This window comes from Opisthocomus hoazin, chromosome W, assembly GCF_030867145.1.
Source record: "Opisthocomus hoazin isolate bOpiHoa1 chromosome W, bOpiHoa1.hap1, whole genome shotgun sequence".
NCBI classification, from domain to species: Eukaryota; Metazoa; Chordata; class Aves; order Opisthocomiformes; family Opisthocomidae; genus Opisthocomus; species Opisthocomus hoazin.
In genome coordinates this window covers 34,650,456-34,938,813 of record NC_134453.1, presented here as the reverse complement: position 1 = coordinate 34,938,813, position 288,358 = coordinate 34,650,456, and the positions used below count along the sequence as shown (strand labels likewise).

Here is a 288,358-nt window from a genome sequence, read left to right as displayed (position 1 = left end):
GACATGAAACTTTCGTGACTGGTGTTTCTATATGCTGGTTCATACAGTCCTTCTATGTTTATGATTCAACCGTCCTGATTGTCCCGGTCCTCTGGAGGAGGTTCACCAACTTGCTGCTCTGAAGGTTGGTCCCGGGTGCGATCCGATTCGTCCTCAGACGGTTGTGGCAACGATTCACGGAAAGGCCGCACGCTTTTTGCTGGAATCCATCGGGGGCCTCTTTCTGTGGAAACACAAGCATAACCTCTGCCCCACGTGATAAGGGGGTAGGGTCCCATGATCTTACCTGTTTCAGGATCTCGAATCAATACTGGGGCCTTGATTGTTGCTTCAAACGAAGCGTTTGTATTAAAATGACGAACTATCGGAGGGTTGCTGTCTAACAGAGAACAATTTAAAAAATTAAAAACATATAAGGCTTTCTGTAGACGCTCCTCAGGGGTAGCAGTCCCTACTCCCCCTTTTTGTTGTTGTAACAAACGTTTCAGAGATTGATGAGAGCATTCAATTAAGGATTGGCCTGTAGGGGAGTGAGGAATGCCAGTAACGTGAGTAATACCCCAGGAGTTAAAAAAGGCTTTTGTTGCGGCGGACACGTAGGCAGGGCCGTTGTCCGTCTTGATTTGAGAGGGTATACCTAAAGTGGCAAAGGCACGCATTAAATGTTTTTGAACATCACGTGTCTTTTCTCCTGTGTGGCAGGAGGCAAACAAGGCACCAGAAAAGGTATCAATGGAAGAGTGAATACATTTTAGATGACCAAATTCTGAAAAGTGGGTTACATCAGTTTGCCACAGTTGTAAGCTCTGCAGTCCCCTAGGATTAACCCCTCCCGCTACCGACGGAAAGGAGTGTTTTTGACAGTCAGGACACACGGCGATAATGTTAGTTGCTTGCTGGGTAGTGAGGTCAAATTGCCGTTTAAGACCTCCAGCATTCTGGTGAAAAAAAGAATGGCTGAGTTTAGCCTGTGCTATGCGATCCGGTAATACTTGCACTGGTAACGTAAGTATATCAGCTCGTCGATTCCCTTCTGCAATAAAACCAGGTAAAGCAGTATGTGCCCTGACGTGCATGACAAAATAGGGATGAGGGCGCGAGTCCAGGAGGAAAATAAGTTCCTGCAATAAAGCAAACAATTCAGAATGTGAGACATCACGTAACACAGATGCTTCAGCCCGTTCAACAATTCCTGCAACATAAGCTGAGTCAGTAATTATGTTAAGCGGTGTGGACCACTTTCGGAAAACTCGAACAACCGCGTTCAGTTCTACTATCTGAGGAGAACCAGGTACAGTCTCTATATCCGAGTTCCATTGTCCACGCTGGTCATCCCACCATAAGATGACCGATTTATGCGACTTTCCAGAGCCGTCCGTAAACACGGTGAGGGCCTGCAAGGGTTGGTTGCTTCTTTTTGGCCTGGACAGAAGACGAAAGTCAGCATTGAGTAGCTTATGAGATGGCGGGTGAGAAGTAAGTTGGCCTGTGTAGCCAGCTATTGCTATACTGAAGGCATCGGATTGTTGGTGGAGCCACTGTAAGTAAGTACTTGCCACAGGCAAACAGATGCAGGCAAAGTCCATTCCTGATAGTGTCAGCAAACGTTGCTGGGCTCTAATGATTAAAGACGCAAACATCTCGTGCTGTGTTGAAATAGTCTTTGCAGATTGATTGGGTAAGAAAATCCATTCAATAATCAGCAGTGGGTCTGATTTTTGAGAATCCCACTGAAATATTAGCGCATGTGGTTGTCGAGCGGGGTTCAAAATAATCAGAAAAAAGGGTAGCTCGGGAGCCCATCGATGTGCTTGTCGAAGACTAATTGCTGTAGCAACCTTTTGCAGGGAAGTAGTGGCTTCAGGGTCAAGACTGCGGGGGGAGTGCAAGTCAGTGTCCCCTTTTAGCAGTCTAAATAAAGGACTTAAATCTGCATTAGAAATCCCCAACAGTGGTCGAACCCAATTGATTGTTCCCAATAATTTCTGTGCATCATGTAAATTTTGTATGTCTGTCTGTATCTGCAGAGGTTGGGGAATTATAGTCTGGGCCCTGATGCGCCAACCTAAGTATTTCCATGGAGATATTTTTTGAACCTTTTCCGGTGCAATACAGAGGCCTGCCGAGTTAACGGCAGCCATGACAAGAGCTACGGCTTCCTCCATGACCTCATGGAGTTGTGCAGCCACCAGGATGTCATCCATATAGTGATACAACAAGACACTAGGCATTGTAGTTCTAACAGGGGTAAGTACTTTAGCTACGTACCACTGACAAATCGTAGGACTATTCTTCATTCCCTGCGGCAGCACAGCCCACTGGTATCTTTGCAATGGGGCTTGCATGTTGACGCTTGGAACTGAAAAGGCAAATTTAGGAGCATCGTCTGGATGCAGTGGGATATTAAAAAAGCAGTCTTTGAGGTCAATAACAGTCAAGTGCCAATTTCGAGGGATCATAGTAGGGGACGGGAGTCCTGGTTGAAGGGCTCCCATGTCTTCCATAGCGTCATTAATTTTTCTAAGGTCATGGAGTAAGCGCCACTTGCCAGTTTGTTTCTTGATGACAAAGACAGGTGAATTCCAAGGGCTAGTGGAGGGCACAATGTGCCCTTTTGTTAACTGCTCCGTGACTAATTCCTGGAGGGCGCGAAGCTTTTCCAGAGGGAGGGGCCATTGATCTACCCAAATAGGGTCATCGGTTTTCCAAGTTAATTTCAGGGTGTCGTGCACTTCAATGGCCCCACCTAAAAATGGGTCCAAATGGACATTCCCCACTGAGACAGTACGTCACGCCCCCACAGAACCATAGGAACAGGTAACACAAAAGGCTTAACAGAAGCCGTATGCCCTTCCGGACCTTGGATTTGGATTAATTCTACGCTTTGGTGGCTTTTACCAGTTCCCCCAATTCCAGCCAATGTCTGGGAAACATTAGCCAGAGGCCATTGTGGAGGCCACTTGGCCTGGGATATTACTGTGACATCAGCTCCAGTATCAATAATCCCATTTAATATTACTTGCTGCCCCCCACGAATAAGGGTACATTGGTACACAGGTCGTTTTTGGGAAATAGACTGTACCCATAAAATTTGTGGGTCCCCCGTAGATTTAAACCCTCCCTGCCTTTGTTGAGGTTGGTTAGGAATTGGGGAGTTTGTCACTGTGGGAATCAATATCAATTGTGCTATACGGCTGCCTTCTGGTACCGTGCAAGGAGGAAACGGGGTCCATGCCATGATTTTAATTTCATCATTACTGTCAGAATCAATGACCTCTGGTAGTACAAAAAGTCCTGACAAGGTGGTAGATGATCTTCCTAACAAAAGCGCTTGAGTTTTTGGGGGTAGGGGCCCCGAAACGTTTGTTAACAATAAGTGAACCGAGGAATCGAGCAATGTTACTGTGTGAGAGGTTGCCAGGTCCAATCCGGCGCTACCAGCTGCTGTTGGGTGGAGACTTGAGACACTGCTGATTCCCTCCGTAGGGGTTGAAATGTCGGCTGCGGTACTTGTGTCTGCGCGCGTCGCTGCCCCGCGCTCCGCGATCGGTTTCCCTGTATCGGTTGACCCTGGAAATCATACTTAGACCGACATTGATTAGCATAATGACGCCCTTTTCGGCATCTAGGGCAGACCCCAAGGGCCTGGGGCCTGGCACCAGCATTGGTAGACAAACAGTTCCTTTTCAAATGACCAGGTTTGCCACAACCATAACAATTCCCGGGCCCCCCAGAGCTGTGCATGGCCGCAAAAGCAGCAGCCATGGCTTCAAATTTATGATCCATAGTGCCAATTCTATTACAAGCCTCTACCATTTCCACCAGTGTGGGGTTTGGATTTGGGAGAGATTTCAGTAACTTTTTATAATCCACATTAGCATTTTCTACAGCCAATTTTAACAACAAAATTTCCCGCGCTTCCGTGTTGTCTATCTGATGCTCCAGAGCTTGCTTCAGCCTGTCAATAAACTGCATATAAGGTTCCCGGGGGTCCTGGGTAATCGTAGTGAAGGTTTTTTGCGGTTTTTGTGAGTCAGGGACCTTAAGAAGGGCTTTTTTAGCTTTTTCACGAATCGCTTCAAGAGCTTCCCGTGGGATATCCCGGGCTTGAGCCACCGGATCAGAATACTGACCCGTGCCAGTAAGGTGTTCTATAGTCAGCGCAGCTATAGCTGCATTGCCGTGACCCACGTAAGTCGTGAGAAGTGCCTGGAGTCCCCCCCTCCAATGTGACTCCCACAGGGAATACTGTGTCGGAGTCAATAACAGTTGTGCTAAAGATTTTAAATCATGCGGAGTCATAACATAAGTGTCGAAAACAGAAGACAGCAAACTTGCAAAATACGGAGACGAAAGCCCGTGCTCAGTAACAGTACGACACAGTTCCTTAATTACCGGGAAAGATAAAGCCTCCCACTGAGCCCCCCGACCCTGATAGATCACGGGGGCTACAATTGTTTTAGCGATTTCTAACTCCCCCTCCTTCAAGGCTTGGCGTTTTATATTAGCCCACACATCGCGCGGGTTAGGGGGGTAGAGATCCGGTTCTGTTTCCGGATCCACCGGACCTGGGTCAAAAGGATCCCCCCCTGGGGGGTATCCTGCAGCACACACTCTTAAAGGTTTGTTCTCCGGCAGCACCGGAGGCGCCGTGGGAGAGTTATCCTCCTCCCCTGCTTTGTCTTTATGATTTTTCTCTTGCGCTTTTAAAGTCTCAAAAACACTCCTCCACCAGGGGAGCATACGCTGCGCTTCAGCGTTCCCTGTTGTTGCCGCGTCCCATAGTTTCACCCCCACATCGTCCCAAAGTTCCCGCATAAAGATAGTAGACGCAGTTACGGTGGGCATCTTCACTTGTACCCATTTAAGCATTAGTTTAAGATCATGCCCAGAAATATTCTTTCCATGTCTTTTAAGGAGAGCTTTCATAAGCTCATATACGTCTCTCTCTGGGGAAGACGTCTGACTTCCCATGTTTCCCACAGCTCACCTCTCAGCTCCAGAGGGATTGTTTAAGCCGGCTCCTGCTTCCTTTCAGCAGCTCATTCAACGTCCTGTGGGACTCGCAGCATGCCACGCAGATAGGTGGTTTTTCTCCGAATCACGTCGGGGTCACCAATTTGCCGCGATTGAGAGACGGGACACCGCTTGATGCAAGCAGGATGATCATTTTATTGTTCTTATACACATACATTTATACAGATCAGAAGGCAGCGTGTTTTAAACTGATTGGTTAAGTTTCAAACTAGGCACCTATTGATTGGTTAACACAGTTGCTAATACAGACACATTCTTTTCCTAAGCTCATCTAAACTAAGACCATGCAGACACATTCTTTTCTTATCGTATCCAAGGCCTTGCTTCCTCCCTCAGGATGGCTCGGCACTATCTCTCTTCTTCTCAGGGTCAGGATGGCTGGGCACTAACTCCCTTCTTCCCAGGGTTTATGGCCCACAAGTTCCAACACATCCTCCCTCATCAATTGCACCGCGCTGGGGGCCCTGCTGAGGCCCACATGTGCACAAGGAAAATATGGAGTAAATCAATCCTTTCCTATAGCTGCAGTCATCCCCCACTTTGCTGGTGTGGGCCACTGAATGGGCCGCACAAACAAGGGCATGTGTATCTGTTACTGTTCTTGCTGTACTCCCAAAGCCACACACTTGCACACAGGACACACAGAAGACACTAGCATAGCTGGTCACACAGACTGCCATAGACAAGGCGCTGCCTTCAACAGCACATGCATATTAGGACCCACATAAAACACAAGCATAGACAGCCAAGTCCTCTTCCTCCTCTTCAGGTGGCAGAGATAGAAGTTCACTAGTGAAAGCAAACACGACACTTTCTACATTTAAAAGCACTTGCACATTTGTGGATCCCCAGAGTACTGGCATGGACCCCTCTATCCAACCGGTACCCCTGCATGGATCCCAGGCTCTTACCTGCTTCATGGGTCCCATTATCACCAGCTGGTACAGCTTTATACTCACTGGCAAACATACATGCACTCACACAGCCCATGGAGGACCCCATGCAAGAGCAGGTGGATGTAACCTGAAGGAAGCTGTGACCCTGTGGAGAACCTGTGCTGGAGCAGGCTCCTGGCAGGAACTGTGGCCCGTGGAGAGGAGCCTGCACAGGAGCAGGTTTGCTGGCAGGACATGTGGCCCCATGGGGGACCCACGCTGTAGGAGTCTGTTCCTGAAGGACTGCAGCCCATGGAAAGGACCCATGCTGGAGCAGTTCATAAAGAACTGCACCCATGGGAAGGACCCACATTGGAGAAGTTCGTGGAGGACTGTTTCCCATGGCAAGGACTCCATGCTGGAGCAAGGGAAGAGAGTGAGGAGGAAAGAGTGGCAGAGACAAAGCATTAAGAACTGACTGCAACTCTCATTCCCTGCCCCCGAGCTCCACTCGAGGAGGGAAGGAGGTAGAAGAGTTGGGAGGGGAGTTGAGCCCAGGAAGAAGTGAGGGGTAGGGGGGAAGGTGTTGCTTTCAGATTGTCCTGGTTTTGGTTAAAACAGAACTGATTTTCTTTTAGTAAATCTTCCTTACAGCTAAGCTCTTCTAAGTAACTGCATTGTTCTGAAGCTGGCTGCATATTTTACAGACACTGTCCACTCCAAAGCTGATAAAACCTAATGTTTGTAGTTATACTGAGCTAACGGTAGGAAAGAAAGGCAGAAAAAGGCCCCTGTTTATAATTATTAGCATAGCAGCCAGGGTCACCGATAGACCTCTTTGGTCCTGCAAGTGAGGAGTCGGAAGGGGTCGTACTTGCAGGGAGGGGTGGACAGGACAGGTGACACAATATTGACCAACGAGGTATTCCATGCCATGCACGTCATACTCAGTTTAAAGCTGGGGGATCACAAGGGTCTCGCTCTCTTTGTCCATGGCCAGCTTCTGAAGAGGACCCTGCTCATTGTTCTGCCTGCGATCCTGATCCCGATTCCTGTAGGCGTGGGTTACGGATCCGTTGTAACGATGTGACCCCAATATGAGTATGATCGTACACCTTTATTAGTCAGCAAAACAAGGTTTATATAGCAAAACTATTACAGCATCTGAATGGTTAAAACCCCAACCCATATATAGGCAAAACTACTGCAACTCGTTGTGATTGGTGCAGAGCTGCATCTCGAAGTGAAAACAGTACTGTGGCAGGAAACAGCAACGTGGCAGGAAGGAAGTGACAGTGTGGCAGGAAACGGTGACGTTCCCCCTGCTCCAGTGTCCCGAGCTTGTCGCTCTGCCTTCCCAGCAGGGTTCCGTGTCAGCCGCTCCCAAGGCTCACCTCCGGATCAGAACCTGGGTTGCTCAACGCACCAAGCTATGTCCCCTCTCGTCCAGCCAGGACTCCACAATTCCCCCTTTTTGTTTTTTGAGCAAGCCAGGTTTGCTTCGTCATCTTGGAGAGAGCCTTTTTAAGACAGCTAAAGCAAATACATATTATAACTCCAACAGCAAGTAACATGATACATATGCGCAAAATTTCTATAATTAAACCGTTAAGCCAAGCGGGCAGATTACCAAAGAGCGAGGTGAGAAATCCATCAAAAAATCCCTGGCTTTGTTGTATTTGATTGGCGTGCTGTTCAAGCCATTATAATTGCTTGTGGATGGACTTACTATGATCGGACAAGTTCATACAGCACATGCCTTCGAAATCCTCCCAACCATGTCCCTGGGCCAGCAGTAAAAAATCAATTGCGGCTCTATTCTGCAATACTGCATGTCGTAGACTACTCTGATCTTCTAGCAGGGATTGCAAGACTTTTGTGGTAACACTGGCTTGCTTCTCTGCCCAGCGTTCCGTGTTCACCAATCTACTTCTGTAGCAGTGTTCCGTGTTCGCTACTTTCAAGGTCTATCTCCATTACCAAGCCTGGGTTGCTCAACAGCACCAAACGATGTCCCCTCTCGTCCAGCCAGGACTCCACAATTCCCCCTTTTTGTTTTTTGAGCAAGCCAGATATAGTTGATGAGGTTGTTGATGATGATGAGAGCTGACATAATTTTGGTCTTCAGCTTGCTACCACTCTTTCAGAGGCCCACACAAACTACAATACTAACAGTATAAGAACACAAATGCTAATTGAAGACATAGAGATGTGAAGTGCATACCACAACCTGCTGGATATAAAGAAAGATTAAATTAACTTGAGAATGATACATACTGATGGTAAATCTGTTACCTAGCATATGGGTGTAGATTGATTTACTTGTATTCAATTTCCTTGCTGGATTTACTTGTATCCAATTTTCTTCCTGTGTGGATGGTGGGACTAAAGTACCGCTTGACCACAACATATCATTATTGTCAATGGGAGGGAATGCATCTCACCACGTCAGGCATCGAAATAGCAGTGTATCAATAATATGAGCTCAGTAAATTTGCACTTGGGTTATAGGTATACTTATCACATATACAAACATCCATAACATTTAGTATTGGCTATCGATATTAATTACCTAGGTTAAGATCAATGTACCTAGAACTATGACTCATAAACTATATAGGCTAAAATTAATGTACATAAAAGCATAAAGCTGCAAACATCACCACATCTATTCCCTGCTGCATCAAATGCTTCCGAAGTTTTGATAAATCAGAGTCCAAATACAACAATCTAAAGTCAAAAACCAGAAATAGTCAATACCTGCAGAACGTACCAAACCAAAAGACACAAAACAGTTACTTAGTCCAGACAAATCCGTTAGATCACAGAAACCAAATAAATCCATCAGATCACAGAAAGACAAACACGGTAACATAAAACCACACGTTCATGGTCGCGACCACACACACACACACAGGCACACCAAGTTTTTAGCGTAAATCCAAATATTGCAAAGACAGGACTTACAATAATATTCAACATTTAACAGACAAATTCCCAAGCTTCAGTTTCAGGAAGAGTACTCTCTTTTCAATTCAGGATTAGAAAGGACACTTTCCCTTCTCGTCAGGGATATAGCTCAATGCTGTGAAGCTTTTACTATGACTAACAAATAGGCAACAAAAAACAATACTGGAAGAATGCCTTTGCCTTATTAATGGTTCACGCTCAGAACTTTTTGGTCCAGTGATCAGAGGTTCTCCCCGAGAATCCCTCGGTGCCGGCTGGAGGTCCTGCAATCCCTCGGACCATTGAAGTTCAAGAGCAGCGTCCTACCTGGGTACCCAAAATCTATTACTAGAAAGCAGCAAAATAATTAACTTCCTAAAACTTAATGTTGGAGTTCTAGAAAGCAGGCATTCTTTACTGCAGTACTGAACGCACAGGGAATAGTTCTACTCAAATGTGTGTACCGAAAAGACACTCTTACTAGATATTTATGCCATGTTAACATACATAATCATTACATTTCTGCAAAGTACTTCTCATTCTCCATTTCCCCCCCCCCCTTTTTTTTTTTTTCTTATGTATATATATATATGTATAAATGTCTTTTGTACACGCATATTGGCACCTCTGGGCAGTCGTCGGGAGCCCTCAGGTGAAGGTTTATACTTTTCCTCACGGTGTCTGCTAGTTGACCTTTGCTCTTGTGCAGACGCAGTTCTAAAATCACGTATACCGTGTCCTCCAAGATTGCTTCGTTATACAAAAGCTGTTGTGGGAGATAATTGCCAAATATGCAAGGAATGTATTAATTGGTGTGGATGATGCACCCACTGCAGTCATCAGAGTACTTGCGTTTGCTTCAGTTTTTTCAGTGTTCCCTGTGTAATAGGATCATCCAGAGTGGATCTCTTCTGCTTCCATGTCAGAGGTTGCTCCCTGAGAGTGAGTGTGGTCACCTCTGGCATCGGATTCTGCGTTACGTTCTTTCAGCTCATGATATGGCTTCGCATATTTTGCTGGTAACCATCGAGGGCCTGTTCAAAGAAGAACACACGCATACCCTCTTCCCCACATTATTAGTTCTATAGGACTTGTCCATTGTGATTCCCCAAATTCTTTATACCATACTTTTGGTCGAACCACAAATGGAGGGACCATCCCAAATTGACGGTCAGCTGCCGTTGTAAATAATTGATCATCAGAACGATTTTAAAAATTAAGTACATTAACTGTTCCTGTGGGGTAACACTGCCCATAGGATTCCCCCTTTTTTGTTTATTTAGCATAGCTTTGAGGGTCCCGTGGACACTTTCGACAAGGGCTTGTGCAGTAGAAGAATGTGGTATACCTGTAACATGTTGTATACTCCAGTCCTGTAGGAAAACAGAAATTGTCTGTGAAACGTTCCTTTTCTCCCGTATGTGCCGTGGCTACCAGAAATCCTGAGAAAGTATCCACATTAACATGTGCACAATGCAGTCGACCAAATGTTGATATATGTGTAACATCACTTTGCCACAACTCATCAGCTCGTAAACCACGAGGGTTCCCTCCTGCACACGATGGTACGGGTGTAATACATTGACAATCAGGGCATGCATGAACATTTTTTGTGGCTTGCCCCTGGGGCAAAGCAAATTGTTTATGCAAGGAAGAGGCATTTTGATGAAAGAAGTCATGAGATAATCGGGCTTGCTTGAAACTGTGTGGCAGTACTGCTGCCATTGTCAATTGATCCGCTACAACTTTTTCTTCAGTTATTGGTTTTAGTAGAGTAGTATGTAACTATATATGCATTATAAAATATACACGTACACGATTTTCTAATTTCAATAGCAATTGCATCTGCAATGCGTTGAACAATATTCACAACATGCAGAATCTGTGACAACATTGAGTGGTTCAGTCAAAAACAATTCAAAAACGTGCAAGGCCGCTGATAGCTTAACAATTTGTGTGGATCCTTCAACGACTAAAATAGATGATTGCTAATCTGATGAATTTGTTTGTTTCCAAAACACTGTTCATGCTCCTTTAATAGGAACAGAAACACATCGGTTTTTTGGCTGCAATGAAATTTGAGAGAAGGAATGTAAAAGCTTATGTTGTGGAAGGGTATAACGTATGTTATTTAAATAATCAGCTAGAGCGGCTTGCAGTGATAAGGATTCACTATTTAATGCCACAAAGTCATCTTTAGCCAGCAGCAGGCAAATAGTATCAACTTGCTGACAGTGATTCCAACCTTGTGCTATTAAGGACACTATGATGTGTACCTTTGAAGTCAATGTTTTCATGGGCGTATGAGACAAAAAGATTCATTCCAGAGTCTTCAACTTCTGCGTGTTAACACACCACTGATCGAAAAGAGGGTAAGGCTGTAAAACAAAACCTTCATAAATGATATACAAATTTGTTGGCAATTCGACATTAATTCTGAAGGTAAAGGCAATTGCAATTCTATCTGAAATCTTTTGTAAAACAGTTTTTGCTTTTGGCATTGATCTTCGGGAAAATAATAAATCTGAGTCCTTTTTGACAAAGTAAATAGAGGGGACAAATCTTCAGCTGTAAAGTCAATATTTTCACCTTTCAGCAGAGTGAATAACATCATCTAGGTAGACCATCTGAACCTTGGAAAGATAATAAAGTCCAGCTGTTTGTTCACAAGGAATTCTACTGCAGTAATTGAATTGTATACATTTTTTGTAACCAAGTCCTTGAATTTCAGAAAAGATGGTTCTCGACGCGCCGCTTCTGGGCTGGCCGGAACGGGCCGGCGCGCTGGGATCGAGGGAAGGGGGGGGGGGAAAGAGGGGGAGTGGGGTGGGGGGAGAACCGTGCCGCCGGTTACCCGGGGGGAGCCATGTGCCCCACCAGGTGTAAGGTTTGCTGACCCGTTCGATGCGGTGACTGCTGGCGTGGCGGCTGTACAGCGTCTGAGGGACTGTGCAGTTTTATGTTGGAATTCACCTCGTTTTGATCTCAGGTCGGGTACGCCAATTGCTGTCAAGAGACCCTGTTGTGCACTTTCGGGATGCCGGATTTTTACACCCCACTTCCCATTTCTCTGGATTCAAAGGATCGTCAGGTTTTGGCAGATTTACTTCCCACACTTCTCATGTTCGGTAGGAATTTCGTCGTATGTAGGGTTAAATTTCAACAGACTGCTGCTCTGTCCTTGCTTTTGAGATAAGGACAGAGGTATAGCAGCTGCTTCTAAGATAGTCTCTGTAAGTTTTAGAGCATTTAAAGCTGTATGCACTGATTTCCAAGTAATGATTTCCTCAGGTATTTTAAACTGCAAGACTTTGTTCTTTCAAACTTCACTGTAAAAAATTCTTTAATGGAGCCTTCGCTCCTTTTCTCAGTGACTGTCCCATTCTCCAGCGAGCCGGGGGAGGGGGGGGGGGAAAACAGACCTGATTCCTGCTCAGGGTCTGTTAGACACAGCCCCTGCTCACGGCTTTCTTCAGGTGGTAACTTAGTGACCACTCCTCCGGCCAAACACCTGTACTTACGATTGTCATCCATTAACCTGTTCCACAGGACAGGCTAAGGCTTGTGTACCTCAGATAATGGTGGCAACGTTCCACTGTCCATCTAGGATGGCATCTCTTGTAACACCGCTCCAGCGGGTAGGTGTGATCCGTGCCAGAGGCCCAGCTAAACATCTCGGAGAAGAAGCCTCATTTTCCCAGTGGGGGGGGTTGGTAATGATTGACATATGCTGGAACTGCAAGCTCTTGTCTTGAAGATGCTGCAAAACTGACTGCAACAGATCGCACGGTTTTTGGGGGTTTTTTTTGGTTTTTTTATTTTTTTTGCAATTCGTTCTGGCCGCCATCAGAGGGCGTTGGGAGTGGAGACACCTCGCTGGAATGTGGCAGGGGTGGATAGAGAGGAGGGGCCGATGTTGCAGGCCGCGCCCCAGGAGGGGCCGATGTCGTAAGCCGCACCCCTTCTCCCTCCCCCTCTGGGGGTGGTACTAGCCGCTCCTCCCCTCTTCCGAAAGACAGTCGCAGTTCCGCGCCCGACTCCTCCCCGCTCCCTGGGGGCGGTCGTACTACCGCGTCCGGCTCGCATTTCGAGTTGATGTCTCTGGCAGCAACTTCCGGTGGGCCACCCCCCTCTACGCTGAGACCGGAACCGCACTCTGCACTCGCTCGAATCTCGGCAATTGTGTTACAAGTGATCCCAGTCATCCCTCTAACAGCAGGTAGCCCGCAAACCTGTGATAATGTCCCAGGCTTAGACGCGTGATCTTTCCCGGGCTCCGGAGCTAGCATCTGAGCTGCAGCACACGCCACCTCTCGTTCAGCTTTCATGGCTTTTAAGGTGTGTAATACTGTTCGCCAGAGCTCGCGGACGGCTTTTATCTCCTTTTCCTCCTTTTCCTTCCCGGTTATTGTCCTTTCCCACATCATCTCTCCTAACTCTTGCCATTCCGAGACGGAAATCAGTACCGGGGTATCCGCAAAGTGACCCCATCGTTGCCCCAGTTTAATCAACTTCATGAGTTGGTTTGCCGTTGTGTCTATTCCTCTCTTAGAGTGAATACCGACTAGCAACGTTGCCGCAGCATCCACCTCCATGCCTGCGACTACGGCCTCCACGTTAAAATTTAGCTGCGCCAGGCAGCCCCAGTGTGGCTCAAAAATCCCTGGGAGTCGGCCGTCCGTACCTGCCCTGCGCGTTTGCACCCAGGCAGGACCCTCCCAGCCGTTACTCCCACGCCTCCCTCTCTAGCTGCTCACCGCAGACCGAGGGCCTCCTGCAGGGAAACCGTCCATCCTCTGCTACCAAATGTAGGCGTGGGTTACGGATCCGTTGTAACGATGTGACCCCAATATGAGTATGATCGTACACCTTTATTAGTCAGCAAAACAAGGTTTATATAGCAAAACTGTTACAGCATCTGAATGGTTAAAACCCCAACCCATATATAGGCAAAACTACTGCAACTCGTTGTGATTGGTGCAGAGCTGCATCTCGAAGCGAAAACAGTACTGTGGCAGGAAACAACAACGTGGCAGGAAGGAAGTGACAGTGTGGCAGGAAACGGTGACGTTCCCCCTGCTCCAGTGTCCCGAGCTCGTCGCTCTGCCTTCCCAGCAGGGTTCCGTGTCAGCCGCTCCCAAGGCTCACTTCCGGATCGGAACCTGGGTTGCTCAACGCACCAAGCTATGTCCCCTCTCGTCCAGCCAGGACTCCACAGATTCCGATCCGTGCATTCCTGAGTCCAGTTCCTGTTTACTGCTGAGTCCAGTCCAGGACTTCCTGGTGCTGCCTGAAGCAAGCACCCAGGCACCCAGCTCCAGGAAACTCAGTATCGGTTTTGTATATTTTATTTTATTTCTCTTATTATTAATATTATTAGTATTATTAGTGTTATTAGTAAAGCTGTTTTAATATTCCATTTGTAAGTCTCTCTCCCTTTTCCTCCTTTTTCCCTTCTTCTGGTGGGAGGGTGGGGGTTAATAGAGAGCATCTGCCACTCAGTTTATTGCCGCCCTGCTCTAAAAACCATCCGTGAATCACAGAATCACAGAATCACAGAATAGTAGGGGTTGGAAGGGACCTCTGTGGGTCATCTAGTCCAACCCCCCTGCCGAAGCAGGGTCACCTACAGCAGGCTGCACAGGACCTTGTCCAGGCGGGTCTTGAATATCTCCAGAGAAGGGGACTCCACAACCTCCCTGGGCAGCCTGTTCCAGTGCTCCGTCACCCTCAGAGGGAAGAAGTTCTTCCTCATGTTCAGACGGAACTTCCTGTGCCTCAGTTTGTGCCCATTGCCCCTTGTCCTGAAACAAAAAGCTGTGACACAGCTTTGTTCTTTTTTCTCATTGTCCTACTCCGTTATTAACTGGCAATAAATCAATTTCCCCAAGTCAAGTCTATTTTGATCGTGACAATAGTTGGTCAGTGATCTCCCTGTCCTCATCTCAACCCACAAGCCTTTTGTCATGTTTTCTCCCCCTGTCCTGTTGATGGAGGGGGAGTGATATAGCAGCTTGGTGGGCACCTGGTGGCCAGCCAAAGTCAACCCACCACAAGTATGCTATTTTGTCTATGTTAAAGGCACCTCCTATAGGAAACTACTTAGAGGGATTATTCTTGATGCAGAAAATGCATTTATTTAAATATCTGCAGGGTTTAGGACACAAATGCACATACGTATAATATCCTAGAGTCCCTTTTGCGGGGGTGTATTCGGTCTGGCTGAAATGGAATTAATTTTCCCCATCACAGCCCTCATAGTGTTGTGCTTTGTATTGGTAGCTAGAATGGTGTTGATAACACACCAGTGTTTTGGCTACTTCTGAGAAGTGCTTGCACAGCGTGGAGGCTGTCTCTCCGACATTTCCCCTCCCCACAAGTAGGCTGAGAGTGGGCAGGATTTTCAGAGGGGACATAGCCAGGACAGCTGACCCAAAACTAACCAAGGGGATATTCCATACCATATGATGTCTACTCAGCAATAAAAGGTAAGAGAAAGGAGGAGGAAGCGGGGGGCATTCGATATTTACGATGTTTGCCTTCTGGAGCAACCACTACGCATACTGAAGCCTTGCTTCCTGTGAAGAGGCTGGACATTGCCTGCTGATGGGAAGTAGAGAATAAATATTTTGTTTTCCCTTGCTTCTGCGTGCAGCCTTTTGCTTTTGCTTTATTAAACTACCTTTATATTGACCTATGAGTTTTCCCATCTTACTTTCTTCCCCCCATGTCCTGCTGAGGAGGGGAGTGATAGAGCAGCTTGGGGAGCACCTGTCATCCAGCCAAGGTCAACCCACCACAGGGGTACTGGGACTTCCTCTGATTGTCCAGTTCACATTTTAACTCATTCAGGGAGATGAAGGAAAGTCAGAAGGGACCTGTGCTGCCTGGATATAAACCTGCCGTCCCTGTTTCCAAGGTGACTATCCAGCCTGACAATACCCAGGAACTTAGGTGGATGAGCAAGGAGCTGCTGACCAAAATCAAGAACAAAAAAAAAAAAAGCATACAGAGGGTGGAAGCAGAGACAGGTAACCTGGGAGGAATACGGAGACACTGTCCAAGCATGCGGGGCTGAGGTTAGGAAAGCTGGAATTCCCAAATGAAATTGAATCTGGCAAGGGATGTCAAACACAAAAAGGGCTTCTGTAAGTACGTAGGTGACAAAAGGAAGGTGATGGAAAATGTGGGCCCTCTGCTGAATCAGGCAGCAGGACCTGGTGACAGAGGACATGGAAAAGGCTGTGGGAATGCAGCAGCCCCTTCTCTCCTTTCTCCTGCCGGTACCTGCTGCCTTTTCTCTTCTGTCATGGGACTTCAAGACAATCTGCTGAAAGAAAATGGTGTCCACCTGCCACAACTGCAAGGCTGTGACTGCAACCAAAACGGAAGCAATACAGACTACCTATGCCAATGTCTTCCCCCAAACAGACCTCCTAAGGACTGATATAGCTGTCCAAAATTCGGACTGCACAGAGCTCCAGAACATGGAAGTCCGCCTAGCACCTGAAGGCAGCACTGGAAGTCATAGCTGCAAGCATGCTAAGCTGGAAGATCTTATTGGACAACGATATATGTTACAAAAGGAGATCAACAGGCAGCACAGTATCCGGGACTACGAGCAGGATATCAATGCGTAGTATTGTACACAGTCCTAGGCTGAGCGATGGCCTGCATTAAGGCTACGCAAGAGGAAGGTGAGCCTGAATCCAACCTTGAGCTGACTGACACAAGTAACTCACGAGATGAAGGAGGCTGGACGCTTGTCTGTGCTCGGGCTAGAAGGAAGAACCCTCCCCCCTCTCCTGAAGTGTCCCTACATAACAGACAGGATGCTCTGGGCTTGGGGACTGAAGAGCATGCGAGTAACGGACAGGATCCAGGACAAGCCAGCCATGCAAAGCTGACCCAATCACCCACCCACATTAGAACCAGTGCCACCGGAAAAGCACGTAAAGTATTGGTAATTGGAGATTCCCTACCAAGAGGCACCGAAGCACCCATTTGCCGTCCAGACGGTTTCTCTAGAGAAGTCTGCTGCCTACCAGGAGCTCGCATCCGTGGCGTCACTGAGAGGCTGCCGAGCCTGGTGAACCCTACAGATTATCATCCGCTCCTACTGTTCCGTGTAGGGTCTGACGAGGCAACTTGGAACCCTCCAAAGAGACTATATGTCCCTTGGAGCAATGTTAAAAGGATCAGGAGCAGAGGTGGTGGTCTCCTCTATCCTCCCAGTCAGAGGAAGGGGTCCAGGAAGGAGGAGGCGAATTGAACAGGTGAATGCCTGGCCGCGTAGCTGGTGCCATGCTCAAGGTTTTGCCTTCTGTGATCATGGATCAACCTTTGAGAAGCCAGGTCTGTTGGCAGCTGATGGGATTCACCTGACCAAGCGGGGCAAGAGGGGCTTCGCCAACGAGCTGGCCAGACTCACAAGGAGGGCTTTAAACTAGACTCGGCGGGGGAAGGGGATGGAGTTTTGAGCAACAGAGAAGAGCCAGGGGCTGCTGATGCGTTAGGAACCAACAGGGGAACACCTGAGAAATGCCGCAAAGGAACTGGGGCGCGATCCTCCAAAAAGGCGATGCGGTCGACAGCCCAACTGAAGCGTCTCTACGCCAACGCGCGCAGCACGGGTAACAAACGTGGCTGAGTAAGGACCTTCTGGTCGAGCTGAAGCACGAGAAGGAAACGCGTAGGCAGTGGAAGCGGGGACAGGCAGCCTGGGAAGAATGTAGGGATGTTGCCCGGGTGCGTGGGGATGGGATCAGGAAAGCTAAGGCACAGCCGGAGCTGAATTTGGCAAGGGGTGTGAAGAATCGTAGGAAGGGCTTCTACTGGGGCACTGGTCAGAAAAGGAAGACTAAAGACACACACCACACTACACACACACCCCACACCACACCCTCCCCCTCTGATAAATAGGACAGGAGATCTACAGACATGAGGAGACTGATGATACGGACTCCGATATCCAAATTGAAGACCATTTATTTATCAGAAAGCTGCGTTTTATACCCTTGCAAAGCTGTCCATGCGCCCCAGCCCAAATGCTTATTGGTTAACATACATTGTTCACGCGCCTATCCTAAACATTCAATTGGCTGGCTTAGCACAGATCTACAGACAGACGATTTTTTTCCTCCGTTTTCACTGGCGATCACTGTTCCCACATCCATGATCTGGATGATGGGTAGACAGACCGTACCCTCAGCGAGTTTGCTGATGATACAGAACTGGGAGGAGTGGCTGATACCCCAGGGGGTTGTGCTGCCATCCAGAGGGACCTCGACGGGCTGGAGAAATGGGCAGGCAGGAGCCTCGTGCAGTTCAACAAGGGGAAGTGCAAAGTCCCGCGCCTGGGGAGGAACAACCCCATGCACCAGTATATGCTGGAGGCCGACTGGCTGGAAAGCAGCTTTGCAGAAAAGGACGTGGGGGGCTCCTGGTGGACACCAAGTTGAACGCGAGCCGACAACGTGCCCTTGCCGCAAAGAAGGCTATGGCTATCCTTAGCCCGATATAGAGGAAAGCAGGGTTTATGTATGTTACATTACAGTTGTGTAGAGCAATCGAATTGCTCGCTCTCCCCGGGGGTGCAGGGCACCACAGACCACCCTCGGACAGCTTTGGGGGCTCTGCCTATTTTTCTAAAAGCCTCCTACCCAGCTTAGCGCAAGTCCTATCTTGATCTGCCCTCCAGCCCTCAAGCCACCAGTGCTGAACACGCGCTTTGTATTTTATTTTCTCCCGGGAGGTGTGCAGCAGGTGTAAAATTACATTTTAACTGTTTGCTCTTCCTCCAGTGCCTTTTGTTGATAGGGTAGCTGTCCTGGCTCTGTCCCCTCTCAACCTCTTGCTGTTGTGGGAGCTAACTGCCAAATATGCCAAAAATGTGTTAATAGGAGTGGGTGGTGCACCCACTGCAGCCGTCAGAGTACTTCTGTACATGTGATCTTTTCTTTTTTCCCCATGTGATAGGATCATCCGGAGTGGATCTCTTCCACGTTGCAGGTTGCTCCTTGAGTGTGAGTGTGGTCATCTCTGATATCGGATTCTGTGTTGCGTTCTTTCGGCTTATGATATGGTTTCACATATTTTGCTGGTAACCGTCAAGGGCATGTTGAGAGAAGAACATGCTCATACCCTCGTCCCCATGTTATTAGTTCTACAGGACCTGTTCATTGCAATTCCCCAAATTCTTTATACCGTACTTTTGGTCCAGCCACAAATGGAGGGTCTATCCTAAATTGGTGGTCAGCTGCTGTTGTGAATAACTGATGATCAGAATGTGTAACATCACTCTGCCACAAATCATTAGTTCGTAAACCACGAGGGTTCACTCCTGTATATGATGATACAGGTGTAATATGTTGACAATCAGGGCATGCATGAACATTTTCTGTGGCTTGCCCTTAGGACAAAGCAAATTCTTTACGCAAGGAAGAGGCATTTTGATAAAAGAAGTCGTGAGATAATCGGGCTTGCTCAAAACTGTGTGGCAGTACTGCTGCCATTGTCAATTTATCTGCTACAGCCTTTCCTTCACTTATTGGTCCTGGTAGAGTAGTATGTGACCGTATATGCATTATGAAGTATACATGTGCACAATTTTTAAGTAGTGTAGCTAATTTCAATAGCAAGGAAAAAAGTTGTTTGTTATTGACCTCTTTTATCATTGCATCTGCAATGCGTTGAACAATACCCACAACATCTGCAGAATCTGCGACAACATTGAGTGGTTCACTCGAAAACAGTTCAAAGGCGTGCAAGGCCACTGATAGTTCAACAATTTGTGTGGATCCTTCAACAATTAAAATAGATGATTGCTAATCTGATGAATCTGTTTGTTTCCACACAACTACAGCTTTGTGTGTTTTCCCTGATCCGTCCAGAAACACTGTTCATGCTCCTTTAATAGGAACAGGAACACATCGTTTTTTTGGCTGCAATGGAATTTGAGAGAGGGAATGTAACAGCTTATGTTGTGGAAGGGTATAACGTATCTCATTGAAATAATCAGCTAGAGCGGCTTGCAGCAATAAGGATTCTCTGTTTAATACCACAAAGTCATCTTTAGCCAGCGGCAGGTAATTAGTATCAGGATCACATCCTGTCAATTGCTGACAGCGATTCCGACCTTGTGTTATTAAGGACACTATCATGTGTACCTTTGTGGTTAATGTTTTCATGGGCGTATGAGACAAAAAGATCCATTCCAGAGTCTTCAACTCCTGCGTGTTAACACACCACTGACCTAAAAGAGCATAAGGCTTGACAAAAGCAGAAATTATATAAGGGACTACACAGTTTTACACTGGAATTTACTGTGCTTTGATCGCAGGTCGGGTACGCCGACTGTCGTAGAGGGGCCCTGTTGTACTTTTGTGGTTGCAAGCTGAAATAGCAAGATCTCAGCGGCTTCCTCTTGTTCAATTTGTCTCATCATAGCAGTTTGTAACCGATCTAAGAATTGCACATAGGGTTCCTGAGATCCCTGCTGAATTGATATGAAAGATGCTTGTCGCTGGCCAAAGTCTGGCACCTTTTGCAGGGCGTTGAGAGTTAAATCCGCGGCTTGCATAAATACTGTTCTTGGCAGAGCCGCTTGCGTTCCCCCTGTAACATAATTTTCCTGACCCAGCAACTCATTTTCTCCAGTACCTAATCCAGCAGAATATTCTCCATAACTTGTAGAAGTTCCTTATATTCTGATGCCCAGATGGTATATTGTGCAGATGATAGAACCATTCTAAGTACTGATCGCCAATCAAAAGGGTCACGACATAAGATTCTCCTATAGCCTGTATAAGGTTCATAGTAAACGAGGCCTGGAGACCATATTCTCGTATGGATTTCTGAAATTCCTTAATAAATAACCTCATATGGTAAGTAAGCATATTCGGGGGTTGGTTAGGCTGCTTATATACTACAGGCATAGCTTGAAGGATAGAAACATCTCCTTTGCAGAGCGCATCAATCCTACATATATCTAACAATACGTTTGGCTGTCCGACAACATTCAGTGGTCCCGTACGAGTAAGAGGCTGTGTAGGAACCAAAGGGGGGGGGGGGGGATGTAGGAGCAGCAGGGAATGGTTTAGGAGCAAAAGGGGGGGGTTTAATAAGTGACATTGACGTGCGGAAACAAACTCCACAACTCACAAAGAGTTATAAAGCAGGTATGTTTATTACGGTGCCGGGTGCAAGGGGGATCGCTCCTACTAACTTGCACACCGAGTCACAAAGCATGCACCTATTTATTACAGAGTTTATCTAAGTGGGCTGGATTATTACAATTAGTTCTGGGAATAGGCATGGTTATTATAATTATTTCCAGGAATTAATTATCATACTCTGCCCCTCTTTAGCGCTTGCGCAATGTCGTCTGGTGGTTGTCTGTGAGGGTCTTCTGGATGAAGGCTCGTAGTCTTCCTCGCAAAGGCTCATAGTCTTCCTCGCTGTGTACTTTTCACCTTTGGCCCAAAACTGCTGAGTTGTCTGTGTTGGCTGAGTTCCAAGCCGCCAAACCCAGTTTCAGCTAGAGGGGGGCTTCTTACAGACAATAGGGTTCTGGTTATCAGTCCTTATCAGTCCCTGTCTCTTTTACCTGTCTTGCACCAGTCCTTGTTATCTACATTTGAGCTCACAGCAGTCCTTGTTAGCAAGATTACAAAGAATAGGACCAAACTAAATGTCAGAGGTTTAATCCTTGCCTCGACATGGCTGCAAAGCTATATAACAAAATCAAACTAAAATTAAAGCAAAATCAAACTAAACGTCTATTTCCCACATCAATCTCCCCTTTTCTTTCTCGTTTTGCAAATTCTTTTGCTATAAGGTCTTCCTCTTTAAGAGTTTTGGCAAAATATTTGCCACTGTCGTAAGCAATTCCCTCTTGTCATATATTATGACAGTTGCTAAATTCATTCTCACCTATAGGTTTCAGCACAGTCACCACTCACATTATTATGGTAAAGATCCTTAGCTTAGCTTGGTTGGTCCATATTAGCGCGTTGGGATGCGGAGCTTCAGGGGTCCAGTGGACGTTGCTTTCCATTGCTGCTGAGGAGCCTTCTTCACTCGAGAATAATGGATCCAGGCTGGTTGTTCTCGAATCTTGATTGCAGTGAAAGTGGTCAGCAATACCTGGTAAGGTCCATTCCACTTCTCTCTCATTGGATCACCTGAGAAATTCTCTTAACATAAACCCAGTCTCCAGGGATAAATGGATGGATCGAGTGATCTAACCCTTTAGCCCTGGTACCCAAAACATTTTTACTAATTTTTTCAAATTATTTTCCTAAGGATATAACGTAATTCTGTAGATACTGATTTCCCAGCTGGTTCAAATCTTCCCCTTGATATTTATAGCCTGATATGGTCTCCCATATACTATCTCAAAAAGGGCTCAGATTTTCTTTGGTCCTAGGTTTTACACGTGTCCGAAGTAGTGCAATAGGCAATGCTTGGTCATCTTTCCTACTTGCCCACTGGCTAATGGTCTGTAGGGCGTATGTAACTGCCAATTGATTCCTAACAGTTTGCTGACCTGTTGTGCTACTTCTGCACAAAATGTGTCCCCCTATCTGAGGAGATAATTGTCAGTACCCCAAACCGAGGTATTATTTCATTTAATAATACCTTAGTTACTTCCCTTGCTTTATTTGTTCTACAAGGGAATGCTTCTGGCCAACCTGAAAAGGTATCCGTAAGTATTGATAAGTACCTGTACCCTCCTTTTCTTGGAAGTTCAGAGAAATCAATTTGCCAATGGTCTCCTGGTACACTTCCTTTTCCAATACTTTCTAATTGTACCTGGTTACCTGTGTTGGGGTTATTTTTTAAACATATTTCACACTGTTGGGTTACTTGTCGGACTGTACTATACAAATTTTTCCCTATTAATTTCTGATTTAAAAATTTATACAGGGAGTCCGCTCCCCAATGTGTCCTATTGTGTTCTTCTTTAACCACCCCTCATATGTTTCACACTGTTGGGTTACTTGTCTGCTGGGTCTCAGCATCCGTGAAAGGATGGGAACGACTCTCACACGCATTGCTAAGATACACAGTCGGATACTTTTATTCCCCCACTTCTGCGGTTATATACATTTGCCATATCTGTACACACGATTACGCTTACATCGGATAGGCTACAGACATAAATCACACACTGTTCACACGCCCCACATTGCCTTATAATTGGCAACTATGCACTAACACCAATAGCAACAGACTGCCTGCACGTCCTTGAACACATCTTGTTTTTGCTAACCCACATCATGTACACTCTCAGAACTTTCTCAATTGCCATTCTTAGCTGTCCTTTCCAGCAGCCTATGCTATGCTAACTGTTTTGCTTAAGCGGCCTAGTCATGCTAACTCTCAAACTACATCGACCCCAACACGTCAGACAGTAGTATACAAATTCTTCCCTATTAATTTCTGACTTAAAAATTTATACAGGGAGTCTGCTCCCCAATGTGTCCTTGTTATAGTTTGGCTGCAGCTGGCAACAAAAGCGCCACGTGGCCGCCGCTCCCCCTGCAGGGGTGCGGAGGAGCATGGAAAGAAACAGGCAGAAAACTGGTGGGTCGGGATAAGGGCAGATTAACAGAACAGCAAACAAAGGGAACAGTAACAACAATGATACAGATAAGGGGAATACACAAAATAAAACAGACTGCAGAGAGAGCCGCTCTCACCGCCTGCCGCCGCGTGCTCCCGAGCCGCGAGAGAGTTCCCGCCGCACCGCTCCCCCCCCCCCCCCCCCCTTAACCGGAACCCAGCATGACGGCACATGGTATGGAATACCCTGTTCTGTTTGGCCAGGTTGGGTCAGCCCGCCTGGCTGTGTCCCTTCCTGGATTCTGGTGAAAATTAACACTGTCCTGGCAGAACACAGGACATTATCCACCCCTTATTCCATACCATCTACGTCATGCCCAGGTCCCCCATTGTCCAGTTGATCACCACCACTTCTCCTGTCTCCAGATATTATTCCCTTAGTCTATGGATCATCACTCTAAAGTGTCCGTTGAGTTCATTTAATCCATGACTTTGGGCTCCATCTGTCGTAATGGTCTTCCGTGGCAGGAGAGGTGATGTGTGGTGATGGGCGGTCACTTACTGCATCCGGAGCTCACGGCTGATGTATCTGGTGCGGCCTGTGCCCACAGTCTGCAGGTTGAAGATGTTGACCTTGATGAAGTTGCTGGGTGCCAGTTGTTGAAAACCAGGTCCAGTCCCATCATCACTGTGCTCTGCCAGGTTTTATCAAAAAGTCCATCCTTCTTTAATCTGGACAATTCTTACTATGCTACTACTGGTACAAAATATAACAATTATAACAGTGATAACAGACAGTGACAGGGTTATTTTAACAATTAACTTTATACAATTTATTTATGGACTATTCTAACCCAAAATCAAATCCCCATGAGGTACACATCGGACTTCCCCATCCTTCCGCATTACCCGCCAGGTACACCCAGGTCCTTGAGCAAAAGCAATCCCGCGGACGGGCTTGCCTTTGCCCGAGGCAGGACTAACCCAGACTGTCTTCCCTAACATGTTCCTCATGTGCACTACAGGGACTTTATCCCCTTCTACGGGGCACTGAGCTTTTCACTGGGCAGGACCAGCCCGGTTGGTGGATCCCCTGGTGTTAACCAACCAGGTGGCCTTTGCTAAATGGGTATCCCAATTTTTGAAAGTCCCACCCCCCCATTGCCCTCAAAGTGGTTTTTAGCAGCCCATTGTACCTCTCGATCTTTCCAGAGGCTGGTGCATGGTAGGGGGTGTGATACACCCACTCCATACCGTGTTCTTTGGCCCAGGTGTCTATGAGGCTGTTATGAAAGTGAGTCCCATTGTCCGACTCGATTCTTTCGGGAGTGCCATGTCGCCACAGGACTTGTTTTTCAAGGCCCAGGATGGTATTCCGTGCGGTGGCATGGGGCACAGGGTAGGTTTCCAGCCATCCGGTGGTGGCCTCCACCATTGTGAGCACATAGCACTTGCCTTGGCGGGTTTGTGGCAGTGTGATGTAGTCAATCTGCCAAGCCTCCCCATATTTATATTTTAGCCATCGTCCTCCATACCACAGAGGCTTTACCCGCTTGGCTTCCTTGATTGCAGCGCATGTTTCACATTCATGGATAACCTGTGCGATGGTGTCCATGGTCAAGTCCACCCCTCGGTCACGAGCCCATCTGTATGTCGCGTCTCTTCCTTGGTGGCCCGAGGTGTCATGGGCCCACCGAGCTATAAACAGTTAACCCTTATGTTGCCAGTCCAGATCCACCTGAGCCACTTCAGTCTTGGCAGCCTGATCCACCTGGTGGTTGTTTTGATGTTCTTCAGTGGCCCGACTCTTAGGGACGTGGGCGTCCACGTGACGGACTTTTACAACCAACTGCTCTAGCCGGGCAGCAATATCTTGCCACAATGGGGCAGCCCAGATAAGTTTGCCTCTGCGCTGCCAGTTGTTCTTCTTCCATTGCTGCAGCCACCCCCACAAGGCATTGGCCACCATCCAGGAGTCGGTGTAAAGATAGAGCACTGGCCACTTCTCTCGACTGGCAATGTCTAAAGCCAGCTCGATGGCTTTCACCTCGGCAAACTGGCTGGACTCACCTTCTCCCTCGGCAGTTTCCGCGACTTGTCGTGTAGGGCTCCATACAGCAGCCTTCCACCTCCGCTGCTTCCCCACAATGCGACAGGACCCATCTGTGAACAGGGCATACTGTTTCTTGTCTTCTGGCAGCTGGTTATACAGTGGGGCCTCTTCAGAAAATGTCACCTCCTCCTCTGGCAATGCTCCAAAATCTTTGCCTTCTGGCCAGTCCATGATTACCTCCAGGATTCCTGGGCGACTGGGGTTTCCCATTTGGGCGTGCTGGGTGATCAGAGCGACCCACTTACTCCACGTAGCATCGGTGGCATGATGCGTAGAGGGGACCCTCTCTTTGAACATCCAGCCCAGGACCGGCAATCGTGGTGCTAGGAGGAGCTGTGCTTCAGTGCCGACCACTTCTGAAGCAGCTCGAACGCCTTCATATGCTGCCAGAATCTCTTTTTCAGTGGGAGCATAGCGGGCCTCAGACCCTTTGTATACTGGCTCCAAAACCCCAGGGGTCGACCTCGAGTCTCCCCTGGTGCTTTCTGCCAGAGACTCCAGGTTGGGCCTTTCTCCCCGGCTGCGGTGTAGAGCACGTTTTTAACATCTTGCCCTGACTGGACTGGACCAAGGGCTATGGCATGAACTGTCTCCCTTTTAATTTGTTCAAATGCTTGCTGTTGCTCAGGGCCCCATTCAAAATCATTCTTCTTCCGGGTCACGTGGTACAGAGGACTTACAATCTGGCTGTAATTTGGGATGTGCATCCTCCAAAAATCCACAACACCCAGGAAGGCCTGTGCTTCCTTTTAGCTGGTTGGTGGAGACATAGCTGCTATTTTATTGATGACATCCATTGGGATTTGACAGCGCCCATCCTGCCATTTTATTCCCAAAAACTGGATCTCTTGCGCAGGTCCCTTGACTTTACTTCGCTTAATGGCGAAACCGGCTTTCAGAAGGATCTGAACTATTTTCTCCCCTTTCTCAAAAACCTCCTCCGCGGTGTCACCCCATACAATGATGTCATCGATGTACTGCAGATGTTCTGGAGCTTCACCCTGTTCCAGTGCAGTCTGGATTAGTCCATGGCAAATGGTGGGACTGTGTTTCCACCCCTGGGGCAGTCGATTCCAGGTGTACTGGATGCCCCTCCAGGTGAAAGCAAACTGTGGCCTTCACTCTGCTGCCAAAGGGATGGAGAAGAATGCATTAGCCATGTCAATTGTAGCATACCACTTGGCTGCCTTTGACTCCAGCTGATACTGAAGTTCTAGCATGTCTGGCACAGCAGCACTCAGCGGTGGTGTGACTTCATTCAGGCCACGGTAGTCTATTGTCAGTCTCCACTCTCCAGTAGATTTTCTCACTGGCCATATGGGACTATTAAAGGGTGAGCGAGTTTTGCTGATCACTCCTTGACTCTCCAGCTGATGAATGGGGAGAAGGGAGTCTCGGTTAGTGCGATATTGTCGCCGGTGCACCGTTGTGGTTGCGATGGGTGCCTGTTGTTCTTCAACCCTCAGCAACCCCACAATGGAAGGATCCTCCGAGAGATCAGGCAAAATGGACAGCTGTTTAATTTCTTCCTTCTCCACAGCAGCTATGCCAAAAGCCCACCGATACCCTTTTGGATCTTTTAAATACCCTCTCCTGAGCTGTTAACAACTTAAACTGCTATCAAAGTAGAGGGAGTGGAACCGTGGATACACTACACTCGAGTGAAGAAGGCCCCTTCATGGAGAATCATGAATAGAGATACAGAAACTGCAAAAGTGATTTTAAAATATGTCTGAAAAGGGTGGTTATCATTGTAAAATATGGGGGATATGGATCTTGATTTGGAAACTGATCATGATGGGAACATTGTCTAGAATATTAGAAGCAAAAACAGGGAGTGCTGATTTGCTGCCAATAGAAGCGTAGCAATTGATATACCTCCCAAGGGGAACTCCGGAAGAAAATTTGATGGTCGGAGTGATAAAAGAGTTCGCTAATTTGCAGAACAAAACCCAAATAACTGCATGTCTTCCAATCCAAAGAGCAGTAGGGGAATCAGTTCCATGGGGAATTCTGACAACAAATCTGAGTAGTGAAAAATCCAACAATGACGGTAATCGTTGTGAGCAAGTTCCCATTGTTGGGTGGCAGGAACAAATAGATTATGTTAAAAAGCAATGGAAAACCCCTGGGAGTAGAGCAAATTGTGAGAAGTTACTGAATTATGTTTTTGCCCAAATAGTCTTCCCCAATATAGATTGGTGTGCTTATGATGAGCCGATTAAGAAAAACGTTAGTTGAATAATCATGAAATGGAAATGCAGGAAGTCTAACCAAACTAAAGAAGAGATGACTTTGTGGGATTCAGTACGGTCAATGGCCATCTCATCTGAATTTCAGTACATGGCCAATGCCCCCTGGTGTTTTACTTGGGATGGGATGATTTTTACAGTTTCCCCATCGGTCAATGACAAAGGAAGCACTTCCTGAGAAAAAGAAATTATCATACCCTGGTGGAATTGTAAAAAGATATATAATTGCAGTACAGTTAGTGAAGCAGTCCAAAGCGTTCCACCTCTGGCAGCTGCATTAAAATATGGATGCTGGTGTAGAGGACTTAAAAATGATTTACAATTGACTGATATATATAAGCCCAAAAGATGAACAATATTTAGTTGTAGGAAATCTACAGTTCAAAGTCCAGGACATTTAGTTTGGGCAATGAGTGATGGAACCTGGTCCACTCATCTGCTGGTGGATGGGAAGGTAAAACAAATTGCTTTGGGAATGCCAACATTATGTCTGATTCGGAAAAAGACTCCCTTTAAAGGGAACTCTGAGAATTTGAAATTATTATGAGTAAAGAGATCAGAAGCTGATGAAGACAAAAACTGGAATGAACCATCAACAGGGGTAAGAATTGGATGGTATTTGGAATCTTTATTAACCCACTTATCAATCTATAGGAATAGGGCCTGGATATATAAACTAACTGGTCAGGTAGAAAAATTCGCAAACGTGACAAGGAAAGGATTGAAACAGTTAAACTTGCAGTTACAAGCAACTTCAAGAATGACCTTGCAAAATAGAATGGCCTTAGACATGCTCCTGTTAAAGGAACATGGAGTATGCGGATACCTAAAGGATAAGGTAGACCACTGCTGTATACATATCCCCAACGTTACTCAGGATGTTGAACACGACTTAAATTTATTGGAACAGATAGAAAGAGAAACTCAGGAGATCCAAGAAGACGTGCAAGAAAATTGGCTTGACAAAATTTTTAATGGATTGGGGTAGAATCTGAGTTCCTGGGTAAAATCCTTAACTAGCACTGGGCTACATTTGTTAATCGTATTTTTGGTGATATTGCTCATTTACTATTGTTTAAAAAGGGAACTCACCAATAAAACAGCCTTCAATCGGATGATTATTCAGACAGTAGCCAAAAGACAAAATTTCAGTGATTCAGTTGCAACGCTCCCTTCATCATATAATGAATAATAGATAATTGTATTATTGTAGAATTTAATCATTATTAGCAATAGATATTGTATCAATGTGTAATTAAATATAATTTGATTTAAAATGGAAGTATTGAAAGTAATGATTATTTCAAAACTTCCAAAGGGGGGAAATGTAACCAAGGTGATGGAATCAGTTGACCATAAACATGAACAGTGCTGCTATGTTCCTGGTATAGCACGACCCACCTGGACATTAGGTCTTGGAACCTAATCGGTGGATTAGCAACCATGAGGTTGCTGATGATGATGAGAGCTGACATAATTTTGGCCTTCAGCTTGCTACCACTTTCTCAGAGGCCCACACAAACTACAATACTAAAAACAGACATAAGAACACAAATGCCAATTGAAGGTGTAGAGATGATGTGAAGTGCATACCATAACCTGCTGGGTATAAAGAAAGATCAAATTAACCTGAGAATGGTACATACTGATGGTAAATCTGTTACCTAACATATGGGTGTAGATTGATTTACTTGCATCCAATTTTCTTCCTGTGTAGATGGTGGGACCGAAGCACCGCCTGACCATAACATATCATTATTGTCAATTGGAGGGGATGCATCTCACCGCGTCAGGCATCGAAATAACAGTGTATCAATAATATGAGCTCAGTAAATTTGCACTTGGGTTATAGGTATACTTATCACATATACAAACATCCCTAACATTTAGTATTGGCTAACCATATTAATCACTTAGCGACTCATTAACTTTGTATAGCTAAAATTAATGTATATAAAAGCATAAAGCTGCAAACATCAGCACATCTAACCCCTGTTGCATCAAATGCTTGCAGTCCTGCTAAATCAGAGTCCAAACACAAGAGTCTAAAGCCAAAAAACAAAACCAGAAAATAATCAATACCTGCAGAACTTATTCCAAACCGAAAGACACAAAACCTGTTACTTAGTCCAGACAAATCCATTAGATCACAGAAACCAAATAAATCCATCAGATCACAGAAATACAAACACTGTAACGTAAAACCACATGTTCATGGTCGTGACCACACACACACACACACAGGCACACCAAGTTTTCAGCATAAATCCAAATATTGCAAAGACTTATGAACAGACAAGGACTTACAATAATATTCAACATTTAACAGACAAATTCCCACGCTTCAGTTTCAGGAAGAGTACTCTCTTTTCAATTCAGGATTAGAAAGGACACTTTCCCTTCTCCTCAGGGATATAACCTAATGTTGAAGCTTTCACTACGACTAACAAGCAGGCAACAAGAAACAATTCTGGAAGAATGCCTTTGTCTTATTAATGGTTCGTGCTCAGAACTTTTTGGTCCAGGGATCAAAGGTTCTCCCTGAGAACCCCTCGGTGCCGGCTGGAGGTCCTGCAGTCCCTCGGACCATTGATGTTCAAGAGCAGGGTCCTACCTGGGTACCCAAAATCTATTACTAGAAAGCAGCAAAATAATTAACTTTCTAAAACTTAATGTTGGAGTTCTAGAAAGCAGGCATTCTTTACTGCAGTACTGAACGCACAGGGAATAGTTCTACCCAAATGTGTGTACCGAAAAGACACTCTTACTAGATATTTATGCCATGTTAACATACATAATCATTACATTCCCGAGAAGTGGTTAATATTTTCGTGGCCATATGATACCAAAAGATCCATTCCAGAGTCTTCAACTCCTGCGCATTAACACATCACCGACCTAAAAGAGGATAAGGCTGGAAAACAAAAAAACTCATAAATTATATACAAATTTGTTGGCAAATTGACATTAATTCTGGAGGTAAAGGCAATTGCAATTCCATCTGAAACCTTTTGTAAAACAGTTTTTGCTTTTGGCATTGATCTTCGGGAAAACAACAAATCTGAGTCCTTTTTAACAAAGTAAATAGAGGGGACAACTCTTCACTCATAATGTCAATATTTTCACCTTTGAACAGGGTGAATAACATCATCTAGCTAGACCATCTGCAGTAATTGAATTATGCACACTTTTTCCCAACCAAGGCGTTGAATGTCAGAAAGATGGTTCTCGCAGCACTGCTCGTGGGTTAGGCCGGGCCAGGTCGGCGCGCTGGGCTCAGCAAGGGGGGCGCGGGCCGTGCCACTGGTTGCCCGGGGGGGGCCCTGTGCCCAAGCAGGTGTAAGGTTTGCTGACCCGTCCAATGTGGTGGCTGCTGGCGCGGTGGCTGTACTGCGTCTGAGGGACTGTGCAGTTTTATGTTGGAATTCACCTTGTTTTGATCTCAGGTCGGGTACACCAATTGCTGTAGAGGGACCCTGTCGTATGCTTTCGGGATGCCAGGTTTTGCACCCCACTTCCCATTTCTCTGGATTTAAAGGATCGTCAGGTTTTGGCGGATTTACCTCACACATTTCTCGTGTTGGGTTAGGAATTTCATCGTATGTAGGGTTAAATTCAAAAGACTGTGGCTCTGTCCTTGCTTTTGAGATAACGGCGGGGAGTAGCAGCCGCTTCTAAGATAGTTTCTGCAGGCTTAAAAGCATTTAAAGCTATATGCACTAATTTCAGAGTAATGATTTCCTCAGGGATTTTAAGTTGTAAGACTTTGTTCTTTCAAAATTCACTGTAAATTTTTTTTTTCCATAACAGTCAACTTTATTAGCAAAGAATCTAGATTATATAGACAGCACTCGGTTATGATTAGTCACTATACATAAACATTCGGTGTAACACTCAGCTATGATTGGTTACTATACATAAAAACATCTATCAATAAAACACCCCGGTTACATAATCAATACTCAAACTATGATTGGTCAGTATTCATAGAACGACTGTTTACCTGCAGTTGGCCTGAGAACGATTGTCTTTCCCACAGCCAGCCCGGGAAAAGTTTGTTTTCCCGCAGCTGGCCTGAGAAAGGCCTGTTTTCCTGCAACTGGCCTGAGAAAAGCTTTGAGGCCTGTGCTGCTTGAAGCCTGTGCTACTACGAACCGATTGAGTCCATATTCAGAGTGTCTGGGTTGCTCACAATATGTCCCTGTTTCTCCAGAAACCCTGCAGGTAGAAACCGAATTGTGGAATTGAGTGGAAAAGAACCCAAAATTATTATCATTCCTATGACACAGCAATATTTACAATGGTGTTTGCAAAATAGCCAGTTTTTACAGATTGCTTTAGCAGTTTTTACTGGACAGATAAAGGTGCAACATCCAAGTCATCGCCTGATTACTTTTACGGAGCAACAGTGTTTAGAACAGAAACCTAAGTGTAGTGCCACTCCAGTAAATGGACCAACATTTTTTACAGATGGTAGTGGAAGAACTGGAAAGGCAGCCCTGACTTGGCTTGAAAATGGACAGTGGAAATCACATGTAGTGATTTTACAGTCCTCCCCACAAATTATAGAATTACGAGCAATAATTGAAGTATTTAAAAAATGGATGAAAGAACCAGTTAACATTATCACGGCCTCGGCCTATGTAGCTGGAGTGGTGCAATGCTTGGAAAGATCATTTTTAAAACAGATTAATCATGAATTGTTATTTAATCAAATGAAAGAATTATGGTTGTTATTACAGCAACGAGAATATGAATATTATGTGTGTCATCACCGTAGTCACACCAACCTGCCAGGATTTTGTGCTGAAGGAAATGCGAGAGCAGACAAACTCACACAACCAGTCTTTATGTTACCAGTTCCGGACACGTGGCAACAGGCTCGCATATCACATGAGTTTTTTCATCAGTCAGCAAAAGATTTGAAAAAACAATTTAATTTACCAATTTCAGAAGCAAAGGCAATCATATAAGCATGTCGAGACTGTCAGCAGATAACAAAAGGACCAACAGTAGCAGTAAATCCAAGAGGATTGCAGTCACTGCAATTATGGCAAACAGATGTGACGCACATCCCAGAATTTGGAAAATTGAAATATGTGCATGTATCCGTTGATACGTATTCAATGGCAGTTTGTATGACAGCATTGAGTGGTGAAACATCTCGACATGTACACAATCATTTTAGACATGCTTTTGCGACATTAGGCATCCCCCAAAAGATAAACACAGATAATGGCCCGGCATATGTTTCACAATCAACGGGACAGTTTTTTAGAAAATGGGGAGTACAACATGTTACTGGCATTCCACACTCTCCGACAGGCCAGGCAATTATAGAACGTACACACCAAACATTAAAACATTATTTGCAGAAACAAAAAGAGGGGGAATCTGGGGAGACACCAGTAAACAGATTAATGAAAGTACAATATGTGATGAACTTTTTACGATTAGCAGGGGAAGACGTTATTCCTCCTATTGGGAAATATATGCAAGCTATGTCAAAAGGAATGTCAACATATAAAGAGCAACTTAAAGTGTTAGTGAAAAACAAGGAAGGAAAATGGGAAGGACCGTTTCAATTAGTAACATGGGGAAGAGGCTATGCTTGTGTCATTACAGATAGTGGACCTACGTGGATCCCAGCAAAATGGGTAAAAGCGGCGGCAGAAAAGGGAACGTTGTCGGATGGATCATCTTTGGAGCAGTGATCATCACGACAACGGCAGCAGGACCATGGACCATCCAAACAAGGCAAAACTTATGGGTGCCTTTTGCAAATCTAACAGGGCAAGACTCATTGTGTTTGTCATTAGCCACACCCGGAGATCCATTTAGAACATGTCTTATTGGAAAGGCAGTGAATGATTTTAGAGATCTTATGGAGTATATGAATGTCACTGGCATTTTAAGAGCTTAGAGGTAGATAATTGGGGAGAAGCAACGAGAGTATTGGTAGCTATGTTTTCTCCACATGTAGGTGTAGGTAAAGCTTTAGGTAGTATAGAGAGGTTGTCATGTTGGGTGGCAAAGTAAATGAATTTAATGTCAGCTTTAATATCAGAATTAGCAATAGATGTAAATTCAGTGAGGCATGCAGTGCTTCAGAATAGAGCAGCCATAGATTTCTTGTTGTTAGCTCGGGGACATGGATGTGAGGATTTTGAAGGAATGTGTTGTATGAATTTGTCAGATCATTCGGAGTCCATTCACAAACAATTAAAACAACTAAAGGATTTGGGTAAGGATTTGAAACGCGAAAAGGGCCCAGATTGGTTGAGAGGATTGTTGTCAGGATGGGGGATTACAGGGTGGTTACAAGAATTAATCCTCAGGGGAGGAATGGTATTATTGATTGTTGGGGTTGATGTAGCTTGAGTGTTAGCATGACTAGGCCGCTTAAGCAAAACAGTTAGCATAGCTGGACAGGCCGCTGGAAAGGGCAGCTAAGAATAGCAATTGAGAAAGTTCTGATAGTGCACATGATGTGGGTTACCAAAAACAAGATGTGTTCAAGGACGTGGAGGCGGTCTGTTGCTATTGGCGTTAGTGCATAGTTACCAATCATAAGGGAATATGGGGCGTGTGAACAGCGCGTGATTTATGTCTGTAGCCTTTCCGAATAAGCGTGATCGCATGTACAGATATGAAAAATGTATATAACCACACAAGCGGAGCAATAAAGTGAACCAACTGTGCATTGCATCAATGTGCGAGAGTCGTTCCTGTCCCTGCACAGATGCTGAAACTCGGCAATTGATGATTTTGATTGTTGTTATGATATTACCTTGTTTCTTGCAGTGTGTTCAGGGAATGATTCAATGACAATATCAACAACTACATGCCTCGGTCATTGAAAACAAAAAAGGGGGAATTGTGGGAACATTCTATATCAACGAAGGTCATGATGTCCTTGAGAGTTTCTGAACAAGAGAAAAATAAGGACGTTATCACTTGCAACAGAGGACTTTGGCAGAACGCCCAGAGCAAACGAAGGAGAAATCATACACAGCTAAGCTAGCCAATTGAATGTTTAGAATATGTGCGTGAACAATGTATGTTAACCAATAAGCATTTGGGCTGGAGCGCATGGACAGCTTTGCAAGGGTATAAAACAAAACTTTCTGATAAATAAAGGGTCTTCGATTTGGATATCGGAGTCCGTGTTGTCAATCTCCTCAGTAGTCAACATGGATTCACCAAGGGGAAATCATGCTTGACCAATCTGATAGCTTTCTACGATGGCATAAATGGCTGGGTAGATGAGGGGAGAGCAGGGGATGTTTTCTACTTCTACTTCAGCAAGGCTTTTGACACTGTCTCCCATAACATCCTCATAAGCAAGCTCCGGAAGTGTGGGCTGAATGAGTGGTCAGAGAGGTGGATTGAGAACTGGCTGAATGGCAGAACTCAGAGGGTGGTCATCAGTGGCGCAGAGTCTAGTTGGAGGCCTGTAACTAGTGGTGTCCCCCAGGGGTCAGTACTGGGCCCAGCCTTGTTTAACTTCTTCATCAATGACCTGGATGAAGGGACAGAGTGTACCCTCAGCAAGTTTGCTGATGACACAAAACTGGGAGGAGTGGTGGATACACCGGAAGGCTGCGCTGCCATTCAGCGTGACCTGGACAGGCTGGAAAGTTGGGCAGAAAGGAACCTGATGAGGTTCAACAAGGGCAAGGGCAGGGTCTTGCACCTGGGGAGGAACAACCCCATGCACCAGTACAGGCTTGGGGCAGACCTGCTGGAGAGCAGCTCTGTGGAGAGGGACCTGGGTGTGCTGGTGGACGACAAGTTGACCATGAGCCAGCAGTGTGCCCTGGCTGCCAAGAAGGCCAATGGGATCCTGGGATGCATTAGGAGGAGTGTGGCCAGCAGGTCGAGGGAGGTTCTCCTTCCCCTCTACTCTGCCCTAGTGAGGCCTCATTTGGAGTACTGCGTCCAGTTCTGGGCTCCCCAGTTCAAGAAAGATGAGGAGCTACTGGAGAGAGTCCAGCGGAGGGCTACGAGGATGGTGAGGGGACTGGAGCATTTCTCCTACGAGGAGAGGCTGAGGAAGCTGGGCTTGTTTAGCCTGAAGAAGAGAAGGCTGAGAGGAGATCTTATAAATGCTTATAAATATCTGAAGGGTGGGTGTCAGGAGGATGGGGCCAAACTCTTTTCAGTGGTGCCCAGCGACAGGACAAGGGGAATGGGCACAAATTGAAGCATAGGAAGTTCCATCTGAACATGAGGAAGAACTTCTTCCCTCTGAGGGTGATGGAGCCCTGGAACAGGCTGCCCAGGGAGGTTGTGGAGTCTCCTTCTCTGGAGATATTCAAAACCTGCCTGGACGTGATCCTGTGCAGCCTGCTGTAGGAGACCCTGCTTTGGCAGGGGGGGTTGGACTAGATGACCCACAGAGGTCCCTTCCAACACCTACCATTCTGTGATTCTGTGATTACAAAACTTTTAGCTATAAGAAGGGCAGGGCCTTACAAAAATACCTATAGCAGCTATAGTCTGATTAATTTCAAATATCATTTCACATTTTGATTCCCCTTTTTATTCCTTAGTATAACACTTTCTCCTTCAGGCTAGTCATAACAGCTTTTGAGAATTTTGAGTATCCTTGGGATGTTCAAGCCAGTTTGCTGCTATTGCTACGTTTTTTGAATGGGTTTCAGGTCTTGTTTAGGGTTAAACAACTAGTTATAAAAATATCGCCCAGCGATCTGTTCTGGGGCTGTACTGTTATGAGTGGCGGGGTGTGCGGGATAGCATGGGCAAATGCCTAGGATGGTGGGCACCCCTGGTGCTTTTGAACTTCACCACTGAACAAGAGCAGAATCCTGACAAACTAGTAGAATATTTGGAAGAAGTATGCAATTTCAGGCAGACGCAAATTATTGCAATGTGCTGGGGCCAGGCCCGTGCCTACTGAGCCCAGCTGAACACTGTTCAGTGCTCTCAAGGGGAAGAGGGGGAAAACAAAGAGCCAGGTACTGCAGTTGCCCCAACCTCCAAAACAGGCACCGCAGCTACTCCAACCACTGCAGCTGCCCCAACCCCCACAATGAGCACCATGGCTACTCAGCCTTCATGGCAGGAATGGTGGCTAGTCAAACCCCGGCAACAGGCATTCCAGCTAAACCAGAAAAACAATCTGTGTCAGTATCAGTCACCCCTATACAGAAAAAGAAATACACAAAATAATCATTTTATCTGGTAAGGGATGACGATGAACCCGAGTCATCACGAGAGCAGGAGAAGGAGGCAGAGCCAGAGATCATCACCCAGTCCCTGTCCCTGAGCAAGCTGCGAGACACGCAGAAAGATTTCAGCCAACATCCAGGTGAGCACATTGTCACCTGGCTGCTGCGGTGCTGGGATAACGGGGCCAGTGGCTTGGAATTAGAGGGCAGGGAAACCAAGCAGCTGGGATCCCTGGCCAGGGAAGGGGGCATTGATAAGGCGATTGGAAAAAAGGCATAAGTCGTCAGCCTGTGGAGGCGACTTCTGTCAGGCATGAGGGAAAGGTACCCCTTCAGTGAGGATGTTGTGTGTTACCCAGGCAAGTGGACCAGCATGGAGAGAGGTATCCAATACCTGAGGGAATCAGCCATGCGGGAGATAGTTTATTATGACATGGACAATGCGCAGTTACCCACAGACCCAGAAGAAGTCAAATGCACATGACCCAGGTGGAGGAAGTTTGTACAGAGCACACCATCCTCATATGCCAACTCATTGGCAGTAATAGACTGGAAAGGTGAAGAGTGTTAGAGATTGATTATAAAGATTGATTATAGAATAGAATAAAATCATAGAACTAGAACGTAGATTCAGCTGTGTAAACACAGCTGTGTTAAGAAACCATACAATCGGTATGTTGCAATTGGGATAGAAATCAATTGTATGGATTGTATCAAACAGAATTCACAAAAGAAGCCCAGACGACCCTGAAACCAAGCAAGGCCTGAAACCAGCGAGGGAGAATTCTACGAAGACAGAAGAATAGAAAGAACTTAATAAATGATGTACTCAAAGGAACGGAACGGTTGCTTAGAAACTTATGAAGATTCTAGACTTGATGTAATCGGTTTAATAAATGTATATAAACTGGTCTAGCGAGATAAGCTTTGCCACTCACTGAGGTGATGGCCCAACTCTGAGTTGTGAATAAAGCAATACATAGTGTAACCCACTCGCGTGAGAATAAAATTTTTAACAGAATTTGGCGACCCAGATGGGACACTAGGACACAGGAGACGGATACTCAGAATCTTTTCTGGGATCACCCGAGACCAACGCTCTAAGTGCCGGCACAAAACAAAAGGACTAGATGAGTCCAAGAACTTTTGGTCTCGAGTGTGTTCAGAATGATTGTTGAGATTTTCTCTTGTGTTTAAATTTTGCTTGAAGTATTTGATATGGGAACTACACCCAGCATTGAAAGGGGGACGCCCCTTGCTGAAGTTTTAGAAAATTGGAGTAATACACCTTTGTCTCAGACTTTGAAGAAAAAGAAATTGATATTATTATGTCAGGAGGAATGGCCATTTCTCACTAGAACTAGAGGAAGGGGACCCATGGATGTGTGGCCCCCTAAGGGAACTTTTAAGATACATAAGTTAAAATTTTTGCGAATAATTCTAGAAGATGCAGGAACCCAAGATGTTGACTATTGGTATATTTGGTATAATTGGGCCCAACAAAGAAGGAAACCTGCAGGTAATCATAATAATGGAGGTCGATTATCACCCTCTGCTCCCTTTGCTCCCTCTGCTCCAGAGGCAGACGATGATAATTCTACCTCAAAAGGGGTTGGAATGTATCCCATGAAATTGGATTACATTCCAAACCCTAGGGCTGGACCACGAGCCCTGCCAGAGGTCCCTGCAATCCAAGCCGTGGTAAGGCATGAACCTTGGAAACAAGGAGATTTAGTAGCTTGGCAAGCAAAAATGCCGAGACTACGAGATGATGCAGAAAAATGTGCTCAATTATTGTCTGGCATCATAACTGATTATTTTCCTAATTGGAGTGATGTAAGAACTCTCCTCCGAGAATTATTCCAATCAGACGAAAAAGAGAAAATTTTACAAAAAGATGGGGAAATTGCTCAGAGGGGAAATGGACTTAACCCATGGCCTGAGCAAAATCCAGGCTGAGATGTAACTACTACAGAAGGACTTCAAGCATATCAAACTGCTGTTCAACAATTAGTTGAAGCAGTTAGACAAACTGGAGAATGAGTCACAAATTAGACCAAAGTAATGGAATGTAGGCAAAAACCTGATGAACATCCCAGTGATTATTGGGGAAGACTAAAAGCTGCACTTTTAAAATATGGGGGAATGACTCGTGAAAATTTTCAGGAACCACTGGCCATAAGTGTGTTTGTGGACCAATCTGCTTCTGATACTAATAAATATTTCCAAAAACACATGACAGGCTGGCAAGGTGAAACTTTGACTAAAATCCTGAGCATAACAACTTTTGTTTTTGATGGAAGGAGTGAAGAACAACAGAAGCAAGAAGAGGAGAAACTGAAGGCAGAGAGGAAGAGAGAACGTAAAGAAAAAGAAAGAGAAATCGGCCTGCTTGCTGCAGCGATTGCTCAGAATTATAGCCAAAGAGGAAGAGGCCGGGGATTTCCCCGAAGAGGAATCAGAGGAAGAGGCCAAAGAGGCAGAGGTCTTCCTCCCCCTGTTTCTCCATATTTTAACACTCCTGAATGTTTTTATTGTGGTAATTTAGGTCATATACAGCGTGCATGCCCCTTGAGACCAGTGACTTTGGCAGTCGAAGTTAGAAACTACGGAGGAAGACCTCCCAGACCTCACTCATAGTAATTGATGGAAACGGTTGGAGTTAAGGTAGATCATAACGGTCATGTCACAGCAAAGGTAAATGGTACTTTTGTCAATTTTCTAGTAGATACAGGAGCAACTATATCATTATTAAACTTTTTTGTTCTGCAATTATCAGGAGAAAAAATAAAGGTAGATGGAGTGGTGGGAGGTAAGGAATTGCCCCTTTCGCTTCCCCTTCCGGTGGTATTGGGAGGAAAAATGGCTTGGGGAAAGTTTGTTGTCTCCCCTGAAATACCTGTGTCTTTGCTGGGACGGGATTTGTTGCAAGAATTTGGCACTTGTATCTCTTTAACTCCAACTGGTATCCAATTAATAGTAATTGGCATGTCTTTAATCAAAATACCAGAAAATAAAAAGGAGGGAAAAAAGATCCCTGAGGAACTCTCTGATATTCCTCATGAATTATGGAGCACTTCTGGAGATGAAGTAGGGCTGTTAAAATCAGCTGAACCTGTGGTAATCCAAACAAAAGGAGGGACACCTCCTTCTGTTCAACAATATCCAATAGTTTCAGAAGCAATTCCTAGTATTGGTAAACAAATTGATAAATTCTTAAAAGAGGGAATTCTAAAAGAATGTAGGAGCCCTTATAATACCCCAATTCTACCTGTAAGTAAAAACAGGTTGGACAAGGACGGAGACCCTGAATAGGTTTGTTCAAGATTTACGAGCAGTTAATGAGCATGTCATTGCACCCCATCCAGTTGTTCCAGACCCGAGTTTGATATTAACTCAAATACCTCCTTGGGGCCAGTATTATACTGTACTTGATTTAACAGGAGCCTTTTTGAGTAAACCAATAGCAGAACAAAGTCAACATATTTTTGCCTTTACCTGGCAAGGGAAACAGTTAACCTGGACACGATTGCCGCAAGGTTTTACTAGTTCACCCACTATTTTCTCTCAGATTTTGAGAAATGATTTACAAGATTTAAATTTTCCCTGTTTGTCTGTTCTTATACAATATGTGGATGATCTTTTACTTGTGAGACAAAAGAAAATTGTATATGTGATACTAAATATTTGTGTCAATTGGTGCAGAAGGGTCATCGAGTCTCTCCATCCAAACTGCAGTTTTGCCAGACTAAGGTAAAGTACCTGGGATTTTTATTAAGTCCGGGAAAAAGAGAAATTGATCCTGAGAGAGTTAAAATAATACAGGAACTGCCAAGACCTACCACTAAGAAGCAGTTAAGGGGATTTTTTGGGCAAGTTGGATTTTGCAGACCTTGGATCCCTGGATTTAGTGAAATAGCAAAACCGTTGCATGAAGCAACTAGGAATGAGGAGGTGGAACCTATAGCATGGGGATCTGAAAGAGAAAAAGCTTTTCGGACACTGAAGAATGCCTTATTGAATGCCCCAGCATTAAGACTCCCTGATCATACCAAACCCTTTAAACTTTATTGTGATGAGATAAAGGGAACAGCCAGAGGAGTTTTCGTCCAAACTTTGGGGCCTCATGAAAGACCAGTAGCTTATTTTTCAGCTACGTTAGATCCTGTAGTAAAAGGAACTCCGTTTTGTATCCGAGCAATTGCAGCTGCAGCTGAGATGGTAGAAAAATCTAAAAGTCAACTGTTTTAAGACATGCACTAACCGTATGCGTACCCCATGATGTGGAAATTTTGTTAAAACAATATGCTGAAAAGTCTCTTTCACCCCAAAGAGCACATCATTATGAATTGGTATTGTTATTAGCTGACAATTTGAAATTGGAAAGGTGCAACACGCTTAACCCTGCCACACTGTTACCTTTGCCAACTGATGGTGAAAAAGATACTCATGACTGTATGCAAATTTTAACCTTTACTAGCAAGTCTCGAGACGACATAACAGATCAACCACTTGATAACCCGGAGATGAGTCTTTTCACAGATGGATCATCATATTACGATAAAGAACGACGGGTTGTGGGTTTTGCGGTGACGACAGAAACAACGGTATTAATTGCTGGACCTCTACCTTTGTCTCTGGGAGTGCAAGGTGCGGAAGTTGTCGCACTGACAGAAGCAGCCAGGTATGCAAAAGGAAAAAAAGTGAACATTTATACTGACTCAAAATATGCTTTTGGAGTGTGTCATGCAACAGGTGCCCTCTGGAAAGAAAGAGGATTTCTAACTTCAGCAGGAAAAACGATTGCTCATGGAAAGCAGATAAAAGATTTACTGGAAGCGATTCAATTGCCGACAGCTTTAGCAGTAATATATATTAAAGCTCACACAAGAAAACAAGATGCCATCTCAAGAGGTAACCACTTGGCTGATCAAGCAGCCCGAGCAGCTGCTAGGCATTGCAACCTTCTTATGGCTGCACTGCAAACAAAGGCAGAATGGACAAGCCCACCGGACATGTGCCAACTCTATGAATCCTTAACTGAAGATGAACGATCCTTATGGGAATGACTAGGAGCTCAAAGGCAAGGAGAGCAATGGATTTTGAACAACAAACCTCTGTTGCCAAAAAGGTATTTATTACCCTTAACCCGTTGGTTCCATGAGAAAACTCATGGAGGACCGGAGAGCATAGCCTCCTGAATTCAAAGACTGTGGGCAGCACCAGGAATTTACGCTGCAGCACGAAGAGTTTGTGAGAACTGTAAACTCTGCAAGCAATATGCTACATTGCGAATTAACCCGCCACAAGGTAAAAGGCCTCCGGCCACCTTTCCTTTTCAAAAGCTCCAAACTGATTATGCTGAGATGCCTAAAACTCTGGGTTATGCATACTTGTTAGTGATTGTAGATCAGTTATCTGGATGGGTAGAAGCTTTCCCAACAAGAAAGAATGATTCAAAATCAGCAGTTAAGATTTCGTTAAAAGAATTAATTCCACGATATGGTGTTCCAGAAATAATTAACTCAGATAGGGGAGCACACTTCACGGCAGCTATTTTGGTTCAAATATGTCATGCTTTAGGAATTAGACAACAATTACACACCCCTTATCATCCGGAGTCCTCTGAACAAGTAAAAAGGATGAACAGAACTATTAAGAAAAAGTTAGTTAAGGTTTGTAAACAAACTGGATTAAAATGGCCAAAAGCTTTGAACTTAGTTTTATGGGATATTAGAAACACTCAAAGACAACCTGTAGGAATGTCCCCTGCAGAAATTCTTTTTGGTAGAATTCTTGTCGTTCCGAGAACTTATGTTCCAGCAAAAACTAGCCTTTTGGATGGAGATGAGCAAATCACTCAATACCTTTTGTACCTCCAGGATTCTTTTTCCCAGATGAGAAACCATGCTTACTGGTATCAAGGTATATCTCCTGAAGTCCAGGTATTCTTTGTTGTAATAATCGTTGTTTGTCTGTTTGTGATTGTTCAATGTATACTAAGTTGTTTAATGTCAATCACTAAAAGTGTCAAAAAAAAGTTTGGAAATATAATAATTAGTAATTGCAGGGATGCAATAAAAACAAAAGGAGGGAATGTTAGAGATTGATTATAAAGATTGATTATAGAATAGAATAAAATCATAGAACTAGTATGTAGATTCAGCTGTGTAAACACAGCTGTGTTAAGAAACCATACAATCGGTATGTTGCAATTGGGATAGAAATCAATTGTATGGATTGTATCAAACAGAATTCACAAAAGAAGCCCAGACGACCCTGAAACCAAGCAAGGCCTGAAACCAGCGAGGGAGAATTCTACGAAGACAGAAGAATAGAAAGAACTTAATAAATGATGTACTCAAAGGAACGGAACGGTTGCTTAGAAACTTATGAAGATTCTAGACTTGATGTAATCGGTATAATAAATGTATATAAACTGGTCTAGCGAGTTAAGCTTTGCCACTCACTGAGGTGATGGCCCAACTCTGAGTTGTGAATAAAGCAAAACCTAGTGTAACCCACTCGTGTGAGGATAAAATCTTTAACAAAGAGGCACCAGCGGTGAATGAAGCGGCCAGCCGTGTCCGGCAATATGAAGAAAGTCTCTCTTCTTTAGAGGAAGGGCACAAAAGCAGATTGCTGTAATAAACAGAAGAGAAAAATGCTGAAGCAAACAGGACTTGTGGATGTGCTGAAGGAGCTGAGTACATGATAAGGAGTCAAAAAACAGCGGTTGTGTACTGTCAGCCAGCGCATGGACAGCGCGTGATCAGCAACCTTATTGGCTGACCTGGCATGTGATATGGCTACGGATAGGACAGAAGTAGAATAGAGAACCTCGTGCAAATAGCTGTCTTATTGGGACAGAAAGTTCCCAGGGAACTAACGTCTGGGTAAAGATGTATAAAGCACTGCTTGCAAAATAAACTTTGTCTCAATTGCACCACAAGCTGAGTCCGTGCTGTCATATGCCACACTCTTCCTTCCTTGTCTCAGTGTCCTGGGTTTGGCCAGGACAAGGTTAATTTTCACCAGACTGCAGGAAGGGGCACAGCCGAGGGGGTGGGGGCTGACCCCACCTGGCCAAACAGAGCCCGGTATTCCATACCATGTGACGTCACGCTGGGTTCCGGTGGGGGGGAGGCGGTGCGGTGGGAACTCTCTCGCGGCTTGGGAGGGCGCGGCGCCGGTCCTGTGCGGGAGAGCGGCTGTCTGGGTCGTGTGGTTCGTTGTTGTGTTTTCTCCTTATTTGTACCGTTGTTGTTGCTGTTCCCTCTGTTTGCTGTTCTGTTAAACTGCCCTTATCCCGAACCACCGGTTTCTGCCTCTTTCTTTCATTCTCCTCCGCACGCCGACGGGGGGAGGGGCGGCCGCGTGGCGCTTTTGTTGCCGGCGGCAGCTGAAACCAAGACATTAATTTTGGCGCCCAAGCGTGGGGCGGGGATAACGGCAGGGCTGAGCAGTGGGTGTTAAAACTGCTTTCTTACATTTTGTTAAATTTTGTTATACGCATTTTTCTGTGTTAAAATAGTCGCCGGTAAAAATGTTTCTGTCTTTCATCAGATGGCTGTGGTTTTTGAATCCGTACTTGCTGTACTTTTTTCCTGTGGTGCTATTCATCGTCACGGGGAAAAGGATCAGGATTATGATTTTACTGTACTGTACGATATTGACTTATGACATGATAACATCACTGTGCATGAAATTAGGCTTGTATTTGCATGTGGCACTGCTATCATTTCCATACCTCGGACCCTATGTCTTAGAATTTGTTAATAATCAAACCCAATCTGTGGGGAAAACCGAAGGGGATACCTTCCCCCACTCTTTCGCCCCCCCTCTCTCCCTCAGGCTGGTCCTAACAGCTTTTGAGAATTTCGAGTACCCCTGGGATGCTCAGGCCAGCACTCTCCTTTTGTTCTGCCTCCTGAATGGGTTTCAGCTTTTGTTTAGGGTTAAACAAGTCATTAAGAACATCGTGCAAAGACCTGCCCCGGGGGCGGATAGCTGTGAGTGGCTGGGTGTGTGGGACAGCATGGGCAGGTGTCTAGAGCAGTGGGCATCTGCGGTGTGTTTTAAACTCACCCCTGAACAAATACAGAATCCGGACAATCTGGTAAAATATCTGAAAAAAGTGTGCTGCCACCCTGGGAACTCCAGAGAGACACAGATCACTGCAATGTGCTGGGGGCTGGCCCACGCCTACCGAGCCATGTTCAACACTGTTCAGTGCCCTAAAGGGGAAAGGGGGGGAAGCGAAGTGGCAGGCGCTGCAACTGGCGCTGCCTCCCAGCCAGCCCTGCAGCCCCTCCAGCCCAGCAGGCAGTCACAGCTCCCCAGACCGGCACCGCCGCTGCCACAACTGCAGGGTCTGCCTCAGTTTCCCCGGCGGGCACGGCAGCTGCTCCAGCCCCAGCTCCAGCTGCAGGCAGCACGGCTGAGCCCAATGACCAACCTGTGCCAGTAGCAGTCGCCCCCGTAAAACTAAAGAAAGACGCAAAGAGAGCAGATCGCTCCGGGAGGGATGACGATGAGCCAGGGTCATCGCGGGAGATAGAGACAGAGATCATCACCCGGTCCCTGTCCCTGGGCGAGCTGCGAGACATGCGGAAAGATTTCAGCCGCCACCCAGGCGAGCACATTGCCACCTGGCTGCTGCGGTGCTGGGATAATGGGGCCAGCAGCTTGGAGTTAGAGGGCAAGGAAGCCAAGCAGCTGGGATCCCTGGCCAGGGACAGGGGCATTGACAAGGACATTGGGAAAAAGGAACAAGTCCTCAGCCTCTGGAGGAGACTTCTCTCAGGGGTGAGGGAGAGATACCCCTTTAGTGACGATTTTGTATGCTACCCTGGCAAGTGGACCAATATGGAAAGGGGTATTCGGTACTTGAGGGAATTAGCTGTGCGGGAGCTGGTTTATAACGAACCAGACGATGACCAGTTACCCACAGACCCAGATGAACTCCAGTGCTCACAATCCATGTGGAGGAAGTTTGTGCAGAACGCACCATCCTCATATGCCAACTCACTGGCAGTTGTAAACTGGAAAGGTAAGGAGGCACCAACAGTGGATGAGGTGGCTGTCCGACTCCGGCAATACGAGGAAAGTCTCTCTTCCTCCCTTGTCTCAGCTGTGAATAAATTGTCCCGGCAGTTCCAGCAATTCAAAGACGATATGTCCTACTCCCCACCTGTACGGGCCAACATCTCAGCTATTAGGGGCAAGCGTTTCTCTGCTCAGGAGAGGGAATACAGAGGCTATACACCACGGGGCACCCTGTGGTTTTACTTGTGTGACCACGGAGAGGACATGAGGAAGTGGGATGGAAAACCCACCTCAAGTCTAGAGGCACGAGTACGTGAGTTGCAAGGTAAAACAATATCACAAAAGGGGATTCTGTTAGGAAAAATGCCGCTCCAGTTTCCAGAAGCCAGCTCTCCAGACCAGGTAGACAGTTTGACCTTGATTCCGATCCTCTGGAGGGGACCTCCAAGTCATTTTTACAGCAGGTGAGCAGCAAATTCTCTGACCAGGATTAGAGGGGCCCTGCCTCCAGCCAGGTGGAGGATAGGGACAACCGGGTTTATTGGACGGTGTGGATTCGGTGGCCTGGCACGTCAGATCCACAAGAGTATAAAGCTCTAGTGGACACTGGTGCACAGTGTACTTTAATGCCATCAGAGTTCAAAGGGTCAGAGTCCATTTGCATTTCGGGAGTGACAGGGGGGTCCCAAGAGCTGAGTGTACTGGAGGCTGAAGTGAGCCTCACTGGGCAGGAGTGGCAGAAGCACCCCATTGTAACTGGCCCCGAGGCTCCGTGCATCCTTGGCATAGACTGTCTTAGGAGAGGGTATTTCAAGGACCCAAGGGGGTATCGGTGGGCTTTTGGCATAGCTGCTGTGGAGACGGAAGAAATTAAACAGCTGTCCATTTTGCCTGGTCTCTCGGAGGATCCTTCCGTTGTGGGGTTGCTGAGGGTTGAAGAACAACAGGTACCCATCGCAACCACAACGGTGCACCGGCGACAGTATTGTACCAACCGAGACTCCCTTCTCCCCATTCATCAGCTGATCCGCCAGCTGGAGAGTCAAGGAGTGATCAGCAAAACTCGCTCACCCTTTAATAGTCCCATATGGCCAGTGAGAAAATCTACTGGAGAGTGGAGACTGACAATAGACTACCGTGGCCTGAATGAAGTCACACCACCGCTGAGTGCTGCAGTGCCAGACATGTTAGAACTTCAATATCAGCTGGAGTCAATGGCAGCCAAGTGGTATGCTACAATTGACATCACTAATGCATTCTTCTCCATCCCTTTGGCAGCAGAGTGCAGGCCACAGTTTGCTTTCACCTGGAGGGGCATCCAGTACACCTGGAATCGACTGCCCCAGGGGTGGAAACACAGTCCCACCATCTGCCATGGACTAATCCAGACTGCACTGGAACAGGGTGAAGCTCCAGCACATCTGCAGTACATCGATGACATCATTGTATGGGGTGACACAGCGGAGGAAGTTTTTGAGAAAGGGGAGAAAATAGTTCAGATCCTTCTGAAAGCCGGTTTCGCCATTAAGCGAAGTAAAGTCAAGGGACCTGCGCAAGAGATCCAGTTTTTGGGAATAAAATGGCAGGATGGGCGCCGTCAAATCCCAATAGATGTCATCAACAAAATAGCAGCTATGTCTCCACCAACCAGCAAAAAGGAAGCACAGGCCTTCCTGGGTGTTGTGGGTTTTTGGAGGATGCACATCCCAAATTACAGCCAGATTGTAAGTCCTCTGTACCACGTGACCCGGAAGAAGAATGATTTTGAATGGGGCCCTGAGCAACGAAAGGCATTTGAACAGATTAAATGGGAGATAGTTCATGCCATAGCCCTTGGTCCAGTCCGGTCAGGGCAAGATGTTAAAAACATGCTCTACACCGCAGCCGGGGAGAATAGCCCAACCTGGAGTCTCTGGCAGAAAGCACCAGGGGAGACTCGAGGTCGACCCCTGGGGTTTTGGAGCCGGGGATACAAAGGATCCGAGGCCCGCTATACTCCCACTGAAAAAGAGATTCTGGCAGCATGTGAAGGCGTTCGAGCTGCTTTAGAAGTGGTTGGCACTGAAGCACAGCTCCTCCTAGCACCACGATTGCCGGTCCTGGGCTGGATGTTCAAAGAGAGAGTCCCCTCTACGCATCATGCCACCGATGCTACGTGGAGTAAGTGGGTCGCTCTGATCACCCAGCGCGCCCGAATGGGAAACCCCAGTCGGCCAGGAATTCTGGAGGTCATCATGGACTGGCCAGAAGGCAAAGATTTTGGAGCATTGCCAGAGGAGGAGGTGACACGTGCTGAAGAGGCCCCACTGTATAACAAGATGCCAGAAGATAAGAAACAGTATGCCCTGTTCACGGATGGGTGCTGTCGCATTGTGGGGAAGCAGTGGAGGTGGAAGGCTGCTGTATGGAGCCCTACACGACAAGTTGTGGAAACTGTTGAGGGAGAAGGTGAGTCAAGCCAGTTTGCAGAGGTGAAAGCCATCGAGCTGGCTTTAGACATTGCCAGTCGAGAGAAGTGGCCAGTGCTCTATCTCTACACCGACTCCTGGATGGTGGCCAATGCCTTGTGGGGGTGGCTGCAGCAATGGAAGAAGAACAACTGGCAGCGCAGAGGCAATCCTATCTGGGCTGCCCCATTGTGGCAAGATATTGCTGCCCGGCTAGAGCAGTGGGCTGTAAAAGTCCGTCACGTGGACGCCCACGTCCCTAAGAGTCGGGCCACTGAAGAACACCAAAACAACCACCAGGTGGATCAGGCTGCTAAGATTGAAGTGGCTCAGGTGGATCTGGACTGGCAACATAAGGGTGAACTCTTTATAGCTCAGTGGGCCCATGACACCTCGGGCCACCAAGGAAGAGACGCGACATACAGATGGGCTCCTGACCGAGGGGTGGACTTGACCATGGATACCATCGCACAGGTTATCCATGAATGTGAAACATGCGCTGCAATCAAGCAAGCCAAGTGGGTAAAGCCTCAGTGGTATGGAGCACGATGGCTAAAATATAAATATGGGGAGGCTTGGCAGTTAGACTACATCACACTGCCACAAACCCGCCAAGGCAAGCGCTATGTACTCACAATGGTGGAGGCCACCACCAGATGGCTGGAAACCTACCCTGTGCCCCATGCCACCGCACGGAATACCATCCTGGGCCTTGAAAAACAAGTCCTGTGGCGACATGGCACTCCCGAAAGAATTGAGTCGGACAACGGGACTCACTTTCGCAACAACCTCATAGACGCCCGGGCCAAAGAACATGGTATGGAGTGGGTGTATCACATCCCCTACCATGCACCAGCCTCTGGAAAGATCGAACGTTACAATGGGCTGCTAAAAACCACTTTGAGGGCAATGGGGGGGTGGGACTTTCAAAAATTGGGATACCCATTTAGCAAAGGCCACCTGGTTGGTTAACACCAGAGGGTCCACCAACCGGGCTGGTCCTGCCCAGTCAAAACCTCAGCGCCCCATAGAAGGGGATAAAGTCCCTGTAGTGCACATGAGGAACATGTTAGGGAAGACGATTTGGGTTAGTCCTTCCTTGGGCAAAGGCAAGCCTGTCCGTGGGATTTCTTTTGCTCAAGAACCTGGGTGTACCTGGTGGGTAATGCGGAAGGATGGGGAAGTCCGATGTGTACCTCATGGGGATTTAATTTTGGGTGAGAATAGTCCATAAATAAATTGTATAAAGTTAATTGTTAAATAACCCTGTCACTGTCTGTTGTCACTGTTATAGTTGTTATATTTTGTACCAGTAGTAGCATAGTAAGAATCGTCCAGATTAAAGAACGATGGACTTTTCTCGATGAAAACCTAGCAGAGCACAGTGATGATGGACTTGGACCTGGTTTTCAACAACTGGCACCCAGCAACTTCATCAAGATCAACATCTCCTGCAGACTGTGGGCACGGGCCGCACCAGATACATCAGCCGTGAGCTCCGGATGCAGCAAGTGACCGCCCATCACCACACATCACCTCTCCTGCCACGGAAGACCATTACGACAGATGGAGCCTGAAGTCATGGATTAAATGAACTCAACGGACACTTTAGAGTGATGATCCTTAGACTAAGGGAATGATATCTGGAGACAGGAGAAGTGGTGGTGATCAACTGGACAACGGGGGACCTGGGCATGACGTAGATGGTATGGAATAAGGGGTGGATAATGTCCTGGGTTTGGCCAGGACAGGGTTAATTTTCACCGGACTCCAGGAAGGGGCACAGTGGGGGGGTGGGGGCTGACCCCACCTGGCCAAACAGAGCCCGGTATTCCATACCATGTGATGTCACGCTGGGTTCCGGTGGGGGGGAGGTGGTGCGGCGGGAACTCTCTCGTGGCATGGGAGGGCACGGCGCCGGTCCTGTGCAGGAGAGCGGCTGTCTGGGTCGTGCGGTTCTTTGTTGTGTTTTCTCCTTATTTGTACCGTTGTCGTTGCTGTTTCCTCTGTTTGCTGTTCTGTTAAACTGCCCTTATCCCGACCCACCGGTTTCTGCCTCTTTCTTTCATTCTCCTCCGCACGCCGGCGGGGGGAGGGGCGGCCACGTGGCGCTTTTGTTGCCGGCGGCAGTCGAAACCAAGACACTCAGCTGTGGAGAAACTGGTCCAGTGACTCGAAGAGAATACGTCCTACTCTCCACCTGTACAGACCAATACGTCAGCTATTAGGAGTAAGTGTTTCCTCTGCTCAAGAGAGAGGATACAGAGGCTACACACCACGGGGCACCCTGTGGTTTTACTTGCGTGACCATGGAGAGGACATGAGGAAGTGGGATGGAAAACCTAACTCGACCCTAGAGGCACGAGTTGCAAGGAACAACAATCACAGAAGGGGATTTTTCTAGGAAAAGTGCTGCTCCAGCTTCCAGAGGGCAGTTCCCTAGACAGGGTAGAAAGCCTGATCTTACTTCTGATACTCTTGAAGGGATCTCTAAGTCATTTTTACAGCGAGTAACAAATTCTCTGAGCAGGATGAGAGGGGCCCTGCCTCCAGCCAGGTGAAGGAAAGGGACAACTGAGTTTATTGGACTGTGTGGATTTGATGGCCTGACACATCAGATCCACAAGAGTATAAAGCTCCAGAGTACACCGGTGCACCGTATATTCTAATACCAACAGATTACTGAGGGTCAGAGTCCATCTCTATTTCTGGAGTGACAGGGGCATCCCAACAGTTAACTGTACTGGTGGCTGAAGTGAGCCTAACTGGGAATGAGTGGCAAAAGAAACCCATTGTGACTGGCCCCGAGGTTCCATGCATCCTTGGCATAGACTACCTCAGGAGAGGTTATTTCAAGGACCCAAAAGGGTACCGGTGGGCTTCTGGTACAGCTGCCTTGGAGACAGAGGGAATTAAAGAGCTGTCTACTTTGCCCGGTCTCTCAGAGGATCCTTTTGTTGTGGGGTTGCTGAGGGCCCAAGAACAACAGGTGCTCATCGTGGCCAGTGAGGAAGCCTAATGGAGAGTGCAGACTAACAGCAGACTATCGTGGCATGAATGAAGTCATGCCGCCACTGAGTGCTGCCATGTCAGACATGCTAGAACTTCAATATCAGCTGGAGTCAAAGGCAGCCAAGCGGTATGCCACCACTGATATCGCTAATGCGTTATTCTCAATCCCTTTAGCACCAGAGTGCAGGCCACAGTTTGCTTTCACTTGGAGGGGCGTCCAGTACACCTGGAATCGACTGCCCCAAGGGTGGAAACACAGCCCTACCATTTCCCATGGAATGATCCAGACTGCACTGGAACAGGGTCCAGCTTCGGAACACCTGCAATACATTGACGACATCATCTTATGGGGCAACACAGTAAAAGAAGTTTTTGAGAAAGGAAATAAAACAGTTCAAATCCTTCTGAAAGCTGGTTTTGCCATTAAACAAAGTAAGGTCAAGGGACCTGCAAGGGAGATCCAGTTTTTAGGAATAAAATGGCAAAATGGGCATCATCAGATCCCAAAGTATAGGATGAACAAAATAGCAACTATATATCCACCAACTACCAAAAAGGAAACAAAAGCCTTCTTAGGCATTTTGGGCTTTTGGAGACTGCATATTCCAAATTACAGCCTGAATTACAGTCAGATTGTAAGCCCTCTCCATCAAGTGACCTGGAAGAAGAACGATTTTAAATGGGGCCTTGAGCAAAGAGAAGCCTTTGAATAAATTAAACAAGAAATAGTTCATGCAGTAGCCCCTGGACCAGTCCGGTCAGGACTTCAGGTCATCAAGGAAGAGATGCAACATATAGATGGGCTCGTGACTGAGAGGTGGACTTGACCATGGACCCTTCGCACAGGTTATCCATGAATGTGAAACGTGCTGCAATCAAGCAAGCCAAGTGGGTAAAGCCTGAGTGGTATGGAAGACGATAGCTAAAATATAAACATGGGGAGGTTTGGCAGATTATATCACGCTCCCGCAAACCCGCCAAGGCAAGAGTTATGTGCTTACAGTGGTGGAAGCAACCACTGGATGGCTGGAAACATATCCTATACCCCATGCCACCACCTGGAACAGCATCCTGGGCCTTGAAAAGCAAGTCCTATTGAACGATACAATGGACTGCTAAAAATTACACTGAGAGCAATGAATGGTGTGACCTAAAAACAGTGTTTATTTAGCACTCATTTAGCAAAAGTCACCTGAAACCCATTGTAACTGTCCCCGAGGCTTCATGCATCCTTGCCATAGACTGCCTCAAGAGAGGTTATTTCAAGGACCCGAAAGGGTACCGATGGGCTTTTGGTATACCTGCCTTGGAGACAGAGGGAATTAAAGAGCTGTCTACTTTGCCCTGGAGGGGCGTCCAGTACACCTGGAATCGACTGCCCCAGGGGTGGAAACACAGTCCCACCATTTTCCATGGACTAATCCAGACTGCACCAGAACACGGTGAAGCTCCAGAACATCCACAGTACATTGATGACATCATTGTGTGGGGTGATACAGTGGAAGAAGTTTTTCAGAAAGGGGAGAAAATAGTTCAGACCCTTCTGAAAGCAGGTTTCGCCATTAAGCGAAGTAAGGTCAAGGGACCTGCAAGGGAGATGCAGATTTTAGGAATAAAATGGCAGGATGGGCGCCGTCATATCCCAATGGATGTCATCAACAAAACAGCAGCTATGTCTCCACCAACCAGCAAAAAGGAAACAGAAACCTCCTTACGCGTTGTGGGTTTTTAGAGGATGCATATTACAAATTACAGTCAGATTGTAAGTCCTCTCTATCAAGAGACCTGGAAGAAGAATGATTTTGAATGGGGCCCTGAGCAATGACAAGCATTTGAACAAATTAAAAGGGAGATAGTTCATGCCATAGCCCCTGGACCAGTCCGGTCAGGGCAAGATGTTAAAAACATGCTCTACACCGCAGCCGGGGAGAATGGCCCAACCTGGAGTCTCTGGCAGAAAGCACCAGGGGAGACTCGAGGTCGACCCCTGGGGTTTTGGAGCCGGGGATACAAAGGATCCGAGGCCCGCTATACTCCCACTGAAAAAGAGATTCTGGCAGCATGTGAAGGCGTTCGAGCTGCTTCAGAAGTGGTTGGCACTGAAGCACAGCTCCTCCTAGCACCACAATTGCCGGTCCTGGGCTGGATGTTCAAAGAGAGAGTCCCCTCTACGCATCATGCCACCGATGCTACGTGGAGTAAGTGGGTCGCTCTGATCACCCAGCGCGCCCGAATGGGAAACCCCAGTCGGCCAGGAATTCTGGAGGTCATCATGGACTGGCCAGAAGGCAAAGATTTTGGACCATTGCCAGAGGAGGAGGTGACACGTGCTGAAGAGGCCCCACTGTATAACAAGATGCCAGAAGATAAGAAACAGTATGCCCTGTTCACGGATGGGTGCTGTCGCATTGTGGGGAAGCAGCGGAGGTGGAAGGCTGCTGTATGGAGCCCTACACAACAAGTCGCGGAAACTGCAGAGGGAGACGGTGAGTCGAGCCAGTTTGCAGAGGTGAAAGCCATCGAGCTGGCTTTAGCCATTGCCGGTTGAGAAAAGTGGCCAATGCTGTGTCTCTGTTCTGACTCCTGGATGGTGGCCAATGCCCTATGGGGGTGGCTACAGCAATGGAAGAAGAACAACTGGCAGCGCAGAGGGCAACCCATCTGGGCTGCCCCATTGTGACAAGTTACTGCTGCCCGGCTAGAGAAGTTGGTTGCAAAAGTGTGTCACATGGATGCCCATGTCCCAAGAGTCGGGCCACTGAGGAACATCAAAACAACCACCAGGTGGATCAGGCTGATAAGATTGAAGTATCTCAGGCGGATTTGGACTGGCAACATAAGGGTGAATTATTCATAGCTCAGTGGGCCCATGATGCTTCAGGTCATCAAGAAAGAGATGCAACATATAGATGGGCTCGTGACCGTGGACACCATCACACAGGTTATCCATGAATGTGAAACATGTGCTGCAATCAAGCAAGCCAAGCGGGTAAAGCCTCTGTGGTATGGAGGACGATGACTAAAATATAAATATGGGGAGGCTTGGAAGATTGACTATATCACACTGCCACAAACCCACCAAGGCAAGCAACACGTGCTCACAGTGGTGGAGGCAACCACTGTATGGCTGGAAAACTATCCTGTGCCCCATGCCAATGGGACTCATTTCCAAAACATCCTCATAGACACCTGGGCCAAAGAGCATGGCATTGAGTGGGTGTATCACATCCCCTACTGTGCATCAGCCTCTGGACAAATTGAAAGGTGCAATGGGCTGCTAAAAAATACTCTGAGAGCAATGGGATGTGGAACCTTCAAACACTGGGATACTCATTTAGCAAAGGCCACCTGGTTAGTTAACTCTAGGGGATCCAGCAATCGAGCTGGCCCTACCCAATCAAAACTTCCACATACTGTAGAAGGGGATAAAGTCCCTGTAGTGCACATGTAGAATATGTTAGGGAAGATAGTCTGGGTTAGTCCTGCCTTGGGCAAATGTAAACCCAGCTGTTGGATTGCTTTTGCTCAAGGACCTGGTTGCAATTGGTAGGTGATGTGGAAGGATGGGGAAGTCTTATGTGTACCTCAAGGGGATTTTTTTCGGTGAGAATAGCCAATGAATTAAATCGTAAGATGTTAACTGCTAAATAACCCTGTCACTGTATATCATCACTATTACAGTTGTTATACGCTATATCAATGGTATTACATTAAGAATCACCCAAGCTAATGAAGGATGGACAGAGCAAAGTGCATCGGTGATGGAACTGGACCTGGTTTCAGCACTTGGCATCTAGTAACTTGATCAAGACTGACATCTGTGACCTGCAGACTGTGGGCATGAGCCACACCAGATACACCAGCCAAGAGCTCTGGATGCAGCATGCGACCATCCAACACCACACATCATCTCTCTTGCCCTGAAAGACTGTTGCCACAGATGGAGCCCAAAGTCATGCATTAAATGAACTCAACCATCATTTTAGAAGGATGGTCCATAGTCTAAGGGAATGATATTTGTGCATATATATTAAGGACAGGAAAAGTGTTGGTGATTAACTGGAAAATGGGGGACCATTTATACATCTATAAAGGATAGCCTGAGTTAGGGAGAATTTTTAGTGAATGTCCTGGGTTTGGCTGGGACAGGATTAATTTTCACAAGAAGCCAGGAGGGGACACAGCAGGGACAGCTGACTCAAACTGGCCAAACAAATGGGGTATTCAATACCATGTGACTTCATGCTCAATTTGGAGTCGGGGAGCTGGCCGGGGGGGAGGTTAATTGCTGCTGAGGAGCACGTTGGGCATCAGGCGGTGAGAGAGTTGCTCTTGTATTCTCTTTTTCTTATCAATATTGTCGTTGTTACTGTTCGCTTCCTTTGTTGTTCTGTTAAACTGTCCTTATTTCCTATGTCCTAATATTTCCTTATAATTTCCTTGTGTCCTAATATTTAATTTATTTTCTTTCGATTCTCATAGAATCATAGTTCGGAAAAGACCTCTAAGATCATCAAGTCCAACCAGCCACCCAACACCACCATGCCTACTAAACCATATCCTGAAGTGCCATGTCTACACATTTTTTGAACACCTCCAGGGATGGTGACTCCACTACCTTCTTGGGCAGCCTATTCCAATGTCTGACCACTCTTTCAGTAAAGAAATTTTTCCTGATATCCAATTTAAACCTCCCCTGATGCAACTTGAGGCCATTGCCTCTCGTCCTATCGCTAGTTACTTGGGAGAAGAAACCAACACCTGCCTCACTACAACCTCCTTTCAGGTAGTTGTAGAGAGCAATAGGGTCTCCCCTCAGCCTCCTCTTCTCCAGACTGAACAGCCCCAGTTCCTTCAGCCGCTCCTCGTAAGACTTGTTCTCTAGACACCTCACCAGCCTCCTACCCTTCTCCTCCCCACTGCACTGGGGGGAGGGGCGATAGAGAGGCCACATGGTTCTTTGTTGCTGGCAGGGGCAAAAGCAGGACAGTGAGGTTACACGAAAACCAAAGGTATAGTTGAAAAGGAAGCCAGGTTTTCTGTCCATGGTATCAAAGTATTCAAGAAGTGCTGAGTTCATATGGCAGAACTTACCTTTGCAGTCAAATAAAAATGGGTATTCAACATCAGAGGTGTTTTCAGATTTACATCATCAGTATGTAAATTAACAGAGAACTATATTTTAATGGCAGAGGTAGAGAATGGAGTAACATCAGTTTTAAAAATAAAAAATTAACAATCAATCCTTTTTTTGTTCAGTAATTCAGAGATAATCTCTTATTAATGTATTAATACTGATCATAATCTAATAGAAAAAGTACTCATGTGAAAGCAAGGGTTTCAAAACACCAAATATATTTTTATAGTTGTCCATAAGGCTTAAAAAATCAGAAAGAGTGGAGTGGCAGAATGCAGACTCCTATTGGAGCTCCCCTTTGGAGACTGTCAAATTTGAACAGGTTACTCTGTCTACTTATCTGTTGCAGGTACCTTTGTAGTCTGATTATGGTAGTGTCAGTAGTACAGTCTGGATGCTTCACTATGTAAATAGAGTATTGTTCTAACAAATTAGAAGTGTACATTCTGTTTGCTGTCATATGTTGGGAGACATTTGGGAGATTATAAAACATGCTGTCCATAGAAAAAGCTGCAAGAGAGAGCCAGGAAGCAGAAGAACACTACAAGATACCATTGACATGCCTTTTATCAATGTTTCACCAGATTTGAGGTTTGATCTCATAATCTGTGAGTCCAGAGCCATTTTATCTGCCACGTCTTCTGATCCTTCTCTTTGTTTCTCCCATAGAGTTTTCTGAGTAGCCTCAAACTGGGGACACAGCTGCTAAAGACATGTAGGACTTCGGTGCTTTGTTTGAGGCTGAGGTTGGTGCTTTTTTGCAGGGGTCAAGAGACATATTGTGCCTACTGAGCTTTTCCTCCTCTTTTCTGTGGTGAGAGAGAGAGGAAAATGCTAGCACTTCTCAATGGTTATGTTTTCTTGCATGCTCTGTGCTTTGCTTATATGGGATACCTTGAGAAAATACTAGTCTCACTGACATCTGCCCTTTGAATGTGCTGTAGGCTCCTAACCAAGGAAGGTCTGTCTTATTCTGAGCTTTCACTAGGAGGGATTTATCAGGACATTTGACAAATTCCATGAACAAATATGTGATGCCTCTGCTAGAATCCCAGTATCAATTAATTATAAACATGTGAGTCTGTTGTGCCTCTGTCAGTACTGAAGTACTAGTCCAGGCCCCTGTGTGTAGAAATCGTGCTGTGCAGATAGGAAAAATGGATAATCTGGGCTCATGAATCAAGATTAGACTCAGCACAGTTGCTGAATAGAAGTCTTGAGTTAGATCCTCAGTCAATTTACATTTGACTGTACCTGAAGAGAAAAGGAGAAAAACTGGCTTTATCTTCCATTTTGCTCCATAACTTCAAATTTAAGGATTGATCAAAATTGTCCCAGTTGATTATGTGGCTGAGTGCTCACATGATACATTGCCCTGTTCTTCTCACCCCAGAAAAGTCCCTTAAACTTTTCCCTTCTTCAAACTTCTTTGTTAAGACAATCCTCTGTTGTTATTCTTATATCATCCCTGTTTATAGTCACCACAGTCTGTCTCTAAAACCAGTGGATAATTCCTCTGAATCATCTTGAATTTAATCATCTTCTGAAGGTGTCCGTTTTTCTGTACTGATGATAAGCGAGCCTAAGATGACTGGACTAGGATGTCTCTCTTTTATATACCTAAGTTATAGGGGATGAACCCTACCTCAAATTGCCTTATAGCCCTGATTGGACTGCGTACTTTTGCTCTAGCTCACAATCAATACAGTACATAAGGAATGTCAGCATTTCACAGCTCAGAGCTGAATGTTCCAGCAGAACAGAAGAATCTTTCACAACATTCATTGGCCTCTGTTGGGGTCGATGTAGTTTGAGAGTTAGCATGACTAGGCCGCTTAAGCGAAACAGTTAGCATAACTCAACAGGCCCCTGGAAAAGACAGCTAAGAATAGCAATTGAGAAAGTTCTGAGAGTGTACATGATGTGGGTTAGCAAAAACAAGATGTGTTCAAGGACGTGGAGGCGGTCAGTTGCTATTGGCGTTAGTGCATAATTACCAATCATAAGGGAATATGGGGTGCATGAACAGCGCGTGATTTATGTCTGTAGCCTATCCGAATAAGCGTGATCGCGTGTGCAGATAGGAAGAATGTATATAACCACGCAAGCAGACCAATAAAGAGGAATCGGCTGTGCATTGTATCAATGTGTGAGAGTCATTCCTGTCCCTGCATGGATGCTGAAACTCGGCATTGTGGTGACCCTGACGTGATATCACAGCCGAAGAAGGCAGTGGACTGCCGGCCGGTGAGGTAAGCCGGGCTGCCCGAGAGAGGCAGGAGCGGATCCGTGGCACGCCGGGGGGGCGTGAATATCGGCAGTATGGGTTCCACTGTATCAGTGTTGGAAAAGGCGGCGCAGAAAAGCCTGCCGGAATTGGCGGATTGAGCCAACGTGAAATTAACTGAAGGAATCAGTGTTGGAAAAGGTGGCGCAGAAAGCCTGCCGGAATTGGCGGATCGAGCCAACGTGAAGTTAACTGAAGGAGAGATATCGGGACTATTATTGTCGTACCGCCAACGAAAGCTGATAACAACGACAGATCGGTTGTTTGACTTGGATGTGTGGCAGAGAATCGGGGACTCTGTGCAGGTCGGCAACAAAGAGGAGCGACAATTAGCTACTGTTTTTTGAGCTGTCAAAAGCATGATCAGCTGAAAGGAACGAAAGCTCAATTGAAAGATTTTACAGAGAATTTTGAAAGAACAAAGTCTTGCAGTTTAAAATCCCTGAGGAAATCATTACTTGGAAATCAGCGCATACAGCTTTAAATGCTCTAAAACTCGCAGAAACTATCTTAGAAGCGGCTGCTTACTCCTCCACCGTTATCTCAAAAGCAAGGACAGAGCTGCAGTCTTTTGAAATTTAACCCCACATACGATGAAATTCCTAACCCAACACAAGAAATGAGGGAGGTAAATCCGCCAGAACCTGACGATCCTTTAAATCCAGAGAAATGGGAAGTGGGGTGCAAAACCGGGCACCCTGAAAGTGTACAACAGGGTCCCTCTACAGCAATTGGCGTACCCGACCTGAGATCAAAGCAGGGTGAATTCCAGCATAAAACCGCGCAGTCCATCAGACATAGCACAGCCCGCAGCGCCAGCGACCACCACACCAGATGGGTCAGCAAACCTTACACCTGGTGGGGCACACGGCCCCCCCCGGGCAACCGGCAGCGCGGCGAGGCCTTGACACCCCCCCCCCCCCCCCCCCCCCAGTCCCAGCACGCCGGCCCATCCCAGCCAGCCCAGAAGCGGCGTGGGAAGAACCATCTTCCTGACGTTCAAGGACTTGTTTGGAAAAAGTGTGTATAATTCAATTACTGCAGTAGAATTCCTTGTGTCCTTATCGCTGCAAACTGTTCTAGCTGATTATGATATTAATATATGCTAATGAGTTCTCGAGAGTGCCTGCTTTCTGGGGCTCCGGAGTTAAGTTTTGGAGACTGAATTATTTTGCTGCTTTCTGGTAACAGATTCTGGGTACCCGAGTAGGACGCTGCTCTTGAACATCAATGGTCCGAGGGATCGCAGGACCTCCAGCCGGCACCGAGGGATTCTCGGGGAGAACCTCTGATCCCTGGACCAAAAAGTTCTGAGCACGAACCATTAATAAGACAAAGGCATTCTTCCAGTATTGTTTCTTGTTGCCTGCCTGTTAGTTGCCTGCTAGTCATAGTGAAAGCTTCACAGCATTAGGCTATATCCCTGGGGAGAAGTGAAAGTGCCCTTCCTAAAACAGAACTGAAAAGAGAGTACCCTTCCTGAAACTGAGGCTTGGGAATTTGTCTGTTAAATGTTGAATGTTATTGTAAGTCCTTGTCTGTTTATAAGTCTTTGCATTGAAAAAAAAAAAAGAAAAAAAAAATTCTTAAGTCTTTGAAATATTTGGATTTATGTTGAAAACTTGGTGTGCTTGTGCATGTGCGGTCGCGACTATAAATGTGTGATTTTATGTGTTTGTTGTCATAGTGTTTGTATTTCTGTGTTCTGATGGATTTATTTGGTTTCTGTGATCTAACGGATTTGTCTGGACTAAGTAACTGCCTTTGCGTCTTTGGTTTGGTGAGTTCTGCAGGTATTGTATATAGTTAATGAGTTATACCCTTAGATACATTGATTTTAGCCTAGGTGATTAATATGAATACAGGTTATGGTATGCACTTCACATCTATATATCTTTTTATTAGCATTTGTGTTCTTGTGTTTGTTTTGAGTGTTGCACTGTAGTGGGGCTGTTACTGGACCATAATGCCAACAGTGATGCTTAGGTGTGTCAATAATAGTAATAGTTTAGCGCTTTAGTTAACAATGTGTTCCCGGGGGTACGTCTGACAAAGTCAGAGGCGTGACTCTTACCAAAAAGGCGTCCCTTCTTGGGGGGGGAAGAGAGGTTCAGGCCCGTCGACCCGTCCGTCAGGTGAAGTTCTCGCTTGGCTCCTCCTCCCAAAGAGAGTTTTCAAGTGCCAATTTTTATATGTTTGGAAATCTTTTTGCGAGGTGGAACTAAGTCAATTATTGTGTATCGATTGGCTCTTGGCATGGAATGTCGTGTCAGAAGCGGGACTCCGCAGTGTGACACGCCTTCGGAGCGGGCATCTTGGTATGTGTATTCGGGGGCCATCTGTGCTTTGTCCAAAGCAATCTCTGAAGCAATCTCTGGCTGCGCAGCCTCCGCTGCGCCCCACAGATCACTGAGTTTACAGTGATGGGCTATCCCCCCTTACTTTAGTCTGATAAGATAAGCACCAGTTATTTACTTCCTTTGTTAGCTCTTCCGCTCTGGACAACCTCAGTCTGTTTGTCTTTTGTCTTGCATTCGACAAGTCCAGCAAGGCCATCGATTACAATAACCACGCAAGCAGACCAATAAAGAGGAATCGGCTGTGCATTGTATCAATGTGTGAGAGTCATTCCTGTCCCTGCATGGATGCTGAAACTCGGCAGGCCTCCAATTTATTTATCTTTTTCAGAGGCAATAAAAAACCAAGCCAAAACTTTCTCAGGAAGACAACATTTTTAGTGAGCGTAGTGATCCTGACCAGAAGACTGTTGTACATCGAGGAGTTAGTGATCAACTGTATTGCGTTTGCATGGCAAGGTTTTGGTAGCGAGGGGCTACAGGGGTGGCTTCTGTGAGAAGCTGCTAGAATCTTCCCCTAAGTCTGATTTTAAGATTCAGTTTTATTTCTCATTATTGTACTCTGATTTGATTGGTAACAAATTCAACTAATTTCCCCAAGTTGAGTCTGTTTTGCCCATGACAGTAATTCCTGAGTGATTTCTCCCTGTCCTTATCTCGACTACGAGCCTTTTGTTATATTTTCTCCTCCCTGTCCAACTGAGGAGGGGGAGTGATAGAGTGGCTTTTGTGGGCACCTGACGTCCAGCCAGGGTCAACCCACCACATCCACATAACAGTTAACCTGAGTAGGCCCAGGCCTGTGTTGCGCTGCACAAATCCTTTGGCTGCAGGATAAGCTTAGCCAGCTCTTTGTAACAGAGGAGCCTGCAGGCAGCTCCCACTTGGTACTGGTGATAAAGCCACCTGCGTGGCCTTGCCTTTAACAACGCAACAAGGACTTCTCAGGAGAACGTCTTTTTGTTTTGATAGTAGAAATGATGGAGTTGCTTTCTTGCTAGACAATCCTATAATAGCTTGTATGACGGAAAGTGAGGGGGAAACTCTCTCCCTCTCTTCTGAGGAGGGGGAGTGATAGAGCAGCTTTGTGGGCACCTGGCATCCAATCAAGGTCAAATCCACCACACATAGGTTGCCCAGAGAGGTTGTGGAATTTCCATCCTTGGGGATGTCATCTGGACATAATCCTGGGCCACCAGCTTTAGGTGGCCCTGCTTGAGCAGGGGGGGTGGAGGAGATGACCTCCGCAGGTCCCTTTCCAACCTCAACCATTCAGTGATTCTCTGAATTTGCCTCAGAGTAAAGGTCAGTCTCTAAATGAGGTTTCATCACCAGTCAACTCACTGAGACTGCCTGCAGAGCCAGACACAGCAGAACCCTGAAGAGCAGTGTATTGCTAGGGATGTCTTGGGAAGATGGATTGCACTCATTTGCAATGCTTTTTTTTTCCTCTTTCTCTCAGGCTGGTGGAATGACAGGGTTCATAGTTCTAAAGGTGCTTTTTGAGTATAAGCCAGAAAAATGTGTCAATGCCTCATAAATTCAGGATTTGACGAAATAAAACATTTGCTCTGATTATGAACACTGATAAATTAGTTCAGAGAAATGGATTATTCAATTACGATATTAAGAGGAAAAAGCTCTGTCAAATGTAAACAGAGAGGAGTATACAACAGATGAATGACTACAGAAAAGACCTGTAGATAGAAATATATGAGTTTCCATCCTAAATCAATATCCCTTTATGTTCCCAAGTGGCAGTATTTACTTACAAAGAGGCTAAGAAGTTATTCTCAATAACCAATTCAAATTAGTTACCAATCAAATCAGAGGAGGATAACGAGAAATAAAACTAAATCTTAAAACACCTTCCCCCTGTAACCAGGGTGATAGAATCAGCTAACCACGGCAATGAACAATGCTGCTATATTCCTTGTACAGCGCTATCCAACGGGACATTAGGTCTGGGAACATTGAGTATACGAAGTAAGTCGTTCGGGATAGATGTAGGTAATCATTAATGCGAACAAAACAATAGACAATGTGTTTCTGTCAAAAGAGAATGATGGAGCGTGGTTTCATGTAGTGAACTGGGAAAACTAACCAGGACTGCCAAGATTGCGAGCCTAGTAGGTAAAAGATAATTCCGGCAGGGGGAGATCGCGACCACCAACCCATTGATCACCTACCCAAGTAATACCACCTACTCAAAAGAGAACAATGGAAGAGGACGACTGAGTCTGCGCAATAATTTACATGCGAAGCGAGCAAATTTGCACCAATCACCAGAGAGAATAATAATGAATATGTATGAATAAAATAAATATACATATTTTTGGTCTACATAAACCACATGAAAAAGGTATGAGGTATGCACGTTTGGTGGAATTATCCCCCGTGCATCCAGCGCTGCAATAAAAAATGCCTGCCTTTTAACACTACATTGGTGTTACGAGGTTTTCTTCCTGGATTTTCAGTGACACCCCCACCCCTCCTTTCTTCCCGGGCTTAAATTCACTCCCAGTTTTCTCTACGTCCTTCCTCTGAGTGGTGCAGGGGAACGGGGAATGGGAGTTGTGGTCAGTTCATCACATGTTCTTTCTGCCGCTCCTTCCTCCTCACAGTCTTCATGTGCTTCAGTGTGGGGTCCCTCCCATGGGAGACAGTTCTTCACGAACTTCCCCAACATGAGTCCTTCCCATGGGCTGCAGATCTTCATGAACTGCTCCTCTCTCCCGGCTGCTGTTGTGCAGCAGTTTTCCCCCCTTCTTAAATATGTTATCACAGAGGTGCTACCACTGTCGTTGATTGGCTCAGCTTTGGCCAGCGGTGGGTCCGTCTTGGAGCCGGCTAGCACTGTCTCTATCAGACATAGGGGAAGCTTCTGGTATCTTCTCACAGAACCCACCCCTGTAGCCTCCTGCTACCAAAACCTTGCCATGCAAACCCGATATATATGGATATATATGGGAATATATATATATATATATATTCCTTTATGGGAATCATTAATGTGTCAGCAGGTTTGGTCTAAGATTCCTGCGATGTTCCTATGATTCACATGCTCCTGCATGAAATGTGGCCAATAAGAGCTGGAAGTGCTTACTTATGTCACATCTTAGATGCACAATATTGAAGTGACATATTGCATGCTTGTCCTCCTTCTTGATATGTACACTTAACAAAACAGGATGATATTTCTGCAGAAAGTTTTCTGTGTAAATATGCCTACTCACAAGACCTCCATTTAACTGCATAGTTTTCTGCATGAGCTATTCCTCAACAGAATTTCTGTTGGCATGTTTTCTTCAATAATGCTTTGCTCCTTCTCCCAAACATTTTTCAGGAGTGAAGTCCTGAGAAAGAGTGCTTAATAAAGAAAACAAGCTTGAGGTTAGACTGACTGGATGTACTGGGTCTGGCTGGGATGGAGTTAACTTTCCTCGTAGCAGTCCATATAGTGCTGTGCTTTGCATTTTTGGCTAAAACAGCATTAATAATGCACCAGTGTTTTGGCTTCCTCAAGGCTTTCTCTCCACCATCCCCACCCCCAAAGGCCAGGGTGGGTGAGGGGACGAGCAAAAGCCCAAAGAGGGATGAGCGGGGTGGGGGGGCATTCGTAGCTAAGGTGGTATGTGTACTGAGGCCCTGTTTCCCAGGAAGTGGCTGGACATCACCTGCTGATGGTAAGTAGGGAATAAATTTCCTTTTTGCTTTGCTTCCACACATGGCTTTTGCTTTTCTTAATTAACTGCTATTATCTCAACCCACAAGCTTGTCCATCTTATTTTCTCCCCCTGTTCTGTTGAGGAGGGGGAGTGAGAAAACAACTGGGGGAGGGAGGGCTGGCAGTCAGCCAAGGTCAACCCACCACACTAGATCTGCACTCAAACTCTGGATTAAATTTGTTTTCCACATACTACATGTATGACCTGAGGCAAGGTATACTGCCTCTTTATACAGCAATTTCTCATCTTGAAAGTGAGGATGATAATATTTTCTCTACATGACAGGATTCTTGTGAATTATAGTTCATTAACAGTAATGAGAAGCTTAAACAGAATGCTAACAACAGTTGCAACAGTTCTTTGTATTCATCAGATAATGACACTCCATCGTCTAATTGTGTGCAAGTGAAACACCGTCAGTAGGGCATAGGGCTGGGACTGGTGGTTTTCAGTGGCTGGATCTGTAAAAGGGAAGATGACTGACTAGATCTGTAACCCGATTCCAACACCCCTCACATGGTCCTTCAGAAGGCAATTCAGAAATAATCACATATGGTACCTCAGTGGCACAAACAAAGGCCTCTAAGAAAAAATGTCCAAAATCATAAAAAAGAGTCTGTAAAAATTTAAAAAAAGGCAAGAGAACAAGGAAAATCAATTGAAGGCATTTCAGGAACACTGTCTTATGCATTATGAAAGTGCGGTGGCGGCGGAGCAGGTTGTATATAAGGGCTGTCAGGATAGAGCAACTGTTCTAGTTGCTGTTTGATCTCCTTTGTTACCTGTCTTCCTAGTTGTGCTGAGCCCAGCCGGTAGCGTGGAGCAGGCCGGCCTGGTGGATCCATTTCCATCGCCGCACTAGCGCTGCTGTGGTCGCCATTTTCACCTCTTCCCCGCCCTAGACCCTCCCAGCCAGGCTCGCTGTGCCGTGAAGGGAAGGCGCTTCGCCGGCGGCAGCAGGCAGTGTTCGTCGCTCAGCTGCGGCAGGGGAGTCGGCCGGGAGGGAGAAGAGAGGCTAGCGCCACTCCTGCCCGTTGGGTGTGACCGCCCGGCCATCACCAGCCTCCTCCATTGATTTTGTTTCCATCCTCCTCCACCCCTTCCCAGCGCCTTGGGGAAGTGGCACGGGACTCCCTAAAGGAGGGGAAGAAGGTGCCGAGGAGAGGTGCATAAGGAGAGACTGCCACTGTGGACAGCGGTGAGTGACAGGGACAGGGATTTGGGTTCTCCCGCCAGCCCAGTCGGCGGTTTTACCACCCCCTCCTTCCCCCGTGAGCCCGAAGAGCGGCCTCGCCGGCCTGCCCGCCATCAGGGGTACCGCTGGAGCCAGATTGGGCAGGGGGCCGTGGAGCAGGTACCTGCGGCCGGCAGCAAGTTGGGCTGCGCCTCGGGCACCGGAACCGGTCGCTCTCTTCCTCCGGGCAGGGGGCTTGGGTTTCCGCCTGCTCCCCACCCGCGGACTGGAGTGGAGCAAGGGGGCAGCCCCGGCATCCTCTCCCTGTACAGCCCCCAGCCTGTCGCCGGTTGCTCCTTACCGAGGAGCCCACTGGTATCTTCCGTACTGCAAGGCTTCAGCCCTGTGGCTGGGCTGAGCGAGCTCCCCACGAGCGGCGGCAGGGCCGCTGAGGCCCGGGCGAGGTATTGCGAGGAGAACAGACCCCTTGCAGGGGTACCTACCCTTAGAACAGGTAGGCTTTGCCAACAGCGCGGTGAGCAATGTTCTCGAGGCATTTTAAAAACCATTTTCTTCTGACAGTTGAACAAAAAAAGAACAAAAAAAGAGAGACAAGAAACAATGTTTCTAGTAGGTTATAAAAATTAGGATCTTAGTGGGTGGGTTGGTGGGGTTTTTGTTTTGTTGGTTTTTTTTTTTCCGGGGGAAGGTAGATGTGAGAGCAGACTGTGTTGAGGGAGGGCAAGTGGTGCTTTGAACAGGTTGCTTGGTGGCAGACCTGCGGGAGGTCAAGGCTGTATGGGGGCTCAGAGCTCAGCCTGTGCTGAAAACAGGGTGAGGTTGCCTGCTGGGGATGCTGTGGTGCCTTCCTTCTGAGCAAGAGGCATGAGTGTATGTTATCGTGACACCCCCTACCCCCCCGCATTTTAAAATAGCAGTATAGCTTATTGTAAAATAGTGTGAAATGCAGAATGTCACTCTGAAGAAAAATTCCTTGAAGCTACCCATTAAACCAAGTGTCTAAAGGCCATTGGGGATGTAACGGTGATAAACTAATTTTGTATCCAAAGAGCTAAACTCTTATTGTAACATGGTGGTTTGAAATGTGTGGCTTATCTTTTGGATTAAGCATTTAATTTTTAGTCTGCTATGTAGTATATGTAACTTCATGCTTTTATCAAAATTATAAATCTTTCATAGGCCCATCGGTTTCTGGGACTTTGTCCTGGTTTTCAGCTGGTGGCCCAAGCTGGCCAGCGGAAATATTCCATACCCTAGACGTCATGCTCAGTTTATGAATGGGGGTTGGCCAAGGGGCAGGAATTCTTTCTTTCTCTTTTCCATGAGTTCAAGTCCTCTCTTGTCTGGGAGTTTGAACTTTTTCTGGAGTTCCATCTTTTTCAGGAGTTTCATGAAATTAGTGATTTTCCAGATTCTGTGACTGCTGCTCAGGGACTGGCTGCAAATAGGTCACTAGGTGATGAGAAAATTGTATTGTATATAGTTTGCTTTGCATATTCATTAGTATCAGTATTAGTATTTACTTTGTCTTATTAAACTGTCTTTATCTCAACCCACCAGTTTTACCTTTTGTCCATTTCTCCTCCCCATCCCACTGGGGGGGAAGGTGGGGGGTGTGAATGAGTGGCTGTTGGGTCCTGGTTCTTGGCTGCTGGGGTAAACCACGACAGAATTCTAACTCTGAAGTTAGATATGGAATAGATCATAAGTCTTCTGATCTTGTTTTTGAATTTGGATGAATGGAGTAATTTTTTTACATTTTTTTTTCCAAAATGAGAAACTTCATAGAAGCACTTCAAACAAAACCCTAAACAGACCTTTCTCACACCCATTCCAAATATCCTTCCTGTACTGTGATAATGGCTTAAAAAAAAAATTTAATCTAAAAGTAAATATGTTTTTAAAGCTGGGGGAGTTGCTTAAGATCCTTCACACACACAAAAGAAAAACAGAACTAATCTAATGCTCAAGGACTGAGTGTGTTTTTTTTTAAACTTGTTTCAGTGTATAAGGAACTCTTGTAAATATAAGGTAACATTAGTATTACAGTTGAAAGAAGTAATTTGGGTTAGAATGTGTTATTTTTGCACTCAAGGCATATTTAGTTACTGACATTTACTTAGGTCATCCAATTAATATTAGCTCAGTGGAGGTGTATATCTGTTTCTTAAAGTTGCATTTTTCACTTTGTCAAAACATAGATACAATTTTGAAAGACAAAATAAATGAATTTCTGTTGTAATGATTGGTGTGTTTTTTGGGAGGGGGAGAGGGAATATTGAAGATGAAATTACAGAAAGTGATCTTGCAAATGCTTGTGACTCTTAGTGAATTAAGTAGCAATTCAAATAAGCAATGAGGTCCTTTACTGTATATACGTTCTAGTATGTTGTATTGGGTTTACATGGCAAGGTTGTGTGTGGGAGGGGAAATGGCAGCAGAGGCAAGTGGGACTGCAGGGAGCTGCTCCCATGTCAGACAGACAGTTTAAGCTGGCTCCAAAACGGACCCACCACTGGCCAAAGCTGAGCCAATCAGCAACTTAGTGCTTCTGTGATAACATATTTAAGAAAGGGTAAAAAAAGCTGTGCAGCAGCTGTGGCAGAGAGGAGTGAGAGAAACAGCCCTGCAGACACTAAGGTGAAGGAGGGGGAGGAGGTACCCCAGGCGCTAGAGCAGATTCCCCTGTAGCCTGTGACGCAGGCTGTACTCCTGCATCATGTGGAGGACCACAGGCCAGAGCAGTGGGATGTGCCCTGAAGGAAGCTGCAGCCAGTGGAGAGCCCACACTGGAGCAGGCTCCTGTCAGGAACTGCAGCCCGTGGAGAGGAGCCTGTGCAGGAGTAGGCTTCCTGGCAGGACTTGTGACCCTGTGGGGAACCCGTGCTGGAGCAGTCTGTTCCTGAAGGACTGCACCCCGTGGAAAGGACCCATGCTGGGGGAGTTTGTGAAGAACTGCACCCCATGGGAAGGACTCATGTTGGAGAAGTTCATGGAGAACTGTCTCCTGTGGGAGGGACCCCAGGCTGGAGCAGGGGAAGAGTGTGAGGAGGAAGGAGTGGCAGGGACAAAGCCTTATGAACTGACTGCAACCCCCACTTCCCCTTGTGCTGCTCGGGGAGGGGAGGAGATAGAACAGTTGGGAGTGAGGAAGAGAAGGTGTGTTTAGTTTTTTCTTACTATCCTACTCTTTAATTTAATTTATTGCCAATTAATTGTATGTTCCCCAAGTTGAGTCTGTTTTGCCCATGATGGTAATTTGTGAGTGATCTCCCTGTCCTTATCTTGACCCATGAGCTTTTTAATGGTATTTTTTTCCCCTGTCCTGTTGAGGAGGGGGAGTGACAGAACAGCTTGGTGGGCACCTGGCATCCAGTCAAGGTCAACCCACCACATATGGACATAAATTTAATTGTGTGTGAATATTTACATTGTCCTCTCAAATTTAGTTTCCCCTATTAGCTTGGGTAAGAAACTACAATATGGATATGCTTGCCAGGATAACTAACATTTTTTTTGCTAGTGGGTGATGTTTTTCTGTGTGCTTTCTGCTTTGAAAAAGAGTGGTCTCCTTTCCAAGCAAAGAATCAATTATGCTGTATTGAAGAAACTTCCTTGTGAAGTTTATATAACTCTATACTGAAGATACATAAATCAGAAGTATAAAAAAATAGCGTATGGTCTGTGAAATATTTTAATTCATTTGTACACCAGCTGAATGAAGAACACTGAAACTGAAATGTTGCAGCTGTATTGTACATTATCTTTGATTTAAAGGGTGTTTCACTAATGGTTTAGCGACAACTTAAACTATCACATAACAAGGCAAAATACATTGTTTTGAAGCATGCTAGTAATTGTGATCTTGTGAGTATGTCAGCTCTGTGGTGGTTTGCAGTGTAGCAGTTTGAGCAAAGCCTATGGAGAGGGTGGCTTTTTACAATAGGGAAAAGAGTTAGAAATGTTTTGAACATCCTTTCATGGTTACTTCTGTCCAAAAACAGTTGAGTTGCTTTAGAAACTGGAAGGAGACAAATTCGGTGTGTGTGTTTGTTCTGAGTGACTTCCTGCATTTTTCTGTGGCTTCCCCCCCAGGTATCAGGGCATTCACTGCACTGATGAAATAATTACTCATTGAGTAGTGACAAGAAATCAGATCAGGTTATATAGAGGTGTCGCAGTAAACAAGAAACGTTAAACGTTAAAGCATGAGAAGTTGAAAAGTCCTTGACTGCCTAGCAACAACTAAAAATATCAGTACGTTATCAACATTATTTTCATCCCCAATCCAAAACACAGCACTACAACAACTACCAGTGTTTTGGTTTGGCCTGGCTTTGGTTTGCCCACCAAAACAACTCTATCACTCCCTCCTCCTCAACTGGACATGGGAGAGGAAATATGATGAAAGACTCAAGGGTCGAGACAAGGACAGGGAGAGATTACTCACCAACTACTGTAATGGACAAAACAGACTGAACATGGGGAGAAAAGGGAATTTAATTCATCACCAATCAAATCAGAGTAGGATAGTGAGAAATAAATCCAGATCTTAAAACACCTTCCCACCACCCCTCCCTCTTCCCTGGCTCAGCTTCACTCCCGTTTCTCTCCCTCCTCCCCCCGAGTGGTGCAGGGGGATGGGAAATGGGGGTTATGGTCAGTTCATCACACATTGTCTCTGCCGCTCCTTGTCCCTCAGGGGGAAGACTCCTCATGCTCTTCTGCTCCAGTGTGAAGGTTCCTCTCAGTTTCCACAGTTCTCCGCGAACTTCTCCAATGTGAGTCCTTCCCACAGGCTGCAGCTCTTCACTAACTGCCTCAGGGTGGGTCCCTTCCATGGGGTGCAGTCCTTCAGGAACAGGCTGCTCCAGTGTGGGTCCCCCACGGGGTCACAAGCCCTGCCAGAAAACCTGCTCTGACGTGGGCTCCTCTCTCCACGGGTCCACAGGTCCTGGCAGGAGCCTGCTTCAGTGTGAGGCTCCCCATGGGGGTCACAGCTTCCTTTAGACATCCACCTGCTCCAGTGTGGGGTCCCTTCCACAGGCTGCAGGTGGATATCTGCTCCACTGTGGACCTCCATGGACTGCAGGGGGACAACCTGTCTCACCATGGTCTTCATCACGAGTTGCAAGGGAAGGCTCTCTGCTCCAACATTTCGGGCATCTCCTCCCCCCGCCCTTCTTCACTGACCTTGGTGTCTGCAGAGTTGTTTCTCTCACATCCTCTCACTCCTCTCTCTAACTGCCGTCTCAACGCAGAGTTTATTCCTTCCCCTTCTTAAATATGTTATCACAGAGGTGCTACCACCGTCGCTGATTGGCTTGGGCAGTGGCGGGTCCATCTTAGAGCCAGCTAGCACTGGCTTTATAAGACATGGGAGAAACTTCTCACAGAAGCCACCCCTATTGCCCCCCCGCTACCAAAACCTTGCCACGCAAACCCATAACAACCATGAAGAAAATTATCTCTATCCCAGCTGAAATGAGGACAGTATCCACCCCTTATTCTATACCATCTATGTCATGCTCACATCCTATACTTTCCAATACATTCCAACTAATCACCATCACTTTTTGTGTCTTTTGATATGTATGCACACAGATATAATTCCCTTAGTCTATGGGCCATCCCTATAAAATGTCCATTGAGTTCATTTAGTCCATGACTTTGGGGTCCATCTGTCATAACAGTATTTCAAGGTATGAGAGATGGTGTGAAGTCCACTCAGCTGACAAAGCAGGATGGGGTTTCCGTGTGGTGGGCAGGTGACATTGGGCGCAGCAGGAGAATGGTGTGTAATGTTGCACTGTTGCATGCTGATATCAGTTCTGGTTCCATCACCACTGTGCTTCACTCGGTTTCATCAAAGTTCATTCTTGATTAATCTGGCTGATTCTTACTGGAATACTATTAATATGGCATATAGCAACTATAGTAGTGATGACGTACAGTGGCAGGGTTATCTAGCAATTAACATCATACAATGTAATTCATTGGCTATTCTCACCCAAAATCAAAACCCCATGAGGTACACATCGGACTTCCCCATCCTTCCACATCACCTACCAATTGCAACCAGGTCCTTAAGCAAAAACAATCCAACAGCTGGGTTTACCTTTGCCTGAGGCAGGACTAACCCAGACTGTCTTCTGTAACATATTCTACATGTGCACCACGGGGACTTTATCCCCTTCTACAGTATGTGGAGGTTTTGATTTGGCAGGACCAGCTCGATTGATAGACCCCTAGTGTTAACTAACCAGGTGGCTTTTGCTAAATGAGTGCTAAATAAACACTGTTTTTAGGTCACACCATTCATTGCTCTCAGTGTAATTTTTAGCAGTCCATTGTATCGTTCAATAGGACTTGCTTTTCAAGGCCCAGGATGCTGTTCCAGGCGGTGGCATGGGGTATAGGATATGTTTCCAGCCATCCAGTGGTTGCTTCCACCACTGTAAGCACATAACTCTTGCCTTGGCGGGTTTGCGGGAGCGTGATATAATCTGCCAAACCTCCCCATGTTTATATTTTAGCTATCGTCTTCCATACCACTCAGGCTTTACCCACTTGGCTTGCTTGATTGCAGCACGTTTCACATTCATGGATAACCTGTGCGAAGGGTCCATGGTCAAGTCCACCTCTCAGTCACGAGCCCATCTATATGTTGCATCTCTTCCTTGATGACCTGAAGTCCTGACCGGACTGGTCCAGGGGCTACTGCATGAACTATTTCTTGTTTAATTTATTCAAAGGCTTCTCTTTGCTCAAGGCCCCATTTAAAATCGTTCTTCTTCCAGGTCACTTGATGGAGAGGGCTTACAATCTGACTGTAATTCAGGCTGTAATTTGGAATATGCAGTCTCCAAAAGCCCAAAATGCCTAAGAAGGCTTTTGTTTCCTTTTTGGTAGTTGGTGGATATATAGTTGCTATTTTGTTCATCCTATACTTTGGGATCTGATGATGCCCATTTTGCCATTTTATTCCTAAAAACTGGATCTCCCTTGCAGGTCCCTTGACCTTACTTTGTTTAATGGCAAAACCAGCTTTCAGAAGGATTTGAACTGTTTTATTTCCTTTCTCAAAAACTTCTTTTACTGTGTTGCCCCATAAGATGATGTCGTCAATGTATTGCAGGTGTTCCGAAGCTGGACCCTGTTCCAGTGCAGTCTGGATCATTCCATGGGAAATGGTAGGGCTGTGTTTCCACCCTTGGGGCAGTCGATTCCAGGTGTACTGGACGCCCCTCCAAGTGAAAGCAAACTGTGGCCTGCACTCTGGTGCTAAAGGGATTGAGAATAACGCATTAGCGATATCAGTGGTGGCATACCGCTTGGCTGCCTTTGACTCCAGCTGATATTGAAGTTCTAGCATGTCTGACATGGCAGCACTCAGTGGCGGCATGACTTCATTCATGCCACGATAGTCTGCTGTTAGTCTGCACTCTCCATTAGGCTTCCTCACTGGCCACGATGAGCACCTGTTGTTCTTGGGCCCTCAGCAACCCCACAACAAAAGGATCCTCTGAGAGACCGGGCAAAGTAGACAGCTCTTTAATTCCCTCTGTCTCCAAGGCAGCTGTACTAAAAGCCCACCGGTACCCTTTTGGGTCCTTGAAATAACCTCTCCTGAGGTAGTCTATGCCAAGGATGCATGGAACCTCGGGGCCAGTCACAATGGAGTGCTTTTGCCACTCATTCCCATTTAGGCTCACTTCAGCTTCCAGTGCAGTTAACTGTTGGGATCCCCCTGTCACTCCAGAAATGGAAATGGGTTCTGCCTCTTTATAGCTTGATGGCATTAGGGTACACTGCACTGCTGTCTACTAGAGCCTTATACTCTTGTGGATCTGATGCGTTAGTCCATCAAATCCACACAGTCCAGTGAAATCATTTGTCTCTTTCCTTCACCTGGCTGGAGGCAGGTCCCCTCTAGTTCTGATCATAGTACTCGTTACCGACGAATGGGTTCGTGTGGCACACGTATTTGAATCTCAGTCAGAAGTTCCTCCCATAGGATCATAAGTAAGATCAGCCCTTTTACTCTGTCTGGGGAACTTCTCACTGGAAACTGGAGCAGCAATTTTCCTGTAAAACCCCTCATTTTTGATTGTTTTTCCTTGCAACTCACGTACCTGTACCTCTAGGGTCGAGTTAGGTGTTACATCCCACTTCCTCATGTTCTCTCCATGGTTACGCAAGTAAAATCACAGGGTGCCTCATGGTGTGTAGCCTCTGTATCCTCTCTCTTGAGCAGAGGAATGCTTATTCCTAATAGCTGAGATATTGGTCTGTACAGGCAGGGAATTGGACATATCCTCTTTGAATTGCTTGACCTCCTGTGACAGTTTTTCCACAATTGAGACACAGGCCTGTAGGGAGGAAGAGAGATATTTTTCTTCGTATTGCCGGAGTTGGCCAGCCACTTCATACACTGTTTGTGCCTCTTCTTATTTCCAGGCCTTTACTGCCAATGAGTTGGCATATGATGATGGTGTGCTCTGTACAAACTCCCAACATTTGCGTCATGTGCATTGGAGTTCATCTGGGTCTGTTTTCTGGGTTTTCATATGTCATATGAATAATAAAATATTAAATAAATAATAAATCTGTGCCCATACAACTAATTCCCTCAGGTACTGGATACCTCTCTCCATGGTGGTCCACTTGTCTGGATAACATACAACATCTTCCTTGAAGGGATACGTTTCCTTCATGCCTGACAGGAGTCTCCTCCAGAGGCTGAGGGCTTGTGTCCTTCTTCTAGTTGCCTTGTCAATGCCCTCTTCCCTGGCCAGGGAACCCAGCTGCTTGGCTTCTCTGCCCTCTAATTCCAAGCTACTGGCCCCATTATCCCACCATCGGAGTAGCCAGGTGACAATGTGCTCACTTGGAAGGCTGCTGAAATCTTTCCACATATCTCGCAGCTCGTTCAGGGACAGGGATCGGCTGATTATCTCTGGTTCTGCCTCTTCCTCCTCCTGTTCTCGTGATGGCCCTTCTTTGTCATCCTTTACTAAACGAGCTGACTTTTGTGTCCGTTTCTTCTTGTGTATAGGGGAGACTGATACCAGCACCGGTTGGTTCTTTGCTTCATCTGCAGTGCCTGTCACCAGGGTCTGAGTAGCCGCAGTGCCCATCATGGAGGTTGGAGTAGCCGCACAGTACCCACATCCACACTGAGCACCAGTAGCAGATGGGGTGGTATTTTTAAATAGTTGTTTAACCCTAAGCAAGACCTGAAACACATTCAGGAGACAGCAATAGGACCATGCTGGTTTGAATATCCCAAAGATATGAAAAATTCTCAAGAGCTGTTGTAATTAGCCTGGAGAAGAACAGGTCAATGAAGGAAGTTGCCTCCTGGATAGACTGGCCCTCCAAGGAAAAAAGGTAAAAAGTGTAATTATTAGTAGCTTCCAATAGATGGCTCCTTGAAGTACAGAGATGAAGCCACCACTGCCGCTCCACCCCGTGCTGAGTCACCCTCACTGAGTACAAATACCAACCAACGGTTTTATCATACCATAAGCCAGTGTTACACAGTACAGCAAAGCAATAACCTTAATCCAATACCCAGAGGTGATAAAATGCACATAAGCACTCATAAATACTATATATGACAAGCAAGTTACACAATACAACTCTGAGAACAAACAAAACAACATTGTGACCAGTGACAATTAAACTAATATAATGAATGCCTGTAACAAATTTGTTTTAACGTGCTCTGGTTAGATCTGTTATCTCAACTCTTTGTGCCCCACGTTGGGTGCCAAAAAGAGCTGTTGTGGTTTAACCCCAGCTGGCAACTAAGCATCGCACTGCCCCTCGCTCACTACCCCCCCCCCCCCCCGTGGAATGAGGAGGAGAATGGGAAAAACATAAAAACTGGTGGGTTGAGAGAAAGACAGTTTAATAGGAAAGCAAAGGAAGAGATAATAAAAAGACCCTGAAATTGACAGTCTGACAGGCAGAACCCGGGACAGGCCTCCACTATCTCTCTGGGCAACCCATTCCAGTGTTTCACCACCCTCATGGTAAAAAATTTCTTCCTTATGACTCTGGATGAAGAGTTAGAGTGTACCCTCAGCAAGTTTGCTGATGACACAAAACTGGGATCCATTCCTATAGGCCCCCTTTAAGTACTGAAAGGCCGCTATAAGGTCTCCCTGAAGCCTTCTCTTCTCCAGGCTGAACAACCCCAACTCTCTGATAGTCTCCAACCAGGGCAGCATGACAGGGGACTCCATGACCCAGCAAATCCTGAAGACAGAAAGAAAAGGCTTTGCCAGAGCATCTTTAGGAGTTCTCTAGGCAGCCATAAAGCAGTTGGTTAGATGGACAAAAAGAGCAGGAGCTGGATGAAAATCAGCTTTCAGATCCACTGATTAAGCTGGAGAGTGGGATTTTGCTCTTTTATGAGGCTCTTGTAACCGCTGAGCTTTATTGGTAAAATCAGCTTTAGCCATGTGCTGCATTTTCACACAGATTTCACATCTTAGCAAGTTTATCAGTAAACAAACTCTGTGGCGCTACTTAATACCCTGAGTGCTAACTTGCCAGGGGGTCAGAGCCACTGCAGAGGAACTAAGCTCATCCTGCCCAGTGTATTTCCAGGGGGTGCACACCAAGTGGGTGTCTCCAGTAACAACCCATGTGCAGACCTGGGATACTTCCACTCCCTGCACTTTGCCACCAAACATGTGTTTCTTTACTTTAAGAAATAAAGAAGTTATTTGCATTTGTAGGGTAACCCTCACCACATGACTGCAAGAATATGTCATGCGGCATTGAAGGAATGCAGTCACAGCAGAGGAGCAAAACTAAAACAGGCTTTTGCTGCTTCCACATAGAACCAGTCACTGGATCAAGTTGTTTCCTCCCCACATAGAGTTTTCTTCTGTCAGTGAGTCAGGCCTAACTCACACGGCGTCTCTCATATGGTACCAACAGGATATGAAAGAGGAAATAGCCAGGAGGGTTCACATTGCACATCTGGCAGGTCAAACTCTGCAAGCCCTGTTTGGCTTCCCATGTTCTCCTGCTTCTCAGGGACTGCCGGGGACTTTGCAAAGTCCTAATGTGTTGCTGTGGCAAAGACAGCTCCACGCGCAACGTTGCTGCTCGCTGGTTGCAGGCAGTGGCTCCTGACGATGTGTTTGACCTGCTCTTCTGGCTGGCTGTGGCTCAGTGAGCCATATGCCTGCTCTGCCAGCCTGTGTTGGCTACAGCTTGCAGTAGTAGCAACTGCAGCTGAGACAGGGGAAGAGGACAGAAGACAGAGGAGAGGCCTTATAGCAGCCTTTCAGTACCTGAAGGAGGCCTACAAGAAAGCTGGAGAGGGACTTTTTACAAGGGCATGTAGTGATAGGACAAGGGGTAATGGCTTCAAACTGAAAGAGGGTAGATTTAGACTAGATATTAGGAAGAAGTTTTTTACAATGAGGGTGGTGAGGCACTGGAACAGGTTGCCCAGAGAACCTGTGGATGCCCCCTCCCTGGAAGTGTTCAAGGCCGAGTTGGATGTGGCTTGGAGCAGCCTGTTCTAGTGGAAGGTGTCCCTGCCCATGGCAGAGGGGGTTGGAACTAGATGATCTTTAAGGTCCCTTCCAACCCAAACCATTCTATGATTCTATGATTCTATAACTGCCCAATAGAGCCAGTGCCAGCCAGCTCCAAGACGGACCCGCCACTGGTCAAAGCTGAGCCAATGAGCGATGGTGGTAGTGCCTCTTTGATAATGTATGTAAGAATGGGGGAAAACTGCTGCACAACAGCAGCCGGAAGAGAGGAGTGAGAATATGTGAGAGAAACAACTCTGGAGACACCAAGGTCGGTGAAGAAGGAGGGGGAGGAGGTGCTCCAGGTGCTGGAGCAGAGATTACTCTGCAGCCTGTGAAGACCATGGTGAGGCAGGCTGTCCCCCTGCAGCCCATGGAGGTTGATGGAGCAGATATCCACCCTGCAGCCCTTGGAGGATCCCATGCCAGAGCAGGTGGATGCGCCCGAAGGAGGTGAAGAGCCCGTGCTGGAGCAGGTTTGCTGGCAGGATTTGTGGCCCCATGGGGGACCCATGCTGGAGGAGTCTGTTCCTGAAGGATTGCACCCCGTGGAAGGGACCCATAATGGAGCAGTTTGTGAAGAACTGCTGCCCATGGGAAGGACTCACATTGGAGAAGTTCATGGAGGAATATCTCCTGTGAGAGGAACCCCATGCTGGAGCAGGGGAAGAGCATGAGGAGTCCCCCCCCTGAGGAGGAAGGAGCAGCAGAAACAACATTCAGCTCCAGCTGCGCCTTGGCCCTCCTGACCTCATCCCTACATAACTGGGCAGCGTCCCTATACTCTTCCCAGGATACCTGTCCCTGCTGCCACTGCCTGTGCAGTTCCCTCTTGCCCTTTAGTTTTGCCAGCAGGTCTCGACTCAGCCATGCTGGTCTCTTTCCTTCCTTGCCTGACTTCTTACACCTGGGCACTGAGAGCTCCTGCGCTCCATGGAAAGCATCCTTAAAGATCTGACAGCTCTGTTCTGCTGCCCTGTCCCTGAGGGCAGTTTCCTGGGGGGTCCTACTGACTAACTCCTTGAAGAGCTGCAAGTTGGCTTTCCTAAAATTTAGGGTCGTGACTATACTGCTCGCCTTTCCCATAACCCTCAGGACCGTGAACTCCACCAACGCATGATCACTGCAGCCCAGGTTGCCTCTAGTCTTGATGCCACCGATGAGCTCACTTGTGTTTGTGACCATCAGGTCCAGTATTGCATCTCCCCGGTTAGGGCTGTCTGTTGCCTGGCTTAAGAAGTTATCCTCAATGCATTCTAGGAATCTCCTGGATTGCCTACAGCTCACAGTGCTACTTTTCCAGCAGACGTCGAGGTGGTTCAAGTCCCCCAGTAGGATGAGAGACTGTGAGCGTGAAGCCTCCTGGAGCTGGAGGAAGAAGGCTGTGTCAGTAGGCTCCCCTTGATCAGGCAGCCTGTAGTAGACACCCATGACCAGGTTCCCTTTGTCACCTCTGTCTCTGATTCTTACCCATGATACAAATGAAATATTATGTCATTAAATTATTTACAAAAAAACAGAAATAAGAGAAATGTGAAGGTAGCACAGACTTTTTTTTTTAGCAGAGAGGATTTCACTGAATTTCACACCCTAAATTTTCAGTATTTATGAAATTTCCCAGCAGTTCTGTATTGTGCAGAAAGGCTCACCAGAAATTTGTAAAGATCGGCATGAAGACATTTGCTAAATCTATATACTTGAAAGCAGTTACAATATTTTCTTTATATGTGGCTGCAAAATTCTAGGAGCTCAAGGTAACTGGGGAAAGCAGCAAAAGTGTCCATAGGACCTGAGGAAACAGTGCATCTTCTCTCAAAGTTCAAAAGTGTGCAGTTTTATGTCTTTTATAAAATCAGAATGCTAGTTTGGGCTATCTTTATCCTTCTAAAACCGTTTTCTGTTTCTTAGTCATTTACCACAGGAAACTGTTTCTAAGAGGAAGTGAGACTGTTGTGCTGCTTATTGCTTAGGGTTTCCAAATCTCTGTGATCTTTGCAAATGACAAAGTCCCGCTGCATTTAAATGAGACTATGCTTGTGTGGTACTTTGCCAAAACAAATAACTCTGGTAACTAAGTTTACCTGTCAGAAGAATAGAATAAGACACTAGGCCATGGAGAACAGCTTAGGTGATATTGGCAAAGCGATTTGCCAAGCTTAAACTGGGAAGCATCTGATGTTAAATCCATCATGATGTATGCCTTGTAATTCATTTCACTGTGTTGTCTGTAGCTTGTTCTGCAGTCTTCATCACTGTAGTTTACAAAAGTCTTGGCGGAACTTGATGTAAAGAGCTGCAATGGTTGATTCTGCCATTTTCCTTATAGCTTCAAGTAACAAAACAAATGCTTGTTGTGCTGTCTCTGGAAAACTTCTGTAGCTGATCTTGAAGAATAAACTTGCATTTCTCTGTTTCAAGTAAACAAATGGTTTTGAGTCATATAAGAAACACATGAGTCTTCATGCTTATATTTATAGAGAATCTTGTCTGATGTGGCAGCAGCATTCTTTCCATACTGAGGAAACATAAATATTGTATTTTGTATATCTGTGTTATTCAGGACCTTTTAAGTTTATCAACAGAAGTACTATATGTCTAATGATCATTTTGGCATGAGAAATACCATGCTCACAGCATTGTTTATTTTTCAGACTTCCTCAGGTTTTTGGCTGCCTGCCTTCAGGGCAGAAAGTTGAAAAGGTGGAGAGAAGCAGCCAGTATTTTGATGTGTGTGTTTGTTTCCCTTCCTTACCTGTTTGCAAGTAAATAACTTCCTAAAATAGCATATGAGAGATTGCTCAGAGATAATATGCCTCTGATCTGTACCACACTTGTTGACTTCTTGTGATATTTCTTTGGGGATTAGTAATTGGGATCATAGCAATACATTAGTGTGTTGCCAAAGGTGCCAAGTACCTTGCCAATCTTGTATTGAAGTTTGTAAAGCTGTTGATAGCCAGCTTGCAGTCATTCTGGTTACACCAGCTTCGGTTTCTCCCAGTAATGACAATTTATTTGTTAGGGTTTCAATATCAAATGAATTAAATATTCTTATTCCTGTACCAATTCCACCCAACAAAGTTTTGATGATGTATCTTTTAGTTCTGTGTCCTATTGGTCTATGATTTTGTAGCCACCAATCATAGAGAGGGTCACTACAAACAACACAATGGTGTTTATGGAAAAATTGCCGTATATTATTGTGTTGTTCTCATTGTTTACAATTAGAGTGTAGTTATTATGAGCCACTAATATATGATTAGTTGCCTTACATGTCTGTAGTACCCATTTTATTTTATTGTTAAAACCATTTGCAGTTTCCCATACAGTGTTATTACATATAGTTATATTCAGATTAACTTTAGATCTTAGAGTTAGTGTAACATTATTACCTGCTATCAGTTCTTGACCTCGTGCTAATACAGATGATATTCCTCCTGTAACTGTGGTTTCAAAGATGGCTTGTGACTGATGTTCAACACCCAAGTTGTTCCATGGGCAACATGAAAAGGCAGATACTGTTAGATACAGGTTTAGGGTGTGTGTTCCCACGGTGATAAGGTAGCACCACATTTTCCTGTAAGACACCTAGGTCTTGGACATAATCCAAGCCTCAGTTATGGTTAACTTGCTCCCCTTAGTGTCTACAGCATGCCATACTCATTTTCCTTTCTATAACAGAGTCACCCAGATCCATCTGCAAGTTGGGTGTTTAACCACAACCTCATCTCCAGGACTCAGATAAGGTTTCACCTCTGTTTTAACAGGAATTTGTGCAGCCATTGACATGAATCACTTATCTATGGGCCTTCCCATGGGGGTTTGTTGCTTATTTAGCTGACTTACAACTGTTCACAAATGGGATCCCCGCTTAGAAGCATTAATAGATTCACTCTTGTGTAGTTGTTGTTTTAGTAGTCCATTCCACCTTTCGACTGTCCCACTACTTTGAGGTTGATATGGTAAGTGGAAAATCCATTGTAATCCATTTGAAGCACACCAGGTTTGCACTTCTTTATTTTTAAAATGTAATCCATTGTCAATTTTTATTTCTCTGTGCAAGGGAAAAGTAGCAAACAACTGTATTTTTCTGAAGCTGGCTGCATATTTTACACTGTCCCTGGCACCCAACTCTGGGAAACTCAGTATTGGTTTTGTATATTTTGCATTATTTCTCTTATTGTTAATATTATTAGTATTGTTAGTGTTATTAGTAAAACTTTTTATATTCAATTTGTAAGTCTCTCTCCCTTTTCCTCATTTTCCCTTCCTCTGGTGGGAGGGTGGGGGTTAATAGAGAGTGTATGCCACTCAGTTTATTGCTGCCCTGCTTTAAACTGTGACAAGTTCCTAATAAAGCTTGCAATTCTTTTTTATCAGAAGGTGCCGGAATGCTTTGTATCTCTACTAATGTAGATTCTGATACAGTTTTACATCCTTCTATACATCAGGAACCTAAAATTGTAACCTCTTGACTTGGTCCTTGCCATTTTGAGTTGGGAATGCTAAGATTTAGGTCTTGTAAATGCTGGACAATAGCGTTAACACTTTGGGAAACCATTTCCTATTCTGGTCCTCTGATTAGAATATCATCTACATTTTCTAAAATTGTTACTTCAGGTGGGAAGATGATTGATTCTAGTTCTTTAGCTAACATGGCATGAGCAATTGTGGGGCTATGTTTAAAACCTTGGGGTAAGTGATTAAAGGTACTCCAAGTAAAATCAAAATTTGGTTTGTCTTGCTCTTGTATTGGGATCATAAAGAACATATCTTTTATATCTAACACTCCCATCCATGGAAAAGCACATTCATTTATTGTATTAACTATATCTACTGCGCTAGGAACAGCAACTGTTAAAGGGCCAGTTACTTTATTCAAAGCCCTATAGTCAATAGTCATATGCCATGTCCCGTCTGTTTTTTTAACAGGCCACATGGGGCTGTAATATAGTGAATGTGGGATTTTTTTTTCTACAATACCCCCTTTCTCTAATTCTCTCTCAGTGCTTGTCAGGCTGCACCTGGAGTACTGTGTCCAGTTCTGGTCTCAAAGATGATCAAAGGGCTGGAGAACCTGCCCTATGAGGAAAGACTGAAGGAGTTGGGTCTTTTCTTCCTTGGAGAAGAGAAGACTCAGCATGCCAGTACTTATAGGGTGGCTGCAAAGAGGCCGGAGGCTCTCTCTTCACAAGGAGCCACATGGAGAAGACAAGGGCAATAGATAAAGGTTGCACTGGGAGAAGTTTCTTTTTTTTTTTTACAGTGAGAACAATCAGTCACTGGAACAGCCTCCCCAGGGACGTGGTAGAGTCTCCATCGCTTTCTTATTCAAGAAAGATGAAGAGCTACTGGAGAGAGTCCAGCGGAGGGCTACAAGGATGGTGAGGGGACTGGAGCATCTCTCCTACGAGGAGAGGCTGGGGGAGCTGGGCTTGTTCAGCCTGAAGAAGAGAAGGCTGCGAGGGGACCTAATAAATGTTTACAAATACCTGAAGGGTGGGTGTCAAGAGGATGGGGCCAAGCTCTTTTCAGTGGTGCCCAGTGACAGGACAAGGGGCAATGGGCACAAACTGAGGCACAGGAAGTTCCGTCTGAACATGAGGAAGAACTTCTTCCCTCTGAGGGTGATGGAGCACTGGAACAGGCTGCCCAGGGAGGTTGTGGAGTCTCCTTCTCTGGAGATATTCAAGACCTGCCTGGACAAGGTCCTGTGCAGCTTGCTGTAGGTGACCCTGCTTCGGCAGGAGGGTTGGACTAGATGACCCACAGAGGTCCCTTCCAACCCCTACCATTCTGTGATTCTGTGATTCTGTGATCGCTGGAGGTTTTCAAGTTGTGATTGGACAGGGTGCTAGATAATCTCATCTAGGCTCCCTTTCCCACAAAAGGCTGGACCAAATGATCTTCTGAGGTCCCTTCCCACCTGGGCGATTCTATGATTCTAATTGTTTGACTAATTCTGTCACAGGTTTTACGGCATGAGCAGGTAGCTTATACTGAGGAATGTTAACTGGTTTATTGTTAGGTAGAGGTGGGGCAGATTTATAGATTGAATCATATGGAGATTAGTTTTCCCTATAACTGGAAGACTACTCTATCGGATTTACATGGCAAGGTTTTAGTAGCAGGGGAGCTGCAGAGGTGTCTTCTGTGGCAAGACACCAGAAGCTGCCCTCATGTCAGACAGAGCCAAGACAGACCCACCACTAACCAAAGCTGAGCCAGTCAGCAAAACTGGTGGCACCTCTTATTTAAGAAAGGGTAAAAAATGCAGTGCAGCAGCTGTGAGAGACAGGAGTGAGAATATGTGAGTGAAACAACTCTTCAGACACCAAGGTCAGTGAAGAAGGAGGGGGAGGAGGTGCTCCAGGTGCCGGAGCAGAGATTCCCCTGCAGCCCGTGGTAAAGAGCATGGTGATGCAGGCTGTCCCATGGAGGTCCATGGTGGAGCAGATATCCACCCTGTAGCCATGGAGGACCACACACCGGAGCAGGTGGATGTGCCCTGAAGGAATCTGTGACCTCATGAAAAGCCCGTGCTGGAGCAGGCTGCTGGCAGGAACTGTGGCCCCATGGAGAGGAGTCCATGCTGGAGCAGGTTTTCTGGCAGGACCTGTGGCCCATAGGGGACCCACGCTGGAGCAGTTTGTTCCTGAAGGACTGCACCCCATGGAAAAGACCCATGCTGGAGCAGTTCATGAAGAGCTGCAGCCCATGGGAAGGACCCACATTGGAGAAGGTCATGAAGGACTGTATCTCCTGGGAGGGACCCCAGGCTGGAGCAGGGGAAGAGTGTGAGAAGGAGCGGCAGAGACAAGGTGTGATGAACTGACCGCAGTCTCCATTCCCCATTTCCCTTTGCGCCGCTCAGGGAGGGGAGGAGGTAGAAGAGTTAGGAGTGAAGTTAAGCCTGGGAAGAAGGGAGGGGTGGGGGTAAGGTGTTTTTAGTTTTGATTTTACTTCTCACTATCCTACTCCGTTATTAGTTGGTGATAAATTAAATGAATCTTCCCCAAGTCGAGTCTGTTTTGCTCGTGACAATAATTGGTCGGTGATCTCCCTGTCCTTATCTCAACCCAAGAGCCTTGTGTCGTATTTTTCTCCCCCTGTCCTGTTGAGGAGGGGATGTGATAGAGTATACGCTTCCCCCTCATGCTAGTCTGTCTAGCTCAGGAAGACATTACTCTCTACTAGTTATCTCGGGGAAGGCGGATTATACAACCTGATGACCATATATATGCTACAGCCATATATCTAAACAAAGGTTACCCACTGTGAGGATGTGCCAATTGGTAACATTTTCTTGTAAATAATCTAATTTCCTCCCCTCCCCTTCCCAACTAATTCTCCTGGACTAGGTCTTTGCACTATTCATTAAGTGTGGATAATCAAATACTGTAGGGCAACATGACAGTAAAATTGAAATGCTAACAATGTGAAAACATGAGTAACTTCATTACTGTGTGTCGCATTAATTTGGCAGAAAATAAACCCCCTTGCTTTCTAACGCTCTTCACCGAAGTGAGAGGCTAGGTGCGGCTAGGTTTAAATTCTGAGTGATATCCAATTTGCCACTACCAGTCCAGTCGCGTTTAATATGTATATTAAACTACCACGATTCTGGATACACTAATAGCAGGTCTGCACCTTCAGTCCAGTCGTGCTCATGAACTAGCACGGCCACGTTTGGTTGCGTTCAGTGAGAAACTGTGACAACTGGCTACTTAAACAGTGCAGTTTTATTCGTGCAACAGGTATATAGGTTTTTTGAATTGCCAGTGATAGTGACTGTCTGCAAGAAAGCACGTGCAAATATAAAACGTGTTAAAAGGTTATAAATAATACAGCCTGGCTATAAACATTAGGGAGTAACTATTCCCGAGAAAAAAGCGCTTAGTTTAAGTCTCACCCAAGGCGTCCCAAGGGGGGGAGAAGCAAGGCTCAGCCCATCAGCCAATCCCAGCTGTCGGAGGCAGTCTGAGGTGGAGTTTCCCTTGAATTGCTCACGGTGTTATCCTCTTTTCCTCCGAAGATCTACGGTGTTATGTTCTTCTCCAAAAATCCCCCATTTCCCTGGCTATTTTTATATCCTTTCTACATTCAAGGTGGAGTTTGAGTGACTGTAGTCATACATACCTTTTATCATGATTGGTGTAAAATTTTCTCGCTTCACGTTTAAAGGTATCCGCCTCCTTCTCCTTTTTCTTTGACTTTAGTAAATGGTTTTTTTCACACTTTTTTTTTTTTTTCTCACTCCTCAATGCCTGTGCAGTGTTTTGCCCTTTCTTAAATATGTTTTCACAGAGGTGCCAATAGCTTAAAGACTCAGTAGTCAGAAGACTATTAAGCAGATATTCTTTTATTGCAGTGCTGGACACACAGGGGATCTCTCCTCCAATTGTGTGTGCCAAACACCCTGTCATTTCAGGTTAAATACAATCACAATATACATATTCATTATATTTTGGAGAAATGCTTAGCATATTCATGGCTTTTCCAAGAACTAACCAGTGCATCTCAGTATCCTCCACGCATGTCCATCAGCACCTCTGGGCAGCCGTCGGGGGGGCCCCCAGATGAAAGTTCGTACTCTTCATCACAGTGTCCGGTGGTTGACCTTTGCTTCTGTTCAAACTCAGTTCTAAGATCACGTATACCATGTCCTTCAAGGTTGCTTCGTTATACAACTAAAATATAGAAAATTATTTAGGCTAAATACAAATGTATGATTCTTCTTACTAATGTTTGCATAGGAAGCTACAGCAAACATAAGGGTGTGATGTGCATATCATTACTGAATCATTGTGAAGCTGCATTAAATCAAGACTATATACACCTCCATTTGTTCTCCTGTAATCTCCATGTGCTACATGTTGTATTTGAAATGGCAGCGCTAACCGACAAAGCCTAGTAAAGAAGGGCTGAGTGTCATTTATTTGTGCCTGCAAGATAGGTCCCAAAAGACCACCCTCAGGCCATTTTAAAGTTTCATTTGTTATAGTACTAAAGTTAATTGGTTTTGAAGAATTTGTGAGTAAGTGTCCTCGCGGACCCCAATCCCAAAATAGTAAATAGTTCGTCTGTTGTGATGCAGGGATGTCTAATCTGCATGGCGACCAATACAAATTTTGCACATCTCTTGTTGTGCCTCGAGGAATTTTACACATCAGCTAAAATGTGTGCCAAATATGTATATTGACCTTGCACAGCAACACACATGAATGAAAGAAAACAAAATCCTCTTACAGTGCTGTTGCTGGAGATATTTGCCAAATATGCCAAAAATGTATTAATCAGAGTGGGTGGTGCGCCCACTGCAGCCATCATAGTACTTGGGTTTTTGTCCTGGGTTTGGCCAGGACAGGGTTAATTATCACCAGCAGACAGGAGGGGACAGCCGGGTGGGATGACCCAAACTGGCCAAGCAAAACAGGGTATTCATACCATGTGCCATCATGCTGGATTCTACCATGTGCCATCATGCTGGATTCCGGAGGGGGGAGTTGGCTGGGGGGTTGGGAGTCGTGGCTCAGGAGCACGCTGGACACCAGGTGGTGAGAGTTGCCCTGTGCATTTCGCTGTTTGTTTTGTATATTCTCCTTATCAGTATTGTTGTTAGTGTTTGCTTCATTTGCTGTTTTGGTTTGTCCTGGGTTCGGCAGGACAGGGTTAATTTTCACCGGACTCCAGGAAGGGGCACAGCCGGCACAGTCGGGGGGTGGGGGCTGACCCCACCTGGCCAAACAGAGCCCGGTATTCCATACCATGTGACGTCACGCTGGGTTCCGGTGGGGGGGGGGCGGCACGGCGGGGACTCACTCGCGGCTCGGGAGCGTGCGGCGCCGGTGCGGTCCGAGAGAGCGGGTCTGTTTTTTGTCGTGTTTTCTCCTTATCTGTATCGTTGTTGTTCCTGTTTCCCTCTGTTTGCTGTTCTGTTAAACTGCCCTTATCCCGACCCACCAGTTTCTGCCTGTTTTCTTTCCATTCTCCTCCGCACGCCGGCGGGGAGAGGGGCGGCCGCGTGGCGCTTTTGTTGCCGGCGGCAGCTGAAACCAAACCATTTAATTGGCGCCCAAACGTGGGGCGGGGTTAACGGCAGGGCTGAGCAGCGGGTGTTAAAACAACTTTCCTAGATTTTGTTAAATTTTGTTATAGGCATTTTGCTGTGTTAGTTAAATAGTCGCCGGTAAAAATGTTTCTGTCTGTGATCAGATGGCTGTGGTTTTTGAATCCGTACTTGCACTATGTTTTCCCTGTGGTGCTGTTCATTACGTCGGGGAAAAGGATCAGGATGATGATTTTGCTATACTGTATGATGTCGACTTATGACATGATAACATCACTGCGCATGAAATTAGTCTTGTATTTGCATGCGGCACTGCGGTCATTTCCGTACCTCCGGTCCTATGTCTTAGAATTTGTGAATAATCAAACCCAATCTGTGGGGAAAACCGAAGGGGATACCTTCCCCCACTCTTTCGCCCCCCCTCTTTCCCTCAGGCTAGTCCTAACTGCTTTTGAGAATTTCGAGTACCCGTGGGACGCTCAGGGCAGCACGCTCCTATTGTTCTGCCTCCTGAATGGGTTTTGGGTCTTGTTTAGGGTTAAGCAAGTAGTTAAGAACATCATGCAGAGACCTGCCCCTGGGCTGGATAGCTGTGAGTGGCTGGGTGTGTGGGACAGCATGGGCAAGTACCTAGGGCAGTGGGCACCTCCGGTGTTTTTTAAACTCACCCCTGAGCAAGTGCAGGATCCGGACAAACTAGTAAAATACCTGCAAAAAGTGTGCTGCCACCCTGAGAACTCCAGAGAGACACAGATCACTGCAATGTGCTGGGGTCTGGCCCATGCCTACCGAGCCATGTTTAACACTGTTCAGTGCCTTAAAGAGGAAAGAGGGGGAAACGAAGCGGCAGGCACTGCGACTGGTGCTGCCCCCTCAGACGGCCCTGCAGCCCCTCCAGCCCAGCAGGCAGTCACAGCCCCCCTGACCAGCACCGCTGCTGCCACAGCTGCAGGGTCTGCCTCGGTTTCCCCGGCGGGCACGGCAGCTGCTCCAGCCCCAGCTCCAGCTGCAGGCAGCGCGGCTGAGCCCAATGACCAACCTGTGCCAGTAGCAGTCGCCCCTGTAAAACTAAAGAAAGATGCAAAGAGAGCAGATCGTTCTGGGAGGGATGACGATGAGCCAGGGTCATCGCGGGAGATAGAGACAGAGATCATCACCCGGTCCCTGTCCCTGGGCGAGCTGCGAGACATGCGGAAAGATTTCAGCTGCCACCCAGGCGAGCACATTGCCACCTGGCTGCTGCGGTGCTGGGATAACAGGGCCAGCAGCTTGGAGTTAGAGGGCAAGGAAGCCAAGCAGCTGGGATCCCTGGCCAGGGACGGGGCATTGACAAGGCCATTGGGAAAAAGGAACAAGTCCTCAGCCTCTGGAGGAGACTTCTCTCAGGCGTGAGGGAGAGGTACCCCTTCAGTGAGGATTTTGTATGCTACCCTGGCAAGTGGACCAATAGGGAAAGGGGTATTCAGTACTTGAGGGAATTAGCTGTGCGGGAGCTGGTTTACTGTGACACAGACGATGAGCAGGTACCCACAGACCCAGATGAACTCCAGTGCTCACAATCCATGTGGAGGAAGTTTGTGCAGAGCGCACCATCCTCATATGCCAACTCACTGGCAGTTGTAAACTGGAAAGGTAAGGAGGCACCAACAGTGGATGAGGTGGCTGTCCGACTCCGGCAATACGAGGAAAGTCTCTCTTCCTCCCTTGTCTCAGCTGTAAATAAATTGTACCATAAGGTCCAGCGACTCGAACAGAGTATGTCCTACTCTCCACCTGTACGGGCCAGTGTCTCAGCTATTAGGGGCAAGCGTTTCTCTGCTCAGGAGAGGGAATACAGAGGCTATACACCACGGGGCACCCTGTGGTTTTACCTGCGTGACCATGGAGAGGACATGAGGAAGTGGGATGGAAAACCCACCTCAAGTCTAGAGGCACGAGTGCGTGAGTTGCGAGGTAAAACAATCACAAAAGGGGATTCTGTTAGGAAAAATGCCGCTCCAGTTTCCAGAAGCCAGCTCTCCAGACCAGGTAGACAGTTTGACCTTGATTCCGATCCTCTGGAGGGGACCTCCAAGTCATTTTTACAGCAGGTGAGCAGCAAATTCTCTGACCAGGATTAGAGGGGCCCTGCCTCCAGCCAGGTGGAGGAAAGGGACAACCGTGTTTATTGGACGGTGTGGATTCAATGGCCTGGCACGTCAGATCCACAAGAGTATAAAGCTCTAGTGGACACTGGTGCACAGTGTACTTTAATGCCATCAGAGTTCAAAGGGTCAGAGTCCATTTGCATTTCGGGAGTGACAGAGGGGTCCCAAGAGCTGAGTGTACTGGAGGCTGAAGTGAGCCTCACTGGGCAGGAGTGGCAGAAGCACCCCATTGTAACTGGCCCCGAGGCTCCGTGCATCCTTGGCATAGACTATCTTAGGAGAGGGTATTTCAAGGACCCAAAGGGATATCGTTGGGCTTTTGGCATAGCTGCTGTGGAGACGGAAGAAATTAAACAGCTGTCCATTTTGCCTGGTCTCTCGGAGGATCCTTCCGTTGTGGGGTTGCTGAGGGTTGAAGAACAACAGGTGCCAATCGCAACCACAATGGTGCACCCGAATAGTATCGTACCAACCGAGACTCCCTTCTCCCCATTCATCAGCTGATCTTCCAGCTGGAGAGTCAAGGAGTGATCAGCAAAACTCGCTCACCCTTTAATAGTCCCATATGGCCAGTGAGAAAATCTACTGGAGAGTGGAGACTGACAATAGACTACTGTGGCCTGAATGAAGTCACACCACCGCTGAGTGCTGCCGTGCCAGACATGCTAGAACTTCAGTATCAGCTTGAGTCAAAGGCAGCCAAGTGATATGCTAGAATTGACATCGCTAATGCATTCTTCTCCATCCCTTTGGCAGCAGAGTGCAGGCCAAAGTTTGCTTTCACCTGGAGGGGCATCCAGTACACCTGGAATCGACTGCCCCAGGGGTGGAAACACAGTCCCACCATCTGCCATGGACTAATCCAGACTGCATTGGAAAAAGGTGACGCTCCAGAACATCTGCAGTACATTGATGACATCATTGTATGGGGTGACACCGCGGAGGAAGTTTTTGAGAAAGGGGAGAAAATAGTTCAGATCCTTCTGAAAGCCGGTTTCGCCATTAAGCGAAGTAAAGTCAAGGGACCTGCGCAAGAGATCCAGTTTCTTGGAATAAAATGGCAGGATGGGTGCCGTCAAATCCCAATGGATGTCATCAACAAAATAGCAGCTATGTCCCCACCAACAAGCAAAAAGGAAGCACAGGCCTTCCTGGGTGTTGTGGGTTTTTGGAGGATGCACATCCCAAATTACAGCCAAATTGTAAGTCCTCTGTACCACGTGACCCAGAAAAAGAATGATTTTGAATGGGGCCCTGAGCAACGACAGGCATTTGAACAGATTAAATGGGAGATAGTTCATGTCATAGCCCTTGGTCCAGTCCGGTCAGGGCAAGACGTTAAAAACGTGCTCTACACCGCAGCCGGGTAGAATGGCCCAACCTGGAGTCTCTGGCAGAAAGCACCAGGGCAGACTTGAGGTCGACCCCTGGGGTTCTGGAGCCGGGGATACAAAGGATCCGAGGCCCGCTATACTCCCACTGAAAAAGAGATTCTGGCAGCATATGAAGGCGTTCGAGCTGCTTCAGAAGTGGTCGGCACTGAAGCACAGCTCCTCCTATAACCACAATTTCCGGTCCTGGGCTGGATGTTCAAAGAGAGGGTCCCCCCTACGCATCATGCCACCGATGCTACGTGGAGTAAGTGGGTCGCTCTGATCACCCAGCGCGCCCGAATGGGAAACCCCAGTCGGCCAGGAATTCTGGAGGTAATCATGGACTGGCCAGAAGGCAAAGATTTCCGAGCATCGCCAGAGGAGGAGGTGACACGTGCTGAAGAGGCCTCACTGTATAACCAGCTGCCAGAAGATAAGAAACAGTATGCCCTGTTCACGGATGGGTCCTGTCGCATTGTGGGGAAGCAGCGGAGGTGGAAGGCTGCTGTATGGAGCCCTACACGACAAGTTGCAGAAACTGCCGAGGGAGAAGGTGAGTCAAGCCAGTTTGCAGAGGTGAAAGCCGTCGAGCTGGCTTTAGACATTGCCAGTCGAGAGAAGTGGCCAGTGCTCTATCTTTATACCGACTCCTGGATGGTGGCCAATGCCTTGTGGGGGTGGCTGCAGCAATGGAAGAAGAACAACTGGCAGCGCAGAGGTAAACCTAACTGGGCTGCCCCATTGTGGCAAGATATTGCTGCCCGGCTAGAGCAGTTGGTTGTAAAAGTCCGTCACGTGGACTCCCACGTCCCTAAGAGTCGGGCCACTGAAGAACACCAAAACAACCACCAGGTGGATCAGGCTGCTAAGATTGAAGTGGCTCAGGTGGATCTGGACTGGCAACATAAGGGTGAACTCTTTATAGCTCGGTGGGCCCATGACACCTCGGGCCACCAAGGTAGAGACGCGACATACCGATGGGCTCATGACCGAGGGGTGGACTTGACCATGGACACCATCGCACAGGTTATCCATGAATGTGAAACATGCGCTGCAATCAAGGAAGCCAAGCGGGTAAAGCCTCTGTGGTATGGAGGACGATGGCTAAAATATAAATATGGGGAGGCTTGGCAGATTGACTACATCACACTGCCACAAACCCGCCAAGGCAAGCGCTATGTGCTCACAATGGTGGAGGCCACCACCGGATGGCTGGAAACCTACCCTGTGCCCCATGCCACCGCCCGGAATACCATCCTGGGCCTTGAAAAACAAGTCCTGTGGCGACATGGCACTCCCGAAAGAATTGAGTCGGACAACGGGACTCACTTTCACAACAGCCTCATAGACACCTGGGCCAAAGAACATGGTATGGAGTGGGTGTATCACACCCCCTACCATGCACCAGCCTCTGGAAAGATCGAGCGGTACAATGGGCTGCTAAAAACCACTTTGAGGGCAATGGGGGGTGGGACTTTCAAAAATTGGGATACTCGTGTAGCAAAGGCCACCTGGTTGGTTAACACCAGAGGGTCCACCAACCGGGCTGGTCCTGCCCAGTCAAAACCTCAGCGCCCTGTAGAAGGAGATAAAGTCCCTGTAGTGCACATGCGGAACATGTTAGGGAAGACGATTTGGGTTAGTCCTGCCTCGGGCAAAGGCAAGCCCGTCCGCGGGATTGCTTTTGCTCAAGGACCTGGGTGTACCTGGTGGGTAATGCGGAAGGATGGGGAAGTCTGATGTGTACCTCATGGGGATTTGATTTTAGGGGAGAATAGTCCATAAATAAATTGTATAAAGTTAATTGTTAAATAACCCTGTCCCTGTCTGTTGTCACTGTTATAATTGTTATGTGTTGTACCACTAGTAGCATAGTAAGAATCGTCCAGATCAAAGAAGGATGCACTTTTTTGATGAGAACCTAGCAGAGCACAGCGATGATGGACTTGGACCTGGTTTTCAACAACTGGCACCCAGCTACTTCATCAGGATCACCATCTCCTGCAGACTGTGGGCACGGGCCGCACCAGATACATCAGCCGTGAGCTCTAGATGCAGCAAGTGACCGCCCATCACCACACATCACCTCTCCTGCCACGGAAGACCGTTACGACAGATGGAGCCCAAAGTCATGGATTAAATGAACTCAATGGACACTTTAGAGTGATGATCCATAGACTAAGGGAATGATATCTGGAGACAGGAGAAGTGGTGGTGATCAACTGGACAACGGGGGACCTGGGCATGACGTAGATGGTATGGAATAAGGGGTGGATGATGTCCTGGGTTTGGCCAGGACAGGGTTAATTTTCACCGGACTCCAGGAAGGGGCACAGCTGGCACAGTGGGGGGGTGGGGGCTGACCCCACCTGGCCAAACAGAGCCCAGTATTCCATACCACGTGACGTCACGCTGGGTTCCGGTAGGGGGGCACGGCGGGGACTCACTCGCGGCTCGGGAGGATTTGGCGCCGGTGCAGTCCGAGAGAGCAGGTCTGTTTTTGTCGTGTTTTCTCCTTATCTGTATCGTTGTTGTTACTGTTCCCTCTGTTTGCTGTTCTGTTAAACTGCCCTTATCCCGACCCACCAGTTTCTGCCTGTTTTCTTTCCATTCTCCTCCGCACCCCGGCGGGGGGAGGGGCGGCCTCGTGGCGCTTTTGTTGCCGGCGGGAGCCGAAACCAAAACACTGTTAAACTGCCCTTATCCCAACCCACGAGATTTTTGCCTTTTTCTTTCCATTCTCCGCCCCACCTCGGCAGGGGGAGGGGCGATAGAGTGACTGCGTGCTGCAACAGTTTTGCTCTAAGTTTTTCAGTTTTCCCCATGTAATAGGATCATCCGGGGTGGATCTCTTATGCTTCCGCATCAGAAGTTGCTCCTTGAGTGTGTGCGTTGTCATCTCTTGCATCGGATTCTGTGTTGCATTTTTCCAGCTCATGGTATGGTTTCACATATTTTGCTGGTAACCACTGAGGGCCTGTTGAGAGAAGAACACATGCATATCCCCTTCCCCACGTTATCAATTCTACAGGACCCTACCGCTGTCCTCCTGTCACTGGATCTCGGTACAATACTTTAGGGCGCTGAAGTAACAAATCAGGAATATGAAAATGTTTCTCAGTGGCTGTATGAGACAAGGGCGGAGCTGATCAATTCAAAAAATTGAATGTATATATAGCCTTATCTAATTGTTCTTTGGGTGTCATATTCCCCCTTTTTTGTTTCTGAAGAGTGTTTTTCAGTGAGCTATGTGCATGTTCAATAATGACTTGACCTGTGGGGTTATGAGGGATACCAGTTATATGAGTAACTCCCCATTGTTACAAAAATTGTTCTGTCGAATGAGACACATACCCAGGGCCATTGTCAGTCTTTATAGTTTTCGGGATTCCCATTATTGCAAAGCAACACATCCAGTGCCTACATACATCTTTACTTTTTTTCTCCTGTATGAGCTGAGGCGCATAGCATACCAGAAAAGGTATCAATTGAAACATGTACATATTTGAGATGCCCAAAGGGAGAGTAATGTGTTACATCAGATATTACCAAATTTCGTTTGAATGCAAACCGTGGGGATTTACCCCAATGTTAGAGGGTAAGGAGACAAGTTGCTGACATTCCGGGCAGGTATGGACAATGTCTTTAGTTTGTGGCATAGCAAGATTAAATTCTTTACTCAAAGCAGCTGCATTTTGATGGCAAAATGAGTGTGATGCTCAGGCATAATCAAATTGTAGAGAGGCCACCGTAAGAGAATCTGCCACGGCATTGCCTTCAGCAAGAGGACCAGGAAGGTTACTATGTGATCTGATGTGTACTATATATAGTTGAAGTTTTCGGACTTCAGTTGTTTTATTAAGCCAAACAAACATCTGAAACAGAGATCTCTGCTGTATTTCCTTTAGAAAGGCAAAAGGAATATGTTTTGTTATTTCTACTACATATTCAGAATCGCTGACGATATTCAGAGGTTTGTTGCAAAAGTACTCTAATGTATGTAACACTGCTCCTAGTTCCACAACCTGTGTTGAACCTTCTATGACATGAACTTTATGCTTCCATTCACCTTGTTCCTTCCATGCCAATACTGCCTTCTGAGATTTTCCTGATCCATCTGCAAACACTGTACGAGCTTGTGGAATCGGCCCAAATGAAATAACTGATTCAGGACGAATAGAAAATTGCTTTAAATTCTGTAACAATTTACAAGGTGGTAGTGTAAATAAAATCTGACCTAAAAAATCAGCCATGCAAATTTGCATTGAAAGGGAATTTATAAGACAAAAGTCATAATCTTATTTTGAAATTGGCAGATATATGCGGTCAGGATCATTTCCTGTTAAGGTTTGAACTCGTTCTCTTCCCTTCCTGATCAACAGAATAACAAGTTCAAGGAAAAGTGAAATCGTTTTTTGCAATGTGTTTGGCAAAAATACCCATTCCAGATAGTAGACTCTTTTTTCTTTTGTTTCAGTTTGCCCAATGACCCCCACTGGCTGAGCTTTAGTTTCCATAAGAAACAGACATGTTGGTAAATTAGGATGAACATGATCAGCCTGCAAATCAGCTATTTTATCAGCTACCAAATTAAACTCCTGCTTTGCTTCCAATGATAATGTGCATGGGGATTGCAGGTCACCGTCTCCTTTTAATGTATTAAAGAGGGTCAGTTCATGATTACCAATATCAAGCATAGGACAGACCCACTTGATATTTCCTAAGAGTTTCTGCAACTCATTTAAAGTGCGCACATTAGTATTCAGTTGCAATCTCTGTGGTTTTATACTTCTTTCAGTAAGAATCCAACCGAGATATTTCCAAGGTGATGAGGACTGTATTTTCTCAGTCGCAATTTGCAGACAACAGGCCTCCAAAGACCATAGTAAATGTGCTACTGTGTCATTCAAATAGTCATTTTTCTCTGCACAAATCAAAATATCATCCATATAATGATAGATAATACTTTGACTAAACCCGTCTCTTGTAGGTTTTATTGCAGCAGCAACTGCCATTTTACAAATAGTCGGACTATTCATCATACCCTGTGGTAACACTGTCCACTGATATCTTTTCAATGGCTCTGCCTGATTTACAACTGGCACAGAAAATGCAAAATGCTGATAATCATCAGGGTGAAGAGGGATTGTGAAAAAGCAATCTTTTAAATCAATAATTTTCAGACTCCAATCTGCAGGCAACATAACAGGATTAGGAATGCCAGGCTGTAAAGCTCCCATAGGTTGCATGACAGCATTAATTGCTCTCAGATCTTGCAATAAGCACAATTTTCCTAATTTTTTTGGAATTAGAAAAATAGGAGCATTCCAAGGACTGGTGGATGTTGTTATATGTCCAGCTTGCAGTTGTTCAGCCACTAAACCGTGTGCATTTTGCAATTTTTTCCCTTTTAAAGACCATTGGTCGTCCCAAACCGGTGTATCTGTTAACCACGTAAGTTTGAGCAGGGGCTTCAGATCAGTGACCCTTATGATAAATTTCATTCAGCTGTGGTTAATGTGACATGCCACTGATGAAGTAAATCCCTGCCCCACAAGTTTAAAGCTGTGTCCAAAACATATGGCTGAATCCATGCTTTTGTTTTTTCAGGACTAACTACTTGTAAAGTTACAGCACTCCGTAACAGTATTTGCATTCCTCCAATTCCAGTAATTGTAGCCGTTGCGACTTCCAAAGGCCACTTTGCTGGCCAATCTCAATGCAATATAATAGAAACATCAGCTCTGGTATCTAGAAGTCCTGTGAATTTTTTTCCCTGAATTGTTAGAATAAGCATAGGCTGTTGTGTTGTTATCTTTTGAGACCATAGCACTTGTGCCAGCCCCGTAATTCCAAAAGATCCTTGTCCCCTTGAGGAGATTGACGACACGGACTCTGATATCCAAATCGAAGACCCTTTATTTATCAGAAAGCTGTGTTTTATACCCTTGCAAAGCTGTCCACGCGCTCCAACCCAAATGCTTATTGGTTAACATACATTGTTCACGTGCCTATTCTAAACATTCAATTGGCTAGCTTAGCTGTGCATGATTTCTCCTTCATTTGCTCTGGGCGTTCTGCCAAAGTCCTCTGTTGCAAGTGATAACGTCCTTATTTTTCTCTTGTTCAGAAACTCTCAAGGACATCATGACCTTCGTTGATATAGAATGTTCCCACATCCCCTCACAGCAGAGGATTGCTGTGGGGTCCAGTATGGGATTAAAAGTATTTGTGCTATCTTTTGATTTGCCAAAATTCGACAGGGTACTTGAAAAGCCATCACCATCATTTTTATTTCCCCTGTATAATCTGAATCAATAACACCAGACAAAATCAATATACCTTGTTTAGAAAGACTAGATCGCCCAACAATCAATCCTAAAAATCCATTAGGTAAAGGTCCCCAAATGCCCGAATTCTTTAAATGGACCCTTTATGATTCTTTAATTAGCAAATCATGGGTTGTTGCCAAGTCCAACCCTGCGCTACCTGCTGTGGCTGGGTCAAAGTCAGAAACAGTGTGTTGGTTGCTTCAATCTGAGCACGGAAATTCATTTGAGCACTCAGCCCTTTTGGTTTGAGGGGCAATGGGCTGCGCGCCCCACCTGTAGTTTCCCAACAATGGCTGGTCAAATTTATTATATTTAGATCTACACTGATTGCCCCAATGATATCCTTTTTGACATCTGGGACATAATTGAGTTGGTTGTTTGCCTTTTTTACTCTCCTTTTTCTTTGGACATTCTTTATTTACATGCCCTTGTTGTCCACAATTGAAACATTTGATGGTGTTTTGATTAACCTGCAGTTGTGAAAGAGCATTGGCAAGAACAGATGCTCAATGAGTCTCTATTCCAATATTCTGACATGTCTTAACATATTGTCCTATATCAGTTGCTTTCCCTTTAATTGGTAGCAATGCAGTTTGACTGAGATCATCTACCTGGGCTCGTGCAAGGCATTCGACACTGTCCCGCATTATGTCCTTGTCTCTAAATTGGAAGGACATGTATTTGACAGATGGACCACTCGTTGGATAAGGAACTGGCTCGATGGATGCACACAAAGAGTTGCAGTCAATGGCTCGATGTCCAGGTGGAGACCAGTGATGAGCGGTGTGCCTCAGGGATCGGTACTGGGGCCGGTGCTGTTTAATATCTTTGTCAGCGACATAGACAGTGGGACTGAGTGCACCCTCAGCAAGTTTTCCGACGACACCAAGCTGTGCAGTGTGGTTGATATGCTGGAGGGAAGGGATACCATTCAGAGGGACCTTGACAGGCTGGAGAGATGGGCCTGCGTGAACCACATGAAGTTCAACAAGGCCAAGTGCAAGGTCCTGCACCTGGGTCAGGGCACTCCCAAACACAGGTACAGGCTGGGCGGAGAGTGGCTCGACAGCAGCCCTGAGGAGAAGGACTTGGGGGTACTGGTGGAGGAGAAGCTCAACACAAGCTGGCAATGTGCACTCGCAGCCCAGAAAGCTGACCGTATCCTGGGCTGCATCAAGAGAAGCATGGCCAGCAGGTCGAGGGAGGTGATTCTGTCCCTTTACTCCACTCTCGTGAGACCCCACCTGGAGTCCTGCATCCAGCTCTAGGGCCCCCAACATTGGAAGGACATGGATGTGTTGGAGCGGGTCCAGAGGAGGGCCACGAAGATGATCCGAGGGCTAGAGTACCTCTCCTATGAGGACAGGCTGAGGGAGTTGGGGCTGTTCAGCCTGGAGAAGAGAAGGCTCCGGGGTGACCTTATAGCAGCCTTCCAGTACCTGAAGGGGGCCTACAGGGAGGATGGAGAGGGACTTTTCACAAGGGTGTGTAGTGATAGGACAAGGGGTAATGGCTTTAAACTGAAAGAGGGCAGATTTAGATTAGATACTAGGAAGAAATTCTTCACCATGAGGGTGGTGAAACACTGGAACAGGTTGCCCAGAGAAGCTGTGGCTGCCCCCTCCCTGGAAGTGTTCAAGGCCGAGTTGGCTGGAGCTCTGAGCAACCTGGTCTAGTGGAAGATGTCCCTGCTCATAGCAGGGGGGTTGGAACCAGATGATCTTTAAGGTCCCTTCCAACCCTTACCATTCTATGATTCTATGACAATCACTATTGACATTTTCAAATGCCAATTGAAGCAGCAGAGCCTTAACTGCATCTGGATTCTCAACTTGTCTAGTAATTGCACTTTGAAGTCTGTCTATAAAGGTCACATAAGTTTCTTGTGATCCCTGTCTAATAGTAGCAAAAGAACCTGTCCTTTGTCTGGTCTCCGGAACTCGTCTCCATGCTGAAACAGCTATTCGAGACGTTTGTTCAAAAACTCATCTATCTAGTCTGACCTGGTCTTGTGGAGTAAGAAACTGTCCTGTTCCTGTCAGCATATCTTGGTGAATAGGAACTCTGTTTGCTAAATTATCCATAACTTGCTCAATTACTAAATCATTATACTCCAACTGCCACACAGCATACTGAGGCAGGTGACAAAATTGTTTTCATTAGGGTTTTCCATTCCCATGGTGTCATAACATAAGCAGTACTAATAACTTCTATAATGCCTGTAGTAAATGTACTTTGCAGTCCATTCTCAGTGATAGACTTTTTCAATTCCTTAAACACCTGATATGGTAACCCATCATGTACTGGCAGTTCATTTTCTTTATAAACAACAGGGAATGCAAAAGTAAAATCCCCTTGATTCATCGCATCTTCACGACATTTTTGCATAGTAAGCTTTTTCTGCATAGATTCCATCAAGAAAGGGTTACTCGAATTAGGTACTGGGCTATGTGATAACGAAACAGGAGCTGTCGGTCATACGGGACTTAAGGGGCAGGGGAGGGCACCGTTGTTGTGGCGGCTACCACAGGCACCGTCTCAGGTCTTATAGGGGTTTCTGGTAATGGGGGATATAGATCAGGCTCACCCTCAGGATCAATCGGTCCTGAATCAAATGGAACATCTGGGTTATTTTTGGCAACTTGTTCATATACATTCCATTCTTCCTCCATATCTTTCTATATAACAATCTCCGCTGGCTATAAATGTACTTAAGCTGAGTATACAAATCACCACGTCACCGTAACAGAATCTGGTAAATCAAAACCCAATTTACTTCTAGTTTGTAAATGTCCTCCGACTCGTTCCCATATTGCGCTATCAAAGGTGCCTTCACTAGGAAACCAGTTACAATTCTCTTTAACCCATAGTAGCAATTGAGCTATTTTTTTTTCTGATAAACAATATCCTGAAGCACGTAAAACTTGCTGCATAACTTTTAAATATAGCTTATGCTCTTTAAGAAACTGTTTGTCCCATACTAACATAATCCCATAGTTAACTTGTTCAACGAGCACTACTGTCCCAGAATAGGGATGTGGCCACAAATAATTAAACGTATTTACTCACCTGTCAGATTGTGTGATCACCATTTGAGCTCACACGGGGCACCAAATGCAGCGAAGAAATCAGCCCAATGCAGTGACTGAAATCACCAAATGTGGTGAAGTCGTCAGTCGGACTTTTCTCTCTTCTCAAAGCAAGTTTTCTTTATTCTGAAGCCAAGCAAGTAAGTGAGCAAGCGAGCAAGTGAGCGACCTTGCAACACAGTCAAGAAAGTAATTTATATCCACAGATATGAGTCTGAGCTATGAGGCCAAACACTATGATTCCTTTCTTTCTCACACTCCCTAATGAGAGAGAGTTAGCTTTCTCACACAGTCATCCCTCGTGACTGTCTTCAGTCACAAACAACCATCCAGCTGCTCCAGCCGGTCTTCCAGCCTGACCCTTTCATCCACTCATGCACACAATAACTGTTTCCCGTGTGGCTTGCTCAGATCTCTGTTCCCGCGCTTGTTCTTGATCAATCTTCCATATGTTGTGTACAGCTCCATCATCATGTGGTATAGAATATCCCTTTGGTCAGTTGGGGTCAGCTGTCCCAGCTGTCCCTCCTTCCCAAATTCTTGTGCACCCCCAGCCTACTATCTGGGGGAGGGAGGTGATGGGGGAAAAAGAGAAAGCCTCCACACTGTGTAAGCACTGCTCAGCAATAGCCAAAACAGTGGTGTGTTATCAATACCGTATAGTCACAAATCCAAAACACAGCACCATATGGGCTGCTATGAAGAAAGTTAACTCCATCCCAGGCAGACCAAGTATACCAGGTAACTGCTGTAGATCAGCACTGGTAAATCAGTTGACCTTCTAAACCATAATTTGCATTTCCTTAGACTATTTTTTGTCCCCTGAATAATTTGTTTAATCTGTGAAGCATTCACCTCTCATCTTAGAGAAGGCAGAGCTACTGAATGCCTTCTTTGCTTCAGTCTTCAGTGCCAAGGCAGGCCCTCAGGTATCCCAGGCCCCGGAAGTAAGAGAAGAAGCCCATAGAGAGGACGACTTTCCCTTGGTCGAGGAGGACTGCGTGAGGGATCGCTTAAGCGATCTGGACGTCCACAAATCCATGGGGCCCAAAGGAATGCACCCACGAGTGCTGAGGGAGCTGGTGGATGTCATTGCTGAGCCACTCTCCATCATCTTTGAGAGGTCCTGGAGGACAGGAGAGGTGCCCGAGGACTGGAGAAAGGCCAGTGTCACTCCAATCTTCAAAAAGGGCAAGAAGGAGGACCCAGGGAACTACAGGCCGGTCAGCCTCACCTCCATCCCGGGAAAGGTGATGGAGCAGCTTATCCTCGAGGTCATCATGAAGCAAGTGGAGGAAAAGAAGGCTATCAGGAGTAGTCAGCATGGATTCACCAAGGGGAAATCATGCTTGACCAATCTGATAGCTTTCTACGATGGCATGACTGGCTGGGTAGATGAAGGGAGTGCCGTGGATGTTGTCTACCTAGACTTCAGGAAGGCTTTCAACACTGTCTCCCATAACATCCTCCCAGGGAAGCTCAGGAATTGTGGGCTGGATGAGTGGTCACAGTGAGGTGGATGGAGAACTGGCTGAATGTCAGAGCTCAGAGTGTTGTCATCAGTGGCGCAGAGTCTAGTTGGAGGCCTGTAACTAGTGGTGTCCCCCAGGGGTCAGTACTGGGCCCAGCCTTGTTTAACTTCTTCATCAACGACCTGGATGAAGAGTTAGAATGTACCCTCAGCAAGTTTGCTGATGACACAAAACTGGGAGGAGTGGTGGATACACCGGAAGGCTGTGCTGCCATTCAGCGTGACCTGGATAGGCTGTAAAGTTGGGCAGAGAGGAACCTGATGAGGTTCAACAAGGGCAAGTGCAGGGTCCTGCACCTGGGGAGGAACAACCCCATGCATCAGTACAGGCTTGGGGTGGACCTGCTGGAGAGCAGCTCTGCGGAGAGGGACCTGGGTGTCCTGGTGGACGACAGGTTGACCATGAGCCAGCAGTGTGCCCTGGCTGCCAGGAAGGCTAAATGGTATCCTGGGATGCATTAGGAGGAGTGTGGCCAGTAGGTCGAGGGAGGTTCTCCTCCTCCTCTACACTGCCCTAGTGAGGCCCCATCTGGAGTACTGTGTCCAGTTCTGGGCTCCCCAGTTCAAGAAAGATGAAGAGCTACTGGAGAGAGTCCAGCGGAGGGCTACGAGGATGATGAGGGGACTGGAGCATCTCTCCTACGAGGACAGGCTGAGGGAGCTGGGCTTGTTCAGCCTGAAGAAGAGAAGGCTGAGAGGGGACCTAATAAATGCCTACAAATATCTGAAGGGTGGGTGTCAGGAGGATGGGGCCAGACTCTTTTCAGTGGTGCCCAGTGACAGGACAAGGGGTAATGGGCACAAACTGAAGCAGAGGAAGTTCCGTCTGAACATGAGGAAGAACTTCTTCACTCTGAGGGTGACAGAGCATTGGAACAGGCTGCCCAGGGAGGTTGTGGAGTCTCCTTCTCTGGAGATATTCAAGACCCGCCTGGACAAGGTCCTGTGCAGCCTGCTGTAGGAGACCCTGCTTCGGCAGGGGGGTTGGACTAGATGACCCACAGAGGTCCCTTCCAACCCTGAACATTCTGTGATTCTGTGATTCTGTGATTCTGTGATCTCATATAAAATCTGTCTTTAGAGAAAAGTGATTAGACTTTTAAAAATCATGTTATGTCATAGGAAAATCCATTCAAAATAAAATATGCAATTCCTAGTGATTTATGCAAACCTATTATGAATTAATTTTGATTCAGTAAGAAATGCAGTGCTGTCTGGCATCATTAGTCCTGTGTTGTTGACTGCTTTTAGTAAAGGTGGCAAATCTGCTTACAGTATATCTGACAAGTAAACGTTGACATGTATAATCATTATGTGTGGTATATTAATATTTTACATAAATAAAACTTTTTAAAACCCCTAGTATGTACAATAAAAGGTTGCACTATGTTTTTTTATTTGAAGAGCTTCTGAGTATGCTGCGGAGCTTTTATAAACACAGATGGCAATGCTGACATGGGGAAATGAAACTAGTGAAAGTAAATAAAACAGTAGGTATCCCACACTAACTCCCCATGTGGATACTAGAATTTCACATTTCTAGTGGAGAGGTAGTATTTCTGGATACTACAGCAACTGTGCATTATGTTCACACTATAGTTTATTACATTCATATAGTTGACTTCACAAATAATATCAATGAGTCACCATGGCCCAAGACAAAGAGTTATGCTCCTATTAGTGCTAGGAATACATTAAGACCAGAAAGCAAAAAGTTGTGATTCTTTTGCCCTTTGATACTGGTTTTCAAAAAAATACTTTTTCCATGTCTTTAAATTGTTATTGAATCAGTTTTATTTTTTGTTAATATATTTTTTAATGTACAGTAAAGACTGTTTGATTTATTTCCCACAGAAACATGAAAAACAGAAATGGAAAAGAACTACTCATTCATCTGTTAATTTTTTTGCCAAGGTGTGACTGTTCGTCTGTGGTGGGATTTTTTTCTGTGGGTGCGTGTGTTTTTCTGTGCTTTTAAAAAAATGTTTATTATTATTATTATTTTTAAACTAATGCTCTGTCCAGTTTAGTGCTAAATGCCTCACATGCTCGAACTTCTCTACTTGCTTTTTGAGACTGTTCTATAATTTTGAAAAAAATTAGGAAGTGTTTTCTGATAATATCTTCCATGTTTTTTTGCCTTATAGCTTTTCCTGTAAATTATATATTCATTTAATTAAGGTTAAATTGATTAAAACTATGTTAGAGAAGGAAGGGGCTCTAGAGGCTGAGTGTCAGAGTACAAAAGTGCTCGTTTGCAAATGTATCTTCAGAAGTGTAATTGCCCACTTATGTTAACAATTTGATTTGTATTTTTGGACAAAATAAGCACTCTTCTAATTAAAGGTCTATTTTATGCTTCCATCTATCTTCTGAAAGTGTGACCATACAAAGAAAAACCTTTTGTATTTGATGCGTGTTCAGTAAATAAGCTAGATTAGTTTATCTTCTCATTCCTTGTTATTTAACTTGAATTTTCATTCATTCATGAAAACACGGCATTGGTGTCTTAGCTGCTTTCAGTGATTAAAAATATTGACTTAATAGGTGTATGGGGGGTTTAGCTGGCATCAACTAAGAAAAAAAATCATATCTATAGTAAGCATAGGCACCTATCTCTCCCGTCTAAAACCAATAGAATCTTTCTGTGAAATTGAAACAATACTGTCATACAAAAATGTCTGAGTTGCCTTTGACCTTTTCTTGAGGTAGTATATGTTGGTTATTGGTAAATAAGTAAATGATGTGTAAAAGTAGTTGTATAAAAGTAGTTCCAAGTCTTTGTGCCATAGTGCATAAACACCCTTTACACAAAGATGCCCATGCAGAGGTATGAGGTACAAAGCACGTGAGAGGCAGGTAGCGACATGTGGTGAAGGACTGTGCTCTGAGGTTAGGTGCATCTGGGTCATGTCTATATGTGGAAGATGCGGTAACTAGTCCACAGTAATTCTCTGTAGTGTGCTCAAATCATCTCTGGATTGGGTACCATATACTACTAGTAAAAGTTAGCTCCCTTGCACATGGACACTCTCAGCGCTTCAGAAAGTGTCTGCATGGGGAGCGGATTAAGTGCAGAGTCGCTATTATGCAGTGAAATCATATCTCAGATGACAGTGAAACAACCTCCTTGTGTAGACGCAGTGTATGTCATGAAGGGCTAATCCGGTTTCATATTGTCCTGGGTTTGGCTGGGTAAAGGTTAATATTCACAAGAAGCCAGGAGGGGACACAGCCGGGACTACTGAAATAATGAGCCAAGTGGAGGAAAGGGACAACCGGGTTTCACTGGACTGTGTGGATTCGATGGTCTGCATGTCAGATTCACAAGAGTATAAAGCTCTAGTGGACACCAGTGCACACTGTACCTTAGTACGTCAGATCCACAAGAGTATAAGGCTCTAGTAGACAGCAGTGCAGTGTACCCTAATGCCATCAAGCTATAAAGAGGCAGAACCCATTTCCATTTCTGGAGTGACAGGGGGATCCCAACAGTTAACTGCACTGGAAGCTGAAGTGAGCCTAAATGGGAATGAGTGGCAAAAGCACTCCATTGTGACTGGCCCCGAGGTTCCATGCATCCTTGGCATAGACTACCTCAGGAGAGGTTATTTCAAGGACCCAAAAGGGTACCGGTGGGCTTTTAGTACAGCTGCCTTGGAGACAGAGGGAATTAAAGAGCTGTCTACTTTGCCCGGTCTCTCAGAGGATCCTTTTGTTGTGGGGTTGCTGAGGGCCCAAGAACAACAGGTGCTCATCGTGGCCAGTGAGGAAGCCTAATGGAGAGTGCAGACTAACAGCAGACTATCGTGGCATGAATGAAGTCATGCCGCCACTGAGTGCTGCCATGTCAGACATGCTAGAACTTCAATATCAGCTGGAGTCAAAGGCAGCCAAGTGGCGTGCCACCACTGATATCGCTAATGCGTTATTCTCAATCCCTTTAGCACCAGAGTGCAGGCCACAGTTTGCTTTCACTTGGAGGGGCGTCCAGTACACCTGGAATCGACTGCCCCAAGGGTGGAAACACAGCCCTACCATTTCCCATGGAATGATCCAGACTGCACTGGAACAGGGTGAAGCTGCAGAACATCTGCAGTACATCGATGACATCATTGTATGGGGCGATGCAGTGAAGGAAGTTTTTGAAAAAGGGGAGAAAATAGTCCAAATCTTTCTTAAAGCTGGTTTTGTCATAAAACGAAGTAAGGTCAAGGGACCTGCAAGGGAGATCCAGTTTTTAGGAATAAAATGGCAAAATAGGCATCATCAGATCCCAAAGGACGGGATGAACAAAATAGCAACTATATATCCACCAACTACCAAAAAGGAAACAAAAGCCTTCTTAGATGTTGTGGGGTTTTGGAGGATGCACATCCCAAATTACAGCCAGATTGTAAGTCCTCTCTACCAAGTGTCCTGGAAGAACAATGATTTTGAATGGGGCAACGACAAGCATGTGAACAAATTAAAAGGGAGATAGTTCATGTCATAGCCCCTGGACCAGTCTGGACAGGACAAGATGTTAAAAAATGTGGTCTACACCGCAGCCGGGGAGAATGGCCCAACCTGGAGTCTCTGGCAGAAAGCACCAGGGGAGACTCGAGGTCGACCCCTGGGGTTTTGGAGTCAGGGATACAGAGGATCCGAGGCCCGCTATACTCCCACTGAAAAAGAGATTCTGGCAACATATGAAGGCGTTCGAGCTGCTTCAGAAGTGGTTGGCACTGAAGTACAGCTCCTCTTAGCACCATGACTGCCGGTCCTGGGCTGGATGTTCAAAGAGAGGGTCCCCTCTACGCATCATGCCACCGATGCTACGTGGAGTAAGTGGGTCGCGCTGATCACCCAGCGCGCCCCAATGGGAAACCCCAGTCGCCCAGGAATTCTGGAGGTAATCATGGACTGGCCAGAAGGCAAAGATTTTGGAGCATCACCAGAGGAGAAGGTGACACGTGCTGAAGAGGCCCCACTGTATAATAAACTACCAGCAAATGAGAAGCAGCATGCCCTGTTCACGGATGGCTCCTGTCGCATTATGGGAAACCATCGGAAGTGGAAGGCAGCTGTATGGAGTCCTACACGACAAAACACAGAAACTGCTGAAGGAGAAGGTGAGTTGAGCCAGTTTGCAGAGGTGAAAACCATGCAGCTGGCTTTAGCCATTGCCAGTCGAGAAAAGTGGCCAGTGCTGTGTCTCTATTCTGACTCATGGATGGTGGCAAATGCCCTATGGGAGTGGCTACAGCAATGGAAGAAGAACAACTGTCAGTGCAGAGGGCAACCCATCTGGGCTGCCCCATTGTGACAAGTTACTGCTGCCCAGCTAGAGAAGCTGGTTGCAAAAGTGTGTCACATGGACGCCCACATCCCAAGAGTTGGGCCACTGAGGAACATCAAAACAAGAGCAGGTGGATCAGGCTGCCAAGATTTAACTGACTCCGGTGGATCTGGACTGGCAACATAAGGGTGAATTATTTCTAGTTTGGTGGGCCCATAACACCTTAGGTCATCAAGGAAGAGATGCAACATATAGATGGGCTCATGACTGAGGGGTGGACTTGACCATGGACCCTATCGCACAGGTTATCCATGAATGTGAAACATGCGCTGCAATCAAGCAAGTCAAGCGGGTAAAGCCTCTGTGGTGTGGAGGACGATGGCAGAAATATAAATATAGGGAGGTCTGGCAGATTGATTATATTATACTCCCACAAACCCGCCAAGGCAAGCGCCATGTGCTTACAATGGTGGAAGCAGCACAGTAATAGGCTGGAAACCTATTCTGTGCCCCATGCCATTGCCCGGAACACTATCCTGGGCCTTGAAAAGCAAGTCCTGTGGTGACATGGGACCCCAGAAAGAACTGAGACATACAACAGGACTCATTTCCAAAGCATCCTCATAGACACCTGGGCCAAAGAGCATGGCATTGAGTGGGTATATGACATCCCCTATCATGCACCAGCCTCCAGGAAAATCAAACGATACAATGGACTGCTAAAAACTACACTGAGAGTGCTGGGTGGTGGGTCCTTCAAACATTGGGATACACATCTAAAAAAGGCCACCTGGTTAGTCAACACTAGGGGATCTACCAATCGAGCTGGCCCTGCCAAATCAAAACCTCCACATACTGTAGAAGGGGATAAAGTCCCCGTAGTGCACATGTAGAATATGTTACAGAAGACAGTCTGGGTTAGTCCTGCCTCAGGCAAAGGCAAAACTGTCTGTGGGATTGCTTTTGCTCAGGGACCTGGTTGCAATTGGTAGGTGATGTGGAAGGATGGGGAAGTCTGATATGTACCTCATGCGGAATTGATTTTGGGTGAGACTAGCCAATAAATTAAATTATATTATCACAGAATCACAGAATCACAGAATGGTAGGGGTTGGAAGGGACCTCTGTGGGTCATCTAGTCCAACCCCCCCGCCGAAGCAGGGTCACCTAGAGCAGGCTGCACAGGACATTGTCCAGGCGGGTCTTGAATATCTCCAGAGAAGGAGACTCCACAACCTCCCTGGGCAGCCTGTTCCAGGGCTCCGTCACCCTCAGAGTGAAGAAGTTCTTCCTCATGTTCAGACGGAACTTCCTGTGCTTCAGTTTGTGCCCCTTGCCCCTTGTCCTGTCACTGGGCACCACTGAGAAGAGTCTGGCCCCATCCTCCTGACACCCACCCTTGAGATATTTATAAGCATTTATTAGGTCCCCTGTCAGCCTTCTCTTCTTCAGTCTAAACAAGCCCAGCTCCCTCAGCCTGTCCTCGTAGGGGAGATGTTCCAGTCCCCTCACCATCCTTGTAGCCCTCCGTTGGACTCTCTCCAATAGCTCTTCATCTTTCTTGAACTGGGGAGCCCAGAACTGGACAGAGTACTCCAGATGGGGCCTCACCAGGGCAGTGTAGAGGGGAAGGAGAACCTCCTTCGTCCTGCTGGCCACACTCCTCTTGATGCATCCCAGAATGCCATTAGCCTTCTTGGCAGCCAGGGCACACTGCTGGCTCATGGTCAACCTGTCGTCCACCAGGACACCCAGGTCCCTCTCCGCAGAGCTGGTCTCCAGCAGGTCCACCCCAAGCCTGTACTGGTGCATGGGGTTGTTCCTCCCCAGGTGCAGGACCCTGCATTTGCCTTTGTTGAACCTCATCAGGTTCCTCTCTGCCCAACTTCCCAGCCTGTCCAGGTCTCGCTGAATGGCAGCACAGCCTTCCGGTGTGTCTACCACTCCTCCCAGTTTGGTGTCATCAGCAAACTTGCTGAGGGTACATTCTAACTCTTCATCCAGGTCGTTGATGAAGAAGTCATCAACGATGAGCCACTCTCCATCATCTTTGAGAGGTCCTGGAGGACAGGAGAGGTGCTCGAGGACTGGAGAAAGGCCAATGTCACTCCAATCTTCAAAAAGGGCAAGAAGGAGGACCCAGGGAACTACAGGCCGGTCAGCCTCACCTCCATCCCGGGAAAGGTGATGGAGCAGCTTATCCTGGAGGCCATCATCAAGCAAGTGGAAGAAAAGAAGGTTATCAGGAGTAGTCAGCATGGATTCACCAAGGGGAATTCATGCCTGACCAATCTGATAGCTTTCTACGATGACATGACTGGCTGGGTAGACGAAGGGAGAGCTGTGGATGTTATCTACCTTGACTTCAGGAAGGCTTTCGACACAGTCTCCCATGATATCCTCCTGGGGAAGCTGAGGAAGTGTGGGCTGGATGAGTGGTCGGTGAAGTGGATAGAGAACTGGCTGAATGGCAGAACTCAGAGGGTTGTCATCAGCGGCGCTGAGTCTAGTTGGAGGCTGGTGACAAGTGGTGTCCCTCAGGGGTCAGTACTGGGCCCAGTCTTGTTTAACTTCTTCATCAACGACCTGGATGAAGAGTTAGAATGTACCCTCAGCAAGTTTGCTGATGACACCAAACTGGGAGGTGTGGTAGATACACCAGAAGGCTGTGCTGCCATTCAGCGTGACCTGTATAGGCTGGAGAGCTGGGCAGAGAGGAACCTGATGAGGTTCAACAAGGGCAAGTGCAGGGTCCTGCACCTGGGGAGGAACAACCTCATGCACCAGTACAGGCTTGGGGTGGACCTGCTGGAGAGCAGCTCTGCGGAGAGGGACCTGGGTGTCCTGGTGGACGACAGGTTAACCATGAGCCAGCAGTGTGCCCTGGCTGCCAAGAAGGCCAATGGGATCCTGGGGTGCATCAAGAAGAGTGTGGCCAGCAGGACGAGGGAGGTTCTCCTTCCCCTCTACACTGCCCTGGTGAGGCCTCATCTGGAGTACTGTGTCCAGTTCTGGGCTCCCCAGTTAAAGAAGGATGAAGAGCTACTGGAGAGAGTCCAGCGGAGGGCTACAAGGATGGTGAGGGGACTGGAGCATCTCCACTACGAGGAGAGGTTGAGGGAACTGGGCTTGTTCAGCCTGAAGAAGAGAAGGCTGCGAGGGGACCTTATAAATGCCTACAAATATCTGAAGGGTGGGTGTCAGGAGGATGGGGCCAAGCTCTTTTCAGTGGTGCCCAGTGACAGGACAAGGGGTAATGGGCACAAACTGAGGCACAGGAAGTTCCGTCTGAACATGAGGAGGAACTTCTTCTCTCTGAGGGTGACAGAGCACTGGAACAGGCTGCCCAGGGAGGTTGTGGAGTCTCCTTCTCTGGAGATATTCAAGACCCGCCTGGACAAGGTCCTGTGCAGCCTGCTGTAGGTGACCCTGCTTCGGCGGGGGGGTTGGACTAGATGACCTACAGAGGTCCCTTCCAACCCCTACTATTCTGTGATTCTGTGAAGTTAAACAAGACTGGGCCCAGTACTGACCCCTGAGGGACACCACTAGTTACCAGCCTCCAACTAGACTCAGCGACGCTGATGACAACCCTCTGAGTTCTGCCATTCAGCCAGTTCTCAATCCACCCCACCGACCACTCATCCAGCCCACACTTCCTGAGCTTCCCTAGGAGGATATCATGGGACACTGTGTCGAAAGCCTTCCTGAAGTCAAGGTAGACAACATCCACAGCTCTCCCTTCGTCTACCCAGCCAGTCATGTCATCGTAGAAAGCTATCAGATTGGTCAGGCATGAATTCCCCTTGGTGAATCCTTGTTGACTACTCCTGATAACCTTCTTTTCCTCCACTTGCTGGATGATGGCCTCCAGGATAAGCTGCTCCATTACCTTTCCTGGGATGGAGGTGAGGCTGACCGGCCTGTAGTTCCCTGGGTCCTCCTTCTTGCCCTTTTTGAAGATTGGAGTGACATTGGCCTTTCTCCAGTCCTCGGGCACCTCTCCTGTCCTCCAGGACCTCTCAAAGATGATGGAGAGTGGCTCAGCAATGACATCCACCAGCTCCCTCAGCACTCGTGGGTGCATTCCATCGGGGCCCATGGATTTGTGGACGTCCAGATCACTTAAGCGATCCCTCATACAGTCCTCCTCGACTAAGGGAAAGTCATCCTCTTTGTAGGCTTCTTCTCTTACCTCTGGGGCCTGAGATTCCTGAGGGCCGTTCTTAGCACTGAAGACTGAAGCAAAGAAGGCATTCAGTAGCTCTGCCTTCTCTGCATCCTCCGTCACCAGGATACCCGCCTCATTCAGCAGCGGCCCCACATTGTCCCTAGCCTTCCTTTTACTGCTGATGTAGTTGAAGAAGCCCTTCTTGTTGTTTTTGACATCCCTTGCCAGCTTCAGTTCCAGGTGTGCCTTGGCCTTCCTCGTCGCATCCCTGCACGCTCTCACCACATTCCTGTACTCTTCCCAAGTGGCCTGCCCCTCTTTCCACATTCCATGGACCTTTCTCTTCCACCTGAGCTCCGCTAGAAGCTCCTTGTTTAACCATGCAGGTCTCCTGCCTCCTTTGCTCGATTTCTTTCTCAGGGGGATGCATTGCTCCTGAGCATGGAAGAAGTGTTGTTTAAAGAGCGACCAGCACTCATGGACCCCCCTGCCTTCGAGAGCCCTGGCCCATGTGATTGCTCCCAGTAGCTCCTTGAAGAGGGCAAAGTCAATCCTCCTGAGATCCAAGGTTTTGATCCTACTTATCGCCCTGCTTCCTCGAAAGCAGGATCCTGAACTCGACCATTTCATGGTCACTGCAGCCGAGTCTACCTCCGACCTTCACATCCTCCACCAGCCTCTCCTTGTTAGTTAGTACAAGGTCCAGCAGCACACCTTTCCTTGTTGGTTCCTCCACCACTTGCATCAGAAAGTTATCATCGATGCTCTGTAGGAACCTCCTGGATTGCGCCTGCCTAGCGGTATGGTCTTCCCAGCTGATGTCAGGGTGGTTGAAGTCCCCCATGAGAACCAGGGCCTGTGACTGTGAGGCTGCTTGCAGCTGCCTGTTGAAGGCCTCATCAACCTCCTCCTCCTGGTCAGGTGGCCTGTAGTACACACCCACCGTAATGTCACCCTTATGAGCCTGTCCCTTAATTCTAACGCACAAGATTTCAACTTGTTCCTCATCTGCCCCCAGGCCAAGCTCAATACATTCCAGTTGCTCCCTCACATACAGAGCAACTCCCCCACTTCTCCTTGTTGGCCTGTCTTTCCTAAAGAGTCTGTAGCCATCCATGACAGCATGCCAGTCATGCGAGTTGTCCCACCATGTTTCTGTGATGGCGACCAAGTCATAGCTGTCCTGCTGTATAATGGCTTCCAGCTCCTCCTGTTTATTGCCCATGCTACGTGCATTGATGTAAACACACTTGAGCTGGGCTGTCAATCTCACCCCTGGCCTTGGCACGCCAAGCCTACGCTCATCCCTAGTGAGCTGGGCAATATCCCCTTCCCCCTTCGAACCTAGTTTAAAGCCCTCTCAATGAGCCCCATCAGCTCGTGGCCAAGAAGTCTTTTTCCCCTTTGAGATAGCTGAGTTCCACCTGTCGCCAGCAGGCCCGGTGCTGTGTATACCTCCCCATGATCAAAGAAGCCAAAATTTGACCGATGGCACCAGTCCCTGAGCCACCTGTTAACCAAGTGAGTTTTCCTGCCCCTTTCAGTGCTGTTCCCTGCCACTGATGGGATGGAGGAAAACACCACCTGTGCCCCTGATCCCTCAACCAGTCACCCCAATGCCCTGAAGTCCCTTTTGATGGCCTTGGGACTTCTCTCTGCTATCTCGTCCCCACCAACCTGCATTACCAAGAGGGGGTAGTAATCAGAAGACCGCACCAGACCAGGGAGTTTCTTCGCAACATCCCTAACCCGGGCCCCAGGGAGGCAGCAGACTTCCCTGTGGGATGGTTCCGGTGGCAGATCGGGCCCTCTGTTCCCCTCAGAAGGGAATCACCTATGACAATGACCCTCCTTTTTTTCTTAGTTGAGGCAGTCGTAATTCTTGGGGCTGTCTGACTCGTTCTAGGCAACCCCCTGGATGGAGCTTCACCTTCACCCACATCCTCTGTGGCCGGTCCCTCACATTCCAGAGCCCCATATCTGTTGCTTAAGGGCAACTGGGCCGGTGAGGGAGGCCGGGGGGAGATTCGCTTGCCACCCCGAGCAGGGACCTGTTTCCATTCCCCCCCATCTCTTAGGTCCCCTCTTTCTGCTCGGTTATGTTAATTGCTGAATAGCCCTGGCACTGTAGGTCATCACTACTATAGTTGCTATATGCCATATCAATCGTATTACAGTAAGAATCACTCAAATTAAGGATGAACTTTGATGAAACAGAGCAAAGTGCAGTGGTGATGGAACTGGGCCTGACTTCAGCCACCCGTGCCCAGCTACTTCATTGAGATCAACATCTTCAATCCACAGACCGTCGGCATGGCCTGTACCAGATACACCAGCCGCGACCTCTGGATGCAGCATACAACAATCCAACACCACACATCATCTCCTCTGCCCTGAAAAACTGTTATGACAGATGGAACCCAACATCATGGATTAAATGAACTCAACGGACGTTTTAGATGGATGGCCCATAGACTAAGGGAATGATATCTCTGTGTGTATATATATGCATATATCTCTCAAAGACAGGAAAAATGGTGGTGATTTATTGGAAAATGGGGACCTGGGCATGACATAGATGGTGTAGAATAAGGGATGGGTAATGTCCTGGGTTCAGCTAGGATAGGGTTAATTTTCACAGTAAGTCAGGAGGGGACATAGCTGGGACCACTGTCCCAAACTAGTCATTCAAACAGGGTATTCGATACCATGTGATGTCATGCTCAGTATTTAAGTGGGGGAGGTGGCCAGGGGAGGGTAATCGCTGCTCGACGCAAGCTGGGCATCAGCCGGTGAGAATATTGCACTGTGTATTTCTTGCTTTGTATATTGTTTTTATCAGTATTATTGTTGTTGTTTTTGGTCTTCCTTTGCTGTTCTGTTAATCTGTCTTTATCCCAACCCACGTGTTTTGCCTTTTTCTTCTGGTTCTCCTCCCCACCGCACGGGGGTGGGAGTGGGGGGGTGAGGGGGAAGGAGTGATAGATTAACCGCGTGGTTCTTTGTTGCTGGTGAGAAATGTCAGTGGCAGTCTGTACCATCTTTGCTGTTAGATGCACTGAGTGAATTGAGACTGGAGCTTGAAAGTTAGTTTCCTTTCATGTGACTCTTAATGTCTTTTGATGTACTTTTTTCCCCCCAAGCTTATGTTTTTTTGAAGGAAAAAAAACCAGTTCTGATTAATTTTCAAGTAGGTCATATTTATAGCTGACATGACTCTGGAAATTTCTTGTAGTTGTTCTGCATCTTAATGAACATAATTTTTATTATGTGACATAAATTTAGTCTAGTATGTATTAGGAAGAGAACAGGAAGGGTGTTTCTAAGTGCAAAATATACTTAAGAGCAAATAAAAAACAGTGGGTTTAGGGAAGAGAATTAACAGCAGCAGATGCATGGGTACATGAAAGCCAGCTGGCTGAAGCAATTCTGCAATAAAAATAAATGAGTAAAATGTGCTGTAGGTGAATCAGTTTTTTACTGGGGAGTAAAAAGGAAATGTTAGTAATCTAAGTATTCATCTGTTATCTCCTCCAATTTTTAAAGAAGCTGTCACTTATCTGTGCTAAACTGAGTAGTTCTTGAAGTTAATTGCAGATATGCATGGCATCAGTGAGGCCTTACCCAGGGGCCAAGAAACTGAGTGTGAGGAGGGAGACAGAGCAGAGTTCCTGCTGTAGGGCTTGCCCCACAGGGCAGGCTGGTCTCCCCGCAGCAAGCTGGGTGTCTGGTGGCTTCTCCTACCAGCCTTTCCATTTATTTGGCAGAGAAGGGGCTCCAGATCTCACCAATTTACCTACTTGCCTGGTGCTGTGAAATAGCCCAAGTCTTAAAACACTACTATTTGTCAGAAAATTGTCAAATGGACAGTGAAATGGACACAACTGAGAAGGTGAGTAACTTGAGGCAGAAGAAGGGCTGGGAATGAACAGGCAAGAGACTACCTACTGAATCCAGAAATATCCAGAATAGTTTGTCTGACTGCGTCCTGAGGAACAAACTGAAAGAGGCTAGGTATGATGTCTTGTTCCTCTCTTTGCCATCTCCTATACAGTTGAAAGAATTGTTTTTGTCTTTATGGAGTTTGAAAATACCAAATTATTTTTAATAAATAATTCCTGATGGGGAAAACATGTCTTCGGGCATAAGCTGGCGGGACTGATCGAGAGAGATTTAAATTAGAATCAGTGGGGGAAGGGGATACCAACACTGCTCCTGGGAGCACAGAGGGCTCAGGAGCGTATCTGAAATGCTTGTACATCAACACACACAGTATGAGAAAAAAACAGGATGAACTGGAAGCGTTGGTCATCTCCAAGAGCTACAATATCATTGGCATTAGTGAGACTTGATGGAATGAGTCCCACGATTGGAGTGCTGGGGTGGAGGGCTACAGGCTGTTCTGGAAGGATAGGCAGGACAGGCGAGGTGGAGGTGTCGCACTGTATGTAAGGGAGAGGTTCGATTGTATGGTCCTTACAGTTAGCGATGACGTGGTTGAGTCCCTCTGGGTGAGGATTAGGGGGGTGGAAAACAAAGGAGATGTTGTAGTGGGTGTCTACTACTGATCGCCCAGCCAGGATGTAAGCACTGATGAGCTATTCTATAGGCAATTAGGAGAAATCTATGGATTGGTAGCCCTTGTCCTTATGGGAGATTTCAACTTCCCAGGCGTCAATTGGGAATACCATAAAGCTGTGACGAGCAGGTCTTGGAAATTCTTGAAGTTTGTGGGAGATAACTTCTTGTCACAGGTACGACTGAGCCATCTAGGAAAGATGCCCTCCTAGACTTGCTATTTGTAAATAGAGAAGGACTCATAGGAGATGTGATGGTAGATGGATGTCTTAGTCACAGTGATCACAAAATGGTTGAGTTCAAAATTTTCAGTGTAATGAGAAAAAAGGACAGCAGAGTTGCTACCTTGGAAGTCAGGAGAGCAAACTTTAAGCTCTTCAGGGAGCTATTTAGCAGAGTACCCTGGGAATCTGCTTTTGAGGGCTTAGGATTCCATGAGTGCTGGTCAGTTTTAAGAACCACCTTGTAGAAGCGCAGGAGCAGGCAATTCCACTGTGTTGAAAGTCAAGCAAGTTGGGCAGAAGACCAGCTTGGCTGAAAAGGGAACTCCTCGTTGGAACTCAAGAGGAAAAAGAAATTGCATGATCTCTGGAAACAAGGTCAGGCTTCGCGGGAAGATTACAGAGCTGTGGTTCGTATATGCAGGGAGAAGACATGAAAAAGGTCAAAACTCAATTAGAGTTGAAACTGGCCAGTGTTGTTTCAGATAACAAGAAGGGCTTTTTAAAGTATGTTACTAGCAAGAGGAGGTCTAAAGAAAACATTGGACTGATACTTGTTGAAGATGGTCACTTGACTAACAGGGATGAAGAAAAAGCGGAGGCATTCACTGTGTTTTTTGCGTCAGTCTTTAATAATATTGACAGACCTTGGGCTGCCCGGTCCCCTGAGATGGAGGACCATGAGTGCGGGAACAGTGACTTTCCATTTGTGGACACTGAAATTGTAAGGGACTAGCTGTATCAGCTGAATGTTCACAAGTCCATGGAGCTTGATGGGATTCATCCCAGAGTACTGAAGGAGCTAGTGGATGTTATGGCAGGACCTCTCTCGATCATCTACCAAAGGTCTTGGGAGTCTGGGGAGGTCCCTGCTGACTGGAAGCTAGCCAATATTATTTCAATTTGCAAGAAGGGTGTGAGGGAAGACCCAGGAAACTACAGACCTGTTAGTTTAACCTCAGTTCCCAGAAAAAATATGGAGAAGGTCATATTGGGTACTATTTAAAGGCATTTAAAGAACAATGCAATCATCAGGCACAGTCAACATGGGTTCACAAAGGGAAAGTCCTGTTTAACTAATTTGATACCCTTCTATGATAAGGTCACCTGCCTAGAGCATGGAGGGAAGGTAGTGGATGTAGTTTTTCTGGATTTTAGTAAGGCTTTTGATACTATCACTCACAGCATCCTTCTGGACAAGTTGTCCAACTGTGAGATGAGCAAGTTAACAGTGCACTGGGTGAAGAACTGGCTGAAGGGCAGGGCTCAAAGAGTTGTAGTGAATGGGGCTACATCTGGCTTATGACCAGTCACCAGCGGAGTTCCTCAGGGCTCAGTTCTAGGGCCAGTTCTGTTCTCTTGCCCATGAGCTGGCGGGGCTCATCGAGAGGGCTTTAAACTAGGTTCGAAGGGGGAAGGGGATATAACCAGGCTCACTAGAGATGAGTGCCAATGTTGGGGGTGAGATCGATAGCCCAGCTCAAGTGCATCTACTCCAATGCACGAAGCATGGGCAACAAACAGGAGGAGCTGGAAGCCATTGTGCAACAGGACAGTTACGACTTGGTCGCCATCACAGAAACATGGTGGGACAACTCTCATGACTAGACTGCTGCGACAGATGGCTATAAGCTCTTCAGAAGGGATAGGCAAGGAAAGAGAGGTGGTGGGGTGGCACTGTATGTTAGGGACTGCTTTGATTGTATAGAGCTCGACGATTGTGATGACAAGGTCGAATGCTTATGAGTAAAGATAGGGGGAAAGACAACAAGGCAGACATCCTGCTGAGGGTCTGTTATAGACCACCCAACCAGGATGAAGAGGCAGATGAAGTTTTCTACAAGAGGCTGGCAGAAGTCTCACAATCGCTAGCCTTTGTTCTCGTGGGGGATTTCTACTTACCAGACATCTGCTGGAAATACAACACAGCAGAGAGGAAACAGTCTAGGAGGTTCCTGGAGTGTGTGGAAGATAACTTCCTGACGCAGCTGGTAAGTGAGCCTACCAGGGGAGGTGCCTCACTAGACCTGCTGTTTACTAACAGAGAAGGACTGGTGGGAGATGTGGTGGTTGGAGGCCATCTTGGGCTTAGCAACCATGAAATGATAGAGTTCGTGGTTTCAGGTGAAGTAAAGAGGGGGGACAGCAAAACCACCACCATGGACTTTCGGAGGGCAGACTTTGGCCTGTTCAGGATGCTGGTTGAGAGGGTCCCCTGGGAGACAGTGCTGAAGGGCAAAGGGGTTCAGGAAGGGTGGACATTCCTCAAGGAGGAAGTCTTAAAGGCACAGGAGCAGGCTGTGTCCCCATGTGCCGCAAGACGAACCGGCGGGGAAGACAACTGGCCTGGCTGAACAGGGAGCTCTTGCTGGGACTCAGGAAAAAAAGGAGGGTCTACAACCTATGGAAGAAAGGGCAGGTGACTCAAGAGGAGTACAGGGGTCTCGTTAGGTGGTCCAGAGAGGAAATTAGAAAGGCAAAAGCCTAGCTAGAACTCAGGCTGCCCACTGTTGTAAGGGACAACAAAAAATGTTTTTACAAATACATCAACAACAAAAAGAGGGCCAAGGAGGGTCTCCATCCCTTATTGGATGCGAGGGGGAACTAATGAAGGAGCAAGGAGCTATTGCTACTGTTCCTGACTGCTTTTTACCCAGACTGTTTTTAGAAGTGTAAAAATGAACAAATAAGTTTGTATTACATGTGGGCTCAGTATCTAAGCAGCCCTAAAATATCTAATGGACCATCCGTTGCTAAATTGTCTTGCATGCTTATCTTGTCATGCATCCCTCACAGTATCCTTCTGGACAAGTTGTCCAACTGTGAGATGAGCAGGTACACAGTGCACTGGGTGAAGAACTGGCTGAAGGGCAGGGCTCAAAGGGTTGTAGTGAATGGGGCTACATCTGGCTGGCAACCGGTCACCAGCAGTGTTCCTCAGGGTTCAATTTAGGGCTAGTTCTGTTCAATATTTTTGTCAGTGACCTGGATGCGGGAGTTGAACACACCATTAGCAAGTTTGCTGACGATACCAAACTGGGAGGTGCTGTTGACTCTCTTAAGGGACAAGAGGCCTTTCAGAGGGATCTGCATAGATTGGAATAGTGGGCTGTGATTAATGTCATGAAATTTAACAAGAACAAATGCCCGATTGTGTACCTGGGATGGAGTAATGCCAGGCACAAGTATAGACTGGGAGAGGAGTGGCTGGAGAGCAGACCTGCAGAAAGGGATCCGGGGTTGTTGGTCGACAGCAGGCTCAATAGGAGTCAGCAGTGTGCCCTGGCAGCTAAGAGGGCAAACCACATTCTGAGGTGCATCAAACACAGCATAACCAGTCAGACAAAAAAGGTGATGATCCTGCTGTATTCAGCACTGGTGAGGGATGACCTCATTGCTCTCTACAGCTTCCTGAGGAGGGGAAGTGGAGAGGGAGGTGCTGATCTCTTCTCCCTGAGATCCAGGGCCAGGACATGTGGGAATAGTTCAAAGCTGCGCCAGGGGAGGTTCAGACTTGACGTTAGGAAACATTTCTTTACTGAGAAGGTGATCAAACACTGGAACAGTCTTCCTAGAGAGATGATCAGTGCCCCAAGCCTGTCAGTGTTTAAGAGGCATTTGGACAATGCTTTTAATAACATGCTTTAGCTTTTGCTCAGGCAAAAAACTTTCATTTTATTCATGAAAGTTCTTTAAATTGTTGGCAGACAGAGTTTGCATCTTGAAAATTATATCCTATCTATCTGTGATGTACCCTGTTTTTCAGAGGATGTGTGGAAGTGTAATTTCTAACTGCATGCTATATAGATATTTTATGTTTGTTGTATGCAAATAGAATTTTGAATAGCTTTAGTTAATATTAACTAGAAGTTAATTGTTGAGTTCAAATACTTGTTGTTTGGGGTCAGAGTACACTTGTCACATGGCCTGTGTACTTCCTTATAGCAAGTCATTGACTAAGAATTGAGATGTATAAAGCTTCTTTCATATTTAATAGATAAGCATTGCAAATTGCTTATGATTTTGTCAGCAACTTTCAGTTTGAGGAGCTGAAATGAGCCAGTTTCACATTTGCAGGTATGTTCAATTTGTCTTAAAACTAGTTGGAAAAATCACTCATAGAATCTAAAATTGATGCCTCTCTTCTAGGCTTTTTCTCCTCACTGGATACCTATCAATGTAGGTAAGCCATATGCCACTGTATACATGGATCATTTCATAGGAAAGCCAAATATTTTCAGGTTTACAATGGTTATATTGGCAGTAAAACTCTCGATCACTTAGTCAAGATTGAAGTCTGACCCATAGGGCATTTTCTAAATGGATATTTTTAGCAATAAATGCCTTGAAGTTTTCATAGGTACGCAAAAGATACAATTTGGTGTTTCTTGGTAAGCAGTTTATTTCTGAAGAGACAACTTAACTTCCTGTATATTCATATTTCAGAACAGTACTAACTGTTCTGTTGAGAATACATACTTTTTTATAATAATGTTTCTAGAACACTTTGAAATTGCCTATGTTCACAGCAGTTTGTATCTTAACTAGGTCAATAATACTGGTATCTCCATTGAAGTTGCATTTCAGTGTTGGATTTCAGTCTTTTATGCACCATGTGCTTTCTTTTTAAGCTAACTGTATATTTTCTTGACTATTTTTCTATATATGTTATGGAATAGTCTTTTTTTCCTCAAAATATTTGTTTTACAATAATAAAAAAAAATCTGGTACAGAGATGTGTATTTTTAATTTGGTAAAGTTGTTGTTCTTTCCTTGTGTATAAAAGGATATCCTGCTGCATCATTTACAGTATTCTTTGAAACTTCATTCAGAAGCAACACATTCTTTTAATATGATGGTTCTTCATGGCTATGAATTTGTTTTCAGCTTAATTTGAAGTACAGTCTATTCTCAGGTTACTTAAGGAAATAATGAAAACTTTTTCAATATAAGTAGGGAGGACAAAAAAAAGACTCCAAATGACCAATGATCACAAAATAAAACCCTTATAAGAAAATCTCTAATTATAAGTAACTTTAGTCATAATGTTCAAAACCTTATCATAAAGGAAAGGACATGAATAAAATGGGTCACTACAGAATCAAGACTTTGCTTTTAGTGTTTAAAAGTGCACAAAAAAGTATAACTTCAACTTTGAAGACGTTTCTTCAATGTTTTTATTCTTAACTTGGAACTAAACATGGAGCATTTTGGGGAAGATATGGAAAGTTATGAGGAAGTGAAAAAAGGTTTTCAACCTTATTCAGGCTATGTTGTGCTTTGTCTGGAAGAGTTACTTGCAAATCAGGTTTCTTGGGATCTGAGAGTACAAAAGAGAATTGGTGCATTAAAAGCATTGCCAAAGTTCCTAAAAATGCCTGCCCTGCTAGAGGGAAGGGAGGAAGAGGGCTTCTGCAAGTGCATCTGGCCTGGTGAGATGAACGTGTCTTTCAGAGCAGCTTCAGTAACTACTTTGAACCCCTCCCTTCAACTTTTCAAAAATGTCAATATTATTTCAAAAAATGCCTATCAGGGTACTTCCAACAAAGATTTCTGGAAAATCCCTAGTTCTAGTTAAGGTGTGAAGTTTTCAGAATACGGAGATGCTTTTTTCTCTAGATTTAGAAAAGCATATATTTTCTTGACAGCTGTGCTACAGGATTGTGGTCAAATAGTATTTAAACCTTGCTACCTTGCTCTGTGAATGGACTGGGTAATTTTTCCATTGAGAAATATGAAGTGTCAATAAGCAGAATTCCTTAAGAAGTTAAAGGGGTGTATGGTCAGTTGTCATTTTCCATTAAGACAGTGAAAGTTAGGAGTAGATCAAACATAGATGGAAAATTGGATGCCAGTTCTTGATGCTGGTTTACCTAACAGAAGTTAGAGAATTTCAGCCTCACTTGAATTTCTGGTATATGCCATTTTCACTAGTCACTGTAGAATCATAGAATGTCTCAAGTTTGAAGGGACCCATAAGGATCATTGAGTCCAACTCCCTGCTCCTCACAGGACTACCTAACACTAAATCATCTGACTAAGAGTCGTCCAGATGCTCCTTGAACTTTGACAGGCTTGGTGCCATGACCACTTCCCTGAGGAGTCTGTTGCGGTGACCGACCACCCTCTCAGTGAAGAACCTTTTCCTAATGTCCAATCTGAACTTCCCCTGACACAGTTTCATTCCATTGCCTCATGTCCTATCGCTGGTCACCAGAGAGAGGAGATCAGCATCTCCCCCTCCGCTGTCCCCCTTGAGGAAGTTGTAGACTGCAATGAGGTCACCCCTCAGCCTTCTCTTCTCCGAGCTGAACAAGCCAAGTGACCTCAGTCGCTCAGTCTTGCCCTCAAGACCTTTTACCATCTTGGTCGCCCTCCTCTGGACATACTCTAATAGTTTGATGTCCTTCTTATATTGAGACACCCAAAACTGCACACAGTACTCAAGGTGGGGCTGCACCAGTGCAGAGTGGGACAATCACCTCCCTCGACCAGCTAGCTATGCTGTGCTTGATGCACCCCGGGACACAGTTAGCCCTTTTGGCTGCCAGGGCACACTGTTGACTCATATTCAGGACTGTGTTGTCTCTAAAGTGTTTTTCAATAACTCCCAGAATAACTTTCTCCATAATTTTACCAGACATAAGTGAGACTGACAGGCTTGTAATTACCAGGGTCTTCCCTCTTACCCTGCTTGAAAACTGGGACAACATTTGCCAACTTCCAGTCGACTGGGACCTCTCCAGATTCCCAAGACTGCTGAAAAATAATGGCGAGAGGTCCCGTGATGACATCGGCCAGCACTTTCAATACCCTGGGATGAATCCCATCACGGCCCCATAGACTTATGTTGATCCACCTGGAGCAGCAAGTCTCAAACAAGTTCAGAGTCGACTGGGAGTTTATCATCCCCTCAGTCACGATCTTCCAACACAGGGCTCTGGGGGTCCCAGGGCCCATCATCAGTGTTGAAGATAGAGATGAAGAAGGCATTAAGCATCTCTGCTTTGTCTACATCCCTATTTGTGAGGTGACTGACCTCATCAAGTAGCAGACTGGCATTATTTCTGATCCTCCTTTTGCTGTTAGCATATTTTAAAAAGCCCTTTTTTTTGTCGTTCACAGTGCTGGCCAGCTTGAACTCTAATTGAGCTTTGGCTGCACGAATTTTCTCCCTACAATAGCAAACAGCATCTCTGTAGTCCTCCTGTGTCTCCTGTCCTTGCTTCCACTGTCCATTCACTTTCCTTTTCCACCTAAGTTCTAGAAGAAGATCCCTGCTCAGCCAAGCTGGCCTTCTGCCCTGCTTGCTTGACATCTGACACATTGGAATTGCCTGCTCCTGCGCTCTTAAGAGATGTCTCTTAAAAAGAAATAAGCATGTCGTTTGTTTGCTAATGTCTCTCCACTCTGCAGTTCAAGATATTATCAAGAAATCACTGGCATGGGTGGCTGTCTGTAAGTATGAGATTCTGTATCTTCTTTCTTTCTGATGTAATGTACTTCTTTTTTTTCAGGTTCACGTAACGCTAGGGATCAAAGAAGCATATGTAACACTTGCGTGGTGCTGGGACCAGTCTTCTGAAAGAAGACTCCAAAATAAATTATCTTCAACCTGTTTATCCTGGGACTTACTTTTCTTTGGAAGAAAAGCCCAACAGAGAAACTTTTCACACTGGAACCATTATAAATAAATCTATTTAAAGAATTTGCTACCTGGAGACACTTTTGCAGATATTGAATCCTGCTTTTCATCTGTGTTTGCACTTCAGACTGTAAACAATGAGTGAGTTCTGGTTGTGTTTCAACTGCTGTATTGCAGAACAGCCTCAGCCTGTAAGTATGAGTATTGGAACTGTTTTGTATATAATCCAATACACTGTTCAATTTTTCTTTTTTTTTTTTTTTTTTTTGCTTGTTTTAGCTTCTTAAATTAGTGCTGTTGGACTAAGCCCAGTCAGAATTAAGGAATTAACTACCATCTTGGTTTAGCTGTGAAAGAAAAGACTCTGATCTAGACTGTCATAGAGACATTTTCCTATCCTTAATCTTAAATCTGTCTGAAGTCTTTGAAAAGAGCCTTTATATGTTTGAACTGTAGAGATGGAGAAAGGAAGGGGAATGGGAGGAGGACCTAAACTGTTGCTCTAACATCTGCCAAAAAGCAGATGGAAACCTGGAAATGTCATGACATCTGATGCTGTTTAAGGCTTATTTTCCTGTGTGGCTGGACAATGGTGAAGGAAGGAAATACTGCTGTTAAGAAATATAGGGTAAAATCCATTCCTCCTCTGCCTTTCTTAGCACTCATTTAAATGAAGTCAGAGAGAGGGCAGGCGAGAGCGAGATCGAGAGAGCAAGGAGGCGGGTGGGTGAGAGAGCAGGGGCAGGCGGGCAGGAGGGAGGGAGCGAAGGAGCGCTAGACAGGGAGAGCAGGCGGGAGTGAGTGAGCAGGAGTGGAAGGGGTCGAGAGCGGGTGATCGAGAGAGGGAACCAGGGGGAGGGAACGCAGGGGAGCGAGAGCACGAGAGAGGAGGAACAAGAGTGTGCAGGTGAGCATGAGCGGGGGAGGGCAAGGGGACGAGAGAGGGAGGAAGAGAGATTGAGGGAGCGAGTGAGGGCGAGTGCGAGTGCAAACAAGGGAGAGTGGGAGCATGGGAGAGAGCGTGAGTGCATGCAAGGGTGGGCGAGCGCAAGGGTGAGCAAGCGAAGGGAAGTGGAAGTGAGAGCAGGAGAGTGAGCGTGGGTAGGAGACCGAGTGAGTACACGAGCAGGTGAGTGCGGGTGAGAGAGCAAGAGTGAGTGAGAGCAAGAGTGAGCGGGAGAGCAAGTATGGGGCAGGAGAGGGAGAAGGTGTGGTTGCGCAAGATCAAGAGCAAGGGAGGGAGCAAGCATGAGCAAGAGATTGAGAGGGAGGGTGGGAGAGGGAGGGCGGGAGCGAGATGGCGAGAGGGCGGGAGCAAGAGGGCGACAGTGAACGAGGTGGGTGGGCAAACGAGTGAGCGGGAAGGCAAGGGCAGGTGAGGGGGAGAGAATGAGGGAGTGTGAGAGGGCGTGAGTGAGCGGGAGGGCAAGTGCAAGCGAGAGAACAAGGGAGAAGGAGGGTGAGAGGGCAACGAGGGGGAGGGCGAGTGAGAGGGGGAGGGCGAATGAGAAGGGGTCGAGAAGTTGAGGGGGAAAGCGGGGATTAGGGGGAGAGAAATCACAAGGGGGCAGAGGGGTGCGAGGGGGCAGGGGATGAGGAAGTGAGCGAGGGGGCGAGGGGTTGAGCTGAGGCAAGTGGATGAGGAGGTGAGTGGGAGCAAGGAGGCGGGCGAGGGGGGTGAGTTGAGTGGGGGTGAGGAGCCAAGCGAGAACAAAGGGCGAGTGGGCAAGGAGGTGAGCGTGAGGAGGAGATGGACTGGGGGGAGGAGGTGAGAGTGGGGCAACAAGTGCTAGTTGATGATTGTCAGGAGATGAACATGAGCATGAGACTTGAGGAGATGAACGTGAGGATATGAGTGTGAGGAGACTAGTAACAGGGAGGACACAAGCACAGCTGAGAGAGGAAGATGAGAGAGAGGAGAAGAATGCATGAGGGAGAGGAACAAGATGAGCACAAAAGGAGAGCACGAGGATACAAACAGGAGGGAGAGAGAGAAAAGATGAGCTGGAACTAGAGAAGGAGGAGATAAGCACATACTGGAGAGTGAGGGAGGGGGAGAGACTATTGAGAACGAGAGCAAGGCAGCTAGAGCAAGAGACCAGAAGGCAGAGGGAAAGAGAGGGAGGAAAAGAGCATGAGCAAAAGAGGAAGAGAGGGAACATGAGATGGCAAGAGCGAGTGAGACAGCAGTTGTGAGACAGAATGAGTGTAAGACCGTGAGAGCGAGTGAGTGCGAGTCAGCGAGGGAGAGTGAGACTGAGTGAGAGGGTGAGACAGCGAGCGAGTGTGAGACAGCAGGCAAGAGGAGGCGAGCACGAATGAAAGACAGTGAGCAAGTGTGAGACTGCGGGAGTGAGCTGGAGTGAGCCTGATTGGTCAAAACAGTGAGAGAGACAAGAGCACATGCTTGAGTGAACGCGAGATGGAGAGAAAGATAGTGATCACTAGATGGAACAAGAGCAAGGCAGCAAGAGAGTGACACAGTGTGACTTTGAGCAAGTGCAAGCAGGTGAGAAAATGAGCACAAGGTGCCAGTAGCACGCGTGAGAACAAGAGCAAGATGGCAGGTGACACACTGAGTAAGCATGAAACAGCAAGAGCAAGCGAGCATGAGTGAGCCAAGCTAGTGAGAATGAGAGAGACAGTGAGATGGCATGAGTGAGCCAGAGAAAGATAGATATCACAGAATCACAGAATCACAGAATGGTAGGGGTTGGAAGGGACCTCTGTGGGTCATCTAGTCCAACCCTCCTGCTGAAGCAGGGTCTCCTACAGCAGGCTGCACAGGACCTTGTCCAGGCAGGTCTTGAATATCTCCAGAGAAGGAGAATCCACAACCTCCCTGGGCAGCCTGTTCCAGGGCTCCATCACCCTCAGAGTAAAGAAGTTCTTCCTCATGTTCAGACGGAACTTCCTGTGCCTCAGTTTGTGCCCACTGCCCCTTGTCCTGTCACTGGGCACCACTGAAAAGAGTCTGGCCCCATCCTCCTGACACCCACCCTTCAGATATTTATAGGCATTTATTAGGTCCCCTGTCAGCCTTCTCTTCTTCAGTCTAAACAAGCCCAGCTCCCTCAGCCTCTCCTCGTAGGGGAGATGCTCCAGTCCCCTCATCATCCTCGTAGCCCTCCGCTGGACTCTCTCCAGTAGCTCCTCATCTTTCTTGAAGTGGGGAGCCCAGAACTGGACAGAGTACTCCAGATGGGGCCTCACTAGGGCAGTGTAGAAGGGAAGGAGAACCTCCCTCGACCTGCTGGCCACACTCTTCTTAATGCACCCCAGGATCCCATTGGCCTTCTTGGCAGCCAGGGCACACTGCTGGCTCATGGTTAACCTGTCATCCACCAGCACACCCAGGTCCCCTTCTGCAGAGCTGCTCTCCAGCAGGTCCACCCCAAGCCTGTACTGGTGCATGGGGTTGTTCCTCCCCAGGTGCAGGACCCTGCACTTGCCCTTGTTGAACTTCATCAGGTTCCTCTGCGCCCAACTCTCCAGCCTATCCAGGTCTCGCTGAATGGCAGCACAGCCTTCCGGTGTATCCACCACTCCTCCCAGTTTGGTGTCATCAGCAAACTTGCTGAGGGTACCCTCTAACTCTTCATCCAGGTCATTGATGAAGTTAAACAAGACTGGGCCCAGTACTGACCCCTGGGGGACACCACTAGTTACAGGCCTCCAACTAGACTCAGTGCCACTGATGACAACCCTCTGAGTTCTGCCATTCAGCCAGTTCTCAATCCACCTCACGGACCACTCATCCAGCCCACACTTCCTGAGCTTCCCTAGGAGGATGTTATGGGAGACAGTGTCAAAAGCCTTGCTGAAGTGAGGTAGACAACATGGAGGGAGAGAGTGAGCACCACAGATTAAACAAGAACTAGAGAGAAACTAAAAGACTGAATGATTGAGAGGCAGTCAAATGGGCAGAGAGAGAAAGAGGGAGACAGGGAGTGAGACAAAATTCAGAGATGGAGACAGAGGCGGAGAGACAGTGAGGGAGTGGGAGTGTTGGGGAGATCAAGCGAGAGAGGGAAACAGCAAGCAAAGGCACAAAAGAAAGTGAGAGAGAAGGAAAACTCAGAGAGATGGGGAGAGAGACAGAAGAAGATAAAGATGTTAATTGATCTAGTGGTTCAAGCAGAATGACTGAAGTTTATGGGGTTTGCTGCAGGCTGCAACACTTAGCTGTTTTCTAAATAGCAAATGGGTACAAACTGTAGTCCCTGGTTTCTCTAATTTGTCAGCTATGTGTTTTGAATAGTGGGTTATTGGTGTTATGCATGTGAGGTTTTGGGGAGGGTGTTGATTTTCTGGTTTTGCTTTTTTTTTTTTTTTGTAAAGGGAAGAATCTGCTTCACAGAATCACAGAATCACAGAATCACAGAATCACAGAATGGTAGGGGTTGGAAGGGACCTCTGTGGGTCATCTAGTCCAACCCTCCTGCCGAAGCAGGGTCACCTACAGCAGGCTGCACAGGACCTTGTCCAGGCGGGTCTTGAATAGCTCCAGAGAAGGAGACTCCACAACCTCCCTGGGCAGCCTGTTCCAGGGCTCCGTCACCCTCAGAGGGAAGAAGTTCTTCCTCATGTTCAGACGGAACTTCCTATGCTTCAGTTTGTGCCCATTGCCCCTTGTCCTGTCACTGGGCACCACTGAAAAGAGTCTGGCCCCATCCTCCTGACACCCACCCTTCAGATACTTATAAGCATTTATTAGGTCCCCTCTCAGCCTTCTCTTCTTCAGTCTAAACAAGCCCAGCTCCCTCAGCCTGTCCTCGTAGGGGAGATGTTCCAGTCCCCTCACCATCCTTGTAGCCCCCTGCTGGACTCTCTCCAGTAGCTCCTCATCTTTCTTGAAGTGGGGAGCCCAGAACTGGACGCAGTACTCCAGATGAGGCCTCACCAGGGCAGTGTAGAGGGGAAGGAGAACCTCCCTCGTCCTGCTGGCCACACTCCTCCTGATGCACCCCAGGATCCCATTGGCCTTCTTGGCAGCCAGGGCACACTGCTGGCTCATGGTTAACCTGTCGTCCACCAGGACACCCAGGTCCCTCTCCGCAGAGCTGCTCTCCAGCAGGTCCACCCCAAGCCTGTACTGATGCATGGGGTTGTTCCTCCCCAGGTGCAGGACCCTGCACTTGCCCTTGTTGAACCTCATCAGGTTCCTCTCTGCCCAACTTTACAGCCTATCCAGGTCACGCTGAATGGCAGCACAGCCTTCCGGTGTATCCACCACTCCTCCCAGTTTGGTGTCATCAGCAAACTTGCTGAGGGTACATTCTAACTCTTCATCCAGGTCGTTGATGAAGAAGTTAAACAAGGCTGGGCCCAGTACTGACCCCTGGGGGACACCACTAGTTACAGGCCTCCAACTAGACTCAGCGCCGCTGATGACAACCCTCTGAGTTCTGCCATTCAGCCAGTTCTCAATCCACTTCACCGACCACTCATCCAGCCCACACTTCCTGAGCTTCCCTAGGAGGATATCACGGGAGACCAAAAAAGATTGCAAAAACCAATTGACTTCTGGAATATTTTACTTAGATTAATGGTTGCCCAGGATGCTGTTAACTGCTTTCACATCTTCTGAGGAAATGCACTACAGAACACTGTAAAATACAGAGCTCTTGGACATTGATAAGTAGGTCTTCATGGGGCATGTGTATAAGCACAATGACTTTTTACTGAATGTCGTGCAGCTTAAATGTTTTGGCAAACACTTATTCTAGCTAGATTTCAAATTAGATGATGTTAATTATATATGAAAAGGATCTTATTTTTTAAAATTGACATCAAGTAAGTAGTTTAGTTATGGAAAAGTGGAAAAGATTATTAGACTTAAGAGATTGTCATGGTTTAACCTCAGCCACCAGCTAAGTACCAGACAGCTGCTTGCTCACTCCCCCCCAGTGGGATGGGGGAGAGAATCAGAAGAGTAAATGTGAGAAAACTCGTGAGTTGAGATAAAGACAGTTTAACAGGCAAAGCAAAAACCACATGCACAAGCAAAGCAAAACATGGAATTAATTCACTACTTCCCATCAGCAGGCAGGTGTTCAGTCATCTCCGGGAAAGCAGGGCTTCATCGTGTGTAACGGTTACTTAGGAAGACAAGCGCCATAATTCTGAATGTCCCCCTTCCGTCTTCTTCTTCCAGCTTTATATTGCTGAGCATGATGTCATATAATAAGGAATAACCCTTTGGTCAGTTTCGGGTCAGCTGTCCTGGCTGTGTCCCCTCTCAACTTCTTGTGCACCTCCAGCCTACTTGCTGATGGGGTGGTGTGAGAGGCAGAAAAGGCCTTGACTCTGTGTGAGCACTGCTCAGCAGTAACTAAAACATCCCTGTTTTATCCACACTGTTTTCAGTACAAACCCAAAACATAGCCCCATACTAGCTACTGTGAAGAAAATTAACTATCCCAGCCAAAACCAGCACAGAGATGTATTAAAATACAATAGGAATTTCTGAAGTGCATAATACTTATGCGAAATTACTGCAGTGTAAAATCTGCAGTAATGTTTTACAAATATGAGGGCCTCTTGATTATCCTTTGAAGACAACAAAATTAGTCTTCTTATATGCTGGTCGTATCATGCTTCATTTCACCAAAATGATCTACTGCAGTATTTAGATCTCTCTCTGGCTCTTTCTCTTGAACACTCTCTCTTTGAACATTACACTCGTTTAAATATTTATTTCTATTTAGTCTGTTTGATGTAAGCCCTTCTGTTCCCACTATCTGAACCATATTATTTCAAACAATAGGAAAAGTGAACAAGTACTTAGGATTTCTTAAATTGCATAATAACTTATTGTTGTGGGCTAACCCTGGTAGGCAGCTTAGCATCACACAGCTGATCACTCACTCCCCCCACAGTGGGATGGGGAAGAGAACTGGAAGGGTAAAAATACAAAAATTTGTGGGTTGAGATAGACAGTTTAATAGGTGAAGCAACAACTGCATGTGCAGGCAAAGCAAAACAAGGAATTAATTCATTACTTCCCATCAGCAGGCAGATGGTTAGCCATTTCCAGGAAAACAGGGCTTCATCATGCAGAGTGGTTACTTGGGAAGACAAATGCCATAATCACGAATGCCCCCCCTCCCCCACTTCCTCCTTTCCCCCAGCTTTTATTGCTGAGCATGTCACATGGTATGGAATATTCCCTTGGTCAATTTTGGGTCAGCTGTTTCAGCTGTACCCCCTCCAAACTTGAACACTCCCAACCTACTTGATAGTGGGGCAGTACAGAATCATAGAATGGTTTGGGTTCCAACCCCCCCTACCATAGGCAGGGACACCTTTCACTAGACCAGGTTGCTCAAAGCCCCGTCCAACTTGGCCTTGAACACTTCCAGGGATGGGGCATCCACAACTTCTCTGGCCAACCTGTTCCAGTGCCTCACCACCCTCATTGTAAAAAACTTCTTCCTTATGTCTAATCTAAATCTCCTCACTTTCAGTTTAAAACCATTTCCCCTTGTCCTAACCCTCCATACCCTTGTAAAAAGTCCCTCTCCAGCTCTCTTGTAGGCCCCCTTCAGGTACTGGAAGGCTGCTATAAGGTCTCCCTGGAGCCTTCTCTTCTCCAGGCTGAACAACCCCAACTCTCGCAGCCTTTCCTCATAGGAGAGATGTTCCAGCCCTCTGATCATTTCTGGGGCCCTGAACATGAGAAACAGAGAAGGCCTTGATGCCGTGTAAGCACTGTTTGGCAATAGCTAAAACACTAGTGTGTTATCAACACTGTTTTAGTCACAAATCCAAAACATAGCACCACACAAGCTACTATGAAGAAAATTATCACAGCCAAAACCAGTACACTTATGTTGTAGAATCAGTCAGGTCATATTATTTCTCAGTGAAAAAGAAATAAAAGTTGTAAAAGGAAAAAGAAGATTTTGTTTGGTTTAGGTGTCCTTGTAGCTTTTTATGTAATCAGACAGATAAAACTTTTCCTTTGAAGTTTGCTGTGAAGTACAACTGATGCTGTGAAAAGCCGGAGTTGAAGACTCAATAGTTGGCAGACTGTTAAGCAGGTATTCTTTATCGTGGTGCCGGGCACACGGGGGATCTCTCCTCCAAACGTGCACGCCAAACACCCTGTCATTTCAGGTTAAATGCAATCACAATATATAGATTCATTACATTTCTGAGAAATGCTTAGCATATTCATGACTTTTCCAAGAACAAATTAGCATATGTTAATGTCTTTCGGGCATGTCTGTTAGCGTCCTCGGGTGGTCTTTGAGGGTCTCAAGGTGACGGCTTATACTCCTCATCACAGTGTCTGCTGGTTGACCTTTGTTTCTGCGCAAACTCAGTTCTAAGATCACCTATACCGTGTCCTTCCAGGTTGTTTTGCTCCGGTCTTGTCGCCCTCTTGGTGCCTCTTTATCTCTGTAGCTTGGTGCATCTGCCCTCCCAAGGCTGAGCTGTCCAAATAACACTATTTAGGAGTCTCTCTATCTTAGAGCTTTCCTATCCCCCCCCCAAACAGCAAGTCAAGTTTGTCTAAGTAGCGTTATTTAGGAGCCTCTTAGAGCTTTCCTGTCTTCTCAAAACAGCAAGGATCTACTATAATTGCAATCACTCTAGTAAGTGGAAATTTTACATTTACAGGTATCACAACCTTAAAATCTCTTTTACCATTTAGTATTTTGTTGCTCCATAAAATGTACATCAAATGATTACATTTTAAAAGTAAAAGCCTTTTAAAATAAGTAAAACTTCCAGTTGCCAGGGCTACAAACTCAGTCTGCATTCAGAGAGTTCATGCAGGGTCTTTTTCCCACATTGGCACAATATGTTTTCTGCTATTAATCCCTTTGCTTCAGCTCATTGGAATTTAGTAAATACTCTGGTAATAGAATCTCAGAATCATAGAATAGTTTGGGTTGGAAGGGACCTTTAAAGGTCATCTAGTGCAAATCTACCCTCCCTTAATTTGAAACCATTACTCCTTGTCCTATCGCAAAAGGTGCTGCTAAAAAGTCTTTCCCCATCTTTCCTATAGGCCCCCTTTAAGTATTGAAAGGCCATAATAAGGTCTCTCCACAGCCTTCTCTTCTCCAGGCTGAACAACCCCAACTCTCTCAGCCTTTCCTCATAGGAGAGGTGTTCCATCCCTCTGATCATTTTTGTGGCCCTCCTCTGGACCAGCTCCAACAGCTCCATGTCCTTCTTGTGCTGAGGTCTCCAGAACTCGACACAGTACTCCATATGTGGCCTCACTAGGGCAGAGTAGAGGGGGAAGATAAACTCTCTTGACCTGCTGGACACACTCTTCTTAATGCAGCCCAGGATATGGTTGGCCTTCCGGGCTGTGAGCGCACATTGCCTGGTCATGTCCAGCATCCCCAAGTTCTTCTCAGCAGGGCTGCTCTCAATCCCTTCATCCCTCAGCCTGTGTTGATACCGAGGACTGCCCCGACCCATGTGCAGGACCTTGCACTTGGCCTTGTTGAACCTCATTAGGTTCTCACGGGCCCATCTCTCAAGCCTGTCAAGGTCCCTCTGGATGGCATCCCTTCCCTCCAGTGTGTCGACCGCACCACACAGCTTGGTGTCATCTGCAGACTTGCTGAGGGTGCACTCAATCCCACTGTCCATGTCACCAACAAAGATGTTAAGCAGTGCTGATCCCAGTATTGACCCCTGAGGTACGCCACTTGTCACTGGTCTCCACTTGGACATCAAGCCGTTGACTGTAACTCTTTGAGTGTGACCATTCAGCCAATTCCTTGTCCACAGAGTGGTCCATCCGTCATATCCATGTCTCTCCAATTTAGAGACAAGGATGTCATGCGGGACAGTGTCAAATGCTTTGCTCAAGCCCAGGTAGGTGACATCAATTGCTCTTCCCTTATCCACCAATGCAGTAACCCCATCGTAGAAGGCCACCAAATTTATAAGACACTATTTGCCCTTAGTGAAGTCATGTTGGCTGTCACTCATCACCTCCTTATTTTCCATGTGCCTTAGCATAGTTTCCAGGAGGTCTGCTCCAAGATCTTGCCGGGCACAGAGGTGAGACTGATTGTCCTGTAGTTCCCCGGGTCTTCCTTTTCACCCTTTTTAAAGATGGGGGTTATGTTTCCCCTTTTCCAGTCACTGGGAACTTCACTGGACTGCCATTACTTCTCAAATATGATGGACAGTGGCTTAGCACCTTCATCCACCAGTTCCCTCAGGACCCTCGGATGCATCTCATCAGGTCCCATGGACTTGTGCACCTTCAGGTTCACGTCCCTGGCCAGATTTAATTCTATCAGGGCTTTAGCTTTCTTAACCTGATCCCTGGCTGCTCAGACAATTTCTCTGTGTTTCTCCCAGGCTACCTGGCCTTGCTTCCACCCTCTGTAGGCTTCCTTTTTGTGTTTGACTTTGTCCAGGAGCAGCTTGTTCATCCATGCAGGCCTCCTGGTGTTTTTGCCTGACTTCCTCTTTGTTGGGAGGCATCACTCCTGAGCTTGGAGGAGGTGATCCTTGAATATTAACCAGCTTTCGTGGGCCCCTCTTCCCTCCAGGGCTTTATCCCACGGTACTCTACCAAGCAGGTCCCTGAAGAGGCCAAAGTCTGCTCTCCTGAAGTCCAGGATAGTGAGTTTGCTGTGCACCCTCCTCGCTGCCCTAAGAGTCTTTGACTCCACCATTTCTTGGTCACTGCAGCCAAGGCTGCCCTTGAGCTTCACATTGCCCACCAGCCCCTCCTTGTTGGGGAGAACAAGGTCTAGCATAGCACCTCTCATCATTAGCTCCTATCACTTGTATGAGGAAGTTGTCATCAATACATTCCAGGAACCTCCTGGATTGCTTATGCCCTACTATGTTGTCTTGCCAACAGATATTGGGGGTGTTTGAAGTCCCCCATGAGGACCAGGGCTTGTGAATGTGAGGCTGCTCCTATCTGTCTATAGAGGGCATTGTCCACTTGGTCTTCCTGGTCGGGTGGCCTATAGCAGACCCCCACTATAATGTCACCTGTCCCTGCCCTGCCTTTAATCCAGACCCATAAGCTCTCAGTCAGCTCCTCATCCATCCCCAAGTGGAGCTCCATGCACTCTAGCTGGTCATTGACAAAGAGGGTGACACCCTCTCCTCATCTCCCCTGCCTATCCTTCCTAAAGAGCCTGTACTCTTCCATTCCAACACTCCAGTCATAGGAGCCATCCTGCCATGTCTCTGTCTTGCCAATAAGATCATAGCCCTGCATGTGTGCACGCATGTCTCTAACTCCTCTTGTTTATTCCCCATGCTGTGTGTGGTTGCACAGAGGCATTTAAGTTGGGCCCCTGATGGAGCTGACTTACTGGCAGAATTTCCTTTGTGCTGCCCTTCAGGTGCTCTCCTGCTGACCTGTGATCCTTCTCCAGGCTCTGGGCATCTATTACTGGGACCAGCACCAAACTGGTAGCAGTTGGATGGACTGAGGATCCCCTCCCCCGGCAACTTTAGTTTAAAGCCCTCTTCGCCAGCTTGGCAAGCCTCTGACCGAAGATGCTCTTCCATTTCTCTGACAGATGGCCCCTATCAGCCCCCAGTAGACCAGGTTTCTCAAAGCGATTTCCATGTTCTAAGTAGCCGAACCCCTGGCTGTGGCACCAGTCCTGTAACCAGGACTGTTAATACAGTTAATGGCTTTGTGCTTTGCCCTGGCATTGACAGCTTTACTTTGCTGAGGGAGATATTTTGTAGGGTGGAAGAAGGAACTTGGGAGCATGTTGGTACAAACAATGGCTATGTGCTTTGTCCTGGTGTTGACAGCCTTGCTGTATTGCGAAAGCTGTCTTGTGGAGACGATGAGGGAATACATCTCCCTCTCCCTACCTGGGATTTCTGTGGATGGTTTTATTAGGCAGGCTCCCAAAGTCCTTGTTCACCCTCACGTGAGCTGTCTAATACTACTAGTTAATACTGTTGGCATATTATGGGGTTTGTGGAATGTGGTCTCGTCCTGGTGTAAGAGAAAACAGATTATGGGTGAGGCGATACTGAAATGTGCCCTAAAACAGCCAGTCCCTGGGTGGCAGGGTGTGTGGAAGGATCTGGGCAGGTTCCTAGGACGGTTATCACCTCCCATAGCCTGGGATTTTACACCTGAACAGGCAAACAACCTGGGCAAACTGATGCGCCACCTGATAGAAGGGTGCCTTGTTTACCCTGATGAAAACCAGCAGATTCTGGCAGTGTACTGGGGTCTGGCCTGTGCCTATCGAGCCACAGTTCAGTACTCTCAGAAGACTGTGGCTGAGGCAGGGACCCAAAATGCATCTGAGGACAATATAGTTGAAGTAGAGACCCAAACAACAACTACAGTAATTGCCCCACTAGTGAAAAGCAAAAAACAGTGGACAAGGAGAGCAACGGGTCCATATTGTCGATTAGTAAGAGAGGAGGAAGAAAAGCAAAGATTTGATCAAGAAGCTGGTCCTTTGACAAGGGAATTGGAGGAAGAAGTGAGAGAGCTCAAACAGGAAGAGGAAATTACCTGGTCCCCTGATCAAACAGCTTTCTACCCTGCCTGGCCTCTCAGAAGATCCTTTTGTTGTGGGATTGCTGCAAGTTGAAGAACAGCAGGTGCCAATTGCTACCAGGACAGTGCACGGGCAGCAATATCGCACAAACTGAGACTCCTTGGCCCCCATTCATGAGTTGATTCATCAACCAGAGAGCCAAGGAGTCATCAGCAAGACTCACTCACCTTTTAATAGCCCTATATGGCCAGTGCAAAAGTCTGATGGAGGGTGGAGGTTAACAGTAGACTATCGTGGCCTGAACGAAGTCACACCACCGCTGAGTGCTGCCGTGCCAGACATGTTAGAACTTCAATATCAGCTGGAGTCAAAGGCAGCCAAGTGGTATGCTACAACTGACATTGCCAATGCATTTTTTCGATTCCCTTGGCAGCAGAGTGCAGGTCACAGTTTGCTTTTACTTGGAGGGGCATCCAATACACACGGAATCGGCTGCCCCAGGGGTGGAAACACAGTCCCACCCTTTGCCATGGACTAATCCAGACTGCACTGGAAAAGGGGGATGGCCCTGAACATCTATAATACATTGATGACATCATTGTGTGGGGCAATATAGCAGAAGAAGTTTTTGAGAAAGGGGAGAAAATAGTCCAAATCCTTCTGAAAGCCGGTTTCGCCATTAAGCGAAATAAAGTCAAGGGACCTGCACAGGAGATCCAGTTTTTAGGAATAAAATGGCAAGATGGGCGTCGTCAGATCCCAATGGAACAAGAAAATAGCAGCTATGTCTCCACCAACCAGCAAAAAGGAAGCACAGGCCTTCCTGGGTGTTGTGGGTTTTTGGAGGATGCACATCCCAAATTGCAGCCAGATTGTAAGCCTTCTCTATCAAGTGACCCGGAAGAACAACAATTTTGAGTGGGGCCCTGAGCAACAACAAGCATTTGAACAAATTAAACAGGAGATAGTTCATGCCATAGCCCCTGGACCAGTCTGGACAGGACAAGATGTTGGAAACATGCTCTACACCGCAGCCGGGGAGAATGGCCCAACCTAGAGTCCCTGGCAGAAAGCACCAGGGGAGACTCGAGGTCGACCCCTGGGGTTCTGGAGCCGGGGATACAAAGGATCTGAGGCCCGCTATACTCCCACTGAAAAAGAGATTCTGGCAGCATATGAAGGCATTCGAGCTGCTTCAGAAGTGGTCGGCACTGAAGCACAGCTCCTCCTAGCACCACGATTGCCGGTCCTGGGCTGGATGTTCAAAGGGAAGGTCCCCTCTACACATCATGCCACTGATGCTACGTGGAGTACATGGGTTGCACTAATCACACAGCGGGCCCGAATGGGAAACCCCAGTCGGCCAGGAATCCTGGAGGTCATCATGGACTGGCCAGAAGGCAAAGATTTTTGGAATGTCACCAGAGGAGGAGGTGACATTTGCTGAAGAGGCCCCACTATATAATAAACTACCAGCAAATGAGAAGCAGTATGCCCTATTCATGGATGGGTCCTGTTGCATTGTGGGAAAGCATCAAAGGTAGAAGGCGGATGTATGGAGTCCTACGCGACAAGTTGCTGAAGCCACTGAAGGAGAAGGTGAATCGAGCCAGTTTGCAGAGGTGAAAGCTATCTAGGTAGATTTAGAAATTGTTGATCGAGAAAGGTGGCCACTACTTTATCTCTATTCTGATTCATGGATGGTGTCAAATGCCCTATAAGAGTGGCTACAACAGTGGAAGAAGAGCAACTGGCAGCACAGAGGGCAACCCATCTGGGCTGCCCCATTAAGGCAAGATATTGCTGCAAGGCTAGATAAGCTGGTTGTAAAAGTACGTCATGTGGATGCCCATGTACCCAAGAGTCAGGCCACTGAGGAACATGCAAACAGCCACCAGGTGGATCAGTCTGCCAAGATTGAAGTATCTCAGGTGGGTCTGGACTGGCAACATAAGGGTGAATCATTCATAGCCTGGTGGGCCCATGACAACTCAGGCCCGTGACTGATGGGTGGACTTGACCATGGACCCCATTGCACAGGTTATCCATGAATGTGAAACATGCGCTGCAATCAAGCAAGTCAAGCGGGTAAAGCCTCTGTGGTATGGAGGACAATGGCAGAAATATAAATATGGGGAGGCCTGGCAGATTAGTTATATCACACTGCCACAAACCTGCCAAGGCAAGCGCCATGTGCTCACAATGGTGAAAGCAGTACTGTAATAGGCTGAAAACCTATTCTGTGCCCCATGCCATTGCCCGGAACACTATACTGGGCCTTGAAAAATGAGTCCTGTGGCGACGTGGCACCCTAGAAAGAATTGAATCAGACAATGGGACTCATTTCCGAAACAACCTCATAGAGACCTGGGCCAAAGAGCATGGCATTCAGTGGGTGTATCACATCCGCTATCATGCACCAGCCTCCAGGAAAGTCAAATGATACAATGGACTGCTAAAAACTACACTTAGAGTGCTGGGTGGTGGAACATTCAAACATTGTGATATACATTTAGCAAAGGCCACCTGGTTAGTTAACACCAGGGGATCTACCAATTGAGCTGACCCTGCCCAGTCAAAACCTCCACATACTGTAGAAGGGGATAATGTCCTTGTAGTGCACATGAGGAATATGTTACGGAAGACGGTTTGGGTTAGTCCTGCCTCAGGCAAAGACAAACCCATCTGTGGGATTGCTTTTGCTCAAGGACCTGGGTGCACTTGGTGGATAATGCTGAAGGATGGGGAAGTCCGATGTGTACCTCAAGAGGATTTGATTTTGGGTGAGACTAGCCAATAAATTAAATTTTATTATGTTAATTGCTAAATATCCATGTCACGGTATGCCATCAGTGCTGTAGTTGCTATATGCCATATCAATGGTATTACATTAAGAATCATCCATAATAATAGAAGACAAACTGTGTTAAAACCAGCCGCAAGCTGCAGATGCAGCATGCGACCATCCAACACCACACATCACCTCTCCTGCCCTGAAGGACTGTTGCAACAGGTGGAGCCCAACATCATACACTAAACAAACTCAATGGACATTTTAGAGGGATGGTCTGTAAACTAAGGAAATTATATTTGTGTGTGTGTGTATGTACACATATGAAACCAGAAGATGTGATAGCAAAGTGTGGACCCTGAGCATGACATAGATGGTATAGAATAAGGGGTGGATAATGTCCTGGGTTCAGCTGGGATAGAGTTAATTTTCATAAGAAGCTGGTTGGGCTGATCCAACCGGACAATCAAATGGGATATGCTATACCATGTGATGTCATGCTCAGTGTTTAAGTGGGGAGCTGTCTGAATGAGGGGGTTTTGCTACTCAAGAGCAAGCTGAGCACTGGGTGGTGAGAACACCGCATGTTGTATATGCTTTTTATCAGTATTATTGATTGTTGTTTTCTTCTCCCTTTGCCATTCTGTTAAACTGTCTCGTCCCAACCCACGAGTTTTGCCTTTTTCCTTCTGATTCTCCTACCCATCCCACTGGGAAGGGGGAAGGAGTGAGGGAGTAACTACGTGGTTCTTTGTTGCAAATTGATGCAAAACCCAAACAACAGGTTATAGCTTTGTCAAAGAGATGGAAAAGAAGCAGAAAGACTTTCTGAACATTATGAGGAGCCAAAAGTGCTTCTGAAAATGAATGTGCAATATGTTTTTGATCCTACTTCAAGATTGGTGGTGAATTCTGAATAATGAGATTTTGTTCTCAGTGGAGCTAATGAAGGAGCAAGGAGCTATTGCTACTGTTCCTGACTGCTTTTTACCCAGACTGTTTTTAGAAGTGTAAAAATGAACAAATAAGTTTGTATTACATGTGGGCTCAGTATCTAAGCAGCCCTAAAATATCTAATGGACCATCCGTTGCTAAATTGTCTTGCATGCTTATCTTGTCATGCATCCCTCACAGTATCCTTCTGGACAAGTTGTCCAACTGTGAGATGAGCAGGTACACAGTGCACTGGGTGAAGAACTGGCTGAAGGGCAGGGCTCAAAGGGTTGTAGTGAATGGGGCTACATCTGGCTGGCAACCGGTCACCAGCAGTGTTCCTCAGGGTTCAATTTAGGGCTAGTTCTGTTCAATATTTTTGTCAGTGACCTGGATGCGGGAGTTGAACACACCATTAGCAAGTTTGCTGACGATACCAAACTGGGAGGTGCTGTTGACTCTCTTAAGGGACAAGAGGCCTTTCAGAGGGATCTGCATAGATTGGAATAGTGGGCTGTGATTAATGTCATGAAATTTAACAAGAACAAATGCCCGATTGTGTACCTGGGATGGAGTAATGCCAGGCACAAGTATAGACTGGGAGAGGAGTGGCTGGAGAGCAGACCTGCAGAAAGGGATCCGGGGTTGTTGGTCGACAGCAGGCTCAATAGGAGTCAGCAGTGTGCCCTGGCAGCTAAGAGGGCAAACCACATTCTGAGGTGCATCAAACACAGCATAACCAGTCAGACAAAAAAGGTGATGATCCTGCTGTATTCAGCATTGGTGCGGCCTCACCTTGAATCCTTTGTGCAGTTCTGGGCCCCACAATTTAAGAAGGATGTGAAGGTCCTTGAATATGTCCAGAGGAGGGCAACAAAGCTGGTGAAAGGGCTGGAAGGCATGTCCTATGAGGAGTGGCTGAGGACTCTGGGTTTGTCTAGTTTGGAGAAAAGGAGACCTGAGGGATGACCTCATTGCTCTCTACAGCTTCCTGAGGAGGGGAAGTGGAGAGGGAGGTGCTGATCTCTTCTCCCTGGGATCCAGGGACAGGACGCACGGGAATGGTTCAAAGCTGTGCCAGGGGACGTTTAGACTGGACATTAAGAAGCATTTCTTTACCAAGAGGGTGGTCAGACACTGGAACAGGCTTCCTCGAGAGGTGGTCGATGCCCCAAGCCTGTCAGTGTTTAAGAGGCATTTGGACAATGCATTTAACAACATGCTTTAGCTTTTGGTCAGCCCTGAAGTGGTCAGGCAGTTGGACTAGATGATCGTTGTAGGTCCCTTCCAACTGAAAATATTCTATTCTATGCTCGTTGTATTGTCTTATTTATTTTGTGTGTAATGCCGTCATTTCCACATGCACTGGTAGGATCACCTTTTAAATGTTTGACTTTTTCATAGTATGAGTAGAATATGAGAGACTGTTCCTGCTTCCTTTGTATTGATAATAACTCCTTTTTGCTTTGACTTTACGAGAACAAGCAAAGACTGACTAGATCATAATGTATTGTTGGATGTACTTGTTCCAGTGACCTACTTAAATGAAGTGGATGAACAGTTTTCAAAAGATGACAAATTTGGGACCTTTGCAGAAATCCTCACAGGAGTAGGAGGTGGGATGGCCACTGAAGCAAATTTGTGATTCCATGCTTGTGAATGTTTCTCCATGCTCTGAAAGGGAGTACTTGAGGCTGTTTGTCAGCACTTACATTCCTGACTGCTGCCTATTCCTCCCATTGGTATGTATTTCGTTGCTATGTTATTTTTCACCCATATGAACTCACCATTATCTCTGGATCCTCCTTGCTGCTCCAAAGGCATCCTGACCAGTTATTTCATCAGTATGTACCTCATGAATTTATTCTGTAGTGGCAAACAGCAAATGTTTTGGAGATAATAAATGTAAATGGTCATTCTCTGACTGCAGAAAGTCATTCTGCGAAGGAGCCCTTTAGAGCATCCAGCTGGACCACTCACTTCTCTATTCACCAGGGAAAGTTTCCCAGTAGGAAGTTAGCAAGTAAATTGAACCAGTCTTCAAAGAGGAATTATATGTTCTTTATTTACCTTCTTGCGGAAAGTGAGGATAAGCCTGTTTTATGAGAGTAATCGTTTAATAAAAGGAAAAATACTATTTTTTGTCTTAGCTATACTTCTGACCCTGCAAGCCACTAGGAAGCTTTGCTGACTCAATTAAAGCAATCCTGCCAGATAAACATGACCCAATTTAACCTCATATGCTGCTAGGATACCCAGTGCTACAATGTAATACTATGGATACCTTGGTTTCCATAATCTGCATTCCTTTTAAGGGTTGATTTAACGGCTTTTTAAAAATAGTCTTAGAACTAAAGGAAAGACTGATACAAGACTGGAAAACAAATCTCAGGAAGCTCATGTTTTTGCTGTACATCAGTTAAGGTGCTAAAGCTTGTTTTTAAATTTTTTTCCTGATTATGTATCAATGTTGTTTGTTAAAATACAAAATATGTTTCTCATTATTTTATTCAGAAAGGAAGATTGTAAAGAACAGGGGCTATGCCTCAATAAATGTAACTTTTTAGCTTTTCTGTATGTGAGTGTCTGTGGCAAGCTTACAAATTTTGTATTGAAATATCTTAACAACCTGTTATTTTGGTTTTTCTGTTTTAAAGACTAATAGAGATGTTCTTGCAGAATGAGCAGAAATAATGAGAGTTCTACAGATAGACAGAATGAAATACAAAGAACTGTGTCAAATAATAAAGATGCATCACGTTATTTATGGATCACTTCATATTGATTTGGATCTGGCTGGAGACCTGGTGTTCTGGATTAGACTAGATCAGATCAGCATGCTATTTCATTTCTGATTTAGCTTACTGTGCCCTACACAGATAAATGTTTAAGTCTAGTCTGTCTTTGATGTTAATTTGTTGTTAGCATTGATACGCTTCATTCTTTCTCTTTATAGACTCATGTTGGAAGCAGTGGGTGTTCTGTTGCTTGGATTCTTAGTTTACTTGCAATTTCTGCAATCTTGCAATTATAGAATCATTTAGGTTGAAAAAGACCCTTAAGATCATCAAGTCCTACCATAAAATTAGCACTTCCAAGTCCACCACTAAAACATGTCCCTAAGCACCATATCTGAACATCTTATAAATACCTCCGGGGATGGTGACTCCACCACCTCCCTGGGAAGTCTGTTCCAATGCTTCACAACTCTTTCAGTGAAGAAACATTTCCTCATATCCAGTCTAAACCTCCCCTGATGCAACTTGGGGCCATTTCCTTTCATCCTATCACTTGTTACTTGGGAGAAGAGACCAACACCCGCCTCACTACAACCTCCTTTCAGGTAGTTGTAGAGAGTGATAAGGTCTCCCCTCAGCCTCCTCTTCTCCAGACTAAACAGTCCCAGCTCCCTCAGCCACTCCTCGTAAGACTTGTTCTCTAGACCCTTCACCAGCCTCATTGGCTTTCTCTGGACACGCTCCAGCCCCTCAATGTCCTTCTTGTAGTGAGGGGCCCAAAAGTGAACACAGTACTCCAGGTGCGGCCTCACCAGTGCCAAGTACAGGGGCACGATCACCTCCCTACTCCTGCTGGACACACTATTCCTGACACAAGCCAGGAGGCCGTTGGCCTTCTTGGCCACCTGGGCACACTGCTGGGTCATATTCAGCTGGTTGTTGACCAACACTTCCAGGTCCTTTTCTGTCGGGCAGCTTTCCTTTCCAGCCACTCTTCCCCAAGCCTGTAGCATTGCATGGGGTTGTTGTGACTGAAGTGCAGGACCTGGCACTTAGCCTTGTTGGATCTTAAGATATAAAATGCCAGGACAACATATAGCTGGGTAAAGAGCATTGCTGTGTGGGAAGAAGGGTTGACAGCCTTTCTTGTGTATAAAGCAGACATGATGAATTGATAACTGACAGCAAAAAAGTGTCATGTGGGAATTTCAATAGAGAAGCATTATTTTTAGAAACTGTATGTTTACAGTACAGCAATAACTTGTCCTTGAATTGCTTTAGTTTCTATTATGTATTGCTTTATGTTTATAAAGCACCTTTCTAATCTGCATCTGCAATACTACTTTCTTTTGAGAGCTGATAGAGTCTTTCGTAGAGCTGAGATGGAGGCTTCAGCAATTAAAATCACCATAGGCTTTGGTAGTAAGAGAGCGGATCATTTGAAGTGGTGTGCATCAGTTATATTTCACCCAGACCTGGATTTAGGGTATGTACCTAGCTGATATCTTGTAAAAATCTGGTGCAGATTAAGCAGAACGTGGTTTTCTCTCTGCTAAACAGAAGACACTTCTTTGTACTTGATCCTCTGGGTATATAGGCTACTACTTGCAGTGACTTCGGGATATCTTTGTATGCTGTTCTGTGTTTGACTTCATTTAGGATTTGTACTTATAACAGCTTTCAGAAAAACAATTATCAACCTTCTTGGATCTAAGTGGCATAATTTGCTTTTTTTATTGTATATTTGAGACCCTACACTACTTGATGTTAATCTGCATTTTTTTTTTGTTTGGGTTTTTTTTGAGAGGACTTCTCATGAAGGGCAGAGGGGGATACATAACTGCAAAGGAGAAAATTTAATTTTCTTTTATATATATATAAAAGTGGGCAGAGAAGTTGACTAATTTAGAGCTGTTGCCACCAAATCTGAGCTATGGGACAAGGAAAGAAAAAAGTCTCGAATAACATGATTCTAATTTTAATTTTTTTTTTTGCCTTTGTTATGAAATGTTTCAGTAACTTGACCAAAATAATCAAGAAAGATAACAGACATTTGTCAAGTTAATCATAATGTGGAGATTGAGATGTGTGCGTGCGTTTTGGAGGGTGGTGTGTTTCATTTTTCCCCCTCCCAAGAAAGCATCCCCAAGAAACACAGATACAGGAAATAGGATCTGTTGCAGTTAGGTTATCAGGGTTAGGACATACATGTGTTCTGTCAGAAACATCTCCCTTAACTTAAAACAAGCCTTCAGATGTTGTAAATACTCAGTTGCTTGTATATTGAAGTCCTTTCCACTAGCATCATACAAATGCAAAGCTGTTTTATAGATCACCTTTATAGTCAGATCTCATTATTGAAATGATTAATGGTATTTATATTTTAAGGTTAATTTATGACAAATTACCAAATGGAGTTTGGGGCATGGATGAAGGCTAACTGGAATTTATTTCAGCTGGGTTTATCAGCTTGGGCACATGACTTGCATTAGAAACATGCACAGAATAGGCACAAATGATACACTGAGGGAAATTAGCATAACTGTGCTATTAATTTCTTCTAAAGCAAAAGATGAATGTGCTGTTTCTGTGCTCCTTTCAGTTTAAATATACTAAATTTATTGAAGAATCAATCTATGTGTCAGTTCCTATTGTTTACAGAACAGCAGTACTGCATGTATTCTTTCAGGTACAGGGTCTCAGAAAATGCAACTTCAGAATAATAATGTTTGTAGTTTCATCTGTAAAAGTTTTGTAGCCTTTCTAAGCATGTTCCCCCACTCCTGTCTCCTATGTTATATCCTCCTAAAACAGGTGACTTCTTACAATGCTCTCCATATCCATTCATCCACACTAGTCAGTCTTTTTAGTTCTCTGAATGAGTCTATGTCTTCACGAAGTAGAACATATTAACAGGGGCAATTTTGTACAGCAAAACAGTTGGTGTTGAGGAACCAAGGTGAACATTAGACATGTTTCAGGGTTTAATTCAGACTGGCTTGCCTAGTCCTCTGACCTCAATGTCCATTAGCAATTGGAGTGTATCAGCTAGGAGGGTGTCTTCCAGTTCAGCTTCATCCAAAAGAAATCCAGTTTATGCACTCTAAGATTACCCTGAAATTCAAATTGAAGCATGGTAGATAGGGACTGGCAAAGTCCCTTCAAAAACATGCTCCTGATTCAGGCTAAAACACTAATGTAAATGCAAACTGAGTGCTCCTGCAGAAAAAAAAACCCATCAGTTTTATTTGCTTTTTGAGTAAACTGCTTCAGAGTCTTTGTTTAGCAGAGCATTTAAATATTGTTCCATTGCTTCAAAGAGATCACATCAGCGGGCACATGCCAAAATGTAATTGGCTTCGATGGCCTTAAGAGAATGCTTAAGATGAGAATCAGGGTTCAGCTGTGATTAACTAGTGATTACTGGTTCACTAGCTGATAAGTGGAGAATCATTTACAATCATTCACAAGATCCAGCATTTTAATGCTGTTACTCCTATACCAGCATTCTTAGCAACAAGAAGAAAATAAGTTGAGTTGCTCAAAGAAAGAGTTCAATTCTCTGCATATCAAAACTCCAGCATTTCGAAACTCCATTAAAACCAACAGATCATGGATGTATTATTTGTACACACAAATGCCTTTGGCTTTCTGTTATTCTACAAAAAAGGCAATATAAACTCAACTTCTACAAAGCTGAAACAATTTAAAATGTTTTAATTGAGGGAGCTGTGTGTTCCAGTAGCATGTGACTTTCTAGAGATTCTTACCACTTTAGAATGAGGACTACAACACAGACAAACTGTCCCAGCATTTTACAACATTATATTGTATAAATACAGTAACTATGTATTTAAAATAATCATTATGCCTGGTGATGCTCCTAATACTGAACATTTTAGATTAGGAGTTTTCATCCAATGTGAGATGTCTCCACTCAAGTTAGTCACATATGTTTTACTATCTTTTATCATGCATAACTTCAGAAATAGCTTATATACATGAGTTTGACTTCTAGATTGAAATATTAATGCATTGGGACATGGGTAGAGATTCTTTTGTAACTATTTATGTCTCTATGAAATATATCAGTTTTCTGTATTTAAGACGTCTAAATTAATTTCCATGAACACTTTCTCTTTGAAAGCCTTTGGAAACTACATGACATGGTTTTTATAGCGATGGTTACTTCATTTGGTTGATCCCGTCAAATTAGTTGGGGATAGAGAATTCACTAATAGTTTAGGCATAGAACAGGTCATTTTGTTTTGCTGTTCCTGGGTGAGTGGTTTTGCTTCCCCTCCATCCCCCGGCTGTTAAATACTGATGCAATAAGGAACTGAAACCTGCTTTTAGCAATAGCAAAAGGTACAGGAAAGGATTAAAAGTGTTTTTTACTTGCTGGCCAGGCCCCATAATGTATTCTCATAGCTGCATGCTCTGATTCATAAAGATTCATTTGCGGCTGTGTTTTAATAACAGTGAGTCCACTCATGAGGCATATACCTTCCTGTCTGGGTGTTCTTAAGATCTTATTGCTGAATAGAAATGGACATTGAGCAGACTTTAAGAAGGAAGCTTTTAATTGATCTTAAGTAGTTTCGTAGCTATTAGAATGTATTTTGTTTAACATACTGTAAATTGAAATATTCATATTGTGCACCATGACTGCTCTGATCTTTTAAATACAGGATACTGGCTTGTAGTGGTTGCAGGCTGCATGGTTCACTCTACTCAAGCTTACTGCCTCTGGCCTAAAAGATGAGGATAGTATTTTCCATTTTATTCCTCTAGATGCAATGCTCAGCTGAGTCAAAGCAACTTTTACTAGAGGAAGTCCTTACTGCCTCTAATTTCTCATTTGCCTGCTATTACATGAATAAAAACTGAAGCCATGACTGACAAAGGGGAGGCAGAAGTTAAGCTATTCTTATGTTATGTCTCATGGCAGAGTAACCAGAGTATCCTTAGGATCTAATCTGGCATCCTGTTTTAATATCACACTACATCATATGTAGCTCTCACACTACAGCCATGCAGAGTGAAAGTTATCTGAGTATACAGGCTCCACTAAGGATATGGCTGTGATTAACCTGATCAAATTCAAGGTATTATTCTGCACATCACAGTGAGGTATGTTACTAGAAAAATGGGCATAAGTTCCTATGGCAAGGCAACACAAACTCTGTAAGCTAGCTGTTTATTACACTTTAATAATGCTCTTTGACCCTTAATTCTTGTTTTGAATGATTAAACCTCAAATTTGACCTATCATGTTTAAATACATATATAGACGGAAGTCACCATGTAGAATGTTACAGATATTGTTACAGTGAAATGTAGTAAGGTTATTTATGAATGTTTGGCTGGTTTAAATGTTAGGAGCGATATCAGTGCTGGTCTAACAATCTGCTATAGATCCTTCAAGTAAAAACAAAGCACATTGGACTCTGCCTTTTGACTCCTATGAAAATATCCTATAGTGTATGAAATAATCTATGGACAGTTCACTTCTACGTGTATGTCAAACATTGTTTTTTTAAATGAGTCTCAGTCAGAGGGTTTCTTTACCTGCCTTTCAGAAAAGACGACGGCGGATTGACCGAAGCATGATTGGGGAGCCAACAAACTTTGTTCACACGGCTCATGTAGGATCAGGAGACCTATTCAGTGGAATGAACTCGGTAAGCATGAGTGGAGAATATTTCATCTTTGATACACTATGGGAACATGACTATTGTGGCTGAAGCAATTAGTTGAAGGAGTAGTTCTCAACCGAGTTATAAGAGTTTCTGTAAAGCTGAAAAACAACGTGTTAGTGTCTTAATTCCAAGCCTTAATGACTTGCATTCAAGATTATGGAATATCATATTAAAAATTCCTATGCTTATTGACAAAACAAAGTACATTTTTTATAAATTTTACAAGGTATATGTAGAGTACTGCTTAAATTTATTCTGATAAAATGTATGAAGAAAATAGAGGTATATTTAAAAATATACTGGAGTATTTAAGAAAAAATACTTTTAAAATATCTTATGATTCTGACTAGATTTCTTAAGTATTTTTTTAATGTTGTTTATATAAAACTCTGTAACTTTCCTTAGTTTCTGATTCACACAAATATTCTTATTGTGTGTACTTATTGAGGTTCTCACCATTTGTGATGTGAATTATTTCCAGAGCAAGCAACACTGATGTCACAAATGGGGTTTTGTGGCTTCCTGTAGATGATAGGAACTATAAGCATTTTTATATCTTTGAAAGTGAAAAACAGAGGCTAAGAGTGGTGGGTTAGCCTTTGCCAACAGCCAAACTCCCACCTAACCACTCACTCACTCTCCCTCCTCAGTGGGAGGGGGAGAAAATAGGATGAGAAAATTTGTGGGTCGACATAAAGATGGGACATCACCACTTACTGTCATGGGAAAAACAGACTCAATTTGGGGAAAATTAATTGAATTTATTGCCAATTAAAATAGATTCAGATAGTAAGAAACAAAAAGACAAACATTAAAACAACAAGTTTTCTCCCCCCTTTCCCAGGCTCAACTTCACTCCTCCTTGACCTGCCCCAATGAACTCTGTGTGTGTGTGTGGGGGGGGTTACAGTCAGTACATAGTGATTTCTCTCTGCTGCTCCTTCCTTTTCACAGAATCGTAGAACAGTTTGGGTTGGAAGGGGCCTTCAAAGATGATCTAGACCACCCACCCCTGCCATGGGCAGGGACATCTTCAACTAGACCAGGTTGCTAAAAGCCCCATCCAACCTGACATTGAACATTTCCAATGAACCGCCATCCACAACTTCTCTGGGCAACCTGTTCCAGTGTCTCACCACCCTTATTGCAATTTGTTTTTTTCCTTATGCTCAGTCTAAATCTACTCTCTTTCAATTTAAAACTGCTGCCCCTTGTCCTGTCACTACAGGCCCTGGTAAAATGTCTCCCACTCCATCTTTCTTACAAGCCCCCTTTATATACTGAAAGGCCCCAATAAGGTCTCTCCACAGCCTCCTCTTCTCCAGGCTGAACAAGCCCAACTCTCTCAGACTTTCCTAGTAGGAGAGGTGTTCCAGCCCTCAGATCATTTTTGTGACCCTCCTCTGGACCCACTCCAACAGGTCCATGGCTTTCCTGTGCTGAGGGCTCCAGAGCTGGACACAGTACTCCAGGTGGGGTCTCACTAGAGCAGAGTATAGGGGGCATCCTTCTCTTTAGGGCTGCTCTCAATCCATTCATCTCCCAGTCTGTACTGATATTGGGGATTGCCCCAACCCACATGCAGAACCTTGCACTTGGCCTTGTGGAACTTCATGAGGTTCACATGGGCCCACCTCTCTAGCCTGTCAAGGTCCCTCTGGATGGCATCCTTTCCCTCTAGCAAATCAACTTCACCACTCAGCTCGGTGTCATCCGCAAACTTGCTGGGGACACTGTCTATGTCATTAATGAAGATATTACAGTACCTTGACTGCCATGACTTGTCAAATATGATGGAGAGTGGCTTAGCAACTACATCTGCCAATTCCCTCAGGACCCTGGGATGCATCTCATCGGGTCCCATGGACTTGTATATGTTCAGGTTCCCCAGGTGGTCTCAAACCGGATCTTCTATGATGGGAGGGACTTCATTCCCCTAGTCCCTGCCTTGAGGTTCAGGGACTTGAGAGATGTGGGAACAGTGATTGCCCTGGAAAACAGAGGAAAAAAATCATCGAGTACCTCAGCCTTCTCCATGTCGGTTGTCGCTAGATCTCCTGTCTTATTCATTGGGGGTGGGGGGTGGGGGGGGGGTGTACGTTTTCTTTAGTCTTCCTTTTCTGACCAATGCCCCTGTAGAAGCCCTTCCTATGATTCTTCACATCCCTTGCAAAATTCAGCTCCAGCTGTGCCTTAGCTTTCCTGATCCCATCCCCATGCACCCGGGCAGCATCCCTATATTCTACCCAGTCTGCGTGTCCCCGCTTCCACTGCCTATGCATTTCCTTCTCGTGCTTCAGCTCAACCAGAAGTTCCTTACTCAGCCATTCTGGTCTCCTGCCTTCCTTATGCATGGGAATCGAGAGCTCTTGTGCTCTAAGAAAAATGTTCTTAAAGATCTGCCAACTCCCTTCTGCTCCTTTGTCCCTGAGGGCAGTTTCCCAGGGGGTCCCATCCATTAGTTCTTTAAGCACCTGAAATTTCACTCTCCTAAAATTCAGGGACTTGACTTTACTCTTCTCCTGGCCCATATCCCTCGAGATAGCAAATTCCACCAGGGCATGATCACTGCAGCCCAGGCTGCCACCTCTTTAATTAGCTCATCTGTGTTGGTGAGCAACAGGTCCAGTAATGCTTCTCCTCTGATTGGGCTGTCTATCACCTGGATGAAACAGTTATCCTCAATGCACTCCAAGAGTCTCCTGGACTGTGTACAGCTTGCTGCACAGATTTTCCAGCAGATGTCAGCGAGGTTGAAGTCCTCCAGCAGTATGAAGGACTGTGAGCATGATGCTTCCTGCAGTTGTGTTCTGGTTTGGCTGCAGCCGGCAACAAAGGCACCACACGGCTGCCCCTCCCCCCGCTGGGGTGCGGAGGAGAATGGAAAGAAACAGGCAGAAACCGGTGGGTTAGAATAAGGGCAGTTTAACAGAACAGCAAACAAAGGGAACAGGAACAACAACGATACAGAAAAGGGGAATACACAGAACAAACCAGCAGAACAGAGCCCGCAGAACAGAACCGCTCTCTTGGACCGAACCGCCGATGTGCCCTCCCGAGCTGCGAGTGAGTTCCCGCCCCCCCAGCTCCCCCCCACCAGAATCCAGCATGACGGCACATGGTATGGAACACCCTGCTCTGGTTGGCCAGGTGGGGTCAGCCCGTCCGGCTGTGCCCCTTTCCTGGATTCTGGTGAAAATTAACCCTGTCCTGGCCGAACCCAGGACATTATCCACCCCTTATTCCATACCATCTATGTCATGCCCAGGTCCCCCGTTGTCCAGTTGATCACCACCACTTCTCCTGTCTCCAGATATCATTCCCTTAGTCTATGGATCATCACTCTAAAGTGTCCATTGAGTTCATTTAATCCATGACTTCGGGCTCCATCTGTCGTAATGGTCTTCCGTGGCAGGAGAGGTGATGTGTGGTGATGGGCGGTCACTTGCTGCATCCGGAGCTCACGGCTGATGTATCTGGTGCGGCCCGTGCCCACAGTCTGCAGGTTGGAGATGTCGATCTTCATGAAGTTACTGGGTGCCAGTTGTTGAAAACCAGGTCCAGTCCCATCATCGCTGTGCTCTGCTAGGTTTTCATCAAAAAGTCCATCCTTCTTTAATCTGGACGATTCTTACTACGATACTACTGGTACAACACATAGCAATTATAACAGTGACAACAGACAGTGACAGGGTTATTTAACAATTAACTTTATACAATTTATTTATTTATTGACTATTCTCACCCAAAATTAAATCCCCATGAGGTACACATCGGACTTCCTCATACTTCCTCATTACCCACCAGGTACACCCAGGTCCTTGAGCAAAAGCAATCCCGCGGACGGGCTTGCCTTTGCCCGAGGCAGGACTAACCCAGACTGTCTTCCCTAAGATGTTCCTCATGTGCACTACAGGGACTTTATCCCCTTCTACGGGGCGCTGAGGTTTTGACTGGGCAGGACCAGCCCGGTTGGTGGATCCTCTGGTGTTAACCAACCAGGTGGCCTTTGCTAAATGAGTATCCCAGTTTTTGAAAGTCCCACCCCCCACTGCTCTCAGAGTGGTTTTTAGCAGCCCATTGTACCTCTCGATCTTTCCAGAGGCTGGTGCATGGTAGGGCATGTGATACACCCACTCCATACCATGTTCTTTGGCCCAGGTGTCTATGAGGCTGTTGCGAAAGTGAGTCCCGTTGTCCGACTCAATTCTTTCGGGAGTGCCATGTCGCCACAGGACTTGCTTTTCAAGGCCCAGGATGGTATTCTGGGCAGTGGCATGGGGCACAGTGTAGGTTTCCAGCCATCCGGTGGTGGTCTCTGCCATTGTGAGCACATAGCGCTTGCCTTGGCAGGTTTGTGGCAGTGTGATGTAGTCAATCTGCCAAGCCTCCCCATATTTATATTTTAGCCATCGTCCTCCATACCACAGAGGCTTTACCCGCTTGGCTTCCTTGATTGCAGCACATGTTTCACATTCATGGATAACCTGTGTGATGGTATCCATGGTCAAGTCCACCCCTCGGTCATGAGCCCATCGGTATGTCGCGTCTCTTCCTTGGTGGCCCAAGGTGTCATGGGCCCACCGAGCTATAAAGAGTTCACCCTTATGTTGCCAGTCCAGATCCACCTGAGCCACTTCAGTCTTGGCAGCCTGATCCACCTGGTGGTTGTTTTGATGTTCTTCAGTGGCCCGACTCTTAGGGACGTGGGCGTCCACGTGACGGACTTTTACAACCAACTGCTCCAGCCGGGCAGCAATATCTTGCCATAATGGGGCAGCCCAGATAGGTTTGCCTCTGCGCTGCCAGTTGTTCTTCTTCCATTGCTGCAGCCACCCCCACAAGGCATTGGCCACCATCCAGGAGTCGGTGTAAAGATAGAGCACTGGCCACTTCTCTCGACTGGCAATGTCTAAAGCCAGCTCGATGGCTTTCACCTCTGCAAACTGGCTGGACTCACCTTCTCCCTCGGCAGTTTCCGCGACTTGTCGTGTAGGGCTCCATACAGCAGCCTTCCACCTCCGCTGCTTCCCCACAATGCAACAGGACCCATCCGTGAACAGGGCATACTGTTTCTTATCTTCTGGCAGCTGGTTATACAGTGAGGCCTCTTCAGCACGTGTCACCTCCTCCTCTGGCGATGCTCGGAAATCTTTGCCTTCTGGCCAGTCCATGATTACCTCCAGAATTCCTGGCCGACTGGGGTTTCCCATTCGGGCGCGCTGGGTGATCAGAGCGACCCACTTACTCCACGTAGCATCGGTGGCATGATGCGTAGGGGGGACCCTCTCTTTGAACATCTAGCCCAGGACCGGCAATCGTGGTGCTAGGAGGAGCTGTGCTTCAGTGCCAACCACTTCTGAAGCAGCTCGAACGCCTTCATATGCTGCCAGAATCTCTTTTTCAGTGGGAGTATAGCGGGCCTCGGATCCTTTGTATCCCCGGCTCCAAAACCCCAGGGGTCGACCTCGAGTCTCCCCTGGTGCTTTCTGCCAGAGACTCCAGGTTGGGCCATTCTACCCGGCTGCGGTGTAGACCACATTTTTTAACATCTTGCCCTGACCGGACTGGACCAAGGGCTACGACATGAACTGTCTCCCGTTTAATTTGTTCAAATGCTTGTCGCTGCTCAGGGCCCCATTCAAAATCATTCTTCTTCCGGGTCACGTGGTACAGAGGACTCACAATCTGGCTGTAATTTGGGATGTGCATCCTCCAAAAACCCACAACACCCAGGAAGGCCTGTGCTTCCTTTTTGCTGGTTGGTGGAGACATAGCTGCTATTTTGTTGATGACATCCATTGGGATTTGACGGCGCCCATCCTGCCATTTTATCCACAAAAACTGGATCTCTTGCGCAGGTCCCTTGACTTTACTTCGCTTAATGGCGAAACCTGCTTTCAGAAGGATCTGAACTATTTTCTCCCCTTTCTCAAAAACTTCCTCCGCTGTGTCACCCCATACAATGATGTCATCGATGTACTGCAGATGTTCTGGAGCGTCACCTTTTTCCAATGCAGTCTGGATTAGTCCATGGCAAATGGTGGGACTGTGTTTCCACCCCTGGGGCAGTCGATTCCAGGTGTACTGGATGCCCCTCCAGGTGAAAGCAAACTGTGGCCTGCACTCTGCTGCCAAAGGCATGGAGAAGAATGCATTAGCGATGTCAATTGTAGCGTACCACTTGGCTGCCTTTGACTCCAGCTGATATTGAAGTTCTAGCATGTCTGGCACGGCAGCACTCAGCGGTGGTGTGACTTCATTCAGGCCACTGTAGGCTATTGTCAGTCTCCACACTCCAGTAGATTTTCTCCCTGGCCATATGGGACTATTAAAGGGTGAGCGAGTTTTGCTGATCACTCCTTGACTCTCCAGCTGGCGGATCAGCTGATGAATGGGGAGAAGGGAGTTTCGGTTGGTACGATATTGTCGCCGGTGCACCGTTGTGGTCGCAATTGGCACCTGTTGTTCTTCAACCCTCAGCAACCCCACAACGGAAGGATCCTCCGAGAGACCAGGCAAAATGGACAGCTGTTTAATTTCTTCCTTCTTCACAGCAGCTATGCCAAAAGCCCACCGATATCCCTTTGGGTCCTTGAAATACCCTCTCCTAAGATAGTCTATGCCAAGGATGCACGGAGCCTCGGGGCCAGTTACAATGGGGTGCTTCTGCCACTCCTGCCCAGTGAGGCTCACTTCAGCCTCCAAGACACTCAGCTCTTGGGACCCCCCTGTCACTCCCGAAATGCAAATGGACTCTGACCCTTTGAACTCTGATGGCATTAAAGTACACTGTGCACCAGTGTCCACTAGAGCTTTATACTCTTGTGGATCTGACTTGCCAGGCCACCGAATCCACACCGTCCAATAAACACGGTTGTCCCTTTCCTCCACCTGGCTGGAGGCAGGGCCCCTCTAATCCTGGTCAGAGAATTTGCTGCTCACCTGCTGTAAGAATGACTTGGATGTCCCCTCCAGAGGATCGGAATCAAGGTCAAACTGTCTACCTGGTCTGGAGAGCTGGCTGCTGGAAACTGGAGCAGCATTTTTCCTAACAGAATCCCCTTTGGTGATTGTTTTACCTCGCAACTCACGCACTCGTGCCTCTAGACTTGAGGTGGGTTTTCCATCCCACTTCCTCATGTCCTCTCCGTGGTCACGCAGGTAGAACCACAGGGTGCCCCGGGGTGTGTAGCCTCTGTATTCTCTCTCCTGAGTGATGCCGTGAAAAGCCGGAATTGAAGACTCAATAGTCGGCAGACTATTAAGCAGGTATTCTTTATTGCGGCGCTGGGCACACGGGGGATCTCTCCTCCAAACGTGTGCACCGAAGAGACACAGTTACTAGGTATTTATGCTATGTTAACATACATATTAATTACATTTCCAAGAAATGTTTATCATAGTAATGGCTTTTCCGAGAATTCATTAATATATGGTAATGTCCGTCGCACATGTTTGTTTGGCATCTCTCGGCAGGGGTCTTCAGATTATCCTGCAGCCTCCTTATCTCTGTAGTTTGCATACCTGTTCTCCCAAGGCCCAGGCGCCTAAAGGGATTATTCAGGAGTCCCTTGTCTTGCAACCATCCCAATATTCACAAAGAACCAAGACTTGTTTCTGACCACCTGAAGTGATAACATCCCCTACATGTTACATTTGTTACATTTACAGTTATCAATCCCTCCTTTTCTTTTGAGGATTTGTAGCTAGAAAGCTATGAATCCTCACTATTCTATTTTGTAGGTATTATTTTCAAATAATTCTATTTGGTGCCTAATCTTGTTCCTTTTTCCAATCACTGTGTGTCTCAACTGAATCCTGACAACACCAAAGGAGACATTTGAGAGACATGCAAACAAGTATTCCTAAAACGACCAGTGTGATCATTCCCATGAACAATTGTTTCAAACACTCTAAATTGGGGAGCCAAGAGGTTAAATTTTGTTCCCCTACTTACAAGTGGGTTGTCTTCCCGTTTGGCTCGTCTCCATGATGTTCTTAATATGCCTTTAGGTATTTGGGACTGATTATATATTCGGTCCTGGCTGACTAGATGACCTATGGTACACATTCCCTTCCAACCCGCAGGGAGTGCTTTCTGCTAATGCCATCACCACATAGCCACCAATACCTGTTGTGTAATTTACAGGGCCTGTCAGTGGCTGTGAGATTAGCTCTGCAAAATGCTCCGCGGTTTACCCAGCCAATTGGTACATTCCTAAAATAATCCCAGTTCAAGGGGCTATAGGTTTCTAACTGGGTTTTGTCACGCCTGTCCCTTTCAAATCCCAAGTTCCTACTTCTAAAGTAGTTTTGTTGGTCAAATATTCCACCCATCCCTGCAAGTACATTTTTTGTGTGTATGGAAGGGGGTCAGCACGAACAAGTGTTGGATCTTGCTTTCCATAGGCAGCTATTATTGCTGACCAACATCTGGAATTGTCACAATTCCAATGAGTGGATCCTACCCCATATAAAGGGAGTCTCATGTCACCTTTTGGTAAGGCAGTACAAATCCAACAATCAAATCTTGTCCAGTTATGTAGTTCAAGTTGTTGTGATCACAGTATACTAAAAAGACTAGGTTTAACAAAGTTACTGCCGCAATCATAGTTTCAAACCGCCAGCCTTTTCAACCATCCATCCTGGTTTTAGGAGCCTTCTTCACTCAGGAATAATGGATCCAGGCCGGTTGTTCTCTAATCTTGATTGCAGTGAAGGTGGTCAGCAATACCTGGTAAGGTCCATTCCACCTCTCTCTCAGTGGATCACCTGAAAAATTCTCTTTAACATAAACCCAATCTCCAGGGCTAAACGGATGGATCAAGTGATCTAACCCTTTAGCCCTGATACCCAAAACATTTTTACTAATTTTTTCTAATTGTTTTCCCAAGGATATAGGATAATTCTGTAGATACTGATTTCCCAACTGGTTCAAATCTTCCCCCTGATATTTAGCCTGATATGGTCTCCCATATAGTATCTCAAAAGGGCTCAAATTTTCTTTGGCCCTAGGTTTTACACGTATCCAAAGTAGTGCAATAGGCAATGCTTGGTACCAATATAGATTCACTTCTTGGCATATTTTTGTATCTTTTCTACTTGCCCACTGGCTTGTGGTCTGTAGGGCGTATGTAACTGCCAATCGATTCCTAACAGTTTGCTGACCTGTTGCACTACTTCTGCACAAAAATGCGTCCCCCTATCTGAGGAGATAATTGTCGGTACCCCAAATCGAGGTATTATTTCATTTAATAATACCTTCGTTACTTCCCTTGCTTTATTTGTTCTACAAGGGGAATGCTTCTGGCCAACCTGAAAAGGTATCCGTGAGTACTAATAAGTACCTGTACCCTCCTTTTCTTGGAAGTTCAGAGAAATCAATTTGCCAATGTTGTCCTGGTATACTTCCCTTCCCAATACCTCCTAATTGTACCCGGTTACCTGTATTGGGGTTATTTTTAAACATGTTTCCCATTGTTGGGTTACTTGTCAGACTGTAGTATACAAATTGTTCCCTATTAATTTCTGATTTAAAAATTTGTACAGGGAGTCCGCTCCCCAATGTGTCCTATTGTGTTTTTCTTTAACCACCTCCCATATCTGTTTAGCAGGGATTATAATTCTGCCATCACTTCAATAGTCCCACCCCTGGGATGGAATTTGTCCTCCTAATCCCTCTATTAATTCTTCATCAGCTTTAGAATACTCAACATTTTCTTGGTCATTCAGGTTTCTATTTCTATAATCTGGAATTAAGGCTAAAATCTCTTGCATTCTCTCTGCTGCCTGATTAGCTTCATAGTCAGCCAACCTGTTGCCTCTTTCCTGGTCAGCGTTACCTTTCAGGTGTCCTCAGCAGTGCATGATGGCAGCTTTTGCTGGTAGTTGAACAGCTTCTAATAGTCGAAGGATTTCCTCAGCGTATTTAATCTGCTTCCCTTGCGCAGTTAGTAGTCCTCGCTCCTTCCAAATTGTCCCATGAGCGTGGACAACTCCAAAGGCATATTTGGAATCTGTCCATATTTTTTATCTTTTTCCTTTTGTTAACTCCAGAGCCCTAGTTAGGGCAATAGTTTCAGCCTTTTGAGCTGATGTTCCAGCAGGTAGTGATTGAGACTAAACTACTTCATCTGTTGTTGTCACCGCATACCTGGCCTTTCGAATACCTTGTCCGACAATGCTGCTTCCATCCGTGAACCAGGAGTCCTGGGCATCTTCCAGGGGTTCCTCTTTCAGATCTGGTCTGCTGGAGTACACAGTCTCTATGGTTTCTAAGCAATCATGTACCGATGGTTCAGAGATTGATCCGCTGAGAAAAGAAGCTGGGTTCGTAATATTAGTTACTACAATATTAATATCATCTGATTCAATCAGAATGGCCTGGCATCGTGGAAATTGGGATGGGGAAAGCCAGTAGTTCCCTTTTTGTTGCAGTACAGCTGATACTCTGTGTGAGATCGGTACTGTGATCTTTTGGTCCAAGGTGAATTTTCAGGCTTCCTGAATAGTCAAGACCACCACCGCCACATCTTGCAGACATCCTGGCCATCCTTTGCTTACTCCATCCAGCTGTTTAGCAAAATAGGCCACAGCTCTTTTGTAGGGTCCCAGCTGTTGAGCTAGAATCCCCATAGCTATGCCTTATCTCTCATAAGAAAACAGCCAGAAGGGTTTGGTAACATCAGGCAGGCCCAGAGCCGGGGCCTTCATTAGATCTTGCTTAAGTGTCTGAAATGTGTTTTGAGCTTCTTTGGACCAGATCAATCGGGTGGGGTTGTTTTTCAGAAGTTCACATAAGGGTCTCACTATTATTCCATAATTATAAATCCATAACCAGCACCAACCTGTCAGTCCCAGAAAGGTCCTGACCCCTTTTACCGTCTGACGGAGAGGAGTCCTGCAGATGGCTTCATTCTGTTCTGTTCCTAGTTCTCTTTGTCCAGACAGCTTGCATCCAAGGTAGGTTACCCATTGCCGCACCATCTGAGTTTTCTGTTGAGAGACTTGATACCCATTTAATCTCAAAAACTTTAACAAACTGATAGTCTACTGTATACAGTCAGGTTTTGTTTCAGTTGCTATTAATGTCATCTACATACTGTAAAAGGGTTCCATCTCTGGAGGGCGGGTTCCATGCTTCAAGTTCTCGTGCTAGTTGATTTCCAAAGATCGTTGGGCTATGCTTAAAACCTTGGGGTAACACTGTCCAGGCAAGCTGGGGTTTTTCTACCCGTGGTAGGATTTTCCCACTCAAATGCAAATAAATTCAGACTTTCTTTGGCTAAAGGCAGACAGAAGAATGCATCATTTAAATCCAATACCATAAACCATACTTGCTACCACAGGGTGTATGCCCCTAACAATCTTATTCACTTCTCTTAAATCCTGTACTACCCAGTAAGTTCCACCTGGTTTTGCTTTTTTTTTTTTTTTTTTTTTTTACTGGTAACACAGGAGTATTGTATTCTGATTCACACTCCACTAGTAGTCCATACTGTAAAAAGTTACCTTGTTTCCCCTCTTTTTCATTTCGTTTTTCTGTTGCTTAACTTCAAAGAACTTTGCTTTTGTTTTTTTTCTTCATTTAGAGCAGCAGCTAGCAAAGCAGCTTGTAACTTGATACCTTTCTGTTCTAATCACTTTACACAAGCCTCTGTAAAATCCAGAGGCGTTTTCCTTTGGTGTTTTTTTTTGTTTTTTTTTTTTTCTTTTCAATACCGTGTGAAACTTTTCATCTCCAATACTTTTTAATTGTCCACAAAACCGCATCAATTCTAACAACATATCATAATTCAATTAATTGTTTGTGAGGGCATCACCTCCCTCCGAAGCTCATGTTACAATAAAATAACTTCTCAACTTCTCCACCAATCGGTTAACACAAAACACACACACACAACCTAGAAGCGGTGTTTTAAAATGCTTCTGTTTACAAACTGTATCACCTAAGTACAACAATATATACAGGCAAACCACTTCAGTTAACATGTTTATATACATAGAGCTCTTTCAAAACAATATATACAGTATACTGAATACATACCCCAAAACCAGAGTCCCTAAATGATCGATCAATGCCAAATAACTGGAGAACTTGTAACCCCACAATATGTACCAACTTGTATTTTAAAACCAATCCCCAAATTCCCAACTCAATTCCTAAATCATGCTGACTTTCTTTAAGCAAACCAAACCCCATACATTATTAAGATGTTGTTGAGTGAGGGGTCTCCCCCCTACTTTTCCCAATGTTTCCATATAGATGCTGGGAGAGACTCTCAAAATCCCCCCCCACCGCGGGAAGAACCTGCACTGATACTTAAGAAATCATAAACCATGGCCCTGATGAATCAGAGTTCAAATACAACAGTCCCAAGTCAAAAACGGGAAATCAGCAGAACGTACCTAATGTACGTGGTGGGCTTTTTTTTCTTTTTTTTTTTTTGACTTATTTGTCTTTCACACAGAGGCTTCATACACAGTCACACAAGCTTTCCAATGTGCTAGAATACATCCTAAGGGGCTTTTGTTTAAAATACCACTGCTTTGCTGTCCCCCATTTTACTTTGTTGATTCTGTACCTCTGTTAGTCTTTATCTTAACAATTTTAATCTGTCGTCCCCTTCTGTCCCGCTCTGACCACATTCCAAAAATGTCACAATTAATATCCTGGTCAGGAGAAAAGAGGTTCACCGTGCAAGGTTTTTTTTGGTTTTTTTTTTTTGGTTTTACGATGCCTGATGGGTATGTTAACAAGCCAGTATCTGAGATATCCGATATCCGAGTTCAATACCAACAAATCCGTATCGCCAGAAGTACAACTTAAGCGGGTTTCCTAAGCGTACCAATACCGAATGTACGTTATTACAGAAGTACAAAGCTTAACCCGTGCCTGCACCAATGCACCAATACCAAAAGCATGTTATTACAGAAGTGCAAAGCTTAACCCGTGCCTGCACCAACGTACCACTACGTACACCCTCAGGCGCTAGTAGCCTGGTGTACAGCGCTCAGCGTAGGACGTCTCCTACGACTTATGAGAACTCTCCAAATGACCGGTCTCACATACCAAAACAGAGAAAGAAAGGAAAAAAGAATACCTTTACTCATTTAGATGGTCCTTGTCTGCTCCCGCAGTGATCCGAGTGAGGCGAGGAGTCCCTCCGGGAAATCCCGGGGGTACCCTAGGGAGTCCTGTTCTCAGCGGGTCCTGCAGCCGAGCAGAGTGGGTCCCATCTGGGGTGCCAGAAATGATGCCGTGAAAAGCCGGAACTGAAGACTCAATAGTCGGCAGACTATTAAGCAGGTATTCTTTATTGCGGCGCCGGGCACACGGGGGATCTCTCCTCCAAACGTGTGCACCGAAGAGACACAGTTACTAGGTATTTATGCTATGTTAACATACATATTAATTACATTTCCAAGAAATGTTTATCATAGTAATGGCTTTTCCGAGAATTCATTAATATATGGTAATGTCCGTCGCACATGTTTGTTTGGCATCTCTCGGCAGGGGTCTTCAGATTATCCTGCAGCCTCCTTATCTCTGTAGTTTGCATACCTGTTCTCCCAAGGCCCAGGCGCCTAAAGGGATTATTCAGGAGTCCCTTGTCTTGCAACCGTCCCAATATTCACAAAGAACCAAGACTTGTTTCTGACCACCTGAAGTGATAACATCCCCTACATGTTACATTTGTTACATTTACAGTTATCACCAGCGACTATTTAACTAACACAGAAAAAATGCATATAACAAAATTTAACAAAATGTAAGAAAGCAGTTTTAACACCCGCTGTTCAGCCCTGCCATTATCCCCGCCCCACGCCTGGGTGCCAATTTAAATTTTTGGTTTCGGTTGCCACCGGCAACAAAAGCGCCACGCGGCCGCCCGTCCCCCCGCCGGGGTGCAGAGAAGAATGGAAAGAAACAGGCAGAAAACTGGTGGGTCGGGATAAGGGCAGTTTAACAGAACAGCAAACAGAGGGAACAGTAACAACAACGATACAGATAAGGAGAAAACACGACAAAAACAGTTGTGCGAGTCATCCCACCATGTTTCCATGATAGCGATTAGATCGTAGCTTTCCAGCTGCACAGTGGCTTCCAACTCCTCCTGTGGACATCGGCATAGAGATACTTCAGTTGGGCTGTCGACCATGTCACTTTTTTTGAGGATCAAGCCCCAGTTCCTTTGCAGTATTTCTCAGGTGTTCCCCTGTTGGTTCCTAATGCATCAGCAGCCCCTGTCTCTTCTCTGTTGCTCAAAACACCATCCTCTTCCCCTGCTGAATCTAGTTTAAAGCTTTGTTTGGTGTGGGTCCTCCACAGGCTGCAGGGAGTATCTGCTCCGGTGCCTGGAGTACCTTGTCCTTCTCTCACCTTGGTGTTCCCTCTGTTGTTTCTCTTTTTGTTCCCTCCTCTTCTCTCCAGTGGTTTTGCCCTTTCTTAAACATGTTTTCACAGAGGCATCACCAACTTTTCTCATTGGCTTGATTTTGGCCTGCAGTGGGGTTGTTGTGGAGCCTGCTGGAACTGGCTGTATCTGGCACAAGGAAGCCCCCCACCCTAAAGGTGGGTAACCCCCCTGGCTACCAAAACCTTGCCACATATACCCAGTACACTAAGATAAATATTGAAAATGACCTGATGAGAACAGATTTATTTTGTACTACTTCATATATTCTGTGAAATGTCAATATATTTTTAAGGTCAGTAATACGCATTCTAAGAAAAGGGTGGCATATAAATAATGATGATACTTCTTGACCTTAATAATCCTATTCAAAGGAAAAAAATGTTTCTCCATGGCAGATTTTAGCAAAGGGGAAGACAGAGTTCTGTCAAGGGTATTAGAATAAAGGACAGAACTGTAAAGAAAACTAGTCAGCTTTAATGTAGACAAGTGAGGTCATTTGTAGCTTCCTAGAAACTAGTTTGATTCTTTTACAGCTTATTGCAATCAGAAAAATCTTTTGTAACTCAGTAGTCATTGGGGAAGGGCAAAGCAGGGAAATCTGACATGGCAAAAAAAGTACCAGGTTTTCCCTGAAGCAACACTATGGATTGGAAGTAATTTGTACTAAAACATCTGTAAGCAAGTTAAATATATAAGAACAGCTTCAACTTGATAAAATTAAATTAAATCTAATTATCTATTTAATGAAATATATTACATTAATATTTAAAACTATGTGTAAATTCGAATAATGTGCATTGTTCCCTTCTCATTCCCATCACATTCTTTCTATTTTATCTCTGTATTCCATGGTGAATTGTCTCACTTTTTCTGCTTCATAATCATCAATTTATACTTTGATTTCATGTATTCCATTATTTTCTTAGTTTGTCTCTTGTTTACTTAGTTTTCTCTTGTTTACTCTCTCAAGGACCATCTTATTTCCTGATTTTAAAGGGGAGGGAAGAAATGAATTAGCTAGATATGCAACACAACAGACTGTATGATATTTAATTGGTGTGATCTCTTCCAAAATTCTTGACTCCTTATCCTATCTAAATTAGACGTAAAACAGAAAAGAACCTTTGTTATTATGTGTCATCATAGGGAAGAAAATGGTATCTTTGAAGAAAAAAAAAAAAAAAGCATTGCATTGTGCTTGTTCTTATAGTTTAGACTGCCTAAAAAGGAGGGTGCTTCAAAAAGAGTGCCACCTTGTCATCCCACAGTTCTGTTAGACCTGTTTTTTGGTCAGTGTTTTTGACATTGTATGTATCCTACATAAATTTTCATATAGAAGATGGCAACTGAACTACTAATGCAGTCAAGTTTACATTTGCTGGAGTTTATTTTAGGTGCAACGGCCTCCATATTTTAGACTGATACTTCTTTACTTGCTAACACAAAAATGCATATGGAGCAGCAGGCGAACTCCCTCCTTGCCCACCTTGTCTTCCCAGGTGCCTCTGATGTGGATGACGGTGCATCTACACCAGAGATGTTGCCAAGGTCAGAAAGGCCTACCCCATGTATCACAACCACCTCCATGAGGAAGAAAAGATAGGTTATAATTGTAGGCAACTCTCTTCTGAGGGGAACAGAGGGTCCAATATTCCCAACAGACCCTCCTCTTAGGGAAGTCTGCTGCCTCCCAGGAGCCTGGGTTACAGATATCACTAGGAAATTTCCTAGCCTGGTACGGCCCTTGGACTATTACCCGTTATTGCTCTTCCATGTAGGTGGCAATGAAGCTGCAACACGTAGTCCAATCAAAAGGCAATCAAAAGAGACTTCAGGGCCTTGGGACAGCTAGTAAGGGAATCTGAAGCACAGGTTATTTTTTCCTCTATCCTTCCAGTTGCAGAAGAAACAGATGGACTCAGTCTATTACTACATGGCTCCGTGGCTGGTGTCGCTGCAACAATTCTGGGTTCTTCAATAATGGGATCATCTACACGGCAGCAGGTCTGCTGGCATCAGATGGGATTCACCTTCCTCAAAGGGGAAAGAAGGTCTTTGCCCACGAGCTAGCTAGCAGGACTGACTGACAGAGCTTTAAACTAGACTTGAAGGGGGAGGGGAATAATAGCAGGTTTGACCATTACACGCCAAGGTTAGAGTAAAGTCGGGACCCTGAATTTTAGGAAAGCCAACTTCCAGCTGTTCAAGGAGTTAGTCAATAGGACCCCCTGGGAAACTGCCCTCAGGGACAAGGGAGCAGAACAGCGCTGTCAGATCTTTAAGGATGCTTTCCATAGAGCGCAAGAGCTCTTGATCCCCAGGTGTAAGAAATCAGGAAAGGAATGGAAGAGACCAGCTTGGTTGAGTCACAGAATCACAGAATGTTAGGGACTGGAAGGGACCTCTGTGGGTCATCTAGTCCAACCCTCCCGCTGAAGCAGGGTCACGTACAGCAGGCTGCAGAGGACCTTGTCCAGGCGGGTCTTGAATATCTCCAGAGAAGGAGAATCCACAAACTCCCTGGGCAACAGGTTCCAGGGCTTCAGCACCCTCAGAGGGAAGAATTTCTTTCTCATGTTCAGATGGAACTTCCTATGCTTCAGTTTGTGCCTGTTACCCCTTGAACTGTTGATGGGCACCACTGAAAAGAATCTGGCCCCATCCTCCTGACACCCACCCTTCAGATATTTATAGGCATTTGTAAGGTCCCCTCTCAGCCTTCTCTTCTTCAGGCTGAACAAGCCCAGCTCCCTCAGCCTGTCCTCATAGGAGAGATGCTCCAGTCCCCTCATCATCTTCATAGCCCTCCGCTGGACTCTCTCCAGTAGCTCCTCATCTTTCTTGAACTGGGGAGCCCAGAACTGGACACAGTACTCCACATGAGGCCTCACTAGGGCAGAGTAGAGGGGAAGGAGAACCTCCCTCGACCTGCTGGCCACACTCCTCCTAATGCATCCCAGGATGCCATTGGCCTTCTTGGCAGCCAGGGCACACTGCTGGCTCATGGTTAACCTGTCGTCCACCAGCACACCCAGGTCCCTCTCCGCAGAGCTGCTCTCCAGCAGGTCCGCCCCAAGCCTGTACTGGTGCATGGGGTTGTTCCTCCCCAGGTGCAGGACCCTGCACTTGCCCTTGTTGAATTTCATCAGGTTCCTCTGCGCCCATCTCTCCAGCCTGTCCAGGTCTTGCTGGAGGGCAGCACAGCCTTCCGGTGTATCCACCACTCCTCCCAGTTTGGTGTCATCAGCAAACTTGCTGAGGGTACACTCTAACTCTTCATCCAGGTCATTGATGAAGTTGAACAAGGCTGGGCCCAGTACTGACCCCTGGGGGACACCACTAGTTACAGGCCTCTAACTAGACTCAGTGCCACTGATGACGACCCTCTGAGTTCTGCCATTCAGCCAGTTCTCTATCCACCTCACTGACCACTCATCCAGCCCACACTTCCTGAGCTTCCCTAGGAGGATGTTATGGGAGACAGTGTCAAAAGCCTTGCTGAAGTCAAGGTAGACAACATCCACGGCTCTCCCTTCATCTACCCAGCCAGTCATGCCATCGTAGAAAGCTATCAGATTGGTCAAGCATGAATTCCCCTTGGTGAATCCATGCTGACTACTCCTGATAACCTTCTTTTCCTCCACTTGCTTGATGATGACCTCTACAATGAGCTGCTCCATCATCTTTCCCGGGATGGAGGTGAGGCTGACCGGCCTGTAGTTCCCTGGGTCCTCCTTCTTGCCCTTTTTGAAGATTGGAGTGACATTGGCCTTTCTCCAGTCCTCGGGCACCTCTCCTGTCCTCCATGACCTTTCAAAGATGATGGAGAGTGACTCAGCAATGACATCCGCCAGCTCCCTCAGCACTCGTGGGTGCATCCCATTGGGGACCATGGATTTGTGGGTGTCCAGATTGCTTAAATGATCTCTCACACAGTCCTCCTCGACCAAGGGAAGGTCATCCTGTCTGCATCTGCAGGCTTCCTCTCTTACCTCCAGGGCCTGGGATTCCTGAGGGCCTGCCTTGGCACTGAAGATTGAAGCAAAGGTGGCATTCAGTAACACTGCCTTCTCTGCATCCTCCGTCACCAGGACACTCACCTCGTTCAGCAGCGGCCCCACATTATCCCTAGTCTTCCGTTTGCTGCTGATGTAGTTGAAGAAGCCCTTCTTGTTGTCCTTGACATCCCTTGCCAGATTCCATTCCAGATGGACCTCAGCCTTCCTCCTTGCTTCCCTGCATGCTCTGACAACATTCCTGTACTCTTCCCAAGTGGCCTGTCCCTCTTTCCACATTCCATGGACCTTTCTCTTCCACCTGAGCTCTGCAAAGAAGCTCCTTGCTCATCCATGTGGGTCTCCTGCTTCCTTTGCTAGATTTCTTGCTCAAGGGGATGCACTGATCCAGAGCATGGAGGAAGTGATGTTTAAACAGCGACCAGCACTCTTGAATCCCCCTACCTTCTAGTTAGCTGTCTTGAAGTCCAAGGTTTTATCCTTCTTATTGCCCCGCTTCCTCCACACAGGATCCTGAACTCGACCATTTCATGGTCACTGCAGCCAAGTCTACCTCCAACCTTCACATCGTCAACCAGTCCCTCCTTGTTTGTTAGTACAAGGTCCAGCAGAGTGCCTTTCCTTGTTGGTTCCTCCACCACTTGCATCAGAAAGTTATCATCGATGCTCTGCAGGAACCTCCTGGACTGCGTGTGCCTGGCTGTATGGTCTTCCCAGCTGATGTCAGGGTGGTTGAAGTCCCCCACGAGAACCAGGGCCTGTGACTGTGAGGCTGCTTGCAGCTGCTTGTAGAAGGCCTCACCAACTTTGTCCTCCTGGTCAGGTGGCCTGTAGTACACACCCACAATAACATCACCCATATGAGGCTGTCCCTTAATTCTAACCCATAAGCTCTCAACTCCTTCTTCACGCGCCCCTAGGCAAAGCTCAATACATTCCAGCTGCTCCCTCACATACAGAGAAACTCCACAACCTCGCCTTGTTGGCCTGTCTTTCCTAAAGAGTCTGTAGCCATCCATGACAGCATGCCAGTCATGCGAGTTGTCCCACCACGTTTCTGTGATGGCGACCAAGTCATAGCTGTCCTGCTGTACAATGTCTTCCAGCTCCTCCTGTTTATTGCCCATGATACGTGCATTGGTGTAGATGCACTTGAGCTGGGCTGTCGATCTCACTCCCAATCCCGGCATGCCATGCCTGTGCTCATCCCTAGTGAGCTGGGCAATGTCCCCTCCCCCCTTCGAACCTAGTTTAATGCCCTCTCAATGAGCCCCACCAGCTCGTGGGCAAGAATCCTTTTTCCCCTTTGAGACAGCTGGACTCCATCTGTCGCCAGCAGGCCTGGTGCCCTGTACACCTCCCCGTGATCAAAGAAACCAAAATTCCACTGATGGCACCAGTCTCTGAGCCACCTGTTCATCAGGTGAGTTTTCCTGCCCCTTTCAGTGCTCTTCCCTGCCACTGATGGGATTGACAAAAACACCACCTGTGCCCCTGATCCTGCAACTAGTCTCCCCAGTGCCCTGAAGTCCCTTTTGATGGCCCTGGGACTTCTCTCCGTGACCTCATCACTGCCAACCTGCATTACCAATAGTGGATAATAATCAGAGGGCCGCACCAGACCAGGGAGCTTCATAGCAACATCCCTAACCCAGGCCCCAAGGAGGCAGCAGACTTCCCTGTGGGATGGGTCCGGTCGGCATACTGGGCTCTCTGTTCCCTTCGGAAGGGAATCGCCTATGAGAATTACCCTCCTTTTTTTCTTAGCTGAGGCAGTTGTAATACGTGGGGCTGACCGACTCATCCTAGGAAACCCCCCTGGTGGACCTTCACCTGCGTCCTCACATTCCAGAGCCCCATATCTGTTGCTTAAGGGCAACTGGGTAGGTGAGGGAGGCTGGGAGGGGATTCGCTTGCCGCCCCGAGCAGGGACCTGTTTCCATTCCCCCTGTCTCTTAGGTCCCCTCTTTCTTCTTGGTGGCAAGAGGGTAGGGGGTCCTCTGCTTTTAGTGGAGCCGCCTCGGCCTCAGGGAGGGCAGGGTGCGGCTCCACCAGTCAATCTCCCTCTCACACTTCACAGAATCACAGAATAGTAGGGGTTGGAAGGGAACCTCTGTGGGTCATCTAGTCCAACCCTCCTGCCGAAGCAGGGTCACCTACAGCAAGCTGCACAGGACGTTGTCCAGGCGGGTCTTGAATATCTCCAGAGAAGGAGACTCCACAACCTCCCTGGGCAGCCTGTTCCAGGGCTCCATCACCCTCAGAGGGAAGAAGTTCTTCCTCATGTTCAGACGGAACTTCCTGTGCCTCAGTTTGTGCCCATTGCCCCTTGTCCTGTCACTGGGCACCACTGAAAAGAGCTTGGCCCCATCCTCCTGACACCCACCCTTCAGATATTTGTAAGCATTTATTAGGTCCCCTCGCAGCCTTCTCTTCTTCAGGCTGAAGAAGCCCAACTCCCTCAACGTCTCCTCGTAGGGGAGATGCTCCAGTCCCCTCATCATCCTCGTAGCCCTCCGGTGGACTCTCTCCAGTAGCTCTTCATCTTTCTTGAACTGGGGAGCCCAGAACTGGACACAGTACTCCAGATGAGGCCTCACCAGGGCAGTGTAGAGGGGAAGGAGAACCTCCCTCGTCCTGCTGGCCACACTCTTCTTAATGCACCCCAGGATCCCATTGGCTTTCTTGGCAGCCAGGGCACACTGCTGGCTCATGGTTAACCTGTCGTCCACCAGGACACCCAGGTCCCTCTCCGCAGAGCTGCTCTCCAGCAGGTCCACCCCAAGCCTGTACTGGTGCATGAGGTTGTTCCTCCCCAGGTGCAGGACCCTGCACTTGCCCTTGTTGAACCTCATCAGTTTCCTCTCTGCCCAGCTTTCCAGCCTATCCAGGTCACGCTGAATGGCAGCACAGCCTTCTGGTGTATCTACCACACCTCCCAGTTTGGTGTCATCAGCAAACTTGCTGAGGGTACATTCTAACTCTTCATCCAGGTCGTTGATGAAGAAGTTAAACAAGGCTGGGCCCAGTACTGACCCCTGGGGGACACCACTTGTTACCAGCCTCCAACTAGACTCAGTGCCACTGATGACAACCCTCTGAGTTCTGCCATTCAGCCAGTTCTCTATCCACTTCACCGACCACTCATCCAGCCCACACTTCCTGAGCTTCCCTAGGAGGGTATCATGGGAGACTGTGTCGAAAGCCTTGCTGAAGTCAAGGTAGACAACATCCACGGCTCTCCCTTTGTCTACCCAGCCAGTCATGTCATTGTAGAAAGCTATTAGATTGGTCAGGCATGATTTCCCCTTGGTGAATCCATGCTGACTACTCCTGATAACCTTCTTTTCCTCCACTTGCTTGATGATGACCTCCAGGATAAGCTGCTCCATTACCTTTCCCGGGATGGAGGTGAGGCTGACCGGCCTGTAGTTCCCTGGGTCCTCCTTCTTGCCCTTTTTGAAGATTGGAGTGACATTGGCCTTTCTCCAGTCCTCGGGCACCTCTCCTGTCCTCCAGGACCTCTCAAAGATGATGGAGAGTGGCTCAGCAATGACATCCACCAGCTCCCTCAGCACTCGTGGGTGCATTCCATCGGGGCCCATGGATTTGTGGACGTCCAGATCGCTTAAGCGATCCCTCACACCGTCCTCCTCGACCAAGGGAAAGTCATCCTCTTTGTAGGCTTCTTCTCTTACCTCCGGGGCCTGAGATTCCTGAGGGCCTGTCTTAGCACTGAAGACTGAAGCAAAGAAGGCATTCAGTAGCTTTGCCTTCTCCGCATCCTCCATCACCAGGACACCCGCCTCATTCAGCAGCGGCCCCACGTTGTCCCTAGCCTTTCTTTTGCTGCTGATGTAGTTGAAGAAGCCCTTCTTGTTGTTTTTGACATCCCTTGCCAGCTTCAATTCCAGGTGAGCCTTGGCCTTCCTCGTTGCATCCCTGCATGCTCTCACCACGTTTCTGTACTCTTCCCAAGTGGCCTGTCCCTCTTTCCACATTCCATGGACCTTTCTCTTCTGCCTGATCTCCGCTAGAAGCTCCTTGTTTAACCATGCAGTTCTCCTGCCTCCTTTGCTAGATTTCTTTCTCAGGGGGATGCATTGCTCCTGAGCATGGAAGAAGTGTTTTTTAAAGAGCGACCAGCACTCATGGACCCCCCTGCCTTCGAGAGCCCTGGCCCACGGGATTCCTCCCAGTAGCTCCTTGAAGAGGGCAAAGTCAGCCCTCCTGAGGTCCAGGGTTTTGATCCTGCTTATCGCCCTGCTTCCTCCACGCAGGATCCTGAACTCGACCATTTCATGGTCACTGCAGCCAAGTCTACCTCAAACCTTCACATCCTCCACCAGTCCCTCCTTGTTTGTTAACACAAGGTCCAGCAGCACGCCTTTCCTTGTTGGTTCCTCCACCACTTGCATCAGAAAGTTATCATCGATGCTCTGTAGGAACCTCCTGGATTGCGCCTGCCTAGCTGTATGGTCTTCCCAGCTGATGTCAGGGTGGTTGAAGTCCCCCACGAGAACCAGGGCCTGTGACTGTGAGGCTGCTTGCAGCTGCCTGTAGAAGGCCTCATGACCCTTATGAGCCTGTCCCTTAATTCTAACGCACAAGCTCTCAACTTGTTCCTCATTTGCCCCCAGGCCAAGCTCAATGCATTCTACTTGCTCCCTCACATATAGAGCAACTCCCCCACCTCTCCTTGTTGGTCTGTATTTCCTAAAGAGTCTGTAGCCATCTATGACAGCATGCCAGTCATGCGAGTTGTCCCACCACGTTTCTGTGATGGCGACCAAGTCGTAGCCATCCTGCTGCATAATGGCTTCCAGCTCCTCCTGTTTATTGCCCATGCTACGTGCGTTGGTGTAAACACACTTGAGCTGGGCTGTCAATCTCACCCCTGGCCTTGGCACTCCAAGCCTAGGCTCATCCCTAGTGAGCTGGGCAATATCCCCTTCCCCCTTCGAACCTAGTTTAAAGCCCTCTCAATGAGCCCCATCAGCTCGTGGCCAAGAATTCTTTTCCCCCTTTGAGATAGCTGAGTTCCACCTGTCGCCAGCAGGCCCGGTGCTGTGTACACCTCCCCATGATCAAAGAAGCCAAAATTCCACTGATGGCACCAGTCCCTGAGCCACCTGTTAACCAAGTGAGTTTTCCTGCCCCTTTCAGTGCTGTTCCCTGCCACTGATGGGATGGAGGAAAACATCACCTGCGCCCCTGATCCCTCAACCAGTCGCCCCAATGCCCTGAAGTCCCTTTTGATGGCCTTGGGACTTCTCTCTGCTATCTCATCCCCACCAACCTGCATTACCAAGAGGGGGTAGTAATCAGAAGACCGCACCAGACCAGGGAGTTTCTTCGCAACATCCCTAACCCGGGCCCCAGGGAGGCAGCAGACTTCCCTGTGGGATGGGTCCGGTCGGCAGATCGGGCCCTCTGTTCCCCTCAGAAGGGAATCACCTATGACAATGACCCTCCTTTTTTTCTTAGTTGAGGCAGTCGTAATTCTTGGGGCTGTCTGACTCGTTCTAGGCAACCCCCTGGATGGAGCCTCACCTTCACCCACATCCTCTGTGGCCGGTCCCTCACATTCCAGAGCCCCATATCTGTTGCTTAAGGGCAACTGGGCCGGTGAGGGAGGCCGGGGGGAGATTCGCTTGCCCCCCCGAGCAGGGACCTGTTTCCATTCCCCCCCATCTCTTAGGCCCCTGATGCTCCTTAACCTCTCCACTTCCTCTTTCAGCTCTTCCACCAGGCTGAGCAGGTCATTTACCTGGTCACACCTAACACAGCTGTTGTCTCTGCTGTCCTCCGGTACAAGCGCCAGGCTCAGGCACTCCCTGCAGCCAGAGACCTGGACAGCCGTGTGTTTGTTTGGGACCTCCGTTTGGGTCCCCACGCTCCTTCTAAAAACGGCTTTCCCATGGCTAGAATATGTCCTTGAAGGGCGATGTCCACTAGTTGAGATGCCAGGAGGGGGACTGCACCCTGCCCTCATGCCTTCCCTGCACGCCCTGCCGCGCAAACTGCTGCACCGCACCTTGGCTGATGCGCCGCACCCTGTTTGCCGGATCTGGTCGCTCGCGCTCCCTGGGGGCGGCTCTTGTACGTGAGAGGGTTTGGCTGCTGTCACACTCGACCCCGCCCACACTGAGTCAGAGCTGCCGCTCGTTAGCAACTCCTTCTTTCCTGCTCGCGGGCAGGGGGGCGGGGGGGGTGGTGGTGGTGTGTGGGCCTGGGGTCTCCTCTCTCTCCCGGTGCTTTTGTCGCCTTGCCGCTGCGGTTTTGCCACTTCAGAAAGGGTCCCTCGGTGCGAGCCTGTGCTCCAGAGCCCTTCACCTTCAGTGGCTTCGCCGAGTCGAGACATGCTGGTCAAACTAAAGGGCAAGAAGGAAATGCACAGGCAGTGGAAACAGGGACAGGTATCCTGGGAAGAGTATAGGGATGCTGCCCGGCTGTGTAGGAATGACATCAGGAAGGCCAAGGAGCAGCTGGAGCTGAACTTGGCAAGGGATGCAAAGAATAATAAGAAGGGCTTCTACAGGTATGTCAGCCGGAAAAAGAAAGTCAAAGATGAGGAACAGGGGGAGCAAAGTCCCTCCCACTGTAAGAGAAGAGCAGGTTTGTGACCACCTGAGGAACCTGAACATACATAAGTCTATGGGACCTGATGAGATGCATCCCAGAGTCCTGAGGGAATTGGCTGATATAGTTGCCAAGCCACTGTCCATGATATTTGAAAGGTCATGGCAGTCAAGTGAAGTCCCTGGTGACTGGAAGAAGGGAAACATTGGGCCCATTTTTAAAAAGGGTAGGAAGGAGGACCCTGGGAACTACCGACCTGTCAGCCTCACCTCTGTGCCTGGGAAGATCATGGAACAGATCCTCCTGGAAGCTATGCTAAGGCACATGGAGGACAGGCAGGTGATTCGAGACAGCCAGCATGGCTTCACCAAGGGCAAGTCCTGCCTGACCAACCTAGTGGCTTTCTATGATGGTGTGACTGCATCAGTGGACAAGGGAAGAGCTACCATTGTCATCTATCTGGACTTCTGTAAAACCTTCGACACAGTCCCCCACAACATCCTTCTCTCTAAATTGGGGAGATATGGATTTGATGGGTGGACTATTTGGTGGATGAGGAATTGGTTGGATGATCACATCCAGAGGGTAGCAGTCAACGGCTCAATGTCCAGATGGAGATTGGTGACAAGTGGTGTCCCTCAGGGGTCTGTACTGGGACCAGTACTGTTTAATATCTTCATCAATGACATAGTGGGATCAAGTGCAACCTCACCAAGTTTGCAGATGACACCAAACTGAGTGGTGTGATCGACACACCTGAGGGACAGTACGCCATCCAGAGGGTCCTGGACAAGCTCGAGAAGTGGGCCTGTGTGAACCTCATGGGGTTCAACAAGGCCAAGTACAAGGTCCTGCACCTGGGTCAGGGCAACCCCCACTATCAATATAGGCTAGTGGATGAAGGGAGTGAGAGTATCCCTGAGGAGAAGGACTTGGGGGTACTGAAAAGCTGTACATGAGCTACCAATGTGTGCTCGCAGCCCAGAAAGCCAACCATATCCTGGGCTGCATCAAGAGAAGCGTGGCCAGCAGGTCAAGGGAGGTGATTCTGCCCCTCTACTCCACTCTGGTGAGACCCCACCTGGAGTACTGCGTCCAGATCTGGGGTCCCCAGCACAAGAAGGACATGGACCTGTTGGAGCAAGTCCAGAGGAAGGCTGTGAAAATGATCCGAGGGCTGGAGCACCTCTCCTATGATGAAAGGCCTAGAGACTTGGGGCTGTTCAGCCTGGAGAAGAGAAGGCTGCGGGGAGACCTTATAGCAGCCTTCCAGTACCTGAAGGAGGCCTACAAGAGAGCTGGAGAGGGACTTTTTACAAGGGTATGGAGGGCTAGGACAAGGGGTAATGGCTTTAAACTGGAAGAGGGGAGATTTAGATTAGATACAAGGAAGAAGTTTTTTACAATGAGGGTGGTGAGGCACTGGAACAGGTTGGCCAGAGAAGTTGTGGATGCCCCATCCCTGGAAGTGTTCAAGGTCAAGTTGGACAGGGCTTTTAGCAACCTGGTCAAGTGGAAGGTGTCCCTGCCTATGGCAGGGGGGTTTGGAACTAGATGATCTTTAAGGTCCCTTCCAACCCAAACCATTCTGTGATTCTGTTTTATGATTCTATGATATGTGAGAGTCAGGTACCAGAGAGATTCTTTTAAACGTTAGAAGTACTCATGAAATTTTACTCTTTAGCCTTGCAGTTTGTGTTGATATAATGTTCCTTTTTCAAGTAATGTAGGTAAGTTGTTTGCTAGAAGGTGTCATACACTGGAGATGTATCTTTCTAGCTCTGTTTCACTAGAGTTAGGGTTCATTCAGATGAAAGTAATGGAGTCATTAAATCATTCTTCTAAATACATTTACCTGTAGATTATTTTCTTAAAGAGATTGATTATATTCAAATGTCTTTTGTTCCAAATGCCAACAGAAGATGCTGTGATCATCAGCTGGGTGAAATGTGAAAGCTTTTAAACCCTACCCCCATGATTGGGGTAGTATACTCCCTCCACATTTCCTTATTGTGTTAGTAGTCTCTGGTGTCAGACCCACTAGAGCATTGGATCTGAACACTTATCCATGAAGAAAAATTTGAACATAACATTGCTTCACTGCAGCTGGTTTGGTTATTTGAATAAATCACCCAAGTAGAAGATAGTTTTACATTGCACTGTTTAAGGATATAAAAACGCTCAGAGATCTCTTGCATAGCGCTGCAATATATTGTACTGCCAAAGATCCTGAAACAGGCGTCTTTCACATTGGTTTGAGAAACAGTGTGCAGGAGGTTTTCTGATTCATTGTATGTGCTTTGCTGTGGATGTCTGTTTAGAAGACACTACTTTTTTTTTTTTTTGCCTTTGCAGACAGGGAAATTATCATGCAAGGTACTTGAAGATGTTTCTCCAACACTGTTTTAATACAGCTTTCTAGTGGTGTTTTGAGGTTTCTATGAAGGAGCATACCTGAAATAATTGCAAGTAGTGCCCTGAAGACATGAGCTTCTTACTGGAAGTGCAATTTTAGAAGCTGTAGTTTTAAGTACTTTGTGTTCATTGTATATTTGTTTTGTTCACTCTGAGGTATAAAGAGAAAAAGGCCAAACCTTTAAGATCGGATCTGTCTTCCTGCAGGCGCTAGAAGATTATTATTTTGACTCATGAAGCACAAGCACAAAAGAACTATGGAGTCTTTTCCTTTTTATTGATAAAGACAATGAAAGCTACAGAGGGGTGTGTGCGTGGAGGGTATTTTTTATGTATTTGTTTGCATCAGCTTAAAAATGCCTTCAAATAAAATAGTTTCAGAGAAGTTTATAGACTGAGTATGGTTTAAAAAATAAATGCCATGCTGATTAAAGGAATAGTATCAACCAAGGAAAAGTAAGTTCATGTTCTTAAACAAAAAACAAGCAAAAAAAATCTTCCACACAGCAAAAGGGCTCCTTTTTTGTTTAGAAAGCCCTATTTTAAATGTTCTGAAATTAGCCATACAGTTCAGTTACTATGCAAATATTTTATAAATTGGCTATTGCATTTTTAATGTAATGGTGTTAACTTCCCTGGTTTATCATACTTGGCAAAGAATGTTTTCCATATAACAAGTTAAATTACAGCTTGTCAGATAGAGAGGAGATGGATACCAATAATATTTGATTAATTTTCTTGATTAATCAAGCAGCTCAATGAAAGCCTGAACCATCCAGTTTTCTTTGGGATAGAGGAAAAACTTCTGCATCAGCACCAGTTTTTCCATCTCTCCTGCTGAGCTGCCTGCAGAAGTGAAAATTCCAGAAAGCCTACTCTGCTTATGCCCTCATGCAAAAGTAATGTAGATTTTGCGGTGAGAGAGCACTTGAAAAACAAAATAAAAAATAAAAGCAAAAGCAAGATGATGTCATAGTTCACTTCTGCCTGTCTGCCTTGTTTTCTCTGAACCCCTTTCCTTTCTGTCTCCAGGTGAGCTCAATTCAGAACCAAATGCAGTCCAAGGGAGGATATGGAGGTAGCATATCTGCAAATGTTCAGATGCAGCTTGTAGACACTCAGGCAGGATAACTTTGGGAAAACCTTTCCAGTAAGTATTACTGTCTGCTTTTTAAGCACTGGTAGAGTAGTCAGGAAGAACATCCTGCCACATATCGTAATTAGCTCCCTATACACAGCTGCATCCTTATGATGCACAATTTTAAAACGCATTTCTGGGTAGAACATTCAATATCGTGTGAGCATGTTGATTCTTATTATGTGATGAGCAAGACATTAATAATTCAGTCCTGACTGCAAATCTGTCCTTAAGTGTGTTTTATGTCCAAGATATTACTGTAGGCAAATCTTTGCAAGTGAACTTAGTTGTATACCAAATTTCAGAATAATTTTGTGATTTAATTAGGACACCATTTTTGCAACAGTTCCATTTAATTAAGCAAAATATGTGTGGTGTTAAATATGTTATGGTAGGGAAATCATCACTATCAAAATGTTCAAAACTCAGTTTAATGTGTGTTTTCTGTCTTACAGGTTTATGTGAGTTCCTGTATCTTCTTTCCTCTTTTGCCTTGGTGACTGCTTTATGTTCATGATGAGAGAAGTGATGGCTCATTGTTCACGCTTTGTGATTACTCCAGTGAAAAGTTGCTGTTCTATTCTGGTGATGCCATTTATAAGATTGGTCCTACCATGCCTTTCAGTGACATGCATACATTGGCCTCCTACCAGTACCATGGACGTAGAGTTGTTTAGGATCAGTTACAGTTGTTTGCTAAAGCAAATTAAAGCACCAACCTTAGCTTCCATCATCAATAACTAACGCACAGCATTCTGTTACTCTTTATTCTTTAAATATTTTCTCCAATCAAGTAATTTAGAAATGAGTAAGTTTCCATTATTTTTAATCTCTCATTGTTCACAACCTTTTTTGAAAGGCCTGGACCCTGCAAGCACAAATTATTATTTCATACAAAATCAGTAGAATAGATGACCACATGCTTTGTGGAGTTGATTTGTATGGTGGCTTGTTTGGTGCCAGAAAAAAATTAAATTGCTTACTGCAGACTGATGATACTGTTGTTGGTGAAAAATTTAGCTGTGATATATGTCATGCCTATTTCTGAAAAAGGACTTGTATCTTATCTGCTTCAGTGTTAGGTCTTTATTTTAAGTTTTATCTAACTGGTCTTGAAATAATAAAAAGAAAAATGGAATTCATAAGGCATTTGTTATAAATGTTCAGCATATTTATTTTGAAAGAGCTGACTTCAAGACTGTAAACCAGTGTAGTATCTAAGTATTGTGGAAGCGCTTTAGTCTATTTAAAAAATAAAAGAATCATGTTTGGCTGCTTCTTTCTTTTTACAATTTTTCTTAATTTTAGGCTGTATGGTCATTTCCAGTAGCAGTATGTCATATGCCTGCAATATTAGTTGAAAATTTTAGTAGCCCTCTCTAAGTAGTTGGCAGTTTATGTGTACTAAATATTTAGGGGCCATGGAAGTTGCTAAGAGCAACATACTAATCTGGCAGAACAGATGCCAGTGAAAACACCATACACGGTGACTTTTAAAAAGTCAGCAAAAAAGCCTTTTGCTCAGATTCCAAAGCATGTTTCTCTTTCACACGTTGTGTATTTTGATATTGCACTGTTTTGAAATTATCTCTGTAAATCGTCCTTTTCTTTTTCTCCTTGTTGGTGGTTTGAAACAAGTTGATGGTTTGAAATCTGAGTGAAATTTTTATGTGGAAAAAATTATCCTAACAACTAAGGCATAACTGAGCCTAATAGTTTCCATTTTTATACATAAACACATATGTGTTTATAAATAAAGATTGCTTCATAAATGAATCTTTATTCTCTTCCTCTGCTTTCCCTGATTTCACGTTGCACTAGTTATTCAACTGATTTAAACATTTATGAACCTACCTACTCTTCTCCTCAGTTCACAAAGAGCATGCAGAATACAAGCGCTATGGAGGTATTTGGCCTTCCCTAAGTTATATTCCAGTGGTAGGTGTCAATTATCTGGTTGAATAGTTCCAGTTAGTCTTCACTGATAAAGGTACTGATTCTTGATGACACAAGATCAGATGTTCAGTTGTCTGGGGTGCATAAACACATAGCAATGCAGTGGCATTTTTAGAGGTCAGCATTTCTGATGCCACTTGATCAATATACTATGATTACAAAATGATTTGAACTTTGTCATCAGTAACTGCAGCTTAAATTTACTTGCCAAAAACTATCTTGCATTCCTCAAAATGTCTTCAGATCAACAGCCAGAAAAGGATTGACATCTTTTTATAAGACATACTTTTTTGTACATTGTGTTCATTCTTTAATAAAGTCAGTTCAGTACTGGCTTGTAGATATTAAAAGGAAAGTATTGACTTCACTTCAGTAAATGTTTTTTTTTTCAGTTTGTGGCCTACCTTTTTTTTTTTCATTAGTTACATTTGCATTAGAAAAAAACTTGCAGCCTACATACAAATTTGTGGTGAAAATTCTGTGAGAGTTGTCCCAAAATCAGGGTTCTTCACCTGGTGTGCAAAGAGCTGATCAACACAGTCAAGATATTTGTTTATTTCATGTCTGCGCACAGATGGGTGCTAGGTGGTAACTCCACAAAGCTAGCACACCTTGGCTAAAAAGCGGTAAACATTTACACATTTCAAGCAACAGTTATCAGTATTTTTACAGTTATGATTAATCACCCTCTTTCATATTGGTCCTTACATGTCTCGGCTCCAGTTAAAGTCACAGTATCCTCCCTTTTTGCTGTGCATGTTCCATGAGGAAGGGACTTTTCTTGGTAGGAGGTTTTCACTACTCAAGGGCGGGTTTTTTACCATGCTAATTAGGATAGTTCACTCATAGTTCAAGTAGTCTTCTTTTTATCAGCAGTTTTATTTGGTTTTGCACTTATCTTAGTACCTTGTTTTAATTACAACTGTGGCCCTTCAAGGAATGAAGAGTTTATCATATCATTCTTATCAGTTTCTTGTGTTCTTTTGCTATCCTCCTCTTAGTTCTTTGACATCATGAGGAGTAACCTGTTAGTGTGAGAAGAAAGTAATTTTCAGGCTTGAGTTTTTCATTCCGCTTGACCCTTTTGCTGCCAAAGGGATTAAACTTTAATTTTATTCAGTTTTGTTTCATTGATTTAATATGTTTGCCAGGGGCATCTGCAAGGATCTCAGAGAGGTTTCTTACTAAGAAATAAATTGGAAACCTTGCTACAGTATTTCTTCACTTTTGACTGCAACTAGTACGTGTGTTTCCTTGCTTAATCTTGATTGTGATGCAGATTATTTTACCGTGGGGATCAGTAGAAGACCAATTAATACATCATCATAGCAATATGTACATCTCCATTAAATATACGTGCAAGGCACTGTATCATCTACTCCTGTATTTTGCTCAAATGTACTTTTTATGTTTGACACTCTCAAAGTTAATTCTTTAAGAACCAATTTATGACTTAAAATGTCATGCTAAATTGTTTTTAAGTACTGAATTGTTCACCATATGACATTCTGTTGAAGTTGCCAGTTAAGGAAAAATGCTACTTCTAAAAGGAAGGAAAGATCAAGAGAAAACCATGAGATGAGGATCAACTAGAAGACCTTTTAACAGTTAAAGTTACAGAAGACTTTTACTGTGTAAAAAGGTTTGTTTTGAAAAGGAGATGAAGTTTCCCTGGGTGATGAGATTAGTAACATCCTCAGCATTGTCTTATAGACCATCCTGGAATGCAAGTGCTCAGGGCCCAAGTTCAGGGGCTGCCTTTGGGCAGCAGAGCTGGGCTGGGGTATGGAACCAGGGCCAGGATGAGGTGCCCCATGCAATCACTCTCAGGATTGGTGCTGGTGCAAGTGTGTATAAGGAATCTGCTTGTGACACATCTTTGCAGACCCTGTGTAGAACCGCTTATTGCGGTAACACTGCCCAATGCATTGTTCATCAAATTTTTCTTTTGTATTTAAGCACAAACATGTTTAATTTGCCTTGAGGGGTACCATAAAAATTCCCCAACAGCTGTCTAGAGCAGTTTTATTGTTATACCAAGGAATAAAAAGGGGAATCAATATGCGAAATGATAATTGGAATCAATTAGACTATTGCTGTTGTAGGTTTTTTTCTAAGGCCCTACCCTTATCATAGTTAAAAGTTTTGTAATCTTGGAAGTTTAAAATTAACTATAGAAACTAAGAAACAGGATTTTGAATAATGTGTTATTGTTTCACTAGAAGGATGTACCTGTCCAAAGTAGAACCAGAGAGTGATGGATCGTAAGAATAGCTAACGAGCTATGAAAAGCTCCTGAGATTGCCAAAAGAAACAGGTAACAAGGGGAAAGGTAATTCTGGCAGGGGGAGATCGCAACCACCGACTCATGGACCACCTACCCCAATTATATGCCAGACTCAAAGGATGAAGAAACTGAGCATGTGTACTAATTTACATGCTGGACAAAGAGACTTTCACCAATCATTTACTAGAACAACAATGCATATGTATTAGGAAGATGAATATGGTAATGTTAACTGTATAAACGACCGTTGATTTGTGAACGAGGGGTGCTGCCTTGGGACAGACACACATATCTGTGCAAATATGCAATAAAATACCTCTGCTCTGTGTGTGTATTGGCGTACTGCACACCGGGTAAACGAACCCCGATTCTGTGGGACAACAGTATGAGCCAGTTAATCCCTTTGTGTTTTTTTTTTATATGAGAAGAGCTGCATTAGCAGCCAAATCTTTGAACATAATCTTGGTCCTAAGTAGCATTGTAATCTGCCATTGTATGATATACAAAGAAAACCCTTTCCCAGACTCAGAAAATTAGTAGTTAAGGAAATCCATATGCCTTGCCCTGTCTACATAAGGACATCAAGTACAATACATACAAAAGTAATACAAAGTAATATTATTCAACTTCATGGGGATTCGATATGTCTGTCATTGCCTTACTCTTTTTTCCTGATCTCCATCTTCTGTGTAGATCTCTATTACGCATACTGTAACCAGGGTGATAGAATCAGTTAACCATAAACATGAACAATGCTGCTATGTCCCTTGTACAGCCCTACCCATCTGGACATTAGGTCTAGGAACAGAGGGTCTAGTCTCTAGGTAACCATTATTGTTAAACAATAGTAGTGAAGGGGATTTTTAATAGAAATAGCATTACCTAATAGTTGCAGGTGCATTTATAGTACCTATCTATTGTGTAAATTAACTGAAGCAGAGAGTCTTGCATCTCCATACAAAGGGGTTAGTTTTTGATAGAGGCTAGAAGTTGCCTAGAACCGGTCAAGACGACCCCACTGTGTGGATGGGAGCCAGAAGAGAACTGAGTTTGCGCAGAAACTGTGATGAAGAGGATGAGCCTTCATCTTGGACCCCCAACGACCACCACTAGGAGGCACTGAGCAAGTGCAGCTGGGAGGAGTCTACAGAAATGACTTCTTGGAACTGTTTTTAATATGAAAGGGATAGGTTATGCATATGTATAGGTGGATTGGGAAACCTAATGAATATGTGTATTTTTGATCTATATAAACTGCATGAGGAAAGTATGAGGTATGCACGTTTGGTGGAATTATCCCCCGTGCATCCAGCGCTGCAATAAAGAATGCCTGCCTTTTAACACTACATTGGTGTTACGAGGTTTTATTCCTGGATTTTTGGTGACAATACCACTCCCAGGATTTCATAAATTGGCAATATTTTCTGTCTTTGCCTACCTTAAAGTCTTAAATGTCCCAGTCTGAAACTAGTGTAAAGCAGTACATGTTTACAAAAGTTTATTAGGTTTTTATATTTGTGAAAACAATTTAATGGAAGAGGTAAGACAAGGAGCAAGGCTTGGGTAGTACACATTCCCACAGCTTTTCATGAGGATTTCAAACAAATGATTACATCCCTAGATTGTGGGGTTCCAGTTCATAGTTAGAATATTGCATCTACTTGAAATTTAATGATAAAATTTCAACTCCTCATTCCATATCCCTTTTTCTATCATCATGGCTTACTGCGGAAGACTATGCACGATTAATTTATTCTTTAACATTTTATTATTCCTCAGAAATAGCTTTTAACATGAGAGAATGATGAAGTCTGATCCAGATTTACAATTTTCTGGTTTAATACAATTTCCCTGAGCACAGACAGTTACATCAGAACACAAAACAATTTCAAAGACTAAAGACTCAGTATTTAGAATGAGAGTTTGAGGCTTTGTATGAAGTCTATTAAAACATGCTGGTTGCAGCCACAGGCTAGAATTTAGCAATGAAAGTATTTTACTAAAGGTAAGAATGCTTTTAAGTAACTTTAAGATATAAAAATTAAAATCAGCACAGCAATACCTTATTCCTGAAGTTATGGGGTTCACCTGCCTGACCAAGACTGATACCACATGCAACATGTGCCATTGAGAAGCTAAGAAATGCTGAGCATGGCTGATGGATGGAATTGCCATGTAGTGAGAAAGATTCCCCAGAATGAGGCTTAAAGAAAATTTAAATTTTTTTTCCTATTGATAACAGTCTGTACATTGAATTATCAATAGGAGAATTTTAGATGGTTCTTTCAGTGTTTGCTGTTAGGCAATAAGGACACATCTCTGTGCACAGACACAATAAACCAATGGAACTGTCAATCATCCAAACTTGAGCAAAGTCCACTGTTAAGTGTAAGCTGTGTTTCTTCAATCACTACTATGAATGTATAGCTATGGCTAGATTGATTGAAAACCAACAAAATGCATGACCACACAAAACATGCAATATTGGTAGATACTAAAACAGTATCTGGTGAGTATATTTTTTAAAAAAATCTATATAATGGGGAAGAATTGCATGTGCTCTTATAATATTTCAGAAAAATAAAAATTTTCACTGTATTCACAGCATGAAGCAAAGTATTCAGCAGCTACATGTTTACATGGTCACTTACATTATTAAATCAGCTATATGGATGCTTGAATAAATTATTTAAAGATGTGCACTATTCAATAAATAATTTGATGAATATTTAGCATTTGTGATTATAATGTGTAAGCATAATGTAGTCATGACTGTGTCACCGAAAATCCGGGAATAAAACCTCGTAACACCAATGTAGTGTTAAAAGGCAGGCATTCTTTATTGCGACGTCGGATGCACGGGGGATAATTCCGCCGAACGTGCATACCCCATACCCTTTCCGTGCAGTTTATATAGATCAAAATATACATATTCATCTGATTACATAAGCCCTTTCTTTCATAGTCAAATCAGTCCATTTTCATACACTCCTCCCACCCGCGCTTGCGCAGTGCCTCCTAGTGGTGGTCGTCGGGGGTCCTAAGATGAAGGCTTATCCTCTTCATCACAGTTTCTGCGCAAACTCAGTCCTCTTCTGGCTCTTGTCCCTGCGGCACGGGTCATCTTGACCAGTTCTAGGCACCTGCTGGTTTTAATTAAAACTAACTTCTTTGGGGAGAGATGTATGACTTTTTGCTTCAATTAATTCACACAATAGATAGGTACCACAAATACACCTGCAATCATTTGGTAATGCTATTTCTATTAAAAATCCCCCTTCACCATTATTGTTTAACATTAATGATTACCTAGGGACTAAACCCTCTGTTCCCAGACCTAATGTCCAGATGGGCAGGGCTGTACAAGGGACATAGCAGCATTGTTCGTGCTTTATGATTAACTAATTCCATCACCGTGGTTACAACTGTAGCTTCATATAAAGTGACTATGACATTAAAGCTCACCAGAAATGATGTCTTGAATCTGCTAATGATTAGCAGAAATCCTTCAAATGAATACTGAATGAGGTTGGTCTCATCTCCTTATGCTCACACTTTGTACCAACACTGACCTTGATTTGACTGTACATATGACTGGATTTGGAACTAACCTATGGTAAAGGTGGGCTTTTTTTTTGGTTAAATTGTTCACTTTTAATGTGGATCAGTTTCTTGATGTTTGTGACTGGCACGGGATCAGAAACCATCTCTTTTTGGGACACTGATGGCGGAAACACATTACTTGCACTCAGCATCAAGCTTTCTGAAGGAAAAAAGCCATTCAGCCTAGTAACTACACTGCTGAGCTAAACAGCCATGGTTGGAACTGTGAATACTTCTACTGAAAAGCTACTTCACCTTTTGGGGAGCTCTATTCCCATGTACTGGGATCACCAGCATTACCCAAATAATTCTGGTTTATTTGAGGGCACGCAACACGTTGAACACCTTTACCAAATAGTCAACTAGATCATCACTGCGAGTCAATCAGCCTCAGGCAATGCATTTCTCCCATTTCTGCTGTTGCTGCTAATCCCATCCATCACCACTACGCAAGACATGACCTTCTGCCTTCATACAAGTTAATAGAAATTATGAGTTCAGACTTCAAACAATTTTTCAAATAAGCCCAGAAAAGCAGAATGCTGATAGAGTTGGCAATAATTTGCTGAATGCCAAACTTATTTACCTAAATATGACGCAGAATAGTATGACCATATTTATGAATGATTAAGCTGTCATACAAAAGGCATGTGTCCTGGTTTCGTCTGGGATAGAGTTAATTTTCTTCTCAGCTGCTGTGTTTTGGATTTAGTAGGAGAAGAATGTTGATAACACTGATATTCTTAGTTGTTGCTAAGAAAACAAGGACTTTTTCCAGTTTCTCATATTCAGCTAATGAGCAGGTGTGCAGGAGCTGGGAGGGAGCATAGCCAAACTGCTAGCCCAAGCTGGCCAACGGAAATATTCCATACCATACATGTCATACTCAGTTTATAAATGATGGTTGGCTGGGAGGCAGGTATCCTCCTTTTTTGTGAATCTTTTCTATTCCTTGAGTTCGAGTCCTCTCTTGTCTGGGAGTTTGAACTGTTCTGGGACTTTGTTCTTTTTTGTGTATAGTTTGTTTTGCATACTCAGCATTATTATTAGTAGAAGTATTAGTATTTCCTTTGTTGCCTTATTAAACTGTCTTTATCTCAGTCCAGGAGTTTTACCTTTTATCCATTTCTCCTCCCATCCCACTGGGGGGAAGAAGTGGAGGGGTGAGTGAGCAGCTGTCTAGTGCTTAGTTGCCAGCTGCCGAGTTAAACCATGACAGCATGACTCAGTTGTTATAGCTATTTGTGGGGACTTTTCAAGGTGAAGTTAGTCTGCAGCCAAACTAATTTTTTTTTTCCCAACATGCGGTGCTCTGTTCTTTGACATAATGTCCTGGGTTCGGCCAGAACAGGGTTAATTTTCACTGGACTCCAGGAAGGGGCACAGCCGGGCGGGCTGACCCCACCTGGCCAAACAGAACAGGGTATTCCTTACCATGTGTCGTCATGCTGGGTTCCGGTGGGGGGGAGCTGGGCGGCGGGAACTCTCTTGCGGCTTGGGAGCACGTGGCAGCAGCGGGCAGTGAGAGCGGCTCTCTGCGGCCTGTTTTGTGTTGTGTATTCCCCTTTTCTGTATCGTTGTTGTTACTGTTCCCTTTGTTTGCTGTTCTGTTAAACTGCCCTTATCCTGACTCACCAGTTTCTGCCTGTTTCTTTCTATTCTCCTCCACACCCCAGTGGGGGGAGGGGCAGCCGCGTGGCGCTTTTGTTGCCAGCTGCAGCCAAACTGTAACAGAAGTGTTCATGCAGAGCAGGCTCATCTAAAATTGAAAAATACAAGGTTGAATGAACTGTCTGAAAAATCAGTTGGAATTGCCCATTATTAGAGATAGATAAAGGAGTAGAGAAAGCGCCAACCATTTTCAAACTGTCTTTTTATAATGCGCGTTTATATTTTTATACAAAAAAGAGTTCTGTTTATATATTAAATCTATTTATGGTATGCAATGGATCTCCTGTCTACTTTCTTTTTTAAAACCACATAGCATTTTAATTAAAGCCAAATTCTTCTCTCACACTCACTCCTACCCCCCACCCCCCATCATAAAATTCAGACTGATCCCCACTGATTTTCAGGAACTTGTATCAATATACTTCTGTTATGCAATTGTATTGGGTCTGACTGAGATGGAGTTAATTTTCCCCATAGCAGCCCTCATAGTGCTGTGCTTTGTATTGGTAGCTAGAAAGGTGTTGATAACACAACAGTGTTTTGGCTACTGCTGAGCAGTGCTCACACATCATCAAGGCTGTCTTTCCAACATTCACCTGCCTCATCCAGTAGGCTGGGGGTGGGCAAGATCTTAGGAGGGGACATAGCCAGGACAGTTGACCCAGTCTGACCAAAGGGATATTCCATACCGTATGATGTCTGCTCAGCAATAAAAGCTAAGAGAAAGGAGGAGGAGGAGGGCATTCGTTATTATGATGTTTGTCTTCCGGAGCAACCGCTACGCATACTGAGGCCCTGCTTTTAAGGAAGTGGCTGGAGATTGCCTGCTGATGGGAATAGAGAATAAATGTTTTGTTTTCCTTTGCTTCTGCATACAGCCCTTGCTTTTCTTTATTAAACTGCCTTTATCTTGACCCATAAGGGTTTTTTTCCATCATATTTTGTCCACCACCCCATTCTGCTGAGGAGGGGAGTGACAGAGCTGTTTGGTGGGTGCCTGGGCATCCAGCCAATGTCAACCCACCACAGCAGTCAACCCAAGTGTAATTCAAAAACATAAACCAGAATAATCCAGAGAGGCAACTGTGGCTGTGGCTCAAAACCACATACAAATATAATCCAGCTGTGGAGCATATATACAGTCACTTTGTAGGAGCAGTCCCATGTCTTGGATTGTAACAGGTGTCAGGAATTACTGTAAATAGTTATAAAGGCTTGAGCCATTGTGACTGTAACAACTGTACACCATCTTCGATAGAAGTGTATGTGCGCTAGTGTTGTCCCAAAAGTGGGATCGTTTGCCCGGTGTGCAGTATGCCAATATACACACAGAGCGAAGGTATTGTCTTTATTGCATATTTGAGCAGATACGGGTGCTAGGTGAGAATTCCACAAAGCTAGTGCACCCAGAGTCACAAGGACTATATACTCTTACAAAAACAAAGAAATTACTCATTACGTTCTGATTGATTCATCACGTTACATGCTTATCTTCGAGATACACTCCTTCCTTACTTAACTAGGCACACTCACGAGCGGGGGGAGTGCAGTCTTTTTGGTTCTGAATTGAGTCAGTGGTTGAGATCTCCCCCTGCCGCCTTTACCTTTTTCCTAGTTACCCCAGATCTTTGTTAACTTCATGCTTCTTTGCAAGTTATCCAGCTTTTGTTGCTTTCTGGGCTGGATGTTCCCCTTTTATAAGTCTGTTAGCTCCTCTTCAAGGGCATAATTGTTAGTAAGGCATGCATTGCTTATACAAATGTCCTGGGTTCGGCCAGGATAAGGTTAATTTTCACCAGAAGCCAGGAGGGGACACAGCTGGGCTGGCTGACCCACATTGGACAAACAAAACAGGGTATTCGATACTATGAGACATCATGCTCAGGTCTGAGTGGGGGAGATGGCCGGGTGGAAGGGAGTCACGGCTCGAGAGCATGCTGGGCATTGGGCAGTGAGGTTGCTCTGTGCATTTCGCTGTTTATTTTGTATATTCTCCTTATCGGTATTGTTGTTGCTACTGTTCGCTTCCTTTGCTGTTCTGTTAAACCGCCCTTATCCTGACCCATGACTTTAACCTTTTTCTTTCAATACTCCTCCCCACTCCAGTGGGGGGAGGGGCGATAGAGCAATCACGTGGTCCTTTGTTGCTGGCCAGGACCAAACCGTGACAGTCTATTTGGCGCCCAACGTGGGGCAGGGATAACGGCAGGACTGAGCAGAGTCTGTTAAAACAACTTTCTTAGAATTCGTTATAATTTGTTATATGCATTTATTGTATTAGTTAAATAGTCGCTGGTCAAAATGTTGCTGTCTTTCGTCACATGGTTGTGGTACGTAAATCCTTACTTGCTGTATGTATTCACTGTGGTGGTGTTCATTACCTCTGGGAAAAGGATCAGGATTATGATTTTTCTGTACTGTATAATATCGATTTATGATAATATCACCAGGCACGAAGTTAGGCTTCTATTTGCATGCGGCACTGTGGTTATTTCCATACCTCGGGTGTTATCTCTCTGAATTTATTAATAATTGAACCCACTCTATGGGGAAAACTGGAGGGGATACTTTCCCCTACTCTTTCACCTCTAATCTCTCCTTCAGACTAGTCATAACAGCTTTTGAGAATTTTGAATATCCTTGGGAATTCCAGAGAGACACAAATTATTGCAATGTGCTGGGGTCTGGCCCATGCCTACCGAGCTGCCCTGTTCAACACTATTCAGTGCCCTAAAGGGGAAAGGGGGGAAAACAAAGTGACAGACACTGTGGCTGCCCCAGCCCCCATAACCAGCACCATAGCTGCCGCTGCCCCAGCCCCCCCAGCTGCCCCAGCCACCATGGCGGGCACAGCAGCTGCTCAAACCCTGGTGGCAGGCACCATGGCTAAACCAGAAAACCAACCTGTGCCAGTATCACTTGCCCCTATACAGAAAAAGAAAATATGCAAAGAAATCAGTTTGCCCCGTGAGGGATGACAATGAGCTAGAGCCATCACAAGAGCAGGAGAAGGAGGCAGAGCCAGAGATCACCACCCGGTCCCTGTCCCTGAGCGAGCTGCGAGACATGTGGAAAGATTTCAGCTGCCACCCAGGCGAGCACATTACAGAATCACAGAATCACAGAATGGTAGGGGTTGGAAGGGACCTCTGTGGGTCATCTAGTCCAACCCTCCTGCCGAAGCAGGGTCACCTACAGCAGGGTACACCTAAAGCTGGACTGCTGGGGGGATCCACTTTGCAGAGAGTTGTTCTGCATCCACCAAGATAAGTGTGCTGCAGACTACTGTCCTTGGTGACAATACACTGCAGAAATTGCATCTGCTGCTCCTTTGAGAACACTCCCAGACAAACCCTAAATTGCACCTCAAAAGCATAAGCAGGTCCTAAGTCTCCTGTTATGCCAGCAAAGCTGCAGACATGCAGCTGAAGCATGCACAGCACTTCATTCCTACAGCAGGAGCATGCACTTTCTGCAAGCAGGAGTCCAAGAGCTGCCACCTCCACACTGGAAGGAGCATTTGAGCAACAGCAGCTCAGGTGCAACCAGGCCAGCATTGCTCTGAGTAGGCAGAAACAGATCCAGCCGAGAACCCAGCTGATGAGTGGGCAGTTCCAGTGTGGTTTACAAGGCTTTTACCTACCTTGGACTCGAGGTAGACATTCGCTGAAGACATCTTTCCTAGTTTGCACATGCAGCAAGCCAGCGAGATGGCACAGAGGATGAAGAGGCTGTCGTTGACGAGGGCGCGGGCAAGGACTGTCCACCTCACCTGGTTCTCCGGGACCTCACCATGGATCAACATTGCACAAGTTAAGTTCACCACTAAGAAGAGGAGGCTGGTAAATATGGAGCCCAGATACAACAGGACCTTGTACTTGTTGAATTCAGCTGCACATTTCACTTTGAATATGACCTCAGCGAAGATTGTCACCTGGCTGCTCGGTGCTGGGATAACGGGGCCAGCAGCTTGGAATTAGAGGGCAGGGAAGCCAAGCAGCTGGGATCCCTGGCCAGGAAAGGGGCATTGACAAGGCAATTGGAAAAAAGGCACTAGCCCTCAGCCTCTGGAGAAGACTTCTTTCAGGCATGAGGGAAAGGTACCCCTTCAGTGAAGATGTTGTGTGTGTTCCAGGCAAGTGGACCAATATGGAGAGGGGTATGCAGTACCTGAGCTGTGTGGGAGCTGGTTTACTATGACCTGGACAATGAGCAGTTACCCACAGACCCAGATGAAGTCCAGTGCACACGACCCAGGTGGAGGAAGTTTGTACAGAGCACACCATCCTCATATGCCAAATCATTGGCAGTAATAGACTGGAAAGGTGAAGAGGCATCAGCAGTGGATGAGGTGGCTGGCCAACTCTGGCAATATGAGGAAAGTGTCTCTTCCTCCCTTGCCTCAGCCGTGGAGAAACTGTCCCGGGAGTTCCAACAATTCAAAGAGTTTCTACTCCCCACCTGTACGGGCCACCATCTCAGCTATTAGGGGCAAGCGTTTCTCTGCTCAGGAGAGAAGATACAGAGCATATGCACCACGAGGCACCCTGTGGTTTTACCTGCGTGACCACAGAGAGGACATGAGGAAGTGGGATGGAAAACCTACCTCAACCCTAGAGGCACGAGTGCGTGTGTTGCGAGGTAAAACAATCACAAAATGCAATTCTTCTAGGTAAAATGCTGCTCCAGTTTCCAGCAGCCAGCTCTCCACACAAGGTAAACAGTTTGATCTTGATTCCGATCCTCTTGAAGGGACCTCTAAGTCTTTTTTACAGGAAGCGAGTAACAATTACTCTGACCAGGATTAGAGGGGCCTTGCCTCCAGCCAGGTGGAGGAAAGGGACAACCGGGTTTATTGGACGGTGTGGATTCAATGGCCTGGCACGTCAGATCCACAAGAGTATAAAGCTCTAGTGGACACTGGTGCACAGTGTACTTTAATGCCATCAGATTTCAAAGGGTCAGAGTGTATCTGTATTTCTGGAGTAACAGGGGATCCCAAGATCTGACTGTATTGGCCTGTCTATTACTTGGCTTAAGGAGTTATACTCCATAGACTCCAAGAATCTCCTGGATTGCCTGCAGCTTGCTGCGCTACTTTTCCAGTGGATGTTAATATATTAAGGCCGTGACAATATTGCAGGTCCTTCCCCAGTGCAACCCAGTTGCGTTGCCAGTTCCTACGGTGATAGTTAACACCAAACAGTTTCACATCCCTGGAGGTCAAGACAAAATCAGAAACTGTCCAAGGTTTGGTGGCAGCCAGTATCATCTGGCCTGCAGCAAGTGCATTCAACAATCCCATCTGGCTGGTACATGGTAAATGATGGTGGATTATAGGAACCTTAATAAGGTCACCCCGTCGTTAACTGTCTTTGTGGCAGATATAGCACTATTATGGAGCAACTATTGTCTTGAATCTGCAATTGGCATGTAGTTGTTGATCTTGCCAATGCTTTCTTCTCAATCGTTATTGCTCCACAGTGTCAGGACCAGTTTGTATTTACATGAGAAGGCAGACATTATACATTTACTGTTCTTCCTCAGGGCTATAAGCATAGGCCTACAATATGCCACCAAATGGTGAGCTGGGATCTGGAAAAAGCCTGTCTGCTCAACAAAGTGAAGAACCTTTTCCTAATGTCCAATCTGAACTTCCCCTGATGAAGCTTTATACCATTTCCACATATCCTATCACTGGTCACCAGAGAGAGGAGATCAGCATCTCCCCCTCCACTGCCCCTCTTGAGGAAGTTGTAGACTGCAATTAGGTCACCCCTCAGTCTTCTCTTCTCCAAGCTGAACAAACCAAGTGACCTCAGCCCTTGAGACCTTTCACCATCTTGGTCGCCCTCCTCTGGACACACTCTAATAGTTTGATGTCCTACTTATACTGAGGTGTCCGAAACTGCACACAGTACACCAGCGCAGTGTAGAGTGGGACAATGACCTCCCTCGACCAGCTAGCTATGCTGTGCTTGATGCACCCCAGGACACGGTTGCCCTTTTGGCTGCCAGGGCACACTGTTGACTCATATTCAACTTGCCATCAACCCAAACCCCCAGATCTCTTTCCACAGGGCTGCTCTCCAGCCTCTTGATACCTGTGAATGTAACAAATGTAACAGATGTAGCGGATGTAGATAAAAGTTATCACTTTAGGTCGTCAGAATCATTGCACAACCAAAGCAAGTCTTGGTTCTTTGTGAATAATTGGTATGGTTGTAAAATAAGAGACTCCTGAATAATCCCTTTAGGCTTGGCCTTGGGAGAACAGGTATGCAAACTACAGAGATAAGGAGGCTGCAAGACGATCTCAAGACCCCCAAAGATTGAAGGACATTAACACATACTAATGAGTTCTCTGGAAAAACCATTACTATGATAAGCATTTCTTGGAAATGTAATGAATATGTATATTAACATAGCATAAATACCTAGTGACTGTGTCTCTTTGGTGCACACATTTAGAGGAGAGATCCCCCGTGTGCTCAGTGCTGTAATAAAGAATACCTACTTAATAGCCTTCCGACTATTGAGTCCTCAACTCCGGCTTTTCACGGCATCACTCTCATCCCCCAATTTGTATGTATCATCAGGATTACCCCATCCCAGGTGCAGAATCCAGCACTTGCTCTTGTTAAATTTCATATGCTTGGTGATTGCCCAGCTCTGTAGTCTGTCCAGATCTCTCTGTAAGGCCTCTCTTAACTTCGAGGAAGTCCACAGCTCCTCCTAGCTTAGTATCATCAGCAAACTTACCTAATGTCCATTCGATTCCTGCATCAAGACCACTTATAAAAAAATTAAAGAGCACTGACCCTAAAATTGAGAACTGAGCCCTGGGGAACCCCATTGGTGACTGGCTGCCAGCCTGATGTAACCCCATTTATTGGAACGTTTTGAGCCCAACCTGTCAGCTAATTGGTCACTCAGTGTGTTATGGACTTTTTCTAGCTGTGTGCTGGACATTTTGTCCTGAAGGATACTGTGAGAGACAGTATCAAAAGCTTTGCTAAAATTCAAAAACTCCCACATCTACTGGCTTGCCTTGGTCATCTAGATGGGTGACCTTGTCATAAAAGGAAATTAAGTTGGTTAAGCAGGACTTTCCCCTCGTAAACCCGTGCTGGCTATGACCAATGACTGTGTTGCCTCTCACGTGTTTTTCAATAACTCCCAGAATAACCTTCTCCATTATTTCACCAGGCACTGAAGTGAGACTGACAGGCCTGTAATTACCAGGGTCTTCCTTCTTATCCTTCTTGAAAACTAGGACAACATTTGCCAACTTCCAGTCGACTGGGACCTCTCCAGACTCCCTAGACCGTTGAAAAATAATGGAGAGAGGTCCTGTGATGACATCAGCCAGCTCTTTCAGTACCCTGGGATGAATCCCATTGGGCCCCATCAACTTATGTGCATCCAGCTGGAGCAGCAAGTCTCAAACAAGTTCAGAGTCGACTGGGAGTTTATCATCCCCTCAGTCACGATCTTCCAACACAGGGCTCTGGGGGTCCCAGGGCCCATCATCAGTGTTGAAGATAGAGACGAAGAAGGCATTAAGCATCTCTGCTTTGTCTACATCCCTATTTGTGAGGTGACCAAACTCATCAAGTAACAGACCAATGTTATCTCGGATTCTCCTTTTGCTGTTAGCATATTTTAAAAAGCCCTTTTTGTTGTCCTTCACAGTGCTGGCCAGCTTGAACTCTAATCAAGCTTTGGCTGTACAAATTTTCTCAATATGGAGTCGAACAGCTCTCTGTAGTCCTCCTGTGTCTCCTGTCCTTGCTTCCAATCTCCATATACTTTCCTTTTCCACCTAAGTTCTAGAAGAAGATCCCTGCTCAGCCAAGCTGGCCTTCTGCCCTGCTTGCTTGACATCTGACACATTGGAATTGCCTGCTCCCGCGCTCTTAAGAGATGGCTCTTAAAAAGCAACCAGCATTCATGGACCCCAATACCTTCAAAAGCAGATTCCCAGGGGACCTTACTAACTAGATCCTTCAGCAGCCTAAAGCTTGCTCTTCCCCATACCCAAGGTTGAAATTTTGCTGGCAATTTTTCTCCTATCACTAATGATTTGAAACTCAACTACTTTGTGGTTACTGTGACCAAGACAGCCATCAATCACCACTTCGCCCACGAGTCCCTCTCTCTTTACAAACAGCAAATCTAGGAGGGTACTTTTCCTAGTCGACTCCCTTAGTACCTGTACCAAGAAGTGCTTCAGGAATTTCCTGGACCTGTTTGTGTCCGCTGTATGATATTCCCAGTTGACATCTTGGAAGTTAAAATCACCCTTAAGGACAAAGGAAGTTAACCTAGAGATATCCCTTAATTCCTTGTAGAACAAATCATCAGTGTTGTCGTCCTGTTGTCATCACAACAACATCCGCTTTATTTGCTTTCCCTTTCATCCTTATCCAGAGGGTCTCAACCATGTCATCACCATCTGTAAGCACCATACAGTCCAACCCCTTTCTTACATACAGTGCCACCCTCCCGCCTCGTCTGCCCTGCCTATCCCTCCTGAAGAGCCTATAACCATCCATCATGGCACACCAGTCACAGGACTCATCCCACCAGGTTTTGCTCATGCCAATGATGTCATAGCTCTGGGACTGGGCCAAAGCTTCTAGCTCTCTTGTTTATTCCTCATGCTGCATACATTAGTACAGAAACATTTCAAATGTGCTCCAGTGTAGTCAGCACATTGTGGAGCACACTGAACGACCTTGCTAACACACTGTATCTCAAATATTGGTGTTCCGTTCCGTGGCTTATCACTAGCGAGCCTGGTTTTATTCCTTTCCCCCTTCAAATCTAGTTCAAACCTCTTTCAATGAGCCCTGCTAACTCTTGTGCAAAGATCCTTTTCCCCCTTTGAGACAGGTGTACCCCATCTGTTGCCAGCAGGCCTGGTGTCATGTAGACCTACCCATGATCAACAAACCCAAAATTCTGCCAGTGACACCAGTCATGGAGCCAGGTATTGATCTACTGGGTCCTCAGTTTCTTCCCTCATCATTCCCTGCAACTGGAAGGACAGAGGAGACACTGCTTGTACTCCTGATCCCTTAACCAGTCATCCCAAGGACCTGAAGTCACAGAATCACACAATCACAGAATGGTAGGGGTTGGAAGGGACCTCTGTGGGTCATCTAGTCCAACCCCCCTGCCAAAGCAGGGTCACCTACAGCAGGCTGCAGAGGACCTTGTCCAGGAGGGTCTTGAATATCTCCAGAGAAGGAGATTCCATAACCTTCCTGGGCAACCTGGTCCAGTGCTCTGTCACCCTCAGAGTGAAGAAGTTCTTCCTCATGTTCAGACGGAACTTCCTATGTTTCAGTTTATGCCCATTGCCCCTTGTCCTGTCACTGGGCACCACTGAAAAGTCTTTTTTGATCGCCCTTGGACTTCTTATTGCAACTTCATTGCTACCTACGTGACAAAGTGGTAATGGATAATAATCTGAGGGCCATACCAGGGTAGGAAGTTTTCTCTTCATATCTTTAGCCTGGGCCCCAGGGAGGCAGCAGACTTCCCTAAGAAGTGGATCAGGTTGGCATATTGGGCCTTCTGTTCCCCTCAGAAGAGAGTCTCCTATGACAATGACCCATCTTTTTTTCTTTATGGAAGTGGTTTTGATACAGGGCGTAGGCCGACTTAACTGTGGCAACACCTCCAACCTAGATGGACTATCATCCTCATCATTGTTTGGTTCCACTTGCAGAGTCTCATACCAGTTGTACAAGTGCACCTGGGAAGGTGAGCTAGTCACAGAGGAGATGTGCCTGCTGCGCCAGGCAGGAACTTGTCACCATTGCCCCCTGTCCCTTAAGTCACTGCATTCTTCCAGGTGGAGAGAGGATAGGGGATCCTCCGTATCATGTGTCCTGTCTCCCTGACAGGTCTGTCCCAGGGATGGTAGGGTGCAGTTCCAGTAGTTGATCTTCCTCTCAGACTCCCTGACAGTCCTCAACCTACTCATCTCCTCCCAGAGCTCTGCCACTAAGCTGAGGAGTTCCTCTACCTGGGCACACCTCCCACAGGTCTACTCATTGCTGCTGTCTAGTACTGGCTTAAGACTAGGGCACACTCTGAGCATGACACATGGGTGGCAGCATGTTCCCATCAGAGCTCTGTCTGAGAAGCTGCATCAGTTGCATCAGGCGCAGCATTTAGACAGGACATAACCTTCTGCCAGGTAGATACCATTACTCCCTGGTAGAGCTGGCAGTGTCACAGTGCCCTTCCTGGACACCCTTCCGCACAAACTGACATGCCATGCCCTGTTTGCTAGCGCTCTCTAGGGGTTTCTTTTATAGGTGTGGGGGCTTGGCCACGGTTGCTCTTGGCCTCACCCAGGTCTCATCAGTGGCTCTCAAGAGAGCAATGGGCTCCTAGCACGTCTCTCTGGTCCCCTGAGGTTTCCCTGGTTCAGGAAACCCCCCTGTACACCGTGCTAGAGTGTTCTGCTTTGGATTGTGCCAGCACTGGAGATGCTCGCCTCAGCGACTGAGGTTTTGCCTTTAAATGCCATTGTCACTACAAGTTTAGCTGACTGGATATACCAAAAGAGCCAGGTGGGGAAGGTGCTAAATGATGGGCCATGGAAAGAGGCTTAGATACCACTATTGCTGCCGAGAAAGACACTCGACAAAAATGCACTATATGTACTAAGATGGCCCCTCAATGTTTGGAAGGACCTAGCGGGCAGCTTTACCCAGGTAGCAAGACTGCAGAAATACAGCAAGTAGATTACACATGTTGTTTAATACAGAGTGTATTGGGTTTGCATGGCAAGGTTTTGGTAACAGGGGGGCTACAGAGGTGGCCTCTGTGAGAAGCTGCTAGAAGCTTCCCCTGTGTCCGGTAGAGCCAATGCCAGCTGGCTCCAAGATGGACCTGCCGCTGGCCAAGGCCAAGCCAATCAGTGACCGTGGGAGCACCTCTGGGACAACACAGTTAAGGGGAAAAAAGTTGCTGCACGGCAGCAATTGCAGCTGGAGAGAGGCGTGAGTATATGTGAGAGAAAGAACTCTGCAGACACCAAGGTCAGTGCAGGAGGAGGGGGAAGGTGCTCCAGGTGCTGGAGCAGAGGTTCCCCTGCAGCCCATGGAGCAGACCATGGGGAGGCAGGCTGTTCCCCTGCAGCCATGGAGGTCCACGGTGGAGCAGATATCCACCCGCGGCCCATGGAGGACACCCACCCCACGGGTGGATGCGCCTGAAGGAGGCTGTGACCCCATGGAGAGCCCGCACTGGAGCAGGCTCCTGGCAGGACCTGTGGACCCGTGGAGAGAGAGGAGCCCACACTGGAGCAGGTTTGTTGGCAGGACTTGTGACCCCATGGGGGATCCACGCTGGAGCAGTCTGTTCCTTTCCTGAAGGACTACACCCTGTGGAAGGGAGCCATAATGGAGCAGTTCGTGAAGAAGCCAGTGGGAAGGACTCACATTGGAGAAGTTCATGGAGAACTGTCTCCCGTGGGAGGGACCCCACACTCGAGCAGGGGAAGAGAGTGAGGAAGAAGGAGCGGCAGAGAGAACGTGTGATGAACTGACTGCAACCCCAATTCCCCGTCCCCCTGTGCTGCTCAGGGTGAGGAGGTAGAGAATTCGGGAGTAAAGTTAAGCCTGGGAAAAAGGGAGGGGTGGGGAGAAGGTGTTTTAAGATTTAGTTTTATTTCTCATTATCCTACTGTCGTGGTTTAACCCAGCAGCCAGCAACTAGGGCCACCCAGTTGCTCACTCTCTCCTTCCCACTCATCCAGTGGAATGGGGAGGAGAATGGACAAAAAGCCATACTCATGGTTTGAGATAAAGACAGTTTAATAAAACAACAAAGAAAGGAATAACATCAACAACAACAAGAATACTAATGAATATGCAAAACAAGCTATACACAATACAACTTTTCTCACTACCTGATGACTGATTGAGTAGCCAGTCCCCGAGCAGCAATAGCAGATTTCATGGAACACATGAACTTTGTGGAGCTCATGAATTTTGCCAAATTCGCCAAACTTGCAAAAAAGTTCGAACTCATGGAAAAAGTTCGAACTCATGGAAAAAGGTCAAACTCATGGAAAAAGGTCAAACTCATGGAAAAGTAAAAGTCTGAACTCAAGGAAAAGGGTTCCTGCCCCCCGGCCAACCCCCATGTATAAACTGAGCATGACGTCTACGGTATGGAATATTTCCATTGGCCAGCTTGGGCTAGCAGTTTGGCTATGCTCCCCCCCAGCTCCTGCACACCTGCTCATTAGCTGAATATGAGAAACTGGAAAAAGTCCTTGATTCCTTCACAACAACTAAAAACATTAGTTTATTATCAACATTCTTCTCACACTGAATCCAAAACACAGCAGCTACTGGGAAGAAAATTAACTCTGTCCCAGCCGAAGCCAGGACACCTACTCTGATTTGATTGTTAATAAATTAAACTAATTTCCCCAAGTCGAGTCTGGTTTGCCTGTGATGGTAATTGGTGAAGGATCTCTCCTTGTCCTTATCTCAACGCATGAGCCTTTTGTTATATTTTCTCTCCCCTGTCCAGCTGAGTAGGGGGAGTGATAGAGCAGCTTTGGTGGGCACCTGGCATCCAGCCAGAGTAAACCCACCACAAGAGCCAATGAAAACAATACTCTCTTACTGCTGTTGATACTTTCACTAGTGTAATCGATGGCCTTTCTGGACTTGTCAACACAAGACGAAAGACATGCTTAGACTCAGGCATCAAGAGCCAAAGAGTTAACAAATGGAGCAATTAACTTGCGCTTATCATATCAGACAGAAGTAAGGGGGGATAGCCCATCACTGTACATCAAGTGATCTGTGGGGCGTGGCGGAGGCCACACAGGCAGAGGTTGCTTTGGATAAAAATCAGATGGCCCCCTTGAGCACATACCAAGATGTCTGCTCCAAAGGTGTGTCAAACTGTGGAGTCCCGCTTCTGACGACACAACATTCCATGCCAAGAGCCAATCGACACTGTTATGGGTTTGCGTGGCAAGGTTTTGGTAGTGGGGGGACAATAGGGGTGGCTTCTGTGAGAAGCTGCGAGAAGCTTCCCCCATGTCTGATAAAGCCAGTGCCAGTCGGCTCTAAGACGGACCCTCCACTGGCCAAGGCCAAGCCAATCAGCAACAGTGGTAGAGCCTCTGTGATAACATATTTAAGAAAGGGAAGGAAAAAACTCTGCGTTGAGACGGCAGTGGAGAGAAAGGAGTGAGACTGTGAGAGAAACAACCCTGCAGACACCAAGGTCAGTGAAGAAGGAGGGGGAGGAGGTGCTCGAGATGCCGGAGCAGAGAGCATTCCCTTGCAACTTGTGATGAAGACCATGGTGAGGCAGGTTGTCCCCCTGCAGTCCATGGAGGTCCACGGTGGAGCAGATATTCACCTGTAGCCTGAGGACGGGACCCCACGCTGGAGCAGGTGGATGCCTGAAGGAGGCTGTGACCCCGTGGGGAGCCCACGCTGGAGCAGGCTCCTGCCAGGACCTGCGGACCCGTGGAGAGAGGAGCTCAAGCCAGAGCAGGTTTGCTGGCAGGGCTTGTGACCCCCTGGGGGACCCACACTGGAGCAGCCTGTTCCTGAAGGACTGCACCCCATGGGAAGGACCCATGCTGGGGCAGTTTGTAATAACAGCCATCTTGAATCCTTGGCCACTATACATCACTAGCCCGCTAAGCCAATTTAAGGGAGATGTGATCGAAATAGTGCCTCATCTCCACATCCAGCTGTTACACCCTCAAGTATACCTGCTGGGGTGGGCTACTACTGGGAGTGCTGAACTAGATATACAACTCCCTCAGGAAATTATAACCTTAATATAGAAATCTGGCAACCTCATCAGTACAGAATTAGCTACAGCTACCCTTTCTGGCTATTAAGGTTAGATTGCTCCATAAAGCAGCCTTGCAGTCTGGGGAACTGTGTTATTGATTCAAATAGTCAAGGGGAAGTTAAAATATTGTTACTGCATAACAGTACAGAAACTATCCTTCTATCTTATGATAAGTGTGTATCCCAATTGATCTGCAAACGAATAGACTTTTTAGCAGTGACTGAAGTAGCTACTTCAGATACCCCGACTTTCACTGAAACAGTTTCGCAAAGTTGAAACAATAGGTAATTTATTCAAGTGACAGGTATCACAGATTCGGAATTTCCACTGATAAATGCACTGTCTACAAAAGTTGAGCTCAAAGTAATGGTTTAGCTCTTTAGTTAACAATGTGTTCCCGGGGATACATCTGACAGAGTCAGAGGCACGACTCTTACCAAAAAGGCATCCCTTCTTGGGGGGGGAAGAGAGGTTCAGGCCCGTCGACCCGTTCGTCAGGTGAAGTTCTCGCTTGGCTCCTCCTCCCAAAGAGAGTTTTCAAGTGCCAATTTTTATATGTTTGGAAATCTTTTTGCGAGGTGGGACTAAGTCAGTTATTGTGTATCCATTGGCTCTTGGCATGGAATGTCGTGTCGTCAGAAGCGGCACTCAGCAGTGTGACACGCCTTCGGAGCCGGTGTCTTGGTATGTGCATCCGGGGGCCATCTGTGCTTTATCCAAAGCAATCTCTGAAGCAATCTCTGGCTGCACAGACTCCATGGTGCCCCACAGATCACTTGGTTTACAGTGATGGGCTATCCCCCCTTACTTTTGTCTGATAAGGTAAGCACCAGTTAATTACTTCCTTTGTTATCTCTTCCGCTCTTGAAACCTCAGTCGAGAGACACCTCAGTCCGAGTTTGTCTTTCCTCTTGCATTTGACAAGTCCAGCAAGGTCATCAATTGCATTATCCACCCCGTGACTTTAGTCACATCTCGTCAAAAAGGAATATTAGATGAATTTAGTTTCAGAGGGGTTGAGGGGCTCATCTTCCTCCCTAATAGGAGAAGGAATTAAAGGAACATATTCAGGGTTATGAACTCGAAGCACTCTAATATGCGTACTAAAAGTTTTAACTAGTGAAGATTGTACACATGATAAACCCACACAGATAACAATAAGGAGTACAATAAACATCAATACATATTGAATCAGACTTTGTATACATCCACTAATGTTTAGTCCAAGTCCATTAAAAACTTTCGAGATCCACCCCGTCCATTCCCAGGGCTTCTGTTTCATATTTTCACGGAGTTCTCGAGACTGTTCCACAATCTTATGCATTTCATCCATGGCTTGATGTTAAGTGTTGGATACATTTAGGATTGACACACAGCAGGTTTCATCAGGATAGGAGGCATTTAGCCATCCACAAACACCACTTTCTTTTAACAAAATCATATCTAAGGCTAACCTATTTTGTAGGGTCATTTTGGATGTAGCTTGCAGCAGCAAGTCAACTGCATTAATTGCTGTTTTTGTCCAGTTTGCTAGGGATTCTACTTGCCATGTCAAATTTTCTATATATAATCATTTATTGGTTATTACTGTCCAATAACCCCAAAAAGCTTTCATTCCCAAGTTTATTCTCATTGCTGGTGTATAATAGCTCGGCCAGGCAAAAAGTTTACCATTTTCTTGCATGGAGTTCCACATTTGTGACTGTCTTTTAGCTCTATGTCCTCGTGATTTTGTTAAGGATTGAATGAAATTAAAAGCTGTGGAAGGACATAAGCTTGGAATACCCAGAGTACATTCTAATCCATCCCAGTAGGGTTGAATGTAGTCTGATATTTGTCCATTAGAACACAACCATACAGTTTCAGGTAGTGCAGGTAGCATTAAAGTGCTACACGTACTATTTTCGAGTTCATCGAGGCTTTTATGTCCATTTAGATAATGTTAGAAAGGAACTCGGCATCTTTTGGCCTGTGGCTCAGCTTTGTTGTTAGAAACTAAACCATATGCCCATTTGTTAACCTGTTTGGGATCCACTTTTATCATACAATCTGACCTTGTCTTAGGGATTGGAGCACTATAATTATGACATAAACATACACTCTTAAAGGGTGGTAAAGGTCTGCAACCATCCATACCCATGGGTACTCATCAATATTAGAACAAGTTATCTTAGTTATCTTGTTGGTACAATTCCATAACTGGACTGGCCCTAGCGGCGTGGTAATGGGAGGTTTTTCTCCCCATTGTGTAAAACGAGTTCTATGATCAGCAATAGTCCACATACAAATTATATGTCATTAGATTGTGGACTACATTTAGATCCACAGTTTGAGGGAAACTCGATACACCATTCAGCTTGTACTGGGATACTATATTTAAAGGTAATAGGTACACCCCAGAATGGTCGAGGAGGCTGGTCAAACCAGGGTACCTCCAAACAGTCAACAGACAATTTTATCTTGGTGTTTAAATTTAGGAAGTTTTTGTCAAGTTCTCGAGTGCAGTTAGAGTTAGACCATGTGTTGGTATAGTTACGGTCTGAAGGATAAGTGTAATGTTAGTGGGTAACTCTGCTTCCCCATGGTGTGGAGATGGTATTGTGTTTCATTTCCCATAAATCCAGCAGTGCTCCTTTTAGGTCAAGGGGAATAATCATAAAAAGGAATCCGTCTGCAGGGGTTGTTGGCAGCATTAGACAAGTGGTTCCCTGAGTCCAATTCATCATTCTAAGAAAGCCTTGTAACAACTTAAAGGCTGTGTTTTCCTCTGTCATACCCAAAGACGTCTTTGTTTTTTGATTATAATCTCTATGGAACACATGCACAATTATTACACCCAATATGTAAACACATGTTGAACTTACACATATTTGTCTACCACTGCTGATGCATGATAGAAGATTCATATTGACAATTCTATAGTAAATTATAACTATCAAAACCACAACAAAATAAAACTATTGTGCATTATAAAAACCAGTAACATAAACAATAAAGTAACAGGTAAAAAAGGTCACATAATATACAAGTAAAATTAGAAATCAGTATTTCTCTCAGAATTAAATCACTATTGTCCTTTTTGTCAGATTGTTTCGACCTTCTGGTAACTTTGATTCACAGATGATTCCACGGACTAGGCCTGGAAGTATCCCACAGATAAAAATCAGCAATCCTTGAGGGCAGTCTGTTTTTGACACGTGACAGTCTGTGATTTTAGGCGTAGTTTCACAGCGTTTGGAAAATACCTGTAAACAGAAAAGAAAGGAAAATGCTTGGTTGTCATTGAAACCGGCATATAATAGGTTAAAAGGTAGGTACTATCACAGAATCACAGAATGGTAGGGGTTGGAAGGGACCTCTGTGGGTCATCTAGTCCAACCCTCCCGCCGAAGCAGGGTCACCTACAGTAGGCTGCACAGGACACTGTCCAGGCGGGTCTTGAATATCTCCAGAGAAGGAGACTCCACAACCTCCCTGGGCAGCCTGTTCCAGTGCTCCGTCACCCTCAGAGGGAAGAAGTTCTTCCTCATGTTCAGATGGAACTTCCTTAGCTTCAGTTTGTGCCCATTGCCCCTTGTCCTGTCTTTGGGCACCACTGAAAAGAGTCTGGTCCCGTCCTCCTGACACCCACCCTTCAGATATTTATAAACATTTATTAGGTCCCCTCTTAGCCTTCCCTTCTTCAGGCTGAACAAGCCCAGCTCCCACAGCCTCTCCTCATAGGAGAGATGGTCCAGTCCCCTCACCATCCTTGTAGCCCTCCGCTGGACTCTCTCCAGTAGCTCCTCATCTTTCTTGAACTGGGGAGCCCAGAACTACACAGAGTACTCGAGATGGGGCCTCACTAGGGCAGTGCAGAGGGGGAGAAGAACCTCCCTCGACCTACTGGCCATACTCCTCCTAATGCATCCCAGGATCCTGTAACCAAGGTGGTGAAATCAGTTAACCATAAACATGAACAATGCTGCTATGTCCCTTGCACAGCCCTACCTATCTGGACATTAGTAGGAACGAACAATTAAGTTTCCAATCATTAACTATTAAGCAATGGTAAATAGGAATAACATTGTTAGCTAACCACAGACGTATTCATGGTACTTATATATTGTAACCACATACGTATTCAGGGTACTTATATTGTGGAAACTAACTGAAGCGAGGAATCATACATCTCCCACTAGAGAAGTCAGTTTTTAATTAAAACTAGGAGTTGCCTAGAACCGGTCAAGGCGACCCTGCTGCAGGGACAGGAGCCAGAAGGAGACTGAGCTTGCGCAGAAACAGGGGTCAATCAAAGGACACCGTAATGAAGAGGATGAGCCTTCATCTTGGGACCCCCGACGACACCACTAGGAGGCACTGCGCAAGCGCGGGTGGGAGGAGCGTATGAAAATGGACTAATTTTACTATGAAAGAAATGGGTTATGCAATTTAATGAATATGTATATTTTGATGTATATAAACTGCACAGAAAAGGTATAGGGTATGCACGTTCGGTGGACTTATCCCCCTTGCATCCAGCACCGCAATAATGCCTGCCTTTTAACACTACATTGGTGTTACGAGGTTTTATTCCCGGATTTTCGGTGACAGTTTCTGGCAACCCAGGTGGGACCCTGCTTGTGAATACCGACGGATCCGCAGGATCACGGGACCTCCAGCCGGCATCGAGGGATTCTCGAGGAGAACCTCTGATCCCTGGACTGAAGGATTCCAAGTAAGTCCCCTGAAATTTAATTAAGGTATTCTTTTAATAAGTAACATGGGTTAAAGCCTGCTCGTAAGTCGCGGTGAAAGCTACGCAGGGTTGGGCTAAAAAGGTACCTTTGTGGAAAGTCTCTGCTAGGTGAAAGCCGGTGGAGGGGGGCCCAAGGGGGAGGTCTTCAACAGGGGTTGAAGTCTCCAGGATCTCAGCAGGGGGCTGGGATCTGAGAGGGAGATCTCACAGAGGGTGGGATCCCTCTGACTAGTGCCTGTGATATAGTGCACAATCACTACCACTGGTCGTTTGAAAGATGGGCACCTTTCTGAGTAAAAGAACCATCCCACGGGGCACACCTTTGGGATGTATTTTGGAACACTGGAAAGAACTGGGGGGTGACCCTTTAACTCAGAAACAATTGATTGAGTATTGTAATCATTAGTGGCCGTTGTATACTCTGGATGATGGGGAAAAGTGGCTGGAGGATGGGACACTGTGTTATAACACTATTTTGCAATTGATGTTGTTCTGTAAAAGGGAAGGCAAATAGGAAGAGATGACATACGTGGATTTGTTCTTTACACTGAGAAATCACCCAGAATGGCAAAGACAATGTGGAATACATCCGCACGGTCCTATGGTAATGGCTTTGAAAAAGGGAAAATGTGAAAAAGGTTCAAAGAAATGCTGCGCCACTTGTAGCGTCGGGAAAAAGTGAAATTTGGGTCTGAGGAGGATGATGTTGAGCTAATGGTGGTGCCGCGTCGGAGATGGGGGGACAATCAGGAGGAACAGGAATCCGAGATCGGTAGTCCTTCTGCTTCTCCTCTGGGGGAGGGGGCGGGAGGATTTAGTCCAGTTTCAGGAAGAACGCGGGGAAGGACAGGAGGGGTAGCAGAGCCAGCTCCCCTCCAGGCTCCTCTCTGAGAGGCAGTAGAAAACACTGGTCCGGTGACAGTAAAAGTTCGATTTTCAATAACTGATTTAAGGTCGTGGAAGGAAATAGCAGACACTTATCGAGAAGACCCTGAGAGAGTAGCAAAAGTCTTTGAGACAATAATTAGAACCCAGGATCCTGATTGGAATGATTTGCAGGTGATTTTAGACATTTTGCTTGATGACACAGAGAAAAGAATGGTGTTAAATACTGCTAGGAAGCATGTAGAGGGGAGCCCACGCCCATGGAGACTTGCAGGGAACAGTAGATCAGAACTTCCCCTCCTCGGATCCTGACTGGGACCCGAATCAGCCGGGACCCAGGGGAATGTTGACTAGATATCAGAGGTGGATTTTGTTTGGTGTTAAACATGCAATGCCGAAAGTGATAAATTGGTCAAAAATTTATGAGGTAAAACAGGAATTAAATGAATCCCCTTCAGCCTTCATGGAGAGACTGAAGGAAACTGCCCGAAAATATACTAATCTGGACCCAGAAAAACCAGAGGAAGCAACACAATTGGCCTCCATATTTATGGGTCAATCAGCCCCTGATATTAGAAAAAAAGCTTTAAAAATTAGAAGGACCTGAGTCTAGAGATTTAGGTAAAATGCTTGAAGTAGCTTGGACTGTGTATAAAAATAGGGAAAAAGAAAAAGAAGCAAAACAGGCCCGGAAGGATGGAAAGTTGTTGGCGGCTTTGACTTGGAATAATAGGAGAGGTAGGGGAAGAGGGAGAGGGGGGAATGTTGGAGAAAGGGGAAGGATAAATCCTCGATTAGCGCCGGACCAATGTGCTATTTGTAAGGAATGTGGGCACTGGAAAAGGGAATGTCCTAAGGTCAGGGAATTAGATCCGACTCTTCACGCGATCAAATTGATGACTTTAGATGAGGAATCATGAAGAGGACCGGGGGAGTCAACCCTAGCTGAATTCCTGGTTACATTAAAGCTAGGGAACGAGGAAATAGAATTTTTAGTAAATACAGGGACCACTTATTCGGTATTGAATGCATGTAAAGGGAAACGTAGTTGTAAATCAGTAGATGTCGTTGGTGCGACAGGGCAAAGAGGAAATTAACCTTTCTTAAAGCTGTTGAAATTTAGATTAGGAAAACAGTGGGTAACTCACCAGTTTTTATACATGCCTGAACGTCCGTTGCCTTTGTTAGGGCGAGATTTATTAAGCAAATTAGAGGCACAAATAACTTTTAAAAATGGGGAAATTGAATTATTGATACCTGAATCAAAAGCCATAGAGGTGAAAGTATTTATGTTACAGGATTCTTTTAAAGAAGAACAAATTCCAGAAGAAGTGGAAAACGCAGTAACCCCCTTGGTTTGGGCAAGTAAAGTTCCAGGATGGTCCAAATTGGCAGAACCGGTAAAAGTGACCTTAAAACCTGGATCCAAACCGGTAAGACAAAAACAATATCCTATTAAGGGGGAGGCTCGAAAAGGATTGGAGGGGTTAATCATGAAATTTTTGGAATATGGGCTTTTGGTAGAATGTGAGTCAGAATATAACACTCCTATATTACCGGTAAGGAAATCTGGAGGAAAAAAATATCGGCTAGTCCAGGATTTAAGAGCTATAAATCAGATAGTTCAAGATATACACCCAGTAGTAGCCAATCCCTATACTTTACTGACATCTCTGAAAGAGGAACATAAAAAGTTTACTGTACTAGATTTAAAGGATGCCTTCTTTTGCATACCTCTGGATATTCAAAGTCAAAGCATATTTGCTTTTGAATGAAAGAGCCCTGCAGCAGAATCCAAAGACTTGTATCTGACATGAACACCTGAATGCCAAAAATCGTTTAAGGAACTTAAAAAGGCATTGATGATGGCCCCTGCTTTGGGTTTACCTGATTTAACCAAACCATTTGAGCTGTTTGTCCATGAGAGGCAACATCTGGCCCTTGGAGTGCTGGCACAACGTCTGGGATCCTGAAAGCGGCCAGTAGGATACTTCTCTAAACAACTTGACAACGTGAGTAAAGGATGGCCGGGATGTTTGCGTGCTGTGGCAGCAACGGTATTGCTGATTCAGGAAGCTCGAAAACTGACTATGGGCCAAAAGATGGTGGTATATGTACCACACATGGTGGTAACTGTTCTAGAACAAAAGGGGGGTCATTGGCTATCCCCCAGCAGAATGCTGAAATATCAGGTTGTCTTGCTGGAACAAGATGATGTGGAATTGAAAACCACAACCATCGTAAATCCAGCAACGTTTCTGTTGACGGAAAATCCGACAGAAAATCTAGAACATGACTGCCTGCTAACTGTTGAACAAGTCTATTCCAGCAGACCGGACCTGAGGGATGAGCCTCTGGAAAATCCTGATTTGGAGTTATTTACGGATGGGAGCAGCTTTGTGAAAGAAGGAAGGCGAACGGCCGGATACTCTGTTGTCACCACCACCGAGGTACTGGAGTCAGGAACGCTACCTGCAAATACCTCGGCACAGAAAGCAGAACTGGTGGCGTTGAAGCAAGCCTTGCAAATGGCAGAAGGAAAGAGGGTAAATATATGGACTGATTCCAAATATGCATTTGGCGTGATTCATGCTCATGGAGCCATCTGGAAAGAAAGAGGATTGCTCTCAGCCCAAGGATCATCGATAAAACATAAAGAAGAAATCCTCCAGCTCCTCGAAGAGGTGCAGAAACCAAAGGAAGTGGCGGTGATGCATTGCAAGGCTCATCAATTTGGTCAGACAGCTGTAAACATAAGTAATCGATTGGCAGACAAAACAGCAAAGGAGGCTGCGGAACGAGGTATCCTTGCACTAGTACCAGTAAAACAGATAAAAATCCCGAATCTGAAACCAAAATATAGTAAATTGGATGAGCAATTGGTGGAACAATTAAAGGCATCACAAAATACAGAAGGGTGGTAGGTAACGCCGGAAAAGCAGGTAATAGTAACCCCGCAAGTCATGTTAGAACTTGCGAAAAAAAACCATGCACAGACACATTGGGGTGTAGAGGCTATGGTCTCGAGTTTAAAATCATCTGTAGTGTGTGTAGGAATGACAGGAATAATTAAATCAATAGTGGCCAAGTGTCCAATTTGTCTCAAAAATAATCCCTTAAATCGGAAAAGGGCACCCTTAGGAGTCACAAAGCAGGGTAACTCCCCAGGAGACTATTGGCAAGTTGATTTTTCTGAACTGCCTAGACAGAATGGGCTCAGGTATCTATTGGTATTAACTGACACATTTTCTGGATGGCCAGAAGATTTTCCTTGTCGCACCAACAAAGCAAGAGAAGTGGTTAAAATATTGTTGAAAGAAATAATACCGAGGTTTGGAGTACCAATAGGCATGTCTTCTGATAGAGGACCACATTTTGTAGCAGAAATAGTTCAACAAGTAAGTAAAATTTTAGGGATAAATTGGGATTTACATACCCCCTGGAGGCCGCAATCAAGTGGGAAAATTGAAAGAATGAACCAAACTTTAAAGAGACAAATAAGTAAAATCTGTCAAGAGGTGTCTTTAAAATGGCCACAAGCTTTACCATTAGCACTTCTAAGAATCAGAATTCAACCAAGATCTAAAGATGGTGTAAGTCCATACGAAATTCTGTATGGCAGACCTTATCAGACTCCTTTAATCCCAGGGGATATGAAAATAGCAGGGGAAACAGATTTAAAAATGTATTTGATTTCTTTAGGAAAAACCCTCGAAGCACTCCAAAAATACATTGTGCTGACTAGATCGCTTGCTTTGGATACACCTGTGCATCAGTATCAACCAGGTGATTTTGTGTACATAAGAACTTGGAACTCTGAACCACTGCAGGAGAAGTGGAAGGGACCTTTCCAGGTACCGTTAACAACTTACACTGCTGTCAAAGTAGAAGGGGTGGAACCGTGGATACACTACACTCGAGTGAAGAAGGCCCCTTCATGGAAAATCATCAACAGAGATCCAGAGACTGCAAAACTAATTTAAAAATATGTATAAAAAGAAGGGCTATCATTGCAAAATATGAAAAAAATGAATTCTGACCTGGAGACTGATGATGATGGGATCACTGTTTAAAGTATTAAAAGTGAAAACAAAAAGTAAAGATCCACTGTCAATAAAAATGAAACAGTTAATATACTTCCCAAGAACTCTGGAAGAAAATTGGCTTGACAAAATTTTCAATGGATTGAGGTGGAATCTTAGTACCTGGGTAAAATCCTTAATTAGTACTGAACTACATTTGTTAATCGTATATTTAGTGATATTATTCATTTATTATTGTTTAAAAAAAAAAAGAGCTCAGGAATAAAACAGCCTTAAATTGAATGATTATTCAGAGAGTAACCAAAAGACAAGATTTAAGTGATTCAGTCACGACACTCCCACCATCATATAGTGGATAGTGGATAATTGAATTGTTATAAAATCATTATTGACAGTAGAGTATTGAGTTAGTGTATAACTAAAATATAATTTAATTTAAGATGGAAGTATTGAAAAGATAATTATTTCAAAACTTCCAAAGGGGGCAAATGTAACCAAGGTAATGAAATCAGTTAACCATAAACATGAACAATGCTGCTATGTCCCTTGCACAGCCTTACCTATCTGGACATTAGTAGGAACGAACAATTAAGTTTCCAATCATTAACTATTAAGCAATGGTAAATAGGAATAACATTGTTAGCTAACCACAGACGTATTCATGGTACTTATATATTGTAACCACATATGTATTCAGGGTACTTATATTGTGGAAACTAACTGAAGCGAGGAATCATACATCTCCCACTAGAGAAGTCAGTTTTTAATTAAAACTAGGAGTTGCCTAGAACCGGTCAAGGCGACCCTGCTGCAGGGACAGGAGCCAGAAGGAGACTGAGCTTGCGCAGAAACAGGGGTCAATCAAAGGACACTGTAATGAAGAGGATGAGCCTTCATCTTGGGACCCCCGACGACACCACTAGGAGGCACTGCGCAAGCGCGGGTGGGAGGAGCGTATGAAAATGGACTAATTTTACTATGAAAGAAATGGGTTATGCAATTTAATGAATATGTATATTTTGATGTATATAAACTGCACAGAAAAGGTATAGGGTATGCACGTTCGGTGGACTTATCCCCCTTGCATCCAGCACCGCAATAATGCCTGCCTTTTAACACTACATTGGTGTTATGAGGTTTTATTCCCGGATTTTCGGTGACAATCCCATTGGCCTTCTTGGCAGCCAGGGCACACTGCTGGCTCATAGTCAACCTGTTGTCCACCAGCACACCCAGGTCCCTCTCCACAGAGCTGCTCTCCAGCAGGTCCACCCCAAGCCTGTACTGATGCATGGGGTTGTTCCTCCCCAGGTGCAGGACCCTGCACTTGCCCTTGTTGAACCTCATCAGGTTCCTCTCTGCCCAACTTTCCAGCCTGTCCAGGTCACGCTGAATGGCAGCACAGCCTGCTAGTGTATCCGCCACTTCTCCCAGTTTGGTATCATCAGCAAACTTGCTGAGGGTACATTCTAACTCTTCATCCAGGTCATTGATGAAAAAGTTGAACAAGACCAGGCCCAGTACTGACCCCTGGGGGACACCACTAGTTACCGACCTCCAACTAGACTCAGCACTGCTGATGACAACCCTCTGAGCTCTGCCGTTCAGCCAGTTGTCAATCCACTTCACTGACCACTCATCCAGCCCACACTTCCTGAGCTTCCCTAGGAGGATGTTATGGGAGACCGTGTCGAAAGCCTTGCTGAAGTCTAGGTAGACAACATCCACTTGGGAAGCGAAAGATAGCTCTGGGAAACTGCATCGAATCAGTACTAGATGTATAGTCATCATCAAGCAAGTGGAGGAAAAGAAGGTTATCAGGAGTAGTCAGCATGGATTCACCAAGGGGAAATCATGCCTGACCCATCTGATAGCTTTCTACGATGGCATGACCGGCTGCGTAGATGAGGGGAGAGCAGTGGATGTTGTCTACCTCGACTTCAGGAAGGCTTTCGACACAGTCTCCCATGATATCCTCCTAGGGAAGCTCAGGAAGTGTGGGCTGGATGAGTGGTCGGTGAAGTGGATTGAGAACTGGCTGAATGGCAGAGCTCAGAGGGTTGTCATCAGTGGCACTGAGTCTAGTTGGAGGCTGGTGACAAGTGGTGTCCCTCAGGGGTCAGTACTGGGCCCAGTCTTGTTTAACTTCTTCATCAACGACCTGGATGAAGAGTTAGAATGTACCCTCAGCAAGTTTGCTGATGATACCAAACTGGGAGGAGTGGCGGATACACTAGCAGGCTGTGCTGCCATTCAGCGTGACCTGGATAGGCTGGAAAGTTGGGCAGAGAGGAACCTGATGAGGTTCAACAAGGGCAAGTGCAGGGTCCTGCACCTGGGGAGGAACAACCCCATGCAACAGTACAGGCTTGGGGTGGACCTGCTGGAGAGCAGCTCTGTGGAGAGGGACCTGGGTGTGCTGGTGGACGACAGGTTGACCATGAGCCAGCAGTGTGCCCTGGCTGCCAAGAAAGCTAATGGGATCCTGGGGTGCATTAGGAGGAGTGTGGCCAGCAGGTCGAGGGAGGTTCTCCTTCCCCTCTACACTGCCCTGGTGAGGCCTCATCTGGAGTACTGTGTCCAGTTCTGGGCTCCCCAGTTCAAGAAAGATGAAGAGCTACTGGAGAGAGTCCAGCGGAGGGCTACGAGGATGGTGAGGGGACTGGACCATCTCTCCTATGAGGAGAGGCTGAGGGAGCTGGGCTTGTTCAGCCTGAAGAAGAGAAGGCTGAGAGGGGACCTAATAAATGCCTATAAATATCTGAAGGGTGGGTGTCAGGAGGATGGGGCCAGACTCTTTTCAGTGGTGCCCAGCGACAGGACAAGGGGCAACGGGCACAAACTGAGGCACAGGAAGTTCCGTCTGAACATGAGGAAGAACTTCTTCCCTCTGAGGGTGACGGAGCACTGGAACAGGCTGCCCAGGGAGGTTGTGGAGTCTCCTTCTCTGGAGATATTCAAGACCTGCCTGGACAAGGTCCTCTGCAGCCTGCTGTAGGTGACCCTGCTTTGGCAGGGGGGTTTGACTAGATGACCCACAGAGGTTCCCTTCCAACCCCTACCATTCTGTGATTGTGTGATTCTGTTCTGGTTTTGCGTCTGCCTTTGGCACCAAAGTTGTGGCAGAAGCAGAGAATGCTTTCATTTTGGGACAGCCATCTCCAGTCCATCTATTGTTTAATTGATAGTTTGCATTAGATAGTCACAGATGCCACCCAGATTCATGGGTTTTAGCAAATCGTTTGCCTAACCCATTTGTTCGCTCAACAATACCATTGGCTTGGGAGTAGTATGGATTATGGCATACCCACTGAATTCCTTCTTCTTTTGCCCAGTCTTGTACCACTGTAGCTGTAAAGTGTGATCCGTTATCACTTTGAATCTCCTCAGGAAGGGGGAGGGTGCTGAACCTTTCCTTCAGGCTGTGAACTGTGTCATCTCCAGTTGCAGCTGGGACAGCTGTTGCCATGGTAATTCCTGAAACAACTTCCACCCCTACTAATACATGTTTTTTACCCCCTGAGGGTTGCAATGGACCTACGTAATCAATTTTCCAGGTTTGCCACAGTGTTTTTTTATTTCGGATGTGCATGGGAGGTGCCTTACTTGGATGATCTTTGTTAAGTCGCAGGCGACACTGTGAACAGGCAGTTACCACTTGTTCACACAGTTTTGTTGACACAGGCCATCCTCGGGCTATGCCTTCCCGATACAAATGGGCTGGGCTGGTGTGCCCTGGTTTTACATGTAACCGTTCAAGTAAACATTCCCATTCTAATTCATCACTTATAATATCAATTTTGTGTAGCCGTGTGAGGCTATCAACTTGTTGACTGAACCGGGCAGCAATAGAGGCTGATTGATCATGCCCTTTCACCCAACCAATGTGCAGTATCCTTTGTTCTCCTATTTTTAGCAATTGTTTCCAGCTGTCAGTTTGCCGGAATGGGACTCTATTTACCTGCCAGTCGTTGGCTGCCCAGTGGCTCACCCACTCGGTAGCTCCTTTAAAAACAGCATATGAGCCAGTGTAAATATAGTCAGCACCGTGTTGTGCAGCTAGTAAGACTGCCCTAAGCTCCCCCACTTGTGCACTTCCTTTACCTGTTTCGCTGACCCGTTCTCCCGTGGCCACTTCCAGTGCCACAGCATTATAATTCCACTCATTATTTCGCCTGTAGGATGATGCATCAGTGAACCATACCCCTTTGAGGTTGCTGGTTTCTGTTAGAGGAAGCGCCTCCTGAATTGGAGATGGTTTGCTTGGAGGAGTTTGGAACATCAAAGTACTGTCTATATCTTTTTGTAATTTAGACACCTTAGTGCTGCCCTCTGTAATGTGCATAATCTCTTTGATGCTTTCCAGACAGGCATACCACTTAAGGACTGTAGGCTTTTGAGCAATGCCAGCAGGCGGCACTGTGTCTTTACAAATTGTGTCTAGGAGATGGAAAGGTCCCCGAATGATTACACTCTGTTCTTTTCGTATTTGTTCCACTCTACAGCTCGTACCAAAGACAATAGTCCCTTTTCCAGACCTGAGTATCGCGATTCAGTATCATTAAAGGACTTCGAACCGAACTCGAGTGGACGCTCTGGCCCTTCAGGTCCTCTTTGCCAAACATTGCAATGAGAACCCTGTTCACTAAATCCCCATTCCACATGAATTGGATCAGAGGGATGTATAGGACCTAGCTGCCGAAATAGTCTCAATTCTTTTACCAGTGTCTCCAGGGCATTAGAATGTTGATTTGTCCACTCCCATGATTTCTTTTTTCGTAGTAAGTTGTAAAGGGGTCGAGCAATGATAGAAAATTCAGGGACATGTTTACACCAGTATACTAAAGTTCCTAAAACTTGTTGCAATTCCTTAACATTAGAGGGATCCTGTCCGTGTTCTATTTTCTCCAGTGTGTCAGGAGGGATAGAGAAGGCTCCTTTGATCCACCAGACCCCTAGGAATTTAACTTCCTGTGTGGGTCCCCGGCACTTGGATGGGGGAATTTCCAGACCCAAGGTTGTTAATCGTAATGTCACATCCTCCATAGCCTGTTTAACACTGTCAAATCGTTCCCCTCCAATCAAAAGATCATCTATATATTGATATATAGTAACGTCTGATGGAATAGGAATTCCACTCAGTGTTTTAGCTAAAGCATTGTAAGCAATGGTGGGGGAATGTTTATATCCCTGAGGCAGCCTGTTAAAGGTGTATTGTATCCCTTTCCAGGTAAAAGCAAATTGGGCCTTATCATGTTCCTGGAGTGGAACCATAAAAGACATATCTTTTACATCTAAAGTTGCCATCCATGTGTGAGATGCTCCCTGTATCTGAGTTACTAATTCTGCAATGCTCGGTACAGCTGCAGTTAAAGGTGCGGTGTTGGCATTTAATTGCCTGTAGTCAGTCGTGAGTCTCCCCTGTCCTGTGTGGTTTTTTTAATGGCCAGACAGGGGAATTATAGGGTGAGTGTGTACGAGTGATGATACCTCGGTTTTCTAAGTCTCTTACCACCCCGTCAATACCCGATTGCGCAGCTGCTGGTGAAGTGTACTGTTTTGTGTTTGTAATTTTTGATGGTGGTAAAGGTATGGACATTTCTAATAAATTAAATTTTTTAGGCTCATTCTGTTTAATTTCTCGCCCAGCAAAACTCCAAACTGAACCATCAGGGAGTTTCCACACTCTGCCATACAACAAATCAAATCCTAAAATATTAGTGTTAGCAGCACCGACCAATACTTCAGTGCGGGTTAATCTTTGTTCGCCCGGGAGCCACAGGGTAATTTTTGCTGTGGGGCATTTCCTTATGACTCCATCAATGCCTGTAAATTTTACTCTACAGCGACCAGGTTTTACATTTAAGCATGTTGCAGTCTCCTTGGTGATTACCGAAATTTGAGCACCCGTATCAATGAGAAAATTTACAAAAACTTTCTTTGGTCCCACAAGGACGGCAATGACAGGTTCAGGGGGTATATCAGAGAGCCACTGTATAGCTAGTACCCGCCGAGGAAGGAGGCTCACAGCCCTCCCCGCGAATATGTGTTTTTTGCCTGAGGGTCTGTTAAATCAATTAGCTCCTGCTGTGAGGCAGAGGGTGCAGTGTTAAAAGTTGTTTTGTTTTCTGCCTGCTGACCTTTCTTTGTTTAATTAAGCTTATGGCTTAACGACTGTACGAGAATTTTTAGGTCAGTCATGGATATACCAATCAGTAGATGCCGTGGCACCCCAATAGCTCGAGCTTTATGCCAGAGCTCGTTATGCTCCTTATCAAATTTTAATTTGCATTCGGGCTTAGCCTTAGGGCTGTGAATCTGGCGAAGTCGCCAAGGTGGCGGATCAGATAACTGTGAGGATCTGATCCATCCCATCCTGCGCCCGTAGTTTACTATATCTTGTACAAATTCACTCCAAGTGATTACTTGATTTTGATCTTGGTCCTGATCCTGATCTTGCCCTTGACACAGACATTGGCCTTGTCTGGGGCGAGCAACTTGATGTTGATTTTGTATATTGGCCACATATGTTTTTAAACTGCCTGGGAGGCCTCGGATCAGTGGAGTTAATCTCGCTGGATCTATAGGGGCTAACATTGGGGATCTTATTAACACATCCCGCTCATGCATTGCTTGTATGCAGGCAGCCTTTTGCACAGATGTCACCAAATCAGAGAACCCTGAGGTTTTTATAACAGAAGGTTCTCCTCTGTCATGCGGGTCTATGCCACCGGCCCAATAAGCAGCTCGCATAGTTAATAAGTAATTATGATTACCTGGAGTGGTAGTTAGAAATGCTCCAGGACCCCAGTAGCCTCCTACTTCTTCCTCATTTAAGAGGATTCGATCTCCCCCGGTAAGGGAGACTCGACATACATATTCTGTCTCAGATTCCTCCGGACACCTGGAATATTTTTCCTGCAATTTTGCCAATTCAGCAGGAGACCATGGGATGGTTCGTACAGTAGTACGAGCCTGTTCTCCACCCTCATTGGTGGTTTCTGTTTTAATCAATGGTCGAATAGGTATAGGTTCTGGGGCCAAATTGTAACCAGGGTCATAGAATCAGTTGACCATAAACATGAACAGTGCTGCTATGTTCCTGGTACAGCCCTACCCACCTGGACATTAGGTCTAGGAACGGAGGGTCTATTGTCTAGGTAACTATTAATGCTAACCATAGTAGATAATTGTGGTTTTTTGTCAAGAGAAATGATGGAGTGTGGTTCTGTGAAATGGACTGAAGAAACTGACCAGGTTTGGGTTTACAAATGATCATGAATGTGAAAAATACTATTACAGCTAGAATGAGAGACAGAATTCCGTGGATGCACTTGAGGTTAGCGTAAGCCAATGCATCTGTCCACGTGCAGTTCGTCCAGAATTCCCGTGAACACAAAAAAGAAGAAAACACGCTCGGTCTTTGTTGACCGACGGGGTGAAAAGGAAGGCTAAATCCACCAGGTACTGATCCGGTGTATCTTTCCTGAGCAATCTTTGGCTTCCCATGCATAGGGATTTTCAGGAGTGACTAGTACCATTGGCACTGTTCCAATTTGAGGCATTTTTACCAGCACAGGTTGTCCTGCATAAAAACCTGTAGGGTATTCTCCCGGTTTGGTATGTATTTTTTGAGTAATAGTGGTAGCTGTTACACAGAAAGCCTTCATTTTGGGGTAACCATCTCCACTCCATCTGTTATTTAATTGATAGATGGCATTAGGTAGTCACAGATGCCAGTCAGGCTCGTGAGTTTTCGCAAAGTGTTTAACCAATCCATTGGCGCGCTCAACAATGCCATTCGCTTGAGGATAATAGGGAGTGTGGAATACCCACCGAATCCCTTCCTCTTTGGCCCAGTCTTGTACCACTGTAGCTGTGAAGTGTCAACCGTTATCACTTTGGATTTCCTCTGGAAGGGGGAGCGTGCTGAACCACCCCTTAAGGGCCTTAACTGTGTTTTCTCCTGTGGCTGATCCTACACTAGTGGCCATAGTGAGGCTAGAGATGATTTCTACTCCTACTAGGATATATTTCATTTTGCCTGAGGGTCTTAAAGGTCCAATATAATCAATTTGCCAGGAGTGCCACAATGTTTTCTTGTCCCAAATGTGTAAGGGAGGTGCCTTACTGGGATGATCTTTATTGATTTGTAAATGACATTGTGAACAGGCAGTTACTATTTGTTCACACAGTTTAACTGATACGGGCCATCCTCGGGCTAAACCTTCCCGATATAAATCTGCTTGTCTGGTGTGACCACGCTTAACGTGTAACCATTCGAGCAAGCATTTCCATTCTTGGCCGTCGTCCACGATGTCAATTTGTTGTAGCTGTGTGAGGCTATCTACCTGTTGATTGAACTGAGCAGTAATTGTGTTGGAGCGATTATGACCTTTTACCCAACCAATGTGTAACACTCTTTTCTCCTATTTCTAACAATTGCTTCCAGCTATCGATTTCCCAAACTGGAACCCTGTTTACCTGCCAATCATTGGCTGCCCAGTGACCTATCCATTCGGTGGCTCCCTTAAAGACAGCATATGAATCAGTGTAAATGTGACTAGCTCCATGCTGTGCAGCTAATAGGACTGCTTTGAGTTCCCCCACCTGTGCACTACCTTCACCTGTTTCAGACACTCTTTCTCCTGTAGCTACCTCCAGCGCTACGGCTTTGTATTTCCACTTATTGTTCTCTCGATGAGATGAGGCATCTGTGAACCACACTCCCGTGAGATCACTGCCTTCCTGTAAAGAAGGTGCTTCATGGATCGGGGATGGTTTGTTTGGTGAAGGTTGGAACAATAGGGTACTATCTATGTCCTTTTGTAGCTTGGATACTTTAGTACTGCCTTCGGAAATTGGCATTATTTCATTAATACCTTCAAGATAAGCATACCACTTCCTAACTGTGGGTTTCTGAGCAATGCCAGCTGGTGGTGCTGTTCCTTTACGGACTACATCTAGGAGACGGAAAGGGCCCCGAATGATCACACTTTGTTCTTTCCTTATTTGTTCTGCTCGTTTTAATGCTCGCACTAAGGACAGCAAACCTTTCTCAAGATCTGAATATCTTTTCTCAGTATCATTAAAGGAGTGAGAGCTAAACTCCAAAGGTCTCTCTGGTCCTGCAGGTCCCTTTTGCCATAAGTTACAATGGGAACCGTGTTCACTGAATCCCCATTCTACATGGACAGGGTCGGTCAGGTGTATAGGGCCAAGTTGTTGGAATAATCTTAACTCCTTTATCAATGATTCTAGGGCATTAGTATGCTGATTAGTCCATTCCCATGATTTTCCCTTTTTGAGTAAATTATAAAGGGGATGAGAAATAATGGAGAAGCAAGGAAAATGTTTGCGCCAATAACTTAGAGCTCCTAGAATTTGCTGCAGCTCCTTCACATTAGATGGATTTTGTCTTTCTTCTGTTTTTTTCAGGATATCCTGAGGAATAGAAGCAGCTCCTTTAATCCACCAGACCCCCAGGAATTTAACTTCCCGTGCAGGTCCCTGACACTTTGAGTCTGGAATTTCCAGTCCCAATTTAAGTAGTGTTGTCCGGATTATTTCCATGGTGTCTTTTACACTCTCTTGATCTTTTCCCCCTATCAGGATATCATCAATGTGTTGGTATACTGTACATCCAGGGGAAACAGGGATTTCTGCTAAAACCTTAGCTAAAGCATTGTGGGCGATGGTGGGGGAATGTTTATACCCCTGTGGAAGTCGGTTAAAAGTATATTGGATGCCTTTCCAAGTGAATGCAAACTGTGCTTTGTCCTGCTCCCGGAGGGGAATCATGAAAAACATGTCTTTAACATCTAAGGCAGCCATCCAGGAATGGGCAGTTCCTTGTATTATTGTTACCACTTCAGCAATATTCGGAACTGCGGCAGTTAGGGGTGCAGTATTGGCATTTAGGTGTCGATAATCAACTGTGAAACGCCATTGTCCGGTGGGTTTTTTTACTGGCCACACCAGTGAATTATAAGGTGAATGAGTCCTTTCAATGATACCTCTATTTTCTAATTCTACTATCACCCCGTCAATACCGGCAAGTGCCGCTGCTGGCAATGGGTATTGCCGAACATTAGTGATTTTAGAGGGGGGTAACGGTGTGGAGGTTTCTAGCAGACTTAGTGCCACTGTGCCTAATCCCTTTTCATGTCCTGCAAAGCTCCACACGGTTCCATCGGGGAGTTTCCACACTCACCCGTGCAGCAAATCAAATCCTAAAAGATTAGTGTGTGCAGCACCCACTAACACTTCTTTCCTGGTCATTCTCTGTTCTCCTGGAAACCAGAGGGTAATTTTTGCAGTGGGGCATGTTTTTATCACACCATCAATCCCCATAAATTTGACTTTGTGTCGGGTCGGTTTTATGCCTAGAAGTTGTGTTGTTTTATTAGTGATTACTGACATTTGGGCCCCGGTATCGATGAGAAATTCGGTTAATATTTTTCAGGGTCCAATGGGAAGGGTAATAATAGGTTCATTGATTTTACCAGCGAGCCATTGAATCGCTAGTACCCACCAGGCAGGGTGGCTCATTGCCCTCCCTGGGGGTGGGAGTTTTTTTGCTGGGACTCTGACAAATCAATCAAGTTAGATTCTGGTGCAGAAGGCACAACACTGTCATAACCAGGAGATTCTCCGGTTGGATGCTTTACCCCAACCGAATTATTTTTTCTAGTTAAGGATTGGACCAGTGCACAGAGATCTTCCGTAGGGACACCGTGCAGGAGCCGTCGAGGTACCCCCAAGTCCAGGGCTTTACGCCACAACTCATTTCGCTCCTTATCAGGTTTAAATCTCCCATCAGGTTTAGGGTTGTGAGTATGCATTCAATCAGATTTGGAGTCTTTTATGTGGACCTGGCGAATCCTTCGGGTAGGATCAGGGGGCTTTTCACCAGTTAGGGTAGCCCAGCCCATTTGGCATCCATATCTGTCTATTTCCTGTACAAATTCATTCCAAGTGGGTATATGGTTACGCCGACCCCGACCACGGTCAGGGTTATCACGAATCTCCCGTATGCGGTTTCGAGTTTCTACTGCAAATGGCTTAAGGCAATTGGGGAGACCACGGATGAGAGGGGCTAGTCGGTCTGGGTCAATAGGAGCTAACATCGGGGATTTTCGAAACTCCTCCCGGTTATACATAGCTTGCAGGCAAGCTGCTTTTCGTACTGCTGCAGACAGGTCAGAGTAACCCTTAGCTCTAATCTCTAGAGGCTCTCCCCTTTCCCACGGATCCATACCGCCTGCCCAGTAGGCTGCTCGAGAGATTAGAGAATAACAATGATCTCCTGGCATAGTGGTTAACAACACTCCAGGTCCCCAGGTGTCTCCCGCTTCATCCTCACTTAACATAATTCTATCTCCACCTTCAGCAGAAACTCGCCACACACATTCAACAGCTGACTCGCTTGGCTGCCTCGAGTATTTCTCTTTTATTCTTTCCAACTCTGTCGGTGTCCACGGCACGGTACGTGTAGTGGTATGGATTTCATCATCATCATCAACAGCTGTTTCAGTTTTAACCAGAGGTCGCAAGGGAATCACTTGGGATTTAAAAGTCCCTTTGACTTCACTGACCTCCTCATCATCATTGTTACACCAAAAATCTTCAGTCTGCATTCCTGAGCTCAGGTAACGCATTAACCTACGAATCTGCTGGACCTGGGCAGAAGGCTGCATTTTATCTAAAACCCCATTCATCTTTTCCAACAACATCCTAAGCTGCTGAGCCTCACCCCTGAGTCTAGCATTTCGATATTCTAAATTTCTATTTTCCCCCAAGAGCTCATCAACTTGGTTTGTAAGTTTACTAACCTGAGTTTCTAATTTTTCTCCTGTCTCCTTCTGGAAAGCTAATGCTGATTTCAGCACCTCATTTTCTGATTTTAAAGCTGCATGTTCTACGGCAGAGACCAGAGTAGGAGCAGGGCCTTCCTTCGTTTCTTTTTGTGCACAAGACAAACAGGCGCCTAACACCGCACAAATCACTCCTTTACCTTTACCCGTTCGGAGCTTTTGTGAAACCTGACACTGTTCAATACGTTCGACTACTTTCTCTTCGTCCTTCCAAAACTTCTGGGCCCACTCCTTCCCGACTTGGGAAGGGGCACAACCATATTTTTGCAGCAGTTTATCCATGGCAATCCTGTCTGTGACGCCAATTTTCTGTTGCATTTATTTGGCAGAAAATAAACCCCCTTGCGTTCTAACTCTCTTCACCGGAGTGAGAGGCTAGGTGCGGCTAGGTTTAAATTCTGAGTGATATCCAATTTGCCACTACCAGTCCAGTCACGTTTAATACATATATTAAACTACCATGATTCTGGATACACTAATAGCAGTCTGCACCTTTAGTCCAGTCATGCTCATGAACTAGCACGGCCACGTTTGGTCACGTTCAGTGAGAAACTGTGACAACCGGCTACTTAAACAGTGCAGTTTTATTTGTGCAACAGGTATATAGGTTTTTTGAATTGCCGGTGATAGTGACTGTCTGCAAGAAAGCACATGCAAATATAAAACGCGTGAAAAGATTATAAATAATACAGCCTGGCTATAAACATTAGGGAGTAACTATTCCCGAGAAAAGCGCTTAGTTTAAGTCTCACCCAAGGCGTCCCAAGGGGGGGAGAAGCAAGGCTCAGCCCGTCGGCCAGTCCCGGCTGTCGGAGGCAGTCTGAGGTGGAGTTTCCCTTGACTTGCTCACAGTGTTATCTTCTTTTCCTCCGAAGATCTTCTTCTCCGAAAATCCCCTATTTCCCTGGCTATTTTTATATCCTTTCTACCTTTAAGGTGGAGTTTGCGTGACTGTAGTCATACATACCTTTTATCATGATTGGTGTAAAATCTTCTTGCTTCACGTTTAAAGGTCGACCGAGCGTGTTTTTTTTCCCTTTTGTGTTCACAGGAATCCTGGACGAACTGCAAGTGGACGGACGCATTGGCTTACGCTAACCTCGAGTGCATCCAAGGAATTTTGTCCCTCATTCTAGCTGTAATGCTATTTGTACTTAGAATGAATGAGTGTAACAACTGTCATCATATATGACAACAGGGAATTGCAAAAAAACATGAATCAGAATGGAAGCATTTGATGCATAGATGGAAAGTCGATAAAGGGAAAACAATCCACATAGGTTGTCAAACCTTTAATGATAGTAGTAGAAAAGATTTCCCTCCTTCAACCCAAGTTACTATCAGGAAATTTCCCGAACAAAAAACAGAACCCACAATAGATAGGAAGCATTGTGCATCTCATGTTTGTTAGTTCAATTTTACTATAATTCAATCAGTTTTTGTTGTCTGTTTAGGAAGCACTGACAGAGGAGACAAAGCACTATCATTTAAATTTGGGTTACACATATCACAAGGAAAGACTTCAACTACGGCTATACCTGTACCAGTCACGGTGTCACCCCAACAAAATTTTGAGAATGAATCCATTCAGACACCCACAAGTCTAAATCCTTACATTTTTAACATTGGTCCTTACGTTATCAAAAATACTGGTCAACAACAAATATTGTTTAACCCGACCTACTCTCTCAAGTGAGTGGATCTATCAATGCAGATTAATGTCTCTGCCATCAAACCTATTTGCTTACCTTTCCTAGGTACATCCTATGCGGGATGGTATGCGTGGTTACATGAACGAACCTTTACCTCCTCACAACAATTGAAGAGAGATGTAACTGGTACCTTAGGAACAAGTTTGGGAGTCTTAAACAGTATAGATGCTGAAGTACTTGCTAACAAACTAGTCACAACTACTGGTGACTTGAATAGGTTAGAACACCCCCTACAGTCTTCCCTTTTAACTCTGGGAAATCACCAATGGCTTTTTTCTAATATATTACCTCAGTGGGAAGAAACAAGTGAAAAGGACCATCAGCTGATTGTAAATGCACTTGGTGCAGCCCAAAGCAATATTTCTTTAGCACTCAGCTGTATCCAAGCCCAGGTTTGGATGCAATCGATGACTGCTGCAATTATAAGGGAAGGTGAAGAAGGCACCTTACCTACCGAAATTCAAAAAGTGATATGGGATAATGCAATTGACTTTGAGAAAAAATTTCAATCCTGGTGGTACCTAGTTAATTTCACCTATGACCCCATTGAGAGTAAGGCCACAGCTTTTGTCTTAACAAAACAAAATGCCTCGGTATATACCATATACCCGATCATTGCATTAGGACTGAATCACAATGGAACGGTACTCTATCCTATTGAGCATAGAGTGTGGGCCAAGAAAGATGGTGACAAATGGCAAACTGTTGACGTCGATGCATGTATCACACGAGAACAACAAGGCTTTATTTGTGAGAGTAACACCCTTAAAACACAAGACATTTGTCTCGACACTGAACAAAACGTTTGTCATTTTGAGATACATCCCAATGATGCCCCCAACACTGTGCTTGTATATATTGGGAAAGGATGTGTTTGCATGAGATCTCCTTGTAATTTTATATTCATAGATAACACTGAGAGCTCCTGCGCTCTCTGGAAAGCATCCTTAAAGATCTGCCAGCTCTGTTCTTCCCCCCTGTCCCTGAGGACCGATTCCCAGGGAGTCCTACTGACTAACTCCTTGAAGAGCTGGAAGTTAGCTTTCCTACAGTTTAGGGTCCTGACTATACTGCTCGCCTTTCCCATAACCCTCAGGACCGTGAACTCCACCAATGCATGATCACTGCAGCCCAGGCTGCCTCCAGTCTTGATGTCACCGATGAGCTCACTTGCATTAGTGAGCATCAGGTCCAGTATTGCATCCCCTTGGGTAGGGTGTCAATTACCTGGCTCAAGAAGTTGTCCTCAATGCATTTTAGGAATCTCCTGCATTGGCTACAGCTTACCATGCTACTTTTCCATCAGATGTCGGGGTGGTTGAAGCCTCCTGGAGCTGGAGGAAGAAGGCTTCGTCAGTAGGCTCCCCTTGACCAGGTGGCCTGTAGTAGACACCCACAACAACGTAACCAAGGGCATAGAATCAGTTAACCATAACCATGAACAATGCTGCTATGTTTCTTGTACAGCCCTACCCATCTGGACATTAGGTCTGGGAACATAGAGTATATGAAATAAGTATGTCAGAACTAGAAGAAAAGGGTGTATTGATATCGATCAGTGTATTTTTTTAATCTGTATTTTAGTCCTTAGGTAATTATTAATGCAAATAAAACAATAGACAAGGTGTTTCTGTCAAAAGAGAATGATGAAGCATGGTTTCGTGAAGTGAACTGAGAGAACTGACCAGGACTGCCAAGAATGCGAGCCGAGTGGGTAAAAGGTAATTCCGGCAGGGGGAGATCGCGACCACCGACTCACTGGCCCCCTACTCAAGTAATACCACCTACTCAAAAAGGAACAATGGAAGAGGGTGACTGAGTCTGCGCAACCATTTACATAAGAAGCGAGAAAAGTTTACACCAATCGCCAAAGAGAATACTGAATATGCTTGAATAAAACAAATATGTATATTTTTGATCTATATAAACTGCATGGAAAAGGTATGAGGTATGCACGTTCGGTGGAATTATCCCCCGTGCATCCAGCGCTGCAATAAAGAATGCCTGTCTTTTAACACTACATTGGTGTTACGAGGTTTTATTCCCGGATTTTCGGTGACAGGATGATAGCAATGGAATGCTTCAGTGAAGTCACTAAGCTAATCACTACATCATTAAAATGTTGGTATAGCTGAAGATATACATCTAATATTGAAAAAGGAAAGTTGAAGCACTTTGATATGTGATTTTATTTTTTTAAATAGTCCACATAAATTTAGGGTTTGTACAATACATACACATTTTTATTTAATCAAATAATTCTATAGTTTGAACGACCAGGAAGGGGCTTTCATTTTTCCAGAAATTAAGCTATAAAGGACTGAAGATTGCTAGTAAAGTCATGTTCTAGTTCTTGAATCTTCATATTATTAGGACACATTTTCAAGAAAATAGCATAGGAGAGCAGGAAAAGACAAGTATAGCTGCCCACTATTTAGGATCATTTGTAAATTTGCAAACAAAGCAAAATAAGGAATTAATTCATTGCTTCCCATCATCAGGCAGATGTTTAGCCATCTCCAGGAAAGCAGGGCTCCATCACGCGTAATGGTTACTTGGGAAGAGAAACACCATAACTCCGAACATATCCCCCTTTCTCCTTCTTCCCCACAGCTTTCATTGCTGAGCATGATATCATATGGTATGGAATAACCCTTTTGTCAGTTGGGGTCAGCTGTGCCAGCTGTGTCCCCTCCCAACTTCTTGTGCACCCCCAGTCTACTCGCTGGCAGGGCAGCATGAGAAGCAGAAAAGGCCTTGACACTGTGTAAACATTGTCCAGCAATAGCTAAAACATGGGTGTGTTATCAACCCTGTTTTGGTCACAAATCCCAAACATAGCACCATACAAGCTACTATGAAGAAATTTAACTCTGTCTCAGCCAAAACCAGTACATAAAGGTACATCATGTAGATGTTCACATGCCAAAAAACTGTGCCACCAAAAAACTCCAAAAAAATGAGCAGGTAGACCAGTCCGCCAAAATTGAAGTGGCCTCAATGGACATGGACTGGGAACATAAGAGTGAGCTATTCATAGCTCAGTTGGCCCATGACACATCAGGAGGACATCTAGGGAGAGGTGCAATGTACAGATGGGCTCATGATCAAGGGGTGAACTTGGCCATTGACACAATCACACAGGTTATTCATGAATGGGAAACATACACAGCAATTAAGTGAGCCAAGAGAGTAAAGTCTCTCTGGAATGGAAGACAGTGGCTGGAATATGAATATGGAGATGAGTTATATCGGACCACTGCTGCAAACCCATGAAGGAAAGCTCTACATACTTACTATGGTGGAAGCAAGTACTCAGTGGTTAGAAACATACCCTGTAAATCATGGCGCTGCCCAAAACACCATCCTGGGCCTTGAAAAGCAAGTTCTGTGGCAGCACAGCGCCCCAGAAAGAATTGAGACAGACAACAGGACTCATTTCTGAAATAACCTCATAGACTCCTGAGACGAGGAATATAACTGATTGTGTGTATCACATTCCCGATCACCCTTCAGCCTCCGGAAAGATTGAGACAATAGACTGTTAAAGACTATGTTTAGAGCATTGAGTGCTGGGGAATGGAAGCAGTAAGATGAGAATTTACCAGAAGCCACTTGGTTAACACCAGATCTGCTAACTGACCTAGCCCTGCCCAAACAAAGCATGTTGAAGGAGATAAGGTTCCCATAGTGCATGCAGGAAACTTCCTGGGAAAGGCAGTGTGGGTTGCTTCTTCCTCAAGGAAAGGCAAATCCATTTGTTGGATTGCTTTCACTCAAGGACCTGGGTGTCCTTGGTGGGTAATGCAGGAGGACGAAGAAATTCAGTGTGTGCCTCAAAGAGATTTAACTTTGGCGGAAAATAACCCATGATTCGAGTTGTATGTCACAGGAAGTACTACACTCGAACCAACAGGATGAGCTTCACAAAAAAGCAGATAAGTACAACGGTGACCCGACCCAAGCTGGTTTTGGCACCCAACACAGCACATCACCTCTCCTGTCCTGAGTGACCATCATAACAGATGGAGCCCAAGCCATGGACTAAATGAACTAAACTGACTTTTATGAGGGGGTGGCCCTTAGAATAAGGGAATGATATCTGTGTATGTATCAAAGGACATGGAGGGTGGTGGTGGTTGATGAGGCTATATTGGATAGCGTGGGACCTGAGTACAACGCAAATGGTACGGAATAAGGGGTGGAAATTGTGGGTCTGGGTGCTTGGCTGCTGGCCAGGGTCAACTCACCACATTCTCCTATGGAAGTGTATTCATATAAATATGAAAAAAACCCCCAAAAAACCCAAAAGAAAACCCAAATGAATTTTTTATTAAAAATGTAGTAGAACTAACAGTTCTAACACATAGAATGACAAATCCAAGTAGAAAGTTCTACTAAAAATGGTATCTTTTCCTCCACAGATTTAATTCTAGAAAGAAGACAGAGGATAAGTTTTCTGCATTAATAATACAAAGAAAGAACTTTTTTTTTTAAAAAAAGAAAAAAGTTTATAATAAGCTATTTCTAATAGTCTTTTCAATCACATATTAAAAGATGAAGACTAACATAAATGTCCAGTGAACACATTGACATGCGGAAACAAACCCCACAACTCACGGAGAGTTATAAAGCAGGTATGTTTATTACGGTGCCGGGTGCAAGGGGGATCGCTCCTCCTAACTTGCACACCGAGTCACAAAGCATGCACCTATTTATTACAGTTTATCTAAGTGGGCTGGATTATTACAATTAGTTCTGGGAATAGGCATGGTTATTATAATTATTTCCAGGAATTCATTGTCATACTCCATCCCTCTTTAGTGCTTGCGCAATGTCATCTGGTGGTCATCTGTGGGGGGCTTCTGGATGAAGGCTCGTAGTCTTCCTCGCGAAGGCTCGTAGTCTTCCTTGCTGTGTACTTTTCACCTTTGGCCCAAAACTGCTGAGTTGTCTGTGTTGGCTGAGTTCCAAGCCGCCAAACCAGTTTCAGCTAGAGGGGGGCTTCTTACAGACAACAAAGTTCTGGTTATCAGTCCTTATCAGTCCCTGTCTCTTTTACCTGTCTTGCACCAGTCCTTGTTATCTACGTTTGAGCTCACAGCAGTCCTTGTTAGCAAGATTACAAAGAATAGGACCAAACTAAATTTCAGAGGTTTAATCCTTGCCTCGACATGGCTGCAAAACTATATAACAAAATCAAACTAAAGCTATAGCAAAATCAAACTAAACGTCAATTTCCCACATCAACATCAATTATACTTAAAGCATACACTAAATTATTTTTTTTTCTGAAGCACTCCAGAAGTTATAAATGATAAGAAATAGTAATCCAAATGGAAATACAAACATGCTTGCAGTAGATCAACAACAACATCAAAAAAGAAAAGCAATGTTCTTAGTCTTTTGATTTGAATTCTCAGTAGATTTTCCTGAGAGAACAACTAGGGGGAAAAATTCCATCCTTTTATAAATGACCCACCCCATTTAGGGTTTTAATGGTCTCTTGTACAAGAACTATTTTATTGGCAGGTTATTAGATTTTGGACCAGTGTCATTTGACTAGGCCCGTATTAATAACAATGTGGTTTATGCAGTGCAGGGTTGTCACCGAAAATCCGGGAATAAACCTCGTAACACCAATGTAGTGTTAAAAGGCAGGCATTCTTTACTGCGACGTCGGATGCACGGGGGATAATTCCGCCGAACGTGCATACCCCATACCCTTTCCATGCAGTTTATATAGATCAAAATATACATATTCATCTGATTACATAAGCCCTTTCTTTCATAGTCAAATCAGTCCATTTTCATACACTCCTCCCACCCACGCTTGCGCAGTGCCTCCTAGTGGTGGTCGTCGGGGGTCCTAAGATGAAGGCTTATCCTCTTCATCACAGTTTCTGCGCAAACTCAGTCCTCTTCTGGCTCTTGTCCCTGCGGCACGGGTCATCTTGACCAGTTCTAGGCACCTGCTGGTTTTAATTAAAACTAACTTCTTTGGGGGGAGATGTATGACTTTTTGCTTCAATTAATTCACACAATAGATAGGTACCACAAATACACCTGCAACCATTTGGTAACGCTATTTCTATTAAAAATCCCCCTTCACCATTATTGTTTAACATTAATGATTACCTAGGGACTAAACCCTCTGTTCCCAGACCTAATGTCCAGATGGGCAGGGCTGTACAAGGGACATAGCAGCATTGTTCGTGCTTTATGATTAACTAATTCCATCACCTTGGTTACATGGTCACATCAGTAAAGAGTTAAGAGATGACAGGTTTGATTACTGTTGTATTTAGGCGAGACATGTGGATCCCTTTGGAACAGCAGCACAGACTGGTGAGACATTTTACTGGAAAGGTCAAGAACAGGGATGTCAGTATAAAGGGACAGTAAACAGAATATTCTACAAACTAACGTTGATAAAGTGAGGTGATCAAACTGCTCAGGAGTAATGTCAGTGCATTTTTGTACACCGGTGCTGTCCAGAGGGACGGATTCAATTTCTTGGGAGCAAAGCTCACCATTCTTCAGATGCAAAGTGAAACCATCAGTGTGAAATCAGAGGTGAATGGGTCACATCCAGGAGGAGTGACTTGCAGCCAGCTTTGAGTCTTATCCTGGTTTTCTCCCTTGTACTCAATATGATGCAGACTACAAGACTATCTAAGATCAGTCTCCATGGTCTACAAGCTCTACAGGCCACTGAACAGACTTGAAATTTCATCATGTTCTTCTAGCCCCCAAGGTTGCTCTACACCTTACCTAGCAAGAGAAAGTCCTTGGAATCCAGTCATAAGACTGTCTTCCACTGTATTTATACAACAGAAATCCTCCTCTAATCGTGACCAGTGCTTTCTGGTCCACTTTATGTATACACTTGCAAAGTAGGGCAAGGACGCACATACAGAGCTTCGTCAAATGCATATGAAAACCCTCAAAGCTCTAATTCATTCTGTTAAATCTTCTTGCTCAAAAAAATACACTCCAGTGGGTAAAAATGTTCCTAGAGATATTTCAAATCTAGCAATATCCTATTAGGGTTTTGTGAGGAATTTCTCAATACAAGCATAAGGCATGCTCAATTCATCTGCAAATGGATCTAGTACAGCTGATGAAAGCAGCCACAACATTTAACAAATATATGTAATTTTAATGTAAAACTATTGCTATTTTGAAAACTGCAAGGAAGAAATACAGGAAATGCCAATAATTTCAAGTAGTTAATTAACTTAACATCCTAGAAAGAGTAGGAATCAGGCTCACCTTGATTCTTCAGATTCTTTTTCATCAAAAGAGCTGCAATTAAAGTGAGAAGAAATTTTGGTTACAATAAAATTAACCCCATAATAAAAAAAAAAATCCTTTAACAACTAACAAAGGGAGCATCCTTTTTCTGGTCAGTATCTGCATAGTGCAATGTGATGAAATGAATGTGGGAGACTATTTTACAACAACCACTGCTTGTAAATGACAGCATCCATTTGTTCTGTACCGGGGGGGGGTGTGTAGAGATGGTGCAGGGTTCTTTCAACATCTCAGTAAGAAAGGCCCAACAACAAATATCTTAATAACGTAGCTGCTTTAATAAGACAGAATAAGAAAAGGAATATAGACAGCAAGTAAATCTTACATCCCTTCAGATGCTGGGAACCCCATGTTCATGCAGCATTGGACAGATCCTAGACGGATTTTCCCACAGCACGACATGCAGATTCTGTCCATGGAGGGAAGCTCCTCCTTTTTAGTCATTCGAACTATTATATAATTTATTTACTAGAAAACAACTCTATTCCTAAAGGATGTTTGCATGAGAACTCTGCTGCACTCCTAGATAAAGGCAAGGACATGGAGGTGGTGTAATTGCCGGTACCGAGTGGAAGCTGCCTGCAGCCTCCTCTGTTACAATGAGCTGGATGAGTTTATCCTGCGGCCAAGGATTTTGTGCAGCACAACAGAGGCCTGAAAGCCACGATGTATGCGCAGCACAGGACAGGCTTGGGCCTACTCGGGTTCACTGTTACGTGGATCACTAACTCCTCGATGTACAGAAGTCTTCCAGTCAGGTTCAGTGCACCATTTTACTGTAATAGATTCACATGCATCTGTCTGTCTGTCTATCTATCTAAAGTGAAGGGGTACAATTCTATTGAGAGAATTGTTTGATGTCATTAACTACAAGTGAAAACTAAAAGTCTGTTAGCTTGTCCTAAATCACTAAAAGCTGAATACATTTACATTTGTTTTTTCTGGACAATAAGGACAGAACATTTATAGTTTCATGTAACTATTGAGAGTGACATGACTGATAAAATTACACAGACTGCATAGGGACTACATTTGCTATGATATGATGACTCTCAAAACCATTGTATAAATATGTTATAATAGAATAATCCCTACAGATCTTTAGTATTAGCTGTACTGAAAGTGAACAATAATTTCCAAACTTGATTTTACGACCCACTTTTGGAACAAAACCACCAAGATTCTGTGGAAAAATTATGACCTGTGATGTAGACCTAAATTACCTTTCATGGGGATGCCCATTTAAGGAGGTAGAAAATGATTTAAAGCTGTGCTGACAGAATTTCCTTTGCATTTTTGCATCCTACTGAAAAACAGGTGCAGGTGTGCTCTCACGTGGAGAAAACTAGGGGCCATCCCCTTCTTTACATCTTGTTCTCAGATCTCCATATCCCACTGCAGGTGTGGCTCCACTACTCAGCAGTGCAACTGTCCTGACAACACTTCTGCTTTAATGGAGACAACAGGCCTATCAGCGGTATAGATGTCTGAATTACTCAAGAGACTACTCTGGGCCCTAGAAACCTCTAAGCTAAGCAGAGTTTCAAAATAATTTATAGCTTTTTCAACTCTCCTCCTGAGTGTGGACCCTCCACTGTTGATGCACAGAATCTCCCCTAAAGTGGAATGGGCCACATAGCTTTCTTGGAAACAATTCCTGATAACACTGTTGGACTTTCCAACCATGTCAGCTTGCCTAGCAAAAGAAATCATTCTTCCTATAAACCTTACAAATGAAGAATATAACAGAGGAGATCATAAAGATGGCATCTTTATGAATAAATTTCTATCTTGTCTGAATATTAATAACCATAGAACACATACAAATACTTTCTATGCAACTGTAGCAAATGTTTATGAATATCTTTTAAAATCAATTTCAGTATGTACTCCAAGATCTATGAGAAAATAATAGTTTTCTCATCTAAAATTTCCTTTGTTTTTCAAAAATATTACGTTAAACCTCACTTCTGTATTTGAACAGGCTGAATTTATTTTACCACCTTTTGGGAATATATAAATATCTTTAATGTGAACCTAATGCCCATTTATTTTATAGTGTTAAAGTTGGCAGCAAGACCATTTTAAGTCAATGGAAGTGCATCAGCAATAAATTAATATGGGCCTTTTGGTCTCCATATATTTTTCAGTGAATGAGAGCTTACCCACAACTTTCTGCTTTTGGCAGGGTAGGTACATGGTGAACATTCAGGAAATCAAGAAATATTTTAGGGAGCTCTTCATTTTCTAAAATGACTATCTGAAATAAAAAAAAGGACACTAAGAAAAACCAAGTTTTTTTTTCCTATTTAAACTATCTCACGCCTTTATTCAAACTACCAAAACACTTCTCACTTGCAGCACTGTTCAAGTCTTGTCTAGGTTTTTTGCATCTATTCTGGAGTGCTTCATTTCAATAGGAAAACTAGAATTCTTAATGCATCACATATAAATATATTCACCTCATGCTACTACTTTCTTAGACTTTAGGAGATATTTTTACCTGCCGGCACCAGTGACAAGCTAGATGCCTCTCAAGCAGAAATGTCTGATTCTGAAACTAAGTTATTGGCATACTCACTTGTGAATAAAATTCTGTTTATACAAAACATAAAATAAAGCAGCTACAGCTCAGTGCTTTCACATTCACCTCCCAAAAGGTTCCTGTCTGGCATATCAGTGGAAAAAAATAAGTCTCCACTTTGCACAATTTTATTAATGCATGCCTTAGTAAATGTTAACAAGGTAAACTGCTTGGCTTGACAGCTCAGCTTACAATGTACTTCTTACCTCTACGCTGGGAACCCTAATGACAAAGCTCTGACCAAAGAACTGCTGGCTAGACCTGCCACATTTTTCCATAGCAATGATATAATGGCTGGATTCCATTCTCCTTTCTTTTTTCACTGATGAGATGATTTACAATTTTGAGTAAATTAATTAGCAGTACAGTTACATAAAAATATATAGTGAGTAAATGAGATGCTTAGGCACACCTTCATTGTGACTGACTTTTAAAGAAAACAATAAATCTCCGACAGTTTTATAGAAGCAGACCAAAAATAATCATACACCTTTAATTTTGCATAAGGCAAACAAAAAAGTTATAAATTCAAATAATGTCTCATCTGAAAGATTAAGCCCCCATTTACTGTTCATACTGTTATACATCTTGATAACACATATATATCTATGCAGATTTTAGAGTATAGCACTTTAAAGTAAATGAAAAGCACAAGCTCTTCCCTGAAGAGCTTTCCTTCATAAAGGCCTGATCAGAGAATCATAGAAAGATTTGGGTTGGAAGGGACCTTAAAGATCATCTAGTTCCAACCCCCCTGCCATAGGCAGGGACACCTTCCACTAGACCAGGTTGCTCAAAGCCCCATCCAACCTGGCCTTGAACATTTCCAGGGAGGAGGCATCTACAACTTCTCTGGGCAACCTGTTCCAGTGTCTCACAACTCTCACAGTAAAGAATTTCTTCCTTATATCTAATTTAAATTTACCCTCTTTCATCTTGAAGCCATTACCCCTTGTCCTATCACTCCATGCCCTTGTAAAAAGTCCCTCTCCAGCTTTCTTGTAAGTCTCCTTTAAGTACTTAAAGGCCACAATAATGTCTCCCCGGAGCCTTCTCTTCTCCAGGCTGAACAACCCCAACTCTCTCAGCCTTTCCTCATAGGAGAGCTGTTCCATCCATCTGATCTTTTTTGTGGCCCTCCTCTGGACCCGCTCCAACAGGTCCCTCTTGTGCTGAGGGCTCCAGAGCTGGACACAGGACTCCAGGTGTGGTCTCACCAGAGTGGAGTAGAGGGGCAGAATCACCTCCCTTGTCCTGCTGGCCACGCTGCTTTTGATGCAGCCCAGGATACGGTTGGCCTTCTCGGCTGTGAGCGCACATTGCTGGCTCATGTTGGGCAGGTGGGGTTGGAACTAGATGATCTATAAGGTCCCTTCCAACCTAAACCATTCTATGATTCTAAATCTACCCCTGGACTACCAAGAGACAATGCCAGCATCCTAGCTCCTCTAACACCTCTGTGAAACCCTCCCATTATCTGGCATCATAGATAAGTAACTGTAGCGAGACTGACTGCAGGGATGTCCAGATCAAGAAAGAAGCAAATGGATGATGATGCCATAGTATTATAGTTGCTTTGCAAAACAGCAGTGTGTGTGTTAAGTAGTGATTGGCCAAATCATGTTGTACCTGAATGCTTAAAAGGTATAAGAACCACATATAAAACCGCATTTGTAGTGGCCTAATTTGAATGGGACACCTCATGTGCATGAATAAAAGAATTACTCTTGGAATTATATACTTTGTGTTCTAGCCTCTCTCCTCGGTTGGCACGGGCCAGTTTCAAATTTTTTGTGACAGTAACAGCCATATATATATGGATATACAAATATTTTGGGACACAGACTTTGCATTTTATGAGAAGGAAGACTTTGTTGGATTTAAACAAAAATGACCGGCCTTATTAAACTATTTTATCACAGTAACAATTGCAAATCACAGCTACCAGCAAACATTCAGCTTCTCAACTTATCTAGATGCCCTAACATGGTGCACCTACAGCTGACTCCTTTCATAGGAAGGGGATGGAAACCAAAAGCTGGGCAAGTTGCATGCAGTGATGCACTGTTAATGATGTAACCCAACTGATGGAAGAATTTACATCTACAGGTTTGCTCATACCAGGCAAGTCAATCCCAGCCAGGCCTAGGCACATATACAGCCACCTCAGTGCTTCCACAGAGACCAACCCGAGCAAGGTCGACAGGTTGCTCTGCGGACGCGCAAGCCCCCCCATGACGGAGCCAGCGGGCCCAAGGGCAGGCAACCTTCAGTGGACACGAGGACTGGCATTTGCAACCCTCTCCCTCTAGTTCTCCGTTTCCGTCTTGCCCTTCGAGGAGAGACCGCGGAGGGGGAGGGAAGGCGGACACACACAACCCCAAAAATGCGAGAAGCTGAGAAGCTGGCACCCTCCCCTCCCCCCCCAACCACGGCGATACTCGCCCACAACAGCAGGAAAAAAGCGAGCTGCAGCAATGCAAGCAGACGTACTACCCCTTTTTCTCCCGCCTCCCTTCCTAGCTCTTCCAATCACGTGGCGTGAGGAGGTGGAGGTCGGGATGTCACGTGAGAGCAGGAGGCTGGGGCTGGTAACTCAGGCTGGAGGGGAAGATGGCGTCTGAAAGAGAGCTTTCGCTATTGGCAGATGTACGGCCCGTTGACTTCGAGGTGCTGGAGGATGGCAAGAACGTCTTTGTTAGCCCCGTGTCTACCTTGGAGGTGAGAGCCCGCTCGTCCTGCAGTCGCCCTCTCTCCTTCCCTGGTGCAGTCTATTACTGTGGGGTTTAGCCGTTACCCAGACTCCTGCGGTGGAGTGTGACGGTGCCGGCGCCCATCGGGCCCTCCCTGACTACCCGGGGTCCCTTCCCACTCCCCTCCCCGCTCTCTTCTCTGATAGTGGCGGCTCCTTGGTCCTTGCCTTTTGGTAGCGAGAATTGACTTGCCAGGGGCACTCTGGGGCCCTCAGCCCTGCATGGACTCGTTCGTTCCACTGAAGTCTTTCTCCTGTCAAAAAAACCCACGGAAAAGTCTTTCTCCAAGTATCACATCTACAATTGTTCAGAGAAATCAAGAGTCTGACAGATCTAAAAATGTGTGGTGAATACATCAATAAACTACTCTTGCTTTCCATGTCAGGAGTCTAATAAAAAAACAACACTACAACTGAATGTGTAAATATTTCCTAGTTCTGAAAAATGCTCATGTTCTCATTGAAGTGGGAACTTTTTTCTAAGTTGGGGCCATGTTTCACCTGTGCTAGTCTCTTATGGAAAAACTTTGTTCTCCCTGTACACAGTTATCCGTTTAAAAAGAAAATTGTTTGTGTTCCTCTTTTCCTTAAGTTTCCTGTCCCTGACCTTGACAGTAATAGGATCAGTGTATATTTCTTTGTTTTGCTCTGACTGTTGCCTGTCCTTAAAAAGCTCAGTAAGTAAAGAGGCTCTTAAATGTATTTTTTAAAAACACTTGTCTTCTCTGAAGTAGCTTTAAAAGTTTTGTTTATATTTTCTTTTTATAGATAATCTGTGCTTCAAAAAAAAAAAAAAAATCTGTGCAAAAATACTATGAAGGAATAACAAATGATGTGATTTGTGAACCTGCAGTTGTCAAGAACTATTTTAATAGACTTCTGTACGTCTGTGTGTGGTACAGTTTGTATTATTGGAGTCTTGTTTTGTACTTTCAGAAAAGCTGTAATAAAACCTAAATAATTTCTTTGTTGATGTGCTCTTGAATTAAACCCCCAAGAGATGTGATAGAATTAATGCCTAAACCACAGTCTAACAATAAAAGTCCTCGTCTTAATGATTAAAAATATTTACTTAAAACTTCTATAGCTGGAAAAACTGTCGAAGAAATGCACTTTAACTGTATTGAGTAGTTTGGTTGACAGTTCTGTTATGCTGCTTTGTTTTTGTAGTCAGTTTATTTGGAAGAAAGTAGTTAGGTAGCAAAGGGAAGCCTCATTACTTAAAGACAAACTTTGAAGACAAAGCTTTTTTTGACTTTTAATCAACTAGAGTGCTTAGGAAAGAACCTTGCTCTTGTGAATTCCTAGCAAATTTGGAAGGAAGAGATCACGAAAACTGAGTTTGAACTTCTCCCTAGCTTAAAGCTAGATTGTTTAACTTAAGTGTACAGGGCACCTTAGTCCAAAGAATGATTGTGTCATGGTGTGGGTCTAATTAAACTTATGTATTTGAGTGTTGTTGTAGTGGTGATGTAGTCCTATAATATTTATGAAGTAGCTATTTCTAAATGGCAATGGCAGCTCTATTAAAATAAAACCAGAGCTGGCTTAGTCCTGATCATACGTTTGTTTGCTGATTAACTAGAGAGGAGAGCGTGACAGGTGACAGTGAGGTCCAAAGCCAATTTATGTGAAGGTTATGGTGCTTTGAGAGGGTTCCTAACTGTTTTAATCTTGGAGCTGTCCCCTTGCTTTTTCTGTGATTAATTTCTGTTCTTGCCCTCCTCCTTTTTTTTTTTTCTTGCTTTCATTCTTTTTGCACCTCACAGAAGACATGCTGTTCTGTTTTTACCTATAATTTGGCTAAGCTTAGCAGAGGAAAAGCTTTAAGATTGCTAATAATTCTTCCAAATAGCTTCAGTGTTAGCATTTGTTTTATAAGAGGAGATTTTGTTAACTCACCTAACTTTATTCCAACAAAATATAAATTCCATGTATATTATGAACAGTAAAAATAAATGAAACTTTGAAATTTCTTATGGCTGCAAGCAGCTGTGTATCGTTTGAATGGAGTTAACTTGTTCACTTAATCTCTGAAAAACTGGTATGGAACGTTTGGAGACTTTTCTACATAGAAAAAATTACTAAACAAAATCTAAATATAAGCCTTTCTAAAAGGACCTTCATAATCAAACTACATTCAGAATGCTAACAAACTTATTCTAGATATTTCTGTAGCAGTTTTTCATGTAAATTAACCTTGAAGAAATGGGTATTTCATTTTTTTTTTGACAGAAATGAAAAGACCTGCTGACTAGTTTGTATCCTTTGTTCATTGTTATCCCACTAGGAGTAGGAAATGGAAATAGCTGACTGGACTTCCTTTCTGTACATCTTGCTTTGTTTCTTTGCAACAGAAAAAATGTTTATTGGAATACTTATATACTGGTATGTGACAACTGGTTCTCTGCTATTTCACCTTTTTTTTTTAACAGTCAAGTCCTTCATCTCCAGAGCCAGCAAGTCTTCCTGCAGAAGACCTTAGCACAAACTCTAATGGTCCAAAGCCAGCGGAAGTCATGCCAGATGATGACAGAGAAGACCTCTTTGCTGGTAACTGCTTTTTTTCTTCTAAAGTGGGTGCATAGAGTCTTTTCCTCTTGGACTTAAAGGGGTGTGCTTTTGTGAGGAGGAGGAGAAAAACCTTTTTATGCTGTAAAAGGTAATTTCCATGTCTGTAAGGAAATATGAAGCAGTACCCTTGCAATGGAAACTCTGATTTTAAGCTTAAGCAATTTAATATTATTGTAAATCTTGACCATTATTCAACCTGTTGAAGATATACTTTCTGGAAAATTAATTAACTAATGTTTTCCTTTGGATATTAGGAGTATCACTAGTCTTTGTTGCTCATTCTTTATTGTATTCAATGATCACCTATTTGGTGGAAGCAAGGACAGGTAGCATGGGAAGAATACAAAGAAATTATCCAAGCAGCCAGGGATCAGGTTAGGAAAGCTAAAGCCCTGATAGAATTAAATCTGGCCAGGTACACCAAGGGCAACAAGAAAAGCTTCTACAGGTACATCGGTGATAAAAGAAAGGCTAGGGAAAATGTGGGCCCTCTCTGGAAGGAAATGGGAGACCTGGTTACCCGGTATATGGAGAAGGCTGAGGTACTCAACCACTTTTTTGCCTCAGTCTTCAGTGACAAGTGCTCCAGCCACAGCGCCCAAGTCACAGAAGGCAAAGACAGAGACTGGGAGAATGAAGAACCACCCACTGTAGGAGAAGCTCAGGTTCGAGACCATCGAAAGAACCTGAAGGTGCACAAGTCCATGGGAACTGATGAGGTGCCTCTGAGGGTCCTGAGGGAACTGGTGGATGAAGGTGCTAAGCCACTATCCATCACATTTGAGAAGTCATGGCAGTCCAGTGAAGTTCCCACTGACTGGAAAAGGGGCAACATCACCCCCATTTTTAAAAAGGGAAAAAAGGAAGACCTGGGGAACTACAGGCCAGTCAGCCTCACCTCTGCGCCTGGCAAGATCATGGAGCAGACCTCCTGGAAACTATGCTAAGGCACATGGAAAATAAGGAGGTGATTGGTGACAGTCAGCATGGCTTCACTAAGGGCAAATTGTGCCTGACAAATATGGCCTTCTATGATGGGGTTACTGCATTGGTGGATAAGGGAAGAGCAACTGATGTCACCTACCTGGACTTGAGCAAAGCATTTGCTGCTGTCCCACATGACACCCTTGTCTCTAAATTGGAGAGACGTGGATTTGATGGGTGGACCACTCGGTGGATAAGGAATTGGCTGGATGGTCGCACTCCAAGAATTGCAGTCAAAGGCTCGATGTCCAAGTGGAGACCAGTGACGAGTGATGTTCCTCAGGGGTTGGTATTGAGACTGGCACTATTTTACATCTTTGTCGGTGTCCTGGGTTTGGCTAGGACAGGGTTAATTTTCACAAGAAGCCGGGAGGGAACACAGCTGGGCCGACTGACCCACACTGGCCAAACAAACAGGGTATTCTATACCATGTGCTGTCATGCTCAGTTCTGAGTGGGGGAGCTGGCTGGGGGGGGGGAAGTTAATCATGACTCGGGGGCATGCGGGGCATTGGGCAGTGAGAGTTGCTCTGTGCATTTCACTGTTTGTTTTGTATATTCTTCTTATCAGTATTATTGTTGTTACTGTTTGCTTTGTTTTCTGTTTCTGTTAAACTGCACTTATCCTGACCCACGAGTTTTGCCTTTTTTTTCCATTCTCCCCACCCCAGTGGGGGGAGGGGCGGCAGAGCGGCCGTGTGGCCCTTTGCCAGCTACAGCCAAACTATAACATTTAATTTGGCACCCAAACGTGGGGCAGGGATAACGGCAGGGCTGAGCAGAGTATGTTAAAACAACTTTATTAGAATTTGTTATAATTTGTTATATGCATTTATTGTATTAGTTAAATAGTCGCTGGTCAAAATGTTGCCTGTCTTTGGTCAAATGGCTGTGGTATGTAAACCCTTACCTGCTGTATGTGTTCACTGCCGTGCTGTTCATCATCGCTGGGAAAAAGATCAGGATTATGATTTTGCTGTACTGTATAATATCGACTTATGATGACATCACTGGACATGAAATTAGGCTTGTATTTGCATGCGGCACTGTGGTCATTTCCATACTTCGCATGCTATCTCTCAGAATTTATTAATAATCAAACCCACTCTATGGGAAAAACTGGAGGGGATGCTTTCCCCCACTCTTTTACCCCTCCTCTCTCCTTCAGGCTAGTCCTAACAGCTTTTGAGAATGGATGCTCAGGCCAGCATGCTCCTATTGTTCTGTCTCCTGAATGGTTTTCAGGTCTTGTTTAGGGTTAAACAAGTAGATCTGCCCTGAGGCTGGATAGCTATGAGTGGCTGGGTGTGTGGGATAGCATGAGCAAGTATCTAGGGGAGTGGGCACCCCTGGTGTTTTTGAACCTCACCCCTGAACAAGTGCAGAATCCTGACAAACTAGTAAAATATTTGGAAAGAGTGTGCTGCCACCCTGGGAATTCCAGGGAGACACAAATCACTGCAAAGTGCTGGGGTCTGGCCCACGTCTACCGAGCCCTGTTCAACTCTATTCAGTGCCCTAAAGGGGAAGGGGGGAAAAACAAAGCGAGAGACACTGTGGCTGGAGCTGCCCCCCCCAACCGGCTCTGCAGCCGCTCCAGCCCCTGAGGCTGTCCCAGACCCCCAGCCAGCACCGCAGCTGCTGCTGCCACAACTGCCATGGCAGCACCAGCCACCGCGGCAGGCAAGACGGCCAATGCAACCCCAGCAGCAGGCACCACGGCTGGACTAGAAAACCAACCCATGCCAGTATCACTTGCCCCTATACAGAAAAACAAATATGCAAAGAAATCAGTTTGCCCCGTGAGGGATGACAATGAGCCAGGTCCATCACAAGAGTAGGAGAAGGAGGCAGAGCCAGAGATCATCGCCCTGTCCCCGTCCCTGAGCGAGCTGAGAGATATGCGGAAAGATTTCAGCCACCACCCAGGCGAGCACATTGTAACCTGGCTGCTCTGGTGCTGGGATAACGGGGCCAGTAGCTTGGAATTAGAGGGCAGGGAAGCCAAGCAGCTGGGATCCCTGGCCAGGAAGGAGGCATTGACAAGGCAATTGGAAAAAAGGCACTAGCCCTCAGCCTCTGGAGGAGACTTCTGTCAGGCATGAGGGAAAGGTACCCCTTCAGTGAAGATGTTGTGTGTGTTCCAGGCAAGTGGACCAATATGGAGAGGGGTATGCAGTACCTGAGGGAATTAGCTATGTGGGAGCTGGTTTACTATGACCGGGACAATGAGCAGTTACCCACAGACCCAGATGAAGTCCAGTGCACACGACCCAGGTGGAGGAAGTTTGTACAGAGCGCACCATCCTCATATGCCAACTCACTGGCAGTAGTAGACTGGAAAGGTGAAGAGGCATCAGCAGTGGATGAGGTGGCTGGCCAACTCTGGCAATATGAAGAAAGTCTCTCTTCCTCCCTTGTCTCAGCCATGGAGAAACTGTCCCGGGAGTTCCAGCAATTCAAAGAGAGTATAGGTTCTACTCCCCACCTGTACGGGCCACCATCTCAGCTATTAGGAGCAACCGTTCCTCTGTTCAAGAGAGAGGATACAGGGGCTACACACCACAGGGCACCCTGTGGTTTTACCTGAGTGACATTTTTACAGGAAGTGAGTAACAAATACTCTGACCAGGATGATGAAGTCAGCCTAACTGGGAATAAGTGACAGAAGCACCCCATTGTGACTGGCCCCAAGGCTCCGAGCAAAGGATCCTTGGCATAGACTATCTCAGTCTTATTAAAGACTGTTTATGGATTGTAAAGTAGATATTACTGCATACAAGTCTTATGGCATTAGATTGGTGGGAGTGCTTAATATGTGCTGATAACTGCCGTGACTGATGTGACTGTTGGTCTCGATGTTTTTTCTCCTAGAAGTTGGACAAAGCAGTTTCATCTCTTTATGCAAGAAGAGCTTGTGCTTTTGAGCACTTTCCAGGAAAGCAGGAGATCTAGATTTCATTTTTCATGTAAATATTATTACAGAGTTTACAAAAAAGCCTTAAAAAACACCAAAAAAAACCCAACCGACCAACCAAATTCTTGAATTTTCATCGAAAAATCTAAACTGAATAACTTGAGCAAATGTTTCTGTAAATACCGTAGTTTCTACTCTGAAACCTACCAAATTAATCTTTCCATGAATAAACAGAAGAATTGTCAATGGAACTTCTTAATCTGTAACATGCCATCTGATTTCTTAAAGAGAAAGTGGAGTATGTCGGAAGCATAAATCTCAATGTTCTTTGGAAAAAAGACTTTCTTGGGAAATAAATTCTCAACTTATTTACTACTATAAGACTTCTTTTCTGAGGGGAAAAAAAAACCCCTAGACAATTGTATTGGGTTTGTGTGACAAGGTTTTGGTAACAGGGGTGAGCTACAGGGATGGCCTCTGTGAGAAGCTGCTAGAAGCTTCCCCTGTGTCCGGTAGAACCAATGCCAGCTGGCTCCAAGATGGATCTGCTGCTGGCCAAGGCTGAGCCAATCGACGACGGTGGTAGCGTCTCTGGGATGATATAGTTAAGAAGGGGGGGAAATAAAACTGCTGCACAACATCAGCTGGAACAGAGGAGGGAGAATATGTGAGAGAAATCACTCTTCAACACTAAGGTCAGTGAAGAAGGAGGGGGAGGAGGTGCTCCAGGCGTCAGAGCAGAGGTTCCCCTGCAGCCCATGTAGCAGACCATGGGGAGGCAGGCTGTTCCCCTGCAGCCATGGAGGTCCACGGTGGAGCAGATATCCACCCGCAGCCCATGGAGGACACCCACCCCACGGGTGGATGCGCCTGAAGGAGGCTGTGACCCCATGGAGAGCCCGCACTGGAGCAGGCTCCTGGCAGGACCTGTGGACCCGTGGAGAGAGAGGAGCCCACACTGGAGCAGGTTTGCTGGCAGGACTTGTGACCCCATGGGTGAATCCATGCTGGAGCAGTCTGTTCCTGAAGGATTGCACCCTGTTGGAAGGACCCATGTTGGAGCAGTTTGTGAAGAACTGCAGCCCATGGGAAGGACCCATGTTGGAGAAGTTCATGGAGGACTGTCTCCCATGGGAGGGACCTCACACTTAAGCAGGGGAAGAGAGTGAGGGGGAAGGAGCGGCAGGGACAGTGTGTGATGAACTGACTGCAGTGCCCCATTCCCCATTCCCCTGTGCTGCTCAGGGGGAGGAAGTAGAGAAAAATCGGGAGTGAAGTCAAGCCCGGGAGGAAGGGAGGGGTGGGGGGAAGGTGTTTTAAGATTTGTTCTTATTTCTCATTACCCTACTCTGATTTTGATTGGTAATAAATTAAACTAATTTCCCCAAATCGAGTCTGTTTTGCCCGTGACAGTACTTTGTGAGTGATCCCCCTGTCCTTATCTCGACCCATGAGCCTTTCATTATATTTTTCTCCCCCTGTCCAGCTGAGGAGGGGGAGTAATAGAGCGGTTTGGTGGGCACCTGGCATCCAGCCAGGGTCAACCCGCCAGAACAGTGTAGTAGTCTTCAGTTTTTATTATAGAGCTAGTACAGACTTCTTTTCCCCTTTAGAATCTGAATCTTGAATGATTATAGCCTACTTCTGAAATTAACTTCTAATGCTTTGATTCTAAACAAAAAGTATAACATCCGTTTCTCTCTCCCCTTACCCCTTTCCACTGGCTCTACTATTTCACTCATCTACAATTATTTAATGTGTTGTATGCATGCAAACTTGTGGGTGAGAGGTAAGAGGAGGGAGGATGGCATAAATTCCCCTTCTCTCCTAAAAGAACTGACCTGCTGCTATCAATCAGAAACAGTTAATGTTTCCCTCGCTAGTATAAACTGTCTGTAATCATTTATCTCCTCTAGTTAGGAAACTGGAAAAGGAGGGTTGGTAGGCAGCAGCTTTAAAAATTTGATAATGCCCAAACAACCTGGGGTCACACAGCTTCAGAAATACTAGTTCAGATGAAGTCTAATGTTATGTCAGTTATAATCTTGAAGTTGCAAGTTGGCATTCCTGCTGAAAGGAAGCCTTCTTCATTTCCATCAGGTTGTTCCTGCCCCTTTGTCTCTTGCAGAAGTAATGCACCAGCATAGTTTCAGCCATCTGCTGAACAGTGGCAGGTAGCTGATCTTTTTTGGAGTTCATGTCAAAAATAACCTAGATCAGTTTTATGATATTAATCCATGTGTAAATACAGGTCTGAAAAGGAGGAGTGCTGGGAGAGAGTGTGCTACTTTTTCATCTTACAGTGCTGGTTTGTTACTTTGAATTCATGCTGGGTTTATGAGGTCATACTTTTACAGTAACGGGAATGTTTTCTCAGCTGAAGGTGGGAAATCTGTGTGGTCTGAACTGTTTCATGACTTGTATTAAGCCTGTCTAAAATTTGAAGATATAGAAAAGTGCTTAATGGTGATTAATGGTTTGTTTCCCAAACATGCATGCAGGAAAATAGCTGTGACAGAAAAAGAAATAATTTGAGTGGCTTTATATGTATTTTTTTCTTTCTGTGAAATAGTTGTATAACTTCTCTCATTTAGTGGCTAACAGCAATAAGGACTACCTCTTTTCCATATCTAAATGTTGTTCTTCCAAGATCTTAGGCTAAAAGCTTCCTTACGACTACATGTCATGGCTTCCCACCTGATCTGAAATTTTGAATTAAACTTCTTTATTGGTCTAAGATGCAGTATCCTTCCTGTGGCATTTGAGGGTAGGGAGCCATCAGTAGGATCATTCAAAAAGATGTAGCAGTAAAAGTAAAGCAATGGTAAGAAAATAAATCTTTTTCAGACAAAGCTTTTAGATAATCTTTGATCATATTAAAAATGAAGAATGTAAAAAATTATTGCTTTTAAGCTGAGTTTGCAAATACTATGGAAATTTCTCATGTGAAATTAGGAAGACCATTGTCAGCAGATTGAGGGAGGTGATCCTCTCTACTCAGCCCTGGCAAGACACATCTGTAGTGTTGAGTCTAGTTCTGGGCTCCCCAGTACAAGAGAAGAGAAGGGGAGGGGGTAGGGAGTCTTGTCTATGTGTATAAATACCTGACTGGGGTCAGGGGGGTAAAGAAGTCTGAGCCAGACTCTTCTCAGTAGTATCCAGTGACAGGATAAGAGGCAATGGGCACAAACTGAAATACAAGAATTTTCATGTAAACATAAAAGAAAACTTTCTTACAGTGAGGGTGATCAGGCACTAGCACAGGTTGCCCAGTGAGGTTGTAGAGTCTTCCTCCTTGGAGATACTTAAAACCTGACTGGATACAGTCCTGGATAACCTGCTCTAGTTGACCTTGCTTGAACATGGGAGTTGGACTACATAATCTCAAGAGGCCACTTCCAACCTAAGCAATTCTGTGGTTTTATGAAATACCCCAAAACAAAGTAGTGACATGTACGGACAGAGTTAATTTTATTCATAGTAGCTCATATGGTGCTGTATTTTGGTTTTATGATGAAAACAGTGTTGACAACACATGGATGCTTTAGTTGTTGTTGAACAGTGCTTACACAGTGTCAAGGCTCTTGTTGCCAAGAAGGCCAATGGGATCCTGGGGTGCATCAAGAGGAGTGTGGCCAGCAGGTCGAGAGAGGAAGCATTCTTCCCTGGGAATGCTAAAAAGTTCAGGAGCACAGGCAGTGTTTTCCTCAATCCTCCCAGTAATGGGGGGAGACTTCGGAAGATACAGGAGAGTCCAGGATATCAATACCTGGCTCCAGGACTGGTACCTGTACCAAAACTTTGGGTTTTAAAACAATAGAAGAGCCTTTGAGACACAAGGTATGCTGGGGCCTGACACAATCCACCTGTCCCAGTGGGGAAAATGCATCTTTGGGCATAAGCTGGCAGGGCTGATAGAGAGAGCTTTAAACTAGAATTAATGGGGGAAGGGGATACCAGCAGGACTGCAGTAGGTAAGCCAAGGATTGGCATGCCATTGCTGGAGGGTGGCAATGCTAGTGGGAACATTTATGCTGCTCCTGGGAGCATGGAGGGCTCAGGAGCATATCTGAAATGCTTGTACACCAGTGCATGCAGTATGACAAATAAACAGGATGAACTGGAAATGTCAGTCAGCTCCCAGAACTATGGTATCGTTGGTATTAGTGAGACTCGGTGGAATGAGTCCCACGATTGGAGTGCTGAGATGGCTACAGGCTGTTCAGGAGGGAAAGGCAGGACAGGCGAGGTGGAGGTGTCGCACTGTATGTAAGGGAGAGGTTTGATTGTACAGCCCTCACAGTTAGTGATGATGTGGTTGAGTCCCTCTGGGTGAGAATTAGGGGGGTAGAAGACAAAGGAGATGTTGTAGTGGGTGTCTACTACTGATCACCCAGTCAGGGTGTAAGCACTGATGAGCTATTCTATGGGCAATTAGGAGAAATCTATGGATTGGTAGCCCTTGTCCTTATGGGAGACTTCAACTTTCCAGGCATCAACTGGGAATACCATAAAGCTGTGACGAGCAGGTCTTGGAAATTCTTGAAGTTTGTGGGAGATAACTTCTTGTCACAGGGACTCAGTGAGCCAACTAGGAAAGATGCCCTCCTAGACTTGCTATTTATAAATAGAGAAGGAGTCTTGGGGGATGTGATGGTAGGTGGCTGTCTTGGTCACAGTGATCATGAAATAATTGAGTTTAAAATTTTGAGTGTTGTTGTAGTTTGGCCGTGGCCAGCAACAAAGGACCATGCGGTTGCTCTATCGCCACTCCCCCACTGGGGTGGGGAAGAGAATGGAAAGAAAAAGGCAAAAAAACTCGGGATAAGGGCAGTTTAACAGAACAGCAAACAAAGGGAACAGTAACAACAATACAGATAAGGAAATATACAAAACAAATAGCAAAATGGACAGAGCAACTATCACCACCCGATGCCCCGCGCGCTCCCAAGCCGTGACTAACTTCCCCCTGGCCAACTCCCCCACCCAGAACCCAGCATGACAGCACATGGTATCGAATACCCTGTTTTGTTTGGCCAGTTTGGTTCAGCCCACCCAGCTGTGTCCCCGACCTAAAAGAGCATAAGGCTGGAAAAAAATCCCACATAAAATATATGCAAACTTGTTGGTAAATTGACATTAATTCTGGAGGCAAAGGCAGTTGCAATTTATCCGAAACTTTTTTTAAGACAGTTTTCACTTCTGGCGTCAATGTCCTGGAAGATAACAAATCTGAGTCCCTTTTAACAAGGTAAACAGAGGGGACAACTCTTCAGTCGTAATGCCCAAAAGGGGTCGTACCCAATTAATTGTTCCTAATAATTTTTGTAAATCATGAAGAGTGGTGGCCTGGTCAACAATACGCAATGGTTGTGGGAACACTCGTGAAGTAAAAAGTTTCCATCCCAGATCCTTCCAGGGCTGCTCTGTCTGCACCTTTTCTGGGGCTATCTGTAACCCAAAGATGATTCTAATTTAGCGAAAGCAGTGAGCATCACATTTTGTGTTTCAGCAGCAAGGAGGATGTCATCCATATAGTGATAGAAGTAAATCTGTTTAAAAGATTGCTGTACTTCTTTTAATGCTGCATCCACGACTATCTGGCAAACCGTGGGGCTATTCACCATGCCTTGGGGCAGAACGACCCAATGGTATCGCTGCATAGGTTCACTGTTGTTAATTGAAGGCACAGAAAATGCAAAATGAGCACAATCATCAGGGTGTAAAAAAAACCTGTAAAAAACCCAGTCCTTTAAATCAATAACAAAAAGAGGCCAATCTTTTGGAATCATAGTTGGGTTAGGGACACCAGGCTGTGGTGGCCCCATTGGGCTCATTACTGCATTTATAGCCCGCAGATCTTGCAATAATCTCCATTTACCAGACTTTTTTGGAATGACGAATATAGGGGTGTTCCATGGGCCAGTAGATGGTACTAGGAGACCTAATGCCAGCTGCTTGTCCACAAGGAAGTCTACTGCAGTAACTGAGGTGTATGGACTTTTTCCAACCAAGGGCTTGAATGTAAGGAAAATGGTTCTCGCCGCGCCGCTTCTGTGACAGGCCTGGCCGGGAGGGCGCGCCGGGGGGGCCGGGCCGCGCCGCGCCGCCGGTTGCCGAGCGAGGGGAGTCCGCCAGCGGGATGGGGCAGCGCGCGGCCGGCGCGGCCCGGGGGGGGCCCCAGGCCCCAGCAGTGTCAGGTTCGCTGACCCGTCCGGTGTGGTGACTGCTGGAGCTGCGGCCAGACCCGGCCCGGCGCTGCGGCCGTGCTGCGTTGGAGGGACTGCACGGCTTTGGGCTGGAATTCACCCTGCTCTGATCCCGGGTCGGGTACGCCGGTTGCTGTAGAGGGACCCTGTCGTACACTTTCGGGGTGCCGGGTTTTACACCCCACTTCCCGTTTCTCTGGATTAAAAGGATTGTCAGGTTCTGGCGGATTTACCTCCCGCATTTCTCATGTTAGGTTAGGAATTTTCATTGTATGTAGGGTTAAATATTTCAAAAGACTGCGGCTCGGTCTGTTCCGGCTTTGGAGATGATGGAGGAGGAGTAGCAGCCACTTGTAAGAGAGTTTCTGCGGGTTTTAGAGCATTTAAAGCTGTATGCACTGTTTTCCAAGTAATAATTTCCTCAGGGATTTTAAGCTGCAAGACTTTGTTCTTTCAAAATTCTCTGTAAAATCTTTTGATGGAGCTTTTGCTCCTTTGTAGCTGACTGTCCCATCCTTCAGCGAGCTGGGGGGGGACAGACCCGATTCCTGCTCAGGGTCTGTTGGACCCAGCCCCTGCTCACAACTCCGGCCCCTGCTCATGGCTCCTGCTCACAGCTCCAGCCCCTGCTTAAGATGGTTCGTGTGATACCCTTGCAATCATGTGGTGTGAGCTCAGCAGTAAAAATTGAACATAATAGTGACTGAGCATACAGGGATCCTAAGCCACGTTGCATGCATGTCGAACGCAATTCCTTGATGACTCCCTGTCACCGAAAATCCGGGAATAAAACCTCGTAACACCAATGTAGTGTTAAAAGGCAGGCATTCTTTATTGCGACGTCGGATGCACGGGGGATAATTCCGCCGAACGTGCATACCCCATACCCTTTCCGTGCAGTTTATATAGATCAAAATATACATATTCATCTGATTACATAAGCCCTTTCTTTCATAGTCAAATCAGTTCATTTTCATACACTCCTCCCACCCGCGCTTGCGCAGTGCCTCCTAGTGGTGGTCGTCGGGGGTCCTAAGATGAAGGCTTATCCTCTTCATCACAGTTTCTGCGCAAACTCAGTCCTCTTCTGGCTCTTGTCCCTGCGGCACGGGTCATCTTGACCAGTTCTAGGCACCTGCTGGTTTTAATTAAAACTAACTTCTTTGGGGAGAGATGTATGACTTTTTGCTTCAATTAATTCACACAATAGATAGGTACCACAAATACACCTGCAATCATTTGGTAACGCTATTTCTATTAAAAATCCCCCTTCACCATTATTGTTTAACATTAATGATTACCTAGGGACTAAACCCTCTGTTCCCAGACCTAATGTCCAGATGGGCAGGGCTGTACAAGGGACATAGCAGCATTGTTCGTGCTTTATGATTAACTAATTCCATCACCGTGGTTACATCCCCACTGAAAAGGTTCCCATTCTACTGCTGCACCGTAGGTCTGATAAACCAGATAAGCGGCTATTTCCACCCTCATTGCCTTAGCTGTTTCAACATCACCGTCGTCCCAAGCCTGCTGGCATAGGTGTTTCCAAAACTTAGCTGGATCAGGACCAGTGATAGTTACATGTGCGAGGGAGACACTAAACAACTCAGTAACAACAGAAGACTCAGGTGCCCCGGCCCTATTAATACAACGTGTACGTTCCGTCCCAGTACCCCTCGTATCAGAGAAGTCAATCAGCGGAGGCTCAGGTAATGGAGAATGACGAGACTCAGGGAGAGGTATTGATGCAGCATCGACCGATTCTCCCGCAGTCTGTTGAGCCCCTTCAATAGGGGGGAGTTGTGGTGCCATGGGCATGGGGAAGGTAGAAGGCGACACTGGCCGAGGAGAAGGTCAGTAGCACTCACAGCAGCAGCTTTTGCTTTTTTATCTGTCTGCAGCTGAGCTAGTGAGTCTTTAACCAATCGCCACATCATCAGAGACTGGGCTGCAACCTGATCCCCTTTAGAAGCAGCCTCAAACAGTTCCTTTTCTGCTTCCTCCCATGTCTCTATATCAAAGGCAGTTTTAGCAGTAGCAGGCAGCTCATTACACTTACACCATAGCAAAAGCGTGTGCACAGCTCGTTCTTCATACTTAATGCTGCACTTTTCGAGTATACGCATTAGTATATTCAGGATAGACCTTTCTTCTACAGAAATTTGCGCACGCACGTTCCCAACGGCTCACCTCTCCAGGTGTTGAAATTGCCGGCCGACTACGGACTCTCCTCATCTGTCCAACAGCTTCGTTGGGCTTTGCCGTCACCACTCACCATCCATGGTCAATGCCTCAGCAAGATAGCCTCACACGGGGCACCATTTGTGGCAGCATGCCACAATAAGTCACGGCAGTCACAAAGCAAGCAAAAGCAAGCAAAAGCAAGCAGAAGCAGAAGCAGCAGCAGAAGCACTTTAATGGTTAATCATAACATTTTTATATCCCTTTGTCTCCCACCCCCAGAGTCTCATTGGTGAGGATCTTTTGGCATGCAGCTCCTTTGTTCTTCTGATTGGTCATCATGCGTCCGTTCACCCAACCTTCACGCTTATCAAAGAGTTGGATATTCCCATCCTGTTTCTTCGTTCCTTTCCTCCTGTTTTTCAACCACAGGTGCACAAAATAATTAGCTCAAAGATATGGCTCTAATCCATCAAGACCATCAAGGCCGCCCGTGGCCCAGCCGATTTCCACAATCCAACCCTTATTCTATACCATCTATGTCATGCCCAGGTCCCTCATTTTCCAGTTAATCACCACCACTTCTCCTGTCTTTAATACATACAAACAGATATCATTCCCTTAGTTTGTGAATCATCCCTCTAAAATATCCGTTGAGTTCATTTAATCCATGACAATGGGCTCCATCTGTCGTAACAGTCTTTCAGGGCAGGAGAGGTGATGTGTGAGATGGGCGGTCGCTTGTTGCATCCGGAGCTCGTGGCTGGTGTATGTGGTGCAGCCCGTGCCCACAGTCTGCGGGTTGGAGATGTCGATCTTGATGCAGTTGTTGGGTGCCAGTTGTTGAAGCCAGGTCCAGTCCCATCATCGCTGTGCTCTGCTAGGTTTCATCAAAGACCGTCCTTCATTAGTCTGGGTGATTCTTACTATGATACTACTGGTATAACATATATCAACTATTGTAGTGATAACAAACAGTGACAGGGTTATTTAGCAATTAACTATACAGTTTATTTATGGACTATTCTCACCCAAAATCAAATCCCCATGAGGCACACATTGGACTTCCCCATCCTTCCACATCACCCACCAGGTACACCCAGGTCCTTGAGCAAAAGCAATCCCGCGGACAGGCTTACCTTTGCTCAAGGCAGGACTAACCCAGACTGTCTTCCCTAACATGTTCTGCATGTGCACTACAGGGACTTTATCCCCTTCTACAGGGCGTGGAAATTTTGATTGGGCAGGGCCAGCCATGTTGGTGGATCCTCTGGTGTTAACCAACCAGGTGCCCTTTGCTAAATGAGTATCCCAGTTTTTGAAAGTCCCACCCCCCCATTGCTCTCACAGTGGTTTTTAGCAGTCCATTGTACCGTTCGATTTTTCCAGAGGCTGGTGCATGGTAGGGGATGTGATACACCCACTCAATACCATCGTCTTTGGCCCAGGTGTCTATGAGGCTGTTACGAAAGTGAGTCCCGTTGTCCGACTCACTTCTTTCGGGAGTGCCATGTCGCCACAGGACTTGTTTTTCGAGGCCCTGGATGGTATTCTGGGCAGTGGCATGGGGCACAGGGTAGGTTTCCAGCTATCCGGTGGTTGTGACGTGCGGAAAACAGACTCCACAATCTGTAAGACTGTAAAGTAGGTATGTTCATTCGGTGCCGGGCGGCACGGGGGGTAGCCCCACCAAAGTCGTGCGCGCCGGACAGTAGCTTGCCTCTTCAATTTATATAGTCAAGTATTACATATTCATCAGATTTCCCAATCCACCTATACATATGCATGACCCAACCGCGCTTGCGCAGTGCCTCCTGGTGGTGGTCGTCGGGGGTCCCAAGATGAAGGCTCATCCTCTTCATCACGGTGTTCGCTGATTGACCTTTGTTTCTGCGCAAACTCAGTTCTCTTCTGGCTCCCATCCAAACTGCAAGGTCAGTCTTAGCTGGTTCTACGTGACTCCCCAGCCCCTATTAGGAACTACCCCCTTTGTAAGGAAGTGCAAGACTCTGACTCAGTTAATTTACACAATAGATAAGCACTATCAGTTCTCTGCACAGCAACTATCAGGCAGTGCTGCTTCTACTAAATTCCTTAACCATTAAGCAAGGCTGCTTCTACTAAAATCCCTTTAACCCCTTCCTTCAGTTGACTCCAACACTGTGAGCACATAACGCTTGCCTTGGCGGGTTTGTGGCAGTGTGATGTAGTCAATCTGCCAAGCCTCCCCATATTTATATTTTAGCCATTGTCCTCCATACCACTGAGGCTTTACCTGCTTGGCTTGCTTGATTGCAGCGCATGTTTCACATTCATGGATAACCTGTGCGATGGTGTCCATGGTCAAGTCCACCCCTCGGTCATCAGCCCATCTGTATGTTGTGTCTCTTCCTTGATGGCCTGAGGTGTCATGGGCCCACTGAGCTAGAAACAGTTCACCCTTATGTTGCCAGTCCAGATCGACCTGAGCCACTTCAATCTTGGTAGCCTGATCCACCTGCTGGTTGTTTTGATGTTCCTCAGTGGCCCGACTCTTAGGGACGTGGGCGTCTACATGAGGCACTTTTACAACCAGCTTCTCTGGCTGGGCAGAAATATCTTGCCACAATGGGGCAACCCAGATGGGTTTGCCTCTGTGCTGCCAGTTGTTCTTCTTCCATTGCTGCAGCCACCCCCACAAGGCATTGGCCACCATCCAGGAGTCGGTGTAAAGATAGAGCACTGGCCACTTCTCTCGACTGGCAATGTCTAAAGCCAGCTGGATGGCTTTCACCTCTGCAAACTGGCTCGACTCACCTTCTCCCTCGGCAGTTTCCGCGACTTGTTGTGTAGGGCTCCATACAGCAGCCTTCCACCTCTGCTGCTTCCCCACAATGTGACAGGACCCATCCGTGAAAAGGGCATACTGCTTTTCATTTTCTGGCAGCTCATTATAAAGTGGAGGCTCTGTAGCACATGCCACCTCCTCCTCTGGCGATACTCCAAAATCTTTGCCATCTGGCCAGTCCATGATTACCTCCAGAATTCCTGGGCAACTGGGGTTTCCCATTGGGGCGTGCTGGGTGATCAGCGCGACCCACTTACTCCACGTAGCATCGGTGGCATGATGTGTAGAGGGGACCCTCTCTTTGAACATCCAGCCCAGGACCGGCAATCATGGTGCTAGGAGGAGCTGTGCTTCAGTGCCAACCACTTCTGAAGCAGCTCAAACGCCTTCACATGCTGCCAGAATCTCTTTTTCGGTGGGAGTATAGCGGGCCTCGGATCCTTTGTATCCCCGGCTCCAGAACCCCAGGGGTCGACCTCGAGCCTCCCCTGGTGCTTTCTGCCAGAGACTCCAGGTTGGGCCATTCTCCCCGACTGCGGTGTAGAGCACGTTTTTAACATCTTGCCCTGACCGGACTGGACCAAGGGCTACGGCATGAACTATCTCCCATTTAATTTGTTCAAATGCTTGCCATTTCTCAGGGCCCCATTCAAAATCATTCTTCTTCCGGGTCACGTGGTACAGAGGACTTGCAATCTGGCTGTAATTTGGGATGTGCATCCTCCAAAAACCCACAACACCCAGGAAGGCCTGTGCTTCCTTTTTCCTTGTTCGTGGAGACATAGCTGCTATTTTGTTGATGACATCCATTGGGATTTGACAGTGCCCATCCTGCCATTTTATTCCTAAAATCTAGATTGGTGTTGCAGATCCCTTTACTTCGCTTAATGGCGAAACCGGCTGTCAGAAGGATCTGAACTATTTTCTCCCCTTTCTCAAAAACTTCCTCCGCGGTGTCACCCCATACAATGATGTCATCGATGTACTGCAGATGTTCTGGGGCTTTACCCTTTTCCAGTGCAGTGTGGATTAGTCCATGGCAAATGGTGGGACTGTGTTTCCACCCCTGGGGCAGTCGATTCCAGGTGTACTGGACACCCCTCCAGGTGAAAGCAAACTGTGGCCTGCACTCTGCTGCCAAAGGCATGGAGAAGAATGCATTAGCGATGTCAATTGTAGCGTACCACTTGGCTGCCTTTGACTCCAGCTGATATTGAAGTTCTAGCATGTCTGGCACGGAAGCACTCAGCGGTGGTGTGACTTCATTCAGGCCACGGTAGTCTATTGTCAGTCTCCACTCTCCAGTAGATTTTCTCACTGGCCATATGGGACTGTTAAAGGGCGAATGAATTTTGCTGATCACTCCTTGACTCTCCAGCTGGTGGATCAGCTGATGAATGGGGAGAAGGGAGTCTCGGTTAGTGAGATATTGTCGCCGGTGCGCCATTGTGGTTGCGATTGGCACCTGTTGTTCTTCAACCCTCAGCAACCCCACAACGGAAGGATCCTCCGAGAGATCAGGCAAAATGGACAGCTGTTTAATTTCTTCCGTCTCCACAGCAGCTATGCCAAAAGCCCACCGATATCCCTTTGGGTCCTTGAAATACCCTCTCCTAAGACAGTGTGTGCCAAGGATGCACGGAGACTCGGGGCCAGTTACAATGGGGTGCTTCTGCCACTCCTTCCCCGTGAGGCTCACTTCAGCCTCCAATACAGTCTGTTCTTGGGACCCCCCTGTCACTCCAGAAATGCAGATGGACTCTGACCCTTTGAACTCTGATGGCATTCAAGTACACTGTGCACCAGTGTCCACTAGAGCTTTATACTCTTGTGGATCTGATGTGCCAGGCCACCGAATCCACACTGTTTAATAAACACGGTTGTCCCTTTCCTCCACCTGGCTGGAGGCAGGGCCCCTCTAATCCTGGTCAGAGAATTTGCTGCTCACCTGCTGTAAGAATGACTTGGATGTCCCCTCCAGAGGATCGGAATCAAGATCAAACTGTTTACCTTGTGTGGAGAGCTGGCTGCTGGAAACTGGAGCAGCATTTTACCTAGAAGAATTCCCTTTTGTGATATTGTTTTACCTTGCAACTCACGGACTCGTGCCTCTAGACTTGAGGTTGGTTTTCCATCCCACTTCCTCATGTCCTCTCTGTGGTCACGCAGGTCACCGTCCTGTGTGGTGAATGATTGCACAGACCCCAATCTGTGCTCGATCAGAATCATTTAATTGCTCGAGTGAATGCCTTATATACTAATACAATAGTTACTAAAACCAATCAGCTTTGGATTTGTGGCTTTGTGGATGCCAGTTCATGGTTTCTGTTTTCCATGATCTTTTGCAGCTGGATGTGTGAAAACAGCTTATGTCATGGGAATAGCAAAGGGAGGAACAGGATGCGCTGGTCCTTCAGGGTCATGAGACAGTACTGTTCTGTCTCAAGTTATACTGTTTCCCACAGTCCTGGCCGAACCCAGGACAAGTGTAATGAGAAAAAAGGACATCAGTTGCTACCCTGGACTTCAGGAGAGCAAACTTAAAGCTCTTCAGGGAGCTATTTAGCAGAGTACTCTGGGAATCTGATTTTGAGCTGCTTAGGATTCCCCAAGTGCTGGTCAGTCTTTAAGAACCACCTTTTAGAAGCACAGGAGGAGGCAATCCCATTGTGTTATCAGTCAAGCAATCGGGGCAGAAGACCAGCTTGGCTGAACAGGAAACTCCTCGTTGGAGCTCAAGAGGAAAAAGAAACTGTATGATCTCTGCAAGCAAGCTCAGGCTTCGCAGGAAGATTACAGAGCTATGGTTCATATATGCAGTGAGAAGATGCGAAAGGCCAAAGCTCAACTAGAGTTGAAACTGGCCAGTGTTGTTTCAGACAACAAGAAGGGCTTGTTTTAAGTACATTAACAACAAGTGGAGGTCTAAAGAAAACATTGGACCGATACTTGTTGAAGGTGGTCACCTGACTAATAGGGATGAAGAAATAGCGGAAGCATTCAAACTTTTTTTTTGTCTCAGTCAATACGGATAGACCTTGGGCTGCCTGTTCCCCTGAGTCGGTGGACCACGAGAGTGATAACAGTCACTTTCCATTTGTGGACACTGAAACTGTAAGGGACTAGCTGTATCAGCTGAATGTTCACAAGTCCATGGGGCCTGATGGGATTCATCCCAGAGTACTGAAGGAGCTAGCAAATGTTATGGCAGGAACCCTCTCGATCATCTACCAAAGGTCTTGGGAGTCTGGGAAGGTCCCTGCTGACTGGAAGCTGGCCAGTGTTACTCCAGTCTAGAAGAAGGGCATGAGGGAAGACTCAGAGAACTACAGACCTGTTAGTCTAACCTCAGTACCTGGAAAAATTACAGAGAATATTATACTGGGTGCCACTGCAAGGCATTTAAAGAACAATGCAATCCTCCTCAGGCACAGTCAACATGGGTTCACAAAGGGAAAGTCCTGTCTAACTAATTTGACATCCTTCTGTGGTAAGGTCACCCGCCTAGTGGATGAAGGGAAGGCGATGGATGTAGTTTTTTTGGATTTTAGTGAGGCTTTTGATACTGTTCCTCACAGCATCCTTCTGGACAAGTTGTCCAACTGTGGGATGAGCAGGTTCATGGTGTGCTGGGTGAAGAACTGGCTGAAGGGCAGGGCTCAAAGGGTTGTAGTGAATGGGGCTACATCTGGCTGGTGACCAGTCACTAGTGGTGTTCCTCAGGGCTCAATTCTAGGGCCAGTTCTGTTCAATATATATACATATATCAATGATCTGGATGTGGGAGTTGAATGCACCATTAGCAAGCTTGCTGATGATACCAAACTGGGAGGTGCTGCTGACTCTCTCGAGGGACAAGAGGCCTTGCAGAGGAATCTAGATAGATTGGAGCATTGAGCAATGCTAAATAGGATGAAATGTAACAAGTCCAAATGCCCGATTCTGCACCTAGGACAGAGTAATGCTAGGCACAAGTATAAATTGGGAGAGGAGTGGCTGGAAAGCAGGCCTGCAGAAAAGGTGTGCTGGTTGACAGCAGGCTCAGTACGAGTCAGCAGTGTGCCCTAGCAGCCAAGAGGGCAAACCGCATTCTGGGGTGCATCAAACACATTATAACCAGCTGGTCAAAAGAGGTGATGATCCTGCTGTATTCAGCATTGGTGCGGCCTCACCTTGAGTACTGTGCGCACTTCTGGGCCCCACCATTTAAGAAGGCTGTTCAGGTCCTTGAATGCATCCATAGGAGTGCAACAATGCTGGTGAAAGGAATGGAAGGCATGTCCTTTGAGGAGTGGCTGAGGACACTGGGGTTGTTTAGTTTGGAGAGGAGGAGGCTGAGGGGTGACCTCATTGCTCTCTATAGCTTCCTGAGGAGGGGAAGTGGAGAGGGAGGTGCTGATCTCTTCTCCCTGATAACCAGTGATAAGAACATAGAATAATCAATTTGCTTTGGGTTGGAAGGGACCTTTAGAGGTCATCTAGCCCAAAGCCCCTGCAGTGAGAAGGGACATCTTCAACTAGACCAGGTTGCTCAGAGCCCTGTCCAACCTGGCCTTGAATATTTCCAGGGATGGGGCCTTCACTACCTCTCTGGGCAATCTGTTCCAGTGTTTCACCACTGTCATCGTGAAAAATTTCTTTCTTATATCCAGTGTAAATCTGCCCTCCCTTAGTTTAAAGCCATTACTCCTTGCCCTGTCACAACAGGCCTTGCTAAAAATATTTTCCCCATCTTTCCTATAGGCCCCCTTTAAGTACTGAAAGGCCACAATAAGGTCTCCCTGCAGCCTTTTCTTCTCCAGGCTGAACAGTCCCAACTCTCTCAGCCTTTCCTCATAGGAGAGGTGCTTCAGCCCTCGGATCATTTCTGTGGCCTTCCTCTGGACCCGATTCAACAGCTCCATATCCTTCTTATGCTGAGGGCTCCAGAGCTGGATGCAGGACTCCAAGTGGGGTCTCACCAGAGCACAGTTAGAGGGGCAGAATGACCTCCCTCGACCTGCTGGCCATGCTGCTTTTGATGCAGCCCAGGATACAGTTGGCCTTCTGGGCTGCGAGCACACATTGGTGGCTCACGTGCAGCTTTTCATCCACCAGTAGCCCCAAGTCCTTCTCGGCAGGGCTGCTCTCCATCCCTTCATCCTCCAGCCTGTATTGATACCAGGGGTTGCCCTGACGCAAGGGCAGGACCTTGCACTTGGCCTTGTTGAACCTCATGAGGTTCACACAGGCCCACTTCTCCAGCTTGTCTAGGTCCCTCTGGATGGCATCCCATCCTTCTGGTGTGTCAACTGCACCACTCAGCTTGGTGTCATCTGCAAACTTGCTGAGGATGCACTCAATCTCACTGTCTATGTCTGTGTGGGGGAATGGTTCAGAGCTGTACCAGGGGAGGTTTAGACTGGACTTTAGGAAGCATTTCTTTACCAAGAGGATGGTCAGACACTGGAACAGGCTTCCTGGAGAGGTGGTCTATGCCCTAAGCCTGTCAGTGTTTTAGAGGCATTTGGTAAATGCCCTTAATTACATGCTTTAACTTTCGGGCAGCCCTGAAGTGGTCAGGCAGTTGTAGGTCCCTTCCAACTGAAATAGTCTGTTGTAAATGTATGGTTTGCTGGTGGTCAAAATCAATTAGCAGAGGAAAGACAGCATGAAGGGTTTGCAGAGCAGAGATATACGTCCTCTTTAAATATAGATGAACTATCAGCATTCTGAAGAAAGTAAAAATAAGTAGTTAGTCTTACTGGTCAGAATGCCTCATCTACTAATATTTGTATTTTATGAGTTGTGGGCTTTTGGCAGGGGTTATATATATATAACTTCTCTTGGTATGCTCAGTTGTCAGCCTATATGACTTAATCAGCTGTTGCTCAGAGTGCAAAAACTACATTTGGCGTAGGTGCTGAACAAGTGGTCTGTGGTGGAAAAAATGTCATTAGTTTTCATGATATATCATATAAAAATTAATGATTTAGCAGTTTTGTGACTACTTTAAAAGACCTGGCAGCATATAAAAAAATTGGATACTTAATTTTACTTTAACCTGTTATTCCCTAGAAACTCAAATGTCACCTCTAGTTTTACCAACATATTTAGATAAATGATCTGAGAGACAAATGGATGTTATTTATAAATTATCTTATTAAACTTCTGTATTATCACTTTTTAATGTACATACTTGGTGTCTTTTGTGGTGCACATCTATCTCTATTGTACAAAAACTTTTTTGTGAACTCAAAATCTTTATCTAGAAGCCACAGAAGAAGTTTCATTGGACAGTCCAGAGAGAGATCCAGTACTTCCACCAGAATCTCCTCCTGTAATCACTCCTGTAACACCTACTACATTAGTAGCTCCCAGAATGGAATTGAGAAGTGTAACAGCCCCTGTGATTTTTGATAGATCCAGAGAAGAGGTACTGAGAAAATTTTTAAGTTGTATTTTAATGACTATGGAAATGTCTTGGCGGGGGGGGAGGGTGGTGGTGTGTGTTTGCTATTTGTTGGTTTCGTTGGGGTTTTTTTTAATATAATTCCTAAATTACTCACAGGATCATTCTTTGGTAAAGGGAAGTATGCAAGAGAACAACTATTCTGTTTATTTTGTGTTTAATGTGTATTTGACTCAATATAATGAGTATTCATTGCTTAGATGATGAGAGAGAGAAGAAATGTTAAAGATGTGTATTAATTCATACTAGCATTTACAGGTTTTAACTTGGATTTCTGAAGTTGTTGTTAATGAGGAAATGGAGGAAACATCTGAGACTGGTCATAGTTTTACCACTTAATTTGCTATTTACATTTGCATTCCATTCAAAATCTGCACATTGGCAAATACCATTCATTCTAGAATATTCTTCTAGAAAACGTCACTGATGAATGAGGTTTGGCAAACAAGACTTGCCTGGGACTCGATGGCTTTTTCCCCAGATACCCTAAATTGACATTTCATTCTGATTTTCTTCGTCTTCAACCTTGGCACACTGTCTGTTCTGCCATGGTGTTTCTTAACTACTTCTGTTCTATCAAACTTATGTATATTGCATGAAAGATTAGGAAATTCTGTGATCATGCAGCTCAGGCAAGTATCTGAAAATTCTATAGTTGTTGCTTTCCCCATCCCCAACTCTTCAACTACAGATGCTATTAATAATGGGGAATATATCTGTCTTTTGGTTAGAAGCTTATAGAAACACTGCAAGGGAGAGCATTTTTGAACCTCTGTGCCTGCTGGAATTGGAGGAGATAAAATGAGCATTTCCCCAAGATAAATGTTTAGTAAAACTGAGGCCAACAAGTCTGAAGAAGAGGTTGCCACACTAAAAAAATTTTCAGAAAGGCTCAAAATTAAAAACTAAGATGTGAAATTATGTTCACTTTAAATTGGATGGTGGGTCTAGAAGAACTTTTTAGTCCTTGAAACATACTGACTCTTCCTTCCTCTATATCCTTATCTTTGTACCCATATGTACTATGAATTCATATTAACTTGTTAAATATGGCATATATTTTTTTCTAGATTGAAGAGGAAGCAAATGGACATTTGCTTGATGTAGAAATCAATGTATCAGACCCAGAGAAAGTTGGTAAGTTACTTGAACCTGTAAGTCATATGTTAGATTGTCTTACCTCTTAGAGACTATTCTGAGATTTTCGCATAATTCCTTATTCAGTTATCTTTTGATGGTTTTTCATATGTAAAGAAAAAGCTATTTAATGTGTATTTTATGGGAAAAAAAGTATGTGGAGGGATTAAAGTAAGTTGCCTTAGGATAAGTATTTTAATTTTCTTACAGGAGATGGCATGAATGCTTATATGGCATACAGAGTAACAACAAAGGTAACTAGTGCAACAAATATATTTGCAAATAACTTTATATTACAGCTGAGTAGATGCATCAGTAAGTCATAACTAAAATGACTTTTTTTAGACATCCCTTTCCATGTTTCACAAAAATGAATTCTCTGTTAAAAGAAGATTCAGTGATTTCCTTGGCTTGCACAGCAAATTAGCAACAAAGTACATACATATTGGTTACATTGTGCCTCCTGCTCCAGAAAAAAGTATTGTAGGTAAGTCTACTTTCTGTATGCTTGAATGTATGTATGTGATTTCAGTACTATAACATAAATGAAATATTTTAATACCAATTCTGCTTGTAAAATAAATATACATGGAAAAATGGTAAAATGGTGGGACTTACTCTTATGCAAGCAAGCTCTGGGCATGAGTTAAGGTCCTAGTGCAGAGACTTTCTTTGGCTATGGATAAGTTGGGAAAACTCACAGACTCTGTAGGACCTTTCTCCAAAGAGCACAAAGCTTCCACTTTAAACTTGAACTGCCTACCCTTCAGTGCTTGTGTGGTATTTAATCCCATCTAAAAGTGTATAGTCCACATGCTTATAATTTTTGAGAGAAGAAGGAAAAATATCGTTTCCTAGGTTGATTTAAAATGAGACATCTTAAAGCAGAGAGCTGGCAAAACAGCTGAAAGTAGATGACATGCATTTACACTACACATACATTTATTTTATTTTACTTTTTAAGTCTGAAGTCTTATTATGAAATGTCCTACTGTCATGGTTTAACCCCAGTAGGCAGCTAAGCACCACACAGCTGCTTGCTTGCTCTCTCCCCCTGCTGAGAGAATCGGAAGGGTAAGAGTGAGAAAACTCGTGGGTTCAGATGATAAAGACAATTTAATAAGAAAAAAAGGAAGGGACCCCCCTCCCCCAAACTAACACATAAATAAAAACAAAACCAAGATAAACAAGTGATGCAAAAAACCCAAATTGCTCACTGCCAGCTGACAAATGCCCAGCCAGCCCCTGAGCAACGGCAACCCTGGCAACACACACCCCACCCCCGCCCTGGTTTTTATTGCTGAGAGTAATGTCATGTGGTCTGGAACATCCCTTTGGTCATTTGGGGTCAGCTGTCCCAGCTGTGTCCCCTCCCAACTTCTTGTGCACTCCCACCCTACTCTCTGGTGGGGCAGTGTGAAAAACAGAGGCCTTGATGCTGTGTAAGCACTGTTCAGCAATAGCTAAAACATCCCTGTATTATCAACACTATTTTCAGCACAAATTCAAAACACAGCACTATATGAGCTGCTATGAAGAAAATGAATTCCTTCCCAGCCAGACCCAGTACAATCTCCACCCCTTATTCCATACCATTTACATCATGCTCAGGTGCCACACTATCCCATCCATCATTAACTATCATAGAATAGAATCATAGAATCATAGGTTGGAAAAGACCTCTAAGATCAAGTCCAACCATCCACCCAACACCACCATGCCTACTAAACCATATCCTGAAGTGCCACATCTACACGTTTTTTGAACACCTCCAGGCCAGGGATGGGGACTCAACCACTTCCCTGGCAGCCTATTCCAATGCCTGACCACTCTTCCAGTAAAGAAATTTTTCCTGATATCCAATCTAAACCTCCCCTGGTGCAACTTGAGGCCATTGCCTCTCGTCCTATCACTAGTTACTTGGGAGAAGAGACCAACATCCGCCTCACTACAACCTCCTTTCAGGTAGTTGTAGAGAGCAAGAAGGTCTCCCCTCAGCCTCCTCTTCTCCAGACTAAACAGCCCCAGCTCCCTCAGCCGATCCTCATAAGACTTGTTCTCTAGACCCCTCACCAGCCTCGTTGCCCTTCTCTGGACACGCTCCAGCAACTCAATGTCCTTCTTGTAGTGAGGGGCCCAAAACTGAGCACAGTATTCAAGGTGCGGCCTCACCAGGGCTGAGTACAGGGGCACGATCACCTCCCTACTGCTGCTGGCCACACTATTCCTGATACAAGCCAGGATGCCATTGGCCTTCTTGGCCACCTGGGCACACTACCACCACCCTTCTCGTTCTTTGATATATACTCAGGTATCATTCCCTTAGTTTATGGACTATCCCTATAAAATATCAATAAAATGCCAATAAAAATGTCCCTTTAGTTAATTCACTCCATGAATTTGGGGTCCATCTGTTATGGCAGTCACTCAGGACAGGAGGGATGGTGTATTGTGTTGGATTGTTGTCTAACGAATCCAGCTCAGGTTGTGTCACCACTGCACTTCCCTGGTTCCTCATGAGATTCATTCTTCATCGATTTGGGTGACTCTTGCTGTAATATCTTTGACATATAGCAGCCACAACCGTGGCGACATAGAGCATCATAAAACACTGGCATCATACAGCAAGCCCACAATGGAGAGATCCTCTGAGAGGCCAGGCAGGGTAGATAGCTGTTTAATCTTCTCTGTACTCAAGGCAGCTATACTAAAAGCCCACCTTGAAGTACCCTCTCCTGAGGTACGCAGGATGCACGGAGCCTTGGGGCCAGTCACAATGGGGTGCTTTTGCCACTCATTCCCAGTTAGACTTACCTTAACTTCCAACACAGACAGCTGTTTGGATCCTCCTGTCACTCCAGAAACAGATGGGTTGTTCCCCTTTGTAACCTGATGGCATTAGGGTATGCTGTGCACTGGTGTCAACCACAGCCTTATACTCCTTTGGGTCTGCTGTGCCAGGCCATTGAACCCACATAGACCAGTAAATCCCGTTGTCGCTTTCCTCCGCTTGGCCGGAGGCAGGGCCCATTTATTCCTGGTCGGAGTATTTATTACTTGATTTATTTATTTATTACTTGATAACTTTTTTTAACTTTTTTGTAACTGCAAACCAGAAGTCCCTTCATCAGGGTCAGAAGTAAGATCAGCCCTTCTACTCTGCCCAATAGAAACTGGAGCAGTAATTTTTCTGTATGGATGCCTTTTGGCTGTTGTGGGCAAAACAAACTCGACTTGAGGAATTTAACTTAATTTAAAGCATTTGATTATTGATTTGGGTATTGCGTAAAAAAAGAAGACAAGCACTTAAGGAAAACACTTTTCCTCCCCCTTTCCCAGGCTCAACTTCAGTCTAGACACCTCTCGTACCCCCTTCGTAGTCTACACTCCCTTTGTTATCGGCGCATCTTATACAGTGAGGCCACAGGTGGTGCAGGAGATTGGGGTCAGGACATAGTGGTTTCTTTCTGCCACTCCATGTTCATTACCCTTATCTTCTCCTGCTCTTTCTTTCTACTTGTTTTCTCTGCTCCAGCATGGGTTCCTCCACAGGCTGCAATCCCTTCAGGGGAGTACCTGCTTCGGCATGGAGTTCCCCCTACAGCTTTGGCCTTGTTTCTTTTTTCCCTTGATATTTACCCCCCTTTCTTAAATACATTTTCATAGAGGCACCACAAACTTCTCCGGCTCAGCTTCAGCCTGTGGTGGGTCCATTGTTGAGCCAGCTGGAACCAGCTGTGACCGGCATAGGATAGCCTCTGACCTCCTCCCACAGAGATCACCCCTGCAGGGCCTGCCCCCCCCCAAACCTTGCTATTTATACCCAATACATTAGTTAAAAAGAAATTCTAAAAAACAACCCAAAACAAAACAAAAAAATCCCACACGCTTATTTTGAGAAATTAGAAAATACTAGGATAAAAGTACTAGTTATGAGCATACCAATCAACAGACTTATAAACTAAGATTTAATTTCTTGTTCTGCTTTATTCAAGTAACCCTTTTCTTCTTCTGAACACAAATGACCAGTAAGACTGTGACCTTTATTTAGATTGTCTTCATAAATGCAAATCCAATTAGTTTTTTAATAACTTTAATCACAATGGATGTATTACAGGAAATTGCATATTTCATAGATCTGTTTCCCACAAAAGTGTACAGCATGCTGTGTTTGTGTTCTTTGTATTCTTCTGTGGCACTTTTCATTGTAATTTGGATTAAACTTAGTTGAGCTTAATCTTCTAATCATATCAGTTACGTTAATGATTTCTTTATGATAACATAAAATAAACATGATGCAATTTTCTTCAAAGGCATGACAAAGGTTAAAGTAGGCAAGGAAGATTCTTCATCTGCTGAATTTGTAGAAAAAAGAAGAGCAGCATTAGAAAGGTAATGGATGTATCTAACTAAAACTCTTTTCAGAATGAATTTTAATATACTGCATGGGCTCTGTGACTGGGATCTGGACCATCTGTACTTAGGTAGATTCTGGAGTCTGTATGCAGCTGCCCAGTTTTGTGTAGAAATGGAATAATTCCCATTGATAATAGGAAATGTAGACTTAGTCATAGGGAGAATTATAGTTACCTCTTTTCAAACAGGTTACTTCTTAAAACTGAGGTTGCAGAGATCCAGTAAGCAAAACTTTCTTCATCAGCTTACTTACACATTGTGATTTTAAGGCATTAAATCACTTCAGTGCAACTATTTCATATAAAATTGACTGTTGGGCAGGGGGAAGGATGAAAGAAACCTTTAGTCAGTTGAAACTAAATGGCCATATGATGACTTCTAATGCATTAGTGTGACTAACTGTATTTTGATGTAAAAGACAGCAGATCTCTGTCACCCAGCATTGGCATACAACTAGTATTGTTGTCTCGTTAAAAGGGGTAATGGAGTCTGATAAGAGGCAAAAGGAAAGCCCTCCCGTTGAGTCACGAGATTCAGAGCAGACCCCCTTGCATTCTAAACTCTCTCAGAGAAGAGTCTAGGTGCGGCTGGATCTACTCCTAGTCCCAGACTTGGTCAACGGTTTATGTCTAAAGGGTTAAGTGTGTAGCCACTTATCAGATTCCACTTGCCTGTCAGAGCCCCTCCAAGGACTTTCACTGAAACAGTTTCGCAAAGTTGAAACAATAGGTAATTTATTCAAGCGACAGGTATCACAGATTCGGGATTGCCATTGATAAATGCACTGTCTACAAAAGTTGAGCTCAAAGGTAATGGTTTAGTGCTTTAGTTAACAATGTGTTCCCGGGGATACATCTGACAAAGTCAGAGGCGCGACTCTTACCAAAAAGGCGTCCCTTCTTGGGGGGGAGGAAGAGAGGTTCAGGCCCATCGACCTGTCCGTCAGGTAAAGTTCTCACTTGGCTCCTCCTTCCAAAGAGAGTTTTCAAGTGCCAATTTTTATATGTTTGAAAATCTTTTGGCGAGGTGGGACTAAGTCAATTATTGTGTATCGATTGGCTCTTGGCATGGAATGTTGTGTCATCAGAAGCTGGACTCAGCAGTTTGACATGCCTATGGAGCAGGCATCTTGGTATGCGCTTCCGGGGGCCATCTGTTCTTTATCCAAAGCAATTTTTGGCTGCGCAGCCTCCACAGCGCCCCACAGATCACTTGGTTTACAGTGATGGGCTATCTCCCTTTACTTCTGTCTGATAAGATAAGCATAAGTCAATTGCTCCCTTTGTTAACTCTTTGGCTCTTGTCGCCTGAGTCTGAGCACGTCTTTCGTCTTGCGTTGACAAGCCCAGCATGGCCATCGATTACAATTGTTCAAATACCTTTGTCAGAGATCACTCAGACAGATCTGATCTAGTAGTTAGTTTATTGAGATCTAATCAATAAATTCAGGTATGTACAGATGGACTGGCGATCAATACTCTACTAAACTTAAAGTTAGTATAGGATACAAAGATCATTGTCTAAGCTTACTATACATATTTAAATATTACATGCATGCAAAAAATGTCACTTACCAACCCATCGATGCCTGGTGTCAGGTAAGGGATCTCTCAGCCTCGAGGGGTAACCTTGAGAGGTGTCTCTACTCAAGGGGAGACCACCACCACACAGCGAGCTGCTATGGATGAAGAGCTCAATGGACCCTGATGGCTGAAGATATTTCTAGTGTGAAGTGGTTGACTCGTAGTCAGATTTTCTGCTGTGTTCATGCAGTTTTGGCCGCTTATCAGCCCAGTCTCCAGCCAAACCCTTTTTGTGGTTTTGGTGCTGGGTTCTCGCTGATAGCCTTGCACAATAGGATTACCTTTGGTTAGGCCTACTTGTTGAGCATCTGCCTTGACCAAAGTTCAGTTAGTTCAAGCAGGAGGAGTGTACCCGTCACAAAGGGTACTGTCACTGATGTGCTACATCATCCCTTCCTGTTGACATGGGTGGTAAAGCCTTTCGAAAGCAACTAGTAAAACATCTATAACTTATGGTCACATACAGCTGAGTCAAGTATACAGACTTAATTTTGGTATGATTTTATAATATGCCTGTTGCTGTGATGTGATTCTACGTGATTATTACATCATATGAAAACAATACACCATTTAACAGTTTCAGTTAAATGAGAAAATTAATAGAAAACCAAGGTTTTTGATTGTATGTCAAAGAGCATATCTAACAGATAATATGTGAAGCCCTTGAGCTTTTGGAGTTCCGGAAACAATCTTAACTGGAAAAATAACTCCTCAGAATCTTATTGCTACCATCCTTCCATTTCTTATCTAATGGACATCTGAACTGATGTTGACCCTCAAAATACTGATAGTGATGCCGTGAAAAGCTGGAATCGAAGACTCAATAGTCAGAGGGCTATTAAGCAGGTATTCTTTATTACGGCGCCGGGCACACGAGGGATGTCTCCTCCAAACATGCGCGCCAAACACCCTGTCATTTCAGGTTAGATGCAATCACAATATATAGATTCATTACATTTCTGAGAAATGCTTAGCATATTCATGATTTTCCCAATAACTAATTAGCATATGTTAATGTCTTTCATGTATGTCTGTTAGCGTTCTCGGGTGGTCTTTGGGGGTCCTAAGATGAAGGCTTATACTCCTCATCACAGTGTCCGCTGGTTGACCTTTGTTTCTGCGCAAACTCAGGTCTAAGATTACGTATACCGTGTCCTTCCAGGTTGTTTTGCTCCGGTCTTGTCGCCCTCTTGGTGCCTCTTTACCTCTGTAGCTTGGTGCATCTGCCCTCCCAAGGCTGAGCTGTCCAAATAACATTATTTAGGAGTCTCTCTGTCTTAGAGCTTTAATTCACAAAATTTGTATGCATGCTTTAAGTATTGCTTTTTCATTTATTTGTTAAAGGAGTTAAACTAGTATACCACTTTCAGTGGATGTTAAGCACTCTTCCCATACTGGGGAAGGGACTCCTCAGTACTTTTGACAGTGTTGGGAAGGCTTCACGGTATATTCCGTTTTTTGGGGTTTTTTTTTCAGAAAGACCATGAAAGTCTTATCTGGCAACAAGCAACTTTTTCATCATGTTCCTAAGCAAATTTTAGCTAGCTTTTCAATTCAGAGCCAAAAAGTCACATACCTACTGAGGTGTTCAAAAGGTATTTAGAGGCAGTGGTTATGTTGCTTTTTCCTAAAGCCGAGGAAAACATATTAATGATGTGCCCCAGAAAGACCAAAGAAATCTGTTCTAGATTTCTGTTTCTAGATTGCCCAGAGCTATGGGGAAAGTGGACAGGAAAGCAATGTGCCATTTTTATTGAATTCAATGAAATTTATGCCTTAGAATAGTGAACTTAAGTACTACAAGTCTGACAGGTGGCTTCAAGAATACCTCTAGTTGTTTCCAGTGAAAATGTTAGTTTCCTGGTTTCGGCTGGGATGGAGTTAATTTTCCTCCCAGTAGCTTCTGTGTTTTGGATTTAACACGAGAAGAATGTTGATAATACACTGATGTTTTTAGTTGTTGCTAAGAAATCAAGGACTTTTTCCAGTTTCCATGTTTGTCTAATGAGCAGGTGTGCAGGAGCTGGGAGAGAGCATAGCCAGGCAGCTAATCCAAGCTGGCCAATGGAAATATTCCATGCCATAGACATCATGCTCAGTGTATAAATGGAGGTTGGCTGGGGGGCAGGAACCACTTTTTCGTGAGTTCAAACTTTTCCATTAGTTCAATCTTTTTCCGTGAGTTCAGCAAGTTCGGCAAAATCCGCGAGCTCTGCGAAATCCGTGAGTTCCACGAAATCCACGGTTGCTGCTCGGGGACTGGTTGCGCAATCAGTCGTCGGGTGGTGAGAAAAATTGTGTTGTGTATCGCTTGTTTTGTTATTATTATTATTCCTTTCTTTGTTGTTTTATTAAACTGTCTTTATCTCAACCCATGAGTTTTACTTTTTGTCCATTCTCCTCCCCATCCTGCTGGGGGGGAAGGGGGAGGGTGAGTGAGTGACTGTCCAGTGCTTAGTTGCCGGCTGCTGGATTAAACCACGACAGTTAGTTATCTCCCTTGGAGCAAGTGCTATTCATTAGCAGCAAAGTTCTAAAGAAAAAGCTCTTTGACGCGTCAACTTTAACTTGTACTTGCTATTGACTATCAGAACAAACAAGGAAAAGTTGAGCAATCTAAAGTATGAAATAGTTTCATTGCAAATCTTAGCTTCTTTAGGAAGAGAAATAATGAGCTGGTGGCCATATCTAATGGAGGATGGAGAAAATACATTGTGTTTACAATATCAGTGTACTCAAACTTTCAGTTAATTCCCACTCTATATAACTCCCTAGGGCAGTTTCCAAGCAATTTGTGACTGTAATGGGGCAGTTCTGGTACTTTACAGCTGAGGCTTGAACAAAACTAAAGCTTTTCAAAAAGTACAAATTCTGTTAATGGTGTTCTGTTAGTACATCTTAATTGGCGATATTGCATGCTTTCTCATGCTTCCATGATCTTTTGAGGTATTAAGTTTCTCTAAAGCATTGTTGTAAATATTAAATGCTTTCTGTTAATAAATAACATTAAAATCAGTTATGACAAACTTGCAGCAGGTTTTAGTGAATGAGTGTTAAAGATTTTATCCTCACACGAGTGGATTACACTAGGTATTGCTTTATTCACAACTCAGAGTTGGGCCATCACCTCAGTGAGTGGCAAAGCTTAACTCGCTAGACCAGTTTATATACATTTATTAAACCGATTACATCAAGTCTAGAATCTTCATAAGTTTCTAAGCAACCGTTCAGTTCCTTTAAGTACATCATTTATTAAGTTCTTTCTGTTCTTCTGTCTTCGTAGAATTCTCCCTCGCTGGTTTCAGGCCTTGCTTGGTTTCAGGGTCGTCTCGGCTTCTTTTGTGAATTCTGTTTGATACAATCCATACAATTGATTTCTATCCCAATTGCAACATACCGATTGTATGGTTTCTTAACACAGCTGTGTTTACACAGCTGAATCTACGTTCTAGTTCTATGATTTTATTCTATTCTATAATCAATCTTTATAATAAATCTCTAACAATGAGCACTGTAGAAATTTCCCTATTCAACTCATATTTGTACAATCAATACTTTTTAGATACAAGCAGAAATGGAAAAAATTGCAAATTGAAGGAGTTGCACTAATTTAACTTGTGGGTGGATGAGTCCTGTAGAACTAATATAGGTTGAAGGCTGTCTAGCCAGCTAATAAATAGTTCAAACCCAAAACAAGATCAGCTGACTTCTCCAAGAATTCCTTTAATTCTAAAACAAGCCAGCCAGAATCAGCTGTAACAAAAAGCCTGTTCACTGCACTGTATGAGAATGTGTTTAAACAAGCCCATCTATTTTCTGGCTTAAATTGGTTGTTGTTAGAGCAGGAAGCCTTCACTGAGGTTTTAAAAATACCAAGTATATTATTTTAGTACTGTGCAACATAGATTTATGGCAAATTATGACACCTTAATAGTTTGATGTAAACAAACTAAGTTAGAAATCATTGCCAGCAACTTGTCTTTAGAGGTGACTTTGCAAGTGTTCAAACCCCATTAGATAATGAAGAAAGGTTACATGCTGCCCGCATTGTACCCATTCTTTAGCTAAAGGACACTTTCCAATGCTGTCAGGCACATGAAATCTGTTTTGTTATCTAATATTTTAACTTTTTAAAATCATAGGTATCTACAAAGAACAGTAAAACACCCTACCTTGTTGCAGGATCCAGATTTAAGGCAGTTCTTGGAAAGTTCTGAGGTATTTACATTCTTTTAAGTTCCTTATCTGTTTCCAGATATGGTAATATTCAAAGTAATGTACTCTTTGTATTGAAACCTAATCTCCTAAATTCATATGAAATATAATTGGATTGTACCCTTCACGGGACAGTGACAAAAGGCTACTTAGGTAATCATACACGAAGTCTATTGCCTTTACCTCTGATAAATCTTAGGTTAGTAGTGACCAAAAGCTATCTGTTGTTCAATGACTTCTGCCAAGTGAGTTGGTCTGTCCAGTTCTGAGTGAAGTTCATCATATACAGAGTGAAAATCCATAATCAGTGCTACTGAAGGTTAATTAAGATCATGAACTAAACTGGCTTGGAAACAGTTCATGCCTCTAGGAGTCAAGCTTGAGGTTTATTGGCGTGATAATGTGAACAGGCATGCAGTGCTACTGGCCATGCTAGATGTTTCCTGGATAGAGGACTTCAGTCACCAGTGCTGTCAATCTGGCACCTTTCACAAAATGAAATATATTGCAGAACAGATTGTCTGTTTTTTCTCCAAAAACATAAGTCTACAAATGTGTGTAATGAATTTGCTGTAATAGCAGATTGTCTTTTGGCCAATGTCAGTATCTTAGCTATGCTAATAAGTCACAGAGGCCTCAATACTGACAAAAGCATCATTGATAGATAACTTAAAGTGTCAATGCTGCTGACACAAAGTATCAGATACAAAGGGTAAACGGCCTGACATCAGGGCCACTTTGTACAGCGTATTTAGTCTAATGTTAACAAATAATAATATCAGTTTAAAATTTGTTATCTTACTCCTGAAGATTTGCAAGTACCTCACAAATGCACAGCTCTCGCAATACTCATGAGGTAGGTTTTGAAACCTGGCCTATATTTAAAAGCAAAAAGATATCAATTTTTTATGATCTGTACACAGTGTGAATCTTGCATTATAATGAAGCGTTTTACAGATTTTCTGTATCTTATTGTAAATCTAAACTTTTCTGTTTCTGTAGTGGCAGTTTGTTCTCTGTAGTATATAGGTGGCTACTTAGGACCTTTGGCTAGTTCATAACTTCTGACAAGTAGGTTGTTTGTTCTGTTTAAATGTAAAGGTGTAGAAGAAAAGTAAATAGTCTACATTGTTAAGTTTTCCTCTGAAAATGTAAAAATATTAAAACTGAGAAATTAGATTTCACTATATTGTAACGCATAGGAGTAAAGAAAATAGTCTATCCTTTTCTTTCCCCCTTGTACCCAATTAAATCCCCAGCCTTTTAACCAGTCTGTTTGCCCTTATTTGTCATTCATTTCCAGTTGCCGAGAGCGGTTAACACCCAGGCTCTGAGTGGAGCAGGAATATTGAGGATGGTAAACAAGGCTGCTGATGCTGTCAACAAAATGACAATCAAGATGAACGAATCAGATGCAGTAAGAGATGATTTTTTTTACTTGAATAATGAGTCAAATTAATGAGGCTCAACAATTGCATTTTAAATCTGTAGAAGTAGAAAATAAGATAGTAATTTGCTTATTGGCTTGGATTCTTAGCTGTATCAGTTGACCATCCTAGCAATAAATGGATAATTTTCTTCTTTAAAACAAGAAATGCTGTTGGTAATCTAAATTATAATGCTAGACTCTTTCCTCTTATGTCAGTGGTTTGAAGAAAAACAGCAGCAATTTGAGAATCTGGATCAGCAACTTAGGAAACTTCATGCCAGTGTTGAAACATTAGTCTGCCACAGAAAAGGTAACTTTACTTTTATGTGACTGTATGAGCTTAAGTGCTTAGAGCTTTAGAAAATGTTAATGAAACAGGAACTTAGCATGTCAGAGCTCTTAACTAACAAATAGTTAGCTTTGCAGTAAATTTTAATGCAAAAGTCTTCTAATGCTACCTTTTAGTTTAAACTGCTCTAGCATTTCCAGTATATCTGTTTTTTTATCTTAATGTTATCCAGAATATATGTTATTCCTTTTGTTTAACTTGAAAGTTACTATATTGATTAGCATGAACTATTTTTCTTGCAGAGATTTAATACCGTAACTAGCAACTGATATGCTGCAGTAGACATCTACAAATGTATCTAGATCTCATGGTGTCACCCGACACCAAGGGGACAGACAGGTTGTTTTAGGGATCCTTGGCAGAATAATGACAGCACTAAGTCATAGTTACAATTAAAGCTTTATTTTTCTTAACAGGATTAGTATAGCATAGAATTTATAATCAGGATAGCACAAGATTTCTATAAGCAGAATCAGTGTAGTACAATTTTATAAGTAGCATAGTACAGAATTTTATAGCACCACTTAGCTTATGATTTCTAATCAGCTGGACCCTCTGCAGATCAGGTCAAATCTTAATACTTGGTTTGCTGTATCAACATAATAATCATAATCTAGACTCAAAAAACATATAAAAGAATATGAGTCAGTCCTTGGAGGAAGCAGATGACAGTGGAGGTGTCCCTGGGAGGTCACAGGTCTCACTGTCCAGCAGTAGTTCTGGTCCAAGTTCCCACTTAGGACTTGTAACTGCTCGATTTTATATACAGTGCTCTGTATGCCATTACATTTCCCTGTTCTGTGGCAGAGTCATCACCATCACCTGGTTGGCCAGGTGCCTGGGACCTTCAAGGCCATTAAAGAAGGGAGTAGTCGGCCTGGCATCCAGGAATCTTGAGGCCGACAGGGAGGGGAAGAAGAAATCTGTTTGGTTTATCTACTTGGTTCACAGGACCTTCAGGGCCTGATAATGAGGGGAAAGGGGACTAATACGTGACCCGCTCGGTCCCAGAGAATGGCTGTTTGCCTTATAAAATGGCATTAGTTATGCTAACCATATTATCAGGGGTTAGGAACAGGGGGTACCAGTCACACCCCACCCCCTGACACCATCACAAACAGAGAAGGACGCCAGTGTTGGTACCATCACCTCTTGCCCACAGCCTACAGCTTAGTAATGGTGTCATAAGGAGGACTCCATAGCAATAATGGGCTGCTTGTTGTCCGAAGGCTGTTCATCCAAGGAGGGAGGAAAGTATAAAACATTGATTTTTAGTAACTGATATGCATAAAGATTTAAAGCAAGATATAACACAAAATAACGTAATTCCAACAACCATAGAAGAGCTAATATTACAGCTAATATTAACAGAACATAACAGGCCCATGCTCTGAAGTCAGGTAACCAAGACCACAGCCAAAACCAGGCAGTTGATAGACCTTCTGACAAGGGTTGCTCAAATTATTTGGTGAAAGGTACAAACTTGTCTTTGAATGATGTTTATATGATATTTAATTTGTTTAGATTTGTTAGCATAAAAACAAGTGATGTTTGACAGTACACATACACCTCCTTGTGATGCTAGAAGATAATCTATGGCCCATATATATATATATAAATATTCCTCCCACCATTGATAAGTCTCTTTTTCACTGTCAGAATGATGAAATTTGAGTAGGAAAGTGTGGCTCATTCGAATAGTGTGAAAAGGATTGGCATATATGTAGCCGGTCGTGTTATGCCAGTTACAGGTGGTCCAATTGTTGTTAGTACTTAACCAACCATTACTCTGTAGAATGTAAAATGTAGAATTAGGACCAGTGAAATTATAGTATCTTTGGCAAAATGTACCATTAATATTCTGTGAGAGATTCCAGAGTGGTGAAATATTTAAAACAGCAGTGTTCGTAATCACTGATTTGTTTTTACAGATCCATGTGGTTCTTAAATTGGATTCATTACAAACTCTGGTTTGATTATGGCATATCAGCTGAAACCGAGTTTGCGTCCGGTTGTAGAGCAGAGTATAGTCATAATGGCTTGTTTCTCCTGCCCACGATGAATTTGTATGTTCAGACATTGTAATGCACCATGGGGTTTTATCATACAAATGTGCCTTAAAAGGTTGGGTTTGATAAGTTGGAGGGTTGGAAAGTGAGTATGCCAATTTAGATTGGTACCAAGACGTTTCAGGAACAGGTTCATCTAACTACCTGGAATTAGTATCTGAAGATTGAGGATGGTGTAAACAATACCAGAAGTCTGATTCATTATCCACTTGAGAGATGATGTTCATGAACTGAATGACATGATTATTGTACCAGTCATGAAATAAGGAGGAACAAGGTACAAATAAGGATAAGTGCAACACAATAGGTGTTATGATCATAATTTTCCTGCAGTTGGAATTTCCATGAAGGTAAAGTGATGATTCCTTGGGTGTATTCCAGGTTTATTCAGGCTGAAGAATCCATTTAAGTATAGTTCATTACCTGAAGTGATAAGAAATTACCTGGTCTTGGAAATTATCCAAGCCTCAGTGATAGTTAGAGGGAGTTCCCATTTGGAAATGGTTTTCCATATGCCCTTTTCTGAGGGAGTCAGTAAAGAGACAGATATTTTAACCATTGAAAGGCAGTTGATAAGAACAGTGTCACTGAGAAAAGCAAGAGGCTGACGGTGGGGATTTTAAAGGTTTTGTTGGTTGGAGAACAGAAAAATGAGCTCATTCCACTGGGCATCTGGTGGGTGTCTGTCGGTTATTTAAGTATCGGACAGCTTCAGGTAGGGCTTTACCCCATTTTCCTGTATATAAATTTTGCCCTAGAGTTCATTTTAGTAGACCATTCTGTCTCTCAGCCATGATATTACTTTGGGGTCTGTAGGGCAGGTGGAACACCCAGGAAACTCCATTACATTCACACCATTCTTGTACAATTTTATTTTTTAAATGAGAGCCGTTGTCAGATTGCACAGCGGAAGGCATGGGAGCATCAGCAAACCATCCACTAAGTCCTGCCACAGTGGTAAGACCATAAGCTTTCCTGCAAGGAAAAACTTTCCCTAAGCCTGTGTCCTGGGTTCGGCCAGGACAGAGTTAATTTTCACCAGAAGCCAGGAGGGGACACAGCCGGCCAGCTGACCCAACCTGGCCAAACAGAACAGGGTATTCGACACCATGTGCTGGGTTCTGGCTGGGGGAGCTGGCCGGGGGGAAGGCAGTCGCACCTCGGGAGCACACAGGGCACCAGGCGGTGAGAGTTGCTCTGTGCTTTTTGCTGTTTTGTATATTCTCCTTACCTGTATTGTTGTTGTTATTGTTTACTTCGTTTGTTGTTCTGTTATACTGCCCTTATCCCAACCCACGAGTTTTTTGCCTTTTTCTTTCCATTCTCCTCCCCACCCCAGCAGGGGGAGGGGCGGTAGAGTGACTGTGTGGTCCTTTGTTGCCGGCCACGGCCAAACTATAACAGCCTGATAGTATTTCAACTCCAGTAAAGGTATAACACCACTCCTTGGGTGTTGGAGGGAGAGGTCCAACATAATCCAACATAAAGGGGAGACCTTATTTCGGTCTTTCAGTACATAAAGGGGGCTTATAAGAAAGATGGGGGCAGGCTTTTTAGCAGGACTTGTTGTGATAGGATGAGGGATAATAGTTTTAAAGTAAAAGAGGGTAGGTTTAGACTAGATATAAGGAAGAAATTTTTTACGATGAGGTTGGTGAAACACTGGAACGGGTTGCCCAGAGAGGTGGTAGATGCCCCATCCCTGGAAACATTCAAGGTCAGGTTAGATGGGACTCTGAGCAACCTGGTCTAGTTGAAGATGTCCCTGCTCACTGCGGGGGGGGGGGTTGGGCTAGATGACCTTTAAAGGTCCCTTCCAACCCAAGTCATTCTATCATTCTATGATTCTAATGATAATCAATTTGCCAAGTGGGCCAGGGGACTTATTTGCTACCCCCTATCCATTTGGTCCTGAAAAAGGTAACCTCCTGACTGGGGCCCTGGCATTGTTTCTTCATCAGTTGTTTCAAAAGTCCATTTAGTGTTGCCCTGTATCCAGCTTTTGCCTCACAGAATATCCATGCACAATATATTTAGGTTTCCTAGTAGCATTTAGTATTTGGGGAGGCAAGAAAGGGAAGTTCCAATTTTACCTTAACAATTGAATAAGGAACCACTACTCCATTTACTAATATTTTCTGATGTTTCAGAGGGATGGTTCCAGGTCATGATTCTGCTTTAAACATGGATAATTGTGCTCCAATATCTATGAAAAAATCTGTTTTTAATTTATCATTTACTATGGCCTCTGGCAGTCTGAGTCCCTGTCTAGTTTCCCCAATACTGCTTTCTGATACGAGACAAAACAGCATATTTTTGTGGTTTGAAGGGGTTTCCCTGTATGGGAGGAGAACTAGGAAAAGGTGTAGATAACTTTTCCTTCTTTTCTCTTTCTTTCATTAGCAGTTTTAGTTTTTGAGAGAAGAAATGTCCATAAGCTTAATATTTTAATCACCTATGTAGCTCTTTTGTCGAGATGCTTTCCATCATATGATTTTTTAAAATATAAATTAAATAAATCAAAGTTTGATTTCTAGTACACAAAAGACCATAAATGTACCTTCTGACACAGATGCATTATGTTTAAGTATGGGGTCAACTTTCAGCTCTGCCCTTTTGAAAGTACATGAATGTGTCTTAAGTTGCTTTCTTATACCTCTGCCAAGAATTATTCTCTGTAGAGGCAGATGTCTCTGAGATCACATGTCCTCAAGGTTAAAGAGTATTTTAAGAAGTAATGAAAATGGGAGTGTATCTGATTACTGATGATTTGACACCTGCTCTTAGGTTTCAAGAAATGCTTTTTTTAAAGTGGTATTTAAATTGTGATAGTTTTAAATATCTGAAGACTTTTCTTCTACAAATATTTCTGGTGTGCTGATGATTCTGCAAAAGCAGCAGAGTTATAAACAAACCTGTGCTTTCTATCCTTAACTAAACTGAATTACAACGAGATTTTGTTCAAAGGTCCTTCATAGGAGTTAACATTGTACACGACTTAACATGAGGTTTGATAAGACAGTTGCCTAAGTGTTTGTTAGTGAATAAGCTCAAAACTTCAGCTTCATGGATGCCAGCCAAAAAGTCACGTGCCTTTTTTTTTTTTAAGGCATGTCAAAACACGACAATATATTACAGTATACACAGTCTTGTTAAAGATACTTTAGTCAGTAGAACAGTATAATGTATGATGGAAGCAAATTCCACTCTAGTGTTTATGTTCACATTGAATAATTCTCTTCCTCTTCTTCCTCCTCCCCCCCACAACTACATGGAGCAACTTCACTACAGACCAGTTAAGGTTGTCTTGAATTTGTTGTATAGGTGACGACTTTTGTTTTGTGGGCTTGGACTTTTTCTGAACTAAGCGGTTCGATATTACTGAAGTGACAGTTTCTTCCATATATTTTGCAAGACACCACAGGCATCACGTAAGAGGCTCAGAAAATCATTTACTGATGTTGGAGAGTTTTGGGTGCACTATGTTCTTGTAAATGTGGTTTCATTGTGATCTCCTTGTGTATTTTATCATGAACTTTGGGAAATATAGTTTGTATTTTTCAGTTGGTAAAGTTAGGGTTGCTGTAGGGCAGAGATCTGCTTGGTTGATCTATCTTGAAGAGTAACATAACAAATTAACATCATTGTACTGAATGTCACTCCTGTATTTCAGAGCTTTCAGCCAACACAGCTGCCTTTGCTAAAAGTGCTGCCATGTTAGGTAACTCTGAGGACCACACTGCTCTATCTAGAGCTTTGTCTCAGCTTGCAGAGGTCGAGGAGAAGATAGATCAGTTGCATCAAGAACAAGCTTTTGCTGATTTTTCTGTGTTCTCAGAACTGCTTGGTGACTACATTCGTCTTATTGCTGCAGTTAAAGTAAGTACTGCTAGGAAAAATGCTTCTCACCACCCTACTCTGGTTTTAATTGTCAATAAAATAATCTTCCCCAAGTTGAGTCAGTTTTGCCTGTGATGGTAACTGGTAAATGATCTCCCTTTCTTTATCCTGATCCACGAGGTTTTTTTCTCCCCCTGTCCTGTTGAGGAGGGGGAATGAGAGAGCAGCTGTGGGTGGGGGTCTGGCACCCATCACAGGGGTGTCTAGGTGTCTAAGAATTTTATCCAGAAATATCTTTGAACTTGTCAAGCTGTTGGGAATATTTTTTTATATTTTTTTTGTATATATATATACACACACATAATATATATAGTTATACTCTATATGTTATTATATATATTGTTATTCTATATATTATATAAAATACGTAATATATAAAATTGTATACTTTAATTCTACTACCTCCATCCACTGCTAACAAAAATGTACTGCTAGTTATGCGTATAGTCAATGAAAAATTTGCTAGAATCTGCATTTAGAGAAGCATTTGTGTATTATCGCACTTTGCAGTGGTAGTATTGTGATGGGACAAGGAACACAAAATGATTTGTGTCCTGGGTTCGGCCAGGACAGGGTTAATATTCACTGGAATCCAGGAAGGGGCTCAGCGGGGGGGGGGGGGGGGGGGGGGGCGGGGCGGGCTGACCCCACCTGGCCAACCAGAGCAGGGTATTCCATACCATGTGCCATCATGCTGGGTTCCAGTGGGGGGGAGCTGGGGGTGGGAACTGTCTCGCGGTTCGGGAGGGCACAGCGACGGTTCGGTCTGGGAGAGAGTGGCTGTGTTCTGCGGGCTCTGTTCTGCTGGTTTGTTTTGTGCATTTCCCTTATCTGTATTGTTGTTGTTCCTATTCCCTTTTGTTTGCTGTTCTGTTAAACTGCCCTTATCCCGACTCACCGGTTTCTTCCTGTTTCTTTCCATTCTCCTCCGCACTCCAGCGGGGGGAGGGGCGGCCGCGTGGCACTTTTGTTGCCGGCCGCAGCCAAACCGGAACAATTTGGAACACCAAGGTGTCTGCTCTAAAGAGGCTTCTTGAATGCCCGCTGTTACTTTTAGATGGTATTTGGCTGAGCAAGCACGCTGTCAAATTAAATCCAAGACACAGTGAAGTTTCTTTTGAGTACACTTGTTCCAGTTTTATCCAGAAATATCCTTTCCTAATAGGAATTTAGATAGCTTTAATAATTGCAATTGCTTAATAAACACCCATACTTACAGGGTGTGTTTGATCATCGAATGAAATGCTGGCAGAAATGGCAAGATGCTCAGGTCATTTTACAAAAAAAACGTGAAGCTGAAGCAAAGCTCCAACTTGCCAACAGACCTGATAAACAGCAGCAAGCTAAAGATGATATAAAAGAGGTAATGTTTTCAAGTATTTATATTATTCTGGAGGCCAGACTTTTTGTACTGATTCATTCAGTCCCCTTTAATGCACTATTTTATACAATTTTTGTTTGTAAATCACGCATTTGCTATTTTCCATATTTACTGAAATTGTTAAAAGGAATTTATTTAAAATGTGACATGTGCACAATTGTTACCCATTCTGAGATATGTAAGACAGTCAAATACTGTCTCTGCAGAGTCTGGGAGATGGGAGGAGGGGAACATGAACAAGTTTAAAAATGCTTTTAATTGTTGCAGATGACTTGGGTAGTCAGAAGAACATCTCTTGGCTTCTAAAGCTAAAATCTAGCTAAAAAGATTAACGGAGAACTGTTCTTGTATTTTACTTAATGATCCAACATATCTACTATATATTTTTAATATATACATATATTATAATTTCAGTAAAAATCTAACATGTTGAATATCACAAATTATACACTTTTTCTAACATGCTTCACTAAGGAAATTGAAGAGGTAGGACAGCTTATTTATTTAACATCAATACATTCTAGTTATGCACCACTATTTTCTCATGAAATAATGGAGAACATCATTGCAGATTTCAATCTCTTATGCACTTTATTTTGTTTAACTGCCTCACTAGTCAGTAACCCAAGCTGTTTTGTTCTTTCTGCACTTCAATATATTTTACATACAGTATTGAAGTTTGCTCATTAACTTGGCTTTTTTTTTTTTCTTTAAAAAGGCCCTTATTGACTGGGGAAAAAAAAAGCATCACTCTTTTGTGACCACATTCTTGCTGGTTGACTCTCTTGATGTCATCCATCCACCATGCAACAAGTGAGCTGGAACTCATTGGCAAAACTAATTCCTGAGTTTTTGGAGTAGTAGGAAATACTCAGTGACCCTTTCTCATTCTTAATATAAAAAGAATTAATGATATTGTTCCTGAAGGATTTCTTTTTTTCTACTTTATCATGTTTAGAGAAGGTTGTTAGTAAACCCAGAATTTGAATATGCTGGCAGAAAATTATTGCTTCCACTGAAACATATTCAGAGTTGCTGAATTCTTTAATAGTAGTCCTTTTGACTTTCGAAAAGTGGAAACCTACGCAGCTTGAGCTTCACCCATGACTCAGTTCCTTTTTGCAGATAAAAGGTAAAAGATTAGTCCTCAAAACACCATATTAAACAAGGGGAAGATTTTTCCTTGTCAGAAATTGTAAGATGTCAAACTTATCCAGTGATAATTCCTACAAACCCTGCTGTTTGGATATGATGAAACTGGGATGTGGGTCCATAGGCCTATAGAGGTTTTTTCTGAAGTCTCGAGCACCTCTAAGCTGCTGTAATAGGAAGGCACAAGTTATTTCAAAGTAGTCTTAATCTCTCTTTTCCTGGACTGAATTTTATATTGTTTTAGTTATTAGCTAACTCTCTAGGTTATGCACATGTTAGTGTTTCCCTGAAGCACATCCTGTTATGACTTATTGCATAGTTCCATAAGTGTACACCTGAAAAGGCAATAAGGGAACTTTGAATAAATACAGACTAAAACCATAAATATCTCAAGATATTTATTTGAATAGATGTTCATTACATATCACAACAGTAAGATGACACTGCACCACAAAATACTCTTGTGATTAAATAGCACCACTAGATTGCTAGCAGGAATATACTGTATTGATGTATGTTGCTTCCTGGCTGTTTTTTTCTGAGGAAGATAACTGTTGCCAGATTTATTAGCTCCCATAATTCTGTTAGTATGTTGAGATTAACAGATACAGTTGCATTTTTAGAATGTCTGTTAGTATGCATATGTCTGAATTGTCAGGATGATAGCTTTTTTCATAATATAATTACACAGATGGTTTAAATTTAACAATAGAATAGTTGAATAAAAGCAGGTCCAAAGGAAAATCTGGTAATGATAAGGTGATATAGCTAGTGATGCTTTCTTAATTGTGTAGCTGGATGTCTTTTGACATAAAATAAGGATAAATATGACCAAGTGTTTTGTAGTATTGATATTAATGCCTTGTTCCCACTATGGCAAAACCCTACAAGCAGCTTCACTTCCTTTGAATTTTCCTTCTGTGCTCTTACCTGCAAATTTTTATTTTTTTTTTATTCCTGCTGTCTCTTAAAACAGTCCCCACTGAGTAAGAGAGCTTGTGCTTTGGCTTGCCTAAATATCATACGTTCTGACCAATAAACGCATCCTTGTTAGTTTGTCATCTGCAGCAGAAATATAACAATGATAAGCATTTACTTGACCATAGGCAGAGATGAAGATTTAATAATCTCTTCTGTGAATAGGAAAGTGCAGACAACTATTTTTTGAGACTTTTTCACATTTGGTTGAACAGGTAAGAAAACGTAAAGATTTAGATTCCTTTTATAGCAGTGTTTGTTAAGGAAATAGCTAATAAAGCTTTAGAGATCCTTTTTCTTTGCTAAAGAATCTTTAAATTTTTGTTAGTTAAGTATTTGTTAATAACAATATTAAGATATTTTTATATTTGGCATACAGATAACATTACCTTAGAGATATTATTGTTTTAACTGATCTGATGACATCCTTGTCTGTAAATTGTTGTTTTGAAATTACTGTACTGAGACTTTCCCTTAAGTATGTAAAAAAAAAAGTAGGTGCTTTTCAACTCTTGAATGACTGTCACTACTATACTAAAAAAAAGTTCAGATACCAATAGACTGAACAGAGAATGCAGTCTTATCTCAGCATGTTTTTCCTTTGCCAGTGGGAGACAAAAGTTCAGCAAGGGGAAAAAGATTTTGAACAGGTCTCCAAAACCATTCGTGAGGAAGTGCAAAGATTTGAGGCACGTATAATTTTGTCCAAATAAATGACAATTTTGCTTTAGATAATACCAAGCAAACTTGATTGAAATTAATCTGCCGTAATTATTTATTTTATTAACAGAGGGAACGCGTGAAAGACTTTAAAACTGTTATTATCAAGTACTTAGAATTGTTAGTGCAAACACAACAGCAGGTAAGAAATTTTAAGATTTTTGTACAAGTTAATATGCTCTATATTAGGTTAGTTTAAAAAGGCAAGCTTTAAATATAGCAGCTTCTAAAACATAGAGAACTAACTCTAGTCTGTAATATATTGCAGGAGAACATAGTGATGGGTGTTTCCCAGCTATTACTGGTCGCACTTGCATAGCCCTAGTTCAGGGGAGCAAGAGAGAAGCTTTGTCAGAGAGGTGGGTGGGGAGTGGAGAATCTTGTCTATTCAAGTAATACTTTTGCTCGTAGATTGGAGTAAAATGCATTAAATATGTACTTAGGCTTGCTGAAGAGACTTGAATACTGAAATGCTTATGTGCTTTTTTTTTTAAAAAAAAACAAAAGTACTACTGAATGTTGTACAGCAGTAAAACAGCTTTCAGTGACTCAGAAGTAGGCCTGGTTCCCAAATGAGTGTCTAGAATCTTTCCTTTTTTCAATCTGGGAATATAACCCTCCAGCTTTGTTTAATAAAAATAAAATAATTAAAAAGCAAAACACCTTTAAAGGAAAGAGTGGCAAACTCACCATGCAAACAAATTCTATATAACTGTATTTTGTGACAATGTGCTCAGTGTGTAAGAATAACTGTCTGCATGAGCAGATATGTGTATTTATTACTTGTGTTTTTCTTACATCATCTGATAATGTGAATGGAAAATTAATGAATGAACAATGGATAATGTGAATGCAAGCATCTGTGTTCTTACTTTGTCCAGTAGAGACAAATTCAGTACAAGAGGAGGAAGGTGTATGTGTATTCTTTTCCAACATTCAGTACTTAAAGTAAGGTGGTTTTTTTTTCCTTCTCTGCAAGCTAATAAAACACTGGGAGGCATTCCTACCTGAAGCCAAATCCATCGCCTAAAAGAAGACTATTCCAAATAACAAGAGACTCTGGATGTTTGTCCTGGATAAAACCTGGATAAAATTCCACACTGAAATCACTTCAAAATCATCCAAATAAACCACTATATATTTTATGAATTAACACATGGTGGTTTTATATACCACAACATTTTATTAACAAGCTGCATTTCATGACTCTTTGAAGTGGACTGTGGCATAATGTTCTGCAATACATTTCTGAATTGAACGTTATTGTATCTTAATACTTGCACCAAAATATGCAGTGTAATCACAGAATCACAGAAAGTTAGGGGTTGGAAGGGACCTCTGTGGGTCATCTAGTCCAACCCTCCTGCTGAAGCAGGGTCACCTAGAGCAGGCTGCACAGGACATTGTCCAGGCGGGTCTTGAATATCTCCAGAGAAGGAGACTCCACAACCTCCCTGGGCAGCCTGTTCCAGTGCTCCATCACCCTCAGAGGGACAAAGTTCTTCCTCATGTTCAGATGGAACTTCCTGTGCCTCAGTTTGTGCCCATTGCCCCTTGTCCTGTCGCTGGGCACCATGAAAAGAGTCTGGCCCCATCCTCCTGACACCCACCCTTCAGATATTCATAGGCATTTATTAGGTCCCCTCGCAGCCTTCTCTTCTTCAGGCTGAACAAGCCCAGCTCCCTCAGCCTCTCCTCGTAGGAGAGATGCTCCAGTCCCCTCACCATCCTTGTAGCCCTCCGCTGGACTCTCTCCAGTAGCTCTTCATCTTTCTTGAACTGGGGAGCCCAGAACTGGACACAGTACTCCAGATGGGGCCTCACCAGGGCAGAGTAGAGGGGAAGGAGAACCTCCCTCGACCTGCTGGCCACACTCTTCTTAATGTACCCCAGGATCCCATTGGCCTTCTTGGCAACCAGGGCACACTGCTGACTCATGGTCAACTTGTCCACCAGCACACCCAGGTCCCTCTCCACAGAGCTGCTCTCCAGCAGGTCTGCCCCGAGCCTGTACTGATGCATGGGGTTGTTCCTCCCCAGGTGCAGGACCCTGCACTTGCCCTTGTTGAACCTCATCAGGTTCCTCTCTGCCCAACTTTCCAGCCTGTCCAGGTCTTGCTGAATGGCAGTACAGCCTTCTAGTGTATCCACCACTCCTCCCGGTTTGGTGTCATCAGCAAACTTGCTGAGGGTACACTCTTGTCCCTTCATCCAGGTCATTGATGAAGAAGTTGAACAAGACTGGGCCCAGTACTGACCCCTAGGGGACACCACTAGTTACAGGCCTCCAACTAGACAGCGCCGCTGATGACAACCCTCTGAGCTCTGCCATTCAACCAGTTCTCAATCCACCTCATGCCATAAAGCAGATTTTTTCGTTCTCTACAGTACAATTTTCTATAGTATAATTACCTGATCTTTGAAACAAATTTAATTGTATTGATTAATCTTCACTTACACATTCCTGTACAAATTCATGTTTCTATGACCGTGATAATAAAGAAATGTATCTTGTGAAACATTAAACCCTTATTTTGTTTGTCTAGATATTTACTGGTGTTCTTAAAATAGCATTTGTAACAGTTTGAGATTATATCAAAGGCAGCAACATACAGAATCATAGAATGGTTTGGGTTTGACGGGATCATCTAGTCTAGCCCCCTTGCAGTGCATCAGTTGTCGTGCGTTGAGCATGGGCCTGGCCTCAGCACCCTGAGACACATTCTTTGGTATCTCATTCTTGGCCTGTGATTTGTCCTGTCTCTAGTGTGATCAGCATAAAGTAATTGTAATAGATTCTGATAGTTTGCTTGTGGAAGGTAAAGAACGTGCTACAGATTGTGTCAGGTAGCTTTCTATGGCATGTAACGTGGTAGAGGTCCTCATGACGGTGATAGCCAAACAAAGAGCATGGAAAAATAATAACCCTATTTTGAGTGGTATTTAATTGCCCCCCTTCTCAACACCCTGCTGTGGATATCTTTGCTAATTCAGCATGTTCAGAAAATTAACTGTTTAACAAAGCAATGTTATTTGTGCTTAATAGTTGTTCACAGGTGGAATATATAGACAAAAAACCCAGTGGCATTGTTTCTCCCTATTCAAAAAGGAAAATGCTCAAGAGATGCAAAAATATTAAGTAATCTCCAGAGACTAAACTGTATGTATTTGTCTTTTTAATTTATTTTCCTCAGTATTTAAGTTGGTGTATTTGGCGTATGTGGCAAGGTTTTGGTAGCAGACAGGAGGTCTGCAGGGGTGGCCTCTGTGGGAAGAGACCAGGGGCTGCCCCTGTGCTGCACACAGCTGGTTCCAGATGGCTCTGCAACAAACCCACCAAAGACCAAAGCAGAGCCCATCAGCAAAGCTCATGGTGCCTCTAAAAAGAAACTGTAGAAAAGGCCAGACGGGGATAGGAGGAGGGAAAACCAAGGTCAGAGGATGCAGTGCTCTATGGCAGAGCAGATATACTCCTCAGCATATGGAGGACTTGTGACAGATCTGTTGTATATTCCAGAAGGAACTGCAGCCCATGGAGAACCCACGCCAGAGCAGAGCAAAAGTTTGAGAAGAAAGGAGCGGCAGAGAGAAACCATTATATACTGAGCAGACCCCCCCCCCCTCTATTCCCCCTGCACCACTCATGGGTAGAGGAGCCTGGAGTGAAGTTGACCAGGCAAAGGAAGGAGGAAAGATGTTTTAATTTTTGTCATTTTGTATCTGACTATCTGAATCAGTAATCAAATATCTATTTTAATTGGCAATAAATTAAGTTAATTTTCCCAAAGTTGAGTCTGGTTTGCCTGCGATGGTAATTGGTAAGCAATCTCCCCATCTTTATCTTGGCCCAAGAGCTTTCTTTTTCTTGTTCCTCCTATTTTCTCTCTGCCTCCCGCCCAGCCCTGCTGAAGGAAGGAGTGAGTGAATTGCTGGGTGGGAGTTTGACTGCTAGCCAAAACTAACTGTCCTGGTTTAGCCCCCACAGGCAACAAAGAACCACATGGCCCCTCTATCGCCCCTCTCCCCAGTGGGGTGGGGAGGAGAATGGGAAGAAAAAGGCAAAACTCGTGGGTCGGATAAGGGTAGTTTAACAGAACAGCAAAGCGAACAGTAACAACAGTAATATTGATAAGAAGAATGTACAAAACAATGGAATACACAGAGCAACACTCTGTCGCG

At 45.1% G+C, this 288,358-nt stretch overlaps 2 protein-coding genes and 1 long non-coding RNA gene across 7 annotated transcripts; 2 read left to right on the top strand and 1 right to left on the bottom strand.

Moving 5' to 3' along the window:
• Nucleotides 1–65,801: 65,801 nt before the first annotated feature.
• Nucleotides 65,802–184,443, top strand: LOC142365662 (CDC42 small effector protein 2-A-like). 4 transcript variants are annotated; one of them, XM_075446681.1, is made up of 6 exons: nt 65,802–66,202; nt 124,073–124,391; nt 141,939–142,148; nt 148,727–148,828; nt 177,315–177,432; nt 177,876–184,443. In XM_075446681.1, exons 3-5 carry the CDS (start codon nt 142,056–142,058, stop codon nt 177,411–177,413), a joined length of 294 nt encoding a protein of 97 aa, XP_075302796.1. In that variant the 5' UTR covers nt 65,802–66,202; nt 124,073–124,391; nt 141,939–142,055; the 3' UTR covers nt 177,414–177,432; nt 177,876–184,443. The 4 variants fall into 4 exon arrangements, with proteins under 4 accessions (XP_075302796.1, XP_075302799.1, XP_075302797.1 ...); XM_075446682.1 differs by lacking the exon at nt 65,802–66,202 and adding an exon at nt 66,443–66,692; XM_075446683.1 differs by lacking the exon at nt 65,802–66,202 and adding an exon at nt 120,505–120,632.
• Nucleotides 184,444–228,517: 44,074 nt separating this feature from the next.
• Nucleotides 228,518–231,793, bottom strand: LOC142365538 (uncharacterized). The gene is made up of 3 exons (XR_012766485.1): nt 231,694–231,793; nt 231,327–231,359; nt 228,518–230,412 (listed from the first exon to the last, which is right to left on the bottom strand). It is a non-coding gene; the product is annotated as an uncharacterized LOC142365538 (long non-coding RNA).
• Nucleotides 231,794–236,499: 4,706 nt separating this feature from the next.
• Nucleotides 236,500–286,705, top strand: LOC142365537 (sorting nexin-2-like). 2 transcript variants are annotated; one of them, XR_012766484.1, is made up of 16 exons: nt 236,500–236,673; nt 239,140–239,257; nt 260,651–260,814; nt 261,921–261,987; nt 262,198–262,241; nt 262,333–262,474; nt 266,301–266,379; nt 272,129–272,204; nt 273,505–273,618; nt 273,847–273,940; nt 279,722–279,927; nt 281,168–281,311; nt 283,625–283,674; nt 284,068–284,148; nt 284,250–284,321; nt 285,159–286,705. XR_012766484.1 is itself a non-coding variant. In XM_075446366.1 (15 exons), exons 1-15 carry the CDS (start codon nt 236,566–236,568, stop codon nt 285,207–285,209), a joined length of 1,560 nt encoding a protein of 519 aa, XP_075302481.1. In that variant the 5' UTR covers nt 236,511–236,565; the 3' UTR covers nt 285,210–285,437. The 2 variants fall into 2 exon arrangements, 1 of the variants encoding a protein (XP_075302481.1); XM_075446366.1 differs by lacking the exon at nt 283,625–283,674 and having other exon boundaries at nt 236,511–236,673; nt 285,159–285,437.
• Nucleotides 286,706–288,358: the final 1,653 nt, after the last annotated feature.

Bases quoted from the DNA above. Each gene is read 5' to 3' on its own strand.
- LOC142365662 (XM_075446681.1), top strand. From the start codon at position 142,056: ATGCTTGTGAATGTTTCTCCATGCTCTGAAAGGGAGTACTTGAGGCTG. The intron at 142,149-148,726 runs GTATGTATTTCG...CCTGCCTTTCAG, and splicing joins GCTGCCTATTCCTCCCATTG to AAAAGACGACGGCGGATTGA. The intron at 148,829-177,314 runs GTAAGCATGAGT...TTCTGTCTCCAG, and splicing joins TATTCAGTGGAATGAACTCG to GTGAGCTCAATTCAGAACCA.
- LOC142365537 (XM_075446366.1), top strand. From the start codon at position 236,566: ATGGCGTCTGAAAGAGAGCTTTCGCTATTGGCAGATGTACGGCCCGTT. The intron at 236,674-239,139 runs GTGAGAGCCCGC...TTTTTTTAACAG, and splicing joins GCCCCGTGTCTACCTTGGAG to TCAAGTCCTTCATCTCCAGA. The intron at 284,149-284,249 runs GCACGTATAATT...TTTTATTAACAG, and splicing joins AGGAAGTGCAAAGATTTGAG to AGGGAACGCGTGAAAGACTT.